Below are 233,868 nucleotides of genomic sequence, written 5' to 3'. Positions count from 1 at the left end.
CCCATGAAAACCCAGCCTAACAAGAACACAGAGGTCTGTATGCACAAAGTCATGGGATCAAAGACAGCAGAGTAAAACACGGAGAAAATACTGCCAGAGTGACTATGGAAAAACAGTGCCCTGGCATTTCAGAGGAGAGATTGTATCAGTAAAGTGTCAGTAAAGACACAAAGCAGTGCTGGGATACCAGCCATCTTCAAATCAGAACAGGATTAGCAGAGAAAGGGTTGATTTTGCTTTTCTTCTGTGAGAAAGACTATGAGAAAGATCACAATCCTGGAATGCAAATATACTACACAATATAAAGTCAACAAAGAGATCTGAATTGAGTCTTTCCTTCTCTGATGGCAAAAGAAAAAAAAAAGACAAGAAAAAAAACCACAAAGTAATAATAAATGAACTTGCTGCCATATATTTGTGAAATGATGCAGATTAAATAGTGTCTATGAGAAGCAATCATTAATATTCATAAAGAAACTCAGCAGCTGCTGCCAAAGGATGAAGGGAATGTTCAGGAAATTTCAGACTGGCAATAAAACAAGTTAGAGTTATAAGAATGGCAAGTTTGCACATGAAAGTAAAATGTATCAGTTTTCTGAAGGTCTTGTAATATATGTTCCTCCACAGTTCCAGAATTCCTACACTGAGAGCGAGCAGACGTTATTTTGAATAAACCATTGCACTGAGATATGACAGGCTTTGGTGACTTGGGAAATCATTGCTGGCAATCTTTACTGAAGTCCTGCCAAATATATCAGGAATAAACTAAAATACAATCAAAATGAGTCCACAGACAAATCTTTCAAAGAAAAAATTTATCTAGGCAGTAAAAAAAATTGTTCCCTCTTTCCTACAGAGCTGCTTCTTGCTACAGACACAGTTAATGAGTGCTCAGATGAGGTTCCCACAAGTTATGAAGCAGAGGGAATATTGTCCCTTATAAATTGTTCCATGCAGTAAATTTTCTATATAGAAATATTGTAAACTTTAAGTACTGACAAGCTTTTGCAGTATGAAACACAGTGGAAAAAAATTGTTCTGATGTGAACAGTCACAAAGAAAAGCAGCTGACACAAAAGCTGAAGAAGGGAGCACTTCCTCCATGCTAACATGTTACTACACTTGAGTCCCTTTCATTCATGAAAAATTAATTTCTATGTTTCTAAAAGGCTGTAAGTTTTCCTATACAAACTTCTCATCTCCATTTAAATATGTCTTAACAGTAAAAAGGCACAAGTCATGCATGGGCTTTTCACCCTGGAAGCAGACTAGGATTGACAGAAAAACATGCCTTTGTGTAACTTGACATTTTTCCCACCTTTCCTCCTGTACTCATACTGTGTTCTGTCAAAGCACCATAGTCTCACCTTGCTCTGTATCTATGTTTTCCCCCAGCACATCCCCTCTCTAGGGACAGACCTCAGGCTCCCCTGACTGCACACAACTGCATCCAGAAAGGGAAAATACTGCCAAGGGTGTCAGAGTAAACTCCTCATTCTCCCTCAGCGGTGATGAACACTATCAAAACTTGGATCTGAGAGGAATAATACAGGGCTCCTCCCAAATCATACTGTTTTCTGAGCTAGGGCTGATTGAAAGCTGAATTAAATGGATTAATGTTACAAGAACTACAATAAAAAATGAGTTGCTGTGGCATGATCTCTCCTTCAGAGATATTTCAAGGCAAGACAATTTTCATGTCTGACAAAAATTACTGTGTTGGGGGCACTGCTCTTTTTTTTTTTTTTTTTTTTATCGGAGACCATGAAGAATTCCATAAATACCATAAAAATAAATAGATGCAGATCCAGGACAAATGTGCAACTAAGAGATATTAATATAATTAAGCTTTTGTCTCCACAAACAAATGGTAGCAGACATGGGTTTTAATTGCAGTAGTTTTAAGCAGATGAGATCAATTTGTTTCCCTGCAGTGCGTACACCTGAAATACTTGAAAAAATATATACTACCAGTTTGCATTTCCAAGGTCCCCAGCAAACAGCAACCAGCATCTTGACACCCAGGTGGATAAATGATTGTATTAATGTCACAGTGACAGAGGCAAAGTAAAATCTTAAATTTTGACAGATGCAAAGTCATAAGCCAAGAAAATACTGATTCATCCTTGACAGGCATGAATGTGAAAAGATTTATGCATCTTTTCAGGGTGAAATACACCAAACAGAGATTTGATCCCTTTGTTACAGGTCCTAAATTCCAATTGCTGTAATTTAATTTCATTTTCCCCACCTATATGGGCATTTTTAATAAGAGCACATACATTCAGATCAGTACCGATCTGTCAGTATCGATGAATACTATATTGATAAACCCTTCTGTACCCTGGAAAAATACCTACTCCAGTCTCAGTGGCTTGGAATTGAACATATTTGATCAGAAAGAATATCTCCAAAAGAGGTTACAATAACTAATATCTGTGGCAATTTTTGAGATTAGTGAGATAGAAACACCCTATGAAATCTTTGCTAGAGAAATAATAACTGAACTAAATGTAAATGACAGATCCATGTCTGGTAACAGAAAATATTAGAAAAATAAGACAGAACAAAAAAACATTAGTAGAGCCAGAAGATCAATGTGCCATATTTGGCTAAATAACGACACAAATAATCTCGACATAAACTGCAAAATTGAAAAGTAACATCTCATCTGCATATAGTCACTTATTTACAATGACCAAAATGTTATTCCACTAAACACATATACACACAGACATGAACACTAGGCTACAAGATTTTTATAACTTCAAAATTAAATGGTTAAATAGAGTAGCCAATCTGCCTAATCATAATGCACACCATGACATGCATATTGGTAGAAAATGTAGAAGCCTATATCTTTCCAGTGCCTATAACAGAGATTAAATTTGATATATGATTGCTGCTATGTTTTTTTAATCTCTGTGTCATTTGGCTCATAGACAAACAGAGTTCAAAAACTTACTGTTTGATGATCAGCTTAAAGCTTGAGGTGTTACATGCCTATCAAACTTTGCATTGAATATGGGAATTCTTCATAGACTTCCTCTATAGGATTTGTCTTTCCAGTATCTGAGCATTGTATACATATAACTACATTTTTATAGCATCCTGCTGAGAGAGTGCATGTTACAAGCCCTCCTTTAGAGATGTGGAGCTGAGGCATGAGCCAAAAAAGACAAGAAGTAAGCACTAATTTTCAAAGCCTGGTTTGAGTTGTTTGAGTTTTCAAAGTACTTACCATTATGCAAAAATTTATCTTTAGGACATGCAACACACTACTTACATTACAGCACACAAAGAAGAACAGACGTTTTTACCCATAAGCTTCTGATGTTATTTCAGATTATCTGAAATATCTTAGACCTTAAAGTGTAATAATATAAGAACTAACACCCTGAGTTCAGCAGTGGCAAGTGAGTGTAAAGATCTGAATGCTGATCAGAAGTGCCCAAAGTAGCCTGTGTTGCTGAGGAAGACACGATCACATTGTGTACTAGCTGGAGTTTCCTAAAAGTCGTAAATCTCTAGGCTAAATATATCCAAATCTAGTTTTGTCCTGTGTTTCCCACTGTGTTCTAGTGGGAAATGATTAAGTAATAAAAGGTTGCCAGGGAACCATATTTTACTCCACTGTTTTCCTGAAGAACTTTCAGGGAGAGATATCATATATGGTCTCACTAAGGACTGCTGAGGAAGCAAGATAAGTCTACAATGATGCATATTCCTATGTGAAGAACCAAAGCCTTGCATTTTATCTGATTTCCCAATCCTAATTAACCACTGAACAGCAAATTGTATACAAAAATCTGCAACGTTTTTAAAACCATCAGTAGGTAGTTCATCATATGGTGTTCATCATTATTTTAAATTCTGTACAACAGCAAAATAATAATAATGGTGGTCAGAAATAAAACTACAGTTATTGGTTTAAATTGTTGACTGCAAAACTGTAATTGTACAAGTAGACTTTTCTGCCCTTTTGAGGTATAAAAACGATCAACTTGTGTGGTTTCTTACTTTTATTCTTAATGTCTTCTAATGAAAAGTTTCTAAGAAGGATACTCAATTCAAATAGGCTTTAGTGTTCTTCACATCAATATGTATAAGAGAGGAAATACTTTCAGATTAAAACTGTAGTTGCACTTTCTAGTTAAATTCTGAAATATATATATATCTATGCTGTTCATGTCAGTGAAACAGGCTAATAAATAGTGCACTTTTGGGGTGTTCATAGATTTGGCTAACCTAAAAATTTTGTCAAGCTTTAGTCATTTCATTTCTAGTTAAGCATAAGTAGTTAAAAATTTCAGCCATTCATCACCTGTGCAACAGAGAAGGAAGATTTTTGAGAGTTTAGAGGAAGATTTTTTTCCCGCATGGGAGGTACTCCTGTGGATATTCTGCTCAAAAACAAAGAAGAACTGTTTGAGGATATGGCAGTTGAGGGCAGATTTGGGCTGCAGTGACCACTATGTGGGCCCTGAAACAAGGGAGAATGCTAACAGAGCAACTAGTGCAAGGGTATAGGAAAGATGAAGCCAGACTCTTCCTAAAGGTATTCAGTGGCAGGTTGAGAGGCAAAGATCACAAGTTAAAATAAGGCAAATTCTGATAGAAAAATTTTCGAATCTGCAGGTAGTTGAACAGTGGAACATGGGAGGCACAGGTATTTTGTGGAACCTCTGTCCTTGGTCCTGAGCAAACCAAGATAGGTTAGACCCAATTTGGGTGTGGGGTGAGATGAGATGATTTCCAGGAGGCTGTTCCAACCTAAATTTTTCTAAAAAACACTGTGACCCTGGACTTTAGTATTAGTGGAGTTATGCTTGTTCAGGGAAGTGTTAAAATGGTTGTCCTGGGAGGCTGTTCTCACAGGTAAAAGTGCCCAGGGGAGCTGGTTGATGTCATGAACAATTTCCATGATGTGCAAGTGAAATTAAGCCTGGTTTGCAAGAAAATAGGCAAACAGAGTAGAAAACCAGCTTGCCTAAATAAGAAATGCCTAAATTCCTAATTGAGATAAATAATTACCAGACTGATGACCAAAAATAGGCAAATGCCACACATATCTTCAAAAAAACTGGCAAGAAAGAGGATTTGGAGAGCTGTATGCTGGTCAATATATCCATAGCTACAGGATGATTCCAGAGCAAATTAACATGGAATTCATTCTATGTGAGATTGTTTCAAATTAGCTGTTGAAAGTTGAGAGGTGAAGGAAAGGAAATTTTTATTCCCTGGAAACTGAGGCACCAAGTGACTCATGATTTCTTCATTTTTAACTTCCTAAGGATTGTGGATGTTCAGTTCCCCTCCATTTAAACAGAAGCTGAGTTTAAAAACATGAAAAAAACTCTGTAAACCCTACCCTGATAGGATTCCAAAAAGCCTCCTTGAAATTTAATGTGTCTATATTTTATAAGCATTTGAAGTAGCATACATATGTGCCTATGTCTGTATCTGTCTGTGCATTCTGTGGCTTTCAACAAGCAGCCTGGTCAGCATATCTTTGCCTGAGTTGGATTTCTTTGTACTGCTCTGTAGAATATCACATAATCCATTTACAGAAGAGTGTGTAAATGTTTTGGGTAATACATAGGCTGAACAGTTTATCCTTATCCAGACATGGGCCCTGTGAACCATTCAGCTTGTTCTGCTGACTTAATTTTCTAAATGTCATTGTCAGCTGTTTTAGATTTGTAAAACACCACAGGCAAAATTTCCACAAAATTTCAGAGGCAATGGTCCCTGGGAAAGGGACACTTTGATGGGTATGACTATTCAAACTGCAGGTATAGGCAGGCTCCAGATTCCAGTCACCCATTAGCTCCAGGCTCTTCTCTGACAACCCCAGAAATACTGAGTGCCAAAGCTGTACCCATTTAGCCACTGCTCCTCACACACCTGATAGGTGCATAGATAGGAGACTTTAAGTAGACTACACAAAATAGACTTGAAATCACTGGGAAGTTTGCCTTTTTGGTTGTCCAGTCTCCCAGTTTCACTCTTTCCTCTCAGTCAAGTCTACAATCCATACAAGGCATTACTGCTTGGAATATGACTCACATCTGTTTCCACAAAAACCCCAGGCAAGAGTTCATGTAACACTGACAGTGAAATGAAGTAAACATCTTTGTGGTGTGTGCTTAGATTAAATGAAAGAAGATAGACTATGGAAAGATATCTGAAAAACAGAAGACATCTCTGGAGGTATTTCAGGCTTATGATCTAAAACTCAGACTAAGAATTACAATGAAGACAAGAATATGGTAAAAAACATTCAGAAAATAAAGACAGACAAAAGAAACTGATTGTAACTAGACTGACTTTAAGCTAGTAAATTAAACAAACTGTGGGTTGAAGGAAGAAAAAAAAAGTAGCAGAGGTTTTCCTAAACAAACTTTGGCTGGCTGAGTGGGATGGACATAATTTGGACTTGGCAGTGCTAGGTTAGAGGTTGGACTGGATGACCTTGAAGGTACTTTGCAACATAAAATGATTCTATGATTCTCCTTAAGTCACCAAAGCCATTATTTTTAATGTTTAAATGAAATGAAGGTTTAAAATACTTACCATATCTCCTTTGTCCAGAATTCTATAACAAATAAACTAAGAAAAGGACAAGAAATTATCTGCCCATTGGTTGTCAAAAGCATATAGCTGTCCTAGTATCCCTCCTCCATTTGTAAAAATTTAGCCTACTTGTCAATCACTGATAAATGAGTCCACTTCTAAGGCTGTCTGCCCCCGTAAGAGAAAATAAATGTTCTGTCTCTCTCCTGTCATGTCTCTTCTCACTGAACATTTAATCTTACCCAGACAAAAAGCTCACTTTTCTCATCCACAGTACTAACTTTTCTCACACAGATTTTATGTGGATCCCTTAAGATATCACACCTACTAATCCCTTACCCATCTTGCTCTGATTTTGGGTGATTCTGAGACATCATTTCAAATAATTATGTCCCTCTGTGTGTGTAGCAGAGAAGTCACACAAGGCAGCTTTAAATAACTATATTAGTCAGCTAACCTGCCTTTGCTGTCTGAATAGTTAACAGAAAGGTGATTTCTCTGGGGATGGTCTCCAAAAATTCAAGGTTGTCTCCTGCTCCCTCCCTCCACCACGCCCCTAACTGCACACGAAACATCCCTGCTAGGACTCCTGTGGCACCTCTTCCAGAGGGCTGGTGCAAGAACTCCCAAATTCTATAGCAGAGCTGTGGCCTAAGTTAGATATTGATTTCCAAAATACATACCATGAAATTTTTTTGGCCATTCTCAGGCAATCAGGCACAAAGAGTAACTCCAGAGAGTTGAATGTTTTCACTTTATTCACTTAGCTTCCAATCAAGCAGTATGGAAGTAGCAGGCCAGCAGTAGTGATGAACTAGCTCTGAGAATGCATCCAGACCAATCATCCCATCCTGTAAAATCCTTGCTGACAAAAGCCATAAATAAATAGAAACAGCATAAATTGCAATCTGAGAACAAAACAAAACAAAAGGCTTTATAGAGCTGAAGGATCCATAAAAGATTTTCCACTACATTGTCAGAACTTTGCAGTATACTAATAAATAATTCATGTAACTCTAGTTCAAATGTAAAAGTAAAGAATAAGTCGTGATGAAATCCATTACAGCAGGAAGCTTCTCAACAGTTTGTGTACTGGTATAACTTGAGTGTGCTTGGGAAATATAATAAGCAAGTATTATGGCTTTAATGAAAAATAGACTATATAAGCTTCCTTAAATTCTCCATAAGTAGATCTTGCCTAGTTACAAAAACAGGACTTTGAGTTAAAAATAAAATGGAAAAAGTTTTTAAATTCTCTGCTGCTTACTCTGCTAGACAACTCCCTGAGCAACTTGAACTAATTGGACCTATCTTGAGCAGGAGTTTGGACTCCGACTCTTCCAAAGGTCCTTTCTATCCTAAATAATTGTATGATTCCATGATACAATAGTGGCCAGTGCAAGATGAACAAATTTCTGGAGGAAATAATTGCATGTTGCAATGTAGGGCTTACCTCTCAGTGATGTGCCTTTTCATCAAACTATGGGGTCTCCCCGTGGATGCATTTCCTTTGGGAGGAATAATAGGCCATTTTCTTAATTATAATATGAAGTACCTGTGTGCTAAAAATTACCAGAATCCTCAGTTCATAAAGTTAGCATGCCACTTGATATGACAAATTTCAAAACATGAAGGCATTATTCATGCCCAGAGGCTTTTTAATTATATTCTTCCATAAGAGATTCATGATTCAGTGATTGCCTGGTTATTAACTTCTTGCTCATTTGCATTTGAAGTCCAAGGAGTTTTAGTTCATAATTCTTTTTCACACAATGCAGGTATTATTAGCTATTCAGAAGGACAGTATATCTAGCAGAAATATCCTTTGGAAGCTCAAGTGGCTGTAACAGTATGAAGGAAGAACAAAAACTGACAGAGACCTATAGCTCTAGATGGATTATAATGCTATCTATATTTGCAGAATGCCACTCATCTCTACTCTTTTCAGGAGCTGGTATGAGGTTTGGGGCGTGACTACCCAGACAGTGATCCCAGATAATTTTAAAATCTGTGCATACCATAACACATTGGGCCAACTGTTTTCTCAGAGACAGAGTCGAGCAACTAAAATGTGTTTTTTAAAATAGGACACTGAAAATAATAATGAGATCAATTCAAAATAGAAAGACACCTCCTATTTATTGAAAAACAAAACTGATTAATCACATTGTTTAATTTTTCAGGTGAATCCTTGTCTATTTTTCCATAAACTGACAATCTTTCAATGAAAACTGATCATTTGGATGTAGTACAATTTTTTTTTCTTATACTTCTTTATCTCAAGCTTTTAACTCAACTTGAATCAAACTCTCCAACTGATATAATTGTCTCAGACAAATCCAGCAAACAAAATCTATACTAAGCCTCTCACAGAGTGCCAAATTTCCAGGGAATTTCAGAGACTCCTCTAAATTCCTTTACTATGACACCTACAAATATTGGAAAAGTCAGTACTTCACACACGTTTCTCTGACAATATTAAAGGAAAAATAAAATAATCCATATCTCAAATCTAAGGAATAACCCAGTACAGAGAATGGAAGGCAGCTGCTCTGACTCCTACTCAAACCTGCCCATTTTCCTCAAGTAATCACGTGCTTGACCACAAATCCACAGCAAATATTCAGTGCTGCTGCTGGTCTTGTTTGGACCAGCTGTTCTGACTCCATCTGCAGCCGAGGCTCAGGGTCTGTGACTAGTGCCTGAGCTGACCTCTGATTCCCACCACTATTTCTTTCCATCTTTATCTCTTCTTGGTGGTGGAACTGGGATGGATATCACTAGCCATCTACTGCACTGCTACCAAAAAAATCTACCACATTCACAGATGTAGTTCCCATTTAAGAACACTTTATAGAAGAACTAATGTTTTTGACATATGATGTTTCTTAGAAGAAGCCACCAACCTGCTTTTACAACAGACATAAATAAATAATGAGATCTACATGAAGGATTGTACTTGAAACTATGAAGCTAGGTTGAACTTCAAGTGCATTCACTGGTATCCTTGGACCCATTTCTGTTTATTCTCTTCTTATTATGGTTATTGTATTCACATTTTTATTTAAAGAATACTTTAAAGGTTCTTAATCCTTTCCCCCATCTCATTTTCTTTTGTCTTATCTATTTCAGTCTGACTTTTTTCATATTTAAGAAGACAAACATATTTAGGAACAACCTCTAAGAATATATTATAACTGATTTGTATTTAAAATGATAACTGTAAATTAATCTCTGTTCTTCGATAAATAAGCTGTTCTTTAAAAGACTTACACTTCAAAGGCTGCCTTTTCTAAAAAGGTGCATATCTTGGCCTCTTTCTTTAACTACACCACTATGGGTATCTAAAATACATATTGCACTGCATTGTCACTTGAAGGTACTAAGCTGTGGGTAGCTGATGAAGGCAGACAAGAAGCACTCTCATTTACTTGCTAGCATTTATTTTCAGTAATGTTGTTATTTGTAAGTCATGGTCTTGTATCTGGGCTGAAACTGCTGAAGGACAGGACAGCTGGAAGCCCCTGTGTTCAACAGCTGATGCATAGAGTGAAAACCAAGCAAACTATGTCAGGAAAATATTCACTTTCAGATTACCGTCTGATCAAAAAGGACCCATAATTTCTATCTTTGGCCACCTGCTAATGTGGTATTTAGTCTTAAAAATGTGATGAATATCATGTGGAAGGAATGGTTTATCTGTTTGTGGAGCATTCAGTATAATCGTATTTAAAAGACTGCTTTAGACTTCTTTTTTCATAGTGTATACAATAAGGGGATAATGGAAAGAATAACTGGTTTATATAATAATCTCTCCCTGTCTGAAAAACCCATTAGTGTGGATCAGAAATCTAATTATATGGCTACATATCCCTTGCAGAAGAATAAAATGTATATCACCTCTTCCTCCAGATATTATTTAGAGCATGCCAGGGACCCAAGCAGTCCCTGAGGACAATTCATAGGAGTTCTTTCAGACCTTTGCATTACATTGAATACCCTATTGTTTTCCTCCAGACCTAAGATTAGGGATTCAAAAGGTGGCAGGCTGTTGTCACTCACTGGAAACCCATTGGCTCTGACATAATGATTTAGTCATTGAAACTTTAGTTTTGAACATAACACAATGAAACTTCAGAAAAAAAACCCAAGACTTAGGAAAAAGAGGTACCAGTTGTTCAAGCAGCAATTGACTTCAAACCACAGACATTTTTAAAAAAGTAATATAAACAGCCTAAAATTCGAACTGTTCTTCTGCCAAAGAGCAAGCTGCAAGCTTTAGAAGCTATTATGTAATTTGTAGATGTTCTCATGGGCGTAGGAAAAAATTGGCACAAATGCTTTTGCAATTGCATCATACAAATTGGCATTGTTCACTGACCCTCAAACCTATATTTTTATCTCTCTTAGAATTTGCTGTTCTGCAGCATATGTGCTGCAGAAAGCTTGGTTAGTAACTGCCTGCTGTCTACAATCTGTGCTTCCTTAAATATATTTGCTTGGTACTGAGGCAGGCTGTGAATGTGCCACTCAATTACACAGCACCCCAACAACTGGCAGCATGCAGGGATGTTGTTGAGCTAATGTTGCATAGCATGGAATTGGCTCCTAAAAATTGTTCTGCATGTGACACATTAAAGTATTTGACAATATTGTTTTAAAGCATACTCAGGGACAAATAGTCCCATTTTCCCCAGAGATCACAAAGGAAACCACAGATTTCCACATGATGCACTCTTTTGCCAAACCATGCTTTAATACAGACAAACGAGACAAACTTTTGTTTACAGGGATGTTGTATGATTGAGCAATCATCATGTTTGCACTTTACTGTATTTTTATTCTTGTAGTAAGTGATCTAGTCCTAAATAGCCTAAGACATAAAATGGCTTTTAAAGTACCTTCTCCTGAATGGCAATTACTCCTTGCCATTTTGCTAAATGGAGGATTTGTTTCCTTCTATGTCTAAATGTGCATATGTACTTGGTTTCAAACCTTGAATTTAATTTTTTTTAATCAAGCCATTTTTCTGATTTATCATGTTCATCACATGAAATACATTAAGCATATTCCTCTGTGGATGATCTTTCACAGTCTGAGTGTGCAGCATATCTGGGGGTGGGCAGGTTCACTGTCAGGACCTGTGACCCTGCAGAGGACCCACACTGCATTGTCTGTTCCTAAAGGAACCCTTCCCTGTGGAAGGGATCCTCGCTGGAGCAAGGCAACATTTGTGAAGAGGAACATTTCCCCCCATGAGGGGAAAAGAGCAGAAGAGACAATGTGTGACCACAAGCCCCATTCCCCTCCCCACTGTCCTACCTGCAGGGAGGAGGGAGAGAATCCAGGTGTGAAGTTGAGCCTGGGGAGAAAGGAAGGTTAGAGGGGAAAAGGTGGGGTTTAGGATTGGGGCTTTTTCTCATTACCCTTCTCTGATTTTGACTGGCAATACACTAAATTAATTCTCCATGTTGAATCTGTTTTCCCTGTGACAGTAAATGCTGAGTGATCTCTCCTTGTCTTTATCCCTACCCATGAGTTTTTAATTCTATTTTCCCTCCCTTTTCCAGCTGAGGTGAGGAGATAGAGTGACTTTGGTGGGCACCTGGTGACCAGACAGGGTCAACTCACCAAGCAGTGAAGTCTAAATATTTTTGCCACAAATGAAAACTCTTCTAAACACTTACATTACCTTTGACACCACAGAAATGAGACACTTTAAAATAACTTGAATTAATAAAGCAAACATTAATTTTGAGAGTTGTGGAGCAATCCATGAAGAGCAGAATTTAAAGAAGCAGAGCTCAAAACAATTTTCACAGCAGAATTTTCAGAATTATTTCTATTTCATTTTCCTATTTTTATTATTAAAAGCTGAACCATAATTGATAAAAATGTGAAATTATACAGTGCCAAAATATTAACCATGAAGGTAAGGGATGTTTATTCACTACCACATTATGATATTTTCTAGCTACTTAGAATACTAACAATATATTTTCATAATGTTCAGTGTTGGAGAAATGTTGAGACTTCTAGAAAAACAGTACTGCTTGCACAATTCCTTTCCCTTACAGTTGCAAAGTGTTCATGAATAATTTGAATGCAATTCAGTTCTGAGACTTCTATCTGAATCAATCCCACATTTCCCTTCAGGACAAAAAGGAATTTATAAATTTTAATTGATTTCTTAACCCAAAGGCAGTGAAAATATTTCATCTTTGGACCACAATATAGAAAAAAAAATCAGAGTATTACAAGATGCAGTTTGCATCAAATTGCAATTAAATTTTAACATATAAACATATCTATATCTGACATGGATATTTTTATTATAAAATTATGGAGTTAGAAATTGATTTATAAAACAATATTCTGTCACTTTCTATTGATAATCCTGTTGTGCCTCCAGTTATTTTACAGATAGTGCACATAAAATACTGTATTTATTTTAAATATCAAAGTCTCAGGTTAATTCTTTGTCTTCTATCAATGATTTAATTGTATCTTGCAGCCTTGGCACATCTTAAAATTCAATAGGATTAGATTAGCTTCACATTTATGATATTCCTCTCATCTGCTTTAATTTGCAGAAAAGAATATTAAAGGAAAACCTGTAACAACTGAATTAATAAATAAGTCAGCTATTCAGTCAGTCTGGTTTCTTAATTTCAGTGACTGAAAATCTAATTTTTATAGTATCCCTCAGGTAATTAATACAAAATTCAGCTCTTCATGGCATACAGTCCTTGCTTAAATTGCAAGTAAGATGAGTTTAACAGTCTCATTCTTAGCAGAACAAAACCTCTATAACAGCAAAACACCTTTCTCTTGCAGAATCATTTGGGAGCATGCCAGAAGTATCAGCCTAAGGTGACTTTACAGTGAAAGGAGTCAAAAGATGAAGATATTTACACATCTGTATGTTTGTAAGTTGCAGAGATGCAACAATGTGCTGTGTCTTCCTTTTATTCTCATGGAATAAAGAAGAGGTGAAGGTGGGGAGAGTGTTGGGCCAGAGAGCACCTCTGCCCTCCAGACTCCTGAAATAGACAGTGGCACCCCAGCAGGACTTGTCCACAATGATGTCAACTTCCACACACTGATTGCTCATTTTGATGTGTTCATGCCCATCTGGATACTCAGTGCATCCATGACACAAAATAAAGCAATGGATGTGTCTGTGCTAGTGCCTTCAGTATGGACATCACCTGAGATGCTCCTTGATCATTTTGCCTGTTTGTGTTCATACCTCCACGGGCAGACAGCCTTGTTAATGATACAAATGGTCCATTTCTGATCATCTGTTCTCACCACTGTTCTCAATATAAACACAGAATGCTTCACCCTTACAGTATGCAATGTTGACACATGTGTACTCTTAGTGCCATCTTACTCCTGCTTGGGGAGCATTTGGGAGGGGAATTTCCTAAAAGTTGTGTAAGTGCTGGCCATGCTTCATCCAAGATCCACAGGAGCAGCTTGTGTTTGAAAGTTCAATGTTTGAACTTGATTATCTTGATGTTCTTTTCCAACCTTAATGATTTTATGAATATATGAATCCAGAGCTCTAAGCATTCCACTTGCCGTGGTATCATTCCTTTGACACCATCTGCATGGAAGGGTCATGCAATCCAGTATTAATTCTTTTGTAAATGCAAACAAAACAAGCCCAAATGCTACATTAATGTTTTTAACCTCATCTTTCACAACAAGTGCATTGAACTCCAAGATTTGATGCTCAAAGTTGCTAAGCTAAAAAATAAGAATTTATTTTCTGATGTTTTTCTCATGTATTTTTTTGGGAACAGTTAGTTACAGATAAACATGTATCATCTTGGAACATAAGTCTTGTCACTAAAGAATCAGGCATATGAATAAAATTTCCAGAAGACTGCAATTTGTATTAAATGTATCAATAAGCAGTGTATTCACCATGACTCTGCATGCCAGAAGGCCAGTATTCTCCATGACAAAGTACAATATTTCCCATCAGTAAGTCAAAAGCTGGAGCTACTCAGCATTAAATAATTTGAGGCCAGACATCTATTAACACATTTAGAGAAATGGGCAAATATTTCCAATGCACTGTGATAGCTAGCACATAACTTACTCCTAGTATCTCTTCAAAGGTGGTGATACAGATAGCAACTGAACTCATGAATAAGCAAGAACATCATCTTAAAGCAAAAATTTTTGTTTAATATCCAAGTAAATGTGCAAAAATGAAACAAATTTTTAACATTTTGTACCAAAATTAATCTTAAGGTAGTTTCATGGAATTCAATGTCAGCAATAATATTGGAACTAAAAAAAAATCTTTATCTTTTTAGCTAAATAAAATAGCAGTATCATATATAATAGTTGCATTTGTGATTGAAATCAAGGTTCTCATTTTTAAGCTTCATAACTTTTGAAAGTTTTCTTTTAAAACTTACTGTAAGCTGTACGATGATTTCATTTAAATAATCGTGACGATGGTTGATGATCACAATGACAGAAATTATAACAATGATGACAAGGATCTTTCTTGGGTCTTAGTATTTGTTGGTACATTGATTGTCTTGAAAAGTGGTCACTGGCATGTAAGGAGATGTCTTTCTAGTTATATCCACCTCCCCAGCCATAATTTCCAGAGATCTTCAAGGTCAAATGTTTTCATTTGACATTTTTTAAACTTCTTCCCCAGATAGCAATGTAATGTTTCCTACACAAAGTTGTACTGATTCCTGCATTGTTAATTCAGAATTCATAAGATTTGTAGCTAAAATCTGGGTAAAACACAATTTTAACAATTTTTGTATACTGAAATGGATGCAAGAAACACAAATCCAGAATACTGAAGATTGTTCAAAGTGTGAGCCATGATATTAAAAGCTCCCTATTAATACAATAGTACCTGAATAGGTTTCTGCTTTATCTCTAGGACACTTGGACGGAAAGGTGATAAACCTTTGTGGAGTTTCATTGACCCCAAATTTCGTGATGGAGATGGATGATATTCCTTAGTGAAACCTACCAGCAGAAAGAGTATATTTTGGTCTGCTGCATTGGCAAAAAAGGAAGCACAAGGGAATGGGTATAGCTACTTAGTTTCACTCAAAGTCTATTCTTTCTTTTGCTCCTAAAAAGTGAAGTGCAAATCACTAAAAATTTTATGGAGGGGTTGTAAAAATGCCCAGAATCTGCCCTCTTAATCAGATGACCTTCAGAAGTTCTCAAGTGGATATAGCAGGAGCATCATATAAGCCCAGGGAAAGGACATAGCTTCTTTCCTTTTGTTTCAGAGAGACAGAGTGAAGACAACCTTGGCTACCTTAGCAAGAGATTAAGGAAGGTAGTTTGGGAAATATATTGCAGATCATGAAGTTCTACCTGGGACCAGGAGAGCAGAGAGGAACCTGATGCTGACACACAGAGGGTTGAAGTGGTACAATTTGCAATGGCAGTCAGAGTTTTGATCTGGCAGGATAGATTACAACCATTTTTTATTTCTGATTTTCTTACAGCATGATTTCCTTTCAATTCAAATCTATGTGGACCAGCTATGGATCATCATAAATAGATCCTCGGTAGAGAACAAATTATTAAAGTATACAATTTTTCAATTATGCAAGTAACACAATTCCCATTTGAACTGTTTGCAATCCTGTTTTGCTGCTGTATGAACAATCTGTTTCATAATCATGGATGTTTCCTGTAGATAGCCAGGGCATTCAGGCCCAAATCTCTACCTTGTGAAGTCAGAAAACAACTTTTTTTTCCTACCCTAAGGAACCCAACCCAAACTAAATTTGCCTTAAAAAATGGGTTAGCTGGGTCATCCTGCTCTGCCTTTGTCAGTTCATTACACCCTTATGCCAAAAGTAGCTAACATTCACAATCTCTTGAGGATACTTTTGTCCTGTTCATGTGCTTGACAACTAGAGAATACAGCCATGTTTGCCTCACAGAATAAATCCTGCCAGTTCCAACTTGTGACTCCAGAGCACTCTGACAGCCTTTCCCCAACAACACAGACACAGGAGTGGTTTATTCAGCTCCATAACCAGTTCCTCTTGTCAGAACTAAATGAGCAAAGTGAAATTGTCAGGATATTAGTTTGGCATCATCTTTAAAATTTCTCAGCATTATTTCATTGCAAGTTTAAAAAGATTATCACACAGCACTTCTATCTTCAGTATTCACCATTTACAAGAACTGGGACTGACTAAAATAGAAAACAGAAAATAGAGAAGCAGTTCTGTAGAATAAAAGAATTATCAAAATATACTCTTAAGAAAGCAAAACATGTTGCGATTTTCTTTTCATTCTACTAGGTTGTTTTTGCAATTTCTTTTTTTCTGTAATACATAAACCACTAAATTTTAGGCAAGAATCGAAGTCCTTTTAGTGAACTGTGCCCTTCCCAAGTAGTAACAAAACCGTGGAAAGTAAGAAAAAAATCCCCACCCAGATAACCAGAAAGCATATCACAGTGCCAGCATCAACAACACAGTCATTCATTTCAAGACTGGGAACACTGGGTATTTTTCTACACAGAATTTATTTGTATGAGAAAACAGAATCTAGGCTTTGATGAGAAAAGCTTTCATCTGATAATTGGATTTTCTTTCATTTTTATGGGCTTTCACAGTGCCCCTGGGGAATCATGCATTTGAATTATTGATTCTCCCATATGGATTAAACACCTTGGCCAGACTATACTGTTGTGCCAAAGTCAACCCTCTCCCTTAATGAAATACTGCAATACCTGTTGGAAATCTAAGTGCAGTGAATTGAAAAACATATTGTTCAGATGAAGACTCAAAAAAAAAGAGTACAAGGTGTTCAAACTACAGCTTCCAAGAACACTGATGGCTAAATTTACAAAGAGAAAAAATTTATTTTACTTTTAAATGCCTTTTTTGTTGTTTATTTGTTTGGGGTTTTTTGCTTGTTCTTTTTTTTTTTTTTTTTTTTTTTTTTTTTTTTTTTTTTAGGAAATAAGAGAAGTCCTGTAAAGGGCAGTTTATAAGGATTTTTAAAAAATAAAAAGGAGAAGGAGAAAAGTTGCCCAAATGAATTTCCCATCATGTGAAAATGAGTTTTGATGGGAAAATGTGGTCCTGAACCCAAGTCCCCACTGAGACTGTTAGTCAGTGCTACCCATGGGTAGGCAGGGCAGGGCATGCAGGATAAGGATGTACATCTGGAAAGTGCAGCCCTGTTTATGTTCCTAAGAGAGAAAGCAGAAATGGCTGTGTTCAAGTACCTCCTGGCAGACTAAAACCAAAAGTATGCATAGTCTGTTGTTTGCAACATAGTACAGTTACCTTTAATATTCTTTTTAAGAGCACGACTAATGTAAGGGGGAGTAAGATGAAAAAATGAGAAAGAAAGCACTTGAAAGACAAAATAAAAGTGTTTTGAACATGTGACATGTTTTTGACAGTGAACAATCATCACTGAACTCAAAAAGTTCTGATATAAGTGTTCTGAACATTACAGACAGTGAACAATCATCACTGAACTTAAGAAGTTCTGATATTTCATTCAATACATGATCCAAATATCTGAGATATGGGCAGGTAGCATTGCCCTCAGGCTTTTAATGAACAGAGTGAGGTACTGTTATTTGGAAAATTCAGATCTACCAAATAATTTTTAGTGCCAGTAACAAGTACATCAGCAATGCAGAAATATAAGTAGAAGTTATACCTTTGAAGTTTCTATCAGAGGTCGGATCAGGTGGTGTTAAATGGCACAGCTCCATGTGATGTCTGAGCTGAACTGTGACTTCCATCAATTCTGGATCTGGATAACTCCTTGCACACAATCTGAATGTCTGTTTTCCTTCAAATTAATGTCTTTTGAGGAGTTTTGCTGCCAATACAGTAGTGCAGTGACACAGGTGATTCCTTGACACATTTCAAGGACTTGAAAGTTTACATACTTTCAGGTCTGCATATTATGCTGTGTAACTAACTACGATCAAATGAAGTGGAAAAACAAAAAATCCCACCATTAACCATTGGATTAAATCATAAGGGAAAGCTTCACTGAGAGCTAATTGACTGGAAGTCTTAGAAAGTCAGGGAGTGACTGTATCAATATCCTAGCAATAGAATGGATTGTATCTTGGATATTCTTACCCCAGGTGAGGACATTCACCTGAGTTACAGATTTGCAGTGATAGGGATTTTTTTGTGGGGTAAAATGATTAACTACTAATTAAAGGTGGGACGGGGAGGGGTGAACAGCAAGAAAAAGTATCAGCTGTAATTATAGTAAGAGACTTCTACAAATCTTTCCCATTCCTGTCTGCCTCACCCACCTTCTTCCTCTTCCTAACAGCTGGAGACCCACCCTTCTTGTCAGGTGGGCTGGGACACAAGCTTTTTCCTTTATAAAGAACAGCAGTGTTTGGTTCTTGCCCTTATCTGGTCTAATTATATAGAGAATAGAAATCATAGAATATGCAAATATATCAGCATAAATTAACCTGAAGGGTAACTATTCACTTTACAGCAGAATTTCTCACAATGTGATCAGTATTAAGTTTAAATCAATATTCCTTTGACTACAATTTAAAGACTATTAAACCCCATCATTTTATAGCTTTTCTACTGATATTTGAGATTGCTAGCACTCAGAAATCTGAAATGTAATGGAACACAGTATAATGTAGACAGATTACATGTTACCAGATATAAGTGCCACAGAGTCCCCATGAATGCAGATCTATTCTCACCTGAAAGAGCCTTGCTGATATTCCTTCCATACTCCTCTGATCATATTGAAGACATTGAAAGGAAATAAATAGCTATCTGCATATAACACCCACAAACCAGGAAGCAAATGGCATCTGCAATAAAGATATGCAGATCTATTTTTCCAGCACAGGGAAATATTTTAATTTGAACCTAAAGGGATACTAAGGAACAGAATAATAATTGGTTATCTGCCAATAATTCCCATGCCAGAACAAGTGGATCTGAATGCTAAATTAAAGTATACACTCTTAGAATCCACTTTCATTTAGAGTATGTATATGTGTGTGTATGGGGTGTGTGTAGGTGTCCAGTTAACGGCTTGCACATCAGGAAATGCATGGAAAATCAAATCCCATGGTGTGGAGCAAAAAAACCTGATCTGCTGCTGTGCTCCTGATACCTGTGATCCACAATGGAATTCAAAACTGAAGCAGGGGTTCAGTGTCACAAGCATGCCAAATTATTTTATTTTTTAAAGTTACATTAAGCTGCTTGGCATTTTAAAAAATGTACATAAAGAGTTAATTTAAACCAGGTGCTAGAAAGAGTTAATTTAAACCAAGTGCTAGTAAGAGCTGGCAAAATCTTTTTCTGACTTTGTGCTGCCTTCTCAAGATTTGTCACTGTCCCCCAATCACACCAGAATGACGAACAATTCATGGTTCTCTCTGGAAACATATTCAAGTTTAATTATATCAGGTTCCTTTTCAATTATGTTTTAATTTGTTGGACCAGGCATTAGTAATATTTTACTACTTAGAAATCCAGAATCACATATGGGGAAGTACTTTAGGACACAAAATATCTAAGATACTCTTATGTATCTGTCGGTCCTTACAGGGATTCATTCTGATAAGACAGTGGTGATTGAAGCACAGAGTCAGACTTGCACAACACAGAAACTTCCTGTATATGCTACAGAACTGCAGAGAAATACATTTTTACAACAAAACCCACATTTTTTCAGCTTCCTTATCCACAAAATCAGGGATGATATTAAAATATCAACATGTCTTGTGAACAGAGGAAATGTAACAAAACAGCCAAAAGCTCTTAGCATTTATGCAGAACTGTTTTCCTCAGGGTCTCTGTCTACGAGATGAATGCTCCCTGTGAACATGGATTCATCCTGAGCCGAGGTATTCTCCAGCTGCTTCTTTGTGCAATATGGAATCTGGCCACAGAAATACATATAAATCCATGGGTTGGTGCAACTATTCAGGTTGCCAAGGAGCATTATAATGGTGAATGCTGAACCTAGAACAAAACAGTTAAAGGAATAAGAGATCAAACAAAGCACTCATACAAATAAGTCACATTTTCACAGTCTGCTGCTTTCTGCTGTATCTATTCATATCTTAAAGGTAATCTAATAATAGGAAATTCCCATTTCAATGCAATTTGCAGTTGCTGACAGTATAAAACACTCTTTATTGTATGCATTCAGAATTATATAGTTTCATATAGTTCTTTTTTGATGTAGATACATTAACTTTAAGAGCAATTATTAAGCTGTTAAACACATATAAATAAATACAGATATATATTTTGACATAAGTATATGTAGAATAGGACTCAAATTCACACTGACAGGAAGAATTCTTAAAGTTCAGAAACAATACTGTTTTTATCAGGCAGGATTATTATATTTTTTCCTCTTTTTTAACCTCTATTTAGAATAGGTGAATTTAAAGTTACATATAGAGTTTGCCTTTCAAAAAAAGGCAATGGCATAAATTTGACAAGACTTTTTCGGTTAACAACATGGTGTTTAATAACTCTCAGGCTTGCTTTTTTTGCTTTATAAACAGCTGTTTGACAACTTTGGGTTGTTTCAAAGTGTACTACAGAAATTTCATCAATATGATTTCAATATTTTAAAAAATCAGATGTCTTGTAATATCACTGTTCCACCCAGTAAATAAGAAATAATTTTTTTACTTTGAATAGTCAATTGCTCCTTTTCACCTCAAGAATCCAAAATACTGCTGCTATAACACCTAAAACCCCTAAAAGTCTGAGGCTCTGCTGAAGCACAATACTTTTCACCATGCTGTTCATGAATCTTTAAATTCTTAATCACTCAAGATGCACACACAGAATAAACACACGTTGTTTTGATCACATAGCACAAGAAATTCCCTGTACCTAATTAAACACAGGAGATAATCAATCCAGGTATTTCTTTTTCTCAAATGACCACATGTAGCCTTTACACAAAAGCAAAATGCAAACATAAAGCACTCAGCAGCAGTGTGCTAGCCTGCTATGCAGCTGTGACTGAGGAGGGAGAGCATCTTACCTTCGGTCAGGATGCTGGGGAACCACACGGACCAGAGCTGTGCAATGAAGAAAGGTGACCAGCAGAGAACATATGCAACAACTGTCACCACTGTCATTTTTACTGTCTTGATCATAGCCTTTGAAATACAGTTCACACTGCTTGCTCGGGATGGCAGGACTTGATTCTGATTTGTTGCTTCGCATTCATTCTGTTTTTTCACGTTTATATTTCTTCTGATTATTTTGCAAATCTTGACCTGGCATGTGATAAGGATTGCTGAGGGAATGAAGAATATAACTACAAAAATCCAAGTCACGTATGCCCTTGGGCCCCAAGGCTGAATAAATTCACCCCAACATTCAAAGACACCTGGAGATATTTCAGTCTTAGAAAAGATAAATACCTGCGGTAGGCTAAGAATCAGTGCTATAGACCAGCTGGTGCAAATGGGGATGTTCCAGAGAGCTCTCTTCTTTTGGAAAGTGACCATAGGGTAGCAAACAGCTTGATATCTGTCCACTGTCATAACCACTATCATATAAGTAGAGGCAAACATGCCCAGCAATTGCAGATACTTGATAATTCTGCACAAGAAATCTGGCCCTATGAAAACATCTGTAATATCCCATATGAGTTGAGGCAGCACTTGGAAAAAGGCTACCACTAAGTCAGCAATGCTGAGGTGAAGCATGAACACATACATCCTAGACAGCTTCTTTCTTCTTCGCCACAGCACCAGTATGAGAATGAAATTGCCCACAGACGCTGTCAGAAATATGACCCCCAGTACAGCAATCTCTACTTGAGCTAATTGCTCATCTCTTTCTGGTCTTCCAATAGGATCTGACTGATTTGTCAAACTCAGGAATCTGTGAGGAGGAGGAGGACTCTCGGTCTGATGTGTGTTATCCTGCATAGGAAATGAGAAATTCTTCATAATGCACAGGAGCTACTCTCAGTAGCTGCCACTTGCGACTTGTTGACAGCTGTGAAGCCCTGGCTGGCACACAAACCAGCCTGGGTCCGAGTTTCAGGATATCTTCAAGCAAATCTTCCTGCTCATGTGAACCAAAGCAGTGGGACTTGGATAGTGATAAAATTCTCTCTCTGCTGGCATGCAAAAAGGCTTTATATAGGCTCCCAGCAGACAGAGCCTTATGTAACTGCACAGCCCTCGGGTAGGCTGCAGGGACAGCAGCCAATGGCAGACCGAGCCACACAATTGGGGGAAATATATAAATAAAAGGCAAACTTCAGAGGCTCAACGTGATTCAACTACTCACTTCAGAAAAAACCCAAACTTGTAAATAGCTGTGGTCAGACTCATACTTAAATGACCTTACGCAGGAGAGTTCTTGCAAAATTTTTTCTACGCAAACCAGAGGAGCACATTTTAGGAGAAGTGGGAGGAAGGTTTATACAGAGATAAAATTGGGTCCCTGAGCTCAGGCACATCGTAATGGCAACCTCCAGCCTCCTGGGGCATGACCACATCCTAAATGCAGCACAAAGAAATGCATTTTTCCATAGCCCATTTTTTCCCTTCTTCTCTTTTTTGGAGTCACCTGGTTCTAAAATAAAAAGAAAAATATTTCTACATAGCCCTAAAAAAAATATTTTTATTTCAACACAGGGTCAAGACTTAGAGGTTGTTTCTCAGCAAAATGAAAAATAACACATGTTAAATAAATTACTTTTATTGGGACTGAGTCTACTGAGAATTTAATAAAAATAATTTAAAAAGTGAAAATTCAGAGGCAAATCCAACTGAGGAAAAGGTCTCTATGATGAAACAATATTCAAACATCTCTGTTCTATTGTAGTGCTAAAAGTTTGCGAGGTCATTTTTTAATATCTAAACATTTTCATTTCTGTGGAGTAAATTGTATCATGAACACAGGAAATTCATTGTTCTTCAACTTTATAGTATGACTTTTGCATAAAGTTAGTGGCAGATAAGAATAGAAAATTCAAACTGATTTAATTTTTTTAATCTCTCAACCTTTCCTTTTAATCACAAAAGAGAGATTTAATAACATTTATTAGTTTAATATGAAAAATAACAGATATTTGTATGCAATCTTACTTGAAGCTAGGGCACTCGTATCCTTTTGGTTACAGTCAAGAAACTGGTAATTTGAAGTCTTTCTGAAGAGGAAACCAGTAATGTGAAAAGCAATATCCATGCTGCATATGTAGTACATAATACTGAACCTAAGGTGATTAATCACTGTGATTACAACTATATTATAAGACCAGCTCAGGAAGCTTACAGACAGACTACCACTTCTTTGTCACTAAAGGTTTTCATGTACCAACAAGCAGGTGAAGGACAGAATTCATAAACAGGATGCTGAGGTAGACTACAAAAGAATTTTCTCTCCCTCTTTCCCCCTTATCTGCCACCATGTAATGGATGTTAATAGTCCATGAAAGGGTAAGACCATGACAACAGACAACAGAGAAGCTGAACAATCTCAGGAAACTTTTCCACTGACAGCAGCTGTAAGTATCCATAATCTAGACTTGGCTGAACACTGCTGCAGCTGTCTGAGTCTACAAAGGCTTTTCTCTTAAGACTGTGTTGCAAAGAGTATGAATCATAACAACTTAATCGAATACACCTGATTTTTTTCCCCTTAAATTAAGGCCTATTTGTAGGAAACTTGGATTCCTGAGGTTGTTTCCTTTTAGTTTTCCCCCTCAATCTCTCTCAATTAGAGGGAAATAGGCATAGCAAGACCATAAGGGAACAAATGGGTTTGCCTTAACCCTCACTCTCCCTTCACCCAGAAACTTGCAGTAGAGTGATGGAACTGGCCACAAACAATAAACCCCTGGAAATGCTGCACTGGAGAGCAGCTGGGCTGATTTCAGGTTAATTTTTCTGATGGAGACTAAGTTGTAGGTGTGTGCTCCAAAATAATTTATCTTGATTTGATTATCTTGACTATCATTATCTTGATCATTTATCTTACCATCCTCATTCCACAACTTAACAAACAGCCAAGTGGGATCTTTATTCTTTGAGCAAGTATATGATGTAAACACAAACATCTTGTCACAGCTAGGATTAAATGGGTTGAAACAGGAACATTTTGAAGAGAATATTAATTTCAGGGTCAGGCATGGAAGATAAACATACACTTATATTTTGTTATTATATATATTTCAATATCAAGAAATTATATGCAAAAAGCTAGTATATGCAAGAGAAGTAAATTCTGGGATACTGTTGGAAGACTAACCAGTACACCATACTTATTTGTATTATTTTTCACAATGCATAAGGTATAGATAGACGTATATTTCAGGCATATGTGTTTTATCAGCTATACCTAGAATGGTCCAATAAGATCTCTGGGGATGCACAATTCTCCCTTGGTGTACACATCACACATCACACAGTGTCTGGGCAACAGCCCAGGTGCTGGATCCAGCATGTGGACACAGTCTAAAGGGCAAGCACACTGTGAAACAAGTGGCCTTAGCTGTTTATAAAAAGGGTGGTGGCCTTCCTTGTACAAGTTGTCCTAGTGATCTAAAACTCTATTCCATCGTGCATATAATCACTCCAATATATGTTAATGGTTTAATAAATTTATAATTGTGCCCTTTCAATCTTTTTCATCCAAGTGAGCAGAAAACCAGGATAACCTTAAATTGAAATTTAATCCACTCTTGGAATATAACTAGCTGAGAAAAGAAAATTAGGATAACAGATGAAAATGTTTAAGTAGCCTTAGCTGTTCTTTTATGTCAATATTGTCTTCCCATTGCCCAGCTTTGCTTCATTCCAAACTGCATCTGCCCAAGTTAAATTTTTTCCCTAAATTATTCTAATTAACTTCTGCTCAGCTTCTCAGTATGAACTGTCATCTAATGCTAGTTAGCTAAAGGGAGAGATTCAGCTCACAGATTAAGACTCCAATTTAGCTATCTGGTCTGAATTTCAGAATCACACAGCTGCTCAAGGCAGCAAAAACACTGAATTCAGAGCACTTCACCCAGAGTTTGTCCAGTCAGGTCTTGAAAACTACCAAGAACTTAGAAGCCCAAACCTCCCGGGGTAACTGGTAACAAACGCTTATTTTCATTGTGAAAAAGCTTTCCTTATGTGTTACCAGACCCTTCCCTTATTCAGGCCACCTACCCTCATTCTTCTGGCATGACTTTAGTAAAAGGCTGGCTCTGATCTCTTGCCAGCCTCATCCTGGGCACTATGGGGGCACTGTTAGTGCCTCTGAAGCTGTCTGTCCTCCAGGCTGAACAAGCTACATTGAGAGCATTGTGGAAAATGTATTCAAGGAGTTGGTGCTCTTGAACAAGACACGTCTGTTCTACTGAACCTTGTACTTAAACCTGTGCTGACAGTGGTGAACATTTTCAATGAGATGACATCCCAGCCTGTTAGGAGAAAATATAAGTGATTGTTTGCCACACAAAAGAAAAGGCTCCACATTATGGGGAAAAGGAGGAATCCCTCCACATATGACATCAGTGCAGGAGGACAAGATCCATGTAATGTCTGTCTGATGCTGCACAAAAATGGAGTTCCCAGCAGTGGAAGATACCTAAGATTTCCTCACTATCCATGTTTCTGGGGTTTACCCTACCTTAAGAAAACAGCTATTTTGCCACCCACTTTATTGTTGCACCCCCTGGCGCAGAGCACAAGCCCAGCTCACCCAGCCTCCCTCACTGGGCTACATCTTCCAGCCCTTCGATCAGACTCACGGTGCTCTGCTGAGTTCACTGATGCTCATCACCATCTTTCCTGTACAGGGCTCCAGGAGCAGAGGAAATATTCCCTGTGTGGTGAGTGGGGAGTGCTGAGTTGGTGGGGAATAAACATTTCCCCTGATCTATTAATTCCATGTGACCTGTGTGTCTGTCAACTCCCATCAAAATCTTTGTATTCCAAAAACTGCATGAATTCCAGTGCACTGCAGATTTTTTTTTTTTTTTTTGCCAAGTCAGGTGAGAAATATATGCTGAAGCAGAAATATATGCACTTTAGAGTTAAATGCCTTCGACCAGTTACTAAAACCCAGAAATGCTTAATTTTTGACAGACATTATTTATTAAATACAACTTGTGAAGGAATAGGTTTGCAGTCTTTTACTTTGGAATAGATAAGCAAGTTCTAAAATGGTCCTATTTAAGAAAAGATCAAGCGGAAAATATTTCTGTCAGCTTTTGAGGTAAGAAACCCTCTTTTCTCAGTGAGATTCTGTAGATGTGAAGAGCTAGCAGATTATTGTTACTGCACTTGTCAAGTCATGAAAACCAACTAATTAAGAAAAACAAATTTTTGCATGATTTGCTACATCTTTAGAGGACCTTAGAGAAATCAAAAATTATTTCCTTAATGCTGATGTGATTTTATTTACTTTGAAACATTCAAATGTAAAACCAGTTTCCATAGGCCTTACAGGGAGGAAAGGACTGGAATGGGCAGTAAAAGATTCAGTTACCAAGAAGATGGTGTAAACACTTACTTCTTAATATTTTCTTTTACATAAAATACTTCCTTAGTAATATATTCTAGGATAGGTAAAAGAAGTCATCATAGCATTGCATTGAAATTACCCTACTGATAGAGACTGTGTTTGAGGAGATGTACTAAGTAATGTAAATATATATCAGTAGCATGAAATGTTATGAGAACTGCTTCTGGAAGTAGTGCAATGGATAGCAAACAGATTCTTTCCTGCAGGAGGTTAGTTGAAGTTACACATGAATACTGTTCAATACTTACTCTGTAGCACAGATGCATTTACAGCATCCACAGCAAGTTAGGTCCATATTTTTCACTAATGTAATCTTGCTTATTTCCAGAACACGACAGATAAACTACTTTGCTTTAAGTGTTTTACTGGACCAAAATTACATACACTTTAATGATGCTGTACAATCTCCTACAGATTCAAATTCTTTAAAAAAAAATCCCACCATTAGTACAGTAGTTATATTAATATACAAGGTTCTTTGGACCAGGCTTAACAGTGCACTTATATAGTTAAAAAGTTACATCTAAAGGCAATGTGCCAACAGAAGACAAACACATTACAGACACTACTACAGACAGCATATAATGAATCATGCAGCTACCAATGCCATTGTCACCACACAAGGAGACACAAAATGATGAATAGCATCCATAACTTTATTCCTCACAAAGAGTTAAGCTTTGATTCGGACAAAACCACTTCTGGGCAGGAAGGAGAGCTCTTAGTGAAGCCAAAAGAATATTAGCAAATGTCAGGACAACCCAAAATTTCATCCATTTCCAGTCAAGATGAATTAGAAACTACCCTTAGCTTTTAAAATTAACATTATAATGAACACAGGACAACATTTTGCTAGCCCTGTTTATACACCAAAGGGGAACTGTGCACATCCATGTTTGGTGTACATGTGTTATATTGTGTGTGAATGCTGCTCTCCTGCACACAGACGACCTGGATGTCTTTCACTTTATAAGAAACTTTGTTCATTTCTCAAATGAGTAAATTAACTGTGTATTTAAAGGACAAGGGTATTACTTCAGAAAGATTAAAGGCTACATCAAAACAAATGCAGGTCTGTATAGCCTTAGAACATGGGACTGAAACACATCAAACAACTAATTTACTGTTAGGCAATATTTTGGAACAAGACCTTCCTAAATTGAGTGCATCCTCCAGTAGGAATTAGCCACAGGCATTAAAGCCAGAGGAAGAAAAAATGTGTATGGGCCCCCTGTGACTCGTAACTACGCACGTCCCAGATACTCACCACAAAACAGTACCACTAACTACATACAGTACTACGTGCCTCTTTTTAATCCCTAGGGAGATTAAGTCTAAAACAATAACTTTTTGACCTGTTTCAGTAAGAACTTTATTGCTCGCTATTACCAACCTCATTCTTTAGGTAAGTTTCTGATTTTGTAGCTGTTACTGACACAGTGAGTGAGGGGACTGCTGGGCCCAAAGCCACTTTGCTTAATTCATGTACTCATTATGGTGTTAGAATTATCTTCCACAATTTGTAAGCCATTCGCTAAGTAACGCTTCTTTCCTATTGCTGCTCTAAAATTCTATGCAACTTTAATAAAGTGTTCACCCATAGAGTACAGAGCTTTTACTCTTTCTTGTACAACTTCCATCAGGCTATTTTAAGACAGAAATAAATCATTATAAATCAGTAACATAGATTTCTGCCAAAATCTGTCTTTTTCATTTGCAGTATTCCAGACAGTCTGGGTTCTCTATTAGGACACTAAGTGGCCTGATAGCTCACCTGCCACCAGGGTAATGGAAAACAACAGACAGATAAGCAGCTTCACCAAGGCTGGTTACAGCAAAGAAAAATGGAGAAATAATGTGTAACTTTAGGAGAAGGAACTGGGATGAATTAGTTTTGTTCAAGAATCACAAAGCACTTTTTCCACAGATGAGAAGTTATAAACAGAACTTTTTAATAAAGGCAAAAATGCTGAGATGGCACCTAGTACAATACTTAGAGGTCTAGAGCAAAGATCAGCCATTTGCCAATAATTTAATTAAAAGCCAATGAAAATAAAAATGACAGTCAGTTTCTCCAGCAGTACTGAGTAAACAGTTGCAAACACTGTGGACAGTGAATTAATGCCAGCAGACATAAGAGACTACATTTTGATCTTCATCCATTTACACCAAAATCTTGGGTGACACTTGCACAATCATGCTCTCAACCAGATGCTGCAGTAACAACACATCTATCACTTCTTGAGTGCTGAAAGGTAACAGAATGACTCTTATGATAATCACAGGGGGCTGAAGAGGAATTTATATGACTTCTAACACAAGCTTGAATTTCAAATTCTAAGTAATCGACTACATTATTCACATCTAGTATATAATTATTTGATTGGTACACTCTTATTTTGGCAGATAGGTTTCTAGAAGGCACAAAAGGGCAGAGACCATCAGCTATGAGCATTGGAGGCACAGGAAATCAAGGATAGACATGTAAAGGATTTCTGGTACCAATTCCCTGAGCAGGATCCCTGATTAAGGGATCCAAGCACATTTATGTTGTGGGAAGCATGAAACTGCTTGGATATAATGGAGCAGGACATTGCTAAACTCCAGATCCTGATGGTAGAGTCTTAACTCTGCATGAGAGCCAGGTACCTTTATGCATTCAAAATGCAATCTATAACTCATTTAATGATGCCTTATAAGCATTCCTTCAAGTAACAGGCTGAAAATTGTCTAGTGCTTTCAAATGTGGAGAGGAAATGGAGGTTCCTGGGTGATGAGAGGAGGAAGAGCAGGAAGAGGAACAGGAATGAGGCCATTGACAATACCTAGGAAAGGAGTGTTTGCAATGGAATATTTACTCAGGTGATGAAAGAAGTCAGTGCTATTTTCAGCCTGAGAAGATTTAAATACACATTTCTGATTTTTTAAGAGAATTTCCTGTTCACCAACCTATTGGCAAGACAGAATGGATACTGCTTTCCCCTCTTGTTGAAACTAAGTGAATACAAACATAAGAATTCATGAAACCAGGAAAAAACCTCGGAAAAAAAAGCCCATGTATCCTTGTGGGTAATGCACTCCTATGAGAAGGGGAGTAACACAGTCTGATATTTGCTCTTATATATACATTTTATACCAAAAGCTATTGCATAATGAGAATAATCAGAGAAATCAAACTCAAAAGTTACAGACATCTTTGTGGCTGACTTTCTGACTGTGAAGCAGGCAAGTCATACTTTTGCACTTACCCTTCCATTTCAGTCCATTTATTTTTCTCGTTTGGAACAACTCCATCAGGGAAAACACCCTGGGAATACCTTAGGTCTTTTCTGGTTTCAGTCCATAAAGCTGCCAGCACTGGAAATAGCCAGCCTGGCTTTCTATCTCTACAGCCACAATACAAGCACTGAGAAAGATGAGGTGAGATTTGGTGCAATTTGTTACGTTTCTAGGACTGTGTAAGCACATCATGATTAGCTAGAAGAAATGACATTTCAGAGTAAGATCCAGAATCTTGGGGATTCTGACCCTTCTTTTTGGATTATGTATTTGGGAGAGGAAGGGGATAACAACCCAAGATATTCACTGGCTTCTAGGAGAACTGATTACATAATGTTTGGCCCACTAATTTATAATATGCTATGAAAAGAGTTGCCCCCTTTGCAAACTTGTTACTTCCACATTAATGTCTAAGATTCAAGGACAATAAGGAGCAAAGCAGCCCAATTATTTTGGGTAACTGATGCAAGGCAAAAGTACTAAGCAGCTGCAATGTAAGTCTTACATCATCTGCTCTTTGGATTTAGAGAAGAAAATTTCACAATTATATGACTACCTGGCAAGGATACTTTTTTTGAAAGTTTCTCTTTTATTTGAGTTGCTTAAACTTTTCTAAGGCTTCTAGAATTTTTAGCACTTTGACAACAGCAAAATATTGAAGGGAAGTAAAAGATAAAAAGGCAATATGAAAATTATGTAGCAGAGTTCCACTTGATTAATTTCAGTTTTTGTGCCAAAAAACACCTCCAAACAAAAGGTTGCAGAGTATCCATGCTGCCATAAGCATGTGTCCAATTGTCTTAATTCTTATTACTTTGAGAATTTTCAGTGAATGTTCATTCAACTTGGAAATTAATTATTTAATATTCTATCCCTGAAAACGAGGAAATGTTTTCCCATTTTTGTCTGCCATCTAGTGTTAAGAGGCAGAATACTTGTGTTTGCAAAGCCTAAAATATTTGCTAGCACTACACAGCTTATGTCCATGTCATATTATACTGATGAAAATAGAAAACAGTGTTTTCCCTAAAGCTTGACTGAAAAAGTTAGATTTAAGCAATTCAGACACCACTATTAGCAAAATACTGCTCTACCAATATATGTTAACTTGTCACAGTGCTTTGAAATACCTGGGGTTTTTAAAATTCGTTTGAGTCTCTTAGGTGATAGTTCTGTATTTTCAGAATATCATCCATAATCAATATGGCAAGTAAAAATAAACTAATACTATATATAAAAATACTATTCATATAATAGCTTTTTGTCAAACATACAGTGAGAGTATGAGCAAAACTATTTTCTCAAAATAAAAACTTCCATATTTCATAGATCAAAAGTGAGAATCCTAGACAGAAACATTTTGGAATCATATTTTCTGGTAAATATCCAGTTTTTATCAAACTGTCTCAAAACTCATTATGACTTTCTCTCAAAGCAGCAGTTCAAGAAAAACATACAAATATCAATGTTAGAAATCATTAATGGCATTGAAAAGTATAGCATGCATATAAATTAATTCAGTTAACTCACACGAATTATTGACACCACAATACATTGTCTATAACATGACAAAATTCACATACACTAAAGAATTCTCTTTAAAACAGGAAGATGCACCACAATTGGTGTGTAACTTGATTTACAAGTTTTCATCCTACCTACAAAAATATATATTAACAGCTATAATGAGAAAGTCTTTTGAAAGCCTTTCATTTTTTAAATTTACTAACAGAGATAGTATGCATTAAAATCAAACTACTCCCAGTGTTGTCCTAAACTGAAAACAATCATGTTTCAAGGGGCCACTCTGAAAAATCTTGAGTGCTACAAATGCAACCTAAGAGAGATCAAGATCAACAAAAACCCATCAATAATAACATAAACAGATTTCTCTCTTAATACTTCCCATGGAAAGTACTGAAATTGAAGTATTTTTTAAGTAACTGATGCACATACTATTAAATTTTAAATATATCTCAAAATTACTTAAATGAGACGATATCTGTATTACGTGAAAATAACTACAGAAAGAGTTGGCCACTGTCCAAATACCATATATGGATTCATCTCTCTTATTTAGAAAGTAGTATTTAGTCAAACAGAATGGATTCATATTTCACTACTAAGAGAGCTTATAAAATTAATCTATCTTTTAAATAAATTTGAGATAATTTCTTCTTAATGTCATGACTACAGTAAAGAGAATTGGCAAAATGTTTGAGAAGGTGCAGAATTTGTGCCTGGGAATACATAAATTTATCTTTTCCTGTCCAGTGTTTTTCAGTTCCTTTGTATTGTTTCATGGTTGTTTTGAGAAGCTGAGGAATCATGCACCTCTGAACATGTCAGATCAGACAGGTCTGCTCATCCTTGGGGACAACAATGTGGCAGAACACATGGGTCTGTGATTGGACCAGAAATGTGAAATCCTTGAATCTTTTCCTTAGCAAAGGTATGAATCAACACACCATTGTACAAATCCTAATGGTGAGATGAATGTCTGAGCAGGCACAGGAGAGAACTTTACAATAACATTATGGAATAAAGTGTGAATGTTTAGGAAGCAACCATGTGCAGCTAAAAGGGATCATTTGCCTCCTACCTCCAATACCTTATTTGCAAGTCAAAGAGAGGCAGGATGTGTCCTGGCAGGACGAAGCTTATCATTTCCAAACTTCCTTCTTACTGAAGTTGTAGGTCTTGTTTTGCCTTAGCTTTTGTTGCTGTAAGAAAGCAAGCTACCCTGCTTAAAGCCAGCTCAGACTGTGGCTTCAGATGGGCCACTGCTTCTTACATCATCTGATGAGATTCAACTCGGTTCAGCTCACTGGCAAACACACCAGAGCCCTGGGGCTTAGAGAAGAGCAAACACACCCAGAGAAGCTGCTTAAGCTAACACTGCTACACATTCTAAAACTATCCATACTGTGTTGACAGTATTCAGGTTTTTACATGAAGTAACTCATACATCAAGAGGCAGTGAAACCTCCCTGCTTAGCTGCATCTGGCACTTAGGGCAGACCTCACTACTGTATGAAATACTTGGTTTAAAAATGAGTTTAACATATATAATGAAATCCTGTGATAAATTCAAGAAGAGTAGTTAAATTTTGAGAACACAAACATACCACCACTGGATAATAAAACCAGGTGGGTAGCAATCTACAAACAAGGCAAGAACAGGACAGAAAGCATCAACTCTGGAAAAATTTAGGAGGGAACAGATGACCACCTGGGTATGAACTGACACTGTACTGTGCAAAAAGATCCCAATAATACATGGCTCATGAGTTATTTGTGGCCACTGAGTACTTCACCAAGGAAGTGACATGCCTTGAGTCATTGCATCGGGTTAATGTGACAAAATTTTGGTGGGGAAGGGTGGAGAGTGGACTAGAGGTGTGGCTTCTGCAAAAGAAATCAGAAGCTGCCCCTGTGCTGGAAGGTCAATTCCAGTGGGCTCCAAGATGAACTTGTCACTTGCCAAAGCTGAGCCCATTTGCAATGGTGGTAGTGCCCTTGTGATATTAGGAAAGGGCAAAAGATTCTGTGCAGCAGCAGCTGGGAGAGAGGGGTGAGAATATGTGAGAGGAACAACTTTGAAGGCATTTGAGTCAGTGAAGAAAGAGGAGGAGGAGGTGCTCCAGGTGTTGGAGCAAAGATTCCCCTGCAGGTCCTGGCAGATCACATGCCAGAACAGGCAGGTGCCTGAAGGAAGCTATGATCCCATAGGAAACCTGCACGGGAGCAGGCTCTGGGCAGGACTTGGGGCCCCATGGAGAGAGGAGTCCACACAGGAGCAGGTCAGGACCTGTTCCCCTGCAGGAGACCCACACTGGAGCAGTCTGTTCCTGAAGGACTGACCCTGTGGAAGGGACCCTCGCTGGAGCAGTCTGTGAAAATTGCAGCCCGTGGGAAGGACTCACACTGCAGAAACTTGTGGAAGAATGATTCCTGTGGAAGGGACCCCACACTGGAGCAGGGCAGAAGCTGAGCAGTCCTCCCACTGAGGAAGAAGGGGTGGCAGAGATAGTATGTGTTGAACTGACTGCAGGTCCCATTCCTTGTCCCTCTGCTCTGCTGTATGGGGAGCAGGAAGAGAATTTGGGAGTGAATTTGAGCCTGGAAAGAAGGGAGGGGTGGGAGGAAAGTTCTAAGACTTGGTTTTATTTCTCATTACCCTACTCTGATTTGATTGGTAATAAATTCAACTAATTTCCCCAAGCCGAGTCTGTTCTGCCCATGATGATAAATGGTGAGCGATCTCTCTCTGTCCTTATCTCAGTTCACAAGACCTTTGTTCTATTTTCTCTCCCCTGACCAGCTGAGGAAGGGAGTGACAGAGTGACTTTGACCTGGCATCCAGATAGGGATGTCCTGCTCTGGGACACGTGGAAAATTTAACATGCTCAATTTATGAAAATACATTATAAAAATTAATATATGTAAGGAGCATACATTTTCCTTTGGGAAATAAAATGGTCTGGGGTTCTCAACACAAGCAGGACATGGGCCTCTTCGGGCAAGCCCAAGGAGGGCCATGAAGCTGGTGAGGGAACCGGAGCATCCCCCCTACAAAGCCAGGCTGAGAAAGCCAGGGCTGCTCGGCATGAGGAGGTTGTGTGGGCACCTCAAAGAAAGCACCTTCCAGTACCTGAAAGGGGCTGACACAGAAGCCAGAGAGGACAGAAACTATAGTGACAGGACAGTGAGTAATGGTCACAAACTGAAAGACACGAAAATCAAGTTAGATATTAGGAATAAATTATTTATTGCGAGGGTGGGTAGACACCAGAACAGGCTGCCTAGGAATGTGGGTGCCCTGACCCTGGCAGTGCTCAGACAGGCAGCATGAGACTTTGACCAGTCTGGTCAGGTGTGGCGTGGCGTGGTGTGCTGGGCGGGGAGCCGGGACCGGATAATCCGGCCCGTACGTTCCACCGCCCCCGCCCTCAGCGCTCCGGGCGCGCTCCCCGGGCCGAGCAGGCGCCGCCCCGCCCTCACCGCGTGCCGCGCCGCACGTCGCCGCCCGCCCCGCCCCGCCCCGCCCCGCCCCCGGCGCAGGCGCAGCAGCCGCGGCCCCGAGCTCGCGCCGCCCGCCCACGCCGCGCGAGCCGTCTCGCGTCACGCCCCATCAGCTCCCCCCTCCCGGCGCGGCGGCGCGTGGGACGCTGGCGCGCGCTCCAGCTGTTTCCGGCGCGCGGGGCGGGCGCAGGCGCAGTGCAGTGGCCGCGCGCCGCAGGTGTTGCGGCGCCGGGCCCCGCCGGCTCCCGCCCGCTGCCCTGGGGCGGCTCCGCTCGCGAGGGCGCGGCCGCTGCCTGGCGCTCGGCGGCGGCCCAGGGACAGGGGGGAGGCGGGAGCGACTGGCCAGCAGGTACCGCCGCCAGGACGGGCCGCGTTGTATCTCCGCCGGGTCGTGGGGCAGTATGAGGACGGGGGGGGACACGAAGAGCGCGTGTCGGGCACGCGGGGCTCGTTCGCGTAACGGGAGGTAGGCCAGGGACAGCGGGGCCCGGACTCGGTGCTTGTTTACGCCGCCGCTCTCGGCAGCGTTTCTGGGAAATGGCGCAAGGCAGGAACAGCGCCCGCGCCTGCCCCCGGGGCCGGAGGCGCCCCGCGCCTATATAGCCCGGCCCGGCCGGGGCCCGCAGCGCGGCTGGTCACCCGGCGGGACGGGCACCGGAGACTGTGAGTAACCATGGCGCTGCCCGCGGTGGTGTCGCCTGTGCTGTCACTGTGGAGCCGGCCTCTGCAGGAGTTGGCCTGCGTGCCTGCCTGGCAGCCCTTCCCGGTGTTTGTCACAAGCGCTGGAGAAGCCTGGGATTGCTTCTTCGGCAAATAATGGATTTGTGCGGTATCAGCACAACTCTGATATGCTGTGTAAAACGCTGCTCCACTACTTGCACCTTTCTTTGCAGAGTAAGGATTATATACTGCTCTTGGCTCTTAGAATGGGCACGTTTCGTTGAACTTTGCTCAAAGGATTGGTGTCACTTCTCCCCCGTGAGGAATTCTGCGAAGGGGGTGGTAATATAATGGCATTTGAAACGTTGTGTCTGCGCAAGATAATTTGCTGAAGAAACAGCAGTCAATTTTCTATATGTCACTAAGTGCTTTTGAGAAGTGACACATATTGCTCAAGATGAGGTGAAACTGGCCTTTAGGGAGTAGTGTGTTGAAATGTTGGGGTGAGTTACCAAAGTCCTGAGCAGTAGATATTCCCATGAGATGATTTGATTTGAATGTTTATCTGTCTTTATCAAAAGGATACGTAAGCTTCATCTTTTTTAAACAGTTCTGTGATTTTAATTTAATTTGTTTCTGGTTTGGGATTTCCATTGTTGGCTTTTGTTTTGTTTTGTTTTTTCTTTTTCAGACAACACTACATTACGGGACTTATTTATTGACATGTATTTTGGAATGAAGTAGAAAGCAACATAGAAAAGGTGCAATTATTTATAAGTAATGACAGTTCATTTTTCCTTGGACACTTATTTATTCTTTTTGATTAACCCAAAAAATCTTTGGTGGAAGCAGAGAAACAAATACCTGTGTTTCTGTAGACCTAAAGACTACTGGAGGATAAATCATGCTGCACACCTGAGAGATTTTCATACAAGTGAGCCTTGGTGTAAGTGGGCCAGAAGCAGAACATTTTGGTATAACAAGTACATTTATAGTCATGAATTTTTATACTACAGAGTTTCCAAACTTTTAATTTCTTCTTCTAAAGGACTTACAAGGGTGAGAATTCGCATGTCACGAATTAGGAATACTATAGAATCTGTTTCAAAGGCAGTATCTGGCACTCACAGTGAACTGGTGTCGCGGATAGCTCGATTAAAGTCCCACTCAGGTACTTTGGGTAAAGTAAATAAAAGTAGTGCAGATGCAAATAACATCAGCACAAATCTAGAAAATGATAAACAAGTTACAGATGTCAGAACTCAGGACGATTGCAACAGAGGCCCAGCTGCTAAGGAATCCACTTGTGCAAGTGAAAACTTGGAACCTGTGTTAGTAAGTTCAAGTGGCACTCATCAAGATACTCCAGAAGTTTCAGCATCTAATAAAAACCACCTTTTTCATATAAGCTACTTTTCTACAAATTTTGGAGAGACTTACAACTTTGTAGCTGATCACATCAATTCTTACTTTAATAATTCTGCTATGGAACAAGAAAGGAAAAGGAATGCTTTATTGCTGGACTCTGAAACTGAGGAGAGGAATAAGCTTGATTCACCAGCAAAGACTGTAACAAGTGAAGAAAAGAGAGTGGAATCAGCAGGTACTTCAGCTACTGAAGCAAAGACCTTGGATACAGAAAAGACAAATACTGCTCTCCCAGTTTCCACTAAAAAAAGTATTGCAAACTTTCTTTCATATCCCAGTAACAGCGTACAAGCTTTTGTAGACAGCTATATTGGTGGATTGGTTCCAAAGTTAAGATCTGATACAAAAGTTGCTTCACCAGAGAAGAGTAAACAGCAAGAACAAGAAGTTTCTGAGAAGAGTGATGAGGACAAAGCAAAAGAGGCCAGGACTGCAGAAGAGAGAGAAAAGCATCTGTCTCTTCAGAGAGAAAAGGCAAGTCTGTGCTTTGTGTTAATTTATGTATTATTTCAATGTATATTTTATAAAAGTGTATATATATACATATATATATATATGTATATACTTACATGTATATGTACATGTATTTTTACTTATATGTAAGTACTTCCATTTAAGTGTATATGTGGTGTTCCTGCCCACAGCAGGGAGGTTGGAATTAGGTGATCTTTAAGGCCTCTTCCATCCCAAGCTGTTGTGTGATTGGTTCTGTATACTTTGATAAATAAGTAAATATGTAAAGCTATATAGATTTTACATACATATATGTAACTATATAGATTTTATATATGTCTACTATATGTAACCTAAAAAATACATATGTGTACTTAAAGGTAGGAATCGGTACATTTGTGTGTAAGCATTAAATATTTATGTAAATATAGTTATGTTTATGTAAGTTTTATATATAAAGAGTGTGTATATATATATACACATACCTCTGTGTGTATGTGTTGTACGTAAATATATTTAGTTCATATGTGCATAGAGTCCATAATAACAGAAAGATCTAGTTGTGCTATTTTTTGTAGTTATAGAAATTCTAAAGTTTATGGTTTGTTAATGGTTTAAATACCAGAGAGTTACCCTGAAAATCCATATGAATACATACTGACATGTTTGTTTGGTGTATTGTTGCTGCAAATTTTATTTAGTTTTTACTAAATAAAGAATCAAAATGTTTTTGTGGACAATTTAAGCACTGCTTACTTGGAACCTGTAGGAGATCTCTAGTACAGCATGCTGTTTGTTGCTTCTGAGAAATCTTAAAATAACATGTTGATATTAGTCTTGACAAACTTTACACATTTCTTAGAGTAGTTTTATGTTGTCTGTTTGTCTTCTTTAGATCATTGCAAGAGTGAGTATTGATAACAGGACCCGAGCTTTAGTTCAAGCCCTACGGAGATCCTCTAATCAAAGAGTCTGCATCAACAGGGTTGAAGAGCTGACCTATCATCTTCTAGAATTTCCAGAGAGCAGAGGAGTTGCAATTAAGGTGCAAATAGTTCTGATGCTTACATAAAAAACAATCTGACATATGATTGATATAGGATAACACAAAACTTTCTTCTGTGCTTTTGTGGACTAGTTATATTTCCTAGTTGCAAAGATTCGAGTTTGAGTGTCTCTTTTTAGCTGGTTCAAGCAGATTCATATGCAAATTACTGGTAGTTTAGGTAAAGCCTTTTAAGATTGTGGTGTTTAATTTAGAAGCATACGACATGGTCATGTGGATAGGTAGTATAGCTTTTTCCAGTGGTAGATAAAGGTCGTACACTGTGTACTCTGTGGCTGTTGGCCAGATGGGAATGTGCTGTACAGTTGATCTGTATATGGACAGTACTTACTATGCTTGTTTACATGCTTTCTTTGAAGGAGAGATGGCAAGAGAAACATCAAATAAGTTCATGTAATCTAGTCCTACTTGTTTCCTTCCCTGGACTGAGGGCAGGAGGTGGGTGGTAGACTATTCTAGAAGTACCAGCTAAATCACAGCATTTGTCAACCTTGTGCATTTTTCCATGAGATGTGACAGTCCTGTGGCACAGACTGTAGAATTCCTGGAAGAGTAGCCGGGAATGGAGTGCAGGCCAGATGAATCATCTGAGCAGGGTACAGGTCAGGCATTCACATAAATACATGTGAATTACTTTATTATGAAAGAGTGTACTCAGTTCTCCCATTTTGATTGTAATGTTATATATCTCTGTGGGAAGGTACATTTTAAAAATACTCTGAGTGAGAAAGCATTCTAAATTTTGTTTTTATATTAGTGTACTTAGAAGTAATTTCTTGTTCTGATGTGGTGTGTACTTATTAAGCAAATCTGGGGTTTTGCCTGTACACTTTGTGTGCTTCATACTCAAATTTTGGCTGATGTGATACTGAGTCAATAAAACTAAACTGGTAAATGTAGCTTTCCTAGCTATTCAAAATATGTTCATATCATCTTGATTGTTTACTTCTGATAGGTAGTTACTGATGTGTGTACAGCATAATGTTGACATTCTTTCCCTTGTTAAGAGAAAGACATGGGTAAATACAGATTTGAAGAATTTTTCTTACAAGTGTAACTAGGATATTGCTTCTACTTTAATGCCACACTTGTAAATTTAAGAATGGATTATTATAGAATGAAATATCCTTGTATTTATCAATAGGAGAAATTAATCCCATGCCTGTTGCGACTGAGACAGGCTAATGATGAAAGTCTTCAGGCTGCTGTTAGAGAAACTTTAGCTCTGATTGGATATACAGACCCTGTGAAAGGTTGGGGAATTCGAATCCTCAGCATTGATGGAGGAGGAACAAGGTAAAACTTCCTGGTTTTGCATACTTGTAACCTTTTTTGTAGTGTAACTATAAGTAAAATTTCAGTCTCTCTTTGATAAATAAATGCTCAGAGAGGCAATTTGTGTGTTACATTTCTTTTACATTTGACTATCTAAGGGATGAGTATTGTTTTTGTATGCATTTCTGCTTGAATGCTGTTTGTTTTGGTACTCCTATTGCCATATACAGTTACCTCACTCTCTGCCAACAGAGTTCACAGGCTGCATGCAGGATACTGTTTTGTGCTGGAGAAGCACAAATCTGATGGTCTCTAATGCATCTCTACCATTATTTCAGATAGATACATTGAAGTCAAGCAAACCAAACACTGGAAAATACTATGCCCCAGGTGGCAATATATAGCCTTGTAAGACCAAAATTTAACTGCTGTGTAGAGGGCATGCAGCTAAAATCTGTCCTTAGTCTATGTCGAAAAATTGATCACCCCCCAAGCCTTTGCTATAGCTGTTGAATGCTATTTTTTGTATTCTTGAGTATGTCATTCATACTAAGCATTCATCATTCTGTTTTAACTGTGGTCTGCTGCTCTTTTATTTTCTGGAATATCCAGGATTCTTATTGTTGCAGTTATTAAATTAGAATTAGTTAAAATGATTGGAAGAGGATTAGTCCTATGTAATATAAGACTGTCACTGTATGTGAAGAGGAATTTTGTGTTTCAGGGGTTTAGTTGCACTTCAGACTCTACGGAAACTGGAAGAATTAACTGGAAAGCCTGTTCATCAGCTTTTTGACTACATCTGTGGCGTAAGCACAGGTAATTATTAAGCCACAAGTTGGAGTTTTGCTATCAATATAGTAAAAGAACATCTGAGAATAAATACAGATTTAGCAGTTTCTGTCTTAGAGTGTAAGCTGGAAAAGTACAGTTCGATTTCTGGAATGTTTCCTTTTGCTTCTGAATAAGAACTTTGGGCAGTTCATGATAAACTTCTGGCTTCAAACTGATTTGGTGTTTTTTCAATTTATGTGAAATCTTCAATTTTCACACAGAAACAGTTTTGTTAGATATTTATGGAGCTTTACAGACTACTGAGGTAATATCCCTCAGGAATTGATACTGGGTCAGTTGTGTTTCCTTGATTAAGTTAACAGCAATATTTCATCTTTCTTAATTACCTGCCAGAAGGACAGAATGTGCCTGTAGCAAGATCTTGAATGATCTAAATTAGAGGAAGTGGTCAGTTCTGTGGTGCCCTCTGTTCCTATTGGTCTGTGCAGGCTGGAGAAATGGCTCAGCAGGTTCAGTAAAGCCAAATGCAAAGCCCTCCATCTGAGATGGGCTGACAGCCTAGAAAGCAGCTTTGCAGAAAAGCACCTGGTCTTGTCTGGTACAAGTTGGACATGAGTCATCACTGTACTCTAGAGCAAAGAAAGCTGCTCACATTGGCTTGCATGGACAAGAACTGATCCAACAATTTAAGGGTCTCTGTTTGGCCATAAATGTTGTTATGGGCTCCTCTATAAACCCTTAATCTTTTGTGTGTGTTTTTGTACATAATAGGTGAGTTTAGCAGCGAACCAAGTCTGCCAGAGATCAAGGGGCTGGGGCTCATGACATGTAAAGGAGAGAGTGCAAAAACTGGGTTTATTTGGCATTAAGAAGAGAAGGCGAAGGTTCAGCTAATGGGAAAATAAAAAAAAGATAGATCTAGAATAATTTTGAAGATGCACAGTGATAGGAGAAAAGCCAACAGACAAGTTGGAGTATGGGAAGTTATAATTAGGTATGGGAACATGTTTTTCTTGCAGGGATGGTCAGACACTGAAAGAAATTGCCTTTACAGCCTTTGTAATCTCTGTCCGTGGAGATACTCAAAATTTGTCTGTACAAGCCCCAAGTAGCCTATTCTAATTATACCTGTTGGAGCAAGAGGTTGTACTAGATGATGTCTACAGGTCCCACCCAGACTTAATTACACTTGTGACTCAGTGATAAGTTACTCCTCCCTAGAAAGCAGGAAACTCCAAAGCATGTTTCTCCCTTTAAGACAGTGATCTCTTTCAGAAATTGTTAGACCAGTAGAGCACAATTATGTTTTCTAACATGGGAGGTATGCTGTAATTTACTAGCTCAGTTTCCTTTATAAACCCACAATCTTCAAATTTTTTGCTACACTTATATTCTATACAGTTTAATTCAGAAATTATATTAAACACAGATTACCATGAGTAGATAAAGTGTCTTTCAAGAGATTTGCTTAATTGACTCAGAATAGTGGATAGACAGTTTAGGTCTCCTAGACAGAATTTGTTTGTAGGCACAATATGGTTTCCTGCTTTACATTTTCAATAGTCTTTCAAATAACTGCTTTGTTAGTTTAGCAGTAAGTGGTTGTTTCTTTGGAAGATGTTTTCCCTACAAAGTACTTCTCCAGTGGTGTCTTCAATGATAATAAATGTATTTTACCTTGGACATGGAGGCCTCATGTTCTTCATTTACTCCTACTAGAATTAATTTTGTTTTTAATTCTTCCTCAAATTTGGGGATTTATGACTGCTAGTAAGTACTTAGCATATTCTTTTAAATTTTGTTTACACGATCAAGCTTTTGTTTGCAGTTGTCCACTTTGCAATAATAAATTAAAAGACATGGCTGGCTGAAGTTGTGCATGTCTGCCAACATTGCTGGCAGTTCTGTTTGTATTGACAGTACCCATGCCAATAGTCACTCATTTACAAGAGTGATGGATTAAATTATAGGAAGGATGCCTTTTGTGCACTACACTTTTCTGCTGCAGGTTTTGTATTTATTACTGTTGTTCAGCTGTTTTGCCTTTGAAAATTAGAAATGCTGTTGCTGTGAATTCAGCATTGTGGTTATCTTTCCTGTGCTTCTCTTCATTGGGGGTCAGAGGGTGTAAATGTGGGCAGTCCCAGACAGAGACCAGTGCAATGTTGCTGTAAAAGGCCCTGCATACTTTGAATCTGCTCACCAAAATAGAAAAATTATGATACTGTAGAACTGGTGCTGCAGCGTTTAGAGGAAGAGAATGTGGTTGAGGATTTGCATGACTCTGGAACATGGTGTTTCTCTGCTGCTACAGTGTTAAGTCTGCCTTGAATGCAGGCATGTGGTGATTTGGCAATTAAGAAAGTTTCTCTTGATGAAACTTTGTGTCAAGTAGGCCCAGGTTGCGTTAAGCATAAGTGCTACCTTTTGAGAAACTGAGACCATCAATCCTCCAATGCTCAGCTATAGCAGTGGTGGGCATTGCGTGAGCAAAAAAGGGCTTGGAAGTCATGTTTGCTTTAAAGCCATATGTAACTTCCTGCATATAGTTTTATTCTGCACATGCATTATGTTCTTACCTATTTCAAGAATTGGCACCTTTTAAAATTAATTTTATTCAAGCCTATGGCATTTATTTTCAGATTGAAAAAAATCACATGTCTTAATTATTCGTAATGCTTAATTGCACATTCTCACAGTATGGAACAGCTAGATTTAAAGGTTATGTGTGTCCTTTTGGTTTATATATCTAAGAAGTGGAGTAATGCATTAATTGTATCTTTCCACAGTCCTTTCGAAGGTACTTAGCAGCAGTGCTTTTTGATTGTTATTTTGTTCCTACAAGGGTAGGTTGTCATTCTTGTTGGGCACACACTAGATGGCAGCATGTATGAAACTAATTATAAATGGTTGCATCCAAATGTAATCCAAACTATTGAAATCTCCTTTATTTTATTTTGATAATTTTCCTAGAATATGTCTCTACTGGCTTAAGAGTTTGCATGGTAGCAAATAATGCTCCAAATAAATTTTTAATACCACAACAAAGATTTCTCTTACTCATTTCTCTTTCCATGTAAAGTATTAGATTTCATTTGCTTTCTGTCATATGCTTATTGTTATCTTCAAAATGAAATAATGTAATTTTTCAACTTCCCATATTTTTGTTTTTGAAAATAGACTTTTTATATCATGTGCATGTTCTTTTAAAACATAGTCTGTGATCTCTGATCAGGAATTTAGTGATATAAATGTCAATTGGTCTTGCTGTTTTAAGACAGATACTCTGTTAACTAATGAGCTACGTTAACTGGTAATCCATCTTTGTAATCTTATTCCAGGATACTTTTTACATTGCAAAATATTTGTGTTTTTCAGGAGCTATATTGGCTTTTATGCTGGGGTTGTTCCATATCCCCCTGGATGATTGTGAAGAACTGTACCATAAGTTAGGATCAGATGTTTTTAAGCAGAATGTCATTGTTGGAACAGTCAAAATGGGCTGGAACCACGCATTTTATGACAGTGATATATGGGAAAAAATGCTCAAGTAAGTAAAAGATGATCAGGTGAAAAATAATTAATGCAATGTCTGAGTGGTTTTGTCTTTTTTATTGCTTCACTGGTATGCAGATTCTTAAAGCAGCTAGAAGGGATTAATATATACTCTCATTCTTTAGAAAAAGCTGTTTTCATATTTACCAAAATGTTGAAAGCTTTTAATGTAATGATTTATGTTTCTGGGGAATAAAGTAAGCTTTACTGCACTGATTTCTGATTATATTCCTGTATGCTTGCCAGCTCTGCTTGATCTGACTCATTGCAGATTTGCTACAAATTTTATTAGCCACCTGCTGTGCCTTTTTTCTTAAAGGAGATTGGTTAGAAATGAAATAATGTGCTGTAGTAGGGATTTTTAATGTTTGCTGCTATATTGGAAGGAGGGCTTTGTCCATTGCCACTTTCTTTGAAAGGGAAATGAGCTATAAAGGTTGCAGTGAAAAATTATCTGCAGTGTTAGAATTGCCTGTGGACTGTATTCACATGCATTGATGGCTATTCAGGAAAGGCCACTAGAAAGAATTATTGTATTACAGATTTTATTTCTTAGTTTTTTTTCTTAGTTTTATTCATTTGTGTTTGTATTCATGGTTTAGTTGTTTATAATTTTTAGCAAACTAATGTCATAGTTTCCCAACCAGCATAAGTTGACCCTGCCACTGAAAGAACTGGAGCAATCTTTTATGAGAAAATGTAAAATGGTGAAAGGTCCCTTCTGATAAGTAATAACAATTTCCTTTGGGAATGTGATTACTGTGTTTTATGGGATTAAAAGAGTTTTTTGATATATATGACATAATAGTGGGAATACCAGTGTTGTCTGAATTTTAGGCATCTTAATTCTTAGATGAAATGGAGAGAGAAGGTTCTAAGCATTTCTTCTCTATGCTTTTGCAAATTTTCAGAAATAGATGGATTTGTCATATTAATATAATGCTTTTCTTCTCAGATATATGAAGGGTTTTTTTAAAAGTTAGATTTTTCTGTCTTCCCTCATTACTTTCTCTACCCAATTAAAAGAAGTCTTGTGAAAATCACAATAACCTCAGTGAAAGTATTTTACATGCCTTTAATTAAAATACAGTTATTTTTCTGCAGCTATGTGTAGCACATGAGGGAGGTAAAGAACTCCTGTGCAATAGACAAAAGCAGGCAATTAATATATTATCCATAGAGTACATTAAAAATTAAATGTGATGATCAACAAATGACTTCTGGGTGACCTGCAGTGTTGAAGGGAGATGCTATGCCTGCACAGCATTTTGCTGAAGGGATTGGTAGAGGCTTCCCTGTGGTGTGGGAGCTGTGAAGGGAATTGTAGGGTTATATAGTATCTCTTTACAGCAATATAGAAGGTCAAGTGTAACATTGTAATTGCATGGCGAAACTGCTTTATGTTTTGCTTTGAATTTAAAAGCATTACTTGAGCTGTGTGTGATTTTGTAGTTTAAATGGTAACTTGTCAGCCTTGCTTGAAATAGAACATTGCACTGACAATGTGCAGACATGGAATATGTGTTTTGTCCTACCATAATATCAGTGGTGGTATTTTCTGTCAGAAGGTATTCTTGCTGACAGTAATTAAGTTGATGTTTTATCAGGGTAATGTTCCATGCGTTCATGGGATATATTATAAATTGCATTTCAGAAAATGACAATTAATTTTGGATAACAGACTTTTTATTCAGAGCACTTTAGGGAATTGATTTCATGTGTTCTTACGTATTTCTTGAGTTGCAATTTGAGGACCAGTTTTTATCATTGACATTATGTGGGATTTACTTACAACATATCAGTGTATGTGATGCTATATTGAATAGCCTTTGTAAGAACCTGGCTTATAGTTCCAACTTCTCTGTTTTCTTTTGGCTGTTGTTGACATCTACAATTTTCTTCTTGCATGCTGTCTTAAGAAACCACTGGAGAAATTTGGTGAGCAGATAGGGGGTTAGCACCTAAAATCTCATGTTGGGAATTTATAGTCTTGAGTAGCAATCAGCCACTGTATGGAGCGTAGGATAAAAATTACATGTTCTTTTTTGGTGGGAAAATGAATAATGCATGTGTTTGGGGATACAGGTAATAACACTTCAGTATTTGTTTTGCAAAGCAAAATATAAATTGACATGGCTTTCTAGTGACTAGATGGGCAACACATTTCATACCAGCACATGATATAAAAGTCTCTTCTGTAGGTTTGGTAAAGATGTCATAGTTTCCTGGTACTACTGTTGTTGTTAGAAGAAGGTAAAAGTTAAAATTTTACCTTTTGCATTGAGTGCTCTTTCTCCAGAGTATTTGCATCACTCTGTAGGTCATTGGAATGTTTCTTCCAGCAGTGACGTGAAGCAATGAAAGAGCAATGTTTGTGAAAGAGACTTGTTACTTAAGTAGGTCATGTCTAGAGGACATAGGTCACCGACAGACACAAACAAGTAGATAAATGGAAAAATAGGATGGTAAAAGAAATTATATGCAAAATAATAACTGATGAGTGGAAAAATGTAAAATGCTTACAGGATTTAAAGTAACTTTAATATCAAAAGTGATTTGGGTGTAGTCATGGACAGTTTAATAAAATGTCTATATGCTTGTGGTCAAACAAGATCATTCAGTGTGTGACAGCTGGGATTGAAAATATGGACAATACTGTAACACCATTTTATTAATTTACAGTACAGTTTCATTTAAAATATTATTTACAGTCCTGGTTTCCCCATTTTAGAGAATATTTCTGTTGCAAGACTGGGGGAAAAGGTAGCCAGGCAACACTCCTTAGGAGTCTTTAACAAAAGCAAACAAGTTATTTGAGATAGTAAGGGATCATGAGAATTAGCAGTATCTTTTCTTTGATAACAGGGGATTATTCAATAAAATTAAAATTAGAAGACTATTTTTAACACAGAGTGTGAATAAATTGGAATTACCTCTGCTGTAACTTCCTAAAAGAAAATTTAACAGTGAGACAAATGTATTTATTTAATATGCAATTACAGTGTTAATGCTAGTAACAGAACTAAAATAAATGTGGAGGTGATATTAAACTTTTCTTCTTAGACTGCAATGTCTGAAGTTGCACGGTAGTTTAAAGGATTTCTTGTACCTACTCTGGAGTATCAGTTTCTGGCCTTCATAAAAAGAGGATGTGATTAGACAGTTACTCAGTTTGATGGTTCCCATAATTAAGCAGAGGATGTTGCTTACACATTTTTTTAATCTTCGTATTCAGGGTTTGGGAAAAATACCTAATACAGATATTTCAGAAGTAGATGAAAGTGATGCAAATCAGTAGATGACTTTGATATCTCACTGCTGTCGGTCTCACTTCTTTTATTCCTACTTCATGGTTCTGTGTGCCTTCATCTTCTTCTGTAATCAGTTAGTAAGTGCAAATGTCATTCTTTCCCTTCTGGCTCGTGATTCTGATATTAGAATCAATGCAAAAATAAAACAAAACTGTGCTACTGACACAAGAATTGTGTCAGCAATTTTCCATCCTAGGACTGGAACCTGTCTCCCTTCCCTCCTTCCTGTCAAGGGCATATATGCAGCCATCCTGCAAGCACAGATATCCACTAGAAGGACAGCAAATTGCACATACAGTCTACTGTCTGCATGGAGGACTGCTGCTATGGTAGCCTTTAAAGCTTCTTTTATCTTCTGACCCGAGTAGGTTGATAAAGGTGTTTTTAACAGTGGAAGCACTACTCCCTCCTGTCATGGGTGCAGGCTGATGGATGATCTCATAACCACAGCCTATGGAATGTCTTTACTTTAAAAGTCTGGCAGTATGGAAAACCATTGTTGTAGAATAAGGCAGATGCACCAGCAGTGTTTGGGCGGGCTGTGTTCTAGAGGAGGAAGAACTTGCTGATTTAAAGGAATCATTGGGTAACCACTCACTCTGTAGCCTTTATTGTAAGCAGATGGAAGATGAAGTAGATAGTGAGGTGAGATTATTGACTAGAATGGTAATTTGCTCCAGTCTCCTCTACTGTGCAGAAGGACTATTTTCTGGTTAGCAACAGAAATAAGGACCCTGATATAGTGAGAAAGTACAATGCTGACCATTAGTGTGATTTATAAAAAGATAGTTATGTGAAAAAAATTACCTCAAAAAGGAATGGTATATGCATATGGGATTACTGTTAGGAAGACTAGATGCAGATGTTTTAACTTTCTTCTAAGTCATATGGAATGCCATCTTTCTCTCTGTAGCTTTTGTTTCTGTAATTACAGAACAGTGATTTTTTCACTACTGTAGAACCACTAAATAAGGATGCTGGTTTTTTGATTCCTAAATATAAGAAAGTAATTTGTCTAACTATGTAGTTGAGTAATCCTAATGATTTATTGTTAAGTATTGAACTGAGTAACTTGAATCAAGACCTCTATAGTAACTCTTCAGACTTATTTTGAACAGACTAGAAGGTTTGAAATAATGTTCCATTGAAGTCAGTTGCAGAAATCTGATTGTTAAAATTAAATGCAAACATTGCTTCTTTTAAATGCAAAGGTCTCAGATATGGGGATGATAAAAATGTACATTTTGTTCATGGTAAACTGATGGAGCATTTTCAATTTTTTACACTTTCTTGTAGAGAAAAAATGGGCTCAAATCTTATGATTGAAACTGCAAGAAAGTCCAAATGCCCAAAGGTAAGTACAGTTTTCTAAGGTAAATACTAATTGTATATTTCAAAAGTACATTTAAGAGTTCTGAATAAATACAATACCTCAAAGGATATTGGATAGACAGCATGAATGTTGAAGTGCTCTTCAGGTTTACGTATGAGATAACTCATGCTTTTAAAGGACACAATTTAATTAGATTCTTAAATTTCTGCAGCAATTTCTGATATTTTTATTGCTTTTAGTTGGAATATATGCAGAGATTTTAAAATATCTTGTAAGCCTAGAAATACTGGGTCAGAATTTTGGGGTTCTGCAAAGCTTGTTTTTTTTCATGTAAGAATTCTAGTGTCTGGAGATTCTATCATGTCAGCTGTGATCTGTGTTACTGTGTTACAAGAGGGCAGGGGTTTTTTCCACTTTGTTTGGAGTACCTGGTTTTCTCCAGTCACATTCTTGGGCCTCAAGGATCTCTTCCTGTGTGATAGAAAAGGCACCAAGTCATAGGAGGGGTGTTACATACAGCAGCATGAGAGTGAAAGATGAGAAAGCATGAGTATTTTATTTTTGGTGAAGGATAGGGTGTGAAGAAAGAAGAGAAATATAATAGGATACATTTCAGAACAATCTGTAATTAACAGGTGTTTTGGTGTCATAGCACTATATTCAATGCTTTACTGTTAAATGGAAGATATTCACATTTTTCTAAACATAGAAACATGTGCCTTACTGACTACATTCCTAGTCCATGTCTAAAACAAGGACATGAAAAGGCTGGTGTGGTATGTTGCTTTCTGAGAGCGAAGCGATCCTATGTTGACTTGAAAGTTATCTTTGAACCAGGATCTTTGGCTTCCTTCCATGTTCTTCAGTAATAAAATGTGAATATAAATAGAGTTGAAACTAACTGTTCCCAGTAATCACTTTATAGTGCTGTCAGTGGTGGCACTCTTTACAAGGCACATCAAAATCAAAATAAAACACACAGTTCTGTGTTCTGCTGCTGTTAAATTCATGGCAAGATGGGTTTTTCCAGAAGGTGCTGAGCACTTTGCAACTTGGACTGCATCGTGGAGTGTATGTGGGTATTGCCAAAAATGAAAGCATCCTTTTAATAAGTTTTCTATTAAATTTTCTGCAGTTATTTTTCTTACTGCTTCTGGTAATGCTTAGAACTAAACCCTCCTTTTGAGAAAAACAGGAAACTTTTCCTCCATCAAATGATGGCATGTGAGTCAGGCAGTTTTGCTTTTATATTGAAATGTGGAAGTAATGCTTTTGTTTTCTATAAGGATGAATTTATAGTGAATAAAATTATTTCAGTTAAGTAGCTGAAGAGTGAAAACGCGTACAGTGATGTCACAGCATCAGTTGAGCTGTTGTGTAACATTTCATGAAAACAACCAACTCTGTAAAATAGTAAACAAGACTTGGGAAAAAAAAAATTGAACACTCCCTTGGCTAAAGTGTTATTGTGACAGTGCTCACCAGGCTGGCTGCATCACCTCTAAAGGTCTTGCACATTCTGACACTCACCCGTGACTACATGTACTTTTCCACTGTGATTAGATCTGGAAGATACATTATTTTTGTCATAATAGTTGGCGGCTTTTTCAATGGAAATATCATTTTGGTTTTTCAGTTAGATGAACATATATGATTTCTGCCACTGGCATTTCAGTATCCTTACAAAAAAACCTTCTAAGACTTATGTTTGATTCTTGTGCAGGAGAGATTCTTATTGCAGTTCTATAACTCCAGTTGCAATATTAAGTAATCATTTTCTTGGAGAAAGAAATTGATGGATGGTTCTGACATTCATATTTAATGACATTGTTTTATTGCATGTTACAGACTTATGAGAATTAAATACTATTTCAAAAGGAAAAGTATTTTAAAATCATATAGTTGACACCAGGATCTTGTTAAAATATCTTAGATATTTGTAGAAACAGAATAGCCAGTGGAAATAATTAGTTGCAGGTTAAAATAGGTGTATTCTTTAGGGATTTGGGTCTCTTGTTTGTGTTTTGCTTCACTTTTTAAAATTTAGATAGACATTATAAAAATTTAAATAAATAATGAACTTAGTAAGACTTCCAGAGGTGCATTTAATGTATAAATTTCATATGGTGGGAAGCTTTCATTCTCATATTATGGTTATTGTCATCACATATTTTGTTCCTCCTCATTTACTAGGTAGCTGCAGTAAGCACCATTGTAAACAGAGGAACACCACTGAAAGCATTTGTGTTTAGAAACTACAACCACCTTCCTGGTGTTAAGTCCCATTATATTGGAGGCTGTCACTATAAGCTGTGGCAAGCAATTAGAGCATCATCTGCTGCGCCAGGTTACTTCCAGGAATATGTTTTGGGAGGTGATCTTCATCAGGTAAGTTGAAAGCTTTTCCTTGAGTAAATACTTCCCAATGTTACACCTGAGAAAAAACGTAGTCTGAATCTCTGAATCAAAACTAAGCAAATAAGTTGGTAGCACAAAGGAAATCTAGGACTGATGGGGTAAGAAAGGCTATTTCTAGCTTCTATAGCCCTTACAGAATTAAAAAAGCTTAAAAATCGTAGTCTTCTCAATACAAACCTAAGCTCTTCTGCTGTTGCTTTCTTCTCTGCTTGGAAGGAAACTTTGTATGAGTTGTAAATTGTCTCTGACTTCCAACTTTCAACTGGTATTTCACTAAGCATTGTTTCACTAAATAGATGGTGTAACTTAAAAATCTAACAATATTGTAAAATGTGAAAAAAACAGGTTATACACTTCAGCATACTTTTTATTAGTGCACAATTTCAGTTTCTGGTCTGCTTTTTAATTCCTTCCGTTGATAGGTTATTGAGCTTTACCCTGATTCTGGGCTACTAAGAGATGCCACAGCAATAAGATTAAACTCGGAGAACAACTGCAAAAGAAATTCCCTTGAGGTTAAAGCAGTGTCTCCTATTAACAGTGTATGCTATTTCATTATATTGCAGCCTCTCTTGGTGACCCCTGATAAGTAAAGAACAAAGCAAATTAATTCCTTTAGTAGATTTTTAACCATCGGGTTTTAGTCCTCCAGTGCCCCTGTATTATTCTGCAGTTCTTCAGGTTTTTAAAGATGGCTTCTTGCAATGCATACTGATTTAAAACTATTAGTATTTATTTTAATAAATACCTGATGCAGGTGTGTGGCAGAAAAGACTGCAAAGGGTGACTGAACCAGAGACCTTCAACAAAGAGAGCATAGGATTGAATCACTTAAGTTTAATGAAAGCATCTATTACATTTGTCATATTAATTTATATGATGGCATTAGCCTCAAATGCTGGGAAAAAATAGCATATTTTGAATAATAAGATATACTTGGATCACATACAGAATTTCTAATGGTGTCCATTGGAAGACTGTGCAATATCCTTAGCATTGTAATGTGCTTGAGTAGTACTAAAATTTAAAGGCTAACAGATAAATTAGTATAAGATGAAATAGAGAAAAATTCTTTAGATTAAGAGGTGGTCAAAAGAAGCACTGGTGCAAACAAACAACTACAATTTAATCTGGAAAATGACAGCATATTTCCTATTTTGTTTCAACATTTATAAGGTGATGAAATAATTCAAATTCAGCTACCTAAAAGCTCCATAGAAATTAAGGGGTGAAGGGGAAGGGCACCTGTGGAGAATCCAGTTCAAGAGATTCTTAAATTTCTTTCATTGTATTGTTTCCCCTTTTTATTTAGGACATTCTTCCACCTCAGCCCTTATCTGACTGTCCCCCACAACCTTCCCAATATGGTACATCTTGTTATCCTCAAAACATTTTAATCAACCATTATCTGAAATAAGCCAATAAGTTTTGAGGGGTTTTTAAACCTAAAAATGGACTAACACGTCCGATTCCAAGCCAAAACACTGCTTGAAATCCTGAAATGTGTTCATGTTCCATCTGGACAAGCAAAGCTGGGAAGGGAGCTGCTTTAGCCTTGGGAGCTGTTGCAAGCTACTTCTTAACTGATTGGATGGGTCAGTGTTAATCTATGTGAAGTTTTCTTTCTCTTCTCACCTTTCCACCCCCTCTTTCCCTGAATTGAAAGTACCAGGGAATTGATCTGTGCTTTCACATGAAAGATAGCTGAATAAAAAACATGGTTTTATAACTTTTGCACAGTTCTTTATACAATTCCTTGTCTTAACATAGTTTCTGAATTGCCAGACTTGTGTGAAATGCAGTAAGACTGGTACTTATTTCATCTATGTTCACTTCTAAGTCCAGTTTACCAGGCTAGAGAATGTATAATTAGTGTAAATAGAAATCAGATCCAGTATTTTCAGACACACAGGACTGGAATGAAGTCTGTTTTTTCCTTACTCCAGAGTCTTTGGACAAAGCCCTTCCATCTGTTCTTAAAATCCCTGTTTCCCAAGTTCAGCATTCTTCTCCATTTGATGAATTATAATTACTAGAAAGCAAGGGCTTAGGATGCAATTCACCTTTGTCATCCATAAAGAACTAAAAATGTTCTCAGTACTGAAACAGTTTATTGCAGTAGAACTGCAATAGTAGTTGCTAAATTCTCGGATTCAAACTTTTTCATATAATCTGAAAAGTATCTCTTCTCCCCAGTCAGGAATGTTTAAACACTTGTATTCTTACAGAAACCACCTTTCATGTCTGACATGCTTTTCTTTCCCCAGATTACCCTTTTCTTAACACATCTCTCTTTCCATAATTTTCTGGTTTTTGTGGGGGGTATTTGGATGTCCAGGTAGCAAGTTACTAGATGGCAAATGCTCCGTAATTGTCTTCATGCGGTTTTTTAGCAGAGATTATAAATCCATTACACACTCTGAAGCAATCTTGAATTGCCTTGTTTTAACCCTTGGGTAAGAGCCTCTGTGCATGCAGCAGACTGTTACCCTTATTTTCCTGGGAGTTCATGATACATCATTGGAAAATTCAAGATATTCAAGATTTTTAACTCTGCTGAAATATCCAATGTGAATTGAAAGAAATACATATGGGTAAATACATTTTGAAATAGATACAATCCTTAATGCAGTCATATTCTTTGTTAAAATAGTTTACTAATTAAAGTATGTTAATATTGGTAACTTTTTGTTCTTATAATCCTTATCATAAATATGGGAATAGTAGGTTCTTGTTAAGCATCTTTATTCTGGAAATGCACTACAAGTGTAATTTTAAGTTCCTTGGCCAGTAGTATATATGAAGTGTGTATGGTAATTCTTTCTCTTTTCTGTATGTACACCATCTAACAGATTGAACTGCTTTTGAACAACTTGAATAAATGAAGCATAACATTGTTCGACATTTTTGATGGTACTGTGATTTTTGAAAAAGGTATAAGCACAGTGTGCATTAAGTGTAAATAATAATTTATGCCAAAGGCTTCAGAATTATAGTCTCAGAAAGATGGTATTTTAAGTATTTTTTTCTTGACTGGGTGCTTCCATTAATCACCATAATCTGTTTTCTGGCCATTAACTGTGCTAGTTTCTTACTAGTTTGTATGCATCCAGCCTCTGAAGTGTTGATATTTCTAAACAATTCCAAGAACAGAGGTATCCAAAAAGTATGTGAAAATTCAGAATACTAAGTACAATATTTGTTTCCTAGCTTTGAAGTTTGGGACTCTGTAAGAATTATATAGAAACCAGAGTCCATATTAGCTTATCAGTCAGTTGTACATTTAAATCTGAATGAGAAACACTCTGCCAGTTCATCTGACTGAAGACTCTTCAAATGGGTGAAAATATTGATTTTGATAATGGAAGTTTACTGGATTTTTTGGGGGTTATCCTGCATTTTCATATCTTACATTATCTAGCTTTTGTAGAAATCTGAGTCCTTTCACAAACTGTATGAAGTAGCTGAATGAGAGTTACATGTTGGGTTGAGATGAATTCTTAAAGTTTTTATGTATGTCATGGCTGAACAGAACTGTTGGCTTTGACTTGCGTTTTTGTAACTGTGGAGTTATATATGCACATCATGTGTATTGTATATATATATTATATATTGTGTATATAATACACATTATTTGTGTACACACACATGCCCTTACACTGGAAACATTTCAGTACTGGGCACTCTCAATGTAAAGCATGTTTGTTTTTTTAATGAGGTAATAAATCTGTTTTACAATTTTTCTGATGTCATTATTTAGAAAGAGGTTTCTAGGTGCCTGAACACTTATTTATGCTGCAGGTGAGCTGATGACATAGTTTGTTAAATTTCTGCAAAAAGCCATCAGTTGTTGCAAACAGCAATATTTACATTCGGGTCAATCATGCCATGCAATCTGGCTGTGCTCTGTCAAGTAGGAAAAAGCAGTGCAGCTGTTGGTAGATGAGGGCAGTAGGATTAATATTCTTTGTGGTTCAAAAGAGGAGCACATTAACATTCAAAGGGATTTAATCCCAGTAACATGCTTCTCCAGGAACCCTGCAAGTTAAGGGAGACCAAGTCATGATGTTACATGATAGAAGCTGTATTGCCACATGTCAGTTCCTTCATTTTAAAATGTATTTTTGAAGTACTGAAGGCTCTTAACCTCTTCCCAGTCCTGCTACAGCCAGTGACTTTTTTCCCCCTCTACTTCCCACAGTGGGGTGTTATTTCTTATATCTATTATTTTTCTTTTTTCCTTTTTTCCCCCCCCTTTAGCACGAAAAACATTTGAGGTACTCAATAATGTTACTTCAGTAGACAGTCAAGTAAGCTGAGGAAATTATTAATTTAATTAATTAAAATAACAATTTAAAATATAAGAAAATCATTATGCACACTTCATTTAGTAGCTTTTACAGTAAAAACTAAATTCATCCCACAGGATTAATTCAAAGGGCAGCAGGGATTGTGTATGTGATAGTGGTGAATTCAACAAAGCCACAGATTTTTTTCAAATGAAATATGCCCAATTTAATACAAAGGAGTTGATCACCTTTTTCTTGACAGCTTCCCATGATTCCATTGTTGTATTACAATTCCCCTTTATTATAGTGCTGATGTTGATGTATAATATTGTTCAAATAAATGTGTTTTCTTTGAGCAAGATCAGATAGTAAAGCAGTTAAATTGGCACCTATTCTTACGGGAGTTTTAATAATGCAGGTGTAACAGGATGTGTGATGAGAATACAACCTAAAAATTAAAAATATCTGTAGTACAATAAGATGATATAACTAAAATTTTAAGCCACATTAAGATAATTCAGGCTTTCTACATATTTTTGAAAATTTCCCTTTCCTTTTATTAGGTAATAAATCTGTAAAGCCAATTCATCTTTGTAGCTTGTTACAGGAGGGGACTTCACAAGTGATTGGCTTAGTGCATCCTACCCTAATTGGTTTTACATGGTAGCTTTTAAAATTAGATTCAAGGGTGCTTCCCAGACTCTAAGAAGACATAGAATATAGGTCACATTGGAGTTCTTTTCATTCTTAGGATATGCCACGGTGATCAGTATGCACCAGAGCTTGTGCAGGCTGCGGTTTAATAGGTGTATCTTGTTCTCACAATGATAGAAACAACTCTTTCTTTGTTTCTCTACTTGTTGCCATACACATTTGCCTACAGCCCTCAAGGCAGTGTTGCCTGCTGTTTAAGGAAAAGAGAATTTACTGGAACATGTAAGCTACATGGATATCTGTGTTTCTTCCTCTTATGGATTCTCTAGGTTTGGATAATAGCTCTGAAGGTGGACACGCCCTGTGCAGTTTACCAGCCTTTGTGACATTGCTGTGTTACTGTACCAGTAGTATTTTGCAGAGCAGGCTGCTTGAAAGATTCCCTGCAGGGGCTTGCTAAGTGACGTACCATTGGCAGATTTGCTTAGTATAATGAAATTGAGAGTGTCTGTTGTTTAGGCATTTAACTTGGAAGCATTCCAATTTTTATCTCAATTGTTTCAGAGTGATGTCCTAATGTAATCTTCAGAGTGCTTATTTAAAAGGAGAAACAAAAGTTTGCTCTCAAATAAGCAGTATTCATTTAACTATTTTTTTGCTTAGACTTCTGAGTCCATGTATCTTCAGTGACACTGTTGACCAGCTAATATTTGTTATAAAACAAACCTTGTAAAATCAGAGGAGGCTGTGTAGAGTGGAAAATTGTGAACCGAGTCCATTCAGTAATCTCTGTACAGACAGTCTAGGTTTTGCATTCATGTTCTGATGTTGCAGCCACCATTTCTTAGATAAAAAAGAAAAGTTTTTCAGTACTTGGTAGCTTACAGTCTTTATTTTCCTAGATTGTGTATTTGGCCAACTCTAACTTAAATGGGGCCATATTTCCAAATAAAATAGCTTTGCAATATTCCTTGCAAATAAAAGCCCAAGGGTGTAGTGATTCCATTGATATACTTTTGCCTCTTCCCTCAAGGAAAGCTTGATTTTCATATACAGTGGTCTGGTGCTTAATGTGTCTGATGTTTATATAAAAACACTGATCCTTTTTTTTTTTTTTTCTTAGTCTAGATATGCCAGTCTGTCTCAGTTTTGCAAAATAGACTCTGTTCTCTTGGTCATCCTAGTGGTCTTCTGCTGCACCTGGTGCATTTTGAGTAATCTTTCCAGAAACAGGACTATTCAGTGTGTTTTTGGCATGACCCAAGACACATTGTGCAATGTTGAATGATATAGCAGAGTCAAAATTAGCACTTTCAAATCAGAAATAAAGTTCAGAGGAGCTAACTTGGTCAGGCTGGAATGCAGTATTCCATGTGTTATCTTAACAGTATGATGTGCCTCCTTTTTCAGAGAACTACACTTGCCTTTCCAACTGCAACTTTATATGTTGGTGGTTTAAATGATTGTGTGATAGTTCCCTACTCAGAGGTTTCTCATAATGGTTCTGACTCTTATTGTTATTTAGCCATGTACTTCTCAATTTAGGGAACTTGTGAATGTGCAGAATTTTCTTTCAATTCTTTCTCCCCATCCACCTGCCTCCAGTGTGGATACAGATACTAGGTAGTTCACATCCAAATCCTGAACCCTTCACAGCAATTATCTTCAATAATGATTTCACTTTATCTCATACGTTTTATCCATTTTAAGATCAAATACTTTAGCTGCAAACATACTTTGTTTCAGATGCAGTGAAATAAAATCTAATGTTTGAGTCATATAAACATAAACATATAAAGAATAAAATTGTATTAAGAAATTTAAGTAGCTTGCATAGTTCTATAAATAAAAGGGATTTAATTAGAAATCCAATTTTAGTTTGAAATTGCAATATGAAAGATAATGAGAAATTATTGGAGTCTGTAATACATTTCGTTTTGAAAGTTGGCTGTAGTGTTAGCTTACAGCATTGATTGTTATATGGTTTTTAATAGGTGAATGACCAACATGTTTTAAGTAGCACTTATAAGTGATATATCCAATAACGAGCCACCTGCATTCATAAGATAGCAGCTAAAATGCAGACCAATTATTTAGAAAAACTAATATCAATCAGTAATAACAGTACCATTGATGTAAAAATGTATTGCGTCTAGATATTTCCATTCTTATCCTGGGAAATAAAATTTAAAGAATTTTGAAATTTTGAAAATTTAACAGTCACATTTCACAAAGATTAGGATTTATCCGTATCTGGGATTCCTTGCTCACTTGTAGAGGTTTTATATTAATGTAATTGTTTTGTGCAGCTCCTTGAGCTTTCATCTTAGTTCAGTATATTCTGCCATAGCAAATAGAGTATTTACATGCTTCTCAAACTGAATGTTGTCAGCAAGGACAAAGCTTCCAGACTTGAGTGTCCTGGCAACATCTGAATACAGGAGGATTTTATTCAGTTCCATGGGCTGGGGCGTTTTGTTGGTTGGTTGGTTGGTTTGGGGGTTTTTAACTGGACTGTTGAAGTTTGCCTGTGCCTTGCAGGTATTGTAGGAGAGCCTGAGTTTGGGTCAGTGTCAGTGATTGGTGTAGGTTCAGCCATGGGCCCATTTTTTTCTTGGTTACACACTGTGATCTTTGCTTGTAATATTACAGGCAATTCATCATTTGGGAAGCACGGTTAAAATACACACTGTTTTTGTGATGTGTGTTGTTAGCTGCAGAATTAATGTAATTACATGTGTCATGCACAACTTATGTTTTTAATGAAATATCTGACAATATATTTTATTGCCAAATAATTCTTTCTTTTATGATGTCTACTAATATTTAGCACACTTCCTCAGTACCCTGTAAGCATACATCTTATGAATCTGACATAAGCCCATAAATTTAGTGATGTCTTCAGAGCAGCTAGTCATTTTCTGGGAAATAATGACTTGCTAGGATGAGTTAATAATTCAAGATAATCACCTAGGGTGTACCTCATCCAGACATTCATTCTGATGAATGTAAAATATATTATTAAATGTTTTGCACATAAAAGCAATAGTATTGACAGTTCTTGGAAGCATTGATCATGACATTTAGGGGTATGCCAACTGTCTTATGGTATTGCTAGTTTTTAGGGGGGGAAAGTGATAAATACTGTATGGGAAAACAGTTGAACTGAAAAGGAAGCTTCTCAGTAAACTTTCAGACATTATTAGATTTATTTTTTTACTTTGTCACCTGATCTCAGTATAAAGTCTCTCTGTAACTGTTGTGGTAGAAATACAGATATAGCTAATACACCTTCATATTTTCTTTACTTGTGAAAGAATGCAGTAATGGAAATTTAATATTGCTGTAATCCAGTGATATAATTGCAAATGCATTGCATTTTCATGTTCTGTACAAATATTTTTTCTAGAATTTTTCCTAATGCCAGTTCAAGAGAAATCCCTTTTTCACTACACTCTTTATGGCAAGTAATTTGGGTTTTTTTCTAGTGTCTAAAGAGAAATCAGAATTTTGCAACAGCATTTCGAAATAAGGACAACGTGTTTATTTCAGGAATCTGCCTCTCCCTAAATAAGAGGATTGGTTCTTTCTGTAATAGTTAGAAATTTGGTGTATAGGAGGATTGCATTTATATCTGTCACAAATTAGGGCCTCTATTGGGAATCATCATAGTGCAGATTATATTGTAATTGTATGTAGTGACCCAGTAGTCTGCTTCTTAGCTTGATTATAAAGCAAGGGTGAATCTTCACAAAGAAATTGGATTAAATAATTGTATAAGGAGACAACTGTAGGTCATTGTATGCTTTATAAAAAATGACTGAAGTTATTTAGAAAATTTTTTCAAACAGCAAAGTGGAACACACGATTAGAATGAAGCTAAAACAAATGGTTCTTGATCACTATATATTTTAGACAGAGATTTGTTAGAAATAGTGGCACCACCATCCATTGCTTGTCAGCAAGATGAAGAGAAAATAGTTCTGCTTCTGTCCTGTTTCATGTTTATAAAACTTCATATATTTTGCCCAATAGTTTAAGGAAAATAAAGATTTCCTGTCTTACTGGAAGCTCTTCTTCATCAATTTCATCCTCAGTAGTACTGTGACTAGTCTGACTGATTACTCCCAAGAGGAAAGCCATAATTCATGTATATTTCAAACATATTTATGTATATGTAACAGAACAGCATAATCATATAATCTTTGTATTGTATTGTACTGAATGCTATTGGGAGCTAGTTTATTGTCAAAAATATAACTTTTTTAGCCCAGTGGTTCTTGAGTGAGCAAGCCTTAAAGCTTAGGGTACATATATTAACATTTTCATAATGGCACTGGGTGACCAGAGCAGTGACAGGACTAGACTGGGATGTGAATCCTGAAGTTATCTGTGTTGATGGACCTTACTACCTCAGGTAGTGAAAGAATCCTCCCCTTTCTCATTCCTGTCTTCTACTCTGAGGACATTTGCTGCTACATACATAAATATATTGAGATGATTTTATACAGTGATGTGGCAAAGCATATCCATTTACTTACGAAAAAGAGAGTAGATGTTTTTAAAGTAGTTCTTTTAGTTTTTCTAATAAGTAACCCTTATTACTATGCAGCAACTACTCAAACTCCTCATTTGCAGCAACTAGACTTGTCCTTAAGCTGCATATTTATTATATTTATTTTGACTTTAAGCATAGAATTAAAAAAAATATGTTGCAGAAGTCCATTCACAATTTCAGTGTGTCTTGTCCTGTGATAGCTTTGAACTAATTCTCTCTGCTTTTTCACAAAGACAATGAAAGTAAACAACAGAGCAAGTCTTTAAGAGTGAACTAAAATGCAAAGCATGTCTGCATAGGCAGTGAGGTGAAGTGGTTACTATGGAGCCAACAAACTCAGCTTCCAAATATCAGGCCTGGCTTTCATACTGTATATATCCTTCATTCAATGCTAGATTATTTTCTTCACAAAGTTTAGCATCATTTAAATGAAACTGCAGTACACAATGTGTTATGCAGAGTAATTTTAAGACTCAGCTTGAGTCTGACAGAATTAGGAAATGCAATGAAAGCCTATGAATGTCGATAATGTTCTTGTGAGAAACAGGCTGCTCTCCCATGGTAAAGTATGGTATGATTTTTGAATTTTAGTATCTTATATTTAACTAATTATTTTCAAAGTATTGACTTAAGTATGTCACTGGTGACTTCATGCCCATTCACCTTAATTATTTAAATAGGACAAGATTTTCAGAAAGTCCTGTGTTCCCAAGTACTCTGAAACTATTTCTTTGAGACTTCCCAATCTATTTTCCTTCTGACTGTAGAATTTGCACCCATCTGTTTCACTGTTTAACCAGGCCTTACTTTACCTCTAGAACTGTGCAAGCAGGGTGTCTCCAACAGAGTTTTTATTGGAGCATTTGTTTACAAAAGATGTATTTTTCCTGCTTTAAGTAATTTAAGATTTATAAGTCAAGTCACAGGGAAGCCTTGCCTGACCATTTTGCAACTATCAAAATGCTGATAGAAAATACTAGCTACAGCTTTAGACTCCTTGTTACCTACCAGCAAGCCCTAAAAATATGATTACTGTTGCATTAAGGAATTTTTGTGGAAAAAATCTGTGTAAAAAAAATTAATTGGCTTAGTCTGAGAAAAAGAAATAAAACAGAACATCTCAATGTTTACCACCTGGAAAGCCTTTGACAAAAGGCTGAAAGCAATGTCCTGGTCTCTGAGTTCACTGCTTTGCTATCACTAGCAAATTTGGGGTTGTATTATTACTAAGTTCCATTTTAATATTAACTTATTTGATTACTTCTACTATTTTTAATTTAGAAATATTTGAGTTTTATTTAGAATTTTTAAAAAGCCTTTTTCCTTGCTGCTTGCCTGCATTATGACATTGGGAGAGTTGTGCCTCCTTTTCTAGTATCTCCTTGCATTAGCATTCCTACTCCAGCACTTTCTTTGGTGTACTGCCAGCAAATGAAGTTGACTCAAGTGTAGAATGGTTTTGCAAAGTTCAGCAGATGAAGCAGTGTCTGGCACTTGCCAGTGCACTGAGTGTAGCAGCAGAGAAGGGAAAGGGTGACTCATGCGTGCTAGGGAAATGAAAAAGAGTTTACAATTGGATTGAGATCTAGCTAAATGGGAAGAGAAGTTGAAATATAAGGAAGGCCAGATAATCCAAGAATAAGAGAACAGAAATAAAAGGGGATCTGCCTTGGCTGTTTACCCAACACTGAGTCCTGAGTCAGAACTTGGGCCAATTCCACCTGTTGTGGATATAGGTCAACAGTTTAGTCATTTGAAGAGTTCCTGTAAGTTGCTCTTTCTGTTAAAGACTACAAGGTGTGAATCATGGACTCATTTATGCTGGAAAAAAACCTATGAAATCCAACCATTAACCTAATACTGCCTAGTCCACCACTAAACCATGTCCCTAAGCACCAAATCTGAATGTCTTCTAAATACCTCCAGGGATGGTGACTCCATCACTTCCCTCTTCAGTCTGTTCTAATAGTTTTTGGTGAAGACATTTTTCTTAAAAGTCCAAAGGAAACTTCTCCTGACACCACAGATTTTGTATTTTCCACAAGACTGAGGCTAGACTGACAAAATTAAATTTCTAATAAAAATGGATTTTGAAATGTAATTTTGTTTTATAGCTAAAATTACATGCATCTGTGATTCATGCAGTATTTCTTTAAATAGACTAGAACCTTATGAAAGCTGGAGGAGGAGAGGGTCTCAGATGGGTTATCTGGTCCAGCCTCCTGTTCAAAACAGGCTAAACCTTAAAGTTGGGTTGGGTAGCTCAAGACTTGGCCCAGTTTAGGTTTGAAAATATGCAAGGATGGAGGTTCCACAGCTACTCCAGCTCTTACTCTATACTTTTTGAAAGAATCTGGGTGTTTTTGCTTTAGATAGTGAAACACTGTGATTAGTTTCCTCCTTGGCTTTCTCTTTTTAATGGGGTAAGCAAACCTAGTTCCATGCATTTATTCTCGTATATTATGTACTTCAGGCCCCAAACCATTTTAGTGGTTTTTTACTGTATGTGTTCCAGTTTTTGGGTGCTTTGTAACTGGGTATCCAAAGCTGTACAACGTATCTGTCCCCAGTTTGGCATTGTATGTACTGAATAAAAGGGGATAATCAGTTCACTTGATCTATTGGCTTTGCTTTTAGACCCAGTGTATGTCAATAATGTAGTAATTTATTGAATATTCTGTTCATATGGCTTCTCTTCTTCCATGTGCACACAAGGCAGTACCATTCCATAGGGACATAGCTAACAATATGGAAGAAAGGAAGGACACAGTGAAGACATTCCATCTGTCAAAAAGCAACTGAAAATAGGAATCAAAAAGCTTTAGGGCTGTTAGCACTGTTTTGTAGAATTTGAATTGTAGCTTAAAGCTTATACTATGAGTTAAAACTTGATGCTTATAGTATTAGTTATACTTACAGTATAACTTATATCAACAGGATTTTTGCACCATTGTATTGTATCATTGTATCATTAGTTTGTTTTCATTGTTTTGTTTTGAGACAAACGGGTTGATGTTGCATCTTTCTAGCCCTAGATGAGATAAATTTGCCTTGTTACTTCCAGTCGTTTAATTGCTTGGAAGTTCAGAGTGGCAGTAAATCTCATGGAATCTAGAGTGGATGAGATAGCTCTTGTTAGTTACCAAGACATTCCTTACAACTGGCAATCATTCAGTATTTATGTTTATTGCATTTTGGTTAAGGTATTTTTAAATATATTTTAGAAGCTAAATGCTTACAATAAAATATTTTAATTAGTAAGTAATAAATAATTATTAGTAAGTAATAAATAATGATTTTTTTAATAATGTATTTATGAAGGATGAGTTTATATAGTATTTTATAGCTACAAAATAAGTTTGACAGAATCAGAAAAAAATTTAAGACAGCAGATTTAGCAGCTCTCCAAGATAAGGATCAGTGAAGTTTCTTGTGATCTCAGTATCTTTTGCACAAAACTGTGGAGTCGATCACTTGGGAATTCTGTTCCTGTGTCTCAAGGGCAAACATAGAGAAAAATATGTCATTATTTCTTAAAATTAATTTTGAAACTTTTAGTTCTGGCTGTCATATTTCTGTATTGCTAGTTCAGTAGACTTCCTGGGATGGGCTGTTTTCCAGTTTTATGAAGTTAGAGGAATCAGAATCAGAAGGATTAGTTTCTATTCATTCATTTCAGAATGCAGAATTCTTTGTTGTTTACATCTTCTTAGAATGCACATAAATGTGAAATTGTAACTAATTTTAAAAATGGTGAAAATACTTTTTCACAAGAATTTCAGCTTTTGGCATAATTAACTGTATGGTTTCTGGAGCTGCAGATTTAAACAAATTGCTGTAGTATTTTCTTTACTGAGTCCTTAATAGTACAGTTTAACTAATAGCATTATTTAAACCAAAAGCAGTATGATGAACATCACTTTATTAACAGAGTAATCTTTTTTAAAGTATTGATTAGGACATGGTTATTATCACCCATAATCTCTTTGAAGGAGAAGGATAAAGCCTTTCTTAGTCCTGCTTCTAACTTTCAAAAAACTAACATGTGTCTATTTTTTGTATAAACGGTAGAAGCTGTGTCTAAATTGAAAAACATTAGGAATTTACTGTCATTACAATAAGCTTCAATTGGAGAATGTTTAAATGTGGAAATTATTGCACAAAGCTGTTAGTTATCATCACAAACACATTTGGTATGTGTAGATATTTTATGTTCCTTTGATCTTTTATTTGTCAGTATCACAAAAATATTGTAGTATTCTAGTATTATATACCCTCAAACTTCTGATAAGACTAATTTTCCCATGGTATAGCAGTCATGTTTAATTTAATTATATTGACAATATCAGTGGAAAATATTTTGTAAGCATGTTTTTAATCTAGGATTTAAAGAAATAATTAAGCACCACTATGATAATTCTTAAGATTTTAGATAAAGATTCATGGGGAATTATATGGAGGACAAAAGCATCCTTGTATTTAGTTTTCTAGACTAAACATGAGCAAAGGATAGTGGCACTGAAGAGACTATTCATGTTAGCAGTGTATTTAGTGTTTTGAGCAAGGAGGATGGTGTCCAGAAAGGGTTCAAAGAGCTTTTTGTAGGTTGAAATGAAAGGTTAATTAAAAGAAAGCAAACTCAAAAAACTAAGCTCAGTAATCCTGTTCTTACTTATTTAGCACAGCTGTAGTTATAAGGAGTTTCTGTAAAATATTTTTCATCTCTAAAACCTTTTTATTCTAAGCTATTCCTGGGTAGAGTTGCTTTTCCTTATTGTTCTAGTAATGTGATGGTCAGATATGGGATATAGTAAGTTCAGGGAACTTTAGAATATAGGCAGTGCTTGCATTATACCTAATGTGGTAAATATTCTGGTTCTTTTATGTTTTACTTGTATAGATTCTGAATGGACACAGCTGTTTTCATCAGTGTTGTTGATAATGTTCTCAAGCTTAAGTTTTGCCTCTATAACTGCTGGTTTTGAGGTATTCCCAATTTTAAAAATCTGTTTAGTTCAGATTCCAAATCAATCTGTTTCTTACTTGGAATGAAGGTCATTTTACTTCCAGGAAGCGCTGAATGCACTTCTTGAGATTTAATGGATCAAAATGTCATTGTTTGAATGCTTCTCAGACTTACTGTCATTTACACTGCTTCTTATTGGTCCTGAAGTATTTTATCCCAGCCTCATCAACTACACTTTTAACATGTTGCTAGCAAAAGATGTCTCTCCTGAATTCCAGAGTAGCATTTGTTTCTGATTTGATTCTGATCTCCAGACAACTTAACAAGCCTCATATACCCAGAGCTGGTCTTCAAAGGACCTTGAATCATCCTGATACCTGATTAAAGGACAATACAGAAGAGCTCAAACCACCAAGGAGATCTTTCAATTGCATTGGTGACAGCAGCTGTCATAGTCGATGGTGGAACCAACAAGGAATTGTGTTTTATTGGACCTGGTGATTATGAAGAATAAAGAACTGGTCAAGAATATGAAAGTTAAAGAAAGCTTTGGCTATAGTGACTGTGAGAGGATGGAGGTCAGGATCCTAAGGGGAGGAAGCAGGGGAAAAAAGCAGGGACTCTCCTGTAAGGGAAGACTGAGTCAGCTGAGACTGTTCAGCCAGGAGAAGGGAAGGCTCAAGGAGGAGATTTTACCTGTGTCTACCAATCAAGAATGGCAGGGAAAGAAGATGAGGAAACTGTGGTCTTCCCAGTAGAGCCCATTGATGGGACAAGAGAAAATGGTGTAAATGAAAACGTGTGAAATTTCATCTGAGCACAGGAAAAATATTTGAACAGTGGAACAGTTTCCTACGGGGGTTTTGAAGTCTCCATTTGTGGAGATGCTTAAAACCCAACTGGATATGGCCTTGGGCAGCAGGCTGTAGCTGACCCTGCTTGAGCCAGGGAGGTTGGACCCGGTGAAATCCATAAGTTCTTTCCAACCTAAATGACTTTCCAACTCTTAAATCAAGGCTGTAGTATCTTGTGTAATGACTGTGCATGCATAAGATTTGGGCAAGCTTAGCTCTAGTGATTTTTGGTTTTTAATTTGTTTTGGAATCTGCAGGTAGTGATGTAGGTTTTGTTACTGAACATTTCCTTGTAAAATCACTAATAAGCATTTCAAGTGGCAGATTTTTGTCAATATGTGTATCTGTCTTACTGAAAAGGTCTTCAAAAAATGAAATCATAACTTCTCTAGATATTCCAGTGAATGCTGCTGTTTCAGCCTACCACTTCTATATAGTGTAGCAGAACTGAGCACAGCCCCAGCAGCTGCTCTGACAGTGCCAGGGAGGCTAAGTTAGACAGCTGCTGCATTGCACAAACAGATTCAATTCAATTTCACAAATTTTTGCTTATGGAAATTAATGCTTATTGGTTTTAACTGATTTTATGTATTAGGGCTATGCTATTTTAATTTATAGTTGCATTTTCTTTTGCGACTGTATGTTATGTATAGTACCAATATTTGTATTTCTTCTTAATTTACAGGATGGAGGTCTGCTCCTAAATAATCCTTCTGCACTGGCAGTTCATGAGTGCAAGTGTCTCTGGCCAAATGTTCCATTGCAATGTCTGATTTCGCTGGGCACTGGTCGATATGAAAGCGAGGTAAAGACCAACGTCACACACACCAGTCTGAAAGCCAAACTGACAAATGTTATCAACAGTGCAACTGATACAGAAGGTTGGTGTCTTAAGATACACTTGTACTGTGATTGTCTTCAATTATATTTATGTTTCTTAGAATTATAGTTCTAATTCAGAGAACAATCTTCAATCATTTGTCTTTCCTCTTCTTCTCTCTACCAGCCCCATGAAACTAATTGAAACATCTCTTTGTAACTTACTCTGTATAGTTTTAGTACCAGTATTATGTGTTTTCTGGAGGATAAATCTTTATACTTGAGCTTTTGTATAAAAGGCATATTCAAGAATTCATTTCAAAGTGGTGGTTTTTTATATTTTATTTGTTTTTTCCATAACACAGAAATACAGAACAATAATTTTCAACATCCTCAGAAAAAGTATTTGATTCCTGATATTTTTTCTATATGCTTTTATACATGTACTTTTCCAAGGACTGTACTGTATCTGGCAGTGCTGATGACTTCCATTGCTGTCAGGAAGAGCCAGTCTGTTTTCTAAAATAAAATCAGTTCCTAGATGGGACTACACCAGAATTCTGTCACTAGCAGTTTACATCTGTCTAATTTTTATAAACAGGAAATATTGGTACACAGATAATTTCCCCCTCCCATTACAAAGGAAACTGATACTGCAGAAAGTCAGGGAACAAGAAATGCTTTTATGGTCCAGATCCCTTGCTGTACAGTCTCTGTCAGCTGACTGTCACTAGTAGGAAAAAGCTAGATTTTGGATTGCCTTTTAGTTTTTGCACAGTTGTGGAAAGGCGGTGGGAATGTGGGAAGGAGATGTGTGCTGTCCACTTTCTGTCAGAAAGTTTCATTGCAGCTGAAAAATGAGGCAAGAAATTTTAAGGGAATAGGAAGAAAGGAAAGTTCATTGTGGAGACCAAATGAAAAGTGGCAAGAGAGGAGAGTAGATTTGAGCAAATGGAAAGTTATATTAGAAAGGAAAAAAGGGAAAGTATTAAATAGGGCAAGAAAGACTGGATGTGATGAGACAGGAACAGACATAGCTGAGTTATTTGCAGGAGGAGAGGCCAAGCCAAGAGGATTTCAGATTTGCAAGAATCTTTTGCTTTAATTTATCCATAGTATTTTTTTCACTTCAAAATTTTATATGTGACAATATAAAAGAATGCAGGAGCATGGTAAGGATACAAAGAAGATAGAATGAATGCTGAAGGAAGTGATAGAAAAGATCAAAAAGATCTAAAGGGAGAGAGAAACAGGTTGTAAAAAAAGAACATATAAATGCATTACATCATTTTTTATTTTACTAGTTAACTGAAGTCATATAATTTAATTAGAATATTTTAAATTAAATGCATGTTAAATTCAAGCCTAGAATCTGTAGTGATACATTTAAAAAGTAATAGTTGTGAACAAAATAAAGCTTTAATCTTACATATTTTTACTTTGAGATTGCAGAAGAACATATCTGTTGTTTTCATTATACCTACTTCTGTTAGTACCAAATGTAAAAAATCATGGGTATCCTGAAATGGGAATATGCAAGTTACATTCCTGCACTTCAGGACATGGCTCTTACTTGTTAAGGAATGGAATGTAATTAAAAATCTCTAGATAGCTGCAAAGCTTACTTAATTGTCATACCAGTGAAGTTGTCTTGGAATAAAAGATGAAGCTTTTCCAGAGTAAACAGAACTACAGGGTCATTTAGAAGTCTTCTAATGAGAAAGTGGTTTTGATGAGGCAGTGGTAGAAAAATGTTTACTCAGCAAAGTAGCACATATTTACTCTTACTGTGTCATTCCAGAGCAGTTGTTGTTCACATCACTTGCAGGACTGTTAGACTCTCTCAGGTGAATGTAACTCTTTTCTTCATTTGTTTTCAATACAGAAGTTCACACCATGCTGGATGCACTGTTACCTCCAGATACATACTTCAGATTTAACCCTCTAATGAATGAAGACATACCTCTAGATGAAAGCCGTAAAGAGAAACTCAGTCAGCTGCAGACAGATGGAATTCGTTATTTAGAACGAAATGAAGAAAAACTGAGAAAAGCTGCAAAAATATTAACACAAGAAAAATCAGCTTTGCAGAGGGTTCAGGACTGGATAAGATTCAAGGCTGACATGTATGAAGGCTTGCCATTTCTTTCCAAATTGTGAATAAGTAATGCATGAAAGATAAATGTAGATCTTGTTCCAGGAAATCCATTTGGTACTGTAAAGGAAGAACACTGATTCAGGATAAATAACATATTTGGAAAGCTATCAGAATTCTGGAGGAAGCCGTTCAGGATGGCTGTTTTATGTACACTCATTACAAGGTTTTTGAATCTTACTGTTGCTCTACTTTAATTTCTGAAAGTTGGTAAAACTAAGAATTATGGAAACAATTGTGCAATGCATTTTTGGATGTATGTACTATGATTACGGTGGCAGAAAACCTTTATTTATCAACTACCAGGCTTATTCGAAGTTAAAAAAATTAAATCCTCATTCACTTAAGTGTAGGCTATATACCTGTTAGGCTCTTATGTAGGCAGTGAATTTAATAGAAATATAATGTTCTTGAAAAACTCTGCCTGTGTTAATTGCACTTTTACATCTGAAATATAACATTTAAATTTGTTTTTTTATTTTAGTGGATTTTGTATATAACAGTATTAAGTAAAATGTTTGGATGACTATAAATGGCCTATTAAATTATCAACATTAACTGGTATTTTCTGCTTATTGCTTTTATGGGAATAACTTCAGATTGATTAATTCCTTATTTGAAAGTAATCCTAAGCCCCAAAACTTCAATTGAGCTACTATTCCAGTTACAGCATAAAGGAAATAAAATATTGCAGTAGTTTGTATGAATGAGAAAGTTTATTAGAGAAACTTCAGTTTTGGGCACCAGACTTGAGGTATAGTTCTAGAGAAGAAGAAAATTAGAAGTTGTTGCATCAAATTATATTAATTTCCTTTTTGTCTTCCAACATTCTCCTGAAATTATGTCAGGACTGTGAAGTTAACCTTTAGAACTTACTCCAGTCCTGTTGGCCATTCCTTTGGGCATACTTCCTGCATATACCATGAGGGATGTTGGGAGCTTGACAACCCATTGTGTCAAACAGCATTTTCAACAACAGGAGGTACACGGGAGTTCTTCAAAACAGTGCCTGAAATTTGAGGTAGACACAGCTGCTGTCACCTGTTGGCATGTACCTGTTAATGAGATTGTCTGCCAAGTGCCTGGGTGAGTGTTTGTCTTGTAGTAGACAGCTACAGTGCATGAGAATATTGACTAGATAAAAGGTAAGTTCTGTGCAGTAGCTAAAACATTCAATTTCACCAAAATCAATGCATTTGCCACTTTATTGTTTGGAAGCAATCACCTAAAAATAACATTTATTATGATAGTCACCTTCTGTACTTGTTTTAAAACATTAAAAATGTTGTTAGGCTGCAATTCAGAAAGGAGCTATGAGGCAGACAGCTGAGATCCTTGGAGGTGCTACATAGTATTCTTGACTGTGCAAAGAAACATTTGGTTGGGATGTTTTGGGCATTTTTTAATTTCATATATTTTAAATTTTGACTTGTGTCATTTTACTCAGATATTCATCTTTTTCATCCTCCATTCTCTCCCTTGTGTTTGCCATACAAGGCAGAGATTTATGATCATAATCCAGCTTTCATTTATACAGCCTCCCTTTTGCATTCCAATTACTAAGAACTGAGTAGAAGAATAATGAAATCAAACCATTCCCATAGGTGTGAGATGATTTAAGCATATAACAAAGAAATGTCAACATTATTCTGATAGAGGTAGTTTGTAGTTTGTACTACCTCAGAGTTATTAAACTGTGTTGCCAGCACCCTAAGTCAAAACAGGTATCAGTTAGTCTCACATAACGACACACATTACACACCTCTGGCAAAGAGCAAAGTCACAGCATCATCCATGAGATATCAAAGGCATTATTTTGAATTTATAAGTTTCCAGGCACAGTTTTTTGGCACAAGTATTATCTGAGGAAACAGGGACCTTTAATGAAAAAAGTGATAACATTTCCATTTAATTTTTTATGTAAGTAAAACCTTGTGTTCTGAGGATTTTATTTCAAATAGGGTAAGATCTGGATTCATGACAGTGTTCATGTTTTTGCTGGAAGCTCTTGTCCTATCTTCATTCACCCCTTTTTCCCTTCCTCTTTATTGCTATAACAATATTTTTCTTTAGTGTGGCTTTTTAAAGTACATATGGAATTGAGCTATAGAGTAATTAATTTAGACTGTTTTAGGCCTCTTTGTACATAAATTCACAAGGTGTTTGTATTGAATGCCTTCAAATTAACTCTGATTTTTGGTGTTGCAAGTGCTGCACTGTCTATCAGGCAGTAATGAGTTTATTTTCCCCTCTAAACCATTTTAAAATGTGCAGATGCAATAGGCGTTTCACTTGAGCTGTAATTAGTTTTTAATTACTTTAAAAAAATTAGCAATTTTCCAGGAAGCCTAACTACTATGAATGTGTTCCTACAGCACTCTATTTATAAAGTAAAATTATTTTCAGGAAGTTTGAGGCATCGGCTGTGGAATACTGTGTGATACTTTAACAGCAGAAAATGGACTAAAAACTATAGTGGAATAAGATCTCGCTAAATTAGGAAACAGAATTTTAAGTTAAAATTCAGGGGTTTATTGATAGGGAGCAGGGAAATTAGCACTGGTTCAAATAAAGATTGTGAGGGACTGAAGAACATGATAATTCCTTTCACAGATGAATCTAGGAGTGATTGTGAATATTTTGAAGAATATTATTTCAGTTCAGAATGGACTTAAGAATAGAATGAAAAAAGTGCCTCTGAAGAATAAAAATATTAACAATGGGAAAAGGAATACTCTACCGCAGAACATCATGTTAAAGGAATCCTGCTTTGAAAAAGTACCCCTGGGAATGCTGTGGGGCTATCCAGTTAAAAAACTGAAATTGACTCAGCAGTCACAGTTACTAAAATAACTGTATCACTGCACCAGAGAATTTCCCCAGCCAGGAAGCAAAATGTGAGCAAACCTGAAAAATTAGATAAATGTGAATTTTGAATGTAGAATAAACAATCACATGAAGACAGTAAGTAGATAAGCATTCTAGGTAACTTGGGCATTCAGAGTTGACTACAAGTTTTGTCTGACCAGATGAGAGTAACCATTTGAAAATGTGCCTGTATCCTGGAAATAAAATCAGGAATTTTACTGGTATCCCTGCCCACAGCAATGGGGTTGGCACTAGATGACCTTTAAGATCCCTTCTAACCCAAGCCTTTCTATGTTTCTGTGATGAGTTTAGGCTTTAGTTGAGAAAGTGAATATGTCAAATTTGCAAAATTGGCAAAATGTCTTTGCTTTGATTTTGAAAGGCAGAATGAAAGAATCCAGACTAGGAAATGAAAAGGAATATGCATAAAATAATCTCCCTTTATGCAAAGTCAGAAAGAGAAAAGCCTCTTAGGTTTTCCTGGATAACCTGTTAGGTCATATCTTAGTTTCTAATTATCTATGCAGAAGGAGATGTTAATTGAAGGAGGTTTCATTACCAAAGGAAAGAAAATAAAACTTCTAATGGTGAAGTGTGATCACTTTAAGATACTTCCTGTCAGTGTCCATTCCAGCAGTGAAGATACTGATTCTATTGCACAAGCTGCAGGCAGCCACAGTTGACTATAATTATAGTTTTGATCAGTGCTATTATAGAAAGAAATATTCAGACTAAAACAGATGCAAAGAAGAGCTGCCAAAGGGAAGATTAGGAGAGTGTGGTTTGTTTCATCTGACAAAACAAGGGCTAGAAGGAGGCAACCTGTTGCTGTTTAAAAATACTTCAAGAAGGAAAAAATAGTAGGCTCGGGGACAACACTTGCATAATACCAAAAGTGCTCAAACTTAAAAAGTCAATTTAACTGGAAGGTAAAAGGTGCTAAACTCCTGAGGAGCAAGGTTACTGAATGGCTACACAGAATTAAAAGAGCAAAAGAAACTGATTTAATGTACATTTTAGAAATCCACCTCTTGAAGGGGGTTCTATTATGCATTGTGCTTACCAGTCTCCATGGCCAACTGAATCCCTTTAACATGTGAGGCAGGTGAGAACTCATTAATCCCTCATATATAGCAGAATCCATAGGCCTGTGGAAATGTCTAGCAGCTTCTCTTTAGTTCTAATAGACAAGGATTATGTTTTGTCTTTGATCCATTACTTATATTTAATTTATTTTGCTTTTCTTGCTGAGCTGGTAAAGGGAGCTGTTACAGGCTGAAGTAATACAAGACATGACAGGTGAAAGAAAAATCTGATATGTGGTTAATATTTATTGATCACATATATTTTTCATCAGAGAGGTTGTTCTCAAAATGACAAGTATTATGTACAAACATAATCTGTTGCAGGGGAGGATGTGTTAAGGCCTCCTCTTTCAGCTTAAGGACTGAACTCCAGACCAGCTGTGATACAAACCCATAGGCTTTTACATTCAACTACATAAGGCAAGACAGAAAACCCTTTTGTGTTTGTTCACCCCATTGCTTAAACAGTGAGTCAAACTTTCAGACCTTGCAGAACTGTTCTGTTTGAAGAATAGTTTGCTGCTAGAAGTAAGATAGATTCTTGGTGCAATCATACTCATTTATGAAGACATGTCAAATGCTTCTTCCTCAAGTCTGAAGGAACAAGATGAGTAGGCTCTTTCCTTTCTCTAGCTGCACATCACTGAGGTATGAACTCAAGGAGTGCTGCCCCCCAATTCCCCTGTTCTTTGGTCCTCATTCCCATACCTGCAGTTGTGTCTGTTCTTGGTATGTGCCCATTAATTCCCATGTACCACCTGGTCCAATACTCTGCTGATGGCCTTCACTGTTTGCAGATAATTCATAATTTTTTTAAATTGTTCTTCAAGATTGAACAAGAACAATTCTTTTACTTTATTAAAGTTGGCAGTTTTCAGTAAGGGAACTGTAAGCAATTTTCAATATGCTGTAAAAATTAAACACTGAAATCCTGTATTACTTATATCCCTGGTAATGCATGTTTAATTTATGAAAGCAATTCAATTTTGCTCTTTATTTATTATTTAATTTTATTTATTGGTTTCTCATATTAATAAAATTAACAGTTATTTCCTCATATAGGTGCAAGCATAGAAAGTACAAAGGAGCATTTTGATATCTTTACCTTTCAGGCAGAAGCTGTAATATAACATTTTCACATAAAACCACAGAGACAAACTAGAAAGATAACTAATACCTTTGAAGTGCAGTGCTGAGTTCAGCAAAGTTAAGCTGTTAGCATTTAAAAACTTCTTTTCTTTTTAAAGACCTTGGAAACTGGAAAGGGAATGGATTTTGTTCTTACATGTAACCAAACCTAATTGACCTAATTGAGTGATGTAATAACCATCACACTAATACCACAGGGAAATGGTCTTCTAGAACATCTCAAAATTTGGATAACAAATCCTCAAAAGTAACTCCTTAAAAATCTGGCCTGTGTCCAGGGCATCATTTCAACAAAGCTGCTGTTCCATGCCTCCTCACTGGCTGCTCTTTGGAAACCAGAAATGTGGTCCTGTCATTTTGTAATTTGAATGTATTTTCTGGCAGGTGAGTCAGGCAGTCAGAAAACTTGTAACAATGGGACAAGACCTATATTGCTAAGAAAAAGAAACAGAAATGTTGGAGAGTTTACAAGCTGAGTAGGGAATGTCTATATCATCCTGCAAGGAGAGGTAGGTATTTCAGGTACTGTTTAATATGAGGAGTCAGAGGGCAAAATCATTGACACTGCTAAATCTAACTTCAAAGCATTTCTTTATAGAATCTACTAGGACATGAGCATGCCATAACTTCTAAACTTCAGCACTGTGTCCATTCCAATCAGGTCTAAAGAATCTGGTTATGAATACAGCCCGAAAGACATTATTTTTATAGCAGAAAAGTTTTAAATAATTTGCGCTAGATATGTCATAAATCATTGGAAAGAGATGCAGATTAGTAAGGAAATCTTAGATGAGATTGTCAGGAAGCAAGTGTGCTCTGGGCAGCTGTTTATTGCGTGGGTTCATACATATATATATATAAATGGTTGTGTATACTGGAGATAGTAAAGAAAAAACCAAGACAAAATACTTCCAGCATGATGTTACTCCTATATATTGTATGCCCAGTCTGTAGAATTCATCTACTTCAGACTGTCTTTGAGAAATGGAAAGCTTTTCCTCATCCATTAAACAGAGCTTAGCATATTGCAGCCTCTCGGGTAAACATTACCTCTTTTCAAAGCAATACATTTACAGTGGGTGCATCATAATTCCACTTAAAGAAACACTGTTTAAAAAGATCAGTTTCCTGAACTGCATATATCCAGAGTGTGTTAGATCATGACTGTGGGATTACTGCTGTCTTTTGTCAGTATGAGTTGCTCATTGGTATGAGGTGCTTTCCCTGTGGCACACACAGAAAGCGGCATCATTACCACACATGAGAGCTTGGTCATCCTGCAAATGGCCCTGCTGGCATGGGACACTGCAGCTGCTGGGCACAGACAGCAACTGGGCATTCAACAGATACTCCTCCTCCACACTGGAGTTGGAGCCACTTCACATTAGTGGTCTAAAAACACACAGAACAGGCAGTCCTCTTTCCATCTGGAGATAATGAAGAAGAAGACTTAGTTCATTATTAACATCGAGGGCATAATGCCTTTGCTTTCCTCCTTCACAATTGCTCCTTGTAAAGAAGAAGCTCTTGCAGCCAGGCCTCAGAAAACAATACTCCATGGTCACAATAGCTCACAGTCAGGTCAGAGTCACTGGAAAGGACAAGTTCTTAGGTCCCCAAAATACTTGAAATGTCTGGTTTCCAGCTGGACTTAGAATGCCAAACCCTGGAAGTATTTCGAGAGATTAACAGTGTCAAGAGGTCCCTCTGCAGAAGATTCCCATGGTAAGTTTCCCATTGCAAAAGCACTTCAGATGTGTGGATCCTCCAGAAAACATAAAATCTGACAGCATGTGCCTTGTTCTACTAACCTTTGCTATGGAGAGCATCCCTGACATACAGGGATGTTTGTGAAACTCTTAGCAGGGAGATGGTGCCAAGCCTTTTCCTTTCTGCCTGGGACTGTTTCTCAACAGAAGACTCCCATGCCAGCCTTCTGTCCCAGAGAAACTATTGTGCAATGAGACAACAAAGTTTCCAAGCACTGTTTTAAGGGGTGATAGATCAGTTTCTCCAATGTGTGTGGAAAGGAATGTTTTCTTCAACAACCCAAAGGATCAGCATGGGTGCTGCTCTGCAAACCCTACAAAACACTTGTATGACTTTGGCTGTCACCGTGGGGTGACACGGTGATAAGCAGGCTGCTATTCCAAATGTATTTCTCTTATTATTTGGAAGGACACTCTGCTGCTGGTGGTGGTAAAACTTAATTGGTCCCAATGTGTGCCTGTGCTGCCATGCATTTTCAGAGAAATGCTATCTGTGATTCTGGGAAGGCACACCTGATGGTGGGGGCATGGGATATGTGCTGGCAGCCTCAAATCACTGCAGGGCACAAGAAAGTGTCCTGACTGGAACTGTGAAAGTCGTATTCCTCGAGGAATATGGATTGTCTGGAAAACAGCTGAGTCTTTCTCTAGAGCCTGAAAGTATTAGGGATGCAGCCAGAGGCATTGTAAGGGAAGATAATGAAGGAATATGAAACTGCACAAAGCAGAGCCAAAGCCTTTTCAAAGTAGCAAAGAAAGCTTCTAATTAGATGCTCAGAAGTATGTACGTTTTTATGACAGTTTCTGGACAGCTTTTGTTCCCTAGTTACCTAAAAAGAAATGGGAATAAAGAGCTTCTTCAGAAGGTAAGTCACCTTGTCAGACTGTATTCGTAAAAACAAACACACTGAATCTCATAAACCCTTTCTCCCACAACGATAAACAACAGATCAGAAAATTATTGAATGCAGTTAATTTTCTAATCTGATGCAGACATGCTCAAATAGCTTTATAGAGATATAGCACTGCAGCCTTCCTTTAGCTTAAATTAAACTGACTGCTAGAACTAGTCTGTATTTCCGTGTTAACCTCTGGTCTGCAGTCACTGCTGTGAAGGTCAACAAATCAGATCACAGAAGGCTCAATGTCAGTGTTTTACATCTTCATCCAGATATATGTGTTAGAACTGTCTTGTGTCTCATCTCTAAGCCTATGTCTCTATCATTACTGAAACAAGGTGTCACAGTAGATGGTGGCAAGTAGTCAGCTCTGCACTCAGCTGCACCTACCCTTCCTCACCACAGTGAAGATGTCTAGGATCTCAAAGTTTGGCCCAGACAAGTCATCTTGCCTTATTCTCCTCTTGCTTTTAAGGTCTAGAACAATAGCTGTTGTGAATCCAGGTCTGGATTTACTCCCCAAAGGACAAAAGGTATGATAGCATTTCTGTAGGAGTTCTGACCTGAGTAGTGCTTCAAGATGTTCCCTTTTTCTTTCCCAAAATAGATGATTTTTTTTCTATGTCTTTGTTCACCATTCTGGAGAACTCATATGTTTTAGCTCTGCCTTGTGGAACTTGTCTAACTTCTGACACCCTTCTACTTCTAATGCTGTGATGGAAATTATTGTCTTTAAAATCACATGCCTCATTTTGAAACCCAATGCTGATGTTATAAACAATTGTAAATGGTTTATAGAACAAGAACAACCATTGTGCTCATTTTTTTAATCTGTTTATTTCTGGAAAAGGGTGGACTTGCCTAAGATAGCTCTCTTCATGTTAATTATTGAATTTCTGCCACAGAAGAAAAAATGATCAAAGTGTTAAAGAAAAAAAAAGCAACAGTTCAAAATCATCAGTTACAGCATTTCTAAACCTTTGAGCAGAGCATAAATGTTTCTTAGAACAACAGATGATACAAAAAATGAGAAAATCATTATTACATAGCTACAGTAACAGAAGATCATACATAGATGGTGCCAAGGGATTGATTTTTATGGTAGAAGGTTCCTCCCTAATCAAAATGACAGAAAATAACTTCAGAATGTAAAGGAAGTTTAGTAGAAAGAAACAAAGTTTGATGTCAAAGGTAATATGTATTGCATGTTTTTGAAGAGAAATCTAGATGACATATGAATTTATTTGGTTTGAAGGCACAGATTGAAACAGTAAGCCACAAATTCATCTGTTTATTGATTACAGATACTCATCTATGAAATGCAAATTACTATTGAATGTGCTAAAGAATATGATTATTTAGCATATTTAAATATGTGAGTAAACTCAGACTTAAAGCTGTTTCTGTGATCCATAGTAGTGGAAAACAGTGAGCATGTGTATGCACACACCCAGAAAAGAAGTGAATGTATCCACATCCAGTTAGAATTTCCCTGTAAAGAGTACAGGCATTTTTATGACTGCATTTTAGGTAGGGTCTGTATTAGATTTAAAAATCACAGAATCAGTTCCACAGATCCTAAGGTTGGTTCTTGCTGTGGGCATCAGAGTCTGCCAGCTACATGCATGAGAGCCAGTGCCAGCCTACAGACCACCTTGCTCCTCATCAGTTGGCACTTTCAGCATCAGAGTGACAAAACTTCAATGCTTTATGTTTTAGGCTTTCACTCTGCCTTTATTATTAAAGTAATCATAGACTAACCTGAGTCAGAAAGGCCCCAAGGGAATCATCAAGTTCAGTGCTGAACCCTGCACAGACAGCTCCAGCAATCACACCATGTACCTGAGTGTGTCCAAACTCTTCTTGAGCTCTGTCAGGCTGGTGCTGTGACCACTTCCCTGGGGAGCCTGTTCCAGTGCCCAACAACCCTCTTGAGATACCTTCCCCTGATATTCAAGCTAATCCTTCATGCCATTCTCTCGGGTTCTATGACTGATCACCAGAGAGAAGAGCAGCACATGTCCCTCCTCTTCTCCTCATGACAAAGCAGTAGGCTGCTATGAGGCCTCTCCTATTCTCCTCTAGACTGTTCCCCATCTCTGTGACCCTTCTCTGGATGCTCTCTAATAACTTAATATATTTCTTATATTACACACAGTACCTAAGCTGAGACTGCACTAGTACAGAGCAGAGTGAGACAATCCACTCCCTCAACTGGTTGGCAATGAAAAAAAAAAAAAAAAAATCAGTTGGTATTAGTCAGTTTGAGTAAACCAGGAAAATCTTTTTTCACCACTCTTGGTGAATGATGGGTTATCACACAATCTGTGCTCTGTCACTTCAGCCATCTGATTTAAGGGCATATAGCTGGTAACTACACTAATTTGCTTCTGAAAATTTTCAAAATACTCAGAGGAGCTCCTGAGCTGAAGAAACTGCAGGACTCCTATAGCAGTCAGCATCACAGCAAGCAGGGAAGCAGGTTCTGGCACCAGAAGAGGTGAGTGATTATCCTTTAAATGTGAGCTCTGCCTTGAGCACTGTAGAAGGAGCAAGGGTATTTACAGAACGAAAGACTGACAATCTTGGAACATCAATTGGAAAAGGGCTCACTTCCAGCGAGAGGAAAGAGTGAACACCAGGGATCATACATCATAATTACAGGGTTTTGTGTATTTGAGTGACACACAGCACAGAAATGGAAGATACCCAAACGTTATGATAATTGCTGTATGTGATAATAGCTCTTTCAGCAAAGCGAGGCAGAGAAAAGTAATTTCAGTGCTCTTAGAAACTGTGTAACTTTCCTCTAGTTTGTGGAAGGAAAATGATACACTCTTGCCAGAAAAGAATGGAAACATAATGAAGCTTGGGGAATGTGGCAAAGGGCAGAGGGTTGGGGGGGATCATGCAGAAGAGGACATAATAAAGCATTTGGGTGCTGTACTGAGGAGTGCTATGCCAGTAAACCAGGAATTGGAAATAATTAAACAGAAAGGCAAAAACACAAGCAGAAGCTCATCTGCTAAAGACAGAACAGTAAAACTAAATAGATATACTTGCTGCTTATGTGTCAGTGCAATTTTCTGTTAAGAATGAGGGGATAAAAGAAAGGTATTTCTTATGTTTAGGTTGGTGCTCACACTGCACATGAAACAGAACTTTTTCAAATTTACTGCACCTCAAGTTAAACTCAAAAGCATGTGAAAATCATGTCTAGCACTATGTCCCCTGGTAGCATTTGGAAAATCTCAGCATTTTCAAATTTAAAATTTCTTTATTTTGTTAAGTATGTGTAATTATATTTCTTGTGATGCACAAATGTGTTTGGTTTAATTAATTTCTTATGTTCCCTAATTACCATTTCAACGATTTTTTTTTCTGAGTAATTTAGAGCATTTGATTCATCTGGGGCAGATCTTTTGAATCCTTTAAATTGCCAGTTCATACCATGCAACTAGAGGTCCATGCAACTAGAACACTCCCATGGGATCTCAGCTGCTCTTCCTGGTTTCAAAAGGGCTACTGGTTGGCTGTTCATCAATCACATCTTTAAACACCATTTTGTGCCTGAACTATGACAGACCCTAGGGATTATTAACTAATCTCAGTGCCATTTAAAGCTGAGAATACTTGCACACAACAGTACTCACTGTAACTGGGGGGATGGGCTGCACAAGGATTGTTTTTCCTCCTGCCCTGGGTGTATTTCTAGTGTGAATTGTACATTTCCAGTGTCAGAAATCAGAGTTTTTCTGTAGTATTTTGGACAACCATAAATAAAACCATGAAGAGTGAAACCTTTCGTTTGAATTAATTATAATTTTCTGGACCTTTAAAATATTATTTTATCTTGATACAGTGATCAATACAAGACAATCTTGGAAAAATGTTTGATTATGCAGAAAAAAACCAAAGGTGATTGTTCATGGCTGTCTGCTTCAGAAGGCTACAAGGACAAGACATCCCTCTGCTGTAAAGCCAGTCAATTTACCCAAAGATTTTCTCACTGCTAAAGAAATCCAAATGTAAACATTAGGGCAATGGTGTGTTTTTAATTTAAAACTAATTTTATCCTCAGAAGGTATAGAAGATTTAAAGAAAGTGTGTATCCTAAGCAAGGAGACTAAAGCCCTTTGGGTATTTTTGTAGTTCAAGACTAAAGGATAACTTCAAAAGCACATAATTGATACAATTTTTCACAAAGATTTCCCTCTCTGTCTTCTCAGTTTCCCAGGCAAAACCTTACCTGTTTTCTAAGGCATGTTATAAAAATTTATATTCTTGTATTGGAAAGAGAAGCAACCCTTGCTTTTTCAACAACTTTGCTCTTTTTCTCCGTCATCATAAAATACTTCAATACATACTTAGTTTTTGTGAGTGTGTGTAAAAATCATGAAGTTCATTCACATTATGGCTATGCACAATAAAGAAATGCATTAATACTTGGTGGATAGGAGTGAGGTTTCACTGAAGCAAGAGTTTTAGCTCTAATAGCTATTATTAGGCCTTTCCAGAATCTTGGCATTTCTTCCTAGATAATTTCCATAATGGAAAAAAACTCCACTGAAGACAAACTCTCTTAACATGTGAGACACTGTTGAAGGATGAAACAGGTTAAATCATAACATCAAGCTCGACTTTAGGCTCCTGCTTTTGAAAATGGAGCTGCTTAATATACGACACTTTAGATGTCCTTTGGACAAATTGTCTGGTGTCTGTAGACTTTTGATCTTTGTGGAGTAGTTTTTCAAGAACATTGAACCTTGAGTTATGCTTCTGAGAGATTTTTAACTATCTCAGTCAACCTCTTCTAATGGAAAAATGTGAAGTCTAATTATACATACAAAAGTGTTTGGTGTTTGCAGGCAGTTTAATCCACTGTGTGTGAAGGACTTCCTTCCTTTATTTACATAACAGACAAAACACTGGTCCTGTTGAAATTAATATCAAATTTCCATTGACTTTAGCCATTTCACCATGTTGAACACAGCTGTCAAAAAGAGATGTCGTTTCTGTAATATGACAGCAATAATATAAAATATAAATTTTATAATCCTTTCTCTCACTTATTTCTGAAGAGTTCCAGTGGCCCTTTATATTCCTTGAGATCACCTCCTGAGTGATTCCTTCCATGGAATTATTAAACACTCAACAGAGAATGCTCTAATCATTAGTCATGGTATAATCTAGACACTCCAGCTATTGGGGACAACAAATGCCACTTAAAAATCTAACAACAGCAGAAATAAAAAAATAAAATAAAAAAGCCCAAACAAACAAACAAAAAAAACCCTCAAAAAAACCCCAAAAAAACCAAAATTACCCCAACAAAATATGTGTAGACATAGGGTTAAAACACAAGTTTTCCCCTACACAGTCAAATATATCTATTGCACTTTTCTTGCTTGTGTGAGATGGATTTTATGCATGCAGTCTTCCTTCCTCAGTGTTTAACTATCCTGTAAGAGTGGATTTCAAACTCTATCTTTATCCTCAGATGTTTTGCAAAGTTTGTGCCCTGGGAAGTTGAAGTTCATTGGGCAAAAGAAACAACTTAGCCCAGAGTTCCTGCTTTCTTTATCAGCACTCTAATGATCAAGCTAATGAAAGACGGGGCAGGTGACAGCACTGACAGCTCCTCTTCTCCACCTACTTCTCAAAGTGAAGGATCATGTCCTTTCATTTTTCACTCAAGCACCTGATTCCTGAAGGAAGTTTCCACCCTTTGAATCCCTGGCAGTATTTGCCATCAGCTTTGAAAATCTAAAGCCCTAAATAGGCATGGTTCAAACCATGGCATTTCCATGTGGCTGTTTCCAGCTGGCTCTGCTTAGCCTGCTAGCTTTCTGGGGTTCCAGGAGAACTCTGATTTCTTGTAAGGGAAACCTAGGAGATAGCTTATGAATCAGACATGGAAGTACCTAACTCTAGTCACAAATTGTTTTTTGAGAGAATAGCTCTTTAAGCCCTAAATTATTTTTTAATTGTTGACAGCACATCACAACTCTTCTGTGCAATCTTTTTCCAGTACAATCCTCTTGCTACCCTAGTTCTCAACATATTTTACATCAAAACACATCCTTTGCCTAGTGCTCTGTGAAAGCTGCTTTGTTACTCTTACCAAGAAGTGCAGCTTTTAACATTAGACATTATCACTTAAGCTTTTGATCTTGTCTTTGGTTTCTTTCCTGCTTAGAAATATTCTCATTTTATGCTTCTGTAGTATACAAATACTAGCTTCTGAAGAGTATTAGTCCAGCAGTTAAGCGCATTTACTTCACTACTATGGTATCAAAAAATCCTCCAAATGAAATATGAAGTGCCTATAAACAAACTAGATTAAAATCAATCTCAAAAGTTATTCAGTGTCTGATTGGGGCCCCCCAGAATCTACTGAATATTATCAGTCTAAATTTTATTGACTTTCAATGCATTCAGTGGAGTATGTCTCACCCTTTTACTTTGTGCAAAGTACTTTGCAGGCTACACCATGCTCCATTCACCATTGTACGACCTCAAGTGGAACAGTGGGACAGTGGGATAACTCATGTCAAAATCACATGGATGGCATTCAGCTGAGTACATGCAGACTCTTACAATGTAGACATTTACAGCTAAATGAGACACTCACTGGTCCTGTTACAGTCAAAGGAAAGAAACAGGCATTTCTAGGATGCAACTTGGCTTATTCTAATGTAGACATCTAAAATAGGTTAGATGAATCATACACTAAAAGTGCCTATTTTTGGTTCCCTTTATGCTCGTGGAGAGTGACTAGCTCAGATGCAGACATTCGCATAGTAGACATCTAAAGTTAGGTGAGATGAACAACCAAAGATGTCTTTCCACACCACTTTTAAATGTCTGCTTTAGGAAAAAAAAAGTCAAAGAATTATTTTCAGCTAACACTAGCCTTTTCCAATGTATCAGATCTCTGAGTATTTTATTTGTAACCTGTTCCTAAAAACACTGTTCAAGATCCAGATCACAACTGATACCCATCACAGACAAGTTTTTGGTAGATTTTTTTTTTTTTCCCTTTGTCACAATACTGCAATGCTGTGATCGGGAATCAATTTTGTACCTCAAATAAATGTGCTGTGTACCTGATCAGTGCTTCCTTTAAGAAAGACTACAATAAACTCCAACAGATCAATATAGAAGAAAGCAGGAGATGATAGCTAAGTAAACCAAGGTTGGTAATAAAGGAATGTGAATACTAAGACTGTTTGGAACCACCCATCCATGGATATAATTGCAGCAGACAAAGTGAGAAGAAAGGTTATGAAAAGTAATATGATGACTACAGAAAAGATGCAAGGCAGCAGAGAACTCTGAAAGCTAATATTCCTTCAGCCATAAAAACTTCTGCTTATCACAATGGCTATTGTTGTCTATGCCACCAAGCTCACCTGCTTCTTTTTGCTTGGTGCCACTATCCTACTGTCAGTATGGGCAGCAGTCATCCAGACTAGCAGATGCCATCACTGGTAACTCCTAGCTGTACAAACCTTTGCATTTACTTGTTTACTAATAGTTATGCCACAATTTGGAAAGATCTACTTTGTGCTATTGAATGTGCATATCCGTTTATCTATGTAATATAAAAAAATTACAGATTTAAAATTCTCAAGGGAATCACAATGGTGTAATCATATCACCTGCAACACTTCAGCTTCATCATACATGAGTAGAAGCTGTTTATTATCTCAATATAGAGTTATTATGTCCTCCCTGCAACGGTCGAATCTCTTCCTTTACATAGGTTTTGTGGTGTAATTTCTACCAAGTTGCTTGCCACAGCCCACTGGTTTGTGCTTACAAATATTGTATGCTGGCCCTCCAAATAAGAATCAGATCTTTGATCCTACATTTTAAGAAAGGTAAACTTTCAACTCAAATCTTTCCCCTCAAGTGTCCTGCAGTTCTGTACTTCCCCTCCTGAAGGTTTAGGTCACCTTGTTGCTTGAGGAATCTGTCAGGGATGCAAACAGACATATAATTTCTCAGTCAGTTTTCTCTCTTCATTTTACACCTACATTTTCACAAAGCCAGAAGTGGCTACATGATCTCCTGATGGAACACAGTATCACAGAAGAAAAGTCAGGCAATATCCTAGCATTTTAAGGCCATCTGTGTATACACTGATGCACATAGAACATTGGAGCACTTCTCTCTATATAAAATCTTTTTTCTTCACATCCATCTAATCTTCTTTACATATTCTGGTCTCAAACATTAATATCCTGGCCTCAGATTGATAAGAGTTTGAATATCTCCAAAGTCTGAAGCAGCAACGTTTGACTTATTGTTTAACCCTTGGATATTTATATTCATGTGCCATATAATTTACAGAATCTGTTATTCGTCTGAAGTGTTGTTTTCAGAAGGTCAGATGCTCAGATTTAACTTGCCAGAGTCGTAATGTGGTTTCTGCAGATATGCAGGGTAAGGGCTATTTGTTCATCTTGGGCATTGTGGTTTGCTCTATTAAGTTATCACCGTAGAGTTCACCTTGAGAGCTCTTCCCTGAAGTGTAAAATGGTTAACCACTGCAGAAGTTGCCACCTTGCAATGCACAAAAGGCTATTCCTACAGCAGCTGATCCACAGGCAAATTCAGCAGCAGGAGTTAATCACATTTACCACATGTTAAAGGTATTGTTGGGTTAATTTTGAGGAATACTGAGCACAGCACACAGAAGGCTCAAAATTACATTGAAATAATTTCTGATGTCGTGCATTAAATGAACTGACGTGAAAGAGAAGCAGAGCTCCGGGACAGGTGCGCTCAGCAGAAAGGTTTACTTGGAATAAGCCCCGTTCCCGACTATTCTATCCAAATGGTGTCACGCAGAGCTTCCCTTTCAGGGATCGCATCCAAGCGCCCGCCTTCCTGAACTTGTGAACTGTAAATTTAACGAGTTCAACAGGACAATTCTAGAGTGTAAAATAATATCCTTGTCTCCAGTTTGGGAACTCGCTGAAACCATCTATTTAGAGGGGCACTGCCGGGCTAAAATAATGCGGCTATTTAAAACACCGGCCTGGCCGGGGGGGCGGCTCCGGGGGTGCCGCGGGGAGCGCTCGGCTGTCCCCGGCCGGCGGGGCACAGGCGGGGCCGGGCCTGCGGGCACGGCCGCTGCTGGGGCGGCTCAGGCCGGCTCGGTACAGTGGCGATCGCACCCCGCTGTAACCGCGGTGCCGGGGGCAGGGAGCGAAACAGGGAGCGAGGAGGGGATGCTGGACATGGAAGCGCCCCGCGCCCCTCAGGTGCGAGGGACCCGCGCCCCGCCCCGGCCCCGCGCCGCGCCGCGCGCGCCCTCCCCGGCGCGGCTCGCGCAGACGCGCGCGCCATCCCCGCCTCCCCGCGGGAGCGCGCCTTGCCCGCGGCGCGGCGGGGGCGGTGGTGGCGGTGAGGGGAGGGGATAGCGCGGGAGCGCGCCCGCCGCGGCTCTTCTCGCCGGGCTGCCGAACGGGCAGGAGCAGCGGGAGCAAGAGCGCCAGTGCCGCCCTGACCCTCTTCTCCCCGGGCGGAGGGGCCGCACCTTCCCGTGAGTACCGACCTGGCCGTCTCTGTCACCGCGCCGCGCATCACGCTGAGGGAGCTGTCGCGCCGGTGTGACATCCATCCCTCCGCACCGCCGGTGCCACATCCATCCCGCTTCAGCGCCGGTGCGACATCCATCCGCCCGCAGCGCCGCCTCGCCCGTCCTCTCTGGGTACCGGGGCTCCTCCGAGGGGGCGGGCGAGGAGCCGGCCGGTGCCGCGGCGGCCGCTGCGGGGCTTTGTTGCGGCGGGGCCGGCGGCAGCTCCCGGGCGGGTCGGTCCGGGCCGGCGGCAGCTCCCGGGCGGGCGGGTCGGGCCGGCGGCCGGGCGGAGACGCTCCGCGGCTGCGGCGCGCCCACATCCCCGGGCGGGCTCGGTCGCCATTTCGTGCGCTGCCCGGCGGGGGCGAGGGCCGGGCGTGTGCGGGAAGGAGCTGTCGGTGCTGAACTGCCGCGCTCCGCGCTACGGCTCTTGAGCCTTTATTTATCGCCCCGACTTCTTTTTTTCCTTTACCTCTCCTCACAGTTGCGATATTGCTTCTGTAAATTGCTTTAGGTATAAAATAGCTACAATGTATCTGAATTGCGGGCTTTTCGTGTTTTCGCTATTTTGGCTTCTTGATGGCGATTAGTGCGGAATATCGTGGTGAAGTCTGTGCAGCGAGTGCACTTGTCTCTTTGGTTACAGGCTAATAATTAACCAAACCTTCAGCTGTCGCTGAGGTCTTCAGCATAGATGTGGTAGTTTTGAAGTCTGAAATGTGTAAACAGTATCTGATTAATAGCTGTTTAAATATTTAAGATCATAGTGTGCTTCAGCCCAGTCAATAAGGCTGTTCCATATTGACAAGTACTTTGTGAAAGGAATACTATTTCTTAGCTCTCTGTGTAGTTGGATAAAACAATGGAAAACGTGATATATAGCTCTACGGTGAAACCTATAGATCATGGCATGATGTTCTTTTATCCATAAAGGTTCAGCTTTTGTGTGTTTATTAGAAAAACCTCCTACTGAGTGAAAAAGCCAGTATTAAACACCTGGGTTTCTTTTTTTTTGAATTTTCCCCGTCTTCATGCATTTCTTTCTCTGTGTCTGATTTTGATTCTTAATTAAGTGTATTATGGAAAAGGTAGATAAAACCTGAAAACTTTATTGTACCTATAAAGTGCACTATTAATGCTTTCAACATCTTCCATCATTTAATGCAATAGATGTGATAATATATGGATAGTAGTTATACGGTCTGTGCATAAAACAAGTCACTGTAAGACATCAGAAAGCGTCTGGACTGTCTTGAGTATGAGAGCAGCCTATATGCCAAGAGCCTGATCCTGCTGCTGATATCTTTGGCAAAAGATATCAGTTGGAAAGAAGAGGATAGTTTAGTGTTACATAGCTCAAAGGACCTAGAAATCAGAAAACTGACTTGCAGGTGCAGTATCTTTTTAATATTTCTTTAATGTGTTTGATGTTATCATTTCTGTGAATGCACCTCAAGCATTTGTTTACATTTGAATAGAAATTGCAGTGCAAGTGACCAGAGCTGCTAAAGAGTGTGATGCTGAGTCTGTGAAAGTTACTTATTTAAATTTCAAAGTACTTTGAAATTCTCTTGGGTGTCTAAAATTAGCTGTCAGACTATATCAGTACAGAACTGGGAAAGTGTTACATTGTGAGAATATTGAATGTAAAGAAGCAAATCCAGAAAGCTGCTTGATGGTGACAGAACTTGGAATCCATTGAATGAATTCACATTCTGGGAAGGTTACACTGCAAAGGCAGTGTGACTAAAGGCAAACTGTACAGCTGTGTGACCACATTGGATGGTGGAGTAGTGTATACCAGCTAGGGATGGAGCTAAAACCTTCTTCACAACTCACAGATAAATCCATGACTAATCATACTCATATTAGTATCTAGGTTCCATCCTTAGTATTACTGGCCACAGAATTACTCAAAGGTAATAATGTTCAAGGTGAATGACATCACCAGAATCTGAGCCTTAGATACTGTTTCTTATCTTCTTGAAGAAAACATATTATTTATCACATATACCAAAGCTTGTTTGACAAAAAGGACTTTAATAAGAAAATTTGGCTGTTTTAAATGGTTTTTATTTTAAGAAAATGAATTAACAAATCCAGCGATGCATACCAAGACCTCCTGCTAGCTTGTTGCACTCTGGTGTTTCTCTCTAGTGCTCAAAAAGGTGACAGCAGGAGCTTTAGTAACCAAGTTAAGATTTTCTTGGGGGTTAAGGAGATATGTCTCTAATTGTCAGATTTTATTATTTTGAGGACTCTGATTTCAAGTCAGGAAACAGTGATGCATGTTGCCCATTCTTCCTGCTTTAGCGAAAGGACTCGCCATGGTATCTGAACATAAGAGATTGAATACACAAAGGGTTTGGCATTTTTAACAGATTATTGCACAGCTCAAATAGCTCAATCAGCCTAAAAATTAAATCTGTTTTGCCTGCACCTGTGAAATTGCTGTTATTCTGTAGTTTTATTAATCAATTTTATTAATAAATTATTAATTTATTAATATTTTATTTTGAATTGTGAATACTTTAATTATATTGAAATGGTACAGTAAAGTTGTGCTATTCAGTTTTCACTGGACTTGTTCATTTTTTCATGTTTTATGAACAGAGTTGGTAACATGGGAAGTCATACAGAGGAAAGTATATCTTGGTAATGCAAGCTGAGGGAATAATGTAGGAGGTAGTGTGTTGGGCAATATGCAATGAATTTGATTTTGCCTTCCTGAGTGGGCTGATAGTATTTAAAAAATTCCATTATACTTTCTCTGCAGTGATAATTTGTTGCATTTTAAATTGGAAAGTGTGTGTATTGCCTGTTCAGTTTAGTATTAACAATGTTGCAACTTCTGCATTGATGAATACTGTCTCATAAATGTAATATTAAGGGAATTCATAAGGAGTTAATCACTAATAATAAGATTAACATGATGCACCGTACGTTTTGTCCTGCAGTTTGTTAACCAGGAAAGGATAGTTGCAAGCTAGCTATATTGCTTTCTTCTGAGCTACTGGAGGCTGGCTGAGCTTTCAGTTATTTACCTCAATAGAAAACTGAAAGGGAAAAAGTGAACAAAGGAGGTCTGTTTTGCCTGTCCCACTTGCTGGGCTGTTGTCTTTGCCCTTTTCAGTGAAGGAGGGGGTAGAGCTGGGTCAGAGTTGAAGAACACTGAAAAGGAATTCAAGTCTTATATTGAAATGGGAATGATAGCTTAGTTTGAGTGCCGAACACATTTGCTTGATTTAATTTTTTTTCAGTCTGCGGGAGCTTTAACTGACAGATGGCGATGGACTGCCATATAGACTGCTAGAAGGTACAGCTAGATATGTGTTCAGAGCCTGATTAGACACTCAGTAAACAAGTGCATATCTGATGAGACTTTTAATACTGGAGATACTGATGCTAGACACTGTGTGACACACTAGACATTTGATTGTGTGAATTAAGGGCAGACCTCTGCAGCTGGCATACATTCAGGCTTACTTGTCTAGCCTAATTGCATTGCAAATACTCCACTGGATTGATCTTTAGCTTCTCCCTTCTAGTAAATGTTGAATAAGTACAAAAATGTTCATCTGGATCCTCTATTAACTGTTGTTAAGAAGCTTTCAGTTTGGGGGGTTTTTTTGGTTTGCTGTATGAATTGGGATGTATCTTAGTATTCATTTTGTGAATACACTGTTTTCCTACACTGTTTTGGTTTTGAAATGCTCAATTCATAAAGTGATTACAGCTTTCCCCTTGTTAACTTTTCAGTATGGAAGCATAACAGCTTGAATTATAAAATGTTTCTGTAAGAGTTCACAGTACCTCCATTCTCCTTTAAGCAGCTAAACTTTATATAAAAAAGCAGCATTTTATGCAGAGCATCTCAGATGCATAAAAATAGCCAAGAGAGGAAAAAAAGGCTAGTTCAAGTTATGAGAACGTGATAACTTTAAAAACCAGCCTCATTAGAAAGGAACTAGCTGTCTAAATTGTCAGCTACATCAGACAGAATTGGTACAGATGTTGTGTCTCTAAATTCTGTAAATGCTCTTGTAAGACTGCTGAATTTGGATGTATCCCAATGGAAATTGAGTTGCCCTTATACTTTGTCTGTATCACTAGGTATATGTGACCTTTTAATTTCCTTGGGTTTAAAGTATGTAATTGTTACTGTTCAACAGCTTGTTTGAGGAAAAAAAAAACCAAAGCTGGTCCATAATTTCCCAGTTGTATGAGTTAGTCTTTAGCCACTAATTAGGTTTTTCCAGACAGCTAACTATAAGAGCCAACCAAAATATTAACATACCATTTTCCTTTAGACTGTTACCTAAGTGAGGACATGACAGTGTTTATACACAAGTACAGATTGCCTTTTTCTGATGCCTTTGTCCAGTGTGATTCTGAGGGTTCATGTAAAGGACAATGTCACAATACTCTAGGGCTCTGTGTGTTTGCAAAGGTGGTGTGCAATCAGTGAGTGCAGATTTTTGTACCAGATTGGGAGTCAGGAAGCAGTTCTGCTGGTGGAGAACAATTCCATGGAGTTAACTGACCAGAGCACAGGTGCTGGCCAGGGGAATGTTTCCCCACTGAGTGTTGTAGCATGGATAGGGTAGTAGAAATCAACAAAATTCAAAAGAAGAGGAAAAACAAATCTTGAGACAGACCACTTCTTGAGAATGTTTAATAGTTAAGTGGTGTTCATCAATAGGCTTGTACACAAGTTACACTTTTTAAAAAGGTTGATGGTTCTCTTCCCTGTTTCTCCAGTGTTTAGAAGGACTAAAAAGTAGGATTTCCTACCCTCCTGCTCTTCATATCTCTGAGACAATGCAGGAGGTGCTAGATGTGCATTCCCCCTTAGAATTTTCAAGCGGTAGCAGGAAGAGGAAAGCTTGGCCGCAGCTCTTCTTTGGGAGCAATGAACAGGTTTAGTGACTTGGTTCCTGCTGATTTGAGTAAACTGGAATCTGTGGGTCCCTCCACCCAGCCCCACCACCACCTGTAGACCAGTGCTGTGATCTCTGGACAAACTAAACATATAACAGGAAGTTAAATACTCTTGGTGTTCTTTTGAAATGAAAGTAATTTTTAAATTGTGAGCTCAGCTGAATTTGGTATATTTTGTTGCATTTGTTACATGGCAACAAGAAATCAAAACTCGGATTTCCTGCTGGCTGGCATGAGATGTTGATAGGCTGTGCTAGCCATTTTACTGATTTTTAATCTCTTCTGACTAGGGAATTTCTACTGAAGCTCAGAAAAGCAAAATATATTCCTTTTTCTTTCCCATCTTTTCAAAATTGTACAGGATTTCAGTAAGTTTACAAGAGAGAGTTCCTCATTAAAAGAGAAGGAAACAAAAATGGAGTTTTTGCATGCAATGCTGAATACACTGAAACCTCTAGGATTCTCGAGTCTTGGAACTTTAAGTTTTGTGTTCTGGTCCAGCTGCTGTGAAGAGCTGTGTCCTCTCCAAGGAGGAAAGTTTTTTACAATGAGAACAATCAGCCATTGGAATAATCTCCCCAGGCAAGTGGTTGATTCCCCAACACTGGACACTTTTAGATGTGTCTGGCAGACTGTTGGGACATCTTGTCTAGACTGTGCTTTTGCCAAGAAAAGCTGAACCAGAGGTTGTTGAGATCCTCTTCCAGTGTGGTGTTTCTGTGGTTCTGTGTTATGTCTTTGAGGCTCTTACAGACAATCCATAGTCTTCAAAGCTTCTTTCTGATGCAGGTGTCATTTTTGTTCCCTTGACCTAGGTTTGGTTAGGGCATAGAGGCAGACAAGAGTTATCACTATTCCTGCAACTCAGTCTAAGTAGTACTGCAAGGGTGTTTGGGACAACCTTGGGCTTGTGAAAGAACTCATTGTTCATATTGGAGCTGTATGTAACTTATGCTTAGTTTGGTTTTTTGCCTACTGGAGTGATTGTGTTTTTATAGAAGTTTCTGTACAGTGCAGCTCTGACACCTGTAATGTGAAAATAGTCTTTCAAACATCCCTGTTTTCCCTCAGAAGCATTTAATGTATTTATGGACCTTGGACTCTAGTAGCCAATATTTCAATGTATTATGAGGTGTAACATCTTTCCCAGACTACACCGAATTTATAATCTCAATATAAATTGAAACTTCAGGTTTCTGGTTTTCTGCGTTTCATAGTTGGAGTGATTTAAAAATTATATCTAAACTTGGTCCTAGAAAGGGACAAAATGAGGACTATCTTAATTTACATGTGAGCTTATTCTGGATGATAAAGTTGAAATGTAGGCACTTGCATAACTGGAAAGCAAGCCAGTCCAAGGTGACTAAAAGCTAAGTATCTGTTAGACCTTGTAGGTGGTAGTTGTATAAAGAGCATTTTTAACTGAAAAAGAGATAGAAGTGTTGAAACATGTAAGAAGAGTATGACCACCAGAGGGCAGACACAGTGTTTAATGACTCCAACCCCACATCTTTAGAAAGGAGTCTATGCCTATAAAAATGGAGTGAGATGACTGAATAAATAACACAGTAAAAATTGACAAAATTTCATTTCAGTATTATATTGACAGAAATATAATACTGTTTACTGTTTAAGATGAAAGTAAATACATCTGCTTAGAACTCACCTGAGGTTTTTGTGTTTCTACAGTGGAAGTCAGAGTAGTTAATCAGATCATGCAGTTGACCTGTAAATAATGAGTTCTTAAACTTAACTCATTTGCCTTTATATTGAGTTCAGTAATTTTAATTAGAGCATGTTTTTCATTTGAAAATGAAAAGTACAGTCCTTTCTCAATAATTTTTCCCTTGTAGTAAAAAGAATAAAGGATCACTCTGAATTAAATTTCATGTTTTCCCAAATTTACCCCAGGATTTGCATATAATTTTATTTTATTAATAGCATATATGTTCTTTAAAGTGTGCAATTTTCCTCTTCAGAGTATTATGGAAAATATTTAATATTAAAATTAAATGCTTCAATAAAGTTGCCCTTTTCAGGAAAGTTGTAGTGTAGATTTTAGTGAAAGATGATGTCTAGTAATTTTTATTTAGCTTACTTGATAGGAATGTAGGTGTTTAATTAAAGCAAGTCGTGTTTTGGGTTTTACTGCTCATGCACTGTCTCAAGTTACAGTGATAGTGTCTTTTCTTTGGATTACTTTCCTTTAAAACCTAGACTGTTTTTGTGAGGAAAGAAAAGCCTGTAACCCTTTGTTTTGAACCCACAGTATTCTTTATGAGCGTGTCTTAAAAACTTTGGTTGCTCTCTGGGGGTCTCCACTCTACCAGTTAGGCTGAACATCATCAAAACAGCCTTAAATGCTGTCCAAGTTTCCAGTCTTCCCACTATCATTTCCAGCAGGCACAGTTCCAGAGAGATCCTTAGTAACATGGGTTGTAGATATGATCCCCAAAACTTTATCTGAAGGAATTTCTCCAATACTAAAATTTTATGTAATTCACAACCTTCTCACCCTCTTGGCATTGAAATATAGGAGCAAACTTCTCATCACATCCAGAATTGACAGGATCAGACACTTGAAAGAGTACCATGGGAATTAACTATGAATATACAAATCTCAATAAATCATTCACTTGAATAATGTGTCCTAGCTTCTCCCTGCCCTCTATGTCTAGAAGCCTAGAAACACCTAAAAATGAAATCAGAGTTGCAGTTAATAATTGGTTGATTTTTGCACCTTTTTGAAAAAACTGGCTAAAATTATGAGATTCAATAGCTCTCTACAAGATCTCAATTCAGTCCCTTAGATCCAGTGACAGAAACACTGCTGCTGAGAACATCTGCAGCATCACAATCTGTTGGAAGATAGTGGCTGCCAGGGCTAATGCCAAAGTTCACATTTAGTCTTTGTGTTCATTATGTTATACAGACATTTATGTGTGTTTTTATGTGAGGTAAAGTTGTCCATAAAGAGTCAAACAAAAGAGTCAAACATTCCTGTGAATTCCACCACCCACTTAGTTTAACTGAGATTATATGAAAAGACAGCCCAACAGTTACTAATCATACTCATGACAGCAAGCTTAAGTAAATAAATACTGTTATTTTTATTATTATAGATGGAAAAGTTCAAATTGAAAACAAATAGATAGCTTCCTTGTTTGACTGTCAATAAAAAGACAAATTTATTGGAATAGAAGAGAAAGAAAGTGCTGAAACCAGAAGAGAATGTGAAGTGAGGGGAAACAGAGCAAATAGGTCTATTTAATTGCATACAAATATGTACTAACAGAATAGAGCTGTGATTTCTTGTTCACTGAAACAAAACCTCGAGCTGTAGTTTTTGTGAGTGATGCTCATAACTCTGAAATATTGTCTGAATTAGTAAAGAATTAGGTTAAAAAAATAATTTGGAAGATTCTTCTCATCAAGACTGCTCATTTGTTCCTTTACTTGCTGCTCACAAATGGAAAAATGACCTTTCTGTGACGATCCCTTGATGCTCCAGTGATTATTCTACACTAAATTTTATGTTCTGAAGTGTGACAGAACACTGGAATTAAAATTGCAAAATAGTCCATGAGCATATTTTTGTGAAGATGCAGAATAATGCTGATCATTGAAGTTGAGTGCCTGGATTATCCTGGAAGACCAATGGAGTAGAAGATGAAGTGAGACTTCGGTTTCTGAAAGTGTATTTAAAAATAGTTGAATATTTACTTTAATTAGTCAGAGATAAATATCTGTGGTTGCAGGAAATAATTTATAATTCACTATGGTGAGTTAGTGCACTATTTTAATTTTTGATAATTTTCAAAAATAGAATTCAGATTAGTGGAATTTGTTTGATCATAATTATAGTAATTTTCCCCAGTTTTAATATTAATATTTTTTATAATCAACAAAGAAAGGAATTGAACTGATGGCCTTGAAATATGACTTGGAATTTAAACATTTCAGTACTTTTTATTGCCATTCAGATATTACTATAGGAAATAGAGATGTTGATAATTTTAAACACTAAGTATCATTGGAAAGAACAACCCACTGCTTTTCAGATAAAACTGAAAATGTAACTCAACCTTTGGAATGTAATTCAATTTCTGAACATTAATCCTCTAACAAAGACTTGAGCAGAGCCCAGAATGAAAAGCTTAAAAGTCTATAAGCAGGACCCAGAAGACCAACATTTTTTCTTCCACTTTCTTCTTTATCCCTTCGGTGCTGTTTCTACCATCCAGTGATAGATTTTTAAATACCTGCTATTCAGGCACAGGCAAGTAATTAGTATGTAAATCTTGCTTTGAGTGCAATTGAGTGTTAGTAGGCACAGAAATGTAAAACAAAACTTTCAGTTTCCTTTTAAGAAGGCTTATGTACTTTAATATAATCACAGTCAGACTTTAAAGTATCTTAAAACCTTTGTTGTCTAATGACTTCTGAGTTTTCATATAAAATTATTTTGCAAATTTCTGTGTGTTCTTTAAGGCTGTGGCTATCTGTCCATACATTACCAGTCCTAATGAGATTGTAATGTATGATTACAGCTTCTAGACACAATTGATGGGTACTATGCACTACAGTGTTTTAGCACTTACATTTTTCAAGAATATTAAAGCCTGCTCAGCTAAATAGATTCATATTGGTGAATTTTGTTACTGTTTTATATGTCACTGTTCATTACCACAGTTTAAAAACCACTGGGAAAGGACACATGGTTAGCATAAGTATTCCACTTTCAGAAGCACTTAATGTAGCACACATACCTTGCTCATCAAGTTTCCTTTGCTGTTAATGAATCTGCATTTGAGGTGATTAATCTTATTGGTGATGTGGAAAGGAAAACTTTGATTTAGATCAAACTAGTTTATTTCTGAATAGTGCTTCAGTACTGGAGAGCTAACAACTATACTGTGAAGAAAATACAATATCCTGCACATGGCTGAAGACAATGCCTCTAAGTACTGAGTTTGGAGAACCAGCATGGCCAGATTATCCTCACTGACTTCTGCATGAATGGATGATATTCTGTTGTAGTGAAGTTATTGATTAGATACAAAGCTCGATGACAAAAGGTAGTGAATTTTGAGATTCTATTAATTTCTGTTACACTTTGAAGGAGGGGGTGTGTTTGGATGGAGCATCCCTTGCACATCCAGCCAACTGTCCCAGGAGCTGGTAGTGATTTTAATGTTGCATTAGCAAGTTGTAATCATTAGAAGTATCATCATAGAGTAGTTTTAAATAAATACCACTTTCCATTATGTGTATTTCTGTTGATTCTCCAAGCTGTGATTTCTGCTTAGGATATTTCTGTTTATTTTTCAGGCTATGTATTAATTGTGCTATAAATGTAGAAATGCCCCAAATTGACTTCTTGTGAACAAACATAGGTGAGAGAGCAGGAGAGTAACTTTTTGTGCTATGCTGTCTCATCTGAGGCCAGCATTAGTGAAGGAAATTGTGTCCATTTGTTGCGAACAGTCCAACTAACTTTCTTGACATCTGTTACACTACTGAGTTTTCTTCTGTAACTTGTTATGTGTATGCATGGACTATCCACGTGGCTTCAAAAAAAACCTTTTAATAATTATAAGATCCCTTTACTGCCTTGGATAATTGAAATAAAACTATGCTTGTAGGGAATGAAATGAGGGTGGGAATGACTCCTGAGGTGATAACTGTACTGTGCACATCAGCACCAGTTCCCAGCTGGTCTTAAGGTATAACGTGTATTTGCAATTACTGCTACTCGTCACTGTTGATTCAAAGAAGTTGTGGTTAATCTTTAAGGAATGGGAAACTGTTGGAATTGCCTATCAGGGTATATGAAGAAATCAAACTAAGAACAAACTTGTCTGAAGGGCTGGGTTTTTTGAGAAGCCAGAGTTGTGAAGCTGATAACACTTGGACTGACTGAGAACCTGTAACGTGAGTGGTAGGTGCAACCTTCACTTGGGAAATACTGTTCTGATCCTGTCTGGATAGTAATTTAAAGTACTTACAGGAACATTGGTGGTAAGTTAATTTGCTTGAGCTGTTTGAGAAAAATGTGTGAGAAATGAGTAAAGGTGTGTTTTTTCTATCTGGTGTCATTATTTTAAAGTTACATGAAAATATCTCAGTGCTACTGTCTTCTTCTGGTCTACCATCTATGTAAAATGGGAATAATGCCTCTGGGATTGATCTGAAGCTTGAATTGGGCTTTTGATTATTTGCTGTCATTTAGTTCAGTGCAACTTTGATAGAACAAGTATTTCTAGGTACTATGCCAAAAACCTAAATTTGGAAACCATTAAGAAAGCAGCACAAATGCAGATGAAGTAGGCTTAATGTGTTGACAGATTTTGTGAGATGACCATAGTGTTTCCTTGCAAATGACAAGATAATCCCTTATCTCCAAATAACTTTGTCCATGTTGTTGCACAGACAGCTGTTTGTTTAAAGAGGGAATGGGAAAAGTAATCGGCTGGTTTCTGTTGTGTTGAGTAATGCTCATCTGGGAATTCTAATCTCTTGGATAGGGTTTGATGGTCCTTTATCACATGGTGGTGGATGTCTCTTCATCAGGATTAAATGATACCCCACAAAATATTTTCTGCTGATTATGCACGATCTGTTTCTTTCGGTTTGCCATAAGCTCTATTCAATTTTGTATTTCCTGGCTGTCTTACATATACACAGGAGATTGCTATGTAAATAGGAACAGTTTCAGCTGCCTCAGGGAGTCTCTGGGAATGCTGCATTCTCGACATCAGGTGCTATTCATGCAAGCAACTCCAGTTGGCCTGTGCACAGCTGGAGCTGCCTGAGGAAACTTCAGGGCCTGTCCATTATTCCCAGCTGAATACCAGCTGCCTTGCTATAAGGGCAGGTGAGAGTTTATTCAGTCATCATGCTGTGCGAATGCTACAAGGGACTGATCTGAGATATTTCAGTTGAACAGCTCCTGGTTCATGCTGGAGGTTGGTGAGTGTGCTGGGTGCACACACAGACACAGCCCTGATACCTGGCAACTGTATGGTGTTTCGAATTTAATTTTGTTTGTCTCCACAATTATAAATTCGACATATCTTGCCACAATATAAAGTGTATTGTTTTAAACCAAAATATGGTAGTAAAATCAGGATCAAGGGACTGATACACATTATACAAACTTTCTTGAAAAATTTTGTGGTATTGTGCTGTTTTCCTGGAAGCACACTATGTCTTAAGTAGTTTCTGTGCTAGTGTTAATTGCTAATTTTACAGCTATTGCCACTAACAGCATGTAATGTTTCAAACAGCCTACTATAGCTTCTGAGATTGGATGTCTTTATTCTGATGACAGCATGGTGTACAAATGTTAATACTTCATCAAGATGGTATAGCAGTAGAGTTGAGCAATGGGAAATTTCATCAGGCCTCTCTTTAAACTTTCAGGTGATGAAGGCTGGGAGGGTATTGCCCCAAATGTATCCTTTTCCCTCCAGCATCTACTTTTAGCTACTATCAGAGATGAGACTTTGGGATACCTGTTATTATGCTGACTGTATGCCAGACTCTATAGGACGTGCAACACTTATATTTTCAAATTTAAAGAGACCATCAGACTAAACTAAACCAGATCAGGGCTTTGAACCCCATTGGACTGATTGGATTGAATCCTAATAGACTGTAGGATATTTTTCTGACAAATGTTACTGTAATAATTGAACATATCTGTAAACAGAGTGTTTATTATATGTTTATTCATAACAAAGAGGAATCCTGTCTCCATAACTTAAATTCAGCTGTACCAGAATCTGAACTATTTGGTACAGCATAGATCTGCCCAATAAAACCTTGTTTTTAACATTTTGCATCTTGTTGAAAAATAGGAACTCTCTGAAGACCAGTTCAATGAAATCCTTGTCTATCTTTCCTTAAAAGCGTTAAGGAATTGTTAGGCTATTGTATCTAACTTTGAATTTGTTCTTGTGCTGAACAAAGTGAGAAGCAAATATTTAAACCAGGGGACTACCAGAAATCCTTTCCAATCTTAACTACTCTAATTATTCTGATGTCTTCCATCCATTTCAGAACAGGTTTGTCTGTCATTCCTCTGTGGACAAATGTTCCAGTGTACTGGAAGAAAGAACATTTTTTTCCCCCAGTGATTGGGTCACAGAAGAAGTGGGAGATCCTGGTTCTGTTGTGTTTTGGTTTTTTTTGGGTTTTGAGTTTTTTCTTTCTGGGCTTCATGGAATCTGAGTCACTTCTGTGCTCTGGATTCTAACTGCCAGGATCCAGAGCATGTTATGTGAGAGTTTCCATCTTCCCTGAGCACCTGTGTAACAGGGAAGGAATGGCTGGCAGAGATTGTATGCCAGATTACACTCTCCAATGAGCATGTATTCTGTAATAAACCATCAGCAGCCCTGTTCAATCAGCTCTTCCCATGTGGAGCTTGAAGTTGAGTGTCCCATCCTTAAGTATGTACTCTTGCCACCTGGCTAAGGAGGAAGTGAGCAGAATTACCACTTTTTCTACTTCTCAGGAACTGTGATCCTCACCACATCTGACTTTTGCAGTTGTTCAAGAGAACTCTTGTAGACTTCAGGTGCTTTATCACATCTACTTAGAGAGCTGTAGAATGTTAAACCAAAGATAAATGTTTATCTACTCAGAATATGTGTTGTGTGCACAGCTGGGGGAATGAACTTGACTCTCTGTGAGGTTCTAAGGCTAAATTGGGACCTGTGCAGTGTACTTGGGTATCTGCCTACATTCTGGGACTTTTTAATGCTATAAACTGAATTACTGCTTAAAATTTAAGTGGGATGAGATGAATTAGCATAAGATTTAATATTAACTTCCTGCCATGAAGTCTGTTTTAAATGGCAACACTTTGTATTACCATCCCATCCCATGGGAAATGAGTCCCATTCACCAAACTGGAACATTAGGCTGTAGTTTAATTTCCAAGGATAACTGATGAAAACTCTCTAATTTAATTTATGGTTGTACTAAAATACCAAACTTCAGTTCATACCACAGTGCTGTTTATGTATACCACAAATGCTACAAGGACTATTCATCAAATAAAGAAAAAGCCCCGAACCAGGTCTACTATGTGAGTCCTGGTTTGGATGTTACATTTGCGATTAGAAGATATTGATTTGATGTCACAAGTATTTTTAACAGGATTTACAAAATGCAAATAGCATTATGTAAGACAGATTACCTATGGCTTTAATACAGGATTGTTTCTAAGCCAGAGGCTACATTTTGCTGGGTTATGTATGTTTAAAACTGAGCACATTAGGATTAGGTTTGGCAGAATACCATTTTCCTAATCCTTGATATTTTCAGGTTAGATGACTTCAATTTTTTAATTCAAAATATGAATTGAAAATTCAAATTGTGATTGTTTTATAAGTAACTTTCAAGGTGGATAGCTTCTTGAGTCAGGATTGTTACAAACAATCTGGTTTGTGTCGGTAAAATCAGAAATTGCTGTAGTCCAGCATACCTTCATAAAATTTTTAGAGAGCTACTTGGTTCAAAAACAAGCAGGAAAGCCTAAATGCATTTCCTGCACAGCAGAACATATGTGGACAACATGTCACATTGCCAAGCAAGTCAGTCAAGTGTTGGCTTTGCAATGAAGCACAAGGAAAATCTTACAGGCACTTGAACTCCAAATAGTTTCTCAAAGACCTCATATGCGCAGTACCACTTCAGGAAATGTACACAGCTGGCATGGAACAACTTCATGTGACTGCATTGTTGTCATTGCTTTATGCTCTGAATGCCTGAAATATGGCACTCCCTAATAGACAGGCTAAGAAAGTCTCTTACAGTGGTAATGTTTCCTAATGGAAAGCTAAATTGTTCGATCTACTCAGCAGCCAAGGTTCCCTATTAACAGACTTAACTGGAAGGATGCCTTTTTGTCCCCCCAGAGTAATTTCAATTTTTCACATACCTTATGCCTGGTTTCATTCAAATATGTTGACATCTGGTTTGTTCACCATATTTCTTCCAAACCTTTATTATCCTAGTATTTTTCCCAGGGAAATATTTGGCAGCATTTCCTGCATTATGAGGCACATTTAATATACAGAGACCAAGGAAGAAAAAGTAGAAACTTCTAAAAAAATGAAAGAGGAAAAAAATTTAAGCACTTGTGAAATGTTAGTATTGCATAAATACGCAAGAACAAAAAACCAACTCAACTTGTACTTTGCATGGTTAGATAGTTTCTTCTTTCTGTTTTAAAAAATAAAAATTCTTGTATTCTGTGACATCTATTTATATCTCTTAGTACAACTAGATGGTTTTCCCATCAGCTTAGTTGTAATTTCTGTGGATCTCTGTTCTCTGAGCATCCAAATGCTACAGGCCTTAAGAACTTTAAGTGTTAGGGAAATAATCAGAGTCTATCCTTTTAGAAGATAAATTCCTGTAGTATTCTCTAGCTGCCATTTCTAGGGAGCATTCAGATAGATGCTGATGTGCTCTTCAGAGGGAATGATGATAATTTCTGAGACCCTAAAAGTAGATTCTGACTTTCAAGATTTTAGGATGATGATAATTTCCGCTAAAAATTGCCTGGAAGGCACCTTAAGAAAAGCTTCTTTTAGAGTGATTCCATACAATTTATGTTCAAAGAGACAAAAATACAATGAAGTATGAAGCTTGGTGTTTCTTAAATACCAAGGCAGCAGCTGGAAAAGCCCATGGCTTCCTGCAAAGCTCATCTTTTCCTGTATGCCTGTTTCAAGTAGGCAGGAATTAGTCCTGGAGACATCATGGTCTCAGCTCTGGTGACAGCCTGATCGAGGACCTACCAGTGTTTGACATGGCTTTTACACATCTGCTCTTGAATAGATGAGAATAGCAGGGGTTCTTGGATTTTACAGTATGTACCCTGAAATACGTACAGGGGGAATGGGTGTGAAACAGCACTGTGATGGAACAGCAGAACAGCACTGATTGCTTCCTGGAGTGACAGTGCTGCTGGAGGAGATGGCCCCTTTCTCTTGTGCCTGTTGAGCTCCAGGTATTGGCTTGGTTTTGTTCTCCAGTAGATTCCTTGTTACCCTCTATGCTGCCTTTTGGTCAAGCTGAGCAGTTTGCAGAGCACATGTGCCACAGGCAAGCCTAGTATGAAGCATAATGCAAATGAAGTTTTGCCTTCCTCGAGTCAGGAACTATTTCCTGTTCTTTGGATTGATACAGGGAAGGGGTAAACATATGCACCTGTGCAGTAGGTACACCTTCAGAGTGACATCTGCTAGCCTCCACCATGTTTTTACAACATAAACTCATTTAAATGAAAAAGAGAAATGGTGACAGCTCTTCTCATTGGCACAAATGAGCCAGAAATTGCCAGGGAGTTGCTAAGCAGTGAGTTAGCAGAGCTGAGGCAAATACAGCAGATGTCTAGCAAGTTCTCTATTATCAACATTTCACACTAGTACATAAACTGAGCTGTTTCCTCTGAAAGCAAGAGAGAGCTAGTCCACATGGGGGGGTAGAACCACTGGTCTGGCAGCTTTAGAAAGCTTAAGTTCTAATGCTGAGTCTGATCCTCCTGGATGCAGTCTTTCCTTGAAGAGGCTGACATGGCACTCTGATCAAAAGGACACTAGTTTGTTTTATGCTGCGGATATGAGCAGGGTGATGATCTAGCCTTCTGTTTTCCAAAGCTGTATTCAACCAGTGTGGCCCAGCCTGTGTTACTGCTTGCTCAGCCTGTTCTAGGAATCCAAACAATTAGCTATGGATAATATCGCCTAATTCCACTGTGAAATAAAAGAGAATGGGTGGTCAAAAACCTCCTGACAAGAGCTGTTTTGCTTCGAATAATGCAAATGAAGCATCCTAGCCCAGTAAGTAGGGAGCTTTTTGCCTGCAGCCACAGGTCTTTGTTCTCTTTTCTGACAGACTGCGTATCCATTCATCTCTCTGATTAGCAGAGCTGCTGCTACAGTCAGTCAGAAATGGTAAGTGTGTGTCTAGCTGATGTTGGTCTCTCTTGCATTTAGGAAGTCTCTGCACAAGCACATTTAGCTGTCTTTATGTTTGGGCTTGTTAATGGTGACAAGCTAATATAAATTAATTTGCAGATCAATGCTTACTCCAGTCCCTTTGTCAGAGATGTGAGCAAAAACTGGTATCTCTGCACAGTAGAAGTGCTAAATGTATTGCAAGATTTTTTTTTTTCCTGGAACGTGGTATCTTTAATATGATCTCTTCCATAATAATTTTGAGAAAACAGAAGTTGGACTCTATTAATTCATCATGAGTTTTGGTGAGTCTTAGTGAGAAAATACTTGTATCCTAAAGCAGGTTTTTTAGACCTCTGTCCATTTAGAAAGCCATCTATTAAAATGGTATGTGTTATTTCTAATTAGAGAAGTAACAATTTCTATACATGAGAGAAAAGAGAAAACTGGAAGATTGTTTTCAAAACTTGTTTCCCACTGTGGCTGTAGACATTTTTTCTGAGATTTGGGAGAGAAAAGAGGTTTTGGAAAAAGGAAAAATATTACATACTAGATGTAGCTGTATCATGGAGTTATACTGTAAATATCAGATATGTATATAAAATACACATTTTAAAAATCCTCTTCTGTTTCTGTGTTGTTTTCCTAGTACTTGGCTTGGCTTTTTTTCACCCAGTGATGAGTGTTGCACTGACATAAACTTAAACATTGAACATAAATTCAGTATTTATTCTAGATATTTTTTTGACAATAGATTCACAATTCATTATATAGCTGTTTTTGTTTGACCTTTGTTTTTGCTATTTTATTGTCTTCTGACTTTTTACTGCGAGGCCCTTCTTCAATTAGAAGAATTTTGAAGCTCCAGAAGCATCAGAGTTTACTCCTTTTCCAGGTCATTTCTGAATACCCTGAGTGGCATAAGCCTGAGCATGGATCCTTGTAGGACTCGGGATAACCTCCCTTCCCTCTGACATAATTATCTAGTTACAATATTAAGCTACCCCTTTCAAAATAAGCAAAATCTGTAATAAAGGCTCCAAACTTGTACTTTTTCCTCTCTCATATTTAATGTCTGGTCTGCATTTAGCAACCAGTGTTCAGTAGCAGTGCTGTTAGATAATTTCTCTGTCTTCTGGCTGCTGTGATTTTTAACCTGCTTTGGTGTCCTAAAATACATACTTATGTTGTGGGACACACTAAGCTACTGAAACTTGGAATGGGGAATAGGAAGAACAGTGTGTAAGGGAGGGCACATTTTAGATCTGTTTATGCAGTAGCTCATTGGAAATAGTTGGGAAGAAATTCATAGCTGACTACAGATCAGTGTCCTTTTTCAAGGTCTAGTACTATACTATGTGTTAGGATTTTAAATTATTTTTGAATAAAGTAAATAAAAGTCTGATAATGGGTTTTTCCATCTTTAACAGCAAAACATCCATTCTGCTTTTGAAGCAACCTTTTTATAAAATGGAAATGGATCCTTGGACTGAATTACAATTATTTTTCTAATTGCTTATGGTATACATGCAGAAATCAAAAACATGAGACTTCTCTCTCCCAGAGATGTATTCGTTTTGTATAATATTTATACAAACTCTTGTCCCACTTTAGTTGTGGATTCAATATATAGTGACAGTTGAAGATGAGGTAATTTTGAGTTCAATCCATTATCAAATGTTACTTACCTTTGCATCATAAAGCAGAACTAAAATGTATTGTATTTGTCAAATGGCAAGTTGTCTGTGGAGTGATGGGGGTATTGTTTTGGGTGTGAGAGCAGCTGCCAGGTTGCAAAACCAGGCTATAGAGGTGGGGGAAGTGGCAGCAGAGCCTCTTGCCAGTGAGAGGGTGGTATGACTCAATGGTCTCAATGAACATGCTTGACTTCTGAGTGCATTTCCAGCCTTTTCTTGGATCAAAATAGCTTTAACTTCGGGGCAGCCTGACAACACTGCCTTTCTGTGTAATCATGTTGAGAAAGCTGACTGATTCAGACATTTTAAATAGTTGTATGTCTAGTGACTTTTCTGATTTTGCAGTGCGTTGGTCGTTATGTGCTGGTTGGACTGGCAGTAATTCCTTGCTATAATATACTCTTTCGTGTGTGTATTTTTTCTTATGATTCAAGTTTCCAGTAAATTGGAAATAGCCTTCCTTGTTGTGTATTTCTCCCCTCCTTTTGCTAGTCAGTTTCATTGGGTTGCATTGGGCAGGACAGTAAGAAAGGGTGGACTGTTGGAGGTGACCAGGAAATGAAACTTCAGAGTTCTCAAGGAATGATAAGATGACTGGTAGAGCTGTATGAAAGAAGCAGAGAACTAAAAATCTTTCAGCTGTGTTGAGAGAAGAGATAGACTGCAGAGTAGAAAACTAGGGGAAAAAATTGGCAGGAGAAACTACCTGGAGAGGATTGTGTTGTCTTGATGACAAAATTCAAATTGAGAACAAAAAAATACCTTTATGTTGTAGCATCATAGAAGACCATCAGATTTCTCAGGCACAGTTTGTTCTTAGTGAAGCCATGCTGGCTGTCACCAATCACCCTCTTATTTTCCATGTGCCTAAGCATAGTTTCCAAGAGTATTCGCCCCATGATCCTGCCAGGCACAGCAGTGTCACTTGCCTGTGTTTCTGTGGGTCCTCTTAAAAATGAGGGTTATCCTTCCTCCTTTGCAGTCGATGGGAACCTCATGGGACTACTTCTCAAATATTAAGGATATCTTAGCAGCTTCATCTGCTGCTTGTCTAAGGACCTGCAGATTGATCTCATCAGGTCCCATGGCTTGTGCACCTTCAGGTGCCTTAGATGGACTCAAACCCAATCTCCTGCAGTGGGTAGTTCTTCACTCGTCCTTGCCTTTGCCCTCTGCCTTGTGGGTGTTGTGCTTGGAGCAGTTGACAGTGAGGATTGAGGCAAAACAGTAACTGAGTACCTCAGAGTTCTCCATATCCCAGGTAACCAGATTTCCTTCTGGAAATTTTCTCTAATTTTCTTTTCATTGTGGATGTGGATCTGTATAAGCTTTTTTGTTGCCCTGGACAGATTTAGTTTCATCTGGGCTTTAATTTTCCTAACCTGGTCCCTGGTAGATCACACAATCCCTCTGTGTTTCTCCCAGGCTACCTGTCCTTTCTTCCACCATCTGTAGACTTTCTGCTTAAGTGTGTCCAGGAGCTCCTTATTCATCCATGCAGACCTCCTGGTGGTTTTGCCCTCTATGTTAGGATACTTTACTGCTGAACTTGGAGGAGGAGACCTTTGAATATTAACCAGATTTTTTAGACCCCACTTCCTTCCAGGGCTTTATCCCATGGTATTCTACCAAGCAGATTCCTGAAGAGGCCAGAATGTACTGTCCTGAAGTCCAGGGCAATGAGCTTGCTGTGTGCATCCCTCGTTGCCCCAAGGATCTTGAACTCAGGGTAATCTGAAGTGGCTGGTGTTGCCCCTGTGGGATCTTTCACTCACTGTTGCACTGTTGCACTCAGGCTCATGTTTATATACTTTGGAAGGGAATGTAAAGAGTCTACATTGTCTCTAGGGCAGTAACCTCATGTGCAAGAGGTTTTCCCTCAGTCTCTTTCTTATCAAAGAAATATGCAATTAAAACACAACAGAAAGTCCTCCCATATTCTTTTCCTGGGCTGGATTCATTAAATATATAACAGGCTGTTGTAGCACCATCTCTGTGATCACAGACATGCTGGTAGAGAATCAAGCTGACAGATAAAGGCAGCACGAGGCACTACTGAAGAGGAGTCTGTCCCAGCTCTTTTTTCCACAGTCCCTGAGGCAGTTCATCTCAGCACAGTAACCTATTTCAGTCTTACTGGGCTGTGCTGCAAATTTCATTAAAATACAAGTAAAATGAAATATAACAAAACTTATAAGCTTAATTAGGAGATGAACTATTAAATTCATATTACCCCTAGGTATTATTTGATCATTGTAATTTTTATTTGAATTTGAGAGCAATTATCTGGTCTAACTAAATCCTGATTTCTAAAACAAGAATTTTGAAAGTCTTATGTTTTAAAAGGCTTAAATCCCTTAATTTTCGTAGTTGATTTGTGTCTGTTAGAGCCAGAGTTTACATTTTTTTTAGTCAGACTATGTGTAATGTTCATCTACTGAACTGAGATGTCTTGGGTACAGTTAGAAGCAATGTTGAATCTTCAGTTTTTCCCTAAGGTCAGTCTTGCACACTTGCAATGTAAAATTTTGTGTCGATTGAGTGAAATGGGCTCATTGGTCATTCAAAGGGGTTAAATTATTCTACCCTTTGGTTTCTGAAAAAGCATAAATGCAGAAGATGGGGATGGGTGTGAAACTCCCTCTAGGAAGCATCTGTGAAACTCAGGCTGTCCTGCTTGGAGATGCAGAGGTTTAGGCATGAGGAAATGATACTTTGTTTTGATTCTGCCCCATTCTGCTTATCAGTGTATATTCTTACCAATTTTGTTCTGGTTTGACTTTTCATACAGAAATCTATATTCTCAGTGCTGGTGATTTCAGAGTAAGAAAGTTCAGTGATGCATGAACATGCTCCCATAAGCTTTTGTGGCTTGTTAAATGAAGCTTAAATTTAGTGATAGTCAATTTTGGTATTTAATACCGTGTTTCAAAATACACATAAATGGTTATTTTTGACCTTGTTTGTTTTTTGTTTAATTAATCATTTAAAAAACAGGTAATCCAGAAAGATTTTTATCTGAGAAAGTGCTAATCACTGGGAAATAAGTTTACTGCTCCTAGTACTGTACCAGGAAAACCTCCTCTGTGTCATTCACAGTTTAAAACAAAATAAAGTCTATTCTTCTGTGGTCGAATCTTTACTACATATAATGACCAAAGTTTACTACTGTGTGAATAGTCTGCACACCTCGGCATTTTTTGTTTGTAAGATCATAGCAGCTGCTCCTAGAGAGTTTTAGTCTGGACAGTGGAGAGGGTGAAGTACCCACCCAAAGTGGAAGGCTGGATAAGCTTGGTCTGGAAGGCCCAAAGCGTTCTCACTTAGGGCTCAGCACTGGCCCTGCCTGGACTTGGGCTGTCTCCTGCTGTTTCCAGAGAGGATGTTTTTGCTCTGCAATCCTCAGCAGGTGCCAGGAGTTTGGCTTACCTTCAGTGTTAGATCTAAGCCAGCCTTATGCATTCATGCATTGAATGGGAAGCTGACAAGCTCTCTTGGAGTTGAGGGTGCTGGGTGTGTCTAAACTCTCTGCAGTAAGCAGCCTGAGATCCTAGCATGAGGTTGAAAGACCTAGTGTGACTGCTCACAGCCTTTCCAAGCTTGGCAGGATTTTCTAGCCCAAGGCCAGCATGAAGAGCCTGAGTGTGCTGTTCCTCACAGGGTGTCTGAAGCTGGTTATATATGAATTTTCATACAGACCTGCTTTACATGGCTGTGCTGCTGCTGAGCTCACCTGTACCATGCTGCCTCTGGTCCTGTGACCAGCAGCTCAGACCTCAGGAGAGGCCAGCTAATTTCTGTCATCCCATGGGAGTCCATGCCTGGTCCCACACTGCCCCAGAGATGGAGGTTTGTAACACCTGAGCTGTGTCAGGTGTAGCTGTGCTGTGCCATGGTGTCTGTGGAGACACATGGGCAGAGATAAAGCAGTTATTTGAGACAGTCTGAGGCTGTCTCAGTTTTAATGTTAAGGAGGAAACCAAATATGGATATCTTGTAATGAGTGGGGGAGGAGGATAAAAATGAGAGTTAAGTAAAAAGTGTGTCACAAGTGTCAAAATCTTCACTTATGTGAGAGGGAAATTTCTCTAGTGAGGGAGGAGAAGATGTGAATAGTGAGGTTTTCCACTTGGGCTATTTCTTGTGTGCTTCCTGGTGATAGTGGGTTGATAGAAATGATTCAGGAGCTAAACTGTGTGGTCTCTTTTTCAAGACAGATATCATAGCCCAGCCCAATGTTCTAGGCAGCAGTAAATGACACCTTCTGGACCTGCTGAGTCCCCTAAGGAGGAATATCTGACTCCATCTGAACTAGTGACTGTGTGCTGGATCATGCAGTAATCCACCTACAGCAGGAGGAGTTGACACTTCTCTCATACAGTCTTCATGTGGCTGAGATCAGTGCCCTGAGAACAGGAACAGGGTGGGTTATGTTCTGTCAGGGAGGAGTGGGTGTTGAACTAGGAATGCAGTGGTCTTAACATGCATGAGATAATTGTGGTTTCCACTAGGTTTGGATCCCAGATGATTACCTGCTATCCCCTTGTCCATCTCCAACTTAAATAAAGTGATAATGAAGTGCTACTTCACTGGGCATATTAAGTAGCAACACCCTTACCCTTTTATGAAGTATTTATCTGAAATCTAGGGCAGAAGTTTTTTTCTCTTGTCTACTTGTAATAAGTTTTAAATTTCAATCACACGGCAGTGGTTAAACACTTGGTTGCCTAAATGAAACAGGGCGAGAGAAAAATCCAGTTGATTTTTGCAGTTCACACCAAAGGCTAAGTTTGTCTAGACTTCCCCATTCTACTGAGCCTTAAGAGGAGTTGCAATGTAGTTTTTTGCTTGTTTATTTCGGGCTTTTTTCCTCATCGTTGTTTCATTATTGTTCATGCGACTAGATCTAAGAAACTATAAACTCCAAGAAGGAAGGGGTTTTTAAATGGTGAAAAGTGATAAAATATGTCTTTTAAAATATGGTAAAAGCTTTAAGGTATGCAAATATAGTTGAAGGTTGAACAGTGGAATACTTTTTATGGTATGACAGAAAGGTGTGGTATTTCAGGGTGGGCTTTTTTGCCATATAAAAATGTAAAACTTTCATGTTTACTAAAGTATGGAAAGATATGGAAAATAGAACTTGGGTGTCAGGCTCAACAGGGATTCTTCTGACTTCTTTTCATGTTTTTCTCCTGCTTAATCTCTTGTAAATCAAGAGAAATACCTTGTTATATTTTCATATAATGTCCTAATATTCAGTCATGATTAGTGTGCTTGATAGGCATTCTTATTTCTTCAGTAATTAATAATGAGTGTCTGAAAAAATGTTGGGTTTTTTCCTCTACTGCATTTCATATGCTGCTTGTTAGGGAAAGCTAAATGACTTCACTGCTTTTGGCCTATTTCAGTTGTCATGATTGTTCTGTATTGAATTCTAGGGTGCAATGTTGTCATTCATTTAAATTCTTTCTCTTCTCTGTGAAGACTGCCAAAGATGCCTGTGTATCAGAACTACCTTTGTTGAAATAATCAATGAGGTTCAAGATGATTTATAGAAAACAGTGGGTGATCTCCCTTTGTTGGAGCGTCCTTTGTGATCCTAAGGATGGTGTGTCAGTGTGGTATGGCAGTGAGTGGGCACTAAAGAGCAAGGGTGCATATGGGGTGAATCATGGAGTACTGAAACAGGATGCTTTCAAATGAGGCTTTTCTAAGTTGAAATGCAAAGTGCAGAGAAGTGTTTTCTACAAGTACAAACACTGTTTGGGAATATGTGAAATATTCATTATTTTACATTTCATTTAAAGTATTAAACCAGCCTGAGACAGCTCTTTAGTTTGTCTCTGCTTTCCCTCCCACTGGTAAGTGTACTGCCTCATTAACTTCCTGGCCTAACAATAAAGACTTTGGAAAGACTTTTGTGTATCGCCAGACAGATGATGCAAGGCATAAATACAGCCTTGGGAACATCTTTAGTGCCTTTCTTAGTGAAACCTGAAGGTTGGTTGGTATTTTTAACCGGCAGGATTTCAGTAGACTTGAATCACTGTTGGAGCCTAAATACATTTTATTTATTTTCTTGCTGTACTCTTCAAAGTGATGTAATGGGGGGGAAAAAAAATTGCAGCATTTCACAAGACAAGAAAGAAAATCCCCCACAGCATCTGAGAGCTGGTTTTGACACTTTCTAGTATAAAGGAGAGTGATGACAATAACCTCCAGTTCAGCTAATGATTCCCAGTTAATCATTATTTGTGAGAATATGCTGTATTAAGAATTGTATGCTTTCCTGACGTAATTTTCAATTGACTTAATAGCTGCTAAATTTGACTTGATCTCTCTATGCTCTGCTTAGCATGTCTTGCTTTGGAAGGCCTTGTTTTCCTCATTAGCTGTCTGTAACCTCAATTATGTTCTTTCTGCCTTCAGCAGGCTTATAACTTCGTTTTTTAGATGTTCTAGCATGGAATGATACCTAGTCAATTGTCAGATGTTGTTTGACAAACTTAGCACTATTTCACCAGATGACCTCTCAAGGAGCTATGAAGCTGTGTTGCCTTCTAGCACTGGACCCATAAATAATTTTTCAAGTAGACTGAAAAGAATTTAGTCAAGGTGTAAGGAGAAGCATATCCAGTTTCCTTTTTACACACAATACATGCAGGGTTCTTAGTGGAGAAAATGTTTTGCTTTTTCTCCTTTTGTATAGGATGAATTTACAATGGGTAGTACCAGTGTTATTCAGATGTCACTAGAAAATGATAACCCAGAAAAGTGAAAAATGCAAGAAATAATGTGCCAGGCAATATTTATTTATTTATTTAATTTGAAGACTATCTTCCTGTTAGATCACTAATTCTTGATGAAGAAATTTTCACTCAGATGTGCATCATATTAAATACAAGATTTAATTATGCTGCTGAAGGTGCACATCCTGAAGTAAAACAAATTACTGTTGTCTGTTGTCTGTTCTCTGTTCTCATTTCTATGGAATGCAGAACATTCTGTGGAATATTCTATGGAACTTCTGCTGAAGTGTTTTTCAGTTGGTTTTTTTTAAGTGTCATTAAAAAAATGTTTTGCAGTTTTTTCAAACATTTTTAGAGTCAGTATCTTTATGACAGCAGATTATCGGGGAAACTTAGTCACTTGGTGTTCTCTATTAGGGGGTTAATGTTTTAAAATGAAAAAGTAGATTGAACTGCTTGTTTTCTAGAGCACGCTTTAGCCCTCACATTGTAAATTTCCTCTTGAGGCAGCAGTGGTGGTAGGGAAATTAGGAACATTTATTTAAAATATAAATCTCCACCCACCATGCCTAAACCATCAAATATTCAAGTTCCCTTTTTACAGGCTTATTGCATAATTATACTTTTGTTTCTAATAATTGATCAATTTCATTTATTGTAGAATGAGCTCACACAGAATGTGCACAGCTGTCTTGTATGGTTGTGCTGATCAGTGTCTATTGCAGCATTCCTTATGCTTATAAATATTGTATTGTAGGTATGTGGTGGAGGTTTGCTTTTGTTAAGGTCAGCCACTTGGGAGTTCTTCATTTGGTGAATCAGGAGGATGGTACAGTGATTAAATGCCAAGTCACGATCCAGTGCTTTGAGCTAATTTTACTTCCAGTGTGCTGCTTTTGAATTACAAGCTCTTCCTACTGGCACTGTTATGTTTCAGGCAGGAAAGGAACTGTCCTTCAGCTGCTCCTTGGTGTAGGGTTCCTGTCAAGGGTCTGTGCCTTGCTGTGCAGGCTACTGGCTCTAAGGATCCCAGCTGCTCCTCCATTTCTTTTAGGGGATAGCATATACATGTATAGGAGGATGCTTCTGCAGTCTCCTGAATACAGAGTAGGCTTCTAAGAATGTGAGAACACAGAGCCAAAAGTCAAGTGTTGCTCTGAGCAGAGCAGACATTGCTGAGCCATCTGAGTGAGCCATGTGCTGCTCAGATCTGGATGCAGCTTTTCCTTTGGTTGCTTTTAAAAGTGGTTGAGAACAACTTACTAATTTAAACACTTGGAAGGAAATGATACCTGAGAAAGCTGTTACACAATACTGAGCTAAAATTGTTCAGATTTTGTCTCTGTCTCTGTTTCAGATCTGGAGATTAAGTTTTTTTATGTATTCATTCCTGTTTTGAGTCATTTTAGTTCATTCATATGGGTGTAGTGCTACCAAATTGCCTGAAATAAATATAACTTGTAATGGTTGATCATGTCTCACCCTCTATCATTAAGGGAGGGATTGGTAGTGCTATTGGGTTTTTAAGCTCTCTGACACTAGTGTTTGCTGCAAGCTAGATTTGTTTGAAAAACTTCATCCAAAATAATTCAGTCACTTCTGAAGATGACAGATTAGAATTTATTAAAATAAAAAAGCCACAGTTTTTGCTTAGAAACCTTTCCCTTCCTGTACAGGATTGGTACTTTGTCATTACTATGACTCATTACTGGCTGAGTTAAAGAACCTTCAATAAATTTCAACTTGTCTGTTTTCAGTAGCAAAGCAAAAGCTGTAACAAATACTGTAACTGTACTGAGTACATCCCAGATCAAACCTGCAGGTATCTGACAAGACTTTGTATTCACAGTAATAAGCTATTGGAACTGGTGAAGTTTGGGGTTTGGCAAAAGAACCAGTGCCTTAGGGGGAAAAGGAAGTTTTCCCTTTGGTTAATAATACTGCTTGTCAGTAATTTTGAGGAATGAATAACTGGTAATGTGGAAGAGCAAGGAGAGTCAGCAAGAGGATGAGTGGTTAGGCCCAGACTCTGTGAGAAGTTATAAAACTGATGAAGCTGAGACTGTGAATTGCTAGGCAAGGAACAGATCCTTCCTTCTTAGGCATCTGGGATAAGGTGCCTCTCTTGAGACTGGTAAGTGCTGCTTTTTCTAATGGCCTGGGCACTACCACACTGTGTGCTGTCTCCTTCAGGTCCTAAGTGGTAATCCTGTGCCTTGAATCAAACAATGGTTTTGGAAGGTTCAGTTCAGTATCTGGTGTAATGCCAAGACTGCTGCAGCTCAGCAGGACCTTTTTTTTTTTTTTCATAGCATGGCCTTGGTTATGTATGCTTTGTGTCCTGGGGAGCATAAGAGAATATAAGAGCCAGGAGTTGCCTGGGATGGTCGTGGAGTACTGTTGGCTGAAGTAGAAGGGATGCTGTCCATTGCCAGCAGCCTCCAAGTAAGGTGATGATTAAAAAAGCCAGCTGAGGCAACCAAACACTGTGGATGGTCAAGCAAATCAGTGCTTAAGCTCCTAAACAGATGGTTTTTTTTTGTAGTCATGTGTTGACATGATGAATGTGGCAGAGATTAGGCCTCTGAAGTTGCAGTATTTGGAGAAACAGATTGACCTAAAGAACTGGAAGCTTGTTTATGTGCACGCATTTGGAGGACAGAAAGGATGAGTACAGTAGGTGAGAAGCAAGGAGATACCAGAAAAAACCCAAAGGAAAAGCTGAAGCTTGGATAGTAGAAAGCAAAGGATGAGGTCAAGGTGTAGCAGTATAAGAAGAGTTGAGATACAGATGTACAAAAGGTTCCTCTAGGCTGAAGCGTGCTTGTGAACAGTATCCATTGCACAGCTTCAAAGGTTGACTCCAAAATTTTGGTGTCATCTTTATATTGCTGTGCATTTTGCACTGCAAAAGCCTAAGCTGTCTCTTCCACTGGTGGTGTTTTGCAAACAAAAGTTTCATTTTTTATTATTCTTCTCCTTAGATCACTTGTACAGATCTAAGGTCAGACTCTAGGTGACTTGGAACAGATCTGAAGTTTCAGTTCTGCTTTTAAGCTGTGTCATTTTTTATAATAAGGAATAGTTAGAATTTATATTCCCAAAAATTTATCTGAAGATCTACTATGAAAGGTTTGCTGAGAGAAATAAAAAAAAAAATAAACCCTCCAGAATAAAGCATTCAGTAGAAACATTAAAATAAATTCACAAATGTGCTAAGAATTTCATTCTCACAGTACATGTGCGTTATAATCATTACATGATAAGGCGTGCTGAAATTGGATTATAAATAATCATCTGCTTATATAAGGGGTAGGGCTGTAATCGTTGCTGGAAAATTTCATTTAATTATTGTTGTGGTTATAGAGATCAGTTTAAAGATAACAGTTCATCCTACCATGTACTGTTTATGAAATATACATGAAGTTGGATGGAGGGGAAGCACACTTAGAAAGAATCAATAGGCACTCCCAGAGTGTTAAACATCAAAAATTTCTGGAAAAACACTTAGCAGAAGCTCTCCCATTCCCTAGGACTGAATTCCCAATTACATCAAGCATGGGTGACTTGAGTTGTTTATTTTCAGATACATGCTGATAATCTTACAGGTCTTTTGCTCAGTTTCTTCTCCTGGAATTCATGTTTGCAGCATGGCTGAAGCCCCAGCTTCCAGGCATAGTGACAGTGCTGTCTGTGTGGTGCTGGCAGGTGATCTGTCAGCTCTTTTCCTGCCAGGCACTGGGGGTTTGCAGCACACAAAACCCCAGTTCCCACTGCCCGTTGGGAGAACACAGAACTTGGAGGCTTTAATCCTTTGCCAGCTCACAAAATTATGTTGAGTTTTCCAAGCTTGTAGCTAAGATCAAAATCATCTCTAGTGGAAGTTCAGTTTTGTTAGCATTCCTAGCTCCTCCTCTTGTAAGGAAAGAGATATGGCTTCATTTTCTTCATATCCTAGTTTTGCTGCTTATTAGTGGAGTCAGGTGGTTTCTGTGGATTGCTCACTTTATCGGCAGGTGGTGAAAATCAATTTAATGCCCTGTAGTTTTGACAGGTGTTACCAATATATGTACTGGCTATGAAATGAAAATACCTTGCTATCATTCTACACTGATTTGTCTGCTCCAGACTGTGTTGTTACAAGTGTCACTGTAGTTCTATTTCTAGTGTTTCAATACCCAGGTGCCTGAACTAGCTTCCTAAATACAGATGCACTTTTCACTTGCTTCTGATACCTAAAAAGGTTAAGGACACATTCTGCAGTGATTTCAGGGAATGAAGCTTAGTTGAATGGGAGGCAGATTTAGACTGTCAGATACATTTAGCAGAAAGCTAAACATACCATTAACACAGATGCATTACAGTGTTTGCTAAAAAGGGGGACACAATTTATATGTGAAGATTCTGGCCACTGTTGCCACTTACTTGTAATATTGCAATTCAAATTGGATTGAGAACTGGGGTCAGGAAGATTGGGCTGGGGAGAGAGTGCAGAGTCCTAGTAGCTGCAGAGTGAGAGAGACAGAAAGCAGAACCAGGTAAGTCTGGGAGGTCCATACAGAACACAGTGAACTAGTATCTCTTACTGTGATCTTGTAATCACCAAAGTTTTTTGTCTTCTGAAGCTTGTGTGATTGTTATTCTGGTGCATATCATCTACTTTGCAAACCTGAGTCATTTCAGCTCTCAATGGAGAGCAGCCAACTGACTGTGCCATATTAAGTAGTGATTTGCAGCTTATAGAATTCTCTGTAGAACAATCTTACATTTAAATCCATATAAAAAAGATTTTTTTAAGCTTTCATTTTCCAAAAAAGTGAAGGTTCTTATACTTAATTTGTGGACATCTGAATTTTATTACATAACATATGTAACACAGAAGGGATGATAGATTATCTTTTTTTTTTTTTAGCTGATAGGTTCTCTTAGTCTGCTGTTTGCCACCTAAGTTAATCCAAGTCCAACATCATTTATCAGGTTACATGGAGAATGTCATGCCTTTGTAAGGCTGACAGAACTGCCCTTAGCTTGAGACTTCACTGTCTTCAGTTCTCACTCAGTAAAAACAGAATGACATTGTTAAATTATCAAAAGCCATTTATATTTTGTCAAGATTTCTTTTTCAGAATAGGTTTTGATTTTGACTTCCTATTTTTTTAATGCAGATACCATCATTGAGTTGATAGTGCTGTAATTGACACAAAGATACAATTCTTCAAATGTCCTCAGGAGCTGGAAGCTGAAAGTTTTGCACTCTGTGCTTTAAACCTGAATCTCTATCTCAAAAGAGTTCTTTAATGAATTTTTTATTTTGTTAAAATAGACATCCTTGTCAGTGTTTAAAGTCAAAACAGCATTAAATATTAATAATGCCACAGATTTAACTTGCTGTGTGTTTTGAAACCACCTTACTGCTTCAAAGTCAGTTGGTGGCACTCAGTGTTAACCTCAATCAATATATGCCTGTAAATCCTTTTAAAGAACCTGCAGTGCCTGTTTTTTCTTATACTATTTGTTTGCTGGTTTTTTCTTCCTTTAACCTGTTTGAATTCCAGTTCCTGTCTTGAATTTGGCTTTGTCAATAGCATACACTTACTCTCTTGCTATTTGTAGTGTTTTGGGACTAAAAGTATGTTTTTAAAGTTGTTTGTTGCTTGTGGTCCTTGCCCAAGTATTTTTCCTTTTCTGCTAAGTGAGAACTGTAGTCATACTCCACCACTGGCTGTTCTGATGGTTATCCTAGACAGACTATGACACTGTGGCAACTGCAGAAAATAAAAACAATCTGATTTGCAATTGGAAGACAGTTCTACAGCAACAGCAGAATAAAATATGCTTTTAATTTTATTTACTTGATGATTAATCCTTGAAGTAAAGAAGACATATTTGATATGTCTTCAAGTGTCCAGTCTGTTTTTCTATAATCATCCTTTAAGTATTTATTGTTTTTATCGGGTTTATGTACATCCTAATAAACCTTACTATTCTTTAAAGGAAAATGAAATATTAGTGAAAATAATTAATATGTTGACTGATTAATTTTAGGTTTAAGTATATTTTCAAACAAACCACCCCAAAGCTTAGCAAAATAAATAAAATAATCTGAAAGCAGATTTTTATTTCTGTTTGTAAAAAAGAATTGCTAAAAGCTTATTTACCAAGTCAGGAGGGCCACTTGAATAATCTCTTATTTAAGATGAAAAAGAAATGTTTTCAGTGTTTAGGGGCTAAATTTTCATTTTTAATAGGCTGCGTTTGCTAAGGTAATTTCCAAATACATTTTGCACAATTTCAGTAAGACTTTGGTTTATCATTATTTGGCATTTCACCCGCCACAGATCCTGAGCCAAAGTATTCCTAGTTTAAAAATGAGTATCATTGTGCTTTCAGGAAAGATAAATAATATATAGATATCCACAGACCGTAAGAGTATAACTAAAATAATCAGGTAAGATTAAAGTCTGATTTTTTTCTAGTAAATAATGTAGTTAGGGAAATACTTGAAAATTGCTGGGAAGAAGTGTAGCTCATTGAAACTGGGGATTTTCTTAATATGGAGAGGTGATACTGAGAGAGAAGTAAATTAGGAGGCCATGTGATGAGTGAGTGTTCATTCTTTAATGGGGTATTCACAGATCCCATCTATACCATGATTTTTCTTTGTGTGCCAAAATAGTGACTAATATAAGTATACTGAATAAAACAAGGTTAATTTTAGTAATGGCTTTAGAAGCCCCTCAAAAACCCCTTACTTTCTGAATTCACATTTGATTACTATGTATGTTGTAAACTCATCACCCTTGGAGGCATGAGGCTGCATTGTTTTGATGCATGTGCTATCTATACTTTAGGAGGAGAATACAACATATTTACCTCAAGCACCTGCTGGAAGTGCATTAGTTTCCTGGGTATAGCAATTTGAAAAACAGAGCTACAGGCTCTTGTGTAAGTAAAACCTGTCCTATGGATGGGGATTTCCACTGAGTTTGTAAAACAGGTAGCTATTTTGCAATTCTGTATATGGCATATAATTTGGTAAGCAAAGAAGTGCTTTAAATGGATTATCTTTAAATATAGAAATTATATGTAAATTATATTCCTCCTTCTGCAATTGAAAAGTAAAATAATTTGATGCCTTTAGACTTGTGTCATACACTCTTAATGAAAGGAGGAGACTGTGTTATTGCAGAGGGACTATGTGGCCTCAGGAGATAATCTAACATAACTAGCATAACTGTACCTGCTGGTGTCACAGCTGCTAGAGTTACAGCTGGGCCATTTTTCCAGCTGCTCCAGTTCTGTCTGTGCAGCAGTTCTGGCTGCTACAAACCAGGTTTGCTGTACAAAAGGCAGTTAGTAAATAACTGTACTGGATGGTTGGCAGCTCCAACAACCTCTTATGTGCAGAAATTATTCCAAACAGCTTTGCTATCTAAGCTCCTAATAAAGGAGAGGTGCATCTGCAGCTTATCAGGTTGTTTGATAAGTGCAATACAGGCTTCTGCAAAGTTCAGGTTCTTGCAGAGATTTCTAGCTTTGCTTTTTTTTTTTTTTTTCTTTTTTAAAATCCTGTAGGAAGTCATTTGACAAATGTGTGAAGTAAGGAAAAACTATAAAGGGTGCAACTTCTTTGGGGTTTTTAAGCAGTGATAAAAACCAGTTTCTATATGTATGTGAATATTTAATCATTTACTGCAGAGAAGACAAAATCATGCAATGCATGCAAATCAAAACTTGGACCTGCTGTGAGTTTGGATGTGTGGTAATTTGGCTATAATATGATGTTAATTATTTTAATAAAATTCTATGTTATAATATTTAATAATTACTTTATTTCTACATTAATCCTACTCTTCTTTTTTTTTGTCTTTTTGGATGCTGTATACAATCTGCTACTTTTTTCCTCCACTGCTAGTATTTGCATAGTATATTTTCTTGCTGAAACTATCGTTTGAATATGTGATTTTATTGCTCAGTTCACCTCTGTTGCCATATAGTTTTACTGTCTTTAAAACAAATACAAATAGTTCAATTTTTTTGTTGTTGCAGAGGTGAAAAATCTATTATGCTTCTGTGGTTCCTGCTTAATGTTCCTGCAGTGGCTACTATAAAAATGAAATATTTATTCTATTCATGCAACCCAAATTCAGCAGTTAGTTGCTACACCAAAGCATTTGATAACTTGCAGAATATTAATGACATGTAGTCTTTGTGAAGATGTGAATGGCACATCTAGAGACAATACTTTGAAATCACAAGTATAATTACAAAGAAAAATATCAAATGTCCTATTTCCATAAGTAATGCCAAATTATTCAAATGTATTTAAAATCAAATGTAGTTCTGACTGGACTGCATCAAGGAATAGTTTCAAGCTTTGGAGTAATTTTTTTTTTTTTCTTTTCATATCTAGGTCAATAGTTGAAATTCATTCTAGATCAATAGTCATGAAAATTAATTTGCCTATCAGAAGATTGAATGATTGAAATTCGTTCTAGATCAGTAGTCATGAAAATTAATTTGCCTATCAGGAGATTGACAAAAAATTATTTTTAAATTTGATACACTGAAGTCTTAATTGCATAGTATAAAAAGACTCTGTCATAGTGAAAAACTTGCAATACTTAATAAGTTAAACCTGAAAACAGTTTACTTCATGTTTTTGAAATATATGTTCATAATTTAGTCTCAGAAATAGAAACCAGGTTTAAAGTGAAAGTTTGTGGAAGATGAAGCCCAGAAATGCTGTTATGTGCAATTTTACCTTTTGAAAATGGTCATATTTGTCAAAATGGAGGCTTCTGTGCTACAGCAACTGTGCCCAGTGTGGGTGTACATGTTCACACAGGTATTATGTGTAGCTGCTCAGTTTTTAACCCTTCCCCTCCCCACTTTGTACTGCTGCAGCTGTGCACTGCAGTGGTGCCTCGAGGGTCCCCCTCTGGGCCCAGCAGTGGGCACTGGGAAGAGATGGGACACAGCAACTGGCAAACAATCAGGAGGTCAGGAGATGTCTCCATCTGGTTTTTTTTTAATTTTATTAAGACTGCTTTACTGCTGACTGGTGGTTTTTTTTGAATGAAGATCTTGTATTTGAAACTTACTGGAAGAATTATTATGGATTTGTGCCTTTTCCAACAAACAGCCTTGACTCCAATACTTGCTGAAAGAGAGACTTGAGATAAAATGTACCTTTTTGGTATGCAGATGCAAGCCCCCATGGTTTGTTTCTGAGGAAAACCCCTATCCATTGTGTTTTAGGATCTTTGGATAGCAAGGACGAAGAGGTAGAGGAGTCTTTGTTTTTTCACTTCAATATGTTCCTCAGATGTGATCTGCAAGGAGGAGAAATTGTCTTCCCTGTCTCTCTAAACAAGCTGTGCCACTGAGGGACAAAGTGTTGAAGACTGGGTGCTCCCCAGCCAGTGCTGCTCAGTGTAAAGGACAAAGCACTGCACACACCATGTTCCTCTTGCTGTTTCTTAAAAGAAAGTTATAGCTGTCTGCTTTGAGGAGCCCAGTTCTTTTATATGTTTGGCATGCTCTGTGTGTACGTACTGGAAACAGCCCTTAAGGAGTTTCAGGTGGCTAAACTTAGTTTCAAGCTGTCTGTAAAGTTATTGACACAAATTCAAGCAGACAGCTTCTAAATTCTATTAAAATTATACAGAGAAGGAATGGTAGTAGCTTGAGAGCATTCAAGTAAAATTTCAGGCAGTGATAATTTGGATGTTTCTATGTGTAATGGTAGATGAGGGTGGACAGAGGACCATCAGCAGCTGGATGTGGCCTCCATTCCTGCCACATTCTCTTTTGGTCTTGCTGGCTCAGGTATAGCACATATGTCACATGCAGAAGTTTCAACATGTGTCTTGTTGGGATTTTTTGTTTGTCTGTTTGAATGATCTTTTGAATGGTGCTTTTTGTTTTGTGCTCCTGTTTGGCTGGTTTGGTTTTCACAGGATCAAGATTGTAACCCCACTTTGTCACTATAATCTTCCTTTTATCCTCTTCCCTTTCCTGCCCAGGCTTGAATCTGTTGTTTTTATTCTTTTTTTTTTTGTATTGTATAGTTGATGTGAATTAATTTTGTCTATGCACTTGATGTCTTTAGTTTCAGTAACTTCTTGTTAGCTACAGGCACTGCAGCACCAGCAGATATGTTTTGTTCCTGAAACTGCAATTGTTTTTCTAGCTGCTGATAAATCTCCTCATCCTGAGGTTGGGAAGTGCTCATTTGTCTACACTTGCACTGTGTTCTGTATATTTACATGGCTTTAGGCATCCAGTAGTCAAAGACACTCATTGTGCACAAAGAGGAAGGGAAAAGCATTTGTTCCACTATGAAAAGGGATAGAGAACAGTACTAGAGAAAATCTTTGTATAATTAAGGTTAATACTGTGAATCTTATTATGGAGCTTCCTCATTAAAAAGTAACATGAAAACATAAAGAAAGCCCATGTACAATACTTAACTGGATGTGCTGGTAAAATAATAAAGTGAATGAACCCTGAGTTATTTGAAGAGGGCTCTTCTCAGTCAGCTGTGCTGGAATCACTCTGGGGAAATCTCACACTCCTTGGCAACTTCTCTGTGTGATAAACAGCTTATGTGCCTTATGGATGTGAACAAAGGCTCTCCCTGTGAAGGATTAAGAGAAATGGAACCTGTATGAGTCTGCATCCCCAGAGTGTGTGAGAAGGCACTTTCTGTAGCTGGCAGATATTCTGCTTTGGCTGGTACAAAGAACTTCAGGAAAATGTAGAATGGAGACAAAACTCTTGAGAGCTGTGAACAGGACATAAAAGCTACAATTATTTTGGAACAAGAAATAGTTATTCAGATCTGGTTAAAAATTACTTAACCTGATTTCCCTACAACGGTATGTTGGTGACTAGTAAGAAGTAACTGGCTATGTTCTTGTATAGAGCATCCTGTTGATGGTAGGAAAAAAACACAAAAGGAATAAATTATTATTGAGAGAGCAACAGCAATGGGTTTGATTAAAGTATGTCCATGAAATTTCAGTTGCAGTGCCTTAAAACCAGTAGAAGTGGTTAGGATGAAGTTTTACAGCAAATAAATAAATTCTATAATCCTTAGAGGATTCTGTTCTTCACAATTTTTGCTTTCCAATATCACATGCCTTATTAAATATTCTTTAAAATTCACCTCCCAACCCAAGTACTTGGGTTGACTTTTTGAGATCAGGATACACATGTGACAGTGAATAATCATCTTGCATATCTTTTTATCCCTGTGAAACTGTCTTTTGGAATGTCATCTCCACTTGAAAGTATTTTCGGACTCCACAATCATAAAGGCATTTTCCATAAAGAAATTCAAAACGTTCGCACATAAAAAAATATGATTACTGAAAATCTTACTAGTAAAGGAAATTCAAGCTGGAAAATGAAAAAAAAACCAAAAAACCCAATAACAAAAAACAACAACAACAATGAAAAAAAAAAACAAAACAGCAAAAAAACCCCAAGTTTGTATATGCAAAAACATGGCAAAGACAAGATGAATCTATCAAAACAGATACAAGGAACAAAGCTAAAGCAAGGCTATGCATTTCTTTAGGTCTTATGTAGGAAATGGAAACATTTTACTTCTTGCTTTCAAACAAACAGTTGTAGTAGTAATATGATCCTGCATGCCTGATCTCAGTCCTTGTGTGATCATCAAATTGAAATACCATCTTGGTCATGTGGACATGCTAGAAGACTTAATGGTATACATTTCAGTAGTTAAGTGTGTTTTCTAAAAATTATAATATTGTCATGATTTCAGTTGTAATTGTTAGGCATACAGAGGTTTTTAAGACATTCAACGTGCAAAGGAACAGGCAGAAGAAGCAGCCCATTTTATTATTGTACTATGATTGTGAGTCGTTGATCTTCTTCCTTGCCCTAACCCAACTGCATGAGCAGCTTTTATTTTGGATGTTCCCTTGCCCTGTTCCTGGGGAATTGTGAGCAGTGCTGCATTTCTAGAGTTACAGATCCCAGGTATGTTTGTCCAGTCCAGCCTACCAGAGTTCAATGTCTGGGGCTGAACTCCACCATGAGGTCAGCTCTTAAGCTGCTTGAAGATCTCAGATGAATATTGCACTAACTGAATTTTGATGGGGAATATGACTTTGACCTCAAAAAGCATAAATGATTTGTTACTTTTCCTGGGTATTATCATATATATATATATATATATAGGGAAAGAGTTGAGGAAGTTGGGAAAGGAAAGCCAAAAATATGTGAAAAAAGGTAGATGAATAATTAGTGTCATCTGACCATTCCTAGATATTCCTCAGAATCTGTTTTTTATTTTTCTAACAAGCAGATCTCAAAGTAAGGAATTGTGTGCTGTATGTACACATCAGTTTTTTTCCGATTAAACAGTTCAAGTGGTCAAAAAATAGTTTTGTTAATATGTAAATTATGCACTAAGTCATTCCTAATGGCTATATTATTTTAAAGTATCCTGAGGCTAAAATGGTACTAAGATTTTTAAAAAAACAAAACAAAAACCCCAAAAACAACAACAACAGCAACAACAAAAACATGCCAAGGGTAATATTCTGGTTACAAAAAAAAAAAACCAAACTGGCTGTCTCAGTGAACATTTCCAGAGGCAGACATGACTTTCTGTTAAAGAAAAAAGCAGCTATTGTGACTGAAAACCTTCTCCTAATAAAAATGTATTGGGAAGCAAGGGAACCATATCAAAGGCTTCTTTTTAAGTCTCCAGCACAAAGAACCTGTTTTATTATGATAGCTGCTGTCCTAACATTCAAGTGACAGGTTTTGCTATGGATTTTGAGCTGTCCATTCAATATAGCACCTCCATTTTTTGAATGTTTTGAGTAGCCCACTGAGTAGCTACTGTCTGAAAAGTGGAAGTCACAGTGGGAAGCTGAAGGGGAATGTGCCTCTGGAGCATTTAGTGTTTAATGGATCTACAGCTGTAGTGAAGCAGTGTGCAGAAATAATTCTGATTAGGCTTGGTCAATCAGATGATAAAATGAGCACTGCCCCTCCTTCATTCAGCCCTAAAATTCAGAGGACAATTTCTGCTTGAACCCAGTTAAACACAAAAAACTCTGGTCAATCAGTTATATATGATCTGATTATTTCTTGATATAATATGCTGTCAAAGGCAGAGAGGAGCAAATAGTTAAGCCACTGCATTACCCAAATAATTTTCTTCTGGGACTTCATTTTGGCGGGAATGATCAAAACCATGAAAATAGGTATTTTGAGGATTGAGCTTTTCCAGTACTTAAATGTTACTAAGTAAAAATAATAGATTAATACTGTGCCACATTTCTGGCAGGGCAAGTAGCTTCTAATTTACAGTTTCATGTCTGCTGTTGCTGTTTGAATGTACAGCTATAAATGGGCAGTTAAAGATTAGTAACTGAATGGCAGAGGCTTTGCCTAATCAACACTATATTATTTGCTGATAAATTTCCACATCACAAAAATTATGACCTATAATGGTAATTAACCTCTTTTTTATTATTTTATTTTTTAATCCTTCTCAGCTAAGTGTTTGCAGCTCTAGAATCAAGACATATATGTGAAGTGAGAACTCAAATTAGGATATTTTGATTCTATTTTGGCAGGATTAGGAGTTCAGGTGGATGCAATCATTACTGAACCTCCCTGGCAATCTGCTTTGAAGTAGATTCTTAAGTCTGGCTCATGCTTTTGTGAGGAAAAACATTGTTCTAAGAAGACTTGAAAATGGAATAGGTTTCAAAAGGACCAGATGAAGTTTTTGTTCTGAACTGGTTTTGGTGCTAATAGAGGCTGATGGAATTCATCCTGCTATCTATAAAAAGATGCTTTAATATTCTCTTAAAATTAGAAATGCTTTAACTGGACTTAACCCAAACAAACAAACAATAACCCCAAACAAACCCTCCCACCCCCAAACAAACAAAAATGAAAAACCAAACAAAGCCAAAACTAAACAAAAGATCAATCAAACAAACAAGTGGAAAAAACAAAAAACCAAAAAAATCTTGGATTTGCAACAGAACAAAATAGAAAACTTTTGTATAGGGTTACTTTCTTTAGGAGTTGAAAAAAAGGTTAGTTTTCTGTATCAGTGTTGCTTCAAGGTAGTTGCTTGGAAAGGAAGAGTGGTCCAGAGGCTCATGTAGTGTATGAAACCAGTGTCTTTAGTACTGTGGGTAAACACATTTGATTCTTTAAAATGTTTTCCTTTATTTCTCAGTACATTTTAATCTTCTTACTCTGGAATTTCACCACTGAGTACAGGTTGTAGTTTTTGTGATGATCTGTCTATTAAACACACTGTCGGAGATAGGGGATTGTCCCACTGGCAAGTCATCAAGTAGAATGTAAAGGAGAAATGAAACTATATGTCTAAGTAAATAATCAAGACACAGGTAGCTCCTTGGAAGGGAATGCTTGGAAGGAAATTGTATGGATAATGTAAGAGCAGGATGAAAATCATAATGTTGCTCACATTTTTAATACATTACATATAATGAAAAGCATATATGTATGTAGGTTTTAAAATTTTTAATTGCTCTTAAAAAACCAAACAAATGGAAAAATGCTCTAATAGCGTGAGTGTAATTTTATTAAAAGGTTCATGCAGCTAAGCAGATTTAGCTCTGCTTTTCTATAAATACAGGGAAATGTTTAACCCCTATTGTATGGCCACAAAGCCTGTGCTGATCACACAGAAGCTTGGGAGGGCTGTGGACAAAGCGACGGGTGGCTGGAAACGGCCCCTCTTGTATGTGCCCCTGCACACAGGCCAGCAACAGCACGGCTTAGCACCAGTTTTGTCAAGTTTGCAACATGAAGGGGAGCATGATGCAAATTCTTACCACTTACTAAGGGGAAGAAAAGAAAAAGTAACCCACCAAAAAAAGGAAGAGGACCAAGACAGCTGTATAGCTACATGCACAAGGTAATGGCTGGGTTCCCTTTTCTATCCTGGTATTTCCCAGTCACTCAAATAGTTGAGATTTATGTACCTTACTATTATTTAGTTTGCTTTAGTGGAATGAAGTATTACGAAAAAATTCGGGTTATAATTTTGAACAGAAGAACAAACCTAAATATGTAACTTACTGAAATACTCAACTTTGATTAATAATCTAGGAATTGCAAGAATGAGGTTATAATTTGTATCCATGAAAGGAGGGCATGACTTCGCAACATATTGAAGATCGGATGAAATCTATAATCTGTTTTGATTATCATAATATGAATAAAATTTGGGCATTGTTCTTATGGATATTAATATAATCTAGGCTGAGCTACCCACTCTTTCATGAGGGTGTTTGTATCAGTAATGAAAAAACCAAAAAGCTACTTTTGTTGTATTTCCAGTATATTTTTTTCCATTATTACTTTGGCACAATCATCAGGGGGTTGGGCACACCCAAAAATAAGATAGATATGACAGCAAGATGGATCATTGCCCTCATCAACCAACCCAGGGTGGTTTCTTCTTTTCTGAGACCTCTCATCAATCCTTAGCTCTGAAAGAAGAAATAACACAAGGCTGAACAATGGAGCTCTGCAGTACTGGATTGCATAAAACTGTGCTTAAATACATTAAATATCACAAAGGAAAGTTTTAATATTAAAAAAACTTTGCATGGTATTGCAAAGTAAACAATGACTGAATTATGTGTATGTGTTTGTGGATACATTATTAATTTTATGAGAAAGCTGCATATTGTCTCCCTTTTGCTTTTAAGGTTACATTAAAAATTAAAGTGTCTTGACATTTTAAAGAATATTTTGGAGTGCATTTTATGTAAAACAATTTAGCCAATCAGATTATAAAATAAAAAATTGATTTTTAATATTTTGGATTTTTCGCATTTGAACTTTTTGCATAGTTACCTATTGGAATATATGTATTTCTTTTTCTAAATTAACTTCCCTGAAGACTGTCAGCACTTCTACAAGAAAAGCAACAATGCTATGCAAATTGTAGTTATTTCATCAATATCTGAAAAAAATAAGTGTTCAATAAGCATAATGTCTGGTGTGGAAAATTAAAAAGTGTGCTTTACTTTTCCACAATATGCTAATTATCCTAGGTCATATAAACAAATTATATGACCCCCGATATATCTCATAAATTTAAAAACATATTTCATCTAATCTATGAACTTCTTTTAGAACCATCATTTTTACCATCCTCCTTGATTTTTATTTCCTACTCAGTTTTTCCTGTTCTTTTAGTGAATCTGAGAAGTCTTGCAAAGATTAGTAGATTAATGTTGTCAACAGAGCTGTGGTTTTCTGCTTGTATGAGGTCTTATACAAGTCATCCCTGTGTTTCAGAATATGCCTAACTTTTAAACAAAGTCTTTGAGACTACAGATGTTATTAATTGGCAAAACCAAGAATATCGGGGCAAGTACCTGTCATCAAGGTAGTCTGATTGGCAAGGACTGGGCTACACCTGCATTTTAATGCTTTAGAAAGTGAGACTATTCAAAAAGAAGGCTGGCCATAATCTGAGCATGGTCAGGGTGCTGTGGTTTTCCTGCAGCCCTTTTAGTTCAGAGTACCTGGGGCAGTGGGAGCTGTGCTGCAGCCCATCAAAGTCATGATGTTACAGGCTAATACTGTCAATCTTGTGCTCTGTTCCAATGGGTCCCATGGAGGCAGGCAGAGGCTGCAAATGAGGATGCAGTGACTGGAATATGACAATTGCAGGGCTGTCAAGAGCAGAGAATCAATACTTAAGGCATTCTTACCCATGCTGTTGTTTGGAAGGATTCTTCAGGCTGCAGCGTTCCCTAAAGCACACTCAGGTTTTGTCTTGGCAGTTTGTTGGGAGACTGAACCAACCAGGGAGCAGCATGAATGGCAGGGTGGATGCAGCTGGTACCTTGGTGTAATGGGATCTGTGTGATCAGTGTCAGGCTGTGCTGTGGTCAATTAGGAGCTGCACACATGTAGCACTGCTGAATGCAAGTCCTGTGTTGACTTTGGCTCATCCAGGTCCTGCTGGTTTGCAGCTTTTCCAGCTGAATATAGAGGCAGGGGGTCGGAAGTGATTTGAGTGCCTGAATAAGGATTAAGGCAATGAAGTGAATCTCCTAAGAGTGTTTGACCCCAGTGAAATAAATTGTATATGAATGCCAAAACTCCTGATGTTACAAAGATACTGTGTTGTTTCCAATGTTTTATTAAGTAAGAACAACAAGTTGTTCGGGAAGAGGGTGATAGAAAGCCATTTGTGTGAACTGTTGCTTGTTACTGAAATAAATAGATACATGAGAGTTTTAGTCAACAGTTCAAGTTTGACCAATCTAACAATAAAAGGGTTTTTGAAAGTATATGGAAAGAAATTGTATGGTTGAATGATCAACTTGATGAAAAATGAAACTGATCTTCCTGTATCACCATTGTGAGCTGAGATGTTGCAATCTCTCTTGGTTTTCTTTACAGAACAGTGCCAATCTGCAGTTAAAATGAAACAAGGAACTTTAGTTACTTTCTTACAAGTAAAATGTATATACTTTTACATATGGGACACAAAATAACAGGTGCTGCAGTGATGCTAATTTGCTGGTGTTCAGTGTAGTTCATCACCAGCTCTCTGACTTAAGTACTGCCTAAATGTTAAGCATAGCTGGGTTTGCAGATGAGCAACGTGTTAAAGCTAAAAGACTGTAAGGAGAGTCCTCAGAAAGATTTTTGAAGCTCACTTTCAAAATTCCTGGTCCTTCTTGAGCCTTGCTTACTTGAAAGTTCAACTCCTCATATGCACTACCATGGAAAGATAGAAACTTGCTCTCAACAAAACATTAAATGTGCTTAAAATAGGTTAAAGTAGCAGAAAGTAAGAGATGAGATGAACTGGCTGCAGAATTCTTGTCAATAAATGAAGAAGGTAGCAGCTGAATTCAAAACAAACCTCTGCTGCTGTCTTTCTTTGTTTTGTGCTTTTAAATTGGGGGAGGAGGGAGTGGGGGGATATGAGTCCCATCCTTCCACTGGAGTTTAGGATATTCTCCTAGAAAGCGGGAGTTAAGATCAATTACAAATTTCCCTTAAGTCTCAGCCCTCTCTTTCTGGACAAGTGCTGTGTGTGACCAAACACTTTCTTGCAACAGAGGCCTGCTGCCAGCTGCTACCACCTCTTCCAGTGCATGTCTTTAGAATTTTGGGCACCTGTAGCATAAAGAGCACTGAAGTGTTTAGTCCTGAGGTACCCAGTGTGCCTTAAGTTGAATTACTGAACACTGCAAAGAAGTTTTAGGCTTCCTGATTGTCTTGCTCAAACTTTGTGAAGCACTGACTGGTTATAACTAATGGTGCAGTGAACCTGGATAAACTATGGTTGCCCTAGTTCAATCTGATGTAAGTGGCTATTTTGGAGAGCTAAATGCAAAACACAACTTTGAAACCTAGGGAGCTGCTTTTCTTTTTAATGCTTCTTGTTTTTTCTTTGGCCCAACATATATTATTTAGTTACTATTAAAATACCAGTTCATTTGACTTATTTGAATTTAGTATTGCAACTTTATCAAGACCATATATGAAGTATTTGTTGTAGTTTAAGAGTGAATGTAATTATTTGCCTCTATAAATGTTGTTATTTTTTCAGGCAAGGCAGTAACATAAAGACGTGTCATACAGGAGATAAGAAAAGGAGGAAGAGTAAAGAGGGAGAGAAACTTTCTCAGAAGCTATTTGTACAAAGGTAAGATAATTTTTCCTTCTAAATTTTATTTTCCCATGCTAAGTGGGGAAAAAACCCCAAACTACTGATGTTGATTTTTATCTCTTTAAGTTTCTTTCTTTCAATTTAGCTTCTATTACCAAGGATAGCCATATAAGATATTATGCATTTACCTGCATTTTCATGTCTGAGTTAACAGTCTGTGATTTATGTTTGGTTTGCTTTTTTTTCATTTCACATCAAATTTTAACTAAAGGGCATATCAAAATATGTTAGCTAGAAAAGCAACTAAAAATATTTCCGTTTCACATAATTGCAGGTAGCCTTAATCATCTCTGATGTTCCTTACTGGATAGAACAGGTGTCAGGGCAAGTCAACCAGTGAAGTACTGAGTCTGGAAAAATGGACTTAGGAGGGACATGATATATGTACAAAAAATTGGAAGTTTTTTCTTCTAGCATAGATCACAGATTTAATGATGGGAGCATTCTGAAATCTTTGCTTGAATGGTTTAGATGCTAACACTTTTTTCCCAATCCCCCTCGATCTCCTCCCTTTCAGTGTGAGAAGAGAGATAGCTTTACTTGAAGTGAGTAGTAGCTGCTGAATAGTCATTAGTCATAGTCAGTGGTTTAGCACCTGATATTTTTTTAAACTAACAATCTGATTTCGGGAGCTTAAATGCAGTATTGTATGTAGTTTAGTAGAACAGAGCTTTTCTATCTTTTACAGTACTTTGGCATGGATGGTTGTAAAGTGTTTTGTCTCTCATTGATGTGATCAAGCAGACAGAACATTTGAAAGCATCAGTAATATGTTTAAAACAGAGAAGAGAGGAGATGGTCACTGAAGCATTTTGACTTCTGAATTACTTGCTGGCAGTGTTACTGAAAGTAATATTTAGAGCATCTCTCCCTGCAATGATGATATTTTGTTTGCTTGTTTGTTTTTTACCTCTTCTGAAATGGTTCTTGTGTTAGTCACTCAGGAGTTAAATGCATAATTGGATAAAGAGAACTGTTACTGTAAGGTTTTTAAACTAGACTGCTCTGAAAAAAAAATCACCATTGAAGACTCTGAAAGGCTTTTTGGATGGTAAACAAGTTAAGGAAGCACTGAAGTAAGCTCTGAAGTTCTTTGGCCTTGCTACTGGCTCTCTCACTCTCCAGGATCCTGGCACCCTATCACTGTGCCTTCATTGCCTCCATTGCTCCAGTTCTCCTGTCAGGGAATGCCACCATACAATACATCCCCTGGGGCTAATTGGATGAGTGACAACCAGCCAGCTCTAAAGTGACAAGTGTTTGAATGCCTAATTGGGTCAGTGCACAGGTGCCTGCTCTTCATGAATGAGATGTTCTAGCTTTTCTCTGTAGCATTCTCTTGGTTCCTCTCATTTTTTGTACAGTCATGAAACAAAACTGTCAATAGTTTGATGTGAGAGGAAAGGCTTTGTCAAAGGAGAAGGATGATTTCCCATTGCTCTGCTTTGGTTAAACTTGCTTTACTGCTTGGGTACTGGCTGGAGGAGACACACAGAAATTCATTGAAGTGACAGAAGTTTGCTGATACAAATGGACATTTCAACAGACAATAAGATTAATTATTTGACTGGTGAAAACAAATCCATTGCCTTAATCTCTACCTTAGGTGGTTCTCATACTGTTTAGACCTACAGGCTTGGGCATCAGAAAAGCATGGGAGAGAAAAATAACCTATTTTGTTGTATCTGCACAATAAGGCTTTTCCTAAGTCAAATTAACAACTTGCCTTCATATAATGAAGTCAGACAGACAACTGCTTTGTCTTATTGAAGACTTGGTGTGTGCATATCAAAAACCTGACATTAAGCCCATAGTCTGTATTACTTAGATGAATTTTCCTTCATTTTGTCTCTTCACAAAGAATCATATGATTCATCTGATTTGAAAGGGTGTCTGAAGATTGTCTAGTCCAACACCTGCCCTGATAAGTAAAACATCTTGCTGCTTGGACAGCTGTTGAACAACCATAGAGCAGAAAAGGGCTTTCTTTTGCTTAGGTAGAATTTAATATGTTTTAGTTTGTGCCCATTGCCTTTTACCCTGTTACTGGACACCACTGGGAAGTGTTGTTTACCTCTGTCCCCCTCAGGTGTTCATACACATTGATAAGATCTCTTGGAGACTTCTCCAGGCTGGAGTCTCAGTGCTTTCAGACTCACCATGTCAGATGCTCCAATCCCTTAATCATCTTGGCAGTCCTACACTGGGCTGCATTCTAGGATGCATATGTTTTTTTCTAGTGGGCAGCCCATGAGTGGACACAACCCTTCAGGCATGTCTCAACAGTGCTGAGTGGAGCAGAATGATCTTCATCTTGACCTGCTGACAACATGTTTTTCCTAATGCAGCACAAGATGCTTTTGGCCTTCCCTGCTACAAGGGTACACTGCTAGCTTATGGTCTTGCTTGGAGCCCACAAGGACCCCTAGCTCTTTTTCTGCAAAGTCTCTTTCCAGCTGATTATCCCTCATCCTGTTCTGATGCTTGGGGTTATTTCTCCCTAGGTGCAGAACTTTGTATTTCCCTTTGCTGGACTTCATAAAATTCCTTTTGGTTTATGGCTGAGCTTTTCAAGGTCCCTCTGAATGCCAGTACAACCAGCTGTTCTGTGAGCTGCCCTTCCTAGTTGGTGTCATCAGGAAACTTGCTGAGAGAGCACTGTATCCCATTATCCAGGCCATTAATGAGCTAGTTAAAGGGAACTGGCCCTAGTACTGATCCCTGGAGTACACCAGCAGACTTTTCTCTAGCTAGACTTCATGCTGATCACAGCCCTTTGAGCCCAGCAGTACAGCCAGATTTCAGTCTATCTCACTGTCCTTTTCTGTAGCCTGTACTTTATCAGTTTGTCTGTAGGGAATTTATGGGAGGCAATGTCAAAAGCCTCACAAAAGTCAATATAAACAACATCTGCTCCTCTCCTGTCACTCACTGAGCCTACCATTAGCTGGTCTGTTCTGCCCAGTGTCTCAGTCCCAGCAGGTGCTGCTGGCAGGGTGGCTTCAGGAAATCAGTGTCTCCCCAGTTCAAGGTTTGTTTAAAACAATATTCTCACTTTTGTTTTGGCTAACTTGAATGTGTATTTCTAAAATAATGCTTTTTCATTGGTGTATATTTTAAAGTGTGAAGAAAGTTATTTAAACATAGACAAAATTTAAAAAATTCTAAGAGGCGTGATGTCAGCTAGGTAGCTACTGTCAACACTGTTTATACAGCAACTGTTTATGTTCCTCACTGTCCTTACTAATACAAAAAATATGCTGATGGAAGTGGAAAATAAGGAGAAGAAAAGGCTTGACATGGTGTCTCACAGCTGTTTACTCTAAGATGAACAGACTGAAGAGAGGGTACTTTTAGCTGGTAGGAGTCAGAGGAATTGTTTATAATATTACATTATTGTTTATAATATTACATTATTCCTTGTAAAATTTTATTGTGAAAAAATGCCCTCATTATAACAAGGCATATAATCTAATTAAATTTAAGAAACTTGATAGAAATTGTCTGTAAAAAAGAAGCATATTTCAATAATCTGTAGTTTCTTAGCATCAGCAAAGAAAGGATGAAGAGAGTTTCTTACTCAATAATCAAAATGTAAGGGTTTTAAGTGACAGAAATTATGTCTAGAAATCAGAGACATTTTTAACAGATTGGAAAATGGGAAGCTCTAGAAAGAGAACTCTTCTATTTTAATTTGTGGAAAGATGTGCATTTATTTATGTAAAAAATACCTCACAAGGCTTTAACTTATTGTTAATAAACTGATGTGTTTCATGGATGTGTTTACAGCTAAAATTTATACAGAAGTAGATGTAGCTCATTTAGGGATCACAGCTACTGTAGTTCTGCTGAAGTCTGCCCAAATGTAGTAGTGTATGGTGTCTAGGATAATTTTAGTGTCCATATAAAACATTAGGTGTTTCCCTAGTTTTTTTCCTCACTTCATAATATCTGATTTCCTCATATGTAGATTATAATAAATGGACCTCTTTAATCCCTTGTTCCTTTTTTAGGTGTCTTGCTATGTGTTTTTCCAATAAATTAAAAAAGAATAGCATGTAAGGAAAATACATAATCCCAAGTTTCTCAGCTACTGATGCATGCTCATTTTACAAGAATTTTGGGTGATGACTTATGTAGGATAAAAGTGATACTCCTACATCTTTGCAAATTTGAATGTGTTCCTGTGGTAACTGTGCATGCAACCACCAATGCCATAAACATTTTATAACTTTTATTTTTAAACAAAATGTTAAAAGGGGAGGGATAGTAAGGAAAAGGAAAGAAACATGAAACAAAGTTCTATTCATTTGAAACTTTCTGGATCACTAACAGCAGCAATTAAAATAATTTTAAATGTTATGAAGACTGTTACTTGCTTCTGAATATACAATCATTTTCTGAGTGCATCACTAGTTAGAAAAAGAGCCAAAAGCAAGTTGCAAGTTTCCCAAGTTGAAAGTACTCCTTGTAGCTGATTCTACTTTAGTTACAGGACAACTACTAGATTACATCTAGTTATTTCTTAGTTAGTACTACAAGAGCTGGGCATATCTTTCTTTTATAAAGAAGCATGGAGGGAAAATTGAGGAGAGGTATAGAAACAGTAACGTTTATAAATCTGACACAATTTTTAAACTTCAATTGGAGAATTTCTTTTTATGTGAGTGAATATAATTTTCATTTCAGTCCTCCTGAACTTAGGAATGCAATGAGGTTTATATAGTTTTGTCAATAACCTTTCCTCCTAGAAAATAATGCTTCAGGTGAAGCTTAGGTGCTCCTTACACACAGGCATTTAATTATTGCAGCTAGTCTGTAAGGCAAATACATAACCTGATCTTTAAAGACTCTTCAAGTATATAATTAGTAGAAAAATACAATAACTTAGTTTTTGAGGTCTTCTAGTAGAACTGGAAGTCATTCAGTACAGCCTCCTGTTCAAAGCTAGGGACACTGTAGACGCAGAGCAGATTATTCAGGGTTTTGCTCCTTTCAAAAATTTCAAAGAATGGAGGTTCTACAGTCTCCTTGGGCAATGTAGTATGTCCTTAACAGCTGAACATGGGAAATTTTCTAATTTAAGTCTGAATGAACTTGTCTTTCCTAGAGTTTATGACTACTGCATCTTGGCTTTTTGTGGTGAATGTTGAGGTCCAGCTATGTATTTTCTGACATCCCCCTTCCTCTGTTTCTTTAGAGACTGGTATTAGGGATATACAAAAACCTGAGCACCACCCTGACTTAATACTTTTAGAAATACTTAGATATTGTTTGGAAGCATTTTACTTACTTGCCTTACATCTAGTTTATTAAATATTTTTTTGAGTATGTTAACATGAGAAATGGGCAATAAAGCATAGTCCTGAAAAAGACTATGGTGCCAAGCCTTTCTGTATTGAAATCCCAGAATGCATTATTTTTACTGGGTCTGTCATGGCAGGCTTGGAAATGCTGATTTTTTTATAGAATTCTTTACCAACCTGTAAGTTTGCACTCACAATTTCAGTAGCATGTAGTAAATGAAGAAGCTGAAACAAAGGATGTAATTGAATTTTCAGAAAAATTTGTGATACTGTATGACACAAAAATGAGATTACAAAATCATTTAGGAAGAGACCGCTGGAAGGGATTACAGCAAAATGTAAAGGACAAAGGGTAACAGTTCAACATGGAGAGGGAAAAATTGTTTTTTAAATCACTATTGGGTTTTAAGTCACTATTTTTTATTACTGCCTATAATAAAGCAAAAAAAGTCACAGTTTCTTGTTTTTGTCATAAATTTATAGAAGAGGTATCTGGAATGTGGAGATTTATTTCTAAAAATATAATATGCTAGTAAATCTAGATCTGTGTTTTAGATAGAATGAATAAAGGTAAGTAGTGTATCGTAACTGACTTCTCCCTTCTCTTAATTTCCCAATAAATATCTATGCCAGTTAGTTCTCTCTTATCAGAAACATATAGTAACACCAGGGGAAGGCACAGAATAGATAGAAATAATTTACTGCTGAAAATAATAGTAATTGCTCCACTGAATGGGCTTTAATCTGCTGCAGTCTTCAAATTCTGAACTATGTTTTGTTGACCTGTCTCTAGAGAAAAATACCAGTCCTTTCACTGGGATCAGAATTACTTATGATTTCAGAGCCTCAGTTTCTTCTGGGTAAACAGAAAGCTAACCTTCTGAAGCTCGCAGAATTGTTCAGGGTAGTCAGATAGAAGCTGCATTTATTCTTTATGCCCTGCACTGCTCCCAACATGACACTGCATGTACATCACCCAGAATTAATTCCTTAGTGACCCCTGTTGTCTTCAGAGGAGGATGAGGCTGGTGCCTGAGCTCAGGACCAGTCTTCCATCAGGCTCTTTGCTTCTGCAGTAGAGGAATTTGGCCTGTTTGCAATTCAGAGGCTCAGCAGGGACAGTGGAGAAGTACCTCTAGCATCTCTGGCTTGTTTTTGTGAACAGAGGGAGCACTGTTGGTGCACTACAAATATGCATCACATGTGGTTCTGCAAGCAGGTCAGACCAAGCTTATAATAACTATTTAGCTTCACTATGATTCTTAAAGCTTTTTTAAAATTAAAAATTAATTAAAAGGGTTGAATATGAGACTCCAAAATTGTTTCAGTTACTAAAAAAAACCCCAACTTTACTAACTTCATGTTCCTCTCCAATGTATTTCTTATTTCATGTCACCATTTGAACCTCGCTGATCTGAAATGTATGGTACATAGTCAATTTGGAGGACCTGCCAAGAATGGAAGAACTGTATAAGGGGGCAGAATGACTGCACAAGTTTAAATTTCTGAGAAGACACATTTTTAAACAAGAAACATTTTAGTTGTATCGCCAATGTAATTAGACTAATTATGTGCATATCTCAGTTCTCAAAAGTATTGTTCCAGTGAAATGTCAGATTCCAACAAGAATAGTGTGAGTTTCTATTTCTTGTATATGGCTGTATTTAGCTCAGTAAATTTCATCCAGTCAAATATTGATTTTTATGACTGAAGGGCAACTCTACCCTCCTTACTGACTGTGGAAAGATGAATTACAGACTGTTTCCCCTGGAGTCTCTCAGGGTTGATCTATGCCTTGGAAGTTTGTTGGCAATTTACAGGGCAATTAAATTCCCAGGAAGTACTTCAAAGGGAAATGGATCTTTGGCTGGCAGGAGTGGATGTTTTCCAGCCAAAGAAAAGAGAAAAATGTTGCAAGAAGATTTAAACCCTGTAGGTATATATTAAAAAAATCTACCACTAACTGTCAGGTTTTTCTACTAGCTCAAGTGTGTTCAGACAGATTTCTCCAGTCCACCCTGTGAAATGGCAGCTCTCAGGCTGCACAGGTTTGGAAGGTATTGAATCCTTCACATCTAGAACAGCAGACTGCAGAAGGATGATATGCTTCCACCCATTAATCAAGTAGTTGTAAAGGTTATGAAGTAGAACCATATATTGAATAATGGTGTGGAATGGCATAAAACAAACATTCATCCAAATTGTATTAGTTGCCTTGGACTGCTTGCAAAATGCTGAAGAATCTGACAGCTTCAGTTCATGCAGATTAAATGGATTAAGTTTCTTACCATATATTTTAACTTCTTTTTTTTCATGATACTTCTCAATGTTTCATTGATTCAGCAGACAGTGGTTTGTGGGTTTTGGGCCTTTGGGCTCCAGAACAATGAGGTGGTTCAGGAATGTGGAAGAGTGATATATTCATGAATTATATTAGTTGATAAAAAATACTGGAAAGGCACAAAATATTCATGCAGCCTGCAGATATTAAAGTGGTTGTGGGATTTAATGGGATCTATAAAAGAGTTATTTTTCTACATTAGCATTTGAATATTATTTCTTTCCTTACACAGTTTCCACAAAACACTGCCTGGTGTAAAAAACAATTGGGATTCTCCACATTTTCACATGAATGCTGCCATTAGCTTGTAACTTAGTTTATAAGTAAGCTTTTAATCAAAGGTTTTGTAAAACCAATTTTCTCACTACAGCAGTAAGCTTTGTTTAGGCAGTTGAAAATTAACAAGGCAAGAAAAGATGATGAAGCATTTTTTTGATTCCCTTTTGGAATCAATGAAGAAAAGTGATGAATAGCTTATGCCTAAACTATAAGGAAACTGGATCCACACCTGTCCTTTTTAAAACCAAAGTAATCCTTCCAAAGTGTTTGATGCTTATTTTCTGGTATCAAAGAAGTGAATTACAAAGAGGATTTTGGGACTTGATTCTTCATACTGCTGTTCCAAAAGTCATGCAGATAACCTGTATGAAATTACAGGAGGATTTAATTGATGCAAGGTAATTTTCATTGATGTAACTGTTTCACTTAAAGATCCAAGAAGAATTCTTATATTTATTCTTCTCACAAGCACCTTGTAACACAATCTGCTCTTTAGCAAGTGGGACAGGGCACTCATAAGGACCAGGAACAGCTTCCACAAAACAGAAACTGGCATATCAGGGATTCATGTTGGAGGACAGCCCTACACAAGAGGATACCTGGAGCTTGACACACAGTGTACTCTTTATTACTAATACTTCTTTGCTGTACTTCATACAAGGAGTTAGGTTTTCTTGAGTGCAGAGAGTCCCAGCTTATAGAGTGTAGTGATTCCTTAAAAATCCGACACTGATTAGTCCATGTCAAGTACAAGGGAGACTGCTCACGTGTCAGCAGATAAAAATTGCACAAAACCTTTGCAAACCACCACATGGAGTAATAGAAACTCCTGAGAGTCTCGTGATTCAGGGCTTTTTGCTAGATTAAACATGAAATACTAAAGGCCTACAACACAGGTTTCCTCCTACTCTGTATATGACCACTGGAACAGGCTCCCTATGGAAGTGATCACAGCACCAGCCTGTCAGAGTTCAAGAAGCATTTAAACAACATTTCTAAGCAAATTGTGAGATTCTTGGGACTGTCCTTTGCAAGGCCAGGAGTTGGACTTGGTGATCCTAGCGGGTCACTTCCAACTCAGCAAATTCTGTGATTCTACCACACCAGTGTATAAGGTTGTTGCATCCTTTTTCCATATTCAAAGTCATTATATGTTCTCATCACACAAAAGGTTTGCAGCTCTCTTTTCTGGTTCTATGCTGATATAATCATCCTTTAAACTCAGGAGAAAGAGTTTAAAAGCTTCCATTAGTTTATGTTGTCTAGGTAGGTATTTCCTCACTGAGATAACTAGCTGTTTGAATACTATGCAAGAATGAGCCTTTTGTGTTTGGTATAATAGGGACATAAATGCCCAAACCAACAGTGTGAATTACTCTTCTTCTGGTGTTCAGTGCATGAAAACCTGTGTCTGCTGTTTCTGGGTTTGGTCCAAGGTATTCAAGTAGGATCTTGTGTCTTGTGTATACAGTATTTCATCTGCTCATTTTGTTCATTGTCAAGTTATTACATATCCCTGAGTTCCATAGGGTCTATCATTGAACAACCTAACCAGTCAAGAACAAAGTTTTCTTCTCTAGAAAAGTACAAATATACAAACACTGAGTTGCAGATTGTAGCAGCAAATGTTCCTGCACCCATGATTGTTCTTGCAGCTGCAGTAGCACACCTCTTGTAAAGGTTCAGCTCTTCTCCTACACCTGTTCAGTGGAGGGCTCTGCTGTGGGTCTCACCTTCAGGAGAGCTTCAGGAAGAGGTATTGTACAAGAAATGAGCCTGTGAGAGAAAGGTTACAAAGAACACAGGCTTAGGACCCAAACAGACTGTAGGGCAATATGTCGTGTATGCATTGTACCTTGACAGGTGTCAGCACTTATCTCTGTTATGTGTGCAGTTACCATCCTTGTCTGTTTGGTACAATGACTGCCTGTCACATGTTGTATCTGACAGTGGCTTCTCTGTGAAGCCTGTGAGACATGGTTGGCACCAGCACCTTGCTCTCAGGAACTCTGTTGCACCCGGCTTTCTTCTCACAGACCTCAGGAAAGCTGATTACTTGACCTGTACTCCACTCTTGAATCTAAACCACATTGGTTCAGCTCACTTTCCATTTTGTCTCCAGGAAGAACATATTTTGTATAAGTTTATGGAGCTCCTTTGTTACTTGTACTCATACAGGTGATAACCTTATTTGTTTTGGATGCACTCAAGTCTAATTGAACTTAGCAGAATTCCTATTGACATTACTAGTCAGGATATAATTCATTACCTTTGGGTGTCTGTGGTGGGGTTGCATTCCTAGTGGTATATTAAAACTGATGGAATTACTTCAGAATGTTTATTTTACTTCTCTAGTTGATTTCCTGAAGCTCTTTTCATCTGTACTAATGTACACAGGTAGGAAGATCCATACAAAGATGACTATGCTTTTTTCAGTATAACTAATTTGAAAGGAGAGTGGCCAGGATATGGAAAGCTTTTTGTGATGCGTTGTGTTGTGATTTTGGCTTGGACAGAGTTAATTTTCTTCACAGAGACAGTATGGGGCTATCTTTTAGATTTGTGCTGAATGCAATGATGATAATGTAGAGATTTTTTTGTTGCTGTTGAGCAAGGCTTACATAGACCCAAGGCTTTTTCTGCTTCTTGTACTGTCAGGAAGCTGTAACTGCGTGGGAGGCTGGGAGGAGACACAACCAGGACAGGTGACTTCAACTGACTGAAGGGAGATTCCATATGACATCAATCTCAGTATATGCAGTGTGGGGAAGAAGGAGGAAGGGGGGGATATTTGGAATGGTTGGTGTTTGTTTTCCCCAGTAAAAATTAAATGTGATGGGGCTCTGCCCTCCTGGGGATGGCTGAACATTGCAGAGCAGGGAATTGATTCCTTTTTGTGCTTTGCTTTTCCTATTAAACTGTCTTATCATGTACATCTGAGGATAGAACACTAAAAGTTCTGGCCCTGAACTTGCTAGGCAGAGGCAAGAAGAAGGAGTTCAGCTTTCAACAGAACAGAGATAAAATCTCACTTGAGCCTATGATGAAGCTGAGTGGGCTTTATCATCAGAGGGGAGAAGTGCTTACAGTATTACTTTGCATTCACTTGGGATCAGTATTAGAATAGTACAAAGTAGTAGGTGATTTCAGACTTCTAATTAAACACCAGGGATTGCATTCCCTCTGTTGCAAAAGATGAAGTCTAATATTTGTGATATAAAAATTCTCCAGTTCCGTCTTTTTCTGCAACCCTTGTAAGTCTTGTGGAATAGAAAAACTATTACAGTGCAAAAGCATCTGTGTAGCATCTACATTTTCAGGCTTTTATTAAATGGTTAATCTATATGGGATTTGTGGAATCCAAAGCAGAAACATTGTTAAATAATGCATGCTGTGGAAAACATAATCTCATGTTTATTCCACAAAGGCTTTTGGTTTTGTTTTGGGATTCATGAACTCTCGTGGGCCTTCTAAAAATTAGCAGATCTGAGTACTGTAACAGCTCAATAATGTAATCTGTCTGGCATCAGGAGCCCTCTTTTGCAGAAGCTAAGTGTCTTTTGATATGTGATGTGGTCTGATAATGTTATAAAGCTCTCTGGCTTCACCAGAAAGTAAATGACTGAGTATCAGCAGTTTGTAAAGCTTTTTAATACTGCTGAAAGAATAGATAATGACAGTGTACAGTACCAGAACAAAACAATAAAGACTGGGATATACAAAAGTTGATGGCCACTTAGTTTCTAAAATAATTACAGTTCATGTGGTTTTGGCTTTCACAGCTTTTGACTGTAAATTCCTTTTCCTTTTGTTGAATTTCTATGAAGTATTGTTCAGAAAACACATTTCTGCAAGAAAACTTTCAAATGTTTAGCCTCAGAAAGCAAAAACAGTTGTTTGAAATCTATCATCTAGTCGTCTATCTGTGTGTTCATTAGTTTTTGAAATGTCAGCAAAGCAGACATGAATGGAAAATGAAGAAATTGTTTTAAAAGATGATATATCCTGAAAATTAATAACTTAACTTAAAATTAAAATTTTTACTAGAGTTTTGTAAGGAAATTACTGACCTAATCTAGTGGCAAGATGACAAAAGAACTTGCGTATTCTGCCTGGCAATGTAAAAAAAAAAAAATTGAATCTATGAATTACTCACAAAATGCTTTTGTTTTGTAATTCCTTTAAAGGAAGTCATGATAGTGTAGAAAAAAGGATGGGCAGAGTCTCTGGGAACAGTGGAAAGTCTCTTTTGTGTCTACCTGCTGCAGTGTACTCTGTCAAATGGCAAAAGGAAAGGCTGTACCTGCTGTCACTGCCAGTACCTCTGTACAAAAAATGAGCTTTCTTTCATCAGAAAAGGTTAACGTGCTTTTCATTGCATTCTGTAGTCAGTAAGATCATGTGTTAATTAGTTTTGAGTTTCTGAGTACAGCACCTTTAAACCTACAACTAGCTTAGCAGAAATCTTCCTGCAAAAGTTCTTGTGCCCATTGACATTCTTCTATTATTGTTAGTAACACGTGTGGTACTTCTTTCATGTTGAAAGTACCTGTCTACCTGTAGAGAACAAAATAAATGTTATTTATTGTTATGAGATAAAGCTTCTTGATGCTGATAGACTGACTTAGCTATTGCAGTTTGTCTTGACAGAGCTAAACTGAAGTAAATGCTTTTTCACTCAGAAACATTTCTCCACAGAGAAACCTCCAAACAAATAAAGGATTCCTACAGATTTGAAAAGATGGCAGCTGGCGTGTGTGTTCTCACTGACAATGCTGAAAGAGAGGGAGAAGCTTAAGCAGAGCCTGAAAAGTGTCCTGGGCAATGTGGAGGCAGTGAGCTGCACTGGCAGGGTGCTGCCTGAAAAAATTATGAAGCTTTGAGCACAAAAATAGCACTGGATAAATTTTTGAAAGAATGTCACATTGGACTCTCATAGATCAATTAAATGCTTTTTAAAGTCTCCTTTTTGAAATAACCTACACAGTGGGATGCCTCTTGGCCAGCATTCATGTCAAAAGCAGTATTTCTCTTCTTTTACTATATTGACAATGTTTTAAAAGTTCCTTTTTTCTTTTTTTTTTCTTCCTAAAAGGATACCAACAGTTGAAATATAATTAGTAGCCAGAATCTTCTGCAAATCTTTATTCTCCTATGAGCCTTTCTTTAACATGACAAACAGTTTAGCTGATTATTTGCCAAAAATAGATTAAAAATTCTGATATTAACTTGATGAATTCTAATGGAGAATATTGGGTTAATTCTCCCTCTTTGTCACATTCCAGAATATTATATCAAACTAGCAAATTTTCTGTCAATGATCTTTGTTTGCACCCCTTTTCCATAGATACCTTAAATATAGTTTTTCATATTCCTTTTTAATAGCTGATTTGACTACTGTGTAACAATGATATGATTTGCAAACTAGTGTGCAAATGGAAAAGCTCTGTTGTACCAGAAGACTCAGTGAGTACAGGAATTGCAATCAGGGTGGTTTTTTAAAGAAGTGTACTCATCAGATCAACAAATTCTCATTATTCTCATTGAGAATTATAACTCTAAATTGTTACAGAACAGACTAAATATAATTTTCCTGTGTGTATATGTGTATATATATATATATATATATATATATATATATATATACACACGCATGCATTATTCTTCTATAAGTATATAATGTTAGCAACTGTATCACTTACATGCAGTGTAATTTTCATAGAAAATTGGGTTAGAGAGGACCATGGGCAGGGACACTTTACACTAGACCAGGTTTCTCAAGGCCCCATCCAGCCTCTCTCAGAGCACTTGAGGGATGGGACATCCACACTTTCTCTGGGCACCCTATTCCAGTGCTTTACCATCTTCACAGTAAAGAATAGCTTCCTAATATCCAATATAAACCTATCCTCTTTCAGTTTAAAGTCGCTCTCTCTTGTTCTGTCTGTAGAGTCCCTCTCCAGCTCTTTTTTAGGCCTTTTTAGTGGCACTTGTAAGTCTCCCTGGAGCCTCCTCTTCTTCAGGTTGAACAACCCCAATTCTCTTAGCCTGTCTTAATAGAAGAGGTTCTCCAGCCTTTTGATGATCTTTGTGATCCTCCCCTGGACTTGTTCCAACAGGTACAAATGTTTCCTGGATGCAGCACTCCAGATGGGGTCTCATAAGAACAGAGTAATAGGGCAGAATCCCCTCCCTTGCCCTGCTGCTTTCATCCAGCCCAGGACACGTTTGGCTCTCTGGGCTGCAAGTGCCCCTTGCCAAGTCATGTTGAGCTTCTCTACATGCCCAAGATCTTCTCTTCAGGCTGCTCTCAGTCTGTTCTCTGCTCAGCCTGTGCTGTGCTCGGGACTGTCCTGACCCAGGACCTTGCACTTGGCCTTGTTGAACTTCATGAGGTTTGCACAGACCCACCTCAGTCCTGTGAGGGTCCCTCTGGTGTCATCCCTTCCCTCCAGCATACTGACCACACCACACAGCTTGGTGCCAGCAAACTGCTGAGGTGCCCTGGATGGCAGTGTCCGTGTGACACAGATGTGACACAGTGCTGGTCCCTGCACTGACCCCTCAGGAACAGCACTTGTCACTGGTCTCCACTTGGATATCGAGTCATTGGCCACAACTCTCTGAATGGACCAATCCAGCCAATTCCTTATCCACTGTGTTCATCCATCAAATCCATTTATCTCCAGTTTAGGACAAGAATGTCATGCAGGACAGTGTCAAATGCTTCAGACAAATCCAGGGTGATGATGTCAGTTGCTCTTCCCTTATCCATCAATGCTGTCATACTTTTGTTTGTCAGGCGCAGTTTGCTCTTAGTGAAACCACATTGACTGTCACCAATCACCTCCTTACCATCCACGTGTCTTAGTACTGTTTCCTGGAGATTCTGCTCTCCATGATCTTGCCCAGCACTGAGGTGAGACTGACTGGCCTGTGGTTCCCTGGGTTTTCTTTTGTTTCCTTTTGTAAAAATGAGGGTTATATTTCCTTCTTTCCAGTCAGTGGGAACTTAACTGGCCTGCCACAGCTTCTCAAATATGATCGATAGTGTCTTAGTCATAATTTTCCTATCTTTAGAAATAAAAGCCTTCTGATACAAAATTTATGCTATTTATAAAATACATCCTGTTAAATATCTGTGAAAGATGATACTAAGTTAGAATTATTTTGCAGAAAACTGCATACATTGGTGTATGGTAGTTGCTTATACTTTCTTGAATGATTTTATTCCTGATAAACCAAATACACTAATTTATTCAAGTACTATTTAAGAGGTTGGTGGATGTAAAACTCCGGGAAATTTGACATTCCTTTTTATACGACTTATAGAGTTTGCAGAATATATTTGTTTTCTTCAGAATTAAAAATTCACATATCTGACAGCCTGAGCAATGCTGCAACTCATTACAAAGAAATATAATGACATACTTTGAGTAATAAAGATGGGAAAAATAAAATATCAATGTTTTTTGATAAAAATGTACAGTGAAATTTATGAATGCATCTGTCACAAAACATGTCTGAGATATGGTGAGAGAAAAATCAGTATGGACTTTATTCTGCTGCTCTGCTCTTGTGATAGACATGTCACATATAGTATGTAAGGGCAGGAGATCCAATTCTATTCTCTTCTTTCCTGTGTGTATTAGAAGAAATTCTATTGAGGATAGTACAGTTCTATGCATGTGAAGTGATATAAATAAAGTAGAACTCACTCCAAGTTAGTGTTCTTTTTAGCCAGATTGTTGCATTTGAAATCAGTTTTCTATGAGGTAGAAATTTTAGTGCAGAATTTTTAATGTTAGGAATACTGTAGGATTGTTTATGGCATCTAGCAGGTGAATGTATTTAAACCTGAAAGTTTTACAATCTGGAAGGAAATGGGATGCTGTAGTGAAAAGTTATTTAAAAAGAAAGTATGACTGTGAATTACAGACACATGGAAAAACTGTCCTTGCTGAAGGTCATGGAAAAGAATGTCTGAATGAAAGTCATTCAGAATAATAAGCTGTTCAAAATACTGGATGGCTGATTAGTCTGAATGAAAAAGCCAAGCATAAACAAAATCTGAAGACTGTGATAGAATTCTTTGGGAAAAGCAGTAAGTATGCAATTCTGAATTCTTGTCATAGCAAAGTAGGTGAAAAGAAAGCCTATTTGGGAGGCTGTCTTTCAGGAGCATATTTTAACTGATATGTACTTGGTAGTGATTTGAAAAATCAGTGGATGTTGCTGATTCACTGTTCATTGAGTCAAATGTATTAAGTCAGAGATATTAGATCTTTATTTGATTTTTTTATTAATATTGCATACCTATTTTTAGATGTTTTACTCTAATTCAGAGGGAATTGTCCTTGGCTTTGCAGAGTATTCCAGGGCTTCAGTAGGGAGGAACAGAGTCAGTGTAGAGTGATGGGAATACTCCAGTGTTACATTCACCTTACCCAGATCCATGAAGACTTAGGCTGGGGATACAGTTTCACATGCTGCCTTACCTTGTTTAGTTTCAGGTTGTCATCCAAAAGAGCTAGTTCCTTTGAGGAAATCTCTGTCATGTCAAAACCTAATCTTTTCTTGCAGAGGTTTATTTTCTTTTGGATCAATGAGCTGATGTAGCTGACTGGGGATGCTGCAGTTCTTGAAAGTGAGGAATGAGAGGCCAGGAAGTTGCAGCGAGGAAGAGCTCAGGACCTCTCCATATCTTTGTGACAGCTTGTCTTTGAATCAGAACAAGTCTAATGGGAAAATCCACCCTTAAATAAAGTACCAACTTTTTCATTTAAGTAAAAGGGAATAGTGGAGAGAATGCTAAGGTCTGTTCTTGGAAAAAGAAGGAAGTATAGCCAGTGAATGGATGGCCCTAATTCCACCCCTTCACACACACATGCAAAGGTTCTATTTTAATTCATGGAAGTAATTTTCCTACATAATTCTGTGACTCCACCCAGCAATCCAAAGAAAAAAAGTCATTGTTGAACCTCTGTTTTTTCATATCTGTAGTTGTTTGGGGAAATATTTAAGTACTGAAAAGTCCCTTCTAATAAAGTATTTCAATGATCAAGAGATTATAGTGATTGCTGGCAAATAAAGGGGAAACTACTTTTCAACCTAGATCTTAATGCTTTTGTAGTAGCAAAACCAGTTGTATAGATTAAGTTCATTTATTGACTCAGCAGTCAAGTTCATTCAGGTTTAATTGTATTTGTTTCTGAACTCAGATTTTATTGGGGGCTTTTTTTAGTGCAGGTGTCTTGACATTACATTGAAGTGGTTCATTTTATTAAGCAGTAGTTTAACAACACTTCTGTGCATTTCAAATATTTGAGTCTTTCCTTCCTCTTTTTGTTTTCCCCATGACATTCAATATCTCTGCCAAATCAGCATAATGACTTAGGTAAACTTTCTCTGATTAAGTATGTGAGAAAATTTATGTGTGAAGTTCAGAGAGTCTTGGTTGTGCCAATCTTGATTTTATGTCTGGAAATACTGGTTTTTTACATTAAACAAAAGATATATCATACTTTTCCCAGTATATACTGGGAGTACATCTTGCAGCATTGAAAATAGTCAAGCTGTTATAGAAAAAAAGGAATGTGGTTTAATTAAACAGAAACTTATTATCTTACCTGGCAGCTACCCAGCAGCAAGCATTATATGTGAAAATCCATTTAATCTGTTGAACCCAGCCTTATGCTGGGAACTCACTATCAAGATTAAAGAAGAGTGAGAAAAGATCTTATTTCATCTTAACCTTCTCCATGATTTCATGGATCATGCTTCCAGGCAACTCCTTTTTAAAACCAACTCCTTTTACAGAGTGAGTTATGAAGTTAAAAATTAGGCATGAGTATGAATGCAGAGATCCCTGTGATGCACTGTGAAAACTTGTACACATTTTTAAAACAATGATAAGGGATACCATAAAAAGCCTGGTTGCTTTTGTGTTCCACTTGCATTTCAAATGTGAGAAAACCAAAACTTTAAGATATGAATCTTAAAAGAGACAGATTTTTTCCTTTTTCTGCTATTCAGGTTTATAGGAAAAGTATTCATATATCCTGCTGAAACCCCCTAAATATGTTGATGCCTGTTTTCTGCTTTTTCCTCTGGGAAGAGAAATCTTGCAGTGGTTTCTTTTCTCATTGTTGTCTAGTGACTGCTGTACAGGCAACCAATGTGATATAACCCCTTTCATAAATTTGATCCAATTCAGTACGAAACCCCAACAAAACAAAGAAAAACCTATCCAAACCCACAAATGTAGAAAACTTCAACACGTTCCCCACACCCCCATCCTTAAAACTTTTTATATGTCTTGAATAAGAAACCTTGTTTTCATGCATTTAGAGATGAAATTTGATTTACATCCTTAAATTTGACTCCAACAGGAAGTGAATGAAGTGAAGCTTTTAATTTCAAGCTAAATGTTGCCTGGAAAATTTGAACCTACCTGAATTGTAGAATATAGTTATGGGTTTAACTTGTTGTTTATGCTAGAAACTGGTGAACTACTTACCAGATCATTGCAGTGAAACAGATTGAATCAAGGTGCTGCAAGGAATGAAGGAGGACTAGGAGAGGGGCTGCCCTAATTTTGCAGCCTGGATTTGCCAGCCAGTCTTAGCTATTGTAACTGACTTCTGTGCAAAAGTATTATTGATTTCATATTTTATTGTTCTTACAGTAAGAAAAGTCCTGTCTCAATCCCTCTTCTTCAATATGAGGTAGGTTGTTCTTATTCAAGGTCTGATTAAGGTTTTTTCCATGATGGGCTTTATTTTCCATCACCCTTTCTCTTCATAGATGACTGCCCTCAGCAGTATGGAGAATAGCTTTTCTATCAGTCTGATGGTGCTGGCTAGCTTACAGGTTTTATGAAGGAAGGAAAGGCAGCCTCTTTCTGTCTTCTAGAAGGAATGGTGCTTAGGAGAAATCAGGGTGAGGGAGGGATGCAGTGAGTTCACAACTGTTAGGCTAAGGAAGGTCTTGTCTTGATTTCTTGCTCCTTTTTGGTTGGATGCCCTCCAGTTGTGTAGTGTGCTCCCTTGGTGACACCTTCATAAACATCAGGAGCTTACCTGGTGGGTAGAGTTGCCTTTTTGTTTGTTCTATGCCCATTTGGTCTGTGAAGCATTTCCCAGGAGCCCTACCTTAGGTTTCAACTTCTTCCCATGCACCATATGGAAAATTTGGTAAGACATCCCCATTTCCATATGTCTTGATTTCCAGAAGTACTGCTTTGAGATACATTATTCTTTTGAGCAAATCTAAATTGGGAATTGAAGCTGTAGAACCCTAGGGAATAATGCCTGAAGGGAAGTTAAAGGTGAGACTACAAACCAGGCTGGTTTCAGAGATGTAAGAGCAGAAGATCAAAAATCACTTTCTTCCCTATGGTGCAGTAGTTTCTACATGTCCTTACAGACCCAATTAAAATAACATTTGATTAAAATGAGTACAACAAAGCACAGTTTTAAGTGGTACTATATCTCTGGATAAATTGAAAAACCACCAAAATTTAATTATATGTTAAAGATTAAAGAGTACTTTCTGGTATTAGTTATATTACAGTTTCTCTGGTGTATAAGCAGTAGGGCAATTTAATGTAAAATTAAAAATCTTGGGACAGCAGCATCTCTCTCAATTCAAATTAGCATGTCTGAGAAAATAATTTTGGCCTTTAATGTTGATTTATAGCAATTTTTCATTCTTCATGTGCTGAAATCCCAAACTGTTATGGTAATATGGCTGTATCACCTGCAGTTGTTGCTTGAGAGTACAGTGAGCAGTCCTTTGTATTTTCTTCGAAGGATCAATATTTCAAGATGTGTGAAGGGTCTAACTGACAAGGTGCCTTGATACACTGTTATTCTAACTATGACTGGATTGACTGAAAATTGCCTCAAAGAGTGAGGTAATTTACAAAAGCTATAAAGCACAGCCAAGTGTTTGAAGTAATCAAAGCTAATGAGGAGTGATTTATTTTCACTTATTTAAATGTCTTGCCTTCACTATTACAGTTTCTCAAGTTTTTCTTTCAGAAATGCTCATATTTAATACTGCATTTACATGAAAAAGGTTTATTAAATGTTACAATTGCAAAAAAATTAGAGCTGGCGAAAAATGAAATAATTTTTAATACTTGTGCTATGAGAAATTGCTTTTATTGTACCCATGTAATTTGAGAAGAAATTTGGTTTTCATTTTTTGTGTATGTCTAGAAATTGAGCAAATAACCTGGCTTAGGAAAAAATGGTAGTTTGGAAAGAAGATGGATACATAATTATAAACCATGCCTTTCATGAAATAGGAATTCAGTTCATTTCAGTACTACCCTGTTTGTCTGCCTAGATATATTGTCATAACAAGCAGATATTACTTTGGAAGCCTCATTGTGTAATACGAATATTATATATGTATATATGTAAACAAGCTATTTTTTATTTTTGAGTCATTAAATGTAGTAATTCTCTAGTGTGGATAAAATATTATGCTTATCATTCTGCTAGTACAAATTTACAGGTTGGTTTACAAGTTGTGTAGTGAAGTGCTTTTGCTGTACTAATGACAGAATTCAGGAATTTTTTCTTTTGTTATTTTGGGATTTTGTATTGTGTTTTCCTCTTGCAATTCTGTTTTTCCTTTACCTTGAAGAATCTTTCTTTAATTCAATATTTAATATTATTCTGTGGGAGGTTATCATATATGCTTAAAATAGTAGTTATATAATGAGAGAGAGACTACTTCTAATGGAAAAAAAGCTTTTTATCATCCATTGGTGTGACTGTGCAGAACTGTGATGAGCATAATTGACACAGAAAAAAATACTGTTCTTTCAATGTGTGCTGTTTGCATTTGAGATTTTGGTGTAGAGGATAAATTAGTTTTAAAAAGTCAAAGAAAACAGTAGTGAACATGGCAATATGAAAGAATTTCCTCAGTGGTAATATGAATGTGAAATTCAAATTATTCTGAGAACAATGTAAGTTTTTTACATCAAAATATAATGTTTACTTACATAGTAGAAATCCTGTGTAAAAATTTTTGTTTCATTAATGAATAGTGTAGACATACAAAAAAAAAAAGAAAAAATGTTCCTAGTTAGGGAACAAACTGGATTAACTTCTTGATGAATAAATGAGTTCTTTTACCCTTAAGGTTTAAATTAATGATTTTATAAAGGGCATACTCAGACTTCAGTTATTTGCTTTGTTCTATTCTGTTTGCTTAAATTGCACCTGAAATTACATTATTTCAGTGCTGCTAAATGCCTTCTCTGATTCTTTCAAATGGGAAATTGAAAATATTCTTAAAATACAAAATATATTTCAAATGAAAGAGCAACAGCATAGAACTGTAGGTTAGCACATCCAATTTAGGTTTCAGTTTTTTAGTGACATTTTAATACTCTATTAGAAGTGTAAGATTTATTGTGAGAATTAAGCCGCTGGGTTTTATTTTTGATACATTAAACTAAAAAATACATTCATTTAAAAGCCATACTAATCCTTTAACATCATAATTGCAGAAAAATTGTTCACATTTACATAAATGTGAAATGCATAAGAATAGATATATATTTATATTTTTGAATAAGTTCTCTTTTATTCATCTTTGATAATGAAGATACAAAAAAATGGGTGGAGAACAGAAAATTAACAGAATCTGCTACAGTAAAAATAGAACACATCTTAATCAAACCAAGATTTAATTAAGCCAGTCACAGATTTGATTGAATAACTCTAGCAAAATGAAGGATAAATCTTAAAAATATATATTTTAGTAAATTATATCTGTTATTTGAGGTCTTCCCACTAAAATGACATAACATCATGGGTATGTCCATTTGACAGATATGGTTTAATAGCCAGCATCAGTAAAACTGGCTAAAATTACATAGTTTGGTTTAGACAAGAAGAAAAAGATAGTAATAAATGGAAAGAATTCTGGAAGACTCCGGGGGGGAAGTAATAACAGGTACAATGCTGTTTCATCCAAAATGTCATCTGGGCTTCTGAAAGTTTGATCCAAGGTACTTACCCTGCTCTAAACTGAAAATGTTCTTTGTTACAGAATAATAGTATCACAGAATGCTTTAGGTTGGAAAAGACCTCCAAGATCATCACATGCAGCCATTAAGACAGCACTGTCAAATCTGCCACCAAACTATGTCCCAAAATGCCACATATGCACATCTTTTAAATACCTCCAGGCATGGTGATTAAGCCACTTCTCTGGGCAATCTATTCCAGTGTTGACCGCCCTTTCAGTGAAGAAATGTTTTCTAATACCCAATCTAAAACTCCCCTGGCACAATTTGAGGCAGTTTCCTCTTGTCCTACCTCGTGTTACTTGGGAGAAGAGGCCAACTTCCACCTTGTTACAACCTTCTTTCATGAGGTCCCACTTTAGCCTGCTTTTCTCCAGGCTAAACAGACCCAGCTCTCTCTGTTGCTTCTCATCATATGTGTGCTCCAGACCCTTCACCAGCCTCATTGCCCTTCTCTGGATACTCTCCAGCACCTCAATGTCTTGCTTGTAGTGAGGGACCCCAAACTGAACACAGGATTCAAGGTGTAGCTTCAGCAGGGCTGAGTACAGGGGGACAGTCACCCGAGCATAGTGACCTGGTTATAAAATGTACCACAATATTGGTGTACCTGCAAACAAATTATAAGTGAGTTCATACGTAGGTCTCACATAATTCTGTTGGAAGCAATGACAGCAGGAATCAGTGATGTATAAAGCAGGAACAGACTTGTTTTGCACAGCTATAATCATTGTGAACAATATCATTCTTTCTTTTAAAGAGAAAGGCAAGAGTATTTCTGTAGTGTTGAAGTATTTGTTTCAGAGTTCTCTGTTCATTTCAGTTTTTAATGTTGGGCAGATAACAGATGCAATTTTAAGTCCTGTAACAATTATTTAAATTAAGTGAGCAAGCAGGCCAACTTTTACCTGTTAAATAGGTGTTGCACATAGGTGGCTAGTCCCCAACCCTATCACCAAGAAATGTACCCAGGGCAGCTAGCTGGAGTTTGTACAGTTTGTTCCCTCTGTGCTGTTTACCCTCCTTTGTTCATGTGCTTGTTAGGGTTTTTTTATATCTGACAGGATGCCTTAGTCCTCAGTTTCTGGCAATATCCCTATTCTGAGTGACCTTCTCTTTAGGATAACTATTCCAGCATTTCATGCTAATATTACTTCTCCACTACTTCCCTAAGGGAGGAGTTGCTCTGTCTGTGAATCAGATTCTGCTCTTTTGCACAGAATGGTTTTCTCAAGAATATCTCCAGGATTGCAGGAATATCTGGACAGTAAGTGCTTTGGGGGTTAGCTGTAAGGATACAAAGAAGATAATTAACAAGTGTAATACAGAGTGTATTACCTTTTCCTTAGGTAGCTCTCTGAAGCCCCTTCTCTAAATTCTGATGGGTAGAAAAAAATTAGAAAAATTGAAAAAAAAAAAATCAGTTTCATCATATCTCCCATGTAAAGAAATCAGGGAGTATTTCAGCTGAGCATCCTCTTTGCATATTTACAAGTAACTGAACTGGGAGTCTTCACTCAGAGTAACAGTGCATTTTCCTGCTGCCCACTTAGTTTTCCTACTGGTTCTGTTTGCACACTATGGTATGGCTGTCAAAGCAGGCTGATGATACATTGATTTTTTTTCTCTTAAGCACTGTTTTGTTCTACAGCAAATCCTTTCAGAGGGAAAGAGATGGGATACTTGTAAAATAGTTGTCTTGTTGAAGTTTGTGCTGAATTTTTTGTACTTAATGAGCATGAGATTATTTGCGTGCTCTAAAAGTGTCAAAGCATGAAGAGCTATCCTAATGATACCATCATCTAGGTGCCTGTTTTTACCATCCATGAGCTGTAAAAATGTGTTTCCCTAGTTTTTCTCTCACTTACTCTGAATTCTTTCTAACTTGCAGAGACTTTTAGTGATCAGGAGAATTTTTTCCTCTCCTTGATCACCATATTTAGTGATGCACTTCAAACCAAAATAACTCTCTCTAAACTGACGCAAGTTATGTTTTCACTCCATCTTTTGTAAACTCATGGTCTTCAGCAGGTTTGCAAAGTTACACTCAATTCAAACACCTCAACCAAGTCTTTGAAAGACGGTAAAGTATGTAGACATATGTAAGAGATGAAGTGTATTTGTTCAGGCTGTCGTGACTCTAAAGGACTACTGAAATAGATGTCACTAAACCATCAGTTTTATGCTCAGTTCCATCATTTTTGTGTGAGGTGATTAAAAAGGTAAAAGAATCCAATCAAGAATTTAGGACACCAGGAAGGACCCAAGCAAGACTGAGTCATTTGTTTAAATTTGCAGTGCAGAAGTGCTGTTCAGATGCTGGTTGACTCTGGAGGCATCTAAACTTACCAGGCTTACTAGGCTTACCTAGCTATTTGAGGGCTATCCACAGCTTTGCTTTGCCATGTCTATAGTCATCCCAGCCAAAGCAGTTTATAATTTAAGCTGAGCAGGATCTAAAAAGTAAGTGCTGCTCTGTTTAAATCCTCAAAAGGGCCAAATCCAATCTAGCTCTTCAGGGAATATTTAAGACAACTGTAAAAGGACAGATTAGCTTTGCTTCAGTGTTTTAAAAATTGACTAAGTGGCTGCTTAAAGGATTCAAGTCTGTGACACATGACTGAGTTTACAGGCTTACCTGCAGCCCTAAATTAGATATTTGACCTCCATGCTTAGTTTTTTGGGGGCTTTTTCCTACAGTTTTTGGTGCTCATAGGCTGTATTTCTTGAGCAGACTTGAAATTTTTAAGGACCCTCTACCTCTGTTTTTTTTAGCTGTATCACAGTGTTCATAATAATTTACCAAAGCGATCCAGTTAGCAGCTATGAAATTTTAGGGCTTAGGAGAGACCAACTCAAACCCTGCTCAGTCCTATCAGGGCCAGAGGAGTCACCTTGTCTGAGGATGCATCAGCTGTGTGAGTGTCTGATGACCTGGTAAAAGTGCAGTTCAGTGGCAGTGGAATATGGGTGGATACTTGAAGCAGTTCTCTGTTGCTGGTTCTGAAATTGATACTGAAGTTATGCTGGAAGCATTGGATCTCTTTGTGCTGGGGCTATGCAGATGTACAGTCAGTACTTGTGTACTTGTACTTGTGTTGAAAGAGCTTCTGTTCTTATGGCAGATGTGTTGGTCATTACCATGGTGGAGACAAACAGGCAAATACTTCGTGTTTTTAATAGGACCAAGTCTTAGGAACAGAAACAGGGTCAGCACTGTTTTCTGATGTTGTTATATTATTTCAAGTAATATGATGATTTGGAAGAAAAATTAGGATGCATTATATTAGGATGAAAAGCTTCTTTAGTCATAGTAACCATTAGTAGATATTGAATAATATGTGTTGAAGAGACATAATTTTATGTCATTCAGCAAGTCTAAGTGTGATGGGCCTACCAGTGACCTCCAGAGGAGCTAGTGGGGAAGATATCTGGTTCACAGGTTTTCATTTTTAATATGTTCCTTAAGACTGGAAGAAAGCTGGTGTTCTGCCCAGATTCAGAATAGACAAGCAGATTGAGCAGGGTAAATATAGCCTGATATAAATTACAGTGAACATATGGAAAAAGCTGATTGGGGACTCAGCTGATAGGGAATTAAAGGCCTTGAGTAAAATTGATTCTGCTCAGAGTTTTATGGAAAGTAGGGCTTGTAAAACAAATGATTGACAAAAACTTTATTTTAGTCTTTTAATATCTGGTAAAATTGCAAGTTTAGTAAGATGATGGTGTCAATGTAAAAGCCTTTCAAAATCATTTGACTTATTGCCACCAATTAATAAAAACATGAGTTGAACTATGTAACAAAACAGACCAGACTTTGATGAATAACAAACCAGTTGCCAGGTCTTAATATAGGATTTCAATAAAGAAGTTTCAAGGACTGTGTGACTTTCCCATAGTGGAAAACTGAGACTGAGTATCAAGAGACTCAAATTGTGTCTGGATTGTGGAAGGGAAGGAGGCCACTATGAATGCTTAAGTACATTCTCAGGGCCAAAACAGTAATGCTCAGTGTCGTGGCAGTTCACAAATGGAACCAACCAGGCTGATGATTTTTTGCTGTATATAAAATTGCTGAGAACATTTAGAGTGAGGCATCTGCCTTTGTCAAAATAGCTTGAAAATGTCCAAGTGCATATAGACATCTAACTCTAATAAGTACCTGAAGTGAAGGAGCTGAATTTGTCCTGAGAAGATCTTGTTGAATTCAGGAGTTCTGTCTGCATAGTTTCTTTTTCATCCAGTTCTCTTTAAATGGATGTCCCTATAACACATACAGTATAGCCAAATCCAAAGCAATGCGCTTAAGCTTCATAAACAGGAGATCACAGAAGATGATTAGTATTCCCTGATGACTTTAAAGGATAGATTTATAGGAGATTGTGACAAATTAAAAACTTGGAGGAAAGCAGTGTGGTGTTTTGCAGGGTTCTAGAGGATGAGAAATAGTTCTTATTTGGTGCTTTTAGAACATTTAAAAAATATTTTTATTGATGCCTCTATTGGGACACTCTAAAGCTATGTGTCCTATGGTAAGTAGAATAAAATCAGCTACCTGGAAGGAGACCACAACTTGGATAATTTACATCTAATAGGTAAGAGATGGATGGGGAAAGCAAACCAGTGGGGACTGAATTGACTATGAGATTTTTCAAGAGAAAAATTTTGAAACACATATTTGGCTGTTTAGTCATGTCATGTCATGCTACTTCCATAGAAAAATTTTAAATTATTCTTGTTATATAGCATTATTGTTTCTAGTAGTGCTGTGTCCATGCTGCTTAGGTAGAGCAACACTAAGTGCATTGTTACCTGTTTCTATTTGAAAGATTTTAATTAAGTTATTGTTACAAATTAACATTTTTATGTGACTTATTATTGCAAGTACTAGATAATCTAAAAAAGAAGTGTGAAATTTGAAACCATTTGTTCAAAAATATTTTAAATCATTTTATTAATACTTGCATATTTAACATAGTTGTGTAAAACACGTAAGTCCTGTAAAGACCTTTCATTAAGTGATAGGGGTATTGCAGTTATCCTCAAAAGCAAGCATATTGTGCTTTTTGATTATAATCTTCAATCCTTTTTTAATGTACAAATCATTAAATACATTTATGCCATTTGAAATTGCTTTTCATGTTTCTGTGGATATAAAACTGCTATGAAACAGATTTCCTTGAAAACTGTTAATTTTTCCTATATTCTAATCACTGTCTTTCACTGTGAAGAAAAATCCAGGCATTAGACAAATGAAGCAGAGGAAGTTTTTTGCTAAGTAATAATTTTTTTCTACTCTGCAGTGTCTAACTTGTTCTGCATTAATTCAATCATGTCTATATGGAAAAGAATGTTTTTTCTTCCTAATATATATTAAATATTCCAGTTGTTCTGTCTTGCACTTTAATAACCTTTCACACTTCTTACACTGACCTTGGATTCCATTCACATATCTAAAGACCTTTTTGTCTTAAAAGTAATGTAATTGAGCAGAAATGCATAATCAGTGATGCATCAAATCTCTGTGAAACAATATTACATTTAGAAAATACTGTCTAACTTTGCACTAGATTGAATTTATGCAAACAAACTTCCTTACTCTCTTACATCCTAAAAAAGAAATATTGCAGCAGCATTTACAAGAAATTAAAAATTACGTATGCTCTTCTGCTGTAGATAGCTAGAGGAAAAATGTGTCCTCTCTGTCATTTGGAGCCTAAATTGACTCAGCTTTGAGGTGTCAATTAATATTCTAATCAGAAATCAGTATTATTCAGTACTGGTAGAGAAGAGTAAAATATCCTCTGTGTGTGGGTGTTTGGTCCTCAGCCATGGATACTGTTCAGTTGTTAAGGCTCCCTTTGGCAGATACTGGCCTGACCCAATCATAATTCTTCTACAGTGCCTGGACACAATTCAGGGAGTATCAGAGTCAGCAGGTAGGATGGATACTCCTTCAAAGGGGAAGGATGTAACCTGTGATATACCAGTGTCTTCTCCTAAGTAGCAAGCAAAAGGACAAGAAGGAACAGTCTCAAATTGGTCCAGGAAGGTTTAGTTTAAATATTAGGAAGAAAATCTTTACTGAAACAGCTATGAAGCACTGGAACAGGCTTCTCAGTGAAGTGGTTGAGTCCTCATCCCTGAAGGTATTTAAACATATGTGGAACATATGTGGAATTTGGCCATGCTGATAGTTAGGCTTGATGATCTTAAAGGTCTTTTTCAACCTTCTGTGATTCAATTCTGTGATTCATTTGCTCTTGAGCTCTTAAAATTGAGATCCTTGTCCCTTTTGATTTGCAAAAGGAATCTTGAATTCTGCCTTTTAAATTATCCCTTCCTTATACATGCTGTTTCTCCTAGCTCCTTCAGTGTTTCTGAAGTATCTGGTTTTGCACTTCATAGCCAAATGGTCCCAGTGAAGAGACCACTGGGAACAAACTGTGTTTTGATCTTCTGCCCTATAATCTACCTCAAGCTTACCTCATGTGCTTTCATTCTTCTCATTGTGAATTTCTGTTTTTCTATTTTTAAAAAGTACTTGTTTTTTTGGGTATTTTTCTAAGTGGTGAAAAGGTTGATGTCTCTCACTTGATCCTGGTTCTTTTGTAATACTTTTGTAATAATAAAACCCTTGCCTTTTGAAATTATACTTTGTGATGAAATACTATTGCACTTGTTTATGCATTTTTATTTACCTCGACTCCTGTTTGCTACCCCATAGCTTCAACCTTTAGTCCATGTTGTTAGTAACAATCAGCATCTCATCAATAAGCACAGAAGACGTGACAAGTGACATTTTGTTAGGTACATAGGAGGTATGGATATATAGAAAATTTTATTTTATACAAATTGTTGGGTAAACTCCTGAATGAACTGTCAAAATATATTTGTTTTCCTATGAAAAGGGTAGGGGAAAACATCTGAGTTACAAGAGCTTGTAAATAAATTATCTGGAGGAAAAGGCAGTCTGCTGTATTAATATTTCAAGTTCGCAATTGAAACCTTTACATTGAACTGCGCTTAGAGGCCTGTCCTTGTTTTGTAGCAGATAATGTTGTGTCAAAGCAATGTTTAGTTCTACACAGCAGCTGTTGTATTCATTCTAAATTATGCCAGATTTAATCTTGAATATATTCAGCAGGAGCACCCAGTCGTGCTGACAAACTTAAAATCATTTTCAGTAATGTTCTATCCAAACCCTTTGGGCACATTGGCTCTCTGAGGCTGAATTCCCATATTATATCCAAACATTCCAGCAGTGGATTCAATAGGTATCCTACTGGAACTTTGCAGTAGCAGAGGTAGACAATATGAGACAATTTCTCAAGAGTATTACTTTACCAATCATTTAAATTGCCCCTGCCTGATTCACTAGTGCTCGTGTATTCATTTGTACTTGTTCAAAGCAAATGCAATTTAATTTTATAGCATTCTCAAATCACTGCAATGCTCATTTTACATGTCAAAAGAACAAGACAATAAAGTGGATAATAAGGTTTTCAGGGTTTTGTAAGGAGAACTGAAATGTTGCATGGGGAAGAAACAATAGAAGTCGAGGTTCACTTGTGGAATATTTCCAAGAGTATCCTGTAAATCCCAGGTCATTGCACAGTGAGGGCACCATGTTAATTGCAGTGATACTGTAATGAGGAGGTGACATAAAGATCAGGAGAACAGTGAGTGAGAACCTCGTTTAACTGAAAAGCAGACAGCTGTAGTTGATGGAATAAAATCAACTTTTCTGGAGAGCACTTCATTGCAGGAAGTTGCTGGAGTGTTCTCAGGCACTCTTGACAGCAGCTCAACTCCGTCCACCTGCTCACTGCAGCAGGAGTGTAGTAAACTGTACGTGCCAAAATGGGATGGAGAAAACACTTCTCACCTTTCTCAGTTCAACCCCCAGCAATTTAGGATGCTCATTTAAAATGTAGGAAAGTTCAATTTATTTTTCTAGGAATATTTTTCATGCATTCCTGCTTCCATTTCATGCATATCTGAACCCCTTATTGAGTATTTTATAAGTAGTCATGGCACTTTTGACTGCTTGTGTAGTTCCAGTTTGTATAAATAATTATGCAAAGGCCAGAACTATGGTGTCTGCTCTTCTGATGTGTTTTACAATTTTTCTGATCTGCCATTGATAAATAATTAGTCATTACATTATAGTTTGCAGTCCTAGAGACTTGCCCTCTTCCATAATACTCCAGTCAGCAGTTCCCAACAACTCCAAGTAGTACATGTCTGGAACTTTAACCTACTGGAATATTCTTATTTTGAAAGAAAAATCTGTTTTATGGATAGTGACAGTAAGAATCAGGGAGTTTGATGTCCTAGGTTAGGATGACAAGCAGAACTCCATGCCTCAATTTTGGTTTCCAATTCCAGTCTCTGCTCAGAGAACTGTATAAAGAGAATGATAATTTACTGCAGCAATTAAGAGGCATAATTTCTTATGTAATGTGAAAATTGAGGGAAATTCTTTCCATAGACTGGTTTAAGTAACTTCAGGAACCACAAACAACTTTTAATTTAACATTCATAAAGAGGCTGCTTCTTTGCAACTTTAACTCCTTGGGGACTGGATAGCATTGTGTTTCATATCTGTAGCCAGAGCTGAGCAAGTGTTCTCTTCAGGGTGAGCTAATTCTGATCACTGTAAACTCTCTGATCCATCTGGCATCTGGGAAGTACTTTCTCAGTGGATGTCCATTTACTGAGAATGCATTGTGTAAGCACTGTTTGGATTTCTAGGGCTGCATGGCTCTTTGTAGGTCACTGGTGATGCTGATGGGGCTTGCAGGCAGCTAGTTTTCACTCCTCCAGCATTCTCAGCTAGAGCTTGGTCCCACATGCAGAAAATAAGGAGGGACCAGACTCATTCTGCATGGCTAATGTGATCTCTCATGCTTGGCTGAGGGGGGAAATCCAGCACATTTCAAGGAACACATTTCCCTTGAGTTTCATTTCCGACAGTTTGTCACATATGAAAGGAGGAGAAGAATGTTTGAGAATATGCTGACAGTTAATTAAATTTTGGTTTCAGGATGGAAATGAAAAAGCATTTTGATGTTATTTATTTTGAGAGGAATCAGATATCCAGAAATAGGAGCCTAGGTACAGTATACATGGTAGCACCTCAGCACCTTCATGAAGACTTGTGTATTCAGTCTACAGCTGTCTTATTAGAAAGAGTTCCAAAGTGGGGAGAAGCTGGGACACCTAACTCAAAGATGCAGAAAGATTCTACAGTTTACTTAGCACGTTCAAGGCTTGACATGTTTTCATTGGAATAAATGCCTAAAATGCCTCTTTCCAAAAATGGTGCAAGGTGCTTGCAGAGAGACCTCTAAGGCTTTTATCTAGTAAATCTACTTCAAAGGACTATTATCTTTAGTATATACTCTTCTTTTAACTACATGGACTGACTGATGCTTTTTCCTTCTTAGGAGAGGCATTTGTATTTCCATTCAATAAGGTTATAGGAGTTCTTCACTAGCTTCCTTAGGAAAGTGTTACAATCTAGATGAGCTAAGAACTTGTTAATTTCTTGGATTTCAGTAGAACACATGGTGTAACTTTTATGCTTGGATATAGCACTTAGACTGCTTGTATTTTGTAATATTATTGAGATGCATGTGATCATTTAGCTCTCCATTGTACCTGCATATCATTTTTTTGTTTTTATTTACCAGGTTTCTTGCCTATACTTACATAACTACTGCAAGCTATCAAGTCTTCTGAAGCTGAAGTTCATTCTTCAAGTGTGATTTACTCAGTACGGATAAAATCATGATGAAAAAGTTGAGCATACCTACAAGCAAAACTTCCCTGGTCCTTTTTCTGTGCCAAATTATTTCTGCACTGGATGTACCTCTTGACTGTAAGTATTAACCTGATAAATAAGTGCAGAATAATGGAAGATTAGTTAAATAATTTCTGTAAGAAGCTGAAGATAACTCCAACATGGTGCTTAAAATAGTGGGTTTGGCCATTCAGTCATGAATGTTTACACTTACTTACTGAAGATTTTCAAAATCTGTGCATATAAAATGAGTTACATTGGTCAGTTGAGGAGGTTTAACACATGATTCTCACAGAATCGTACTTACACTTCAGTGTGCCTTTGTTTGATCAAAATTAAGAAGGGCAGAAAAGCCCTGCTAAAGGCTAATTATTTTTTAAATTAAAATCATATTTATAATTTTCTAAAAATCCCAAGGCAATTCCTAGTTGCTTTAAACAATCACCCTTACCTTCAAGGAAGAGGTTCCCGGGAGCTGATATGAGAGCTAGTAAAAAATTCAAATACATAAAATTCAGACACTCAAAGCATCCTATTTTTTTGATGCAAAAGGGTAAGTAAGGCTCTTAGATTTCTTAAGTAGTACCTGAAAACAGTTAAGAACTTTTTCTTAAAAACATGTTAAAAATGTGCTGAGTTGGGAACTCCAGCTGACATTAACACATGAGGGAACATCTGAAGGAGGAGAAATCCCAATATCTGAAGTTCTTGTCTAGTATATCTTGTCTAGTATAAAATTCTGTTAGTGGGGACCATTGAAGGTAGCACTCCATGCTGAAAAGAAATGGTAGTTGCTGCATTTTATATTCTCAGTAGTTACTTTTATTAAATTGCTCATGTTTCAGATTGATGATTTCTTTCTAAGATAAACACAATCATATTTTCAGAATTCAGTGAACCATGTTGCACCTCTCAGTGACTATTCATTTGTTAAACTAATTACCAGGGGAGAGAACGTTAGGGCTCATGTTTAATTGGCAGATTAATACATCAGTAAACTTGCCTGTGATTCTAATCTGCATGGTTTTCTTTACACCTGTGATTTTGATATTTTCCTTCCTTCCAGAAATGCATGTTTTTCTTTAATAATCCCTGACATACATTGCAAGTGCTTTGGTGACTTTTTTCCCCATGCATTTTACAAGCCTGTCAAACCAATGACCTGTATTTCTGTAACAAAATCAATATATCTGAATCACATCCAACTTGTTGTGTTGTAAATGCTTTTAGAGCAATAAGCTGTGGGTTAAACAAGGCTTTGAAAGTTCGATAAATAAATGAATTTGTTACTTTCAAAACTTAATTTTTCTCTTTAAACGTCTTTGCAGGCTATAAATAGTGTTTTAAATCTATCTTGTAGTTTAGCAACTAATAAAAATTCTGCACCTCTCTAATATTGTTATCTTAAGAGCAAGATTTTGGGTTAAACTTACCAGAAATGCATCAATAGACAAAAATGAATATCCCTTTGGGCTATATCATTTTAATTTTGTACTGAGAATTTATTCTCTTCTACTTCATGCTTAATAACTTTGTGAGGTTTGATAAAGTCACATACTTGAACTTTTAGCCAGAAATTGCATCTAGAATGATGATACTGCTTTCATAAATAATGATGAGAATGGGCTCTAGGAGATCACCACACGGGAAGGACCTAGATTTTTTTTTGAGTCTTCCCTGAATATTCACCATAGAGACCTGCTGAGAAAAACATCCTTGATTAGTTGCATGTTTAGGTTTCATCCAGGTTAGAAATTCCTGTTCATAGCAAGTTCATTAGTTCCTAGTCAGTGTCTCCTCAAGCAGGCAAGGAATGACTGAAAATGTAGGGGACTCAAGGACATTTGGCCTATTGGTAAAGAAACGTGTTTTTGCAAAGCATTGGAAGTGAGCAATAAAGATCTGACAGCTAAGGTGAATTTTTTTATTTAGCTTTTTTTTAAAACCAAAAGGGGTTGCAAGTCTATTGTGTAGAATTTGGTGCTTTTGGCTTTACAAGAGTAATTTTAGCCCGAAGCATTCTCTTTGTTCTTCCACGTGATCATATGGGTGGATTGATTTTGACTGCAGCATGAGGGTAGTGCACTCCATTAATTCTGATTTGCTGCTGTCTCCTCCATGTTAGTGTTTTATGTCCTTGCAAGGCCAAAATCACATAGCATGGTTGCTGTTTAAAAGTCAACACTTCAGGAAAGTTCCTCATACCATGAGCTTTAAGATAAATGTAATAATATCTGACACAATGGAAATTGTGGCTGGAATTTCAGGCATTGCTGCATGGGTTGCAGTGCTGAATGTTTTAAATATTTTCTTTTTAATGGTGACCAATGTACTTGTCAGAGATACTTACCTTCCCTCTCAAAATTGCTAATTTTCTCTTCACTAACAAATGTTTCTCTTTAATCTCCATTTGTCCATTCAACTGCTGATTCTGATGTGGGAATAAAAGCAAAACTTCTAGAAGAATGTAAGTTGCTCTTCACTAAAAATAGGCTGTGTGCTGCTAAAAATTAATACAGATTGTGTTGCAAATTGAATTTGCAGTCCAAAAATGTGTGATTCTGACATTTTGTTGATAATTTGGTTTGCTGTATCTAGATGTTTTGTGCATGCAGTGTTCAGAAAATACTACTGTACATAAAACAACACTGATATTCTGAATAATTTAATTGTCTGATTTTTGATGGTGTGCTATTTGAACATTAACATATTCACTTGATATCAGTATGTGCAGTGTTTTGTTACTACTTTCAGGAGTAAATACATTTGAAAAAAAAAATTATTGGAATGTATGTACTTTTGTACTATTTTTCATATCTGATGTGGACATATTTTTGTATCTACAGTGGATATAGCTATTGAAGTAGACCTCATATTTTCTAGCTTAGCTTTAGTTTATGGATAATTTAATCAATTATAAATGCAGCCCATAACACAGGAGTGGAGATTTCAGGGTTTTGATGTGCATCAGATGAAATATTCTGTGGGTTGGGCAGTGTTTATGTAATTTTCTTTTTCAGAGTGTATTTGCTTTTCCCAAGTAAGCATCTGACATGTACTGACCCTGAGAAATGCCTCTGAAGGGGAAAAGGACTGCCTAAAGAAATAAACAGAAAGGCATCATGTGAAAATGTTGCCTTTCTCTTTCAAGGATTCCTCCCTGTGCAGTGAGGAGCAGAACCTAGTTCTCTGTTGCCTGTTCTGTTCTGCTTAGCTGCTGTGTTTTGTTATGATTCCATGATCTGATTTCTTTTCATTGCTCTTTCTTGCAGGTAAGGGTTTTACAGACAGCTAGCTCTGCCTGTGCAAAGGAGTACTTAATGTGTACTTAAGGAAGACTTAAATAGAAGTCCCAGTTGTAGAATTTTAAATTTCTGGAGTGAGGCATGAGAACACAGCTAATGCTAATGACTGAATTATTTTTTTCTGGTGGCTAGAAATTACCCCAAAGCAGCAGCAAAGGGTATTGCTGAACAGGTGATTTACATCACTTAGGCAGGGATGTTCATGGGCATGCTATTTAACAGGTTTATTTAGGTGACACTAAGCAATAAACATATGAATAATGTTGAGGCAGAAACCTTTCTCACTATCCTAATATCACAAACAGTATTTTTTTTTTTTGCAGAAATGGGCATAGATAATGGTAAAAGGTTATAAATTACTTACAGTAGGTAGACACCAACTGCTTTGTCAAATGAATCGATTTTGTTCTTTGCTACTTGTTTTATAGTACTAGACAAATCACAAATGTTAAATGATTGCTTCTCCTGGGACAGTTCACAAGATTGAGTGTATTTTTAAACAGTCTCTTGAGAGGAATCAGTGCCTTACTTTTCCTACATGTTTTCTTTATTTGGAAACTAGACAATATTTTTGTTGTTTTTAACAGAGTATTTTGCTTATAACACATTTTTACTCCTGAAAAGTAGTTCTTAAAAGCATACTTTATAGATTAATGCAATATGTTAAGCATAATGAATGTGTGGAAAGGTTTCACCCACAGAGAATTTGAAAATACATAAAATGTTTTGAAGCACAAAGCAATGTATATTTTCTCCTTCTGTGTGGTAAAAAATTATTTTGTGAAGGTTTATGTCTTGCAACTCTTCATTTCAGATTTTTTGGACTTAAAATTTGAGTGTCCTTTGGTTTGTGAAAATCTGTTGAAATCTGAGGTGTAGAAATGATATTTTCATTAAACTTTTTGGCCAAGATCTTCATCCACTGTAAATCAGAATAGCTCAGCTGGAAATTAGTATAGCTACACTGATTTCCAAGGGTAGAGAGCTTCCTGATACAAAGGATACTTGAATGTCACTCTTCTGTCAGTGATTTGGTTGCTAACTGCGATTCTTCTATCTCTGCTTACAAAAGTGACTTGGTGATACTTTGAAAATATTGTTGAAATCATCTCTCTTTGTTGTATTCCATAATGAAGTGTCACAACCTCCTACGATAACTCAGCAATCTCCAAAAGATTACATTGTTGACCCTCGAGAGAATATTGTAATACAATGTGAAGCCAAAGGAAAGCCACCTCCTAGGTTAGTAGCTCTTTTTTTTTTTTTTTTTTTTTTTTTTTTGTGTGTGTGTTATTGGCCTAAGAGCGTGAAAGAACTAGGAAAACATACTATAATTTTTGTAAACTAGTAAGATCAAGATTATATGTATGAATGTGTTTGCACATGCAGAAACATGCACACATCCATACCTCTGTAAATTACATGGCTACCAGATAGTGACACAATTTTGACTCTTATCACACTTGGCATTTCAATGTTTCTGGAGTCATCAAGCAATAGTAGCATTTTTTTCTTCTCAAAACTAACAATAAAATAACAGTTGATTATTACCAGAGCAGATAGGCAAATGCCCACAGGACACACTAGGAGGCATGTACTATGGACTGGATGATGCGCCAGATTTAGGCATAGTGTTAAAGAAGAATGGACATTGAATATAGTCAGATTAATACTAATACATTCAAATGCAAGGTTTTATAAATACTTCCATTTTAGGAGGCTGATCTTGAAATACAATTTGTCAGAGGTTATGCAGTCTGCATCAGTTTTATTGATCAGCAGCCTTGTGTATTTAACAGCCTTAAGTTTTGGTTTTGGCAGAAATGGATCAGATTCCTGATCACCGTCAATTTTAAGATCCTCTTTCAGCATCTTGAAATATTTGAAAACTACTAATTTCAAGGTACTGAGTACCTGTACTGGGAACATCAGTAGCCATGATACCTTCTGGCCTTGTTAGTAACTGCTGCTGACTGCAGAGACTATGAACATAGAAATGTGCATCTCTGATCTAGCAGTGTTATGGTACACCTTACTGGGAAAGTCTGTGAAAAACTGCTCATTCAGACACAGAGCTTGTTGATGTATTTCTTCTGAATAACCAGAGTTTTTTCTGCATTACTCCTGGTGATTGCCTTGGCATTGTGTTCATTATCATGCTGGGTAGCAGAATGGAGAAGATGAAGTTTATATGGGATATTCTCATCCTTTCTAGTCTTCTGTTAAGGACAGAAGTGCCATAGAGCTGCTTCGTTTACCAGCTTTTAGTTTCACTGGCCCAATACCACTTTTAAGAGTTTAGGTGTTTACCTTGAGGATCAGATGATTATTCTCCATTTTGGGACATCTGCACCTGCAGGTGTTTGTCTTGAACACTTATGATTGGAATTACCAGAGAGAAAAAGAATGCTGTCTGTGAGACTGACATACCTGAGCCATGTACCAGGGCTCTCTGCTGTACATCCTCATCTTCCCCATTACACACGGATCTGGCCTTGTTCCCATGCTACAGAGAAGTGACAGGATTTAAGTAAAGAATTTTCTAATGAGTTTTATAAGCTTTTGCTTAGTCTTGCTTATTTTTTTTAAGATATGACATTGATTTAATTTGTATCAGAGCATACTTAAGAAAGTGGTGTTTACAGTCGTCTGAGTTGTAGACCATGATTCTCTGCTTCTTTACAATTGTGTAAGAGTTCTATTAGTCTTAATTTTTAATGACTACTTTTCAAAGCATCTCTTGTTTTGAGTAGCATCAGTATAAATTTACTAGATTAAATAAAGGCTATCCAACTATATAATTTCAATTAGAGAATTATGTTTGCATTAGAATAGTTAAAAGAAATCAAACTCACCACAGTCTTCAATTCAGTTGCATAACTTCAAAACTGCCAAACCAATTAAAAGAAATGGTCTCCTGCTGGGGCCTGAGATGACACATTTCAGCCCTGAGCAAGTTTTTAAAGACAGGTTTATAAACCCTTTCAACAATAGGTTTTATAATGGAAATGCTAATGCAGCTTTAGCAATATCAGTTCTTGCAGATGTTATTGCATCAATTTTAGTAGAAAAGAAATCAGTTCCTTTCCATGTATGATTAACCTCAGAAATTTTTAATGTATTTTTAGAAAAATAATTGACTTTGAAATAGCTCTTGTTAACACCTTGAGCCAAACCTTTTATCTTAAAATATTGCTAGATTTCTTATAGTAAAAGTTCTGTATTGCTTTATTAGTTAATTTATTTTGGGAACGAGTTGTACTTATCTGCACATAAAAAAAATAACGTGTATTTTTGTTAATTTTTTTCTTTTTTTCTTTGTACAGTCTACAAAAAGTAGCTAAGAATAAAGTTTTATTTTTGTTTTTATTGTTGTAGCTTCTCTTGGACACGCAATGGAACTCATTTTGATATAGATAAAGATGCACAGGTAACAATGAAACCAAATTCAGGGACTCTTGTCATAAATATTATGAATGGTGGGAAGGCAGAAGCATATGAAGGAGTTTACCAGTGTACAGCAAGGAATGAACGAGGAGCAGCTATTTCCAACAATATCGTTATAAGGCCTTCTAGTAAGTAAAGCTCTTAATGTTCATAAAGTGTGAAACTCTTTGTTTTTCTTATTTGCTTGTGTACTTTCTACCTTTTTGTTTTCCTATCTTAAAAATTCAGTTATCCATACGACCATGCTAGAAGTTATTGCCTATTTTCTAATGTCCAGGTATAATTATGTATTACATATTCTCTCAAATACTCTTTTTACAAAAAGTTAATAACTGAGTTTTTTCTTGATGCATCTGGATAACTTTATAATGTTTAAAAGTGAGTTGTATGTATGTTACTACTCCTAGAATAAAGTATTTAAATTCTTAAGGCTTTAAGGATTATTTGTTGACATTGATGGCATAATTGATGACAACAGTTTTTATTCTGTTTATGAAGTCTGTATTCTATAGTTTTTGTAATTGCTTTAAAACATAATAGGTTGGAACTAAAAAGAAGCTAATTTTTTTAATTAATGGTAAATTCTACAGTTTTTTATGAGCTTTATCTCAGTTTAGTTTCCAAGCTTCTCAGCTTTAAAAGTGCTCTTCTCACATCTTAAAGACTGTGTGTATAATTCTGCTTCAGAAATGTCTATCCCTTTTTTTATTTTAGCACATCACCTTTTATTTATTCAGAATACTTAAAATTTTGTAAGATACTGTTTTAAAAACTTTACTGAGTAGACAAAATAATTTGGATCAGTTGATTATACTTTTAATAAATCATTGATGTACTTTTCTTCCTTGAAAACATAATAAAGAACAAAATAAAAACTTCAGCAAACTTGAAAGGAATTAACATTCTGCTGGATGTAGTTTTTCCATTTCTCTGGAATACTTTGTGCATTTTCACTTTAAATTTTTGAGGTTTTGCCATCTATAGTTTGTGTGTGTATCAAAATTATTTTCTATAGGATCGCCTTTGTGGACAAAAGAAAAGCTAGAACCAAATCATGTTCGTGAAGGTGATTCACTAGTACTGCACTGCAGACCTCCTGTTGGCTTACCACCACCTATCATATTTTGGATGGATAATGGTGAGTTTGTTTTTTATGCAGTTGACTTTTTCCAGTTTTTCTACATAGTAGATCATTGCTTACCAAAAGCATAGATGGTGAAGTTTCCCTCTAAGTTAAAATTCAGTGAATTTCCATTTCTGTAGAACAGAGGAAACAAGCATACAGCCCAAAAGCACAAAGCCAAAAGCAGCTGGAGATCTTAATGTAGGCTGTAGATCAACCCACTGGGGAAGAATGCGTAGACAAGGGATTTCATCAGGGAGCTTAGAAATGTCTGTGTATGTACCAAGCCACAAATGAGTGTAATTGAATGAATGTGGAGTCTGCAGATCATAATAATAGAGTGTGTCAATTGTATTGAACATAAATGTGTTCTTGTTTTCCCTTAGCTTTCCAAAGGCTGCCTCAAAGCGAGAGAGTTTCCCAAGGTCTAAATGGAGATCTTTATTTTTCTAATGTACAACCAGAAGACACCCGGGAGGACTATATCTGCTATGCAAGATTTAATCATACACAAACTATACAGCAGAAACAACCCATATCTGTAAAAGTCTTTTCAAGTAGGTATTGCATCACCAAATTATGTACTTGCACAGTATTTATCCGGAGTTCTCAAGTTACATGCTAAACTTAGATAGTGTTATGGTAGCAAATTTTGTCATTTTAATTTTGAATAAGAAGTTACATTGCTGTATAAACTTGAAACATAATCTCCAGTTTTCTTGATATATAATTGATTTTAAAAGCTATCATTTTTCCATTTATAAGGCTTTGTATTTTGAAAAAAATGTATTTTAAGACTTGATACATAGAAAATATACAGTGTAAAAAATTCATTTTCAGATGTTTTTCCAAAGCAAGAATATTAGCTTATTATAATTATTGTAACTATTGAAACAAATTAATCGATCACTTGATTAACTCGCCGTGGCCATGTCATCACCTTTTGATTCCCAGAACTTTTATTTATCCCTCTTGTATGCTTTCTTCATGATATTCTGTTTATTTCAGTGGATTCATTGAATGACACTATAGCTGCTAATTTGAGTGACACTGATATTTATGGTGGTGAGTTACACTGGTCCCCACTGATACTCCTTGTTTCACAGTAGCATTTAGTTAACTAACTTCACCTCCATGGCTACTTAATCTTTTGCTCCTTTTTCAGTTTCTAATAAAGGTATCAATTAGTGCTGGTGATAATACATACTTTGCAAAGGGACTGCACAGTGTGATCCTTTCAAGTATGTACTGTTTCAGTACTCTTGTAACATATGGCTCAAATAAAATATAAACACATAATGAAAGAGTGCTTTCACACTGGTGCAGATTTTAAAAACTACTTTTATACTGTGTTAATTTTTTTATATTTTTCCTTCAATTTACCTAGTAGTTTGATTATGTTCATTATCACTAGGACTATTCAATGTCATATGCTGCATAATAAATAATAACAATTAAGCACCTAACAGATCCACTTCACATTTAATAACTTACTGAATGTACCAATAAATTCATAGAGATAGGATGAGTTTTGTTTGTTTGGTGTTTAAGCTGATCTTTTCATTAATCTATGTTGAATGGTCTTTTGTATGTTCTGAATTAAATCCTCCTGAGCAGATGTATATGTGTTTAGCAAGGCTGACTTTGAAGCACCACTGATTCTAGGTTGTCCAGTTGATATTGGGTGACATAGAAAATACCTGATATTCCATTTTTTGTCTTTTTCCTCTTGAAATGGGGCTTTGCACAATATTAAACCATAACTTACGTGAATCTAAAATAAAATATGGGCACAGAATATTTTACCGCTCTACATAAAAATTATATGTTCTTCAGGAGAAGCAAACAAGAAGTAAGTACCTGAACACAAAACAATATATTAGCTACAATGAGTGAGGGAAACAGTGTTGGGTTGGCTCCCAACTCAGAGCCACCATGGCTAACTCATAGTCTGGGCAAGTGAGTCAGCAGCCCTTGGCAGTGCCAGCACTGGGTAGATGAGCTGTTGCTGTGACTGTTGGCTGCATCCTTGACTCTACACTGCTCTGTTCTCCCCAATTTTAGGTTGTTTGTGTACTGTTATTAAGGAATTCACAGCACATACTAGATTAAAATGAAGTGTTGTATTTATGGTAATGTGTCAGTAAATCCTGTACCCTAACAAACTTCTAGTTTATTATGTTTCTAATCCCATTTTTAAAAAACAAAATAATTATTTTAATTTTTGAGACTCTTACAGCACTTTAGAGCAATTTAGTTCTATATATTTAAATTGCTACAAGAGAACATTAGAGTATTCACAGAAAGCAATCTGTAATTACAGAAAACTCTCATTCTGAATTCCATGGAGACATAGGAAATACCATATACTTCAGTGTCAGAAATGGGTCTCATATTTATAATTGCTTTTTTACTGTGGTTATTGCTTACAGGTTAATCAAGGTTCTATATTAGAAGACTGAGGAACAGCCTGAATTAAAGTTAAATATATAGAAGGAGGAAAATACAAGGATTAATTTCTGAAACAATGCCTCACATTGTCTAGAAAATATGAAAAAATATTACAAAGCAGACTGCTCCTTTCAACCCCTTGTTTTATATTTCTGATTAAAATAACTTTGCTTTATTTTTATTTTTGATGGAAGCCCAGGAATTTTCAGTAACTCTTAGTCTTGCCTCACACCAGTTGCCTCTTACTCCCCATTATAGTTCTGTTGAATGAAACAGCAGCTACTTAAGATTAAGACTGCATAGTTGCTTATGTAAAAGCTTTGTATCAATTGTTCCTGTCTTTTAATAATAACATTTCTCTTCTATGTGTTCAAAATTGTGGCATTTAACAGATATGTTATGTCTGTCCAAAAACTAATGTGTTCAGCTTTGTAGTTGTGCTGCACAATGACTTTTAATCAAATGGCCAATGTGGAACAAAATCTCTGTACAAAATGTGGGAATGGATGTTTGCACTTGATTGGTATTAGAACAAGGTTTAGAAATTAATTGTTTTACTTCTTCGTGTTCCAGCAAAGCCAGTTACAGAAAGGCAGCCCGTTCTTCTAACACCAACAGGTAGCACAAGTACCAAAGTGGAACTCAGAGGAAATGTGCTTTTGTTGGAGTGCATTGCAGCAGGATTGTGAGTTACTTTTGAGACTTTTTTTCCTAAATAGAAATACAGAAATAGTGGGAAACATTTCAGAGATGCTTAAAATGTGACTGCTGTGTAAGCTTAAGTGTTTCAAAGGAGCAGAAGTGTAAAATGGAAAGTACATTTTTTAAAGAGCTCCACCACTTACTTGGGCATCAGCAGACTTTGGAACCAGCCATGAACATGTATGGCCTCTGCCATCTCATATCCCCAAACCCTACACACAGGATATGCAGGGTATGGGTTGAACCATTGCTTTTAAAGGACACAGGCACGTAATGCTATGGACTAAACTAAGGCACAGATCCACAGATTTGCAGGCAGGAATAAAGCTTCTGTTGTTCTCCTAAGTTTACAGTCATTAGGTTCTCAAATTATATAAAAATAGATAAGAATTTGCTGTTCTAATCCAAGAAAACTGCTTGTGTGTTAATAATTGCTTACTAGATCCTCTAGGTGGGAATTGTTAGAACAAATCTTCAGGTCCTTACATCTAATTTCTCATTGTAATTGAGCTTAATTGGTACTTGTTTCTTCAATGCAATGCAAGTTTGCTTCTGTTGGTTATTGTGCAAAAAGAAAATTACTAAGAGCAATTTAACTTCATTAATTAGGTTGATCTTTAAATCAGTTGCATTCTCAGGAAGAAATCTGAGAATAGATTGGTTATAGAATAGAACTGGAAAATCTTTAGTACCCATTTCAAGAACTGTCAATATGTTTACAGTGCACAAAGGCATTATAATGCAGAGTGCTCTCAGGTAGCCATGAGGAAAGCCAGTAATTGCAAATCATGCACCACAGCCCATGCACATTTCCAACTTGCACAAGCTCCACAGGGCACACTCAGGCACAGCTTGTTCTGAGCATCAGTGCAGTGTTTCTGTCTCAGCTGTGGCCTGCTCAGGTGTCTGCCCCAGCAACAATAGCAAAACCACCCCTGTAGGTGGGAGTAGCACCAGCCTGGGTAATCTTCATCTGCAATATAGTTATATGCCTTTTTACAACCCTGCAATGAAAGTATTAGGTGGTACAAACTCCAGTAAAATGGCTATATAAAACCTGTGAAAAAAATATAGTGTAATATATTATATGGCTTTGTGTCTTTAGCTACCAAGTAATTTAAAAAAATCAGTGAGGGAATACTTGTCTTCAAAGGGCCAGATGCAGATTTTGTTTGAAACGATTCCTAATCACTGACACTATAATAAAAAGTCATCTTTGCTAGGTGTTTGTGTCATAAAATATGTGATGTTAGACTGCTAAGGGAACATTTGCCTATAGCCATTACTATTTGAGAGGGAACATTCTATTCAATAAGCAACAAATTGTAATTTCTTGTAATTTTCAAGTATATTTCCATGTGTTTGAACAACTTTCAACTTCAGTGGACAACATGGGGCATAGCCAAGATTTAGACTCCAGCAAGAAGTAGCTGTACTTGACTCAGCACTGACATTTTTTCCTTGATTTTCTGTCTCCTTACAGCTCTTTAGTAAAGTTTATGTTCATGAAGCATTAGGATATTGCTCACACAAAGGACAATTATAAACTTGTCATTTTAGAGAAGCTATAAATTAATGTCTTCATTTATTGACCATCAGGTTTTTAGATTAATCAGCAGACAAATGTATTCTGTAATTATTAATCCTATGAACAGATGGCCATTGACAATGTTAGTGAGACTTGTCGTTTCCTAGAAACAAATGCTGGCATAGTTTTCATATTTATTGGATGTCGCCCAGAATCTGGGTAGAAGCTCTTAAAATAATTATTTATAGAACATATATTAAAAAAAAAATTACGTACTGAACTCTTGCTTCCTTGTCTTCAGTTCCTAAGTTTGATCTGTGTTTTTCCTTCTCCAGACCCACACCAGTAATCCGCTGGATCAAAGAGGGTGGGGAACTGCCAGCCAACAGAACATTTTTTGAAAACTTTAAGAAAACTCTCAAGATTATAGATGTTTCAGAAGCTGACTCTGGGAACTACAAATGCACAGCAAGAAATACATTAGGTTCAGTTCATCATGTCATTTCAGTAACTGTGAAAGGTAATACTAAAATTATCCTTAATGTAGTGTTGTCAAGGGTCCAGAATGCAGGATTGAAGCAGATATTCTAGGATGAAGTGCAGCTAAAAGGATGAATGATAATAGTTAAAGATCACCTTGAGGAAACATTCAACTGTCTGAATTCTAACACTGGAAGGGCTGTACTATCTAAAGTATCTTTTTCATCTTTTAATGTTACTTTGTAAAGCATCAGGCTAAACTGGCGTTTTACTGTAACACTATTAAGATAATGCCTTAGTTTGCACAAGTTCTGAATTTATTTTAGATTCTCTGATTACCTCTCATGAGACTGTTTCTTTCTCTTGTTTCTTTATCTTCCTCCTTATCTCTCTTCATCATCTCATGATTTTCTCCATTTTTCTTCTCTCCATTCATGTAGCCCAGATTATTTTTTCCTCTATTTTACTATTATCTTACAGTTTTATGTTTCTCTTCCTTTTTCTCTTTTACTGATATTTCTGTGTTCCTATCTTCTTCATGTTTTTTACATAAGATGATGCCTTATAGTTCTGAAAACATTTACAGCATGTTCAAAATAGGAATTTTAAGTAAGCTGTGAATACCATGAAACAAAAAACTGTAATGACAGTTAATTAGTCATTGAAATAATCAGCTGTATTGCTTACTTTGCATGCTAAATAGTAATTTATTTTGCTGTAGATCAGCATCTTTTTATGATCACACTTAACCTTCTTTCTAAGAACAGAAGTTTAATTTTCTGTTTGCATCTGTCCATCAATCCAAAATCTGAAAATTAATTGCAAAATATGATAATATATGCTGTTTGTGGTTATTTATTGTAAAAAATCGATGGAGAACTACTAAAAGCATGGTTATTTCTGAAATTAATCAAAAGGCTACTGTAGTATCTGCAAATGCCATACTCAGATAAATTTTGCTTGCTTTAGGAAAGGCAAATTAGATTCAAAGCAGGCAACTCTAAATGAAACAAAGATCCTCTTGTTGTTTACCTCAGAATTTTAATGCAGCAGGTGTCCATAGGGTCAGTTCAGCCAATGTATGATCTACTTAATTATGACATAAATATGTATATGTGTGTGTGTGTGTATATATATATATACATAAAAAGTAACTGTATAGCTGTAAGTCTATATCTACACCTACATTATTTGGATTATCTTCTGATTACTATGCCTGTGCCTTATGATTTTCTGTACATAATTTTGGAAAGTAATTGCTGTCTTTCCTTTCTTAAACCCAGCTGCTCCGTACTGGATAACAGCACCCAGAAACTTGGTCTTGTCTCCTGGAGAAGATGGAACATTGATCTGCAGAGCTAATGGCAACCCAAAGCCTAGCATAAGCTGGTTAGCAAATGGTGTTCCCATAGCAAGTAAGATTCTTAATTACCTTACAGTAGCATGAGTAAGAAAATATGAAGAGTCTCAGGGTGGATTTTGTGAAATAGATGAAAAGAGGCTGTATTTCTGTTGTTTTTTCCAAACAGGTAATGCTAAATCATAAAAGATGTGATAAAGATACTGTGATTCATAAAAGCTGAACAACAAAATGTGCCTCAAACATGTTTGAGATCACCAAAATGTCTAATCATGCTCTAGGTTCCTCTGTCTGGCATTCTGCTGCTCGTATCTTTGTGGTCCCTCTCACAGGACCATTGCTTGGATGTTATTGTTACCCCTGTGTTTCTGTGAGTCCTGTCTGCTAGATCTCTCCTTTGCTGCCCCACTGCATCTGTAATGTTGCCTAGGAATCCTAAAAGTGACATAAAAAGTGAAGTCCTCACATGTGTGGATATACAGAGCACTTGTAGGATTTGCAGGATTTGCAGTACACTGCAGGATTTGCAGTTTAATGTATGTTGGAGCCTTCCAGGCTTCAGCTCTAAGAAGCTGCAGCTGCAAAACTGTCTGAATGTGTCAGCAGCTACCTGGCAAACAGTTTATGCCAAGAAGGTGTCAAAGAAAAGGAACCCCTAAGGCAGTGGAGCAGCTGTTTCTGTGTGCATGGGTAAGAAAAGCAGCCCTGAACTGTGATTGGGCTGCTTAATTGTGGCAATGTTATGAGTGGCAATGCTGTATGACAGACACAAAGTAGCTGCTATATATAGTTCCACTTGCCTTGGGAAGAACTTGCTGGAGGACACTGCAGTGTGTTGTCAGCTGAGTCTGAGCATACCCTGTATTGTAAAGTCACACTTTGTTCTTTTACCTTTATCCTTCCTCTTTCTCAAAACAATAAAAAAAAAAACCAAAAAAAACCAAAAACAAAAAACCAGACAGTTTCACCTGTTGGCTCATGAGAGATAATATACTCCAAAAAACTTGTCTGTTTAAAGTATGGCAGTGTCCCTTCTGTCACTTTTAGAAGTTTAGGAGTTGTTTAAGTTGACAAAATACAATTCACCCAGTTTGGGACATGGAGAAGGATGGTCTATGGTCAGAGTCTAGGTAATAGCAAGAGGTAAATGAGAACCCTTATTAGATATATTTGAAGTATTTGGTATACAAAAGAGATTAAACTTACTTATAGGGGGAAAATGCAACTATGGGGGATAAAATAAGGCTATATATTGAAAAAAATAGAAATATTTAGCAAATAACCTGTTTCAGGAATCCTAATTAAAAGGAAGGTGAGATCTACAGCCTGAGATTTAAGATTAGATGTTTTCACTGGTTAATAAATTATGTAAACTGACATTAATCACCTCAGGAACACAATGGCAAGGCAAGAAAACAGGAGAATATCAATGTAATTTTGTATAGTATATATTTATAAATAAATATCATAAATATCATAATGCATTTGTTATCATCAAAGTTCAGTACCTGTCCTTCACCTTCCAGTCTGGGTTTTTGGTGGTCTCCTCTTCCATTGTTGTTTTCTGTATATTCACCGTTCACTTTTTGTTTATTTGTTTGGAGGAGATTTTTATCCTGCAGTTCTTGTAGTTTAACTATTATTTAACTATTATTTCAGGCCTGCTGACTAGTAAAATCTTTTTCAGCTGACTGTCAGTTTTGCCTTGCTCTTCTTCCTTATCAAAGCTGTAGGACAAGCTGTTCAAATGACCAACTAGTACATTTTCCAGAAAAGCAGTGACGTGTTCTGCATTCTTTCATGGTAACAGTAAAACATTAAGAAACAGTTTTCAGAAGCAGCTGCAGGATGCCATCAAATTTCCAAGTACAAGGCCAGCATGTATTGGACTGGCCTTGAGGAATTGGTACACAAAGTCTTGTTGAAGGGAATTCAGTAAAAAATAAAAGACTTTAATTAAATTACCCAATCAAACTCAGTAGGGAAAAAAAAAAAAAGAATACAGGAAATAAGTAAGAGGGTAGCTCAGCCCTATATTAAAGGTCACTTTTACTGCTGAGAAAAGCTGAAGTCTTATCCACATTAAATATTTAAGTGCAAGTTGATTGGATGCTCCAGTACACTGCATCTGTCAGGGCATCTAAGAGAAGCACTATGATCACAGAAAGTGCAGTTCTTAAGATTTTTGTGATTTTTTTATTATTCTGAGTTATCAAAAGCTGTTCTGGAAATTACCAAGTACAGTGTGCCTTTTTGTTCACTTGTTACTAAATTATAGAATTGAGCCCCTCATCTTCCAACTGAATGATTAGGAAATCACTGTAAAAGGAAACTAAAGCAGCTGTTTCAGCTTCAGGGCAGTGCTGAGAGAGCTACACCCATGGCAGGATTTCAAAGAAAAAAAGCTACATTTGAATTTCAAAGCCCTGCTGTCATCATATATCCCACAATGTGCCTCTTGTGGCCCAGTAATCTGTTTGCAATACTTTAATTTTCTGTTGGAAAGCGCAACTGGGAGATACTTAATTCTTCCAGTTTTGTTTTTCCATAATAGAGGCAGACAAGGAAGGGAGAATGTTGCAGAAAGAACCATTGGTCCATATCTCGGTCAAAGGCTGAGGTTTAAATATCTGTAGGGAAAAGGAAAAAAAAAGTAGAGAAAAATGTAGTGTGTGTTAACAACTATAAAATAAAATTGCAATGGTGTGAATTTTGTTCAATAGTGCAATAATCTGATTTCAAAAATATTTTAAGCAAGATTTTATGTTTCCCTGGAATATTTTAATTAGTTTTCTTCAACAGTCATGCTGAAAACGCCAGCATTGCTAAAAAAAAAACCAAAAAAAAACTGCTTTAGACATGTTGGAATGATAAGGACCTAACCTAATCTCATAATGTTTACTCACAGGAGGAGTATGTTGAACTCACATTCCTAGTCCCGTTAAGGTCAATTAGAATTACTTTGGCAAGTAGCAATTGAAAGTTCAGGCCATGACTCTGTGTTGCCTGTGCTTCAATTAACACTCGAGATCTGCATTATTTATATCACTGCAGAATCCATTGTGTCTTACTGCTTAGATGTTCAGCATGGTTTTACAAAAGGGAAGCCATGCATAAAGTATCTCGACTTTTAAGAAAGTAACAACCCAGATTAATTGGGAAGGGGAAACGCTTTCATAATTGGACTTAAGAAAGGCATTGCAGATACTGTACAAAAGGCTGATTTTTTGGTTCAGTGGTTTATAGTTCGTGATGAGCTATTGAATATTAGATACAGACACTTAGATTGCCCCCAGTATTTCAGTCTTGGAGAGAATACTGCTTGGAAGATCTTTATCCACTGCTTCTGCTGTCATTGTGTTGGAACTTTGCATCTGGTTAAAGTTAGTGCAGGTAATGCTGTGCCTTTGGAGACAATAGAACCGTCAGAATCAGAAATTCAGGAAAAAAGGGATTTCAATGATCACAGAAAAATAATATGCTAAGGAACAAGTGAGATTGGTAAGAAAAGGAAAAGGACATTCTTTACTATTTCAGATATCTTTTTTTTTTTTTTAAATTCAGATTTTTTTCCTTTCAGTTTTAAGCCTAATAGTGTATTTTAACTGCTTCTGTTCAGACAGCACATGTCATTCTGTCTTTCTTTCCAAGAAAAGAAAGTAATAAGGGTGCAACAGTGGTTAATTAAACATAGTAGCAAAAGTAATTGTCATTCTGTCTTTTTTTTCCAAGAAAAGAAAGTAATAATGGTGCCATTTTGATTGTTTAAACATCCTAGCAAAAGTAATTGCTTGGGCTGTCAGAAGTTTATTAAACAAATGGAAGCATGCATTCAAATGAACAAAAGTTATTCAGAGTGCTGATTTCTAACTACAGTGAAAGTATTTGATGGAGGCCCTTCCTCCTCTGTATAGGAATATGCTGAACATGGCTAGGGTCAAGAAGCTGTATCATTGTACAGTGTGATGAAAAAATAAAGTAAAACCAGGTCTTTATGCAGAAAGACTGAAACACATTCATAAGCTGAGATTCCGCATTATTGGGAGCAAATGCTGACTGTCAGATGGCACATGCTCACCTGTCTTGTTACAGCAGCAGAACTCCTGTAGAAAATCCTCATAATTCTTTATCCTGTTTATACAAGCCCTTTTAAGTATTACAAAGGTTTTTGCTATTTTACCTATCAGTGCCAAATTCAGATTTGTCTAATGTGTCAAAAGCATTTTCTCCTTCTCATGCAGCTATTGTGTAATGTCACCAGAACATTCATAAATACAAACAAGCAGTGCTTGAGTGACCCTGCCATCATTCCTTTTTCTCAGCAAAAAGAAAAAAAGCAAACCAAAAAAACCCCAAAAAAGATAGACTGGTACATGGAAAGGGCTGAAGTACTTTTCCTCAGCTTTTATAGCAAGACTGACCTTCAGGAATCCCAGATCCCAAACACCAGGGGAAAGGACTAGAATGTGATGTACCCTTGGTGGAAAAGGACTAGATAAGGAGCAAACTGAGCTCTAACTAAGTCTGTGGGCCCTGATGGGATGCAGCCACATGTGCTAAATGAGCTGGCATATGTCATTGCAAGAATAGTCTTGATAATCTTTGCTTCATAATGATAACTGAGAGAAGTGCCTAAAGATGAAGAGAAAGCAAGTCCTACTCCTGTCTTCAACAAGAACCAGAAGAAGAAACCAGGGAACTGCAAGCTGGTCACCATCACCTTTATTCACTCTGTGAAGGTGATGGAACAGCTAATTCTGGAAACATTTCAAGGCACGTTAAGGACAAGAAATGTTTCAGGGGCAGTTTTCATGTCTTTACCAAAGGGCAACCAACTTGATACATTTCTATGATGAAATGAATAGCCAGGTACATGAGGGCAAAGGATAATATCTGCCTGGACTGCAGTGAGGCCTTCGACACTATCTCCCATTAGATCCTCATGGACAAGCTGTTGATGGAGGGGAAAGAGACAGGGAGGTGGATAGAAAAATGTCTTGAATGGCCAAACCCAGAGAGGATGATCAGTAGAACAAAGTCCTGTGCCTGAGGAGGAACAGCCTTAGTGCCAGCACATGCTGGGGGCCATCCAGATGGATAGTGGCTTAGCAGAACAGGACTTGGGCATCCTGGTGGATGCCAAGTTGACCGTGAGCCAGCAATGTGCACTTGTGGCAAAGAGGCTAACATTATCCTGGGCTGGATGAGACCAAAGTACAGTCAGCAGGTAGAGGAAGGTGATCCTTCCCCCATCTGGACACAGTTCTGGATAACTGGATCCAAGTGGCCCTGCTTGAGCAGGGGGCTGGAACAGATGACCTCCAGAAATCCCTTGCAAGCTCAATTGTTTCTGTGTCTGTGAGTGCAGCAGTGGGTGCTTCAGACCATTAAAGAAGCTGTATTCAACAGACAGTTGAATAGATGCCAGTCTTAACAGGGAGCTTTTGAATCAGTGCCAGCATTCAAGTGGCTAGACCAGTTAACAGAAAGCACCACCTAACCTGACACTTGTGTCTTCTTTTCTCTTGGGACCACAGCTTGAAGCCCTTTTCAGAGAACAGTCACCTACCTACCTCCTTTCCTTCAGATAGCTGAAAGGGGTATATCTCCTTTTTTCCTTCAGTGGGAAGGGAAGGGAAGATGCTGCCCCTCTTTTTATACAGTAGTTTAATGGTTAGATCATTATTTTATGATGCAGTTCCTTCAGTCATCGAGGCTTGAACTAATGGCTTCCATCTCTTAGGAGGGGCCCTACCATCATCCTGTAAGGGAATATGTGTTGAAGTGTGTGTAAGGGGGCAGTCTGTGCATCCATTAAAGACCTGCTGCAGGATGAGTGGAGCCCAGGGCTGGAAGCAGCCATGCTTGGAATGGCTGTGGGCAGTTCTTCCTAGTGGGAGAGCAGTTGTGTCTGTCTTCTATTTAGCTGTGATTTGTATGCAGAAACAGACTGCTTCCCACAGCTGACTGCCTGCCTGCTGGGCTACTCACCTGCTCCAGCTATTTTCAGCCCATGAATCTTTTAATGAAAATGGCATTTACATAGAAAAGGAGGCAATGTGAAACATAGAACACAATAGGAAGTAAAGCAAAAAAGAAAAAATACATCCCAGCAACCCAGAAGTCCAGAGAATAAGCATTTAAAATCTCAGTAGTACCTTTTTCTTCCTTCCTGAAATTTTTGATTTTTGAGTTTGATTTGAACTCAAAGTGATGGAAGACCAGAAAAAAAAGAAATTGAAATCTGTTCTTTAGGTAGCTGTTTGGAAATTGAGGTATTTACATGAAAAATGGCCTTAGATTTCATCCAAGTTGGAAATACCCTTAAACAGAATCACAAAACTGTGGTCCCCTTAATCTGGTTTCTTCTCTTGTAGAGAATTCAGTAATAGATACTTTAAGAAAATGCAGGAGGAATGTCTCCATTTTCTTTACTGATCAGGACTAAGGTATTGTCTGAATCAAAAGGTTCCTGTTGCAGAAAATCTATGTTAATTTAGTTGGTTGATCTCTTTTATGAGTTCAAACAAGAATTTTGTTATATGAGAATGTGTTTCACAAATATACTTTTGCAAGCTTCAATAAGGGTATCAATTTTGATGATGCAGGCAAACTAGGATGCATTTTTTGATGTATAAATGTATCTATTTTTTGTATTAGTCGATCAATAATTTTACAATTAATTTTTGTTATTAATAATACATGTGCTTTTTAATACAATAATAATCTATCTGGTCTTATATAATATTTTCATAAAATATTAAACTATAGATTGTGCATTTTTATACAATGTGATGTTACAAGCTAATTCTTTTCTTCATTATACTTCTCTAATGCCATCCAGTTGTATCAGAATTGACAGATATTATTCTTCTTCTGTATTTTCTTAGAATTTTTTTTCAGTTATGTCTTGGGTGCTTCTGTGATGCAGAAGCTATGTGACAGCTCAGGGCACTCCAGAACAGTTGAGGAAATGGCACTGTATCATTCTTACATAAGGGAAAGAGTGCCACCTACTGAATTACTAACTCTGCTCTTGTGAAGACTATTTCTTGATTTTGTGTGAAGGAATGGTTATTTTTTACTGAGAATTTTCAACTGAGTATGCCTAGTTTTATACTTGGAAAATTATTTATGGTGTAACAATCAATTCAAAACTTTACAGAGGACTATGCCGTTATATCAGCATTTTCTGTAGACATTCAGAAATATTTCTGTATTTTTCTAGATATTGACTGTATTTGCCTGAATCTTGTCATATTGGTATTTTTCCTCTGTATTGCATGCAAAATACTATCTCAGCTTCACTTCTTTGGAAAAAACCCAAAAAAGTCTCAAAAAATGGGAACTCTACCATCCTGAGTTAATACCTGTAGAATTAGAACATTTTAAACTGTATTAAAATTCACATTATTACCAATGATCAGTTGCTCAGGGAAAAAAAACCAAAAAAACATAAAGGGTGTATTAGTCTTTCAGATTTTTCCTTCTTTTCAGAAAAATGAAACTTGCAATCCAGTAACAGTTTAGGAAAAGCAATAACTCTTTTTCTTTACACCAACAGTTGCCCCAGAAGATCCTAGCAGAAAGGTGGATGGTGACACTATTATTTTCTCACACGTGCAAGAAAGGTCAAGTTCTGTCTATCAGTGCAATGCTTCTAATGAATACGGATACTTGCTAGCAAATGCATTTGTGAATGTTCTGGGTAAGAAACAGACTTAATATCTTTCTGTTTTCTTGGGTATTCCGTTGTCCCCTGCTAACACACAGACTCTCTGCTCAAGCCTTGCTTGAGGTCTTCATGAGGAATTGATCTATTTCCTGGCACCTGTAAAAAACATACCTTGTTTTTTCTAGGGTATTCCTGAATTTCCCTTTCAAATTTTCCCAGCTTTCACATCTAGCCTTCTTCCTTGGGAACAGTGAAAGAAATTTTATCTTTCTTTTTTTTTTTTTTTGCTTATGTGAGTCAGTCAAACAGAATCCCAATGAAGAAGGCAGGAATTATTATCACTTAAGTTAGCGTGTTTCAATACAGTTTCATTGAGTCTAGATATTTTGGATTAGTGGAATAGATGATCTCCAAGTTGCTGTTGTAAGGGAACATGATTATGCATTTGTGTCTAAGGCTTCCCTGACATCTGTTCCTGATTATAAAATGTTGTGGCCCCTCTAGTTCTTCTCACTGAATTTAACAATGCTAGTATCAAAATTCTGGACAGAATGGCCTCTAGTGACTCTCCTGCAGGAACTGGTATATGTGTTTGTATATGTATATGTCATTTAAAAGAAAGAAAATGTAGGTGTTACACCAAAAATGCATCTTTCTGCCTGCAGGATTGTTTGGAATTAGATAATTTGGTCAGTACCCAGGAGATTATCTTCTTGAAGTATATACTGATTTAAATTTTCCAATTGAAATCATTGCCTTTGGTGTCTATCACTATTACTTGTAAATAGGCAAGAAACAGTTGCTTTTCACAAGATAATTTCCCTGCATTAACTTTTCCTCAGGGTAATGCTAGTAGAATGTATTTGAACCCAGACTGAAATAATCTCAGACAAAATGTTCATATGTAATTTTTTTGGCCATTCTTGATGTCTTTGTATTTTGTATTTGTAACTATACCTTTTTACTATATATTTACAATCCGTAACTTTGTAACTATATGATATCTTTGTATTTTCAGCTGAGCCACCAAGAATTTTGACTCCTGCTAATAAACTGTATCAAGTCATTGCAGACAGTCCCGCATTGCTAGACTGTGCTTATTTTGGGTCACCTAAGCCTGAAATTGAATGGTAAGGTCTAGCTTGCCTATGTTACAGAATGTGATCCAGTTGTATCTATGGAAACAAACACTTAAAGCTTTAAAACTCTTTTAACTCTATTTGCAATTTAAAAATAGTGTATTTTAAAATATGTACTGTTTACAATTTGCTAATACAATATTGGATAGACTTAATGAACCAGCAGTAACTTTACACCTACAAAGTCAAGTTTAAATTTCTTTTGCTGTACTTCTGTCTCTGTTTTCTATTGTGGCAGTCCTAAGTTTGTATTTTATTGATAATAAAATCATATAGAATTTGGCTGTGATTCTGGCTAATGATACTGCTTCTTATATAAAGGTTTAAGGGAGTGAAAGGCAGCATCTTGCGTGGAAATGAGTACGTTTTCCATGATAATGGAACCTTGGAAATTCCAGTGGCTCAGAAGAATAGTGCTGGTACATACACATGTGTAGCAAGGAATGAATTAGGAAAGATACAAAATGAGGTGCACTTGGAAATTAAAGGTGAGAGATTAGTCATTCTTTCATCACTGATTAGTACAGAATTTCAGACTTTCTGAATATCTAATTTTAATTTTAAATTTCAGATCCAACAATGATCATTAAACAGCCAGAATACAAAGTGATTCAGAGATATGGCCAGGCTTCTTTTGAGTGTATAATAAAACATGATTCTACCTTACTACCAACAGTTACATGGTTGAAGGACAATGATGAACTGCCAGACGATGAAAGGTAAGGACCACATAGTTTTCCTTTATTTTTAATTTTCTAGGTCCTTTTGTCTGCTCATTTTTCTAATCTTTGAAAGGATTGTATTGACTTATTGACATTTTCCAAAGAAGACTGATAAGCATCATGGCTATCCAATATTTGGTGACTAAAGGACTTACCTAGTGTGATGAAAATATTAAAAAAGAAGTAAAAATAAAATGAGATGTAAACATTTATAGAATCTGTGCACACTGATCTTATGGATTAAGTGTAAGGTAAAGATAAGTGACATAAGAAGCCAGACAGATAATAGAAAACTATTTTGCTCTAGATCACATATATTTAAAATTTGTTTGAAAATATTTGGAAAGAAAAGCACATTAGAATAAACATTTACTGTGGGAAGATGGTCAAGAGCAATGAAGAAAAAAAGAGCTGATGTTGTCCCATAACTTAACTTGGGTAAACATAGCTGTTTAGGTATGTACAAGTATATGGGATTTGATAATGTTTTATGCAAGTTTCTTATAACAGTGCCAGTTATTGAAAAATCAGTGGCTGAATCTGTTGTATTTTCAGGTTTCTAGTTGGTAAAGACAACTTGACCATTATGAATGTAACTGATAAAGATGATGGAACATACACTTGCATAGTTAATACTACTCTGGACAGTGTTTCAGCAAGTGCTGTGCTTACTGTTGTTGGTAAGAATACTCTCAAACTTTTAATTTTAAATATGAAAACAGCGTTAGATTTAAAGTGAAAAGCACCAGCATAGGTTTGGTTTTTAGAACAGGATAAAGGAAATGTCACCTATGTGTCAATGTGTTTCTGTTTTTAAAAAATGTAGTCTCACAGTTTGCATTTGGATCAACTACTTACAAAATGACTGAGTAGCTACAGGACAGATTTGTGCTGTATAGCTTTTTATTTTGACCACATCTGAGCTACTACAGGAAATTAAACACACAACCTCTCTGGGCAACCTGTTCCAGTGCCTCACCATAAAAAATGTCTTCCTTATATGTAACATAAACCAACTCTGCTTCCACTGAAGGCGTTCCCCCTTGGCTTATCACTACATGCCCTTGTGAAAAGTCCCTCTCTTGTAGCCTGTTTAGCTGCTGGGAGGCTACTCTAAGGTGTCCCCAGAGCCTTCTCTTCTTTGGGCTGAACAGCCCCAACTGTCTCAGCCTGTCTTCATAGAAGAGGTGCTCCAGCTCTTTGGTCACCTTAGAGACCCTCCTCTGAACTCATTCCAACAGGTCCATGTCTTTATTGTATTGGGAGAATGTTATCTCAGGAATCTCTTTGACAGCTGAATTATGCTTCAGAAAGACTAAGCATATTTGGTTGCATGACTTCTCATGCATTGTATTTTTAGTTAGTTCTCAGTTAAGTTTTTATGATTGCAGATTCTTGCCAAATATATTACTTTGCCCCTTCTCCAATTCATAAGAAAGTTCTAAGTAGATATCCTGAATGATTCTTATGTGAGTTCGATCTGAGACTCAAAGCAAGTCTGTGTTTTAAATTCTACTGTGATCTTATAACATCCAGGAATTATCTAAGCCAAAAAACTAGTACTTATTTGTGTTTTAAATAAAGTTTACTTTATTTTATTGATCTATCCTTATTTTAAAAAATTAATAAAATATTCAAGAATATTTTTTATTCTTCAATGAAAAATGATTATGTGGTTTTTTAAATTAACCATTTAATCTAAATAAGTTAACTTTTCTTTGTCTCTAATAACTATAGTCTTTAACTACCTACAGTATTCTGTTTCTTTGGCTACTAACTGATTAAATCCTTTATATTAATGTTCTTTTCAGCTGCTCCCCCAACTCCAGCTATCATTTACGGTAAACTAAAACAAAGTTCTCTTTCTACATCATCAGGCCGAATATTGCCCATTTTCCTGTTGCAATTTTTTTTTGCCTAGTGTTTTTCCCCTTTTCCTCTGTGTGTGTATGTCTGTGTCTGTTTGTGTGGTTTCATCCCATTTTACCAGCTACTTCCTTGCTGTAGTACAGAACTTTGGAATGTTACAGTGCAGGCTGCTTTATATTTAGGGAATAAGTGCTTTTCAGAGATAAATTATTTTTAATTAAGATTGGGTTTAGTATGGCAATGTTTTTCTCATAGACCACAAATTAGTTATATAATAAATGAAATATCTAAAGTGTAAATATTGGTGAAAGGTAATTCACCATCAGACACATTGCACCAACCAAGTTATGTTGTATATTAACATTGGTTTTGCAACCTTGTAATCTTGCTCTATTTTATTTCATAGTTTATCTTCTTTTTACTCCACTCATAAGATGAATATGACCATATTGACCAGTTTGACTTATAACTGATGAAATCCCCAAGATTTTGAAATTTAAGTTAAAACTAAAAAAAAAATAAAAATCTGTTAGTCAGGCATAGTCTTAAATTTGATGGTATAGGGCCTTTGATTTGATAGCTTGTTTTCTGAGTTTGGAGGTTCAAGTGCAATATAATAAGCTGGAACACTTTTAAGTATAGGATTTTTGAACATTTTTTATGTAAATCCTATCAGTGAAAAAGATTCTGTGAAAATGTTTATGTATTCTTACATGAACCTACTTATTAGTCATGATTTTTGTGTAGCAAATCATATAATAAATTACCTTTGTGAATTTGGAATTGCATCTTTTTGCATTATAAGGATGTATAATAAGAGCTTGCATGGTATTTCTGAGCATTTTTAAAAGAACGGCAAAAAATAAACAATTTAGCAACTTGCAATTAGTTTCTTTTTGAAGTATACTTGTTTTGAATTCACATAAAAATATTTATAATGGTTCTAGAAAACCTTTTTTGGTGTAAATGCATCTTTATTTTTCATGTTGTATGAGGTATGTCTGTTACAACAGATAATCACCCATAGTCGTTCAAGGGTAAACTAAACATGCATTTCATAATTCCTTGCATCTCATCATGTTATTCTATCACAGTGCACTCAGACATAGATAAAAATAAATACTGATGTTATTGTATATAAGTTTCCAGGTTACATCAGTTCTCCATTTTTGTCTGTTTTGTAAGAATTGCATGCTATTGGTCTTTAAGTCATGCTTACATAAGTGAGTAGATCTGAGCCCTGCTGTATTTGTGGAATTCTTTGATTGGAATGTAAGGTTTTTTTTTTCAAATATAAAATTACTTATTCTGGTTGTGGTTACTTACTTTGTGTTCATTTGATTGACAGCTCGGCCAAATCCACCCTTTGACTTGGAATTGACAGGTCAGCTAGAAAGAAGCATTGAACTCTCATGGATACCTGGAGATGAAAACAACAGTCCCATTACAAGTATGTTTGTTTATATCTACTACACTAAACATTGAAAGTGTTGTTCTAACTGTTCTCAAATTCCAAATATTTCTGGAATAAATTTTGTGTACGACATGGGAAAATGGTAAATTAATTCTCTCCAGCTGCCATTTATTTACATAACATACCCTTAATAACTACTGTACAGCCAAGCAGAAAGATGTATGTACTGCCCAGAAGAGCTGGGCATTTGTATTCAAAAACATGTGCTAGATAAAATAGAAGTTATATATGCTGATATGAGATCTGTCTGACAAGGTCCAATTTTATGAATATGTAGAGAGCTGACTTGTTCATTGCTTGTATGCTTCGGAAGTAGAGAGATGCTAACATTGTGTTAACTCTTTTGTAATTCTATGAATTTGAAATAACATCAGTACCACCATTTTCAGTGATTATCCATCACTACTGGTGGAGTTTATTCTTAATGAAAATGTAAGGAAGATAGTTTTTCTATCTAGTTTTTACTATCTAGTTTTTTGGGTTTTTTTCTAGTCCAGACAGTTAAATGAATAAACCATATCTGTAAAACTAAGCCATTAAATATGTATAAAATCTTTTGGCAGCAAATTGATCTTAAATGCTGTTATTCTTCCCAGTAAAGCATAATGAAAGACTTGCTTATATTGAGCAGAGAGGATAGAGGGGGAATTTAGGAGCAAGGAACAAAGATATTAATGTTTGTTTTCCAAAAAATTAATGGGATCAGAAAGAATTTTTGTCATTACTTTTCCCCCATGAGCAATTTCTTTCAATTATTTCATTATTTATGCAGTGTGTTTTTGGATAACTGCCACAAGTTGCCAAGACCAGTGTACATATTATGTTTGGAATTAATTAGTTAACTGACTTACTGGGAGTTGTTCTCCAGGTTTTGATGCTAGTCTGTACCAACACTGAAAACAAACCATAAGGATCAGGTGTCTGGAAAGGAAAAAACAGAATTTCACAAGTTTCTGAACACATCAAAGATTTTGACTGCATTTTAATGAAACACTAAGTGATTTTTCTCAAATTTTACAGTCTCAGGCATCTCTAATGTATATCAACTAGTAGTATACCTTAAAAATGTAATATATAGATCAATGTAAATAGTTGAATAGTGGTTAATTCATATACATTTACTTTTATTAGTATTTTCATTTTCTTCCATTCCAGAAGATACAAGTTGTCTTTCTGTAGGAATGAGATCACACTGTTCCAAAAAAGTTTATACTAGTTAATGTAGTAAGTGTTGTCTCTTGTAGATTTTTCTAGAATGAGATTGCATGCAGTCTCATGTTGTAAACTGAACTCCTTTGACTAAATAATGTTAGGTTTAATTATAATACAATTTATATTGCTGCATGGTCTTCTTAGAGGCTGCAAAATAAGGCATTTTTTCCTAATTAAGTCTATTTCTTTGGCTGCTGCTATCACTTCAAAGGGCAGATGAACACTCAGAGATTGCCCTTCATTAAGAGTGATCTGTTTGCACAGTATGACTGACTTGCTAGAATCTCTCTGAAAGTTCACATGGGTTTTTTTTCCTTGAAGTTGCCTATAAATAATTCTACTAGAGTTTCAGGCAGAAGGCTAGTGACCAGGGTAGCAAAAAGCAGTACTGAAAACCATTTTGGCTTATAATATTTTCACCTTTTCAGCAAAGCTCTTATTTCAAAGACCTGTATTGCTGAGCACAGAACAGGAGCAGCAACTCAGACAGTAATTTGGGGTCAATTTTCCTCTTTCTCTTACTACTTAGGTCAGAATGAAATCTGCCAGCCTTAAATCAGAAGGCTATGAATAGTACCACTTACCTCTTTTACATCTTGCTCCTCAAATTGTTGTGCATTTTTCTATATGGTGCTGTAAAGTATTCTTCTAAAAGAAATCTCTAGATGCCACTCAAAATTTTTTTAGTAGTGTGAAGAGGATGACTCTTGAGTCATATTATGTCTCCACCTATACATAAAATAGAAGAATATTCTTGTTGCACAACACACAAATATTTGATGCTCAATGTTCCATGGAATGTACTCAGTCTGACAATTCTTCTCCCATTTATTTATTGTGTCCTAAATATTCCTCCTAAGTATTTCAGAATTCATATGTTATATCTTACAGCAAGGTTTTTTGGCTGTTCCACATCTGTAAAAAAATGTCCTTTTGTCTTTCATAATGAATATTTTCTTTTTGGAATTGTACAAATCTATTTATCCCTGAGGTTATAATACTTTGTAGGGTCTTAACAGTAATCATCATAATGTTCACACAGAGAACTCTTGAGAAATTTAGTTTCTTGACATACATTCCCTGATTTAATTTGGCAATAATGAAAAGTGCTCTCACAAACCTTCCTCAAGTACAGGTTCTTGACTTTAAATAGATTTTCATTATGCTAGTTTCATTGGGGAAAATGGAATATTCAAGGAGTTTTAAATTTATACAGGTATTGCATGCTTGATACAACTAAGAATAATGTATTTGGCAGTCAACTTCCACTTCCTTGCTGTGATAGTTCAAGGGTTCCCATTAAATTAAAATCCAGTACTGGAGAGAGAACTCTTGTAATAATATGTTACCTGAGAGATGGCTGAATTAGTGACAGTAGCAAAGGATAAAAGTAAGGTTCTTTACTATACTTCACCTATATTTCTACTTTTGATATCCACATTATAAATTTGTGTTATGGTTTATGTATCTACATGTCAAGTTCCATGATTTTTGAAAGCACTGGTTGGAGCAATCCCTTCTGACTAGCTCATTCAGAAATGCCTATCCTTATCTAGGAAGCTGTTTCAAGTTTTGACATAAAGTTGGATTCAATTCCTGCTTGCAGACTTTGTAATTGAGTATGAAGATGCACTGCATGAACCAGGAGTGTGGCATTACCAGACTGAAGTCCCTGGCACTCAGACAACAGTGCAGCTGAAGTTGTCTCCGTATGTCAACTACTCGTTCCGTGTGATAGCTGTCAATAAGATTGGCAGAAGCCAGCCAAGTGAACCATCTGAGCAGTACCTGACAAAATCTGCAAGTAAATAATTACTCCCACTTACCAGTGATTGATTCCTGCCATGAATAGCATTGGATTTGCTTGGAATCCCACAGCAGCCATTCTTGTTCACATGTTAATATTTTGTTTTTAGGCCCTGATGAAAATCCTGCTAATGTACAGGGGATAGGCTCAGAACCTGATAATTTGGTAATAACATGGGAGGTAAGATAGGTCTTTTTTTCAAGGTTTCATTAATTTTCAGGTTTGTGAGTAGCTTTTTTTTTTTTTTTTTTTTTTTTGAGAAATAAATGATGAGAAAAGCCAAATGCTTGCTTTAAATATTCTTAAAAACGAGCTAAATTAAGACATTTCCCCATCTTAATTTTCATGAAAAAACAGAATTATTATTTCTTTATAATATGAAAATAAGTTAAGGAGGGCAGGACATAGTTTCTTGGGTGATTTCTCAAGATAAGGCAATAATTAGGTAATGCAGAATGTTTTGCTACCAGTTTAGGAAAATTTCAAAATATAAATGGGGGTTTATTTAAAGTAGAGTTTAATTTTTTTAGTGAATGCTACTTCTACTGTCATCTTTTATGAAAAACTAATTGTTGTACATTTTTGTGCCCTTACCATCATGACAGGAGCTTGAGCAGAGCCATGTGTAACCAATTTGCCCTCCCAGGCAAGAAATATTGCCTAGGGTACACTCTTTATAAGGAGTTGGTGCAAGTCTGGTTTTCTCTCTTCCACTTCTTAAGAAGTATTTGGAAACAACATATATATATATATATATATATATATATATATACCGAAATCTCAATAAGTTGTTTGTGTAAGAATTAGCCACCAACATCATTCAATGTGCTCTTTACCAAAAAGGGAAAAACAACTAAAGTGACCTCCTGTAAAAGCTAAATTGCATAACTTTCAGCAGTGCTTCTCTGTTGCAGAATACAGTGGTAAATTTTCAGTGAGATTCTATAAAACAATCAATTTATTTCCTTCTAAGTTAAGATTTTTCAGATTCTTCAGAATACTTAAAAGTATTTCTTTTCATTCCAGCCTTTAAAGGGTTTTCAGTCTAATGGACCAGGGCTTCAGTACAAAGTCAGCTGGCGCCAGAAGGATGTTGATGATGAATGGACATCTGTTATAGTTGCAAATGTATCTAAATATATTGTGTCTGGTACACCAACTTTTGTTCCATATGAAGTAAAAGTGCAAGCTTTAAATGACTTGGGGTATGCACCAGAGCCATCAGAGGTGATTGGACATTCAGGGGAAGACTGTAAGTTTTATAGTTTGATTCAGTTATCCTAATTAAAAGGAACTAAATGTGTAACCTAAATACATATTTAGAATACTGAAATACTGATAAGGGGGATAGTAGTTATTTTTTAAAGTCAAAGGAAACAATTCAGAGATAGTAAGACTTCATAATACTCAAGTATCAATCCTGAAAACACAGGAACATTTTAACCTATTCCATGAGTACAGTGCAAAGACTCATTCTAAAAAACAATGTTTGTGTCCTTTCTAATTCTAACTACATACTCATTGCATCCTTTCCACACAGTGCCAATGGTTGCTCCAGGCAATGTACAGGTTCACGTTATTAACAGCACATTAGCAAAGGTGCATTGGGACCCAGTTCCACTAAAAACTGTCCGAGGACACCTTCAAGGGTACAAAGTAAGTACAGTCAAAAGTATTTTCTTCCTTGTTTATTAAAATAGATTAGTCTTCTTATATGAGATTGTATCCAGATTGAAGTAACTGACATGCAAGAGGACTTGTGCTTTTCAGTGAGCTCCCAAGTTGTGCTGATAAGAGCAGCAGCTTGGATGCAATTCATACAGAATTAAGCAATGTTCCAGTCTTGTAGCATTAGCTTCCTGTGATGTTGTCCTTGAAGAAAAATGGTGTGTTTGCAGTCAAGCTTGCACATGTTAAGCAGATTAAAAAATGGTGGCAGTTTTACAGATCTTTTTTCAGAGTAATTTGGAGGATGAGAAGAACTAGTTTTTGTAGGAGACTCTTCTAGGTCTAATGTTAAGGTTAATGCTCATTTTCTGCTTCAATATGATTAATTACGTCTTTAGTTCAGAGTAACTGGACACTTGCTATAATATGCTGGGTCCTATGTCTTTTTAGAGGCCAGGAAAGGGCTCAATGTAAAAGTTCAACTTAAGGACATATGAAATGGCAGATTTGGAGTGCCCATATAGTTGAAGGAAGGCTATTGTAAGGCAGTGTGCTGCCTTTGGTCATAACTGAAAAGGCTGTGCTGGAGAACACAGACTGCAACTGATAGACAAGGGGAGACAGAAGGACTTCAGGATTTGAAACTGGTGTCCCTGAGGAATAGGAAAAAGTTGCATCAGTGAGGATATACTGACATCCTATGTAACAATAGAAGAAAATCACAGTAATTCCTTCTTTGCTCCTCTGCAAGGCTCTGTTCTGGTTAGGAAAAATGTGACAATGATATATCCTTGAATAAGCTGCAGACACAGCAAGAATATATTAAATAATTTTTGCAAATAAGCTAAATCAAGGATAGGCTAAAAACTAGACTAGGCATGAGAAATCGTAAGACCTAGTGGATAGCTATTGTTATAAAGCTTTCTCTCAATACAAACTGGATATTTGGATACTTTATGGATGAAGTATCTTCATCACTGATGTAGCTTGCAAAACACATACTGCGCTCTTAGTGAGCACAGAAGCAAAATCCTACTAGCACAATCAGGATTTCCTAATTAATAAAATTATTTCTCTCAGTAGCCCAATATACAGTTGCATTGGGGCCAGATTTCTTAGTAAAGAGGGAATTAAGAGAGTCTAAAGAGTCACATCTTGAAGGCAAATGTCTGAATGAAGCAGAAAGATGTAACTAAGCAGCAGTCTACAGCACATAATTCATATTTTACTCTTTTATTAATCTAGCTATTACTCAATATACTGTGGTACTATGATGCTTTTCAGACATAGGAAGAAATTATGAAAAATGTGATGCACTTTTATTTATTATATCTTAGGAGTTTCACTACCAATAGTACCAACACTTCAAGTTTTGTTAGCTTGTAAATAATTTTCTAGAGTAGTTGATAGGATGAGAGCTATAGGATGACAGCTGGTGATATTGAAAAACATTAATTCGAGCTGTGTAAAACACAGTGGCATTTAAAAGTGATTGAAGTGAAAGGGTATGTTGAAAGCTGGTGTAAGTGTTAACATTGCTTTATAGCTATCTAGCTGGGCTTTGCAAGTCTTAACAGCCCCTTTTTTAAAATTCCAATGTGAAATCCTGGCTTCCTTAATTAAAGAGGTGTTCTGCAGTTGGCCTGAATAGGAACAGATTTTTTTTTCATTTAGTTTTCTTAATCATCTATAGCTTGTGATCATATGTGCATGAAAAAAATGCTGTGAAAAATAAAAAATTTATGTATTTGAAGGTGACAATCCTAGGAGTAAAACAAATCTTTTGGAGGGGCAACTATTTATGTCTTTCAAGTTATGATGGTAGAGGGACTGTGTAGTAGAGAAAGTGCAGGAGAGTACCTCTGAGGCTTATATGTAATTAGAAACTCAGTCAGCTCAATGGACATCAGAATCAGCTTTCTCATCTGATCAAATTGTCACATAGTTGGAGGAACTCTTCCCATCCCTGTGTGGAGGTCATTCCAGTGCTGTTACTTCAGAGTCATTTCAAAACTTGTGTGTTTTTCCAGCCCAGTCAAATGTTTTGATTTTTCCCCATGTAAAGGTAATCTGACAACAAGGAATAGCATGGTCAGGAATATGATCTAACAAGGAGGCAAAGTCCAAATCTGCTTTGGAAGGCCTGTAGACATCTGACTGAAAGAATGGATAACTTTTGCTTCTCAGAAAGATTGGGTAACAGGAAGAAAGATTGCAGACCAATGCAATTCCCAACCTGATCTTGTATCAAACTGATTTTGAGCATTAGCAGAACAGGCAAGTGGTAACCTGCAACCACCTGTGTAGACTATTTCTGGACAAGGTCTGTTTCTGAAACAGGAAAGCTCTATGCTGTGTCTAACCTGAGTTTATTAAAATTGAAGTTATTTCTACTTATAATTCATGGAAAAACTCATGGAAAAACTCATGGAAAAACTAGAGTTTAGAAAATCAGAACAGCTAATCACTCACTGTAGATTTTTTTTTTTTTTAATCTTTAGATTTACTACTGGAAAGTGCAGAGTCTATCCAGAAGGAGTAGACGACATGTCGAAAAAAAGATCTTGACTTTCAGGGGAAACAAGACTTTTGGAATGTTACCAGGACTGGAGCCCTATAGTTCTTACAAGCTGAATGTTAGAGTTGTTAATGGTAAAGGAGAAGGACCAGCAAGCCCAGATAAAGTATTTAAGACCCCTGAAGGAGGTATGAAATGAAAAACCTACGTATTAAACTTTAATGGGGTTTATTTGGACTTCATAAAATAATAATCTGTCTCAATACAGTGATATTCTTAAGAATTAATAATTCATGACCTGTTTTAAGCTAATCTACTTTGTATTTACTCTATGTTCTTTTTAAAAGTTCCTAGCTCACCCTCCTTTCTGAAGATTACTAACCCAACATTGGACTCTCTGACTCTGGAGTGGGGTTCACCCACCCATCCAAATGGTGTTTTGACATCATATACACTGAAGTTTCAGCCAAGTAAGTTAAATATGAGTATATTTTGGGGGTTGGTCTTCTATCTTTCCAGTCCTTTCCAACCCAAACCATTCTTTGATTCTGTGATACAAGTCTAATTCAGGCAATGTATCTGCCAAATAATAATCCATTTATGAAGAAAAAATTATGCTGAATTTATAATATACAAAATATATGATTGAATTGTAAATGTCAAGTTTGAAAAAGACTGTATGTATGAATGTATTTTGATAATATATATGACTGTACTTGGGACACTTTCCTTGCTGTAGTACAAGGTTAACATTTTTATTACTTTCATTACTTCAAACCCCAATTCACAGAAAAATAGAGGTGAGGTCCTACAAATAAGTGGCATCCAAGTTAGATGCAAGGCACTACTATGTACAGACTCTATATTCTAACTGCAGAGAGAATGTCATTAGAAATAAACCAAAGTATGTCCAATTATATTGTCTGTTTTTCCAATTTTCATTATATTAGAATCTTATAAAGAAAAATTTATAAATGTGCCATTTACTCATCTTAGGGCTATTAAATCACTGCTTTTGGATCCCAGCTGCTTACTTAGCCCAGAAATTTCTCAGCAGTGACACTGGAAGGGAAAGAGTTTTATATGCATGGAACAGATAAAAAGTTTACTTTCTTCCACTTACCAAACTCCGCTGTTCTTTAGCATTAAACACAAGTAGCTTCAATGTTTTCTTTTCCTAAGCAAACCGAACTTAAAATTTCATATTTTTTCCATGGTCAGGGCATTCAGTTCTGCATAAATTCAGATGATTTGAATTGAACTCATTTGCCTTGGATTCAGAGATTTATGAAAATGAAACTTGATTTTAAAAAACTTGCTGGTGCTTCCTATCTCCCAGTTGGATTTTGGCACTTTTACACAGAGGTGACTTTCTTTTGAAAGTGTAGATGCAGAAAAAAAAAAAAAAAACCCTAAACAAAAAAAAAAAAAAAAAAAAAAAAAAAAAAGACTTTTTAAACACAATGACCATGTATGCAAGTTTCCTAATTTTTTGTTTTTCTTTGTTTTTTTTTTTTTGTGACAACAGTCAACAACACACATGAATTGGGTCCCTTGGTAGAGATAAGAATTCCTGCCAACGAGAGCAGCTTGATATTAAAAAATTTAAATTACAGCACCCGGTACAAGTTTTACTTTAATGCACAAACTTCAGTTGGATCAGGAAGTCAGATAACTGAGGAAGCAGTAACAATTATGGATGAAGGTAAGATGGGTATGTATAAGGAAAGTCCATTGAGTTTAAAAACCACTACAGATTGCATTGAACAACTGTATCTTTTAAGATCTTTTCTTAAAGAAAGTACGTGTAAAGGTTTTCTGCTGTAGTGGGAACTCCCAAAGAGGTATAAAGCCTCTTCTTTTAATATCAAGTCACAAGTTCTAAGACAGAAATAGGCCTTTCTGGGCTTCAAGTTTCATGTAACTTTACATTTTTAGTGGTCTTTGTCTATTCACCTGTTCTGCATCATTGTCCAGCTTTGGTCACAGAGAAAAATACTGGAATGATGAAGGTTTGTGATTGGAGGAAGTTGTTTCTTTTTTATTTCTTGTAGTATACAACAGCTTCTGTGAAATCTAAATCACTTTCACAGAACTGGCAAAAACCTATAAAACTGTTTTTTTGTACCATGTTTTCACATATGTTTATGCTCAGTAAAATGATGCTGTGTTGCAATTGCCATAGATGAGTTGCTATTCAATGCAATTTTTCTGACAGGATGTTAAGTTTGCATGTGAACTGCATTTATTTTAAATCTTGCACCCTAACAAGCACGAACAATAAAATTTTGTATGTACAAAATGCATGTACATTAATTTTGTCTTGTAGTAATCTGTCAGGGTTCTGTCTGCAGTCTGTAGTAGTCTGTCAGCATAAGTGAATTGTTTCTAATTTATTTTAATTAATACATTTTATCTAGTCTGCATGCTTTTTGTAGTGAAATTATATATGTATGTTTCCTTTGGTGTTGTATCTAATTATATAGTGTTCCTATTCTTGTTTTCCTCCATTAAAGCTGGTATTCTCCATCCTGCTGTAGGTGCAGGCAAAGGTAAAATGAAACTGCATGATTTATTAATGTGTGGATTTTGCAGTGTTGCAAATGGGGAAATTGCAGTGGTAAGGATAGAAAATCTTGGACTACACATTTTTGTACAAAGTATGATCAGTGTTGGAAGCAAAAAGTTGTGGGGGTTTTTTGTTTGGGTTTTTTTAAGGAATCCAGAATGATTATTAATACCTTTCATCTGTATATTTTGTCACAGAGTTTCAGGGGAATTCATTAGCTTTGCTTCAGCAAAGTCTAATTATTTCTGAACATTTAGCAGATGTATGTCACTGTCATAAATATTCAGGATCCAGGTGCACTAGCACTGATTAGCTGGAGTAAAATAACCAGCACTTTTTGCAAAGGAGATTCATTTACCGCTCATGCCGTGTGCATTTTTTGTTTCAAAAACTATCTGCAGTCTTGTTCTCACTGAGGATTACTGCTACCCACTTGAACACATTTACTTCATTTGCAAGCCAACTGTGTGTAGGAGACAGATGACTGACAATACCCTCTGTCTACTTCTCAGTTTGAGTATCAGATTGAATATACAGGCAAATGTATATTTGGTTTAGGTTCTCAGACCTTTTGAGTGTGTACTTGAGTATAGTTCAGTAAGTAGAACCTAGTACCATCTTTACTTGTGACTTTGTTAATATTTAGTTCTTTATGATGCAGTTTTGCACACAGTTTTAATGGATTTTGATACCTTCATTGTCAGAAGGTTGTCCTGAGGCAGGTCAAACTCAGGATTGTCTCTATACAGAGATGTCACAGAGGGTCATTTACACTAATGAACACCCGTGCTTCAGATTCTCAGACCATAAACATCACAAGTCAAAATCTATATATGAAGTACCCACAATTTTTTATAAACTTGAAAGAGACAGCATAAATTGTTTTACATATAATTTCTTTTCTCTTGATTATCAGGTGTTGTGGATGATAGCCGCCATAAGAAAGAAATTAATTCACTCAGTCATATAAATCAGACAATATATACAATATACGTATGCCTGCATTTGGGCATATATAGTATACATTTCTATATGTATATATAAGTGTATTCTGGTATCAGATGTATTCTTATCATTCTGGTGTGAAGTTGTGGAATTATTTCATTTACTCTATTACTGTTTTAGTCTAGCTGTAGCTGAGAAGTCAGCACAGATTGGAACAATCAAACTCGCTTTAGTTCTGGACATGCACAACAGAAATGTAAATTAAGTTCTCATTATTTATAGCTGACTCTAAAAACTCATGCAAGGAAAAATGGATTCTCTGTGTGAAACTGATGTTTAATTATAGCTGTATGTGGCTATCAGAAAGCATCTCTTATTTATAAGATCAGCTGGAGCAGCTCACGTTTCAGAGCTGTCATCTCAGATTCTCTGAAAACTAAGCAGATGTCTTTGTTTGGTTCCATGTTGTTTATGGTTTCAAAGTATTCACATATTCCTGTAGCATATAGCTCTCACAATTGTAAAGAAGACTTTGGACCTGCAAACAGCACAGAGCTAAATCCATGACATCTGTTAGGACATCTGAGTTGCTGCAGGTCTGAGATGAATGTTCTCAGTGGTTACTACATTACCATGTTAACTGCTTTGCTACTGATCAGGGACTGCAGCTAAGGAAAAGGAGGATCATGTTATCAAGATCAAGCACCAAATTAGTTAGTCTCATGAGTGGGTGGATTTGGAAGATAGAAGTGCTCAACCCACTCAAAAAGTATCTGTACCCAGCAGTGAACTTTCCTTTCTCTATGAAGTGCAGGAGGGCCTATATGTCTATACAGCTCTTATTAATTTAGACCCAAAGCCAGAAATTTAGATATTCTCAACTTTTTTTGGTTTTTTGTTTATCAAAAACATATCAGGTTTTTAATTTTGAAGGGCAGAACTACCAATAAAATATAATTGTACATTTTTTTTCAATTTGAACACACTGATACTGGAATTTAAGCAGACAGTAGGTCACAGATTCAGCCAGCCTAAACTGCTGAACTGAAATTTCTGCATTTGATGTTTTCTACTGGATAGCTGCCTTGAAGACCTGCAGCTTGGCCAGTCACATACATTAGATGTGGTCCTGGAGGAATTCAAATAATTTAAACCTTAGTGAGCTGTGCCACTTGGGACATATTTTACTTCTCAGTGTAAAACTATAAATAAAAGTGCAGAGGGATATATTGCTGTGGTAAATCTAAGGATCTAGATAGATTCAATATTTTTACTGTTGCAAGCCTACATGAGTAAATCATGAGATGTTATTTACTAGATGAAAAAGCTATTCTATTGTAGTTGATATTTGACTTGCACTGTCATTTTTCCTTTCTAATACTGTGATGTTATCAACTACTTAACATTGATCAAATTAATGGTACTACAAAGAAAAAAATGAATAGTTTTCCTTAGCAACCTATATTCTAAATGTGTCTGAAAACTTCATATGTAAAACAGAATTTATTATACCTGATGTTAGATATTAAGTATGCCCTGGTATTGGCATTTATATATTGGCATCTAGCTACAGGCATGAGGTAACAGAGGTGGGAGAAAAATGAGGGAATAACCGAATTACATATAAAATAATTATAGTAGCAGCTGGAAAGTGACTCAGGTGATCACAAAAGTCAAGTCTTTTCTGTCCTTTTCCATTAGAAGTTTTAAATAACTGCCCTGTAGAGGAAGAAAGAGAATTCCAATTTGATCAGTGGTAGAAAGATGCTGGCTAAAATAAAGAGTCATAGAGGTGCATGTTTGTTGTAAGCTGAAGTACAGGGAGTCATGGCATGGCATGTCAGCCTCATTTCACAAGCCTCCTCATTTCACTTTTTAGTTTTGGTTTTGTTTTTTTTTGAATTTAGTTGACATATTTGAAATCAAGATCTTGTAATCTGCATGCATGCAGACACTGTTAACTGATAGTCTTGAAATGCAATTAAAATAAGTTTGTGAGATCACAGTAACCTTTAATTGTAGCTAGTGCCTGCTGTCATTGCTACTCAGTGTGGTCTGTGTTCTTCATGTGAACTTCACATCTCAAGTACTAGTGACAAATAGTACTCTCTTTTGTTACAAGGGACAAAAAGAAGTAGTCTGTCCTCTGGGTTTGAAACTATTATTTTGGGGTTTTTGGCTGAATCCCAGTATGTAACTAATCACTGTGGGCTAGAAATCAGTCTCAACTGAGTTTGTATCTCTGATCTCTTTGTAGAAGATCATCTCAGTTTTCTTTGTTCTGTACAAAATGCAGTTCTTTAAATAATTTTCTCTGCCCACCATCTGTTTTCCCTCCCTCTTGAATCATTTCACATAATGTCTCCATGTCTTTTGCTAACTATTTCAATCTGCTTTAACAGTCAAGTTAAGTGTAGTATTTTTGTATTGCTCCTTCAGCCACTCTCCCCCTGTGGACTTCTCCATTGTGTATTTCTGTGATTCTTTCAGTACAGCCTGCTATGCAGAGCCACTGCTTTGTTCTCTTTTAGGTTCACTGGAAACACTGCTGATGCTTTGCATGCTAGACTAGAGAAAATTATTATTATCACTATTCAAAAGTTCCTGCAAATACCTTTTGCTTTGTAGATATCATGCCAAATGCTCATCAGTGACATAATTTTTTGTGTTTCTTTTTTAGCTTCTGTATTTCTTACACTACAGAAATGCTCTTGCAATCGGCCTAAATAATCCCAGAAGTGACTCCTGCCCATTTCTCACTGCCATAAATGGAATTCACTCCTACTGTTATACTAAAGCTTAAATTTCATACTATGGATGTTAAAAAGGCAAAGGAAAATAAACCAGTTTTCTGTGTCTGACAGGCTCTGACAGAATCTATTACCTTTGTCCTTCATTTTTCTTGTGCAGGTGCACGTTTTTTCCTTTAAATTAACTTTTCTCTTTATATGTGCATTTTAACTTAATTTTCTATGATATATTGTTTTGTGGGGTTTTCTTTCTCATTTGGCACAAGTCTTCAAATTTGTGCTTGGCACTCACCCAACATTTTTTCCAAAATATCAGGTGAATTCCATGAAAATTCCTAAAGTTTAGTCACTTTGGGGATTATGTAATTTATTGTTCATCTGGACTAAATGTTGAGAAAGAGTACCTATTTCATTGTTAATATACTTTCCAATCTCATGTCTTGTCTTATTAAATTCTATTGGTTCTGCAGCCCATCTATAACTGTTATTTGTAGAAACTGCATTCCTGAAAGACTGAAAAATTAAATAAAACTCTACCAAAAAACTCCAGTAAAAAAAACCACTGGAATTAATTTGAAAGGAAAGTAAAAATTTACTTTGAGCCTAGACCTCTTTCTCAACAATTGGCAAATGCTTTATATGATACTATAGGAATTAAACAATACTCAGAAGTGCCAGCTAAATTTTGCATTGTATTGAGACAGGAATGAAAAATCTTAATTTGCCAGAGGTAGGTAAATTGAATAGGTCTCTATAAAACTTGTAACTTATTAGCAGTCTATTCCCATGGTTTTTAGAGTGATGCTTTTGACAGCACTGCTGCTCAGTGGGGGACATGGTTCCAGATGAGAGAGCACAGTCTGTGCTCTCCAGGACAAAGTTTTCTGCCCACCCCTCTTCTCCCCCTTTTCCCCAACTGGTGCTTGTACACACTGTGAGCTTCTGCCAGCTGACAATTAAACCTTTTCCACTTGTGAACAGTGCTGAGAAACATATTGAAGAACTGAGAGGTTAATTATAATTAGAGGTGTGGTGATAGAGAAGACAGAGTATGGGTAGATTCACTACAAGCTTTAAAGGTTGTAACCAGTTCACCTCCAGGCTTTCACCACCTCAGGATCCATCAGCCATCTTTTATATTCTTCTGTGTGTAATCATGTTGCAAATATGACACATTTAACAGACTTAAGTAAAACTTGGCAGGCCTGATGACAAATGAGATCAAGCAATAGTGCAAAAGAGGAGAATTGAAAAAATAATTTTTTTAAGAAATATGCTACTGAGCAAATTTCATGATGCAGTGTATTCAATGGTTAAAACACAGAATTTACATCTGACTGAATACTACATGTAGGTAAATCTATACAAACAGCTCTTGGTATGAATCAGATATGAAATATAAGCATAAATCAGTCACTTCAGTGGATTTAGAAACTAAGATACCAAGGAAATTATGGTTACTTTCTGAGCAAACTTGATGCAATCAATTTATATGTAATCACATGAACAGAAAGACTTGTACCAGATATCTTAATCTAGCAGGCAACTCTTTAATGAGAGAATACACTGGAAATTGGAGATGGAAAAAAAACCCCATAAGATAAGATTGAGTGACTACTGAATTTGCTTAGTAATTCAGAAGCTCTCCATCATCTGTAGTCTTTCACAGAAGATGAGAGAGCTTCCTTCATCCCCAAGTACTCAAGCATAAGGGAGAAGTTAGGGGTAATTCTGTGGCATCTGCTTGCAGGAGTAGGAAACAGATTATTGCTAAGAGTTTCTTCTGTCTTTAATATTGTGAAAAATATCAGTCGTATGGTTGGGCTGCTAATAAGACATCTTCCATGGAAGGCCAAATTCCAGGACAATATGATTTTGAGAAAATGCAATTTGATGAAACAAAACAAAGTCATATTTCAAATACAAACCACTTGTTTTCTTGGCACAGCAAAAGTGCTGAGGTGGTTATTGAAACAAACACCTGTTCCTATGTGTAAATAAGGAAGGAAGTTTATATATCCTGTCTGCAATCTCAGACTCTGTACCCTCCTAAATTTAGAGACTGCTTTTCTTTCTTCTTGCCTCCTCCAAGTGGCACAGAGAAACAGAATCTAATCCCCTTTTATTACCATAGTATATATGGTTACATGCTAGATTTCTCACAGATGGCTCTGGCTTTGGTATTTCTTAGGGAGGTTGTTGAGACTTGGAGACCTAGGTGGCACTGCTTTTATTTTATTTTATTTTATTTTCATCTAGTGCTTCATTATTTTATTCAGGTGGTTTTAACAAGAAATAAATCTATTCTTTATTACATATTCCTTATTATTTTGGTTGGTGAAAGAAATTATATATAAGCACAACTTAGCTACAGAAACATCAGATAGGGAGCAGTACAGATTGAGTTGTTGAATGAGCACTGCTGGAACAGAGTTAAGAAATATCTGATGTAATTATGGGGATAAAAAATTTTGTAAAACATTGTAATAATAATCAGAATACATTATTAGAAGAACTAATGGAATTTGCCTAATTTAGGTATTTTTAAAAATAGTCAGAAACCATAGTTTTCTAGACATGGTACTCACATTATTTCATCTGTTCTAGGGGCCCAAGTAAGCCATTTTCTCTGTGCATATAACTTTGAACTTTTTTCAGTTGGCCATATGGAGAACGCCTGCCTGTTAGAAGAAGAAAATAACTTAAATGGATAGATAAATTCTGTGCAGCCCCTCTTGCCTTAACAAGACATCAGGCTTTTGCTTATTTGATTTTCTTCTGTAGATGAAGCCATTGGAATTCTGTCATTTGGCTTTATTGAGACTAGATTTTTACCTCTGATGTTCCATGGTTCTTTGGGAAGCATTTTTAATGCACCTAATAGAAACATTTTTAGCAGGATAGAAAAGTCAGTGGCAAAGTGAGGCATTTTCAGTTAAAACTAATTTCATGAGTTGAATGAAATGGATGAGGAGCATCCTCTTTGTATCTGCCCTGTTACAGCATTAGAACTATTTAAATCTATTTTGTCATTAGTCTTAGGCAAGCAGAGGCACTGAGCTATATGTCCATTTGTAACAAGCATTGCTGGAGCTAAGCTATGAACAAAGAACTAAGGTGTGAGCACAGAAGTGGCTAATTTGAGAATGCTGAAGGAGAAGCTCTTCTTTTCAGAGATGTGGGCATTTTGCATATCTGTGAAAAGTGCTGTTGTCTGACCTGAATGGCAGCAGTAAGACACAGTACCTTACAATGGGCAGCTCCTTGCATTCCAGTGATTTGTGTCCTTCACACCAGAGTATTTTGATATTGGCTTTCCAATATCTGATGTCTACTTTTCCAGTGTCTAAAGGGGCCATGAATGCGTAATATTAACAAAAGCTGATTTTGGAGATGTCCTGTGAAAGCAAAGCTGACAGTACATACATATTTCAGTTTGTTTTCAAATACATGTGCACCACTTAGCTGTTTCATATTTTAACAAGTAAAACTAATTGAATCCTGCATGATCTTAGAATGTGCATGTGTTATTTATTTAACAGGTAAGGTTTTACTGTATTAGTTAATTGCTACTTTTTGATGCAAAGTGTTTTTCCTCTTTATTTTTTCTTTCCTACTATCTCTGATGGTGAAGGATATTCAGAAATCCTTTTTGCAACCTCCCCAGTCATGCACACTGTCCGTCCAACATTCTATAAGGGTATTGTCTTCCTTTTTTATCACTATCATTGCAATAGAGCCAAAATCCTATGAGGGCTTGCACTTGGGGCATTTGCAGTTCATACAGTGCCACTTGCCATAAAGGGAGGAGTGTACCACCTTCATGCCTCCTTCTGTCCTACCATTTCCCATTACCCTGACAATGTTCTCACTTTCCAGCTGTCTGCATTTTACTTCCTGATGAATACAAAGAATGTTTTTCAAAATTTTGGGAGTTAGGTGCTTTTTAAGTAATTGGCAGTTTTTGTGGTATAGAGCATGCTCAGTAAAGTACATAGATTTTACTTTATAATTTCTTAGTATAGTAACTGCCTGGGGTGAAATTTCAAAATAAAGTTCTTAAGTCACTAATTTCCAGTAATGGAACCAATGAAAAATGTGCTATACTTTCCCTCTATATGGTCTAAATTAACATGGTCTAAAGTAACTTATTTTTTTGTTGTTGTTTTTTAAAGTATGAAGTCACAACTGCATATTCTGCTTTGTTTTTCTATTGTGTATTTAGTTCAACCACTTTATCCAAGGATCAGAAATGTTTCAACAGCTGCTGCTGAGACCTATGCCAATATCAGTTGGGAGTATGAGGGACCAGATCATGCGAACTTTTATGTTGAATATGGTGTAGCAGGCAGTAAGAAGTCATTTCATTAAATTCTGCTAAAGTTTTGAGAAGTATTTTTGAAGATTTTTATAGTAAATGGGGTCTTAAATTGACCCAGTGTTAATGATAGTTCTTAAGCGTCTTAAATTATTTTTTAATTTGATCGGGAAGATCAAATAATTTTCATTTTAATAAACATCAATGTTTAGCAGGTTTTTGATGAATAGATAGAATATGAACCTTTGTTCCTTTGTATTATTTTATAAATTCTTTTGAACATGAACTTCTAAAAACATAGTTTACATGGAGTTGTTTGTCATTAGCTGACTATATGTGTAAAAATACAATTGCTTGCATTAAAATAGGGTATAAGGATTTTCCTAAATTATGCCCAGTTCGGGAAAGAAAAAAGATAACATAAGATATACTTTGTTTAATTAAACCTTAAAATAAGATATAAATCAATTTATGTACTCCTATTGCCTAAAACCAGATTTAAAACTTTGATAATACTGGTAATAATTAGAGCAAAGTTAGCTAATAAAAGCAAGATACTTCTTTTCAAATAACCCATCTTTCTAAAGTTATAATTAAAGATGACTAATCTGAAAATTGGAAAAGAAATCTATTTTTATGGATGTTGGACAAAAAAATAGCTGAGACTGTCCTACAAAAAAGATACAAGAGAGATTCAGATTTTCAAGCAGAACTTCTTGATCAAAATAAATATTGACTGAAACTGCAAAAGTGTCATTTACTTAAAAGACTAAAATATTTTTAATGTGTCACATAATTACAAGTTCAATAAGCATTTTAAAGATAAATTAAATTTATATTTCTTTAGTACAATGGAACAAATGTTTAAAATAGTTTCATAATTACTGTACAACGCATTCTTCAATATGTTGCATGCAATTTATTACTCATAATTTTATATAATTTTATCATTTTTGAGAGAACAGCTATTTTTCTCAGATGATCCATAGTTTAGTCAAGTAACTGTCAGTAGTATTTTGTCTAAAAAACTTTCAGTAATACAGAGAAAACTAAAATTCCAATATGTTGTTTTCCTAAAATTTTTATAGGCAAAGAAGATTGGAAAAAGGAAATTGTAAATGGTTCTCGAAGCTTCTTTGTCTTAAAGGGTTTAACACCAGGAACAGCATATAAAGTCCGGGTTGGTGCTGAGGGCCTGTCTGGTTTTAGGAGTGCAGAGGATGTGTTTGAGACAGGTCCAGGTGAGGCACACTGTACCAATTCTGTATCGTAGTCAGAACTGTGGTAGACCAACTGCTGAAATGCTGAACTGCTTCTAGACAAGAGATGTTGCAGCTAGAATCTTTGCATGTTCCTTTTATAGAGCAATATTAAAGTATTTTATAAACTCCTAAATAATGCCAGTACATTTATATGTAGATTATGAATGTTTCCATCCTTTCAATTCACTCTACATGACTGATGTTTGTACTAGGGCCAAGATAATGCCCTGCTCACTCTCCATCTGTGTGCTGTGCACTGAAGATGACCTATTTCTTATATTTCTAATTAGTGTAATTGGATGGCTATATTTAAATAATGTCTCTTTTTATAGAGCTAGAATATCTGCATAATCAGAAAGTGCAGATTCAACTTGATGTCTCATGTAATCTATTTATACCACTGTTAAGAGATTCCTACTTGTAAATCTCTCCTGCCATATACTAGTTTTAGATGGATTTTGATGTCACACATATCCTGGGAATCAGTAAGGCTGTTCAAGTTCCTTATATTCATATTGCAGTCCTATTTCTTCGTAAGCACATCAGCAATGCCTGCCGATTCCACTCAGGCAGAAGGTTCTATTGGAAGGATTTTTGATGTTATGCTGAATATATTGTTGCCATCACATGCCATGCCATCATCATGTTCTTGGTCAGCTGTTACCATTTTTGTCTTTGCTAGCCACTTCTGCTCATTCCAAGCATTTTGGGCACTGCATAGTTATACAGTAGTAGCTCCACCAAGTCCATAAAATAAATTAAATATGAAAATACACTTGAATATTAAGTTATAGTTCTCAGGCAACAAAATAGATAATGGGTATGCCAGCTTGAAAGTGAGCACTTTCTAAAATCATCATTTATTTGCTTTGTTTTGTTCAATTTCTGTTCACTGTTTATCATGTTGCAGGAAGGTTTGAAACATGGTGCTGAATAACAGTGCCCGACAAATAAGTATGGGCTGAACACAGAGCCAGAAACAGTTAGTGGTACAAAAGCCTACCTGTGAAATGCTATGCAAATACACATCTGAAGCCTAAAGGAGCAGTTAACAAGGATCAAGACTGAAATATAATTCAAAACAAGCTGCAAAAACCCTCCCAAAAGTATCTTTCTGCATAAAAAGCACTGCCAGTAAATAAGGATTCCTGAACTTACCCAGTCATGTTGACTCGTGCCTTTGTGTAGTTAAGGAAGAAGGGATTTTAGACACTCCTTTCTGCTTCTTGATAATGGAAAGTTTTAATGTTCAGCATGAAATTATAAATAGCCTATTTCTTGCAGAAAAATCTTGTGTCACACTGTTTTCAGCCTAGGTCAAGGCTTTTAAACACTGCAAAAAGATGGAGTGAACAAAGAGGCAAACACGGGAATATGTCCTTCATTAGGAATGAGACTCTGATATTTCAAATATGAGAGTTCTCCCACTTTTTTTTTTGTCTGTTTTTTTTTTTTTTAATTTTTTTTGGTTTTTTTTTGGTTTTTTTTTTGGCGGGGGGTGGGGGGGGTGTGTGTGGGGGTGTTTTTTGGGTTTTTTTGACAAGCATTCCTGTAGAGCAACTTCACAGTATGCAGGTTTATCTTTTAGGGCATTCCAGGTCCACTGTTCTGCATTGACTCCTGCGTTAGTGGTTCACCAAGACACAAAGTTTTTCTGCATGAGGCAAATAATTTGCTTAGTGTAGGCAAGAAATGGGCCATTTTTAAAGATGCACAGAGATCTAGAAACCCTTTCCTATTGGAAATGCAGTAAGTTAATACAGGAAGCTGCATACATAAGTTTTCACATTCCCATCTATCTTGCATATTTATATACGTCAGTTGTTTGGCTTGATGTTCTTTCTTACTACTTTTGAATTTTGCATTTTGTTACAGTATGTATTATACAGCATTTAATGCCTTATTATGAATGCAGATGCACAAAACTCAGAATAATTTTAACCTTAACATGAAAACAAAGTTTTATTTTCATTTGTAGTTCAGAGGAAGATTCTCTTTGTGATTTTTAAAAAATTTCCACTTTTTAATATTTATATATAAGAGTATAAATATTTAGATATAGAAACTATATATTTATATGACATGTAGAGACTTTTATGCAAAAATAGTTTAAATTCTTGTGCATATAAGAGTCAGTTTCTAAAATATCAGAAAACATAAACAAGGGCTGAGAAATCTCTTGATTATATCTCCACAATAACCAGGCACATTAACTCATTGAAATATTTAAATGAAAATTAAGTCATAGCATTTAATGAAAACCAAAAATAGCAAGCATTTAAAGAAAGAGTTAATTTTAACATAGTACTTCTAAAGTAGAATAGGCATGGGTCTTCTGTATGGAATGGACTGGAGATACTGTATCCAGAGATCTGAAATACTTTGCATTTTCATAGAATCTCTCAGGAAGGTGGGACCATTGACAGCTGCTTTTCCAAGCTATCTCACACTCCTTAACTAGAAAATGACACTGAGACATCACTTTGAATTCAGTCTGTTGAGCAGCTTTTCACAGAGTTTCATACTCTTGGGTTTTGGGTCTGGAGAAGAAGCAGAAGAATGAATTAGATAGGTTTGGATAGATGTTGATCTTCCTCCACTTCATCTTTTGTTTGGAGCATGAATCCCTAACTCCTCTCACTCTTCTCACTTTCTCCCAGCAGCAAATCCTAAGTCAAGTTGCCTGTGGTGTGTTTCCAACAGTGAAGTAGAAAATAAGCTTCTACTGTGTTGGAGACCAGCAGATCTAGACCCTAGACCACATTGATAATTCCTGTCCTTATTTGTGCCTGTAGTATTTTCTTTGCAGTTTGCTTATTATTTACATTATCTTCCAGCTACAGTCAGCATTTGGACAGAAACAGTGTCAAGGAAAGGCTTCCCAGTTGAATCATGTTAAGATCTCACTAATGCTAAATCATGGCAATCACAATAAATTAATTGTAGGATGAGATATGGGTTTGAGGAAAGAAAGAAAGCTTGATGCTTAATAAGGTTTTAAAGGATACTTCACTGTTGATTTTTAGTTAAAATTGAGTGTTAGGGCCCTTGAATGACCCAACAATTTCTCCATTTCAGAACGATGGGAATGCATTAACTAGTCAGTATTGGCTTTTTATTCATTTTGAGAATGCAGTTGGCATGTTAGAATTATAATTTGCAGCTTCATTTCGTAGTTTAATTAATTCAAAATGGTTGAGAATAGATTTGAGATTTGTGGAAAGCAATGTAGTATATGTGTAGATTTTGTAAAGTAGTTGCTGAGCTTAAATGTTAGCAGACTTCTTATATACTGAAAAGTAACTTCTATGCATAGGTACTTGGAAATCTTCTGAATAATGAAAATACTCACAAAATCCATAGTCACTGTTTTTCTTCATGCTATCTATTTTTCACAATGAATGTTATTCTTTAATGAACATTATATTGGCTGTTATTTACCTGAATTAGCATAGCATTTGAATGCAGCAAAACATAATTTTTCTTCTTCTATCTCTAGCAATGGCAAGCCGGCAGGTAGACATCGCTACTCAAGGATGGTTCATTGGTCTCATGTGTGCTGTTGCTCTTCTGATCTTGATTTTACTGATTGTTTGCTTCATAAGGAGGAATAAGGGTGGCAAGTATCCAGGTATGCTATTTAACCAGAATAGCAAAATTCATCTATTGGTAACCTATTAAGACGAATCTCAGGCTTACTGGAAAGTTATATTTGTCTCTTGTTTACATTTATATATACTGTGTATATGGCAAATCAGTCTTATAATTTGCTGGGCTTGTCAGGAGCCATCTGCCTATTGGTAGAAAACTTGAATTTATGTCAGTGTTAGAGAAGGACCTTCTTCATTTGCAGGTGGTCGTATCAGTGCATGACCTCTCTAGAGAGGTTTGAGCTTTGTTTGGAACATCATCACTAGTGCACATTCCACTTTCTGAAGTCCAATGCAAAATGGGTTTAATCCACTAACATGAGTTGAGTTAGAATTTATTTGATCAGAAAGCCTAAATCATAGCCACTGGTTATTTTAAAGCATGGGGAATGCATGTCACAGGACAAATCTCTTCATATTTTATATTGTTTCAAATACCTTGAGTTCCTTCCCAGAATCTGTGTCATCTTCAGCCTCTGCAGTTTTCCAGCTAAGTTTAAAGTTACTATACTTCAGTTAGGCTGGAGGTGGTTTTTTTTTAATTTTTTTTTTTCTTTCTAAGAGGAGGTGTAGAATAAGCATTTTTTAAAATATTAGATATAGGAATGACCAAGTATGTTTTATAATTTTGCATTATAAATTGAAACTACACAATGTATGTATTCTATCAAAACACGCATCCCTCCTGGTGTACATATTACAAAGGCATGTATGTATGTGGACATATAGGTATCACATATATCTTTCTTTGGTCTCATATATCTTTCTATGGTGTAGCTCTATAGACCAGAGCTCTCTTGAAATGGATAGTGAGAACCAGTTTGCACAGTACTGTCAGATAGGATCTCAGAGCAGCTGTTGAGGTGAGTGGCTATGAATTAACTTCAGGTGAGCATCAAAGGATAAGCTGATTTTTCATTGTCTTATTCTACCTACAGTAGAAAGTACAGCTACTAAGTTTCATGCAAAATCTTGATTTCATGAAAATATTATTTTCTCCTAAGATCTGGAAATAACATAAATATCCAGACTCTAAAAGGCTTATTTAAAGTCAACTTGAACTTCCTGAAGTTCATACTGTTAATTTGGGCATGAAAAACATGGATGCATTTAGAAAAGTACAAAAGAAAAGTCTATGCTTTGTTTTATCTTCTCCTGCTTGTTTTGACTAGTGCTCTTCTAAAAACTTAGAAAGAAACACTAAGAACTTTACTTCTTCATAGGGAAATCTGCTGGAATAGAATAGCAGATTATTTGTTGAGAGAATCACTTTATTAAGTACAAGAACCCTACTCTACCCAGTCAAACTGTTAGACTGTTTTACAGAGAGAATGAAGATTTGTAGTGACAGCAAAAATTAGGTAAGAGAAGTTTCTGTTCCAGCTGCCTATGCCTATGAAGAAAACAGATGATTAAGGAACACAGTGTTACACAGAGTTGTATGACAGGCTGAAGACATCATCTTGAGGTTTTTTTCCCCAATACTTGAATTTTTTTAAGAGAAAATGAGATAACAGAGAATATAGAAGAAGTGATTCAGATGACTAAAACAAGTGAAGTGATGAAACTGAAAAGAGTAGGGAGGACATGGAGTGAACCACCATCTAGACATGAAACAGAGGTTTTGAGTAAAAGTGTAGAGGGCAGTTGGATGCTGAGGTTGTTGTTACCTTGGGGATCCTTGATATTCTGTCCTTTTTTTTGCTGCTTCTGCAGAATTATTAGTTGTAAGGCATACCTTTTTTCATGCACATATACATATACATATACATATACATATACATATACATATACATATACATATACATATACATATACATATACATATACATATACATATACATATACGTAAAGGTGGGCCTGGATTATTTTATTAGATTTCCAGAATCAGTATGTACTGGTGTTTATAGCAGTGACTTTGTATTTCTTGGGTCATTGAAAATGTGCTGTTCCACAGGTAGTGACAAAGGGAAAGCACTAAGTTATGAAATCTATGAAAATTTAAATTATGAACTCTTTATCATCATAATTTTTGCATGTCATCTTGAGGTTGACTGTGATTACTTCAGTATGAAATTATAGCAGCCTGATATATCTCAAGGTGTTATGCATTATTGCAATTATTGACTCAGTAAACACTGTCAGGAATTATTCATATCTTCTTAAATAATGGCATATAAATCAATGATGTACAAACAAAGTGTGGAAACTATCACAGTAAAAGACAAGAGATTGTGTATTGGATTATATAACTATCTTCTAGATAAGGGAAGGATTTGAATAGATGCCAAAAAACAGAAATGAAAAGAGAACCATAAATATAATAAACTCAGTATATTGTTTTATCCTGTCAACACTCTTAACTTATAGGAATAAATGTCATCTGTAAATATCTCACTTCTCAGGTGCTAGTGGGTTTCTGTGGCAATGTGCTATATTTATTATCTTATAAGGACAAGTTATATGCCTGGATTTATTCCCACCAGTGAACAAGGATTAAACCTAAAACCAGAATGTGCAAGAGATACAATTTTTTAAAATTTAGGTTCCAGTGTATATGACTTTGCATTGGGTTTGATAATGTTGTAGAAAAGAAGAAATTAAGAGACCATGCCTAGTATTTTGAGAATTATTAATAATAGAAAAAAATATCTAAACTTCTCTGGAGGCTTACTATATGAAATCAAAGCAGAAAATGTACAAACCAGCAGAGAACAAAACTGTGTTTGATTCAGTTTTATTAATCAGTATGAAAAGAATATGAAGGAGAAATAGAGAACATTGTTAGTAGAACTAAATAATTCAAATTTGATTAAACAATAACTACACTAATAATCTAAGTAAATAACTTATTTTAGTAGGATTTTAAACAACTTTCTATCTTTAGTGCTAGAAATAAAAGAATGAAAAAGTTCTGCTAATGTGAAATGCATACAACCATACTTAAATGAAAATAAAATTCTATAGCTAATTAACAGATCTTTTTTTTAAAAAAAATATAGCCTAAGGCCCCATTAAAAAATATATTCAAATCACATTCCTGCCAAATATGATCAGTTTGAGAAACTAAGGTCTTAGACTTCCTCATCTTGCAGTTTCATGACAAAAATTACTATTTCAAATATTTTAGTGAAGGAAAAGGAGGATGCACATGCTGATCCAGAAATACAACCTATGAAAGAAGATGATGGAACGTTTGGTGAATACAGGTGAGCAGCTGTTGTGGTTTGTCATATTCATTGTTCATGTCACACATGTACTATATATTGTATCACAATTATTAATTTAAGACTAACTTTTTTTTCCATGTCAAAGATTCTGTATCCAGTGTTATTTAAAACTAAAAATAGCATTTGAACTACACCATTAGGAAAAAGAAAATATCCAAGTTTAGTATAAACCATTTGCTAAAGCAAGGTGAAAACCAGATTCAAACTCAATTGTATTTGTTGGCAAGTCAGTGTGGAATCTTTATTTACAAAGCCATCTTTCAGACAGTTCAAATGCCAGATACAGTGTCCTTTCAGTTAGGACACTATGTTGAGCAGTATAGTTTTTGAAAATAAATTTCTAACTGAAGCCTAATAAAGACAATCTGGTGTTAAGTTGACTGGAAAACAAATGCATTTAAAGTAGCTGCCAGTACTAACATCTAATCCAATAACAAAGAAGTGATGTTGTACACAGAGGTGAAGGAGTTTTCTACAAGAAAGCAAATCTCCCTTTTATATATTTCCCTTGTATTTCAGTACAAGATATATAGCAAGCAGCTTCAAAGCATGCAACACAGCTCTTATCTGTGACCCTCTTCCTTTATAGTAAATGCAGTCTAGCCAAATCTGGCATTTCCAAAAACATGCCTTGGCAAGACTATTCATAACAGCTATGAATATAGATTATTAAATAGGCAGTTTATTTGTTTTTTGATTAGTACAAAAAATAATATTATTTTCTAGATAGGTCACTACAATTACATTTTACATAGTGTTACAATAGATTTTATAGTGCATTCCTCTGTCAAAAGCAGTGTAGAAGTCCTTTATTATTTACAAATGTAATAGAAAAAGCATTTTTTTTTCAAGAAGGATTGGCTTTATTGCCATGGCTTCTTCATAGAAGGCAAGGTACATCTTTATCTGGCAGGACTAGATATACAGTTCTGAATACTAATAAGCAGTTTCTGTTTATTCTTATTTGAATAAAAACCATATACTCATTCTTAGGTTAATGAGTTCAGAATAGTATTTTATTTGAGCTGTAAGTGCATATGAATTACCTAAATTCAACTGATAAAAAGGGAAGTGTGAAGCAATCTTTGGAAGTAGAGTTTTAAAAGTACAGTATAAGTTTTCCTGGGAAGCTTAGTTTGCATATTCTTTATTGCTCCATTGGTTCTTGATACTTGGAAAATTCAGCATCAGAAACTGAATTTTGTATAGAATTGTACAAATGATATTACCTCAGTACATGTTTTCTCAGGCCTGGAATAAGTATTCAAGCCTGCTTTCATGTGTAACATGTAACAAGATTTGAATTTATGTCTCCAATTTTAAGTGGCTTGAGTTAATCTAAAGAATGATCTACAACTAAATTATTTTACAATGCATTTGTTCACTCATGTCTGGTAAATGTAGACAGATGCATGCCCAGCTTTCATGAAATTCATTCTATGTACCCTGCAAAAACTCCTTTTAAAAATGTATTTCTGTGTAATTAGTCTATATTGGGCTTTCCTCTTTTTTCCTTAGAGACAGGGCAGGAGCAGCAACCAGTCAGATTTCAGAAGATACCTTGTCATCCTCTCTGCAGCCCAGCATCACTGCAGTCACTCAGTTCCCAGTTTGTCTGCCTCACATGATGCGGTGCTTCTTTGAGGAAAAAGGGTATAGGGTTTCCCTTGGAAAAAAAATGTAATTTTTGAAAGATCTAGGAATTCGAGTATTTTGAACTTTTTTCATCACTTCAGGTCCATGTCTGCTTGGACAGGAAAGAAACTGGACAAGGAAAAGAAAAGAAAAGGTAGCTGTGCCAATTCTCCTGAAGCAGACCCTGTCTTTACCAAAGCAAAGTCTGTGAGATCTGACAGATCCAACTTCTTCAGAAGGTCAGGGGATCAATACTCCAGCACCAGATCAGAGACCTCCTACACCAGGAGGAGGGCTAGGCAGTCTTCAGAGCTTGCAAGGGTTAGTTCTTTCTCTGCTTCCCTCTGCCAAGAGGAAAAGAGGTCAGACGAATGGAAGTACAGGCATGGCTCTAGACATCATGCTTCTGAGCAGCAGATAATGGGGTCGGAGGAGGGCTCAGATTCTCAGGCAGGACAGCCACCCCCTTTCCAGAAACCCCTCAGCTGCAACTCAATTGGTGGCTTACTGGCAAGGCAGCATTCCTCTCTCCAACACTGGTGCAGCCAGACCCCAGACTGCAGCTCAGATTCAGAAGACACTCAGAGCTCCTGCCACAGGAAGGTAAGACCTTCTACTACTACTCACTTCTCTGAATCTGAAAAGAATTCACTAATGAAATCTGTACTCTTGCCTGAGCTGGCCACTGTCTTAAAGGAAGCTTTGACAGCAGCCAGACAAAGCATAACGTCTGTGGCACAGGCTAGGTCCCATTCAATAAAGCATCCCAGGGTACCAATTGCAGAAGTTCCACTGGTTCCTTTAGAAGCATCTGGGAGCAGTTCCCAGATGAGTTCTGAGTCTGATCATATGGACAGTTTAAAAGATCAAACAGCTTCTGGGAAGGAAAAGCCTAAGGCTGACAAGGCCTTGGTGGTTGAATCAGCCCCTGAAGATGAGGAGGTGGCATCTGAGCCCTCTACAGAAGATCCAGAAGGACTAGATCATCTGCGTAAATTTGACATGGAGAATCAGAATTACCTCTTTGAACACATAAAAAGGGTGCTAATGCAAAAATCTTCCAAATCTGAATGTGCTTCGGAAGAATTGCTTGTCTCCTCTGAAGAAAGCAAGGTAGATAATGCACTTCCTATCCATTCAGCTGTGGAAGATCTTGTCTGCAGGATTTGGGGAAATCCTGAAGCCAAGCATGAAGCCCCATCAGTCCTACGTAAACTCTATCCCTTTCCAGTAGATAAAGCTGCTTTGTGGGGAACCTTGCCTGAGGTAGACAGAGCATTGGTTACTGGTGATTCTGTACTGTCAGTGCCTCATAATACAGATGCTCTCCCTAAAGATCCTACTGACAGAAAGATTGAGGAAGCAATTAAAAGATCTTTCAAGCTAGTTGCAGCCCAGCTTGGAGTATCTATCTACTGCACTTATGCTTCTAAAGCTTTACTAATATGGTTAGAGGGAGAACAAGCCAGATTCAGAAAGAAATGGGTCCCATCTGGTGCCATGCAGAGGAAACGCAGGTTGTGTCAAATTGCAGCTAATTTTATCCATGATGCAGCTGAGGATTCTCTTAGACTCACTGTTAAAAATGTGGCATGTCTCACTGTAGCCTGGAGAGCTCTATGGCTGCGCCCTTGGAGCTCATCTCTAGATCTGCAATACAAACTGCTGTCTTTACCATACACAGGAGGCAAGCTGTTTGGTGAATCCTTAGTCCAGATCATGAAGGATTTCTCAGAACACAAACACTCCTTACGTCAGGTGAAAAAAAAGAGCTCTGCTGGAAGCTCTTCCTGTTCTCCTCACAAGTGTCTGAGCTCCTTGCGTTCTCCTCCAAAGTTCAAAGGAGGGAAAGGAAAGTATAAGGTCTCACAATCATTTCACACCAAGTACGAAAAGACATCTCACTTTCAGAGAGATACCAGACCATCAAGAGGAACTTTCTAAGAACACAGACTTGCTTCCTAGTTTCTCAAGAACTGAGAAGAGTGAAAGACATGGAAATGTTTCAATATTTCTGGACAAATAAACTGAGTGCTTAGAAAATTAGTTGTATCTAAGTAAGATTTAAATTATGAAGTAACTCAAATCTTAATGACTAATTAAGATATTCTAGAGAAATCGTAGCTCTCAGTTTTAGGAGAGGGGTTTTTTACATTTCATTTCTAACCTTCCTAGTGGTCTATTTTGTTTGAAGTTTTCACCACTAAACTTCAGCTATGAGAATACTTTCTGCATGAAAGTATTCTGCAGGACCAGACAACATCAGATTTTTCTGCCATTTGATCTACTGAAGGAAATAATGCTGTAGTAAATGCAGTTGTTTCAGGAACCATGGAATGATTGTGGATTCCTATGACTGGATGGATTCCTTTATTTTTACATAATAAGGGAAAACAGTGCCTCTGTAGCAATTTACACTGCATTCTCAGTGGTTTTCTTAGTTGCAAAAGATTGAGAAAGTAAATTGTGGACAGTCATTGTCTACACCAAGAAACTGCAAGAAACAGAATAAGTACCACAGATGTGTGTTGAGGTCAGAATAGGTGCTTAAATAAGCCTAAATATTCCTCCTGGTCCATAAATTGAGAGAAATTTAGAAGGTAGGACAGCTACAGACCCATGGATTCATGGGCAGGAAGACTGGAAGCAAGGAGCTACAAGGGAGGGATGGAAGTCCAGTGGTGTGTAGAATGTTCTTAGGAAGATAAAATAAAACAAGGCAACTACAGTAGTTGGATTGCTAGTGTGATAACAGGATTTTTGCACATTTTGTTGAATTATTTTGCCTCTTTTCTTCAATATTTTGATAAACAGTATTTTTCCTAGAAATTCTAGGATATGCTGTGAGGCACTGTGCCATAGAGTTCTGGGATTGCTAGATAATATATTACTGTTCCTTCTTCTTCCGAGTTGATTAACAATGAAAATAAAGTTTGTAACTACAACTGTGGGGTTTTTTCTTTTGTAGTTACTTAACTTGAAGCTTAGGTGTGTTTCCACAGGGACCTAGCCACGATTTGTGCCCCAAGACTGTAATTCTAAGCTTGGTCCCTTCCAGAACAAGAGATTATCTCTATGGACTGCCTGAAGAACTGAACAGTCAAATTGGATTTGGCAGTGGTCTTACTGTATTCTAATTTACACACATGTACTTTCTTTGACAATTCTTGTTTTATTTCTTAAATACTTGTCTGATTAACAACTTTTTAAACACATTGCTTTTTAAAGCTTCATCATCCAGTTTTTCCAGTTTCTGCCAGGACTGAGGATTGAGTATTACGGAGATGTTAATGAAAAATTACTCAGATTAATATAAGTGTACTTAAGTCTTAGCTAAATAAGAAATAGTAAAAATGGTTTGAAGTCTGGATTGACTCTAATAATATTAGGACTCACAGTCCTAATAATTTAGGTGTATGAGCAGAAACCTGTAAGGTTTAGGGACAAATTCTCCTGGAGTATGCAGGGAAGTCATAGCAGAAGGTATTTCTGTGGCTTTACCTGATTGCTTTTACTTAAACATTTCTGGGCTATTGATCTGTGGTCACAGAAAAAGGAATTTACTGCCAACGGTTTTCATCTTCTGCATCCACTTTCTGTGTCTCATAGCCCAGAATTCTTTACCCACTTTGTTTCGTGTTGCCTTTCACCTGACAGTTGTGCTGTAAGGAAAAGTAGTATATTGCTAACCATATATTGAGTCTTTTTGCATGTCTATGAATGTGGCAAAGTTTAGTTGGGAACTAGTTGCTTGCTGGACTGCAGAGGCATCGTAAAAGTGTCTTCCTCATTCTGACTGGTTGCTGCATATACCCATATCTAAGGAAGAGAAATTGAAAAGTTGAAAGAAGAAAGGAGATTTCAAGGTACATATTTCTTTCAATAACTGATAAACTTATGAAATTACTTTTTTTAAACAAATAAATTTGTACTTTGCACCTATGTTATTATTACCTTCATACTTCTTAATGTCTCTTAATAATTAGCTTCAAGTTTGATAAGAAGAAGAAAAAGAAACATATTCATATAATAGTAATCATTAATGATTAATATTTAAATCATACTTTTGGAGTATGCTTTAATATTAAACACTGTTCTTACTGAAAAGAAGTGTATATGGTATATATAAGTACTTATCAAAATGATTGGTACATACAAGTCTTCTTTGAGAAATTTTCATCCTTAAAAAGGTATTAGTATGGAATTTATTTAGACAGAAAAAAACAATAAAAGTATGACTCCACTTCACTTCCATGGCTCTAAATAAAGAATTCATACCCATTCTCACCTCATATTTGGTTCCCTCCCAGTATTGTATTCTGATTATTAATTATATGTACTGCATAAATGACACTTCAAAAAACTTCTTCCATTTCCCACTGAAATTTCAGTCAACCCAATTTGCACTTTATTTTTAATATCACAATATTACACTAGGGACATAATAAAAGTCAGCAAACAAAACCATAAACAGAAACTGAAAGAAACTACTATTTAGCCTGATTGCCTTTTGTAATAGTTTTATGAACAATTGTAAGCAAGGTTGGCAAACCTTGTATCAAAAGTATAAAAATTTATGGTTTTTCCATATTTTGGTAATATAATATTATATATTCTACAGCCAAAAGTGTTGTATAGCTCTTCCTAAAGTTATTCAGCAGCTTTTGCAGTTTGCTTCCTAGCAACAAACATAATACATTCATTTCACCAGAGCACCAGAGCCCCTCATCTGTTTTGAATCCCCAGAGTAGCAAAAGTGTCCAAAACATTGATATGTTCACTTTTTTCTCCTTCTTCTATTTGTTTGGGTTTTTTTGGTCTTTCTTCCTCAATTTCTTTCTATTCCACCCAAAACACTGTGTTCATCTAAGAGTTAATAATTCAGTTTGATACAGAAAAAATGGAACTATGGTATATGTTTTCTTTTCTGAACCAGGAGTATAAAGCATCTTGGAGAGTCCCACTTGTTTTTCCAATGCCAGAGTCCTGGCAGAACCTCTCTCTAAACTTATGTAGTGCAACAAGTGAAGGAATCCCCAGGTTCAGATTTGAGTTTTGCATTTGCTGTGACTGTGCTCTCACACCAGGGCCCACCTCCCTGCAGATACACTCATGGGTAAATCTGCAGTTTTGTTTGCTTTTAATTATAGAGATAGTAGAATTCACATCCTGACTAAAATATAGAAAAATCTTACACACAATGCAACCATGTAAGTACTTCATTGTTTGTCTTATACATAAACTTTGTTTGCAACAATATAAATAAGTAGAAATTCTCATACTCAGATTTTTCCAAAATATAAAGGCAAATCAAGGTTTTCATTGGATTAAACATAAAAATGTTGATATTTTTAGTACAGTAGCAACATATTGTTTGTTTGGGTATATTCCAGCCTAGTGAATTACACTGGCTAGGATCATACTTTAGAATATTTGCACAGAGATTCATAAACAATTGGAATATGATGCAATTTCAGTTTTAATTTCTTTTCATTTTTGTATATTGTGGTGTAAGGAATTATGAAGTTATTCACCTAAAATTAAACAACAAACCATATGCCAATGTTTTTCCCTTAACAGTGTTACCCAGAAAGCAGATCTTCCATGGGACTAGGTCTGGTTACAATTTCAAAAGGAGGGCCTGGCCTTCATTTGACTTGTACAGCCTGTTTTAATGACTATTAATACCTTCTGATGGGGGCATTGAAGAAACTACATTGTGTATGAGTATTAAATACTCGATTTCATGTTCAACCTCTTAAATATAGGGTCCATCCAAAATGAACTCTCTTCAATAATGTCTCTGTATGTGCTTCTGTCCACAGTGTTATAAACATTTTCACTTTGCTGCTGGATTATTGAAATTTTGGAGTACAGTCTTTTAAGTGTGAGTGGTCTGTATATTGGCAGCACCAGTGAGCACAGATCAATAACATTTATCCTTGTGCCTTGTACACAGCAATAAGTAGAACATCAAGCCTGATACAGTCACATTCAGAGGTTTTGCTTTTGTGTGCTTTGAGCATGAAGATTCTCTTACATGTAAATAAGAGAGATATTCTTACCACTTTTTTCCAATGTATAATTCAGAATGATAAAATCTCTGGTATGTTTTTTCTGTAAGTATATACATGTTAGAGGTGGCCTTCCTTTAGAATTTAATACCTTAGTATTTTCCAAAAAACAACATAACAACAACAACAACAACAAAAAAGGTGATGAGATGAGGAGAAACAGCTTGATGGAAAGTGGGTATAATGGTTTTCAAGCAATAGTTTCTCAGCAGGGCTTTTGTTGGCTAACTATATGATTCGTGGCTTTGTACATCCTACATAATATATAGATATATGGTTTCTCTGGGTGTTCAAAGGTATTAATTAGGAAAAAAATGCATTATTTGAAGAACTAAGATGTTAGGTTTTAGGAATTAAATGTTAAATTAATTTGCTGAGTATATATTCAACCTAGTCTTTGAGAAATTATAAAATGTAATTTTGTTTTTCTAGTATCTTATACGTATTTTTTAAATATTTCCCATAAGCTGTGAATCTAAATGAAACCTCAAGTCACTTCCCCTTTTTTGGTACCCTATATGCAAATCAAGTCATATGTTCTGTTTAAGACAAGATAAATAATTGCACCCAAAATTGCAGCTGGCAATGGTGGGTTTCAATGAAAAATGCTTTGGAGCTGCTGCTGAAATCTTCATCTTGAAACTGAAGTGCAGTGTAAAGGATTCTGAAAAAAGGCCAACTATATCTATTTCATGAAATACAAGCCAATCACAGCTGCAAAATTTTTTAAGGATGCTGATGGTACTGTAGATTTTCCACTGACAAAGGAAATACCCCAGTACTTTGTTACAGAGATCTCTACTGGCCTTTCTTTCCTTTCCTTTTTCTGTTGTCCTCTGAATCACCATCATCTTTGTCTGAACATTATCAGTCATGGAGTAGGGCAGGGAGATAGATCTGATAAGAAATGAGAAAGAATAAGTATGCACTCAACTCCTTAATTCCAGCTACTGTAAGCTAAATTGTTCCTTTACCTGTAATACAGTAAATGTTATAGCAATTTTAAGAGCAACTTATTATTGATAAAATACTGATCACTATCAGGATATGGACTTTGCTTTTCTTCTTAGGCTATTTTCATTTGTTTCTTCCGCACCCTTTTAATGGAATATGTAGGTCTCTTGAAAGGTAAGGTTGAAAATTGCAAGTCTGGCCTGCATTATGTAACAAATTATTTGAAATGCAGAACTTTTATTTTCTTTATACTAGTAAAGAAAATCAGTATATTTCATTTAACCAGATTCATTCTTCATTCATTTTCAAGGAGTCAAAGAAATTAAGAAGTTTAACAGACTAACTTCACGGCATATCATAAGCTTGTTACTTTGGAGAACAAACAAATTATTTTTTATAACTTTACAATCCACTTCTTAATGCTTGCAGTTGCATCTACATGGCCTCCAAGCCAAGGGCCCAGGTCTTACCAATGAAAAGTCATGCACGATGGGAAAAAAAAAATACAAGAAACCACAAATTCCCCTCCCTCCACTGAAGACATTCGCTCTTTAAACCATTCTTACACCATGTTTTCATGTGAACTGCATCATATTGATTTGTCTCTACAATGTGATGTGAGTTTACTAAAGGATTGTAGGGCTGCACACATGCTTTTCATAAACTCTGCATGCATGGCTGATTTTGTCTTAATAGTACATCAGTTAATCCCATGTTTGTTTGTTTGTGTCTCCAGCGATGCAGAGGACCATAAACCTCTAAAAAAAGGAAGCCGGACACCTTCAGACAGAACTGTGAAAAAAGAAGACAGTGATGATAGTTTAGTTGACTATGGAGAAGGTGTAAATGGTCAGTTCAATGAGGATGGCTCCTTTATTGGACAATATAGTGGTAAAAAAGAGAAAGAACCTGCAGAAGGAAATGAAAGCTCTGAGGCCCCTTCTCCTGTAAATGCCATGAATTCATTTGTGTAACCACAGAACTTGATCCCCTTGTATCTTCAGTTTGCTTAAAGCACTTGTACATCCTCCTTCTCATACTATGAACACACAGGTAACGGAGCTCCTCACCACCAGATGTTAATGCTATGAGAATATGCAGGTTACCAGTACACAGCATAATGACACAGTAAGTGGTGTGTTACTATGAATCAAAATAGAAAATTGAAATTTTGTTCAAAACTTGGGTATTTTTACTTTTTTTTTAAAGGAACTGACACAAACAGTAATTTCAACTTGTAATTTTGTTTCCTGTTGAAAATACAGTAATAATGCATGGAAAAAAAACCCTACACAATTTACAGATAATCCTGTGTACACTATAAAAAAATGGTTTGACAATTTGTTATGCGGTCCTCAGCTGAATCCCTGGATATGAATTCCGTTCTCATTGTCAGAGTGTTATAGTAGTATTATATAGAACTTCAATGTCTTTGTGGACATTGTTGTGAAATTGGTGACTTAATGTCTAGCTATCATATGTCTTTTTGCAAGACAGTTAGGAACAGTATGTACAGTATATAATTGCTAAATGATTTAAGTATGACACTTGCATTTGCTGATGCTTAATGAGACCCTATTATCTGCTCTTTGCTCCTATTACTTTATAGCCTTTTTAATCTATCAAGTATTACAGCAGTACAGTGTTCTATTTTTACATCAAAACACATTGAATTGATTTTAGGGCATAAAAGATATGCATTGCAATGCATTTTGGAATTTGTACAGTCACTGAAAGAAAAACTTTTAAAATGAGGGAATATATTCCAGAAAACACAGGGCAAAGTACATTCAGTGCCTTTATACAATATGCATTCCGTAATGCGCTGTGCTACTAAATCAGTTGGTGCAGTAAACTGTGATTAGCAGACTACTGTCATTGCCAAATAAAGGAAAAATGTGAAGAAAAAGAAGTGTTATGAAACTGTTGTGCTAAAAATTGAAAGTTTAAAATATTTTAAATTACATGAAGAAGACTATAATTTTTTCCCTTTTAAAGAAGCTTTCTACACAGTTACAGCACAACATGTTTTCATGGCCTTAGAGTACTTAAAGCAAAAATGAAAACAAACAAACAAACAAGCAAACCAACAAAAATCCCAAAACACAGAGTTAAATTATTTACTAACACAGCAAGGTATAAGCTCTTGTAAAATAAATAATTTAAAACCCAAACCATCTGACTCCATCGGTGAGAGCACATTTCTCTCTGTGTCCCAGCCTGATCAGTGTGGCAGCTTTGTAATTATCTCCAGCCTGAAGCAGTGTGGGGGTTACCACCTGGAACCACAGCATTCCATCTGACAAGTGCTAATACGGTTTATTGGTAAAGGATTATCCTTCTCGGTTAAAAAATTATTTCCTCGCATACTATATCAATCAAATGTTTACCTCCAAATATAAATTTTTATAACAACCTATGGTTGAAGGAATGCTCAGTTTCATTTGCCAATAAATTGGTTTTTCATAACTTGCATCAAGTTTAATTTTAAGTAAGCTTTTTATATGTAGATATTTTGTTGAATTTGTAAATACACTTAAAGCGTAGATGCTATATGCTTCTGGGTGTTACAGACAAATAAACCAAGAAAGCTTATGTTGTACTGTGTAAGAAGTACTATAGCCAATGGTGTGCATGGTATTTTAAAGCATCTACTTTTTTTTTTTTTATTGTGGAAACGAAATAGTGATCTGCTCATTTACTGCAGATTCCAATGGAACCATTCAGAGCTTTTGCCAGTGCACTACATTAGCTCATAGGACACCTTGCAGCTTTCATGTATATATTGTAGGTAAAGCACAACTGAAGTAATCCCAAATGTAACTCAGCTGTAATAAGCTTCGTTTGCAACTTTTAGCTTTCCATTGGTCAGTTTTTTTAATGGGAACTGAAATATGAAATGGATTATATGAACATTGATTACAAAGCACAAAGAGAACATTTCTTCACAGGATTTGCAAATGGTTTTGGTAAAAATAAAATATCATTTTATTCTTATTTAATTGTAGATGCTGACTTATCTGTGCATGTGGGGGTAAACATACAGGCTTACTTCTGTAATAGTGCAACAGATTTTGTATTAAAAATAAATGTGGTTTTAAAATTTCAATGTTTGTTCTGTTTACACTAGCAGTAAAAATCACATCAGATTTGTCTTATAATTCGGAATTCAAAGTTGAAAAACAGCGTAAAAGAACTGACAGAAGTTGTTCCCATGATGTTATAGAACCTCCATTACTGCCACCAAATTATTTACAGAAAGTTGCATACCTTTACATGCTCCTATTTGAAAAAATGGTACATTTGTCTGATCATTTCCCATTGAAATCTACTATTTGCATTTTACTTCCATGGATGTTTTTATTATTTATTTAGTCATATTACTGCAAAGGAAAGAACTGAAAGTCATGTTCCATACCCATAAGAGTGAATAAGAGAAAGTAAGAATGTAGATTTGAAATTAAGAGCCCTCAGATAGGATTCTAAATAAGGATTTTGTGTCCTAAAGGAATTGTCTGACATACAAATTTATGGTTATCTGTTTTTAAATAGTATATGAAGTGAGGAATTTTTACTTACCATCTTTTACAGTACACAAAATCCATTGCAATGCTCTTTTCATATCTTGTCTATTCTGTATGTGAATGGAAACAGACTGGGCAGGAGGGCAGCTGTTCTGCATAGAAGACTGCAGGAGAGCCATGGATTGCAAGAGACACAGGTGCTTCAGGAGATGTATCCAAAAGTTGATGTGTGGGCATGATGCTTGAAAGAGGGATCTTATCACTGAATCAGAAGCCCTTTTGTCAGCCTTTCCATATGTAATTGGAAACTCCTGGATATCTCAGCTCCTGTCATCTGCACAAACTCAGTTCTGGCACTTCTATCTTCAAATATCTTCACATTATCTTCAGATATCAGCTGCCTTGGTTTTTGTACAGGTATCTCTTGATTTTAGCAGCAATGTAAATTGTCTGGGAGATATGAAATACAGTCATTTCTGTTTCAATTAAAGAATATTTCCTGAAAAAAGGGGTCTGAGTTCCCTCGGCTTAGCTGGAAAGAAGGATTTCATACAGTAACAATTTTTGGAAACACACAAACATTTGTGCATGATCCCCCAAGTATGCTAATACATATAGTTGCTGCATTTTCCTTTTACTGATACACTTTGCTTTTGATTTTATTCTCACTGAAGTGATTGTATAAATCCTGAGGGAATTAAAGAGGATACCCCAATGGTAATTTTTCTTGTAATCTATTCTCATATTGTTCCGAGGAAGATACAATTTCCTTGTGGTTCAATGTAGCAGAGACAAAGTGACAAAAGATTTGGGGACCAAATTCTCTTTTCATGATGTGTGGTCTATTTTAAAATGGAAACTCTAGAAATCATATGTGAAGAAATATTATCTACCATATGGAATTTTCTTCCTTTCTGGAAAAAAATAAAAAAAAGAAAAAAGAGCTGGGTAGAAAAATCAGAAAGAGGATGAGATTCCAATAATTTCTAAAAAGCAGTTTTCCTTTGCAGTGTTTCTGTCCCACTCCCTCTCTGTTTTTTTCTCTTCATCTACCTTAGGAAAGAACATTTCAGAGAATTGGGAGAATCAGCAACTGGTTTTGTGGGAAGATGGAAATAACTGAATGTGCTACCTGTAGGAATCTACCCCCAAATTATGCCCCTAGAGTGAAAACAAATCTAACTGGCCATAATGTTTTAATCTCTGAAGGGATCTCTGGGTGCTCTTTGTACATGAGAAGTGGAAACTTTAGACCAAACTGTCAAGATAAATACATGTCAGCAGGACTATGACAGACAGTAGATGTGATCCGTTGTGACTGTAAGCAAGGAGGAAAATGGTGATCCTTGTGCTCTCATTAATTTTGGCAGCAAAAATATACACAAATTTTCTTACTCTGCTCACATGTAAATGAGCTGGTAAAAAAATTTGTGATCATGTTCAGTACCTGAAGGATGGATTCTTCATTTGGGGTTGGAGAAGTTTGCTCTATTGTAAATTTGGCAGCGCTGGCTTTGTCCCTCCGGGAAAGCTGCAGAGGATAAATTTGAAGCCAGCTGGCAAATAATAGGTTTGCACATGTAGAAATTGGAGAGAGGCAGGGCAGGAGACAGCTCCTGTCACCTGGACCCAGCCAGCCTTTTGACTTTGCCCCAAGGTGCTCAACTAAAATAAAGAAGTTTGGAAGGTAGTATGGTTTCCCTGCCAGCTTAAAACAAACCCCATGGCATTATGTCAGAAATCTAAGCCACTGCTTGGATTTAATTCCACCTGGCTTTCTATCACATTTTGGATATAAGTGATGAGGTGGAAACATACCTGGTCCATGCTGTACAAATACGGGTTTCAGACCTGAACTTTCAAACAGGGAAAGTTTAGACAGTCCAATTCTGGACCAAACTTTTTTAGAAATTACCAGATCTTATTAATGGACTACATTTACCTTTGACAGTAAACTGTACTTGGTATGTATCTTCCAGAGATTGCTGCTGTATTTCCCATGTCCTAAGACCTCAGAAGAGGGATGCTTTGGCTCTGAAACCAAACATCTTACCTGAGACAGGATAGCAGCCCACTCCTCTGCCCCATGTTTGCAAAGATCTAAAGGGCTTCAAGAATTCACATAACTAAGAGAACAAATTAAGTTTTTTAAATGGCAGTGTTCAGGATAAACTTCAAATAAATCTTCTGCAATATATATACTGTAGTGAGAGAGAGTTATGGTCATGCTAACTTGAAAAGTTTGCCTGACTGGTGTGGTAAGAAGGGGTAGTGAAAATGAAACTGTCGGGACAGAGAAAATGCAATAATAGGGTGTAATATCTGAGGTTTCTTGGAAAGAGTTGAGAAACAGCCAGTAGGATAGCTGGCCTGAAAGGTGAAAAGAGAAAAACTGACAAATGGCAGAGGCAGCAGGAGCCCTTGCTAGTGTGGAGCAGCACAGCCTGTTGGGTGCAGACCAGACTATCTGTTGGTGACAAAAAGCATAAAATGCATTAATCATTTTCCTTCCACATTTTTAAAAAATTATTTATTTAGTTATTGTTCTAAGTGACTTACTAATCTTAATGTCTGTCAAACAATTGAAAACTGCCGGGAAGTTTGTAGGTTTGGCATAGTGGAAGTACAAAGCAGCTGGACAATCAAACAAAAAGCAGTTGCTTTAATTTCCTTACTTTTTGAAGTAAGTTAAAACTATCTCCTGGAAAGCACCTGCTTTCTGCAGGTATAGGACAAGACAATCTGAAGAGATCCTTTTCCCTTTTCTTAGTGGTGTTCCAGTAATAAGAGGAAAGTGGACATTTTCCTAGCTGTTGATAAGGAAGATACAAGGGAACCATACAAACTATTTGGTAGATGAAGAACCTACACAATGAGGACTCCAAACTTGGAATACCAGAATTAATGTTTTAAAAGAGATTCTTCAAGAACAATACTGAAGAGAGGAAGAAATAAAAAGACAGACAATTGCAACAGTTCTTGGACAAGTCAGAGGACAGATGGATGTAAAAGAATGCTGATATGGACAGGAATAGTTTGATTTCTAGTAAGGAGGGGGAAAATGACCTTTCCTTGGCCATGTGTTGGCCTGTAGGCACAAATATCACATGAAGAAGCACAAGAAAACTGTTTACCCTGCCTATAAGTGAATATTATAACTTTAATTTTCTAGCAGTACACAAGCACAATTTTTTATTGTATAATTATATAACTTGAACAGTTAGCCAGCAAGAGCTTCTATGTAGCTGAGATGGTTTTTCCTTCCTGTCGTTTTCAGTATAGGTGCTTGGTTCCAAAGTTTTGCTTTAATAAGGAAACAACTTGTACTGTTCTGCTACAATTAGGCAATGACCATAAACTTTATCAAAAAGGAAACTCATATATATTTTTCTAAAACAAGCTGATTTACCTCTTTTATAATGAGAGGCAGACAAGTCTGCAATCACTAGCATTTAAGTAACAACTGGCCACTAGAGGGAAATAATAATAGTAGAAGCCCAAAGCATCTTAAGTTTACATCCCATGTACATGGATACAAATAAAATAAATAAATGTGTGTGTGTGTGTGTGTATGTGTGTGTGTGTGTGTGTGTGTCTATAAATATATAAAGGCACTAGAAAATAGTGGTTAAAAAGAATAAGACACAGGTTCATAATAATTTGTTTGTTTTGCATAACACATTAATTCTGTTTGTCTATGCAACAATGACCTTATTTTAATTCAACCATTTGTTATCATGACTGTAAATTGCAGGGACATTTGGGGAAGAATTGATGTTTGAAAAGTAAGCTGGCAAGAACTATGGGACAGGGATGCCTGGTCTGAAATTCAGCAGATAGCCCTGTCCCAAAGGCTTTTTTGAGGCAGAATCAGAAGCCAGATGAATGTCTTGCTAGGCTGTCAGTTCCCAGATATGTGTCTGTAGTTATGTGTGCCTGGCAGTGGTACAATAATAAAGATTTTAAAAATTATGTTGACCTGGTTGGTGTGTAGCCAACTAGCTCAGCTTTTGCAATTCATACCAAAATGTGTTCAGAAAAGGTGCTGCCTGATGCTGCTGAACCTGTACAGCTGGAGGGGACAGGTTCCCATGAGTGCAGCCTGGCTGGGCAATGTGTAGGGCAGCAGTTCATCTCACTGAAGTACCATACTTGATGTGTTTTTGAATTTGTCAGGATTGCCCTTAATCTCTGTGTCACAGAAGACAAGCTTAAGGTTTTGATGCATGAAGCTGGAGGATCTCACAGGCAGCAGATTGCTCTCTGGCAGGAGCAGGCTCAGTGCTGCTCATGCCCCTGGCTCTGGCAGCCTGTAGGGCGCTCCTGTAGAGCGTGGCCAGGACAGTGACCACCACTAAGTGTTTGGGGCAGGACGGGGAACACACGGCACATTTTCAGTGTCACAGCCCCAGGAGTCCTGCTGCTCTGAAATTAGATGAAGAAATGCTGAATGGATTCAAGTTGTCACACAGCATCATCTTCAGAGGGACTCTGCCTGCGGGAACCAGCTCAGCACGTCAGGGCCCATTCATGTGAGGGGGACAGAAGCTCTGCCCTCTGGGACTGGCATCACATCATCCTTGTGGTGGCAGTGAGGGGTGGAAGGGGGAGGCATCTGCAGGGTGTGCACGGCTTTGTAGCTGGAGACTTGTTGCATGGATCGAGGCAGTAGAATAAAATAAAAAAGCCTGAAGTGTTAAGAAAATAACAGAAGCTTTCAAGACACGACTAAATCATCATATATCAGCACCATACCAAATGCTGCTGTATAGATGGGAATGCAGCCATAGGTTAATGATTAACAATGAATAAAATTTAGCAAGTTTTTTCTTTTTGCTGGTGGTGAGAGTAGATTTGCTGAAAATTGGAACCCAGGACAGATATTTCAGACAGAACAGGCAGTCTTCACTGCCACAACCACTGAAGCTGCTTTCATTTACACCAGCTGAGACTAGTGCTTGTGGCATTTTAAACAGGTCTTCAGGCAGAGCGTTGAATATAATGAGTATTTTTTAGTGAGTAACTGTCTAATAGAATGTCAGGGTCTCTCCACTAATGACAGCAGCCTCAGCCTCTGGTGGGGACATCACAGCCACAGCTGGTTTACGTGTTGGAGAGAGTAATTTATCTGAATTGTGATTTTTTTTACTAAAACACGTATTTCAGCCTGCAACTGAAAAATGTTCTACTA

General features: G+C 36.8%; 3 protein-coding genes across 20 annotated transcripts; 2 read left to right on the top strand and 1 right to left on the bottom strand.

The window, feature by feature from the left end:
- Nucleotides 1-19,422: 19,422 nt before the first annotated feature.
- On the bottom strand, nucleotides 19,423-22,704 carry LOC306801574 (arg8-vasotocin receptor-like). Of its 2 annotated transcripts, XM_079304748.1 has the most exons (3): nucleotides 22,019-22,704; nucleotides 21,634-21,871; nucleotides 19,423-20,588 (listed from the first exon to the last, which is right to left on the bottom strand). In XM_079304748.1, the coding sequence occupies exons 1-3, from the start codon at nucleotides 22,550-22,552 to the stop codon at nucleotides 20,392-20,394; spliced, it is 969 nt and encodes a 322-aa protein (XP_079160874.1). In that variant the 5' UTR covers nucleotides 22,553-22,704; the 3' UTR covers nucleotides 19,423-20,391. The 2 variants fall into 2 exon arrangements, with proteins under 2 accessions (XP_079160874.1, XP_079160873.1); XM_079304747.1 differs by having other exon boundaries at nucleotides 21,634-22,704.
- Nucleotides 22,705-35,516: 12,812 nt separating this feature from the next.
- Nucleotides 35,517-70,585, top strand: PNPLA8 (patatin like domain 8, phospholipase A2). 3 transcript variants are annotated; one of them, XM_079304182.1, is made up of 10 exons: nucleotides 35,517-35,781; nucleotides 36,784-37,994; nucleotides 38,869-39,018; nucleotides 40,184-40,335; nucleotides 41,039-41,133; nucleotides 44,488-44,659; nucleotides 49,272-49,329; nucleotides 51,502-51,696; nucleotides 67,733-67,928; nucleotides 69,752-70,585. In XM_079304182.1, the coding sequence occupies exons 2-10, from the start codon at nucleotides 36,873-36,875 to the stop codon at nucleotides 70,024-70,026; spliced, it is 2,415 nt and encodes an 804-aa protein (XP_079160308.1). In that variant the 5' UTR covers nucleotides 35,517-35,781; nucleotides 36,784-36,872; the 3' UTR covers nucleotides 70,027-70,585. The 3 variants fall into 3 exon arrangements, with proteins under 3 accessions (XP_079160308.1, XP_079160310.1, XP_079160309.1); XM_079304184.1 differs by having other exon boundaries at nucleotides 35,520-36,326; XM_079304183.1 differs by lacking the exon at nucleotides 35,517-35,781 and adding an exon at nucleotides 35,878-35,898.
- Nucleotides 70,586-87,214: 16,629 nt separating this feature from the next.
- Nucleotides 87,215-227,203, top strand: NRCAM (neuronal cell adhesion molecule). Of its 15 annotated transcripts, XM_079303355.1 has the most exons (32): nucleotides 87,215-87,347; nucleotides 131,377-131,472; nucleotides 163,177-163,364; nucleotides 167,728-167,833; nucleotides 169,970-170,166; nucleotides 171,054-171,176; nucleotides 171,548-171,718; nucleotides 172,170-172,226; nucleotides 174,186-174,297; nucleotides 176,178-176,362; nucleotides 177,606-177,737; nucleotides 185,247-185,390; nucleotides 186,376-186,487; nucleotides 186,818-186,984; nucleotides 187,068-187,215; nucleotides 187,774-187,898; nucleotides 189,030-189,059; nucleotides 190,436-190,537; nucleotides 193,380-193,577; nucleotides 193,690-193,760; nucleotides 194,607-194,832; nucleotides 195,121-195,236; nucleotides 197,750-197,954; nucleotides 198,114-198,236; nucleotides 199,295-199,480; nucleotides 200,283-200,318; nucleotides 207,665-207,730; nucleotides 208,256-208,381; nucleotides 209,437-209,589; nucleotides 213,110-213,241; nucleotides 216,391-216,469; nucleotides 218,227-220,186. In XM_079303355.1, exons 3-32 carry the CDS (start codon nucleotides 163,274-163,276, stop codon nucleotides 220,067-220,069), a joined length of 5,562 nt encoding a protein of 1,853 aa, XP_079159481.1. In that variant the 5' UTR covers nucleotides 87,215-87,347; nucleotides 131,377-131,472; nucleotides 163,177-163,273; the 3' UTR covers nucleotides 220,070-220,186. The 15 variants fall into 15 exon arrangements, with proteins under 15 accessions (XP_079159481.1, XP_079159489.1, XP_079159488.1 ...); XM_079303363.1 differs by lacking the exons at nucleotides 189,030-189,059; nucleotides 200,283-200,318; nucleotides 207,665-207,730; nucleotides 218,227-220,186 and adding exons at nucleotides 151,236-151,339; nucleotides 225,890-227,203 and having other exon boundaries at nucleotides 199,295-199,471; XM_079303362.1 differs by lacking the exons at nucleotides 189,030-189,059; nucleotides 200,283-200,318; nucleotides 207,665-207,730; nucleotides 218,227-220,186 and adding an exon at nucleotides 225,890-227,203 and having other exon boundaries at nucleotides 199,295-199,471.
- The last annotated feature ends 6,665 nt before the right edge of the window (nucleotides 227,204-233,868 follow it).

Source organism: Erithacus rubecula, assembly GCF_903797595.1.
Source record: "Erithacus rubecula genome assembly, chromosome: 4".
Lineage (NCBI taxonomy): Eukaryota > Metazoa > Chordata > Aves > Passeriformes > Muscicapidae > Erithacus > Erithacus rubecula.
This window is presented reverse-complemented; position numbering and strand designations above follow the sequence as displayed.

Coding starts and splice junctions, on each gene's coding strand:
- NRCAM (XM_079303355.1), top strand. CDS start 163,274: ATGATGAAAAAGTTGAGCATACCTACAAGCAAAACTTCCCTGGTCCTT. Junction 174,298..176,177: donor GAGTGCATTGCAGCAGGATT/GTGAGTTACTTT, acceptor TTCCTTCTCCAG/ACCCACACCAGTAATCCGCT. Junction 193,761..194,606: donor ATTTGGTAATAACATGGGAG/GTAAGATAGGTC, acceptor TTTTCATTCCAG/CCTTTAAAGGGTTTTCAGTC.
- LOC306801574 (XM_079304747.1), bottom strand. CDS start 22,552: ATGAAGAATTTCTCATTTCCTATGCAGGATAACACACATCAGACCGAG. Junction 20,589..21,633: donor CCCCAGCATCCTGACCGAAG/GTAAGATGCTCT, acceptor GTTTTGTTCTAG/GTTCAGCATTCACCATTATA.
- PNPLA8 (XM_079304182.1), top strand. CDS start 36,873: ATGACAGTTCATTTTTCCTTGGACACTTATTTATTCTTTTTGATTAAC. Junction 41,134..44,487: donor CATCTGTGGCGTAAGCACAG/GTAATTATTAAG, acceptor TGTGTTTTTCAG/GAGCTATATTGGCTTTTATG. Junction 51,697..67,732: donor TGGGAGGTGATCTTCATCAG/GTAAGTTGAAAG, acceptor CTTAATTTACAG/GATGGAGGTCTGCTCCTAAA.